The sequence below is a fragment of the Bubalus kerabau genome, chromosome 7, assembly GCF_029407905.1.
Source record: "Bubalus kerabau isolate K-KA32 ecotype Philippines breed swamp buffalo chromosome 7, PCC_UOA_SB_1v2, whole genome shotgun sequence".
Taxonomy (NCBI): domain Eukaryota; kingdom Metazoa; phylum Chordata; class Mammalia; order Artiodactyla; family Bovidae; genus Bubalus; species Bubalus kerabau.
This window is the reverse complement of record NC_073630.1, coordinates 106926246-107131982: the sequence shown is the minus strand read 5'-3', so window position 1 is coordinate 107131982 and position 205737 is coordinate 106926246. Positions and strand designations below refer to the sequence as shown.

At 49.9% G+C, this 205737-nt stretch overlaps 1 protein-coding gene across 1 annotated transcript; it reads right to left on the bottom strand.

Moving 5' to 3' along the window:
• Positions 1-13617: 13617 nt before the first annotated feature.
• On the bottom strand, positions 13618-176624 carry PPP2R2C (protein phosphatase 2 regulatory subunit Bgamma). Its single transcript, XM_055589071.1, has 9 exons — positions 176364-176624; positions 71616-71713; positions 69130-69295; positions 65489-65601; positions 59751-59928; positions 41202-41366; positions 30924-31093; positions 24389-24480; positions 13618-13912 (listed from the first exon to the last, which is right to left on the bottom strand). The coding sequence occupies exons 1-9, from the start codon at positions 176431-176433 to the stop codon at positions 13621-13623; spliced, it is 1344 nt and encodes a 447-aa protein (XP_055445046.1). The 5' UTR covers positions 176434-176624; the 3' UTR covers positions 13618-13620.
• Between the last annotated feature and the right edge of the window lie 29113 nt (positions 176625-205737).

The following is a 205737-nucleotide window of genomic DNA, read 5'->3' as shown; positions in this document are numbered from 1 at the left end:
GGTATGTGTGGCTTATGATCTCAAACATTCCTTATTTAACCTAACTAATGAGCTTTGGATGCGTCGCTGCCGCCCTCGAACAAATATTTATGGCACTGTGATGCTGAGCAGATGCTGTAATTCCACGGTTTGAGTCAAACCCAAGTCCCACCCTCGGGAAAATCACCCAAGTCAGATGTGAGTGGGCCCTGATTCAGTCAGAAGTGCCTCCCTGCCTTCACACACAGGAAGTGCTGTGGGGGCCCAGAGAGGGTGGAATCCAGCCTGGGGTGGGAGACAGGGCCGGAAGGCTCCTGGGAGGTTATGGGGTCTGCCCTGTTTTGATAACAAGGGGAAGGGTGGGATTTGGCGAGGTCAGAGGAAGACTTTTCGACCTTCAGGGCACCCATCAGAGCCTCAGGCATCGCCCAGAACGACGGGGGTCCCAGAGGATACAGCCTGGGGTCCAAGGGTCAGGGTGGGATTGAGTCTTGGTCCTGCAAGCTGCTGTAGCCCCTCTCTTGGCTCTGAAGCCAGGGCCCTGGTAAGGTCAGGAAAATGGACCTGAGGGCACGTTAAGGCACAGTGTGGAGGAGGAAAGGGACAGTGGAAAGACCACCCCCGCTTTCCCAGCAGACCTGGCCAGCTGGCCCTTCAGAGGCAGATGCTGCTTCTTTGAACAGTTTCCACGGGACCATAAACATCAAAAGGCCTTTGGTCCCTGTGGTCCTGAGGATCCCTGGCCTGTTCGCCGTCCTCCTTTGCTGTTGATAAACAGGCCACTGCCTGCAGGGTCCAGGACCAGATGGTAGACGCATGGAGGGATTTACAGAGGTCAGGCTGTTGGGAGCAAAGGCTCCTGCTTCCGGGAGCTGATCCCCACTCCCTGCGAGGAGGGAAGGAGACCCAGGTCTCTGAGCATCACTATGGGCCTGGCACTTTGTGAGGCCGTTTGGTCCTGATAACTAGGTCCCATGACCTGCCACCTGCCCTCCCAAACATATACATGTGAGAATTAAAGGTTCATGTTTGTGTTGTGTGGACTTGGCCAAAGCCACATGGCCAGGAGGTGGCAGAGCTGGACAGAACCAAAGCCTGTTCTTTTTACAGAGCCGTGAAGAAACCACCATTTACTTGGGCCATAAAATCCCTCTTCAGAACAGAGATGTCGCCCTCAGACCTGCCAGGAAAGAACGGTGCTGACCGCAGGAGCCACCAGAAGCTTACCCCATGTCTGAGCACTCACGGCGGCCTTCACCCTCTCTGGGTCTGCAGTGTGGTTGGGTGAGCAGTGGGGTCTCACGATGCTACCATGAGACCATCACAGCCTTTGCACTGCGCAGGGAAGACCCTGTTTGAGACCTGGTGAGAGTTTGGTACCCGTTTCCCATACAGTGCCGTGAGACCACCAAATGCCAGGACTCAGAGGGGCATCTTTCACGGAACCTTCCCTGTCCATCTTCTCTGGGGGTGGAGAGCAGTATATCGGAAAGACTGCTCTCAAAAAAATAAAAATTAAAAAGAAATAAAAATTTTTAAAAAAGAAAGACAAACTGCCCTCCCCTTGTTGACATGCCTCTGAAGACCAATTCTTCAGGACTTCCCAGGTGGTCCACTGGTTAAGAATTCGCCTTCCAATGCAGGGGAACATGGGTTTGATCCCTGGTCAGGAGACTAAAATCCCACCTGAAAAAGTTAAAGAAGTAGTGAAAGTCCTTAATCGTGTTCGACTCTGCAACCCCATGGACAGTAGCCTACCAGACTCCTCTGTCCATGGGGATTCTCCAAGCAAGAACACTGTGCTGTAGTGCAAATTAAGCCTGTGTCCCGAACTATTGAGCCTGTGTGCTCTAGAGCCCATGCACCCCAGCATGGAAAGCCTGTGCTCCACAGCGAAGACCCAGTGCAGCCAAAAAAAAAAAAAAGAGATAGAATTTTCAACATTCACTTATTCAAATGCTCTTTTCCTTCTTTTTTTTTTCATTTCCATTCCTGTATCCTGATCACACCTCATGTAACTGCAAAAACTCAAATTTCTCCAAGTACCTATTTCAAAGTTGTCCATAAAGCAGGACCTTGTCGTTCCTGAACATGCTCTGAGACCACAGAATCCTTTAACCCTCCCAATTCCCGATCTGCACATCTGGGTATCAGGGTTGAATCCACACCAGCCTGCTGTGCGCTCATGAACCTCACTGTGAAGCTCTGGGAGAGCGCACTTTAGCTGGCTGGGTCTCCACCTGGGGACCAATGCCACTCGGTCATCATGAAAAAGAAAGAGTATTCATTTGTTCAACAACTTGGTGAAAAGCAGTTTGAGGTTCTGTCGTTGAAGCTGAAGCACACACTAGAGGCAATGCTGATGGAGGAGGACAGTGGCTGTCCTGTTACACAGAGGACAGAGAGGCTCGGTGTTATGACGCCAGTGCCCTTGACAGGCAGAAATTCCCAGGGGCCTCAAACCCTTACTGCAGATAGGGGAAGAAGGGGTTATAAATCATGTATGAAATGGATGGATGAAAAAATAAAATTTACACGGTAGCTACTTTTAGAAAGTAGCAAGAGGAAGAGATTAGGATAGTCTTCAAAGGGTATGTAGTTAACCTTTTTATAATAAAATGTTGGGATGAAAAGTTCCCCCATGATCTAACTATTTGTGCACCCAACCACTCATATTTTGATGTGTTCTTGGGAACTTGCTTACGTCACGTTCTTAAAAGTGGTGTGAGGAACTTCCCAGATGGTCCAGTGGTTGCGACTTCACCTTCCAATGCAGGGGGTGTGGGGGTTCCATCCCTGGTTGGGAGTTAAGATCCCGCGTGCCTCACAGCCAAAAGAGAAAAAAAAAAACCAAACCCAAAACATAAAGCAGAAGCAACAAATTCAACAAAAGCTTTAAAAATGGCCCACATTAAAAAAATCTGTAAAAAAAAAAAGTGATATGAACCTAAAATTCTCCACCATTAGTGTGGGAAAGATCTCTAGGTGGGTCTGAAGGCCCCATTCTATACCCTTCTTCACTTCGGTTGGCCTCCTTTGCCGAGTTTTCTTGGAGGACTTCTATCCCCTCATGCTCTGGCCCAAGCCTGGGTCAAAATTCTCCCCCTGGGTTCCCCATCACTCACGTGAGCCTGGACCAGGGTGGCACACAGCATCATGAGTCCGGCTGGCTTACGAGGAGGTAAAACTCTCCCTGGGCCACTGCATGGCTCGCTCTGCAGGGTCCTGGGAGGAGAGGGCTCACCCCAGCGCCGCTCGCCGGTTTCCCACCACGCGCTGTCCTGTATATCCCTGCTGGGCAGGAGCACCTTCCTTGACACCCAGAGGAGATCTCAGGCTCCTCCCTGTTCCACTTCCTCTTCCTTCTTGGCTCCTTCCCATCTGGCTTCCAGGTAGAAGTCCTGGTCTACTCCCTAAGAGCTAAACACCCTAAAGTTGCTACCCCTGGCTAAGCCCAGCATTTACATTCTGCTCAGTCTCAGCCCTGCCTCTCCTGGCCTCTCTGTCGCCCTGGTCCCAGCAATGAGCTTCCCGCCTGCCCCACCGCAGGGCTGCAGACCACCCCCTGAAGCCAGGGCTTGAGGACAGGTGACGCCATGGATGGGGTCTAGCTCCTGGGCTTGGGACCCTTCTCAGGCCTGGGACAATGTCCCAGTCTCTGTGTTTCTCCCTAAATCCGGGACCTGGGTACTCGCTCTCCTTTTCACTTCCCGGCTGCCTTCCCCATTCCACCCTTGGGGATTCCGCCCCACAAGCTGGTGCCTGGTTGTCCCAGATCCCCCTTGAATGCTGCTCTGGGGAGGACTGGACAGGCCCTTTGATGGTGACCAGTCCCCCCAGGCAGGAGTGACAGGGATTTGCATGTGGGCCAGTGGTAGGGTCCAAGTCCCTAGATCCCAGCACCAGCACCCACAGTCCCTTGGCATGGCTCCTGGAACTCCGCTTTCACCCAGAGGTGCCCCCTGGAAACCCTTGGATTCCGGCTGTCTGCCTGTTATCCCCTAACGTGAGGTTTTTTTGGTTTGGTTTGTTTTGATTAAAACTCCCCATCTCCTTGCTTGGCCTCCTTGAGGGTCTCTGTCTCCACCATGGGCTCTGAAGGCCCCGCCCAGGCAAGTAATTGACACCCATGGGACCTAGAAACTCTCAGAGGTTCTCAGCGCTCTGGCTAAAGCTGGATCCCTGTACGACCCCCTCCACCCAGGGGTGTCTTCACCTCTCCTCACAGACTCACCTGTCTGCCTGCCCTCAGGCTGGATCCTCATCCCAGCTGCCCCTTCTCCTGAGTTTCCTATCCTTTTCTGGACTTGCCTCACCGCGTTCATTGTCAGTACCTTTGTCGAGTCATTTCCTGTCCTGAGTGTGTGGATGTTTGAGGGCGAGTCATTACCACCAGCACAGAATCAGACCCTGATCCCGTTGTAACGGGCACGCTGAGTGGGCATCCATCTTTTCATTAGGACTGTTTTCTGGCAGCTCACAGAAATGAACTGGCTGACTCTGGCTGAAAAGTCCTACTGGAACTGAAAACAAGGGCTTCTCTGAGAGTTGTCCGATCACAAGCATTGCTATCGAACTTAGGTCTGGCTGCTTGCTGCTCAAAATCAAAACATGAGCAGCAAATATTGGTAGAAATGGAAAACCCTGCTTTTAATCAGAAAGCCAACAATTTGGGGAGATGAGGCTCAGTGTCCACAGAAAATCAACTCTGAAGGCTTTCTTGGTGATGAAAGTTTTCAAAAGATAAAAAGGGATGTAATCTTAGTTAATCATTGAGATGGGAGAGGGGTAGGGTCATCACCATCTCCCCCCGTTACAGGCTTCTTTGCAGCCTTGTTGAGTCCTTGTGATCTTTCTTTAAATGCTGTCTTTCTTGTTCACACAGTTTGTCTGTGAGATCACTGAAGGAGAAGCCAGGGAAGAGATCTGGTCATCTGTTAATTACTTATTCTTTATTTCTACTCTTTGGAACTACGGAAGGAACCAACGCATTAGGCAAAGTATTCTGTGATTAAAAGATTTGAAAGGTGAATTTGGACCGGAGGTGAGTAGACCATGATGGGGAAGGGGGTGGTGGCCTGGTTTAAAAATTAGTCTCAATGTAGCTTTGCTAAAGTGACAAGAGAAAAGGGGTTTCCTGCTGAGGGCTGTTTCCTGTAAAGAGCTGCTTACAAATCCCCCTCCATCAGATAATCATTTCATTTCTAGGGGATTATGGATGAAGGTCTGTCTTCTGTAACCGTGTCATGCTGAGATTGGGGGCCAAGGTCTCAGCTGAAAGATATCAACATGAGTTTGAAGCATCTCTCTGCGGACAGTTTTAGTTGCCCATTTATGTATACAGGCAGAACAAGCACCTACAATTATTTTGATGCGCTTAAAGATACAGATGATGAGCAATAGTGTTCGTCTCATTCTCTTGAGGCCAGTTCTTGGAATTGTTCTAGCCCGAGATCCAGTGCTGCTCAGGATGGAACATCTTAGGTCATGGCTACAGCCTGGTCATCATGCAGTTAGCTGTTCCTTCTGCTGGCAGCTATAGCATCTGTAAAACGACTCAGGAATGTACATCAGATACTGAATCTGTGACTGTAGGGTCCTAATCTTTGACTGATTGAGCCTGCACGAGCCTGCTCTTCTGTGACTCAGGGAGGCCGGAGAGACTTCAGTATCTCTATGAACAAGAGGCATGGGACACAGAGAGGCGTTAGTACTTGGGAGGGCCCACAGGGTTCTGCTCAGTTCCAGCATTAGAAGGAAGAAGCATCACTCTGTTTTCCTTTATCTCTCGGAGGTCCCCTTCTTCTCTGGCAGTAAAGCCCTGATCTTGAGCTGGACCTTTGGAACAGCCCTGTTTCCAGCCTCCCCTTCCATGTTCCTAATTTCTGGCTACTGGGAGCAATTAGAAGGCATACAACATTCTCTTCCTGGCCTGAGAGTCAGGGGAGAGGTTGGGTTGGCCTTGTTTGGATCATCCACTGACCCCATGACTTAACAGGGCAAGATACCTGGGCCAACACTGCACCCAGCCTGCACGCATGAGGGAACAGAAGTTTCTCCCAAGCCAGTTCATAGCCCAGTTACCAGTAGAAGGGAAAGTGGCTGGTGCTGGTGATGAACAGCACCGTTGCCTTGCCTTCGCAGGTTACAGGGAACCCAGGCTCTGGCCAGCAGTGCCAGGGGTCCCAGGGATGCATGCAGACCTCAGACCATCCTCCTGGGGGATGTTGGTGGTCCTGCTCAGCCTCCTGCAGCAGCCTCTCTTCCTCCCCCACCTCCGCCTCCCCCACCCCCTCCTCCCTCCTACAGGCTGTCCTCCCATCCTTCTCACAAGGTCTCTTCAATCTCAGCACAGACACATGCTACCCTGATTTCCCCCAGGGGACCGAGCTGCAGGGTTTAGCAAGACTTCCCTGAAGCTTGGTCCCAGTGTGAGGGAAGAGCGATGATGTCCTTAAACAGGTTTCCAGGGGGCTCAGGTTCCGTGCTGACCACTCATGCCAGAATCTTCTTGTTTAATCTGCACTACCCCATGAGATAGGCACTAACATTCTCTGTGCTTTGCAGATGAGAAAACTGAGGTGTGGCAAGGATTGGTAACATCGCCAAGATCCAGAACTGCCATCAGGGCCAGGATTTGAATCCCTGAGCTGGACACCAGTGTCCCCACCCGGAACCACTTAGCCTCTGTGCTGCTCACCTACTGGGTGCCCAGAAAACGCTTGTTGAATGAACAAATGAGTGATTAAGCAAAGACAAATGGTGAAGTCAGTTCTTATTTGGCACATCTATAAATAATGCAGTCATTTGCACCTCTCACAGGCCTTACACGTGTATGAAATGAATAAGTCACTTCTCCAAACATCCATCTCCATTTTGCATGTTTGGACGACTTTTTGCTTAATTTTGCTAATGGATTCCTTTCCATTTTTATTTTCACTTCTACCCTTCCAATATTGCGCTTTTTGTGGATGTCAGTTCTTCTTTGAAATCCATCATGTCACTTGACTGTGTGGGCCCAATGTGGAAATCTAACAGCATCCAGGTAGAGACAATGGGGCTTTGTTTTTTAAAAAGGACATGGCTGTTTGAAATGAATCACTCACAACTGGGGCAATTATCTGGAGCCCTGAAAGCTTCTCGGTTGCTAGGAAACCACCTCTCCAAGCTCGTAAGCCTTTGCTAAACTTTTCATCAAGCGGTTGAACTTCTGCAGGTCCTGACCCAGTCTGCCATTCTAAGCTGTGCTCCTGACAGACGACAAGCAGGAATAGTGGCCCGAAAACATCCATCAGACACCACCCGTGGTACAGTGGTTCAGGACCCAAAGTGGTTCAGTCCAGGACAGAGTTTGGAGACATACTGCCTGGGGTCGGATCCTGGCTCCAGCACCCACAGGTTTGTGGTCTTGTGAGAGGTACCCTTTCTCCTCTTGCTGCCTCAGTTTCTATCTCTGTAAGATGAGCATCCTCTTTCACGGTGAGTTGCTGATGAAATGAAATGATGCATACGGTGCTCTCAGCACAGTGCCTGGAGCAGCCCACAGCTCAGAAGTATCTGCTGTTGATACAATAATGACTAATGACCTGACCTGTGCTGCATAAGAAAGCTGACAGGGCAGCTGGGCAGATCACTGAGAGGCCCACATTACAGATCAAGCCTCAAAGAGTGGCCAGTGGGCATCAGGAGCCTCAGAGCCTTCAGGGCTCAGGGAAGACAGGGCCTAGAGTTTAGGCCTTATTCCATGCACCTTTGAAGAAAAGTTATGACTAACCTAGAGAGTATATTAAAAAGATGACTCATATGAAAAGACCCGGATGCTGGGAAAGATTGAAGGCGGGAGGAGAAGGGGGCGACAGAGGATGAGATGGTTACATGGCATCACCGACTCAATGGACATGAGTTTGGGTAAACTCCGGGAGTTGGTGATGGACAGGCAGGCCTGGTGTGCTGCAGTCCATAGGGTTGCCAAGAGTCTGACATGACTGAGCGACTGAACTGAACTGAACTGAACTGGATTGCTCACCCTGTGGCCCGCCCACAGCTCAGCCCAGGGCCTGGCTTGGAGGAGGGGGCCTATCCACGCATGTAGCTCCCCACAGGTACCTGGCCTTCTAGGAGCCCCACTCACCCCTCTGTGCCACCATCTGGCTGCCAGGCCCCAAGGTGCCCGGAGCACCTTGACAGGGCCCTCCACCCTGGCTGCCCTCAAGAAAGACAATGTGGAGGCTGGTCCCACCTTTACTGCTGGGGTTTAGGCAGGTGTTTGGATCTTTCTGGGATCCTCATCTGTGAAAGTGGGCAGGAATCTGCTGAAAAGGTTGACTGTGAGATCAGAATGAAGGTACCTGAGTGTGTTCATTTCCCAGGGCCACTGTGACAAAGGGCCACAAACTGAGTGGTTTAAAACAACACACGTCTTCTCCTACAGCTGGGGGCTCAGAAGTCCCACGCGGTCTTATGAAATGAAAATGTCTCCTGCCATTTTAATAAGTAAGAAATATCACAGCCATCCGCGATCACTGGCCTCCAAACATGAATGAGGGCTCCCAAAACTGCAATCCAACGGATGCTGCCCCTCCCCAACGGTGATGGCTGAGGAGCTGGGGGAATGAATGCAAGAAGCAGCCACCTGCTGCTCCTTAAGGTAAGCACGGAAACAGGATGGGCCCCAGACAGCTGAGGTGCACAGGAAAAGAATGAATTCAGTGAGCCCAGAGGCGGGCATCTCTGCATACATAGAATGCTTAATTCCTTGATACCTGATCTTTGATGTTTAGACTACCTGCTCCCTCTGTTGCAAACCTGAGTCTGATTTCCCCTCCTACCTCGTTGGAGCAGTTTTCTCAGAGATAACCGAGATGCTGTCTTCTGGGTTTGGAGTCCTAAACATTCCCACCAAACAAAATAACTGTCAACTTTTAGGTTGTGACTATATTTTTTAGTCGACAGTCTCACTGGGCTAAAATCCAGGTGTCGGCAGGACTGTGCTCCTTCTGGACGTTTTAGGGGAGAATCCATTTTCTTGTCTTTTCTGGCTTCCGGAGGCCTCTCACGTTCCTTGGCCTGTGGCCCCTTCTTCCATCTTCAGAGCCAGCAGTGGGCGGGGAGTCCTCATTGCTTGCTGCATCTCCCTATGAGTACAGTCAACAGAGGTTCTCTACCTTCTGGAACTCATAGGAGAGACTGTTCTCCACTGGATCACCGAGGATACGCTCCCCATTGTGGAGCCCTGTACCAAGGTCCCAGGATAAGAATCTCTGAAACTGACCAAGCTGCATAGCAACTGTTGCCATGAGCCTCCAGATCTAGATCAGCCAGTTCCCTGACCCCATATTATGTAAAATACCCACCCTACTATCCACCTTATAGCATCCTAACCAATCACCTAATGCCACCATTCCAGTGGGAATTTTCTCTGTCTCGAGGCTATAAAAATTGGCTGCTAGACTGCGAAACGGTCCAGCTCTCTCTTGAGCCGGCCCGCTGTGTCTCCTGTTCTAATCAACTTTATTCTCCTCTCATTTTGCCCCATGTCTGGAAATTCTTTTCCAACCCATGCACGGACCACGACACCCAGCTCAGGTCCATAACCTTAATCACACCTGTGAAGTCCCAGAGCTGGTGCTCAAGTCAGCGCTGGGTGGGGCTGAGATCACGGTGTCATCACTAACGTCTAGGCATCCACTGTGCTTTCATCATCTGAGTTTGAATCCAAGATCCTCCACTTGCGTTCAAGTTCTATGAATTTAGGCACAAGTTAAATCTTAATCTCTCTAAGCCTTAGTTTTTTCACATGTAAAATGGGTTTAACAATAGTACTGCCCCTTCTGCCACAAAAGGCCTAACATGAAACTTAAACAAGATACTATGTGTAAAACCCCCATATGGTGGGGCCACAGAGCTCAGCAAGGCATTTGTTCATGACCTCAGTAGTTTTCCCTCAAGAAGAAATGGCATCACCCTCTAGTTTTAATCTTCCCTAGCTGCTCAGATGGTAAAGAGTCGCCCTCAGTGTGGGTCAAGAAGATCCCCTGGAGGAGTAAATGGCAACCCACTCCAATATTCTTGCCTGGGAAATCTCATGGACAGAGGAGCCTGGCGGGCTACAGTCCATGGGGTTGCAAAGAGTCAGACATGATTGAGCGACTAACACACACACACACACACACACACACCCCTTCTATTTACAAATGGGGTTCAGAGAGGTTAGCCCGGTGTCCAAGGTCACACAGCCCAGAAGTGGCTTTTCCTCTTTTTTCCTCTGTCCTGGAGTGGAGGAGAGGTTGATGGAGAACTAAGTCAATCAAAGTCCTGCCAGCAGACCCACCAGGGCAGCTGCTGACTTCTTCCTGCTGGGCCTGAAGTTAAAACCTCCTCTTGAAAGTGAAGAGGTGAGGCCTGGGCTCCCAGAAGGGGTGCAGAGGAACCATGGGGGATGTGAAGGGCTTCCCCACACATCCTCCGGCTTATCTCAGCCATCGCAGCAGGTGGGGCTGGTCCTCTCTGGCTTCCAGAACTAATTCAGATGCCCTATAGCCTGGCTCCTCCCAGCTCTTGTTCCCTGGGACACAGAGGCATGTGTGTAGTGGTACCACTGGGTGAGCACTATAGTAGGAGTTAGCTGGGCCAAACTAGAAACTTGGCTCCAGCATCTCCTAGCTGTGTGATTCTGAACCTGTTCCCTAACTTCTCTGAACCCCAATTTCCTCATCTGTACCATATTCTCAAGTTGGATATAAGGGTTAAAAATGATCATGGGAGAATCTGGGAATATTTGGAAATCACGGTAGGCTATGCTCACTTGCTTCAAAACATAACAAAACAAAACAAAACAAAAACAAAATAAAACAGTTGTCATTTATTGAGCATTTATGTGCCTGGCACTGTGATTTGCAGGCCGTTGTCCAATTTAATCTTGCCCTTCCGCCCACAACCCCAAACCACAAGGTTGGTATTATTATTAGCTCCATTTCCTTGGTGATGAAATCAAAGCTGAGGAAGGTTAAAAGTTGCATTGGGAGCTGGAGGCAGGAAAGCCTGGAGGTGAACCCCACTTTTCACGTGTGTCCCCACCTGCCATGTGCCTCTTGCGGGGAGCCCATTAAAAACAAACAGCATTCCGAGCCTCATTTTCGATGTAACATTTGTTATTTTATTGGAAAAAGCTGGTATTAACATATTTATAATTTTATTCAACAGGTGGATAGTTTGTGAGACACCCAAGAAAACGAGAATGCACCTATGAGTTACAGAGTCCAAAATGGTCAGGCCCTTCTAATCTACCACCACGTGTCCGAAGCCACGGAGCAATCAGTCCTCAGAGAGTACTGAAATGAAAACGAAAACAACCCAACAACTCCACAATGACTATGTGAACGCTCGTACATTCAAAAAGAGCAGGAGATTTAAACAGGAAGGAAGCAAAGTTTGTGACTATGTTACTGGCCCTTCTGCCACGTCTAGTTTTACCTCTTCCCTCGTCAACATCTTTTCTCAACACACATTTTACTCACAATGCTTTTGTTCATTACGCTTTGGACATCATTATTTTCCAGGGATCCAAAGACATGCTTTTTCTTCTGAGAAGATCTTTTCCTCTCTTCTCCCTTTTCGGTTTGGTGTCCACAGTTTAAAACAGAGTAAGGAACCAGGAACTGTATTGAGACCTCCTTCTGAATGCAGTGTAAGCTTTGCGCTTTGTAGAAATGGTCTGTGTTAAATCTATGATCTGATCAGTAACCTCCATCTGCAAATGCAAATTGCCTCTCAGCATCTGAATCACAAAGGGAAATGATCATGCCAAATATCCGAATAATTGTATAAGGCCCTCAGAGCTGGATTTTGGCTTCAACAAGATTTCTATACAATTTATCACATTCTTGAACCTCTTTACAAAGGGAAAAAAAGGAATCCAATCCTGTGATTGTTAGTTTTAATTAGAATAGATATGTACATATAATACTGTCCAGGTCACCTGGATTTTACAGTGATATATAAACAAACATTCTTCATTCATGTTGATTAAAAAAAAATCAATGGACCCATTTCCTTGTGTAATTATTGTATGGCTGGAAGTGAGTGCACATGCGTTCTGTGCTTTGACACACACAAAAGTAGACCATTATCCACTGAGAAAAATCTTGAGTTGGGTCTATTTCCTGGGTTAGGTTACATCTTGTTAAAAAAAAAAAAAAAAGTCAGATTCAGTCGGGCCTCTGCTTTCTGAATCAAAATGCAAGCCACGTGGTTCCGCTGGGAGTTCCAAGGGCAAAGACAAGTTGGCGTGGTTGGCGGGTGGGCCAAACCGATCCTGACAAAGTAGGAGGGAACCATCCTGGAAACACCGCATTCTCACTGGCCCGCGAGGGGTCAGAAAAGAAAAGGTATCTTAAAATGGTCATAACATGCAATTTTCTTTTGGAGACAGTTCAGTGCATCTGGAAAAGGAGCTGGGGTCCACATCTGGGGTGGAGAGAGGGCAGAGTTCCTTATCACCAAACAGGCGAGGAGACCCGAGGGGGGTCTTCTCCTTTCTGTGTCTCAGTTCTCCCCGACCCTCATCATCATCCTACCTGCTCTGTCCTGCTTCACAAGATGAAGAGATGTTTCCAGAACCTTCCAGGCTGGAATGTTGCTTTAACATGAGCCACCAACATGGTGGGAGGGAAAAGGTCTTGTGGGAAGGCCTGGATGGAATTCCTGGCCCCTCCTTGGTTGATACAGGCCTTGGGCCTCAGTTTTCCCATGCGCACAGTGGGGAATGACAAGTTATTCACCTTTAATCCCTGGCATGGAGCCTGGCACTCAGTGTGCAGTTGGCATGTATGGAAGAAATGAATGGGCCCCCGCTTCTCAGGGTCATGATGAAGATTCAGGAAGATCACGGAGGGAGCCAGGACGAGTTCCTGGATCTCCTGCATCCAGGAGATGTGGAGGACAGCTGCAGAATGACAGGTGAGCTGGCACAGAGGCCATGGAGGTTACACCCGCGGGCCTGGAGGGCCGGCACCACGCCTAGCACTGGGCAAATGCTCTGAGAAGGGTGGTTAAGTGGTGAAGAAAACACGCACCCACTGCAGGTGGGTTCTGCTCCCCTTCCTCTCGAGAAACTGTAAGGGACCTGCGATATTCTGAAAGACATTAAAATAACCTAAAAGAGGAGCTCCCAAATTCTCAGCATGAATTCACGATCCAAAATGCAAAAACGTGAGACTCTCGGCTCTGAGACAGTGGCAACTGCTCCATTTAGCATCAAAAGAATCCCTGGCTGGCTTGTTTGAGCTTCGTTATCTGTCCCCGGAGCCCTGAACTGGGGCTAGTGAGGCGCGCGAGACACACCACTCCGGGGCTCCCGAGGCCCCCGAGAAAGGAAACCGCTGGCGTGAAAAATGAACGCACAGACGGAAAACATCCTAAGCAGGTGGGAAAGACTGCACGCGATTAAAGTACGGGATGCAAGAAGTGAACTTCCAGGCCGACGATCCCGTCGATTTACTGTGACTCCTTTGTCCTGTGTTCCAGTAGAAACCATCCGCAAAGGTGGGTCCGGTCCTGGGATGCCTGGAGGGACGCGGCCCGGCACACCCCCCCACCCGCCCCCCCCGCAGTGGCCGCTCCAGCGCGCGGCCGCCTGGGTACCTAGTGCATGTCGGAGTTCACCTTGTCCTGGAAGATGTACAGGTTGTTGGTGGCCGCGATGGCGATGATGTTCTCGGCCGGGTGCCAGGCCGTGTGCAGAATCTTCTTGGTGAAGTCCAAGCTGTCCACGCTGATGTCGTCCCGTCGCCGCTTGCCGCCCACGCACACCCGGCGCGGCTTGAGCACCGCCCTGGGCTTGCTGCTCTCCCGCGACGCCTCCAGGGTCACATCCCGCTTGGTGTTCCGGTCAAACATGCGGAAGAAGTTGTTGTAGGCTCCGGTCATGATGACGCTGGCGGGAGAAGGAGAGGCAGGCGTCAGGTGGGGCCCCGGAGGAGGAGGAAGGAAGCCTGCTGCTCCTTCCCGGGGCTGCAGAGCTATCACCCCCGGAATGGGGACCCCGTGGGAGCAGACCGGGACAGGCCTGCCTCCTCCCACCTTCTCTGGAGTGGGGGTCCTCTTGTCCCCACCCCATATCTGGGCTGCATCGGCACACAGACTTAGAGCCCGGAGCTGAGGCCGTTGAAGGCTCGCCCCAAGCATCATAAAAACATTCCCTTGTACTTTGCCCTGTATCCCAGGCGAGAGAGCCCTAGACTTGCAATGAGACTAGGCAACAGCAGAAGGAGGGCAAAGGAAAACAAACACAGTAGACACAGGGCCATAAACTCAGCACCAAAAAAGGGCAGGCCCCCCTGAATCAGCCAGACATAGCCTTCTGGTAGAAACCTAGGACCCTCCTGCTGTCTGAGCAGTTGAGTGACTAACCGATCACTCCGCACACCATCCATGTGTAGGCGTTCACAGACTTCCCCCCACCACCCACATCCAGCTAAAGCGCATTCTCCATTTGTCTATCCACTGCCCACCTCTTCTCCCCCACCTCCCCTAAGGAGAGGCATTCCTGTTGAATCAGAGAAAGGATGTTAATCTACACAGTAAGAGCTGGGAGAGAAAGAATAGCAGCTACATGGATCTGGGCCTGGAGAAAGAAGGAGGTTAAGGATTTGGAGCATCTGGGGGCAGAGCATACAAAGTCACTGGGGAGGTGGGAACAGATTCCAGAAAGCAATACTGAGGGTACGGAAGCGATCCCCTTCAGTGTTCTTCAGGAGAGATGCGGGTCTATTGGAATTCCTCCTCCCTTTTGGAGATGAACTGTGCTTCCCAATGGTGTCATTGCTCCCAGAGGAGCCACGAGGACCCTTAGGTTTACAAGGGTTACGCACGCAAGCCATGGCTTCAGTATCACCCGAGCTACCGGAATAATCCCATGTGGAGGAGACGCAAGAGGGCAGGGGTCCACCTGGGTGGACCAGCAGAGTGTGGGAGCTGAGGCCCTGGCCTGTAGCATCTTTATGGGAGAACTGGGGAGCCCATCTCCCCGGGGCCCATCTGAGAATGGACAAGTTGTGATTACAAGTCACCTCGCCAAGGCTATGGTTTTTCCAGTAGTCATGTATGGATGTGAGAGTTGGACTATAAAGAAAGCTGAGTGCCAAAGAATTGATGCTTTTGAACTGTGGTGCTGGAGAAGACTCTTGAGAGTCCCTTGGACTGCAAGGAGCTCCAACCAGTCCATCCTAAAGGAGATCAGTCCTGGGTGTTCATTGGAAGGACTGATGTTGAAGCTGAAACTCCAATACTTTGGCCACCTGATGCAAAGAGCTGACCCGTTAAAAAAAACCCTGACGCTGGGAAAGATTGAAGGCAGGAGGAGAAGGGGACGACAGAGGATGAGATGGCTGGATGGCATCACCAACTCAATGGACATGAGTTTGGGTAGACTCCGGGAGTTGGTCATGGACAGGGAGGCCTGGCGTGCTGTGGTTCATGGGTTCGCAAAGAATCGGACACGACTGAGTGACTGAACTGAATTGAACTGAACTGAACTCACACGTGGACCATCTCTTACCATCACCCCCATCATCCGCTGGATGGGGGTGGCCTGGATGTGGGTTGGGGAGGGAGGCCCCTGCCTGGTCAGTAACGCTGCTCAGGGAGAGGGGTCCCCCTGGCAGAGGGCGAGGGGAGGGTGAGAACTGTCTCCCCGTGTGAGAACACAGCACCGTGTCTCCTTTCTCACCGATCAGTCTGTCCCTCTGAGTTCTGATTCTTCACAGAAAGGACATTGTCCTTGGCTTGGGGCCTGGCGCGTCTGGGCCAGGAGCTCTCTTTTGGTTCCAGCCCACGAGTGGCCCCTGCCCGGGCTGTGTGTTTGCTGGGGACGCCGTGCGCCCACGACCTTCTGCCAGAGCCCCAACTACATCGTTAGCGGTCGGCGCCGCCCCCTCTTGCCACCCAAACTCTCTCTGACCTCGTGTTCAGAGACGGGTGGGTGGGTGTTTGGGGGCCATGAGGATGCAACACCTCTTACATAAAGTGGCTCTTCCGAGGCTGTTTGGGGGCATCCGGGCAGAAGGGGGCGAGGCTCACTACAGCCCCACTAGGGAGCAGAGGGCACCTGCCAACTGGGTGGTTGGAGAGGAGCTCCATGAAAGGACTGTTCACACATGTTCTGGAAGGTTCTAAGGGAATCTAGGGAAAGTGATGTGCCCGGGGACTGGTACATTTGTAGGTTTTGAAACCCGCCCCCGCCCCCACCCCACCAGGCCTGAGACATGAAGGGAGGGGGGAGTCATAGGAAAGAGAGAGAGAAAGAACCAGAGGCAGAGAAATCTGTGTGAAGGGGGTTGTCCTCTGAAGGAAGCTGTGCCCTAAGGGACACGGTTAGCCAAGATGACAGGAAACAGGGGGGATGAACCCTCCAGCCTCTCTCGCCACCCTCAGGCTCCTTCTAGTGTGCCCCATGGTTAAACCCAGCCAGAGGCCAGCGGGCACGCAGGCCTGTGGATGCCCCACAGGGTCAACATCCAGGCACAGTCTCTTAGGAGGAGGAGGGTGGAGACGGGAGCTGGAGGGGTCGGGGGTGGGGGACACCTCTGGGCTCACCTCGAAATACTAATTCATCATCCATAGGCAAGCATCCACCTGTGCCTCTGTCTCCACACCAGGCGGGGGCTCTGGGGGCACGTGTGTCTTGTTTGAGTCCCCAGGGCCTGACTTGGCCCTCCTAGGGGTAGATAGTCCTTGAAGGAAAGACAACCCCCAGCAACAGCCAACAGGAGCTGACCAAGCACAGGGCAACTCCCTCCTCCCAACCCATGAAGATTAAGGATGCAGTAAATGCTTTGTAAACCAAATGGACTGAAGGGCCAGAAGCTTCTCTTGGTCACGGCCAGACCTGCAGGTTCAGGAGGTGCCTGCCCCTCGCAGGTGTTGGTGCAATGAGCATCTGCCGAATGAATGAAAGAATGACCAAATGAATAAGCGAATGCCATGGAACGGTCGCCCACAGTTACAGCCACACTTGGAAGAGAAGCTATAACCAACCTAGACAGCATTAAAAAGCAGAGACATTACTTTGCCAACAAAGGTCAGGCTAGTCAAAGTTCTGGTTTTTCCAGGAGTCATGTATGGATGTGAGAGTTGGACCATAAAGAAAGCTGAGTGCTGAAGAACTGATACTTTTAAACTGTGGTGTCGAAGAAGACTCTTGAGAGTCCCTTGGACTGCAAGGAGATCCAGCCAGTCCATCCTAAAGGAGATCAGTCCTCAATACTCATTGGAAGGACTGATGCTGAAGCTGAAACTCTAATACTTTGGGCACCTGATGCGAAGAGCTGACTCATTTGAAAAGACCCTGATGCTGGGAAAGATTGAAGGCAGGAGGAGAAGGGGATGACAGAGGATGAGATGGTTGGATGCTGTCACCGACTCAATGGACATGAATCTGAGTAAACTCCGGGAGTTGGTGATGGACAGGGAAGCCTGGTGTGCTGCAGTCCACGGGGTCGCAGAGTCGAACACAATTGAGCAACTGAACTGAAGTCTTAGAAAGGCATGAAATGCCCTGCTCAGTCCCCCTCCTCCCTCCAACCCCCCACGGACAGGGGACAGACCACGGGTGGGTGGGGCGGTTTCTCTGACACTATGTGAGGGAGCGATGGGGGTGGGATGGGGTTTGCAATCAAATGGTTCTCCTTTTAAAGAGACTCATCTAATCCCTGGAGGTGAAGGGAGGGTGGGTGGAGAATTCTAATGTACTTTCTGGCTCTATTCTTTTCTGTTTTAAAATCTTAATTGGTGTGAATAGATCTGAGTGTTGTTGAGACAATGAAATGACAAGCCCCTGGAGGTGCTGGGTGGGCATGAGGAACCCACCTCTTCCAGGCCCGCTGGCTGCTGGTCGGTTGGTAGAGAGGGTGCCCTCGGCGCCCTCCTTCCCAAAATGGCTCCTCTTCTCTCCGCTGATGTCAGCTCACCCCAGGGAAGGCTGGGTGGGCTCCTATGTCATCTAAGTTATGACCCATGAGGCTTCCCGACAGTGTGACCCCGCCCCCCAGTGTGGGACAGGGAGTGGGTTGAGCCTGAAAGTGAAAGTGAAGTCGCTCAGTCGTGTCGGACTCTTTGCGACCCCATGGACTGTAGCCTACCAGGCTTCTCCGTCCATGGGATTCTCCAGGCAAGAATACTGGAGTGGGTTACCATTTCCTTCTCCAGGGGATCTTCCCGACTCAGGGATCAAACCCAGGTCTCCCGCATTGGAGGCAGACGCTGTAACCTCTGAGCCACCAAGACGCCCCCAAATCAGAGAGGATCTGGCGCCTGAAAGTCACTGAAGCCGAAGTCCAGGTCTCTGGGGCTGACCTAGGGATCCTGGGTGTGCCAGCGGCTGCCCCTTGGGGTCCAGGCATGTGACCCTTGGCCAGGTCATCACCAAGTGTTATTGCTGTTCAAGTCACTAAATTGTGTCTGACTCTTTGTGACACCATGGACTGTAGCCCAACAGGCTCCTCTGTCCTCCACTATCTCTCACAGTTTGTTCAGATCCCTGTCCATTGCGTTGGCGATGCCATCTAACCAGCTTATCCTCTGCTGCTGAAATGCATTCATCACCACAGTGCCTACCCCTTAAGCAGTGGCTCTGCCAGCCGTGGCACACCCGTGTTCAGGCTGGAGGACAGGGAGGAGGGTGGGGTGAAGTCAGCAGAGGGGCCATCCTACCACCCAGTGCCCAAGCGTCCCAAGGCCAGGGGATGGGGCGGGGGAGCAGGGGGGTGCATGGACAGGTTGACCCTGGCCACCACAAGCAGACGCTCAGGGACGACCCCACAGAGCTGGGGAGGTGACACAGGGGACCGCTGCCCAAGGTGCACCCTCCGTTGCCCCTTCTTCCCACCTCTCAGACACAGCAGGGCTGTGAATGAGGAGAGGTGGGCAGGGGAGTGGGTGGCAGTGATCCGGGGACCCTGTGGGTATGAGGAAGCCGGGCCAGAGTCTCCATGTGCAGGACAGACAGCAGGGCAGTGAACATGGCCAGGAGGGCTTGTAGGGCTGGGGAGAGGCCTGGACCCCCACCCAGGCAGTGCCTTCTGCCAGGTGAGCAAGGTGAGCGAGCAGGAGGCAGAGGCAAGGAGGAGAGAGGGCGAGGCGGGCGAGGTGCCAATGTGTGCATGTGTGTGTGCGTGTGTGTGTGTGTGTGTGTGTGCGCGCGTGTGTGCATGTGTGTGTGTGGGGGGGTGGGGGGTGGATATGCTTGTGCACCCCTGCAGAGAGAATCCTCAGGCCTAGGGGTCACCAGCCAGGATGAACTCTGACCTCCAGACCCCAGGGCAGTAATCCCACCAGGCCTGTCTGGCTCTGCAGATGAGAGGGGGCCTGCCCGGGACCCTGGCAGACGCCCTGTCACTGCCCCAGCTGGTGTGCACTGGTGTAGGGCTCTGCAGGCTGGGTCACAGGGCTGGCCTGTGCAGTTTTCCCCTCTATAAAATGGGGTAACGAGGGACCCCAGCCCCTGGTGAGAATAGCCCCAGGAATGGATTAGATAATATGCTAAAACGCTTAGAACAGTGCTGAGCTCAGGAAGTTCCACCTCCTCTTATGTATTAAATGCCAGCAGGTATTCATGGTGCTAGAGGAGACTCTTGAGAGTCCCTTGGGCAGCAAGGAGATCAAACCAGTCAATCCTTAAGGAAATCAACCCCGAATATTCATTGGAAGGGCTGATGTTGAAGTCACAGAGGATGAGATGGTCAGATGGCATCACTGACTCAATGGACATGAGTTTGAGCCAACTCCAGGAGATAGAGAAGGACAGGGAAGCCCGGCGTGTGCCATCCATGGGGTCACAAAGAGTTGGACATGAATTAGTGGAGGAACGATGAACATTTATGGATTCTAACCATCCCTGTGGCCCACCTGTCTGACTAGGTGCCCAAGACTATGGAAGTAGAAGGAGGGAGTGGGTGACGGATTCCCAGAGAAGGGTGCTGCCTGCCAAGGGGCTGGACTGGGGGCCTCACCCTTCTCTCTGTGCCTGTAGGAGCAAGAGAAGGGAGAAGACAGCCCCTTGGTTCCAGGGAACACTTCACGAAACCCAGTGGGCACTGTCACACCACACCCACCCTTCCCCTGAGCCACCAGGGAAGGGAGAGTGAGATCATTAAAGTCATTTGCAACCCACACAGCTGCTAATCCTCCTTCCATTCAGATGCGGGATCCAGAGGACACCCCTGGGGAGGAGGGAGACCCCCACACACACACCTGCAGAGGGAGGGGTCTCTTCCACCTCAGAACACCAGGTCCCAGCATCCTGCAAACCACGCCAGGTCAGACTGACACATTAAGCCCCTTCTTAGGTGTGCTCTAACACCCCAGAAGGTTCTTTTAACAGGGAAAAGGGGAGTCCCTGCCCTGGCTTGCATCTAAGCAAGTTGCTTCACCTTTGCCAGTCTCGTTTTCCTCGTCTGCACCTGAAGATCACAGCCTTGGCTGCCCTGGTCCTCAGCCTCTCTTCTTTCCACTGGGAAAGACTCCTGCCCCATCCCTGTGGGGCTGAAGGGTCTGTCAATCATGATGCTCTACTGCCCCCTTCTGGCCAATTGTGGCATGCAACAGACCCTGTCCATGCTAAACTGGTGCAAAAGTGAGCATGTGACCCCAACAAAGCCAATCAGATCCTTCTCTGAGAATTTTTCCACATATCTAGAAGGGGAATTCGGAGAAGGCAATGGCACCCCACTCCAGTACTCTTGCCTGGAAAAATCCATGGACGGAGGAGCCTGGTGGGCTGTAGTCCATGGGGTCGCTAAGAGTTGGACACGACTGAGCGACTTCACTTTCACTTTTCTCTTTCATGCATTGGAGAAGGAAATGGCAACCCACTCCAGTGTTCTTGCCTGGAGAATCCCAGGGATGGTGGAGCCTGGTGGGCTGCCATCTATGGGGTCGCACAGAGTCGGACACGACTGAAGCAACTTAGCAGCAGCAGCAGAAGGGGAATTGTGGTCCAGAAGGACAAAGGAAGGGGGACTATTTGGGGTCACCATCCCTAACTGCAAGGGGGAGCCAGCCATAGTCAGGGAGGAAGAACCTAGTGTGTAAGAAGCAGGGAGGCTCTGAGATGGGCGTGGACAAAGAAGAAATGGCCCCAAAGTTACAGCATGAGCTCTGAGATAGTCTTGCTGGAACTTATCAGAACAAACTTAGGCTTGCTTGTCTGATTCCTGTAATTGGAAGATGCTTAAAGTGTTAGTTGCTCAGTCATGTCCAACTCTTTGAGACTCTGTGGACTATAGCCTGCCAGGCTCCTCTCTCCATGGGATTCTCCAGGCAAGAATACTGGGGTGGGTTGCCATTCTCTTCTCCAGGGGGTTTTCCCAGCCCAGGAATTGAACCTGGGTCTCCTGGATTGCAAGGAGATTCTTTTTACCATCTGAGTCATCAGGGAAGCTGGAAGATACTTAGTTGACACAAATCCCTTTCCCCCAAGCAGAATGAATCAAGGAGAACTTCCCAGAAGAGATGGCATTTGTGGTGGGTCTTGAAGGCTCAGCAGGGTTCTTTAAGACAAGATAGACAACAGACCCATGTGTGCCAATCATTGGACCACCCGCTGCCAATACAGAGCATGGCCTTGCCAGGAGCATCTCACACAAGGTCTCATCCTCAAAGCAGCCCTTGAAAGACATGGTTTATTCGAACCACTTTCCATGTGAGCAGACTCAGAGAGATCAGACCGCTTGGGAAAGATTGAAGGCAGGAGGAGAAGGAGGTGAAAGAGGATAAGACATTTGGATGGCATCATCGACTCAATGGATATGAGTTTGTGCAGACTCCGGGAGATAGCGAAGGACAGGGAAGCCTGGAGTGCTGCAGTCTATGGGGTCACAAAAGTCGGACACAACTGAGCGACTGAACAACAACAACAATTAAGCAAGTAGCTGGAGACTGGTTGACTGTGGTCTGGAAATCCAGGGTGTTGGATCCAAAAACCTCCACTCTTTCCTCTCCCCCAGGCTGCCCATTCGAATCTTACTGGAGTTGGGTAAGGGTTGCTGTGAGCGTTATCAGATGTCCACTAGCTCTTTGCTGCCACGTATACAATTGGGATGCTGGAAGTTTCCCATTAACATAAGAACGACAGGAAATGCTGAGCTATGGGATTCAGAAGGTTGGCTTTGGTCTGCAAGGATGGGGGCCCTGAGGGGCAGTACTTGCTTCTCCCCTTAGCCTCTGAGCTCTTGGAAGGCAGGGATCGGGCTTTATTTATCTTGGGATCCTCCTCTATGGGCTTTCCTGGAGGCTCAGAGAGTAAAGAATCTGCCTGCAATGCAAGAGACCCAGGTTCAATCCCTGGGTCAGGAAGATTCCCCGGAGAAGGGAATGGCAACCCACTCCAGTATTCTTGCCTGGAGAATTCCATGGACAAAGGAGCCTGATGGGCTTACAGTCCATGGGTCGAAAAGAGTCAGATACAACGGAGTGACTAACACACAGACACCTCCTCTACGGGGCTTGCTGGGCTCATAGGATGGCGGCGATGAAGTGGAAGGAAGTGGCACATCCCTTTGCCTTCCAGGAGGTCAACAGTCATTGACTGGACACTTTTGAGGCTTCAACTAAGGGGCTTAGAATGGGCTGAGCTACAGTCCCACTTCCAGGGGCACTCCAACCAGTGGGAAAGAGGCAAGGTGAAAATGTGTAATAAATGCAAAGACACAGAAGGAAAACCCAGGAGGCTGGGGGTGTTGAGATGGAGAGGAACACCCTGAGGGCTTCCTGGAGGAGGTGGCCTTGGGTTGAATCATTTGAAGTGACAGCAGGAGTGAGCCAGGTATAATGCGGTCAGGGTTCCAGGGGGGTGGGAGCAGAGTGGGCTGTGGAGGTGGGTGGCAGGGACTGCCAGGGCTGGGGTGGCTGGCATGGCAGGAAGAGGTGGGTGAGAGGCAGGACAGCTGAGCTGCAGGCTGGGCCGGGGAAAGACAGGAAGAGAGGGCGGCTCCCGTCGCTGGAAGCCCAGCATTCACTGTTCATGGCTGCCCCCTGGTGGTGATGTGGAGGAAGGGCGGGCAATGGTCACAACCAGTAGGGAGCCCAACACTGACTGACAGACAGACACAACACACACGCACGGAGCAGTGTTGGGATCCCCTTTTTCCAGCACTAAGTCTGTCTTCTGAGACTCTAATAGACTCCCAGACCTGCTGCCGGTGTTCGCTGGGGGACCCCCAATGTGTCAGCCTGGGTGCAGGCCCCCAGAGGGAGCGCTGTGTCCCTCTGACCCAGCAGCATCCGTCCAGTCCCAGGCCAGGGCCTCCACCTGCTTTTCTAAGCATCCTTCAGTGGACGCCCTGTGCCCACCATTCCAGTCCCGGTGAGAGCACTGTCCACGTGGGGACCCCTCTGCCGGGTGAGCCCCAGGATGTTGGCGGCAGCTCTAGGGACTCCTCCACCCCTGGATATAGCAGGTTGGTCCCACTTGGGGCCAGCCTGCTCCCAGGGGTGCCCTTCAGCTCTTGTCCCTGTGGTTCTGCCACTCCCCCCACCCACCTTCCCCTACGGTCCCGGGGGGCCTGTGCTCATAGCCACGCAGCTTCACAGCACAGAGGTTCTCACAGGACCACGGCGATGCCAGCCACACTGAGAGCCCGGCCTTCTTATGGCCGGATGCTTGGGACTGATGGAGTCCACACCCCTGGATGCACCCGAATGGAGGGCTGCCGGCTTGCACCCTGTCCCTTCTCACCCATCACAGCCCTGCTCCAGTTGTGAAGTGTGACGGGTGACGTGCTGATGTCCCGGCACAAAGTGGTTTTCATCTCCATGTGGTCTGTTACCCAAGTCCTTGCCCTGGACCTTCCCTGTCCACGCTCGCCCTGGGCTGAGCTGGGTGATGGGGGAACAGGAACTCAAGTCAGGCTCAGGTCCATTCCCCAGGTGGGCAGGGCTGTGAGGGGCGGGTGCACCTGTGGAAGCCCCCTTGTCCCAGAAGATGCAGGAGCTGGAAGCGCTCTCTGGAGCCCCTGTGGGCCGGAAGCAGAAGCCATAATAGCTGGAGGCGGGTGTAGACCAGTGGCTAAAGCCTTCTGCCCCACGGGGGACCTGGCACTGATATACCCATCACCCTTGACAACCTGGGGAAGGGGCTGCGTGGTGAGGTACCCAGAATTGGCTAAAGATGCTCCCACTACCGCTCAGGAGAACGGGGCTCCAAATGGATGTAGTTTCAGAATGTGAAGTTTCATTTCCATCCTTGAACTTGAGAGCTGAGAGCTGGAGCCTGCTTATAAGAAAGGCCGGGGCTCCTTGGAACACCTTGATTCCTTTGGCTGGATAACAGGGAATATTGGCCCCGCCTAACCGCCCCCCCCATGCCATATCAGCAACTGGGCCCACAGGGCGAAGGTCCAAGGTCTGAGGTTACCTGTCACTCCCATTCCAGGCGCATTCGAACTTGTCAAAAATGCAGTCGTTCTCGTACAGGGAACAGAGTTTGCTCCGAAGGTAATCATGGACCTGGCGGGAGAAGGGGACGATGGGGTGAGTCAAGGGGGTGCCTGGAGAGTCCTGGTCCCCTCTCCATGGGGAGGGTCTCACTGAGCAGGGCTGTGCCCTCCCGGGTCTGGATGGCACTCCTGGCTCAGCCCTGATCACTGGGAAGGGTCCACAGCTTGGCACATGGCCAACCCCTGAGCTGTGGCCAGACAGGGGACAGTCACAGTGACGAGGGGAACAACACCGAAGGGAACCACTTCCTGGCTCTGCCCCTCCCTGGCTGTGTGACCCTAGACAGTGACTTCACCTCTCTGAGCTGTGGTCTGTGCCTCCTTAAAGTGATAAGAGCACACACCTCATGGGCTGTTCTGGGATCAATGTAAGTGATGGGAATAGGGTCTTGTCCTTTGGGGACAATAGTCACCCTGAGCACACTGGTGACCATCATGGAGAAAAGAGGATGTTCACACAGGTCTCTCAAGTGTAACCTCAGTAGGTGCTATCTGTCCTGTTTATAGATGAGGCACTGAAGCTCAGAGAGGTTAAGTAACTGGCCCAAAGTCACACAGCTTACAAGTGGAAGACCAGGATCCTCTCCCAGGGTAGCCTGGCATCGCAGGAGAGTTGGTGACCCGATCCTGCAAGCTCTGTGCCCACAGGGCCTCCTGCATGCCAGCTCTCTTCAGAGACATGGCCCTGGCCTCTGGGTGGGGGGAGTGCATGCGTGCTCAGTCGTGTCCAACTCTTGGAGATCCCATAGACTATGGCCTGCCAGGCTCTTCTGTCCATGGAATTTTCCAGGCAGGAATACTGGAGTGGGTTCGATTTCCTACTGCGGGGGATCTTCCCGATACAGGGATCGAACCCACGTCTCTTGAGTCCCCTACATTGGCAGGCGGGTTCTTTTACCACTGAGTCACCTGGGTGGGGGAGGGGCAGGTAAATGAGTAACATGAAGCCTAAACTCCTGGCTCTGTGTGTCTTCATGACCCAGGAGAGTCACTTAGCTGCCTGGAGCCTCAGGTTTCCTGTCTGAAAAGGGGGTCATGAGACACCTGCCCTGGAGAAGAGTGTGAGGATTCCAGGAGATGGATGCAGGGCAAAGTACTGGGGAGCTATCTGTGACCCCAGTTACCTACGGAGGGATGGAGAGAAAGAAATGTCCAACTCCTGCTAGGCACTGATGGTGGAGGGGGGAGGAAAAAGCAGGTTTTCATCCTCTTCTGTCTGGGAATCTCTTATTCATCTCTAAAAACTCAGCTTTAGAGGAGGTCCCCTCCTCTAGCAGGGCTTCCCAGGTGGCGCTAGTGGTAAAGAACCCCCTCTGCCAATGCAGGAGACGCTAGAGGCATGGGTTCAATCCCTGGGTCTTAGAAGATCCCCTGGAGAAGAGAATGGCTACCCACTCCAGTTATTCTTGCCTGGAGAATCCCATGGACAGAGAAGCCGGGTGGGCTACAATTCATGGGGTTGCAGAGAGTTGGACACGACTGAGCGGCTGAGCATACCGAACGCCTCCTCCGACAGCCTCCCTGTATTTCCCCAGGCTACACATCTCTCTCTGACTCTTTCCTTGGGGCACCTGAAGCTCTTGCCCTGACTTTGTGTTTATGTTGGCCCCACAGCCTGGAAGTTTCTTTCTTTTTGTCTCAGAATCAATTTTAATTATTTTTATTTTTTCATGATTGTGGTTTTACTGTTGTTGTTATTGTTTTCAGGCAGCTTTTCTTTATTTTTAACTGAAGGATAATTGCTTTACAATATTGGCTTGATTTCTGCCAGACTGGAAGGTTCTTAACCCAGGATTTCCTCTGGCCTTGGCCAACACACCCCTCCCCAGAGAAGGTTCCCTGCCCGCCCTGCCCACAAAGCTTGCTCTCCCGCCCTTCTCTTCCCACCCGACCTGCGCTCTCGTTTTAAATTCTGTGCATAGGCTGACATCACCCAGATGTTTCTCTCCAGCCAGGACCTCTCTCCCAGAAGCCCACACTGGACTGTCTAGCTGTCTACAAGGCTGAGCACGGCTGAGCCCTGGTCGCCCTTCTATGCCGCATTCTTCCACTGGTACAAAGGGTACAAATGACCATGTTTTTCCTTATCTCTCACACCTACATTCAGCTTGTCCAGAATTCAAAGTGATCCGGAGCCAGTCCCTTCTCACCACATCCGTCCTACTGCCAGCCTGCTCCAAGCACCCCTACCCAGCTTATTGCAAAAGCCCTCCTGGTAGCTCTGTGTCTGCTCCCCATGCCCTCCAACCCTGGTCTATCTTATAGGCAGCGAGAGAGATTCCTTGGAAACTAAGCTGGACCATGTCATGCCTCTACTCAAAACCCTCCAGGGCATACAAGTCCCCCTGGTCACCTCTCTGACCTCAGGCTTTTCTTCCCTCCCACAGGCTAACTCTGCTCCAGCTGGCTCCTCACCATTCCTTTCATGCACTAACCATGTTCCTGCCTCAGGGCCTTGGCACTTGCTGTTCCCACCTCTGGGAACACCTCCCTGCAGAGGGCTCATGCCCTTACTTCTCCTAGGCTTCAGCACCTCTGTTTCCTCTGCCTCAGCCTCTGGTTTATTTGTCATCCTTTGGGAAGCCTGTGATTATTTCACCTGTTTGCTTGGTTTCTGGCCATCTTTCCTGCTGGAATGGATGTCCCTCCAGCAAGATCTATTTGTCTCGTTGCCCAACAACTTCCCAGTGCAGTGCAGAGGGCCTGGCACATCACAGGACCTCAATACAGTTTTAAAAAATAAATGAGTGGTATTAGAGGCAACTGGAGATGGTGTGGCTGGGCTCCCCAGGTGGGCCACTTGTCTGAAAGAAAGAGCGGGGTCCCTCCCCCAGCCATTCCCCTTTCTCCACTCTGCTTCCGTAACAGCCCTCAGTGACTCTCCTGTGGTGTGTGTCTGTGGCCTGGGGTCTCCTGACCCACGGCCACACCAAGCTCAGGTTCACCGTGTTCCTGTCGTCTGGGACCCTGGAGGGTGAGGCGGGGGCTCCTACCCTCCCTCTGAGCCCAGGGTCTATCGGGGCACGGAACACCGGCCCAGGGTGTGGAGTGACTAAGGTGAATGGGATAAATGGTGCCTGGCCTCATCCCCGGCCGCAGACTGAGAGGTGCTCACGTTCACTCCTTCAGGATGGCATGTGCGTGTGCTCCGTGCGTCAAGGCAGCCTCACTGACGCATTCGTCCAAACACACGTGCTCTCGCCTCCTGCGCACTGAGTGCCTCCCGCCCTCTGGTGGCAGGGTAAGGAAGGGCGTGGGCTCTCATGTAAGGAAGATGTGAGCACTCATCTAAGGTCCATTGCTTGCTACTCCACAGATATGCCATTTAACTCAGTTTTCTCCAAATAAAATGGGATTGAGAGAACACCGTCCCCACCTCCCAGGGCAGCAGGGAGGCTTAGAAGAGAAAAGTGTGCCAAGGTCTTAGATCAATGCAGCACGTGCCAAGGGCCGGCTGACTCAACACCCCTTTCTCCCTGCCTTCTTCAACCACAGAGGCCATAAAACTACTAATTTTCCCACTCTGGTCATGGGCTCATCCTAGCCAACGAGTTGAAAGAGGTCTTCTGAGGAGTGTTCTGGGAAAGCTTTTGTGTTCCTAATAAAATATGCCACAGATCCAACCAGCACAGCCTTTCACATGTCCACTTATTTCCTGCCTGGAAGGTTGGCATCGTTCCTGGAGTTGTGGCAGCCATTTTCCCACCATGAGGTATCAGGGAGGAAGGTAGAAAACCAACATGCAAATGATGGGGAACTAAATCACCAAAGTCACTGTTGCGACACCGAATGCGCAGGGAAGCCACTCACTCTTCTGGGACACTCCAGCCTCTCGTAAAGAGAGAAAAGCTCTTATCTATTGAGCACTGCAAGTCAGCCAAACACAAATCTGCAATACACAATTTCTAGTGCATAACAACTAAAGACATTAGGTACTATGTTGGTTTTATGTAGCTATTACTATTTTAGAATCAAGAGGTCAGTGGGGCCAGAAGCCAAGCAACCAGCTTTGGGCCTTGTCCTCTAGAGCAGTGATTCTCCTGCTTTATTGGGTCCTCACGTGCTTTGTGGAGAAGGCAATGGCACCCCACTCCAGTACTCTTGCCTGGAAAATCCCATGGATGGAGGAGCCTGGTAGGCTGCAGTCCACAGAGTCATGAAGAGTCGGACACGACTGAGCGACTTCAGTTTCACTTTTCACTTTCCTGCATTGGAGAAGGAAATGGCAACCCACTCCAGTGTTCTTGCCTGGAGAATCCCAGGGACGGGGGAGCCTGGTGGGCTGCCGTCTATGGGGTCGCACAGAGTCGGACACGACTGAAGTGACTTAGCAGCAGCAGCAGCAGCAGCATGTGCTTTGAGAATCTAAAGGCTCTGGACCCTCCCCCCTACAAAATGCTCATATTCAACATCTAGTTTCAGGGTCTGTGGGCCGTTGCTAACTCTAGGGACATGAAAGGCTGGTGGGGGGCCTGCTAAGGGTGTTGGAACACTCATGTCCCTGAACAGCCTCTAGGAAGGCATCAGAATGGTCCTCCCCACAGGCCTGAGCAGGGTTATGTCATTCCTGCCCCAGTCTCTGACCCCTGCCACTCCTGAGGGTCAGAGGAGGAGCTGATCCAGTCCTCCCCACAGGCCTGAGAAGGGTTATGTCATCCTGCCCCAGTCTCTGACCCCTGCCACTCCTGAGGGTCAGAGGAGGAGCTGATCCAGTCACTCCACAGCCCTGAGCAGGGGTTATGTCATTCCTGTCCCAGTCTCTGACCCCTGCCACTCCTGAGGGTCAAGGAGGAGCTGATCTGGTCACCCCATAGGCCTGAGCAGGGGCCATGTCATTCCTGCCCCAGTCTCTGACCCCTGCCACTCCTGAGGGTCAGAGGAGGAGCTGATCCAGTCCTCCCCACAGGCCTGAGAAGGGTTATGTCATCCTGCCCCAGTCTCTGACCCCTGCCACTCCTGAGGGTCAGAGGAGGAGCTGATCCAGTCACTCCACAGCCCTGAGCAGGGGTTATGTCATTCCTGTCCCAGTCTCTGACCCCTGCCACTCCTGAGGGTCAAGGAGGAGCTGATCTGGTCACCCCAGAGGCCTGAGCAGGGGCCATGTCATTCCTGCCCCAGTCTCTGACCCCTGCCACTGCTGAGGGTCGAGGAGGAGCTGATCCATTCCTGGGTTGTGCCATGGGAGCAGGAGGCCTGCCTGGGTCAGAACTGGAGGGAGTGGCAGGACTTTTGGTAAACACACATGGCTAACAAAGGAGTCCTTTCATGAATCCATTGTCCTGCGGAAGCTGGGGTGGGAGTGGGGGTGGGGGTGGGGGTGTGTGCCAGAACCTTCTGAGACATCGTTGTGGGCATGGGGCTGCCAGGAGCATACATGTCCAAGGTCAGACTCTGAACCCCAATCCTCCGCTCTCAGCTCTGTGCCCCTTCCCAGTGGGGCCCCTCCCTCTCCTGGGACATGCTGTACCCCAGGCCTTGGCAGGACGGAGAGCAGGGAAGGGGGCTGTAGGGCTCCCATCTGGGCTCCGAGTCTGTCACTGCCCAGCTGTGAGGCAGCTCCCCATATCATCACCTCTCAGTAACCCCAGGTTCCTTCTTGCCAAACGGGGCCCATGGTGCCCTCTTCACAGGGGCAGTAAGGAATAGAGGTGACAAGTGTATGTGGCACCCTGTGTGCACCTGATGCTCGGTGACACTGTAGGAATTTGGCTGGGTCTTCTGATGAGGTCTTTTCCCACTCTTATCTGCATGACTGATTCCTACAAGGTTCAGAACAAATGCCACCTCCTCCAAGAGGCCTTCCAGATTGCCCCAGCTAGAAACATAACTGGAGCAGCTATAAAGCAGCTTTAAAACAGTCCTATATTTTTACCAAATTGTAACATCACATGAATTTTGTCTTTCATTCCCTCATATATATGGATGAATCATAGCAGAAAAATAATAAACACCTTCCCAGGCAGGTGTCCCAGGCTTCATCCTATAGGCCTGGCTGGAAAAGCCTGCCCTGAAGATTTAGAAATGTACCAAGCTCCCATTTCACCACTGCATCACAAGCTAAGCATGCTCCCTGGGAAAGGGCAGTGCTTAACCTGCCTTAATGGTGGGACTGCAGACATTGGCTCCAGGGGAGGGAAGCCGTCATCTGCACCCTCAAATTGAGCCCAGTGTGAGGTTCATCTTTGTCCCCTGGGGCCTGAACTGAAGGCCTGATCACAGCCCTGCCTCCGAGCAGAAGCCAGCAAGCAGAGGACCCGCAGTACCCCGTGAGGTGAGGCTGAGCTACGTGAGATGAGCTGCCTGATTTCTTGAGCCTCAGTGTCTTCACCTGCAAAATGGGCTGATGAAAGCCACTGATAGCTGAGAAAGCCCCTCCATGCAAAAGCACAGGGAAGGGCTGGGGGTCTCCCACCCACAGAAGGGCTCCCAGGTTTTCCAGGTCGCAGCGCCCACCTGGTAGGTCTCTATGGGCCGTGCCTCCATGTTCAGGTCCCAGACCTTGACCGTGAGGTAATCGCGGGTGAGCATGTACCGGCCGCTGTGACTGAACTTCACGTCTGACACGGAGGAAATGATTTCCGAGAAGAAGGAGCGGTTACTGGGGTCCTCGGGCTCTTCAAATACTGCGGAGACAGAAACAACCAGGTCACTGGGCTGCTCCCGCCTGTGAGGTTAGAACAGACGGCTCCGTTTCTGCCCTGGGCTCATGCCGTCGCTTATTCATTCATCAAACCTATAACTAATACTGGCAGGCACACGCCCGAATGAATCCTCCAAGTGGGGAAGAACTAGCTCTTGGAACAATATTTATGGAGCATTTACTCTGAGCCAGATTCTGCCTGAACTTTCCCGAACATGACCTTATCTAATCCCCCAACACTTTGGCCACCTGATGCGAAGAACTGACTCATTGGAAAAGGTCCTGGTGCTCGGAAAGATTGAAGGCAGGAGGAGAAGGGGAAGACAGAGGATGAGATGGTTGGATGGCATTACCGACTCGAGGGACATGAGTTTGAGTAAACTACAGGAGTTGGTGATGGACAGGGAAGCCTGGCGTGCTGCAGTCCATGGGGTTGCAAAGAGTCACACACGATTGAGAGACTGAACTGAACTGAATCCCCCAATAGAAATGTCAGGTCGGTACCAATAATATTCCCATCTTATAGCCAAAGAAACTGAGGCATGGGTGGTTAAAAGCCATGCCGGAGGTCTCAGAGCGGGAAGTGGTGGAGTAGCGGTGCTCACTGTGCTGCTCTCTGCTGCCTCCTGCTGGCGATTCTGAACTCCAGGACCGTGAGGCGTCCGCGCATCCTGGAAGGTGCTGGACCATGCTCTGGATCAGGCGGGGCACCCTGTGCTGTTCTAACTGGCTCAGGAGCCTCTGTTCCTGGTGTGCTGGGCACACATGGCCAAATCCCACTCTGAGGTGTGTTGTTTGGCTGCCACAGGGGTTGCAGCAAAATCAGATCTCGCCTCCACAAGTACAACCTGTGAGGCCCGTTGGCCTCCCACCTCCCATTACTGCAGGCCCGCTGCTCCACACAGGACGCGGCTTTCCTGGCCCCTGAAGATGAGAGCTTCCTGCCCCTACCAGACATCCCAGAGCGGGGTCCCCAAGCAGTGTCCCCTCCCTGCCACCTCTGTAACCAGGCCTTCCAGATACACAGAGGTCCCTGTGCAGCGGGACGAGCTCTTCCAGGCTCAGATATGTTGCTGGCTGTTCCACCAGTTTGCCGACCAACACCCTCACTGGCCAATCAGACCCTATATTGGCCCTGGTCCTGCGGCAGGATGGACGTTATGGTCCCTGATGACCAATTAGGACCTGGGCCGTGGATGGCCCTGGGCTCAGGGAAGAGGATGGCGTGGTGGGTGGGCAGCCATATCCAGCCAGTCTAGAAGGATTCAAATGTTTGATGACCTGTCCAGTTGTCCCCACAGGGCACCAACTGGGTGAATGTTCTGCCGGCTGGCCTGCTATGAGCCTCCAGGCTTCAAACAGGGAACACAAAGCTGACCACGTGTCCCCAGAGGCTCACCAGAGTGCCCCATCTACTGGTGCCTCTTCTATGGGGACGTCCCATACGCCACTTTCCAGGTTCGTCCCAGCCCCTTATACCCCATCTGGGAACCCAGTTTCCCACTTGTCCAAGGTCCTGCCTTTCCCAGAAATACAGCCCCTGCCCAGATTCCCCTCTGCAGGGTGGCAGAGAACATTTCAAGGCCAATCTGATGGTCTCACATGCTCACGTCTGCAGGCATACATTCGTTCTCTCAGTTAGCCAGTCCATGCTGAGCGCCCACCATAGCCAGGCACTGTTTGAGGGCCTGGGATGCTGCATTGAACAAGGCCCCCACTCTACTGGGGCCCCCATTCTCCTCCCAAAGACAGACAGTGAAGCTCAGTGACATGCAATACTGTGGGGGCAGTGGTGGGTGCTGGGAAGAAAGACAAAGCAAGTGAGGAGACAGGGAGAACGAGGGGCTGGCGATTTGGATGGACAGGGCCTCTATGGGAGAGAACATCTGAACAGAGATGTGAATGAAGTGAGATACCAGGGAAGAGAACTCCGGGAAGAAGTCATATCATGTGCAAAGGCCCTGGGGCAGCGATGAAATGAAGGCCATGGGGATTGAGAAAGGCGTGAGCCTGGAACTGTAAACCAGGGGAAGGGCATCACCCCACGGGCAATGGGAAGACACAGTAGGGCTTGGAGAGAGGGCGGGCAAGGCAAGCTGTGGGTTTCTCCAGGATTTTGTTTCCTGCGGTGGTGAGGAGACCTCCTGGTGGGTCACCTTTAGCCTCTAAAACCTCTGAATTTTGACTGGTCATCTCACATAATTGTGTTTTGTACCTGGTAATAGTAATTAAACTGACACCTTTATTTCTGCAGACATCAACATTCATGTTTCTTTGTTAAGCCCCAAATTAAATCAACAACATTTCCCTCTTCTCTCAGATGCCTGGAGTATAGAAAAAAAAAATTCAATACTGATTCCTTACTTAAACTAAAGCATTGAGATTCTGTATAGTCTTTAAATGAACAGGGATATGGACCTAATATTTGGGGGAAAGGGGGCAGACGGATTGAAAGAAGTGTACCCCACACTCTCAGCAGGGACCTGGGTGGGGCCCTGTACTTCCCCAGGTATGTGGCAGGAATTCTCTCTCGATTGAATCAGCATCTCTGCTGCTAGGGGTCAGACAGAAGGTAAGATATAAAAGCACAGTGAGTAGTATTGAAACATAGTCACTGGGCTTCCCAGGTGGTGCTAGTGGTAAAGAACCCGTCTGCCAATGCAGGAGACATAAAGAGACCCGGGTTTGATCCCTGGGTCAAGAAGATCCCCTGGAGGAGGAAATAGCAACCCACTCCAGTATTCCTGCCTGGAGAATCCCTTGGACAGAGGAGCCTGGCAGGCTATGTGCATAGGGTTTCAAAGAGTCAACATGACTGAGGCGACTTGGCATATACACTACCATATGTAGAATCGATAGCCGGCGGAAGTTTGCTGTGTGATGCCAGGAACCCAAAGCCAGTGCTCTGTGACAACCTAGAGGGGTGGGATGGGGAGGGAGGTGAGAGGGAGGTTTAAGAGGAGGATGCGTATGTATGCCTGTGGCTTGTTCACGTTGATGTATGACAGGAGCCATTACAATATTGTAAAGTAATTATCATTATCCTCCAATTAAAAATAAAATAAAATAAATTTTTTAAATATTAAAAGCATAAAGTGGGGTCTGTCTCCTGCACCCCGACTTTGTACCCCTTGCCTGCCTCAATGGTTCCCTCTGGCCTCCACCCAAACCATTAGGTCTGGTCCAGCTCACTGCACTCTGCACCTTACAGAGCTCCCAGCATGCCTTGTGGGAGTTCAGTAGACCTACGGGGGCCAGAATCACAGAGGAGCATCTGTACGGGATGTCACAGAGCCATGGCTGTGTCTTCTGCCAGCTTTAAGGAGCAGGGAGCCACAAAGGTCAAAGGCTGAGAGGATGATGGAATCCATAGTTGAAAACAGAAGCACCCAACAGCCCACGGCAACTTCAGTTCTGGCTGTCCGTGGGCATTTCTGATGGTTTGTTTTAAGCACAAAAGCACCAGAACTGAAAAAGATTAGTGGGAAGGGACATTAACAAGCCTGAAAAAAGTTATACGGAGAAGTTCTTAGCTTTCTTTTCAAACATTTCTATGACATTGTTTTGTTGCTGTTATTTTAATGTTTTTAAAATTCATTCTTCTTGGAGTACAGTTGCTTTACAATGTTGTGTGAGTTTCTACTGTGCAGCAATGTGAATCAGCTATACGTAGACATATAGCCCCTCTTGTTTGGATTTCCTTCCCATTTACGTCACCACAGGGCACCGAGTACGGTTGAAATTTTCAATACAACTTTTTTTTTTTTTTGTCAAAAGACTGCAGAATCTTCTGCATCAATCTCCACCCCTGCCCCCACAGCCTGAACATCCCCAAAGCATTAATAAGAGACTAGGGGATCTCCTTTCTGATTGACAGACTCACTAAGGACATTTTACAGTAATTATTGCCAACAAGAGTTTAAAGAAGCGCATCCCAGAGCGTGGCGGGCTCCATCACACCTTCTCTCCCCTGCCCTGATTATTTTAAAGTTGAGAGGCTCTGGAACAGCAGACACCCATGTCTCATCTTTTTTTAAAAACTAATGTTGCATAATGAAAGCTCCTGTGGCCCTAGCTGGTTCCCTGACAACCACGCCCTCCCCTCTGGGTGTCGCCGCGTCACGCACTGGAGAGGGGTGAGGAGCTTGCCTGAGTGAAGAAAGGGACCCTGGGGAGGTTCTGAAGCACCTGGGATGCAAGAAAAGGGAAGTGAAACCTAAGTTGGAGGCCTGCCTCATGCACAACTCCGATGTGTCCTTCTTCTGCTTAAAGCCCTCTGTGGCTCCCAGTGCCCACAGGTCCAGGGTTCAAGCTCCCACATGTAGCCGACAAAGCTCCTTCCTAATTGGGTCCTGCTGCTCCAGCCTCATAAATCCAAATTCCCCTCCTGCAGCCACATGCCGACCCCTTTCCAACCAGGGTCCCAGGGCCTCGAATAGGGTGAGGCAAGCAGACCCCGAGGGCAGGCGCCACGTTGAACAGCTCATTCTTGGGGTCGCCTTAAATGAATGTCTCCTTCCATGGCATGACTTAGGCATCTCACTCGCCTTATCCTAGTCCTTGCCCTGCCATATACCAGGCAGCAGAGCGGAGCCAAGCTCTGTGTGACTTCAGGCAAGCCTCTTAACCTCTCTAAGCCCAAGTTTCCTCACCTGAGGGGCAAGCATGGTGAGACCTCCAGAGGTAACATCTGGAAGCACCTGGCCCAGTGAGGCGCTTGAGTAGCTGCTCAATAAAAGAGTTGTTTTTTCCCATTGTTTTTGCTCCTTTTTTCTTTCCTACCTGTCTTTCCTACCAACTCCTATACATCCTTCAGAACCCCAACTCAAATATCCTGTTCTCTGTGCAGCTTGTCCAGCTGTTCGCCAAAGAAATCAAATGCTCCCCCTTGTTGCCTGCACAGACCAGGGGTGCCCTCTTGTATGGCATCAGTGAGGATAACCTGGTTACCCCGTGGGGCTGTGAGCTCTTGTCAGCCTGTGGATGGTCTTCTCTGGGCATGGATGGGGAGGTGGGGGGTTAACTGAGCAGGCAGAACTGACCAAGTGGGACTGGGAGGAAGGGAGGTTCAGGGCTGATGGAAGAATGGCCCTGGCTTGAGCCCCACACTCAGGGACAATGGTGCAGGGCAGTGAGACCCTGGAAAGAATCACGGACGGACAGAGGTGGGGCTGCGGGGCTGCGGAGGTGGAGAGCCGAGGAGGAGACCAGCCTGAAGGAACGGATGGGTCCTGCCTGGTCCATGCTCCTGGCTGCCCTAGCAACGGCTCCCTCCTCTGCTCTGACGTTATGAGAACATCCACTTGAAAGATGAACACGTGTGTCCAGGCGAGTCCCACCTTGGGCTCCAGGATTAGCAAGGGGGTGGGCCATGGATCCTGTTAAAACACAGCCAGGCCAAAGCGCCCCGTGGTTCCTGTGCTTTCAGAGTAAACCCAGAGCATCCCACCAAGGTCTGTAAAGCCCTCTTCACGTGGGTCCTCCTCTCTCCATGCACTTCTGACCTCACCCCCTACCTTCCCTGACTCCGCTCCTGCCACATGGGCCTCAGGAGCCAGCCGCAGGGCCTTTGCACTGGCTGTGCCCTCAGTTGGGGGCTCTGCCCTGACTCATCCCCAGACATCAGGAGCCTCCCCAGCAGAGAGAGGGCTGGGTCTGGTCTTCCCACCCCAGATCCATTAGCAGGGGTGAGGTCTGAGAATCTACCCCATCCAGCCCCTATAAATGAACCTGGTTCACCCCTAACTCCCATGAGTGTTCTTTGTTCTCAAGGTTTCTATAAAGAGTAAGTGAGAAAGAGCACAGGCTGATAGGCATGAGACTTCTGGAGCCTTTAATAGGCTCTGCTTAGCTGTGTGACCTTAGGGGGATGTCTTAACCTCTCTGGGCCTCTGTGTGATAAACAATAACAGCCCCCAAAGATGGCCACATCCTCATCCCTGGGACCTGTGCGTGTGTTACCTAACATGACAGAAGGCTTTGCATATGCAAGTTTAGGATCTCGAGCTGCAGAGATGATCCTGGACTCTCTTGGGTGGGCTGGCCCACTGGTAATCATGAGGAAAGGAGGACAGTCAAAGGCAGAAGAAGAGACGACAGCATGGAAGCTGGGGTTGGAGTGATGCACTTTGAAGACAGAAGAGGCCACAAGCCAAGGATCACAGGTGACCTCTAGAAGCTGGAAAAGATAGAGACCGATTCTCCCCTGATGCCTCTGGAAGGAATGCAGGCCTGACAACACTGAATTTTGGACCTCTGCCCTCTAGAACTGTCAAAGAATATGTTCATGTTGTTTTAAGCCACTGAGTTCATGGCAATTCGTTACAGCAGCCACGGGAAAACAATACACTCGGTTTCCTCATCTATAAAATGAATAATCGAGGACTTGCATCATAGCACAGCTCTCAGGACTTAATGAGATGTAAACTTTGAGCAGCACCTGGTGTGTAGCAAGCCCTGGACCAACGTCATCTGTGGTTCCTGCTTCACCCAGCACGGGGCTGGCACGGAGTAGGGGGCCCACCAGGGGGAGCGACTGTCATTACCACCTATTCTAGGGAATCTTCATGTCTCTTGGCACGGCCCTTGCTTTTGGCAGACTCTGTGCTGTGAAAAGCAGAAGTGTCTGTCTATTTTGAGGATTCAAGCACAGTTGTTTCCATGGTTACGCTGTCATTACGACTAGCAGACAAAAGACCCAGCTTTCTACTGCTTTGGAGAAGGACAGGAATCTGAAGGTTGGGCAGCAGCCTGTGCCCCTTGGCTCTGCCCCTGATGATGGGGAGGGGCCTGGGGAAGCCACTGTTTCTCTGAGCATCGGTTTCCTCATCTGCCCAATGACAGAAGTCAACACGTGATCCACTTGTGATCTGGGATGCCCTTCCTTCAGTGAACAGAAAATCACAGTCTTACCCATTGGGAAAATGATGCCTGGACCATTCATCTCTGGGATGTCACTACCAGCCATCCCCTGAGTTCTGAGTAGTAACTAAATGGGTAGAAGTGAGATGAAAAGAACAGATCCTAGCCTCCAAGTCTCTTTAAAACAAGATCTGGCTCCAATAACAGCCATTTGTTCTGATTAAAAATAACAGCCTAATTGGCAATTGTCCCCTTGCTTAATTTCTCAGGAGAACTAAGAACAAACACCATCTGGAGAACGCAGACAGTAGGGCAGGTATTTCCTCTCCTCACGACTTGTGGCAAATGAGATGAAGAGAGGAAAACAGAAGATGCAAAGTATTTTGCAGAGCCTGGTGAACAATCCTGTCACTGGCATTAATGAGAAAGTTTCTGTGCAGAATATTGAGTTTGAGAATGAAAAGAAAATTCTAGAAAAATGCATTTTAATACAAAATTAATTCCTTTAGAAAACCCATATAAACCAATAATCAAAAAGGATCTACATGTGAGTTTTACTAAGACTTCAAGGAGCAGATATATTATACTAACTGTTCTAGGGGAAAAAAAGAGAAAGCGGCCAGCTCATTTTATAAGAGAACAATCCTCTTAATAAAACTGGACAAAGATTGCAGGCAAAGAAAATTAAAGGCCAACTTCATCTCTGATCATTTATGCCTAAAGCAGAATTTTTGCATCCATGCAAAAACGTCCTCAGCAAGGAAATTTCCTGCCCTCAATGTCACCAGGCACTGAAAAAGCCCTTGGGGATCAGGAGGTGCCATGTCCCTCCCTTCATACCTTGGCCCTATCAAAGCCTTCCAGAACCTGCTGAAGATGCAGAATCCTCCGTGGCCCTAATGAATGCTCGCTGCAGCCCCTGGAGAGGGTGTGAGAAATTCAATGGAGCTGAGTCACTGAAATAAAGTTATAGCTCTTGCACTTGACTTTGTGGGCTGAGTCACATGCAAATCTACACCGCCAGCCGTGTGACAATGATGTGCCCAGAATCTGTGTGTGTGTGCCTGGGCTCAGGAAACGGATGAGTGACGGCTGTCCTGGTGGGCGGCTGCTTGTTCAGATCCCAGGGAACCAGCTGATACAGTTCCAGAAGCCAAGAGGGTCTCTGACTCCCACGTCCAGCCCACAGAGACCATCGTTCAAGCAGCGTGGGGGGCACAAAACCATCCCTATTCTCCCTAAATTCCTGAACCCACATTCAGAAACAATTTCTGGGCGTATTTCTTTCCATGATTTTCTGTTTCCATTCTTTTGCTGAAGTAATCATTATCCTGCTTTTCGCCCCCGGAGAATCTTCCAACATAATCACTTCCCCATGTCATATACCCCTCCTAAGTCAGTTTTTTAAATGTCTGAATAGTATTCTATTATACAGATGGCATCATCTGGCCACACAGGTGCCTTCCCATCTCAAAGCCTTTGCCCCTGCCATGTCCTTCTAGAAGATTCTCCATGGTGCACCCCCTCAGCGCCTCATACTGTTCCACTGTAACTGCCTCTAGCAGTGCAGCTGACATGACCCTCCCTGCACTCTGCTTTTCTGGCGGCTGTTTATACCACTCACCACCTCTCAGCATCATATCGCCTAGTTAGGAGTTTATTGTCGGTCCATTGGTTCCTGCTGCACCCCAGGGACAGTGTCTAGAGCATGGCAGCTCACCGTGTGACACATGAGTGTCCTGGTGGCCCCGGCTCCACCCAGAGAGGGAGATCTGCCCTCCCCACCCTGAGTGCCAACAGCTCAGCCCTCAGAAGGCTTGGTGCCCAGGGAGGGGGCTTTCCCAGGACCACGCATGAGCTCTGCTAGAGGAGCCCTGGGGCTTGTGGATGGGGGTCAGTGGCTCCAGTACTAAGTACCGACCCAGACAGTGGACATCCCACCCAGCTGTGAATGTAAGGAAGGCTAGGAGAGTGTGTGCAGTGTGGATGAACCTGGAGAAGGGTGACGGGGTGAGATGAGGGGACAGAACTCAGCCAAGGAGGGAGGAGGAGTTGGCGGCTACAGAGAGTCCCTAGTCTGAGTCCCTGGGAGCTGGGGCAGCACCGTCCTCTCTGGCTGCCCAGGGAAACCAGGCCCCCGGGGGAAGACAGCAACCCTGTCCCTCCCAACAGCCCTCTGCCTCCTTAACCGAGACACTGATAAAGCCCTCCAGTGGCCAACTGGTCACCATTGTTCGTTTGTTCATTCATTCAACACTTCCAGATCCTGCTGGAGGCACTGGGATGGATACAGACATGAACTAGATTCCCCGCCCTCCCGACTGGGGCCATGTCTGCTTCCGCCCCCCCTGCTGCTCCTGCAAGGTCATCCAGGGAGGGCGTCATGGGCTGACCCTCTGCCTTCGGTGCCTCTGGGGATCACTGCGTTGGTGGACAGCCGCCAGATCAATCCAGCACCAAGCAGCCCAGACCAGGGGTGAGGCGCACCTGTCAGGGTACCTCAGGGCCTCAGGTTCAAGTCCCACCCTGCCACTTTTTCAGTGTGAGTGACCTTGGGCCCATCTCTGGAGCCCGTTTCACCTTCTGTGCAGGGCTCCGGGACAGCTCATGTGACAAGGACATGAGCTAATGCCAGTAGACAGCATGGCTGGGCACCTGGCTCAGTGTCCAGTGTGAGCTATTCTGTGGCGGTTGGTTATCATATGAAGTTCCCTTGGACCTCGTCCATCCCTGAATCCTCTAACACCTCTGTGGCAAACCCAAGGCTGCTCTGTGGGGGGTTCCAGTATGAGGTGACCCAGCCTGCTGGGGGAGGTGGAACAGCACAGAAAGTTCTGCGCAGTGTGTAGTCGTGAGCAGAAAGCTTTGGGGGTTCTGGGAGGTACAGAAGAGGGACCTGGCCCAATGTGGGGATCAAGGAAGGCTTCCTGGGGGAGTTGACAGTTGGGTGTGGTCCCTCTTTGGCTTCCAGTGCCCAGCTCACTCCCTGGTCCTCATCTCTGCTGGGACTCGGGGTGGGGGGCAGTGGGTGGCAGGAGCTGGTGTCCCCTGCCAACAGCACTAAAGAAGCACTGAGTCCACCCCACTCCCCCGCCACCCCCGCCGCCAGCCCATTCAGAACACTTCCATGCCCCGTCCACCCAGAACACCTCCATGCCCTGCCCACCCACACCCAGGAGGCCCCGCCCACATCAATGGCCGATGAGGCGCTGGCGGGCATGCGCACTTACATTTGGAGTGCTTGTCACACAGGGCGGCCGCACGCATGTCACAGAGGCGTAGGGAGCCCTTGCTGCTGCTGTAGACGAAGAGGTTGCAGTGATGCGGGTGGAACTCGGACGCGGTGATCACCTCCGTGAGGTCCTCCATGTTAGCTGGTTTGATGTCCACGATGTCTGGGCAGCCGGGTCAAGGAAGGGGTGGCAAAGGGAGGGTGTCCTCGCGGCTCTGCCTTCCCCTGCTCGGAGACCCTCGGGTAACCGAGACACCTCCCCTGGGCACATCCGCTTACCCCGAGTCTGAGCTGTCTCCCCTTTACTGAGACTCCTGGACAAACAGCTGATCCCAGAGAGTCCCCAGGCTGCAGGCCTGCCTGTCCAACACCCCTTGTGGGTGCCCACCCACTGTCCCCATAAGGCGGGACCTCTGCCTCCTTCCTGACTGGTACTTTCTCGCCAGCTGGTGCCCATCAGCTGCCCAGCCCCCACACAGGGCAATCCGTGAGGCGTCTCCCCTCTGCCTCTCCTCTTCCAGTTGCCAATCCAGAAGGCCAGGAGCCTTTACTGAGTTCAGGACCATGGACACAATAGGTGAAGAACTGCAGTTCTCTCCCATCACTGTCCATTGTCTCCCATCACAGACACTGTGCATTGTGTCTGATCTGAGTGGATGGGTTATGAGTTGGCTCCCCTCCACAGCTCCCAGACCCAGGCCCTTGAGCCCACAACATCAAGACTCTGCTCTGGGGAGGAGGTTCTCTGCCCTTCTGGATTTTTAGCTCTGACCTGCGTCTTCCATTCGCACTCACGTCACCATGAAGGATGAGCATAAGGCACCAGATGTGCCAGTAGAGGACTCCAGCCTCGAATACTGGGAATGCTGGATGCAGCTCTGTCATCTCTTCAGGGCTGGGTGGTGTGGAGAGGAAGGAATTGTGTCTGCTGCCGTGACAAGGGGAAACCGAGCCTGGGGGTGGGGCAGACAGCCCCAAAGACAGAGTGGATGGAAAGAGAGATCTGCAGTGTCTTTAGAATCCTAGATCAGGATCCACCTGAAGCCTTGACCCCTGGATGGTTAAATATGTGAGCCAATAAATACATTCTCTGTTTTGTTGTTCAGTTGCTCAGTCGTGTCCAACTCTTTGCGACCCCTGGACTGCAGCATGCCAGGCTTCCCTATCCTTCACCATCTCCTGGAGCTTGCTCAAACTCATGTCCATTGAGTCAGTGATGCCATCCAACCATCACTTCCTCTGTCATCCCCTTCTTCTCCTGCCTTCAGTCTTTCCCAGCATCAGGGTCTTTTCCAGTCAGCTCTTCGCATCAGGTAGTCAAAATATTGGAGCTTAAGTTTCAGCATGAGTCTTTCCAATGAATATTTAGGACTGATTTCCTTTAGGATTGACTGGTTGGATTTCCTTGCAGTCCAAGGGACTCTCAAGAGTCTTCTCCAACACCACAGTTCAAAAGCATCAGTTCTTCAGCAGTCAGCCTTTTTATGGTCCAACTCTCACATTCATACATGACTACTGGAAAACCATAGCTTTGACTATACGGACCTTTGTCAGAAGTAATGTCTCTGCTTTTTAATATGCTGTCTAGGTTGGTCATAGCTTTGTTATTACAGGCATACACAATGGCCTGCCTCAGGGAGACCTGTCTGGCCCCCTCCGCCTGACCCTTGGGCTAGGGTGCCTTTGTTTGGCTCACAGGGAGATAGCCTGGCCCTGCTTCCCTGTGAAGGGCCGTAAGGAAGTGAAACTAGCATTTTCTATTTAGGGCCAAGAATTTTGTTGCTTGGAAAGGAAGAATCCTTGGCTGATACTTCTGGAGCCCAGAGAGGGTAAACAACCAGTCCATGGTGACTCAGCTGTAAGTGGTGAGGCTGGATTCCTGTCCATCCCCCATTGCCTACAACAGCAAATTGGAACCCCTGGGTGTATCATCCAAGGCCTAGCATACCCAGGCCTCTTTCTATCTTTCCTGCTTCAGATCTATTAGTCGCTGTGCCCCGAAGGCACTTTCCTCTCGGACAGTGAAACCCTTGGTCTCTGTTCTCCCCAGCCCTGTGGGAGCTCTGCAGCCCCTTCTGAAAAGCCCTCTGAAAAGCCCCCTCCTCCCTCTTCTTTGCATGTGGGCTCTGGATTCAGAGAATTCCAGCTCTGCCACCTCCTGGCTGTGTGATCCTGGGTGAGTTTCTTAGCTCCCAATGCCTCAGTTTCCTCATCTGTAAAATGGGCTAACAGTTCTAACATCATAGATTTGCTGTGAAGATGAGAAGAGGCAAAGCCCTTGACAACTGCCTGACACATTGTCAGTTGCTCTTATTATTTTTATTATCTGGAAAATACCAACTGAAACTCTGAGATTCATCTGCTGTCAGCCCTGCCTCTTCCACCTGCCCCAGACTGCTTCCTCTCTGAGTAAGAAAGGTATTTTCTGACTTCTGTAAACAGAGTTTATAAAACATCAGAAAACATGGTTGAATCTGTTGCAATCAGAGGCACCAAGGAGGGTCTCTGTGCAAACACTCAAATCTTGCCTGCTAGAAGCACACCATTAACCAGAAACTTAGAATCACATCAAAACAGAGGGAAAAAAGGAGGCATGCTGTCAGTGCCTGGATTGGTTTCCCAGGAAACTGTGGTTTCTGGTTCAATAAGAAGCAGAGGTTAAATCATGAAAAAGTGAGACTAAAGTTTCACAGAGAAAAAGAGCCAAGACATATAGGATGCGAATTCCATCAACATCAACTCGCAGCCCTGTCCTTACGGGTCTGAGCACCCACTGACGACTTTCCACCGGACTGTGCCTCCTCCCGACCGCTTTAACTCCCTACTGAACTTCAAGTGGTGTCTGGAGAAAAAGTGCTGTTGTTTACGAAATGTCATGCACATCAGTACAGCACCTGTCAGATGTTCTGTAAACAGGGAGCAGATTCTCCCGCAGGACTGAGGACAGAAAGCCAGAGAGGGGCTGGGAGAAACAAATGCAGTCCTCAGGGCACGCAGGCTGGGTTCGAGTCCTGGTTGTGTCAGTTGTCAAGGGACACGGGTTTCACCGTGTTTCCCAGGGTTACACCCTCCTCGAGAAGTGAAGATGCTTGCCTTGCATGCAGGTGGTCCTCTGAGCATCCCAGGGAGAGCTGTCCCCCCACCCAAGGGGACTCAGGTCATCATGACTTGTTGCTTTCATCAATGAATGGAGGACAGAAGTGACAAGTGACACATATCACTTCCAGGCTGAAGCTCTGAGAGCCAGCACGTGCTGTGCTGTGAGCCTCAGGTGACCTGCGGTGCGCTTGTTGCGTGAGGGGGCTGCTGTCATTTCTGAGATTTTCTGATTGTTACTTCAGGGTCACCTGACCCCCTTGATTGAATCAGCATCCAAATTCGCTCTCCTTTCCAGATGTCCTAGATGTTCTAGAACTGAGCTCAACAGAGAAGGAGCAGAGATATGATGTCTGAAGTCTCTGGCTCGTGGAGAAAGTTTATGAACCACTTTCTAACCTGGGAGGCTGTAGACGCTGGTGGCCAGAGGGAAGGCAGTGAAGTATGTTGAAGTCTCCTCTCCCAGGTTCCCAGATCCTGGCCCCAGACTCACACAGGGGCCAAGGCCAAGCAAAGGAGTGTGGCCTTTGGCTTGATCACAGAGTCCCTGCTCCCTGCTTTCTGTTTCCCATGACCCACCTCTCTTAACAGCCCTTCTGACAGCCTCATGACAACCATGTTCAGCTTTGGCCAGCCTTCTGAAGACACTCACTAGAACTTTGATCAAGGCCATGATGGCTTGAGTCCACAGGGCTTGATCAGGTCTGCAGGCTCTACAGTGAATATGCCTGAACCGGTGCTACCTAGAGCTGACTGAGGGGGAACCCACACGGACCGGGGCCATATGAGCTGAAGAGGTGGAGTCCCTGATGCCTGGGTCCCACCAACAGTCCTGAAGCACGGCTCTTACAACTCATGCATCATTCTGGGAATTGCTTGTTGTTTCAAACAAAGGCCTGGATGCAGTGGGTGCCAGGGAAAGATGATGTGAAGCACAGGACCCATTTCCACATGATGCTGGTGGAGGAAGACAAGAACACGGTCACAGCCAACCTGTGCCTCTGAATCCTAGGGGCCACAGCCACCCCCGCCACCTCGGACAGCACAGTATCCTTCAGGGCATGGCCATCCAGTTGGGTCCACCATCAGCTGGTCTCAGGACGGCTTCTCCACCACCTCTGGCTCTGCTCGAGGACAAGGCTCTCCCTGTGGGTGTCCAGCTCCTTGCTGGCCATTGGGTGTGCGAGGGGCGAATGATTGAGTAGGTCTGTCCCTGCTAAATCTGTGTGGTCACATCACTGAGCAGGCACCTGGAGATGGAGTCCTGACTAGGGAAGTAGGTGGGGAGAAGCCTCTGTGTGTATGCTTAGTCACTCAGTCGTGTCCGACTCTGTGACCCCATGGACTGTAGCCCACCAGGCTCCTCTGTCCATGGGATTCTCCAGGCAGGAATACTGGAGAGGTTTGCCATTTTCCTCCTCCAGGGGATCTTCCCAACCCAGGGACTGAACCTGCATCTCTTTTGTCTCCTGCACTGCAGGTGGATCCTCTACCACTGTGCCACCTGGGAAGCCCTGGGGAGGCCTCTATAGCTCTGTAATTAACGTCCCAAACAGACACCCCAAACACTCCTTTGGGACTCCCACCCGAGTGGCCACATGCCTGTGGACTTTGAGACACTTGACCATACACAGTGGCCTTGACATTGGCAAGACCAGTGTTGGGTTGGAAATTGGGGGTCTTGGACCAGGTGTCTGGGTCTTAGCTCTCTCTGGAATGTTCAGTTCCATATGCAATAATCATTTCCATCTGTAAACCTTGTTTTCCCCTATTTGCAAAATGAGGGGTTGAGTATGACCCTGGAACACCATTTCTTTTTGAGGATTAACCCCCAAGATGCTGCCCCCAGCCCCATTTTGGAATCAGCTGCAAGAATCCCAGGTGTAGGCAGAGCTTCTTCCATGGCAGGACTGACCTCTCTTGGGAAGATGTATAATTAGACTCATTTACGAGCCCCCTCCCCCTGGCAAAGCTGGATGAATTATTCATGTTCTGTTTTTCCATTTAATTGTACTCCAAGTGTCTGATGGCTTTTGTTTCACTTTCAATCACACTTTGGCAGCTAAGAATGATTTTTCCCTACAAGGGAAGTGTCTGACAAGACACAGGTAGGTGGAGAGAGGAGCAGGTCACGCAGAGAGGATAAGGGCAGAAGGTAGACTAGTTCTGGTCCCCACCCTTTGGCTGAGTGAAGGTAATTTTCTCCAGTGCAGGAAGTTGAATGGTTCCCCTCCCCACCAATACATATCCATGTCCTAACCCCCAGAGATTGTGAATGTGAACTTATTTGGAAAAAGGGGTTTTGTACACGTGATCAAGTTCAGGATCTCAAAATGCGGGGTGGGGGATCTTCCTAGATTACCTGGGTGGGCCCTAAATCTGATCACAAGTTCCTTATAAGAGGCACAGAAGGAGAAGCAGACACACCCAGAGGAGAAGGCCATCTCAGAGGCAGAGCAGGAGCGATGCCTGGGGCTACAGGAGCTGGGAGAAGCATGGAAGGACACTCCCCAGGAGCCCTCAGAGGAACACAGCCCTGACAACACCTTAATTTTGCAAACTTCAGACCTATGGAACTGTGAGCCAATAGATTTTTATTGTTTTGAACCAAATGGCGTGTGAAAAGTTATGCCATCCATAGGAAACTCAGACACCCAGGTTGCTTCCTGGAAGCTGGGAAATAAAGACATGGGCGTCATGCTGGGATCATAGACATCTTCCTCAACATCCATTCCAGACTGCTTCTTTCCCTGCAGGTCCCTGTTGTAGCAGCTCCAGCCCTGAAATGCTGAGCCAGGAATCAGGGCAGCTTTGGAATCCCCTGCTCCACTCCTTCCTTAATCACCTCCAGCCTGCCTCCATGTCCTGGCTCCTCCATTTGGAGGTCCCTCTGCTCTGGCCCTCAGCCCAGGCTGCCTTTGCCTCAGGGGGACTCCCTGCCCCTGATCAGCCCTCCAACCTCAGCCAGAGTGAACCTCCTAAAATGGGGTTGGGTTGCCCCCCTCACTGCCCTGCTCCATAGGTGCCCTTCTCCTCCTGCCCCCAGCCACCAGAGAAGGCCTTCTTTTCAGGCTGCAAACACTGACTGACCATTTTTACTCATCCAAGTGCACGCAAAATCATTTGTACCCCAGACTTCAGTTTATACCACCTTGGTACCCGTGCCCACCTGAGATGCCCTATGGCCTGGCTCCGAGCAGATGGCATCACATCTGTGTCTGTTGTATCGTCTCCACCTGTGGGTGAGATGCTCCCTCCTGTAGATGAATTAACAGGGGCTCAGCAAGGAGAAGCTGCTTGCTCGGGGCCAGGCAGAAGGGGGCCAGCTGGGGACAGCAGCAGAATTGAGCTCCAGCATCTACAATATGCAATATGCTGTGACTTGGGAGACAGAGAAGAATGGGGTGAGAACAACCTGACAACCCAGGGCTGAGTCCAGGCTCTCTCTGCTTGCTAGCTGTGTGTGCAAGTTTCTAGACCTCTCTGTGCTTCAGTTTCCCCAAGTTCAAATGACAATGGTATACCTTACCCCTGTCTTCTGTCCATGGGATGCCCCAGGCAAGAAGACTGGAGTGGGTTGCCATTTCCTTCTTCAGGGGATCTTCCCGACCTAGGGATTGACCCTTCTGCATTGCAGGCAGATTCTTTATTGACTGGGCCACCAGGGAAACCCCTAAACCATCACCACCACACCTTACCTCCTAGGGTAGTGTGTGTGCTTAGTCATTCAGTCATGTCCGACTCTCTGTGGTCCCATGGACTGTAGTCTGCCAGGCTCCTCTGTGCATGGAATTTTCCAGGCGAGAATACTGGAGTGGGTTGCCATTTCCTACTCCAGGGGATCTTCCTGACTCAGGGATTGAACCCGCGTCTCCTGCATTGGCAGGTGGATTCTTTACCACTGAGCCACCACGGAAGCCAATTATTCAGTTACAAGATTTCTTATGATAAATCATTGTCTCTCCTTGTAAATCCTCAGTCCACCTCCTATAATTAAGATGATGCATGTGATGACGTGCTGAGGACAGGGCCTGGTGTGGAGAAGTGCTTTGTAAGTGAACTAGTAAGAAGGAACATGCCCTAACACTGCAGGCAAGTGTGGAACTGGCTGCCAGGGAGCCTGGATTCCACGCTCAAATCTGCCTTTAATCCATGTGGAGACTCCCTTGGGCCAGTCACTCAGCTTCTCTGGACAAGTGTGGGCGGAGGCTCCAGGAGCAGAAGAGGAAAGGCCCAGCCTTGGGAGTGTGGGCGGGTGGGCAGGAGGGGGCCTGGGAAGTTGGCACTGCTTCTAGCAGCTGCCTGGCTCCAGCCCCTTTTCCTTCGGTGCTTGTGTGAACAAGCACAAGTCAACCCTCCACACCACAGTCAGCAGACAATTTCTGTAAAGGGCCAGAAAGGAAATATTTCAGGCTCAGCAGGCCACAAGATCTCCTCCTGCTACCCAACTCTGCTTCTGTGATGCAAAAACAGCCACAGATAATATGTAAATGAATGGGCGTGGCAGTGTTCCCATCAAGCTTTATACAATTCTTGCACCCACCTCTCCTTGCTGGGCTACTCTTTGCTGACCCTGGGGTTTAGAAGAGGAGTTGCAATCTTGCTGTTGTAACAGAAGCCTCCCTTTACTACCAGTCTGTAAAATGCCTGGAGGTCAGTAAAGCTCAGAAACAAGGGTTTATTCCATCCCAGAGTGAAGTCTGTGGTTCTTCTTGCCAAGGACACAGGAATGTAATTCAGGTGGGTCTTCTGCAGAGTCATCAAGTTTGAGGGGATTTTTATAGAAACGCCTTCATCTCCTGCTGCCAAGGGCATCTCCTGATGCCCTGAAACCCGCGGCTGGACACAGGCACCTGGCACCTTGGCTGATCATTGGTCTGAAGCCACACCACTGTGTGGGATCTCACTTGGAGGGCCCTGAAACATGGGAGAGAAGGTGGCTGCACTTCCGTGGCCCTCGCTTCTCTGAGCTGCAGCTCTCTGAACCCCAGTCTCCCTTCCCCGACCCAGGATCACAGGCACAAGTGCTGTGTGATCATTCCCCGGGCAGATCTCCGCTCACCATAAAATGAGTCCAGCACATGAAATGAATAAATGTCATGGGTTAGTTCCAGGGAGGAGCTCCAATGAGAAACGGGTATGGAAAGCACTCCATGGACACCCAGGAATCACACAAGTAGCAACTAATGTCGGGACGGGCTTGAGTGGCTATGCTGTGACAAGTGACTCTGAAGATACAGCAAGCAACTAAGCCTGGAGACACTATCAGACACTTGGAGAGTTGGTGAGGGCAGCCCCCTGCAGGCCAGGCACCTGGGCATCCCTGAAGAAAGGGACCACCCACCCTCCAATCCCATGAAGGAGGAGAGGGAAGCAAGGACAGGGAGGTGACCGGCCCAGGGCCAGAGGCAGAAGCAGAGCAAGGATGAATCTTGGCTTCCTAACTTCCAGCCTTCTTAACTGTTGCTCCCACTGTCCGCTCTGTTCCAAAGTGATTGTACCTCCACATACCATGGACTTCTCCCATGGGGTCAGCACCCCCAAAGACCCTGCTGTTGGGGCTTGCTGGACCGGCTGCATCCTGGGCAAGCTGGATGTTGAGAGTGGGCAAGGGCTCCATGATAAGAAGGATGTAGCTTTGGGCTCCACTGACTGAACACAGCAAAGTGTGATTTATCCAGATGTCCTTGTAGGAGCACGCTCTTAGGAAGGGGAGGCTGTTACCATGGTGACCAAGCAGGAGTAAGGATGGAGGCAGCTCTGCGAAAGGTCACACCACAAAAGACCTCCCACACACGCTCCCCAAGGATGCTGGTATGGAGGGGCCTGGAAGGCCTCCTGCATGTGGAGGCAGTTTCACTGGGGCATGGCCAGCAAAGCTGCTTTTTTTCAGCAAATTTTCTCCAAAAGATGACCTGGCTACAAGCATGAGGTATGGGCACTCCACTAACCGAGCGAGATTCTATAGGAGGTTCCTGGTGACCTGTGTCTCTGTATCAGTTTGCTCGGGTCGCCATAGTGAAATGGTACAATTGGGTGACTTAAACAATAGAAAATTATTCTCTCATGGTGTGGAGGCTGGAAGTCCAAGATTAAGGTGTTGGCAGGGTTGGTTGCTTCTGAGGCCTCTGTCCTGGGCTTGCAGATGGCTGTCTTCTCCCTGTGTCCACGTGATCATCCCCTCTGGGTGTGTCTGTGTGCCAGGCTCCTCCTATTATAAATACACCAGTCACACTGGATTGGGACCCACCCTAGTGACCTCATTTTGCCTTAATCACATCTTTAAAGACCCATTTCCAGATACAGTCATATCCTGAGGCACTGGGGGATAGAGCTTCAATATACAGCTTTTTTTTTTTTGGCGGGGGGACAAAATTCAGCCCATAACAGCCTCCTTCTCTTCTCTGCTCAGAATCTTATGAACTATGATGGAGCAATCTCACTCTGAGAAAATGCTGGGGCCATGCACGTCCATGAAAGAGGAGCCATTCTGAGTAACTGCTCACTGCACAAGCTCACTGAAACCCTGGAGTGTTTTCTCTTTGTGATGAGTAGTTTGTGCACCTCTACCATGGGCCAGCTTATGTGATTCCCAAATGCTTAGACAGGCAAGAAAGCTCTGACTTCTGAGTCACAAAAACCAGGGCTGGACGGACCAGGCCCCATCAAATAACAGCTGTGTGACCTCTGGAAAACTTCTCAGCCTCTCTGTGACCTGCTTGTTTGCAAAACTCTGTAGAATGAGTGGATACCATCTGCTTTGCACGGCTGTAGTGAAGAGTTTAAGGAGATGACATCTCCTTCATCAAGGAGATAAGGACCTAGCACATGGCTGGTACTTTGAGCAACAATTAAAGGTAGTTAGGATCAGTGGCGTTCTCTTCTTCTGAAACAGACATGAAATTAAGCAGGTTGCAAATGGTATAATGTTCGTTGCACCCTAGATGGACAGTGAGGGTTTGTGCTGGATTACATGCCTGGGTTTGCATCCAACTCGGGGTTGGGAGGGGAAACCCAAGGTGGGCACAGCTGGGATGCACACCTAGGTGGCTCCCTTCCATGGCATTGAGAAGGGGCAAACTAGATCCTGTCTTGACTTTTCAGGGCTCCTAGCCCAGCAGTGAAATCAGATACTAGCCCCATGATGGATGCTCCAGGAGACACATAAAGGACACCTGTGATGAGATTTGTAACTATGCCCTGAGCTGGTCTGGAGAGTCAGGGAAGGGTCCTCTGAGGCAAAGGCATTCAGCTGAGGCCAGAGTGTGAGTAAGAGTTATCCAGGCAGAGGGTTGGGCTGGAAGAAGTGTTCCAGGTGAGGAGGAAGTATAAGGGTGAGGAGTTGAGAGAGGGCAGGTTGCTTGAGCCCTAAGAGGGAGACAGAGAGGGTGGGTGACAGGGTTCTAGCCTGGGGTCAAAGTGGAGGTTAATCAGGAGTGTGTTACACAAGTGCCATGGAGGCCTTTCAGGAAGGGACAGGAAGCATGATAGAGTTGTATGTCCCACCACCCAGAGGAAATGTTAGAAACATCTTACAGCTGCCAAAGCCTATGCATCTGGTCACCTATGTAATGAATTAATCTCCACTCTGTCCTGCAACAGTGTGAGTGTGCAACAGTGTGAAAAGCACCTTAGGATCTAAAATGAGAGCCTGAAACTACTGCATGGATGGAAATGGAAAGGCAATCTGAGTGACCAGGGCCAGGAGGAGCCACAGGCAAGTGCCCTCACTTCTCAGAACTCATCTCCACAGCTGCATAATGGAATGACAGCACCACATACACAAGCTGCCATGAGGATTAAGGGTAGCAAGTGCAGTGCGCTCAGCTCAGTGCCTGCAAGAAAAATGTGCAATAACATGGCTGTCACGGGGACTGTTAATATCATGACCGAGAAGCAGTGTGGCATGATGGTGATGTGCACAGTTCTGTGTTCAGATGCCCCAAGTCTGAATCCCACCCACTTGCCAGCTGGGTGACTCTGGGTAGATTGCCTAACCTTTTTGTGGCTTAGTTGTTCTTGTTTAGTGGCTAAGTCATGTCTGACTCTGCAACCCCATGGACTGTAGCCCTCCTCTGTCCATGGCAATTACCTCCCCTGTAAAGGGGGGATGTTAATCATGCCTGCTCTACAGTGATGTGGGAGAATTAAGTAGGTGAATATGTGCACAGTGATTGAGCACTGCCTGGCACAGAATAAGTCCTTAGTAAGAGGTGAAGGTGGTGTGCGGGGTGATGAGGGTGATGACGGTGATGATGGGAGGCAGCACTGATCCTATGGAGTCAGCACCATGGACAGCGTGCACGCTCCATCCCCTGGAATGGAAACTGACAAACCTGAGCCGCCAAAGCAGTGGTGCTGATAACAGTTTAACAGTGTGTTTTCTGTGTGGAAAGCCGACCTAGGGGATTCAGACTCGGGGCATTTGTGTGTAGACACACCCCACTTTCCTTTTCTGTGGCAGGGTGAGAAGAGGCAGCCTGTAAGGTTCTTAACAGTGGTCATGGGTCTATGTGGATCCTGCCTACAGCACATCAGGCTCTATATTCACCAGCCATTCTGCTATCACAGCCCCCAGCACAGGAGGCACACCCTATCAAATGGAAGAGAAAAGCGAGGCTCAGAAAGCCTGAGTGACAGGCAGAGTCACTGGGCAAGGGAGTGTTGAAGGCAGGGTTGAACCCCAGGCTTTAGGGTTTCAGCATGGGGAGGAGCCTTGGTTGGTCCCCTCTCTGGCTCTCTGTGCAGAGAACAAGCCCAGCCCACAGGTGGCTGGGTGCTGACTAAGAATTTGGATTTGCTTCACCATCCAGCTGAGCTTCAGCACCTGCTCCATACATGAGAATTAGAAATTTGTTCCAGGCTGTGGCTTGGTGTGGTGCCAGCTTCCACTATGAGAGATCGCTCAGGGGGGAGAAAAATCAATTGAACCATCTATACAAGTCTCCAGGTGCTAAAAATAAAGCTGGGGTCCGTCAGCTGAGGCCTCCTGTGCAATCTGTTACCTCTAAGATGTTTCAGACTCAAGAAAAATCACCCAGCACTGCCTCAGAGATTCAAAGTGTTGGTATTAAAGGACATGAGAGGTTGTTTAAACAGATGTGGTGATGGCACTGGGGAAAAGGGGCTTCAACTATTCCAGAAGATGCAGGGATTTTATGAAAAGCAGCCTTAAGTATTTGAGGAGCATAAGGAGTGGTCTAAGGGGGCTTTAACGCCAGCCAACTGCCACACCCCTTTATGCGAATGATCCCTTTATTCCTTACAAATATCCACATGATAAGAAAATTGGCCCATTTTGCAATAACTGAAATTGATGGCAAAGGAGATAAGGCAACGAATCTGAGCCCAATTCTGCCAGACCCCAGAGCCCAGCTGCTTCTCTTTAGTGTCTGGGGTCCCAGAGCCCTCATGCTGGAGCCCAGACTTACAAGGAGGCATCTACATCTGAAGACCTGTGAACTGTGGAAACTGGGAACTTCCTCCAAAATCACCACCTGCAACCATTCATAAGCCCCTACCATGTGCCAGGCCCTCCATTATGTGTGGGGACACAGAGAGGCCTCAGCCCGGGTTCCTCATCACAGCAGTTTCATCAGAAAACTGACGAGATGTTCCTACTAACAGATGACAAAATCCCAGTGTGACCCGGGAATGTGGGCCCAGAGGGGCTCAGAGCAGCCTGAGAGGGGCCCAGAGTGGACAGAGGAGAAGTGACCAGGCAAAGGGGGCTGTGAGTGATGCTTGTGTGCAAACAGGAGCCAACCAGGTGACTGGAAGGAGAAAGGATGATGCAGGGAAGACAGCACCACCCTCATTCACCAGCATGAGGGGAAATCCAATGACCGGAAGGTGTGGGGAAGCCTGATACACGAGACCCAGGGGAGGTGAGTGAGGGGTGGGGGGCGGGTGAGGGTAACCAAGAGCTGCAGCGTACTGTGGAGGGATTTGGACATTCTCCAGAAGCTGATGGCTTTACCACAAGATGGCTTTGCCACTGAGAGCTTTACCAAGAGGACTGATGTGGTCAGACCAGAGATGGTGATGAACCATTCTCGCAGCTTCTGTGGAGGGCTGACTGCTGGGCAAAGCGGGCAAGGTGGAATTCAGGCAACGGTCCAGAAAGGAATGGTGCAGCCTGAGCTGAGCCTTGGTCAGGGTGAGGAGAGCAGGATTCCAGAGCCATCGGGGGAGAATGGAAAGGGCTTGGCGTTTCTTCCCATGTTGTGGGTGAAAGAGGGCAAGGAGGCTGGGGCCTTGCTGACAGATGAAGGCACAGCACCCTGTATGTGCCTGGCACACGGCGGAGGCTCAGGAAGTACCAGTCTCCCCTCCTCTGTTCAGAGCAGCCAATTCTAGAATTATAAGAGGAAAGGTCCTCTGAATCCACTCTATCACTATTCTTACTGGTCAAAATAATGCCCACTTTTTCTCCTTTATTAAAAAGATTTCCTTTTGTCTTAAAACCTTTGCTGAAAATCAATTCTACCCAAGTAGAAAATGTTACGACCCAGACTCCCAGTGCAGGAGACATGAGATGTGGGTTCGATCTCAAGGTCAGGAAGATCCCCTGGAGGAGGAAATAGCAACCCCCTCCAGTATTCTGGCTTAGAGAATCCTATAGACAGAGGAGCCTGACAGGGTATAGTCCATGGGGTCACAAACAGTCAGATGTGACTGAAGTGCCTTAGCACGTGTTAGGCACACACGTGTGTTAGCACGTGTGTTAGTTAGAAAGTGTTACTGTTTGGACACAAGGAGATGGAAACACAGCAGAAAGCTCCCAGGAGCCTGGGGGACTGAACAGCAGCACCAGAGCAAATCAAGACACTGAAGAGTACGAGTTAAAGGAATGTGAGCCCCCAGGTCCCGAGTCCACCAGGAAGTACTCGCTCAAAAGGTATTTCAAAATTCAGAGCAATTCCCCAGCTCAGCGTGGAGTCACAGCAGCTTTTCTGGCCTCCTCCTAGGTTGGAAATGAAACACCTTTTCTAATTACTCAGCTACTATCAGACTCGTCATCACACCTACAAGCCACAGTTCTGACACCTTTCTTGCCAGGGGGAGGCTGGATGCCATGGGACGGTGCCAGGCCTCTCTGCTCTGGGTCCCTGTGTCTTGTCACCCTGGTAGCGAAGCAGCAGCAGGCCATGGGGAGTGCCTCATGCAACCTGGGTCCCTGATGAGCTGATCTAATCAAGGGATGTCTCCACAGCCACCACATGCCCTGGAGATTCCACTCAGCCCCTTCTGTCTGCCTAATTGGTATTTAGGTCCTACAGACAAGGGTTGCCGTGAGCCCGGCCCTGGCATCACCAGCATGCTATAATGCTCATACTCCCTTACCGGCCAAAACACTTGTGTATTTGGATCAACTAACAATTCATTTTCCCAAAATTAGGGTCTATACACAGGTCTAACAGAGTCACATAGCAGGATCTGCAGTCAAAGAAGCCTCTCTGGTCGCCCATGGCAAACCCCCAATCCACTGATGCCCTCACCTCCAGCCCTCCAGCCCTCACCTCCTCCGCTGGCTGAGATTCTGGGACCAACCACTATTTTCACTCCCTTGCATATACCATCAGCCCCACGTCTGCATCTTCATTTTGCAAACCCACCACCCTGGCTCCCTCTCCATCCACTGGGCATCTGCAGACATGAAAGAAAACGGGGCTGGAGAAAAACTCACACTGCCATGCTCTCTGGTCCCTCTCATTCCTCATAGCACTTATCACCTGCTCATGTACTGGATAGTTGCTTGTTTATTGTATTAATGGTTTATCAACATTAAATTATATGTCTATTCCAAGAGGATATGGATCTTTATCTCTCAAATTTAAGCAATGGATACAGAGCCTAGCCTGTACCTTTATTTTTGGGGGCTCCAAAATCACAGCAGATGGTGACTGCAGCCAGGAAATTAAAAGACACTTGCTTCTTGGAAGAAAAGCTATGACAAACCTAGACAGCATATTAAAAAGCAGAGACATCACTTTGCCAACAACGGTCTGTCTAGTCAAAGCTACGGTTTTTCCAGTATTCATGTATGGATGTGAGAGTTGGACCATAAAGAAGGCTGAGTGCTGAAGAATTGATGCTTTCAAACTGTGGTGCTGGAGAAGACTCTTGAGAGTCCTTTGGACTGTAAGGAGATCAAACCATCAATCCGAAAGGAAATCAGCCCTGAATATTCACTGGAAGGACTGATGCTGAAGCTAAAGTTCCAATACTTTGCCAACCTGATGGGAAGAGCCAACTCATTGGAAAAGACCCTGATGCTGGGAAAGATTGAGGGCAGGAGGAGACGGGGACAATAGAGGATGATGTGGTTGGATGGCATCACTGACTCAGTGGACATAAATTTGAGCAAACTCCATGAGCTGGTGAAGGACAGGGAAGCCTGGTGTGCTGCAGATTCATGGGGTTGCAAAGAGCCACACACGACTGAGTGGCTGAACAACAACAACACAGGGCCTAGCGCACAGTAGGGGCTCAATAAGTATACTAGTGAATGGCATGCTCTCCACTGAGTGGATATGGCACACGAAGCTGATGGTAATGACTGGCAGATTTGCCTGCGGTCCTGGGATGGATCAGTCCTTTTTTCTTAATAACAACTAACTTGTTCCAATGCCCTGTGGCCACCTTGGTCTAAAAGACAGTTCTGATACAGGCCCATATCTACAAATATCATTTTAACTATCCATCTATCTCACGGCTTCCTGCCCATGGCCACACTCTACCCTACCCAGGTCCATGTCTCCCTGGTCTACTCAGTTACCTGGCTTCCAGAATTATCTGCTAGAATCCAGTCCATCCACAACATACACCCACAGCCTGAGGGACCCCTCTGCAAGCTGACCAGTACTAATGCCCTGCTTGAAGTGAAAAGTGATGTGAAAGTGTTAGTCGCTCAGTTGTGTCTAAGTCTTTGTGACCCCATGGACTGTAGCCCACCAGGCTCCTCTGTCCATGGGATTTCCCAGGCAAGAATACTGGAGTGGGTTGCCATTCCCTTCTCCGGGGGATCTTTCTGACCCAGGGATCAAACCCAGGTCTCCTGCATTGCAGGTGGACTCTTTAGCATCTGAGCCACCAGGGAAGCCCATTCCTCTCCTTAGGGTACATCAGTAGCTTCTTGTCACCTGACAGCAGTTAGGAGGTGGACAGTTTTCAGAACACAGATCCAGACACCAAGCAAGGCTGTCCATTACTTTCCAGTCTTTTTACTGAATGAGGGAGAAGGTATCTATTTGTGCAATCATATCTCTAACACCTGAATCCCTTCCTCATCCCCAGGTCTGACACAAAGAACCAGCCTCGTCTAACACACATTTATAAAGTCTGCACATGTGACTATTTAACTCAAAGTGAGAAGGCAATGGCAACCCACTCCAGTACTCTTGCCTGGAAAATCCCATGGACAGAGGAGCCTGGCAGGCTGCAGTCCATGGGGTTGTGAAGGATTGGACACAACTGAAGTGACTTAGCAGCAGCAGCAGCATGAATTCTTTCAAACTAAATTAAATGAGAAATTCTGCTCCTCAGTCACCCTAGCCACATTTTAGGTACTCCACAGGCACACGTGGCTTGCAGCTACCATCCTACAAATGCAAATAGAGAACATTCCCATCATCACGGAAAGATCTACCAGACAGGGTGGAGGATGGATTTTATTCCCCTTGTTTTGTTTTCATGGCATTTATCTCTATGACTCCCTCCTACTTATGTGTGTTGATACATTTTATTTCCATTTGTGGTAGTAAAATTAATGTTCCTTTCCAAATGCACTGATTTAGGTAAAATTAAAGCCACTTAATTTAAAGAAAATTAATAAAAATGAGAAAAATTAGAAAAGAAAATGAAATAATGCACCGTGTACAGACAGAGTCATAGTTGCAAAAGGGGTTTGCGAATGACCAATGTTTGGAGACGGTGGTCCCCAGGAGGATGTCCCCTACTCACACTGTCAACCAGGCCTGCTGCAGCTGTCCTGACCTCCCACTTTTCTGCTTCATCATGCGCACCCACAAACCCCCACCCACCCTGGAACCTTCAGCAGCCTCCTCAAGCCACTGGAAGCATCCTAACCCTGCCCCCTCCTCAGTCCTCCCTGGTAGCCCAGGAAGAGAGTGCAGACCTGAGTTACAAGCAAGGCTTCCATCTCTGATACCACCCCGGTCAGAGTTGTGTGCCCCCAGCGGTGCCCTTGAGGAAGAAGCTGAGTTTCTTTCATTCGCCCTTGTGTCCCTGGACCTCAGCATGGGGCCTGGGACAGAAGAGGAATTGATGGTTAAATGAATGAAATGAAACATAACCCCTTACACAGCTGCAGGGCTTTGTAATTTTTAAAGAGCCTTGGCATTCACAGTCCTTACAACAGTGCAGGAAGATGGATCGGGCAGAGGTTACCGTCCCCACCCTAGTCCTAGGATAAGGAAACCCAGGCTCTAGGAGGTGGGAGTCACTGTCCCAACACCACAGCCCGAGGGCAGGGCAGAGAGCACTGGGCCAGGCCACGGGACTCTGTCCCTGACGGGGGGTGGGGGGAGGTATCTTTCTGAGCATGCATTTATTCATGTATAAAATGGGCTATGATATCACTGCCACTGCTTTGCAGCTTTTATGTCCACCATGAACACCAAGTGAAGTTGTGAATGACAAGCTACTTTGTAAAGTGTAGAGTGCTGCGCAGAGAGCTGAGGACGGTCAGCTACAGTCTTGTGAGTCCCACACCTGCCCCATTCACAGACCTGGAGCTCCTGTGTGGCACCTCACCTTTTTCTGTTGGGAAGCAGGTCAGGCATGGCAGTGGACTTCTGTCTGTGCCACCTATCTCAGGGGCCCCCAGTTCCTGGAACAGTGCCTGTTTTTCCCCAGGAGACCACCCCTTCCCACATTCAGACACCATCCTGGGGTGGAGCTGACCCCTCCAGCCCAGGGAGGGGCCTGGCCAAGCAGAGCATTGCATCCCCAACAGTAATGGGTTCAGGGGTGTCCCTGAGGCCCAATCAGAGCCCGTGGGGTGCCACCTGGGAGCTTGGTGGGACAGTTCAGGGAGAGCCAGTCTCTTTTCTACTGGACTTTATTCTGGGCATGTGAGGCCTACTCTGCTGGTGGTTCAGCTCACCACCACTGTGGAGGCCTACCCAGGTCTCCATCTCCTTCTTGGTCCCCTGTGAGGCCCCCAGACGATGCGGGTCACCCCTGGAGGAGGTGAAGGGTCAAAGGTAACCCTCAGCAGCTGCAGTTTTAAAGTTTTCATAAATAAACTCATCATGATCCCAAACCTGGGCCTCGCTTACACTGTGAGCCAGGAGGCACCCCCCTGAAGAGGCGGAACAACGCGGCAGCCCTCCGAGCCAGCCCCTTACAGCAGGCCAACTGATGCCTGACCCCGGGGGCGCCCAGCCCGCAGAGTCGGCGGCGGGGCCGCGGCAGGAAAGGATACTGAAGCTCCGGTCGGTGATGGCCAGGTGCCAGAGGTTGATGCGCAGGTCGTCCGCGGACATGTACGTCTCGCAGTCGCTGTTGACGGAGATGGAGTTGATGTGGTAGGTGTGGCCATTGGCGAAGACCCTGCGCGGGCTCACCTCCACCATCAGGTCCATGGGCTTCAGCACGGGCACCTGTGGGAGAGGAGGGGCGGTCAGAGCTGGGGGCGGGGGTGGGGTTGGGGGGAGGGGAAGGCGATGGGGGAGGGGTGCTGGCAGGAAACATCCAGGGCCGCGTGATCAAAACGCTGGGAGTGTGGCCAGTGAGTGTCCATCTTGCGTGGATCAGAAGTAAGCAGTGCCACGTGGCTATGTCCATTGTGCCAGCCCTGCAGGAATGCCTACCTCCTTTGCACTGCCTCCTGGGACTGGTTCTGAGCCTGCTATGTGACTTTGAATGAATGGTTAAACCCTCCTGCCCCCAATTTCCTCATTTCTAAAAGGGAAGAAGACCCTGTTGCAGAGCCAGATTGTCCACCAAACATTTGTGTTCCCTTATTATTATTTTTTTTTTGAGGGGGGGGGGCTCCAAAATCACTGCAGATGGTGACTGCAGCCATGAAATTAAAAGACGCTTTCTCCTTGGAAGAAAAGTTATGACCAACCTAGAAAGTTTATTAAAAGGCAGAGACATTACTTTTCCAACAAAGGTTCGTCTAGTCAAAGCTATGGTTTTTCCAGTAGTCATGTATGGATGTGAGAGTTGGACTATAAAGAAAGCTGAGCGCTGAAGAATTGATGCTTTTGAACTGTGGTGTTGAAGACTCTTGAAAATCCCTTGGACTACAAGGAGATCCAACAAGTCAATCCTAAAGGAAATCAGTCCTGAATGTTCATTGGAAGGACTGATGCTGAAGCTGAAACTCCAATACTTGGGCCACCTGATGCAAAGAACTGACTCATTGGAAAAGACCCTGATGCTGGGAAAGACTGAAGGCAGGAGGAGAAGGGGATGACAGAGGATGAGATGGTTGGATGGCATCACCGACTCAATGGACATGAGTTTGAGTAAACTCTAGGAGTTGGAGATGGACAGAGAAGCTTGGTATGCTGTAGTCCATGGGATTGCAAAGAGTTGGACATGACTGAGCAACTAAACTGATACTGAACTGATCATAGGGAACTGGCTGCCCAGACAGGGACTACATTTCCCAGCTGCCCTTGCAGCTGGGTGTGGCTACATGACTGTTCTGACCAATGGGGTGTGAATACAGTGATGCCCTGCACTTGAGGGCCAAGGCAGTTAAGAGGCAGCTGTACCTTCTCTCGGAGAAGGCAATGCCACCCCACTCCAGTATTTTTGCCTAGAAAATCCCATGGACGGAGGAGCCTGGCAGACTGCAGTCCATGGGGTCGCTAAGAGTCGGACACGACTGAGCGACTTCACTTTCACTTTTCACTTTCATGCATTGGAGAAGGAAATGGCAACCCACTCCAGTGTTCTTGCCTGGAGAATCCCAGGGACGGGGAACCCTGGTGGGCTGCCGTCTATGGGGTCGCACAGAGTCGGACACGGCTGAAGTGACTTAGCAGCAGCAGTACCTTCTCTGCCCCTTTCCCCATCCACAGCCGGAAGGTGAGGATCCAAGCTTTAGGGATGGAGGCACAGAGGATGGAAGGAGCCTGTGTCCTTGTAGGAAAGCGGTGTGCCATCCAGCATGCCCAACCAGAGCTTTCCATGAGTGAGAAACACATTTCTGTGTGCTCTGCCCTGGAATGCTGCGGCTGTGATAGCCGCCAGTGTTAGCTGAACAGGTACGAACTCCTGGAGACACCGTCAGATAGCATGCCTTTGCTTCCCTCCATGCCCTTTGCCTGGAATGCTCACCCCTTTGGGACACCTGTGCGTGCTAAGTCACTTCAGTGGTGTCTGACTCTTTGCGACCCTATGGACTTTAGCCCACCAGGCTCCCCTGTCCATGGGATTCTCCTAGTGAACCCCAAATCCTCCTGCAACATCTGGAGTTTATAGCCCCTTGGATGTGCAGCCTGACTGCTGGGGTGTCACACCCTTGCTCACCCCTAGCATGCTGCACACACCGCACCATTCTTAGGGCTCTCAGCATGCACTTCGGGGTGTGTTGGGCAGGACTCCCAGTTCCAGTAAACCGTGAGGTCTTCAAAGGTGCAGACAGACAGGCACGGCCTCATTGATGTCTCCCAGTCCTGGCCCGGGCCCGATGTCCAGGAATTGGACATTGCCATCCCCACATCACCAATAAGAAAACTAGATGCCAAGATGAACCAGACTTCCTAAGCCACAGAGGAAGAAAATGACAGAGCCAGGACCAGAAGTCAGGTGTGACTGCCCCCGAGGGTATCACCGTGCAAAGGTGTAGACCTGAAACCTGACTGCCACTTCAACCCTGCCCGCCGCTTACTGGTATCACCTCCACTGCAGATTTCACTTCTCTGGGTCTCACTTTCCTTATCTGTAACCAGGGTGATGCCAGTGCCTGCTCAGGGCATCTAGGAGTTAATGCAGGTCAAGTGTGCCTGGAACATCGCTCTGTACACAGTACCCTCTTCCCCCTTCCTCGGGGTGTGGCCAGGGGTGGCCAGGCCAGGGCTCACACAGCCACAGTTTCCAGAGTGGGTCCTGGGCAGTCGGGGGTTGGGGGCACTGCTGTAGGGGTAATGGAAATTGTGTCCGAGAGAGAGGCAGCGAGGCCAGGCTTGGAGTGAGGAAGACAGCAGGTTTAAGTGAAGGGCAATGCAGACCTTTGGCAGCTAGCTGCAGGGCTCCTGAGCTCCAGGAGCAAGCACTAGGTATTAATAGAAAGGCATGACTCCCATCAGAAGTGGGAGGGGTCAGGCGATGGGGGGCCTGCTTCTTACATTCATGTGGGAGAAAAGACAATAGACTGAGTATGTGTGTGTGTGTGTCTGGGGCGGGGGGGTGGTTTCAGGTAGTGCTACGTGCTCCAAAAAAAATAAAACAGGTGAGGGGGCAGGATGACAGGGTAGAAGGGGCTGATGCTAGGTTGGAAGGGTGACCAGGAAGTGATGTATGGGATCGGGTTGAGACATGCTGTGGGGATTGAACTCGGGCTCATGTGGGACCCAAGAGAATATCCTTGGCCCAGGGGACTTTCTCTGACCCCTCCTACTCTTGAACTGGGCCTGGGGCTCCCTGGGGCTCCCACAGCCAGTAATCCCTCATCCCAGCAACAGTGTTTCCCCCTGACAACCTCAGAACAGGTCACCCAGTGCTCCAGCCAGACACTACCACCCTCAGACCAAATTTCAAAGTTGTTAAGTAAAGAAAGGAGAAGAAGAGGGAAGAGATAACTGCTGTGAAGGGCTGAAGGTTTCATGAATAAAACTTTCTCCCTTACCCCTACCCTGTCAGACGGACAGTCTAGTCAAGATGAGGGGCAGGAAGACAGACACATGATCAGTAAGGACAAAGTAGTGTGGGACACAAAAGGCCAGAGTGGACAGAGAAGGATAAGGATTTATCTGGCTTGTGTAGAAAAGACTTTACAGAGGTGGAGGCTAATAGGGTTTTAAAGGATGAATAGGAGTTCACCAAATAGGGTAGAGAAAGGCCTATCTGTGTATCCCTGCGTCACAGAGCTGATCTCCAGCTTGGGGGTGACTACATGTCTATTTCCTTGGAAGGCTGGGTACTTTTAGAGGATAGGCACTCAGTCTCACCTTGCTCAGCTCTGGGACCCCGGAACACAGGGCTTAGCACAGAGCAGGCTCTCAGTAAATAATAGCTGCTTCCAGCATGAATGGGCCAGATTAGGTAGAGGGCTGTACAGGGTTGGGGAGACTTGGGTGAAATGGGGAGGAGAGAAGGTGAGAGGCTGGATAAGGAGAGACCCAGGCAGTCAGGTTCTTTCCCTCTTCCTTCTCCTCCAGCCTTAGTTTAGAGTCAACTGCCAGCTTGGGATATGTGTGACATGCAGAGAAAAATCTCAGACGGTGGGAGAGAAATAAACAAGATTCCCATGGGCCACTCGCTTCACGCAAATGCCAGGCCAATCAAGAGGTGATAATTGCATCCTCCCACCAGATGAAGCCCTCATAAACTTTCTTGGGGTTGGGAGGTGAGGGGGGCAGGGGGCACCCTCACTCCTGTTATTCAGCATCAAAGCTAATTGGCTTCCCCTCTTTCTCAGAATTTATGTGTGCAATTTGCCAATCATTTAGAGACCAGCGTGTTTAAGCATTTATTCCTCCTTCTGGGGACAACATTGATTACCATTTCATATTTATGAATCCACTGGGCAGGCAGCTACTAAGTCGTGGCAGAAAAAACGGGCCAGCATCTCCAGTTTGCTGGTGAGGAAAATGAGTCCCAGAGCAGGGGAGTGCCCATGGCCACTGGAGCAGCAGTGGGTAGCACCGCCCTGGTGCCAGGCTGTACCACTGCCTCTCGGAGCATCACACACGCAGAGGGAAGGTAAGAACCCGGGGAGAAAGCATTCTATGAGATGTGAACCTAGCACATCTCAAATAGGCCGAGGAGAGCAGTCACCTCTTGATGCTGAACCTCACCCAGTCTTGGGGCTCTGAGGTCCCCTCCCTGAGCAGGACCTGTCCAAAACTTAGACCAGATCTGAACTCAGGTCCTTCACTGCATGGCCAGGCACACAGCAGGTGCTCAATAAGTATGATCGAATGAATGCATCTGGCATCACTTCCAGCAAACACATGGGTGACTGAAAGAAACCACTCTGTTCCTGGCATGGTTCTGGAAGTCAGGGAGGGACAAGGTGGCCTCCGTGTACTTCCCGCAGGAAGCCGATAACCATGTCTGTGACTCCGCTATGAGGCAGGGACCTCACTTCCCTTTCACGGAGGAGACTGCGATGCCGACTCTGGAGCCAGATTTCCCTGGGTTTGGATCCAGCTCTCAGTTTGCTCATCTGTAAAATGGGGATGACAATCATGTACCCACTCTACAGGAGTTTGCTGAGAACTGAATGGGTTTTTATAGCCAGAGTGCCTGGGAGACACACGCTCTCCACAAAGTGTTTGTTCTTGTTCCAGATGGGGAATCAGAGGCCCGTGGAGGCTGAGAGCCCTGCCCAGGGTCACCCCAGCAGGAGGCGGCGGAGGCAGGACTTGAACCCAGGTCCTGCAACTCCAGAACTCCTTCATATCTCACAGCCTCTCTGCTGAAGAAAGATGAGTCCTTTTGCGTTTAGTCGAGTTGGGAGCAAGAGTGCCTTCGCATGGCTGTACCACCTGACCTTCCTGGCTGCTCTCACGTCAACGGCAATCTTTGCAGCTGATCCTTTGTAAAGGCTGCAAATATCGCAGGTTCTAGGAACCACTCTGCCCCTTGGCAAAGGGCTTGGAACCCGCAAAGCTCTGCCTATGGGTTCTCCCGGCTCTGCCCCTTGCTCTGCTGAGTGGCTCTGGGTGAGTCGCTGCCTGTCTCTGGGCCTCTGTTTCCCTCTCTGGTTAATAAGGAATTAGAGGACATGCTCTCCACCTCGGGTTAAACTGAGAGTACTTCCTGGAGACGCATCGCCTCCCCTCATCGTCACATGACTTCTAGAAGAAAGATGATCTTTGCTGGGAAAGAAACCAAGGAGCAGCCCAGCTGAGGTTCGGGATAGGAACCTGACAGTGATTTAGATCTCAAAGGCCCTTCCAGTTATGAGATCCTCACTGTGTAATAAACAAAGCACAGACTGCTCCCTGCTGCAGGAAACCGCCGTGTGTGATGTCTTACCTGCAGTGACGTCACCGTGGACAGGTCCTTAAGCTTCCCCTCCTCATCTTTCAGGTTATAACCCTCGGGCCTCTTATCGCGTTCAGTAATCTTCCATAGTTTGATAGTTTTATCTTTAAAAACAGAACAAATAGGACACATGATGAGTGCCGGCACAGAGAATGAAGGACCCACTTAACCCACTAGATAAGGATGCATCAACCCACAAGCAACTTAACCTTATCCTGTTCTTGGATATATTGTTGTTTTTGTTTAGTAGCTAAGTTCAGTTTGACTCTTTTGCAACCCCATGGACTGCAGCCCACCAAGCTTCTCTGTCCATGGGACTGTCCTGGCAAGAATACTGGAATGGGTTGTCATTTTCTTCTCCAGGGGATCTTCCTGACTCAGGGGTCGAACTTGCGTCTCCTGCATTGGCAGATGGATTCTTTACTGCTGAGCCACCTGGGAAGCCCTCTTGTATGTGTAGGTTCTTTCGAATTTAACTCCTTCTCTAGACTGATGTGCCCATCTTTGCTAAGGGAACATCTGTAACCATGTAACCAGGAGTGGGAAAGCTCCTGCTGCTAAGTCACTTCAGTTGTGTCCAACCGACTCTGTGCGATCCCAGAGACAGCAGCCCATCAGGCTCCCCTGTCCCTGGGATTCTCCAGGTAAGAACACTGGAGTGGGTGGTTCCTCACAATTGATCACAAAGGTGATACTGCTGGGTCAAAGGGCATGGCCCTTTCAAGGGCAGTTATCAGTCTCTCAACTGATTTCCACAAAGACCATCCTAACGAAGCTTCCTGCTCTTCATCCTTCATGGGCAGACCAAAGAGGGTAAGTGAAATGAAGTGAAGTCGCTCAGTCGTGTCCGACTCTTTGCGACCCAATGGTCTGTAGCCTACCAGGCTCCTCAGTCCATGGGATTTTCCAGGCAAGAATACTGGAGTGGGCTGCCATTTCCTTCTCCAGGGGATCTTCCCCACCCAGGGATCAAACCCGGGTCTCCAGCATCGCAGGCAGACGCTTTACCTTCTGAGCCACCAGGGAATCCCTAAGTGGTTTCCTATTTCTGAGCAGCATCTCACCCATCCAGAACTCTCCCAAAGCCTCACTTTTCTGGAACCCTGCCAAGAAAATCAAGAGTCGTCTTCACCAGCTGTGATGGTTCACAGTAGGCATCAACATGGCTAAGCCACGCTACCCAGATAATGTGGTCAAACGTGTGGCTATTGCCCTGAAGGTATTTTTAAGATGAGGTTAATATTTAAATCCACAGAGTAAATTATCCTCCACAGTGTGGGTGGGCTTCCTCCAATCAGCTGAAGGCTTTAGCGGAAAACAAAACGAATCAAACCAAGGTCCTGGGAGGAAGAGGAAGCTCTGCCAGCAGACGGCTTTCAGATTTGAGCTGCAGTATCGGCTCTACCCTGGTCTCCAGCCCACCCGGCAGACTAGGGACCTGCCCGCCCCGACAGTCGTGTGCACCAATTCCTGAAGATAAACGTCTCCTTGTATATATATGGGCTACCCTGGTGGCTCAGATGGTAAAGAATCTGCCTGCAATGCAGGACACCCGGGTTCGATCCCTGCGTTGGGAAGATCCCCTGGAGAAGGAAATGGCAACCCACTCCAGTATTCTTGCCTGGAGAATTCCATGGACAGAGGAGTCTGGCCAGCTACAGTTCATGGACTTGCAGAGTTGGGCACAACTGAGCAAATGACACCATGTATCTATATCTGTATCTACATATATATCCATATCTCTGTCTACATACACACACACACACACACACACACACACACATTCATCCTATTGGTTCTGTTTCTCCAAGAACCCTGACAAGTACGCAGCCCAAACAATCACTGCCATGTTGATGAGAAGCAAGGGGAGAAAACTGGTATCAATTAAACACTTGACAGGTACCCAGGGATGGGGTAGGGAGGAAAGGATGAAGCTGGGATTCAGAACCAGGGGCGGGACGCTTGCAGGGCGGAGGTGTGAGGGAATTCCTGGAGCCGACCTTCCCTCCAAAGAGGCGGGAAGAGAATGCCACTCACTGTTACATGATGTAAAAGAAAAAAGCAGCACCTGAAGGAGGCTCTGTTGCCTCCCCAGTTCGAAGCTTGTTATGATCTGATTTCCTTTTATTCTCCCAATAACCCCACAAGTCAAGAACAGCCATTGATTTTAGAAGGGGAAGCGGCAGGGCCAGGGTGTGAACCACATTAGGGGCCCCTGTCCTGGGTGACCTGTCCCGGCCGTGGGGGACCTCCCACTACCTCTGTTCCAGCACCTGGGAAGGGCCCCTCTGGCTCTGAGACAGGGGTTTGCTGAACTTGACCCCATGCCAGGCACCCCTCAGGGGACACAGACAATCAGAATGGCAGGAGCCCCAGAGAGCAAGCCTGGGGGGTCTGCAGGAGTGGGAAAGCCCATGAGAGGGACACCTGGCTCGGCTGAGAGGTCATGGAAAGCTCAGTGGGAGGTGACACCCAGCAGAGGCCTGAGGGATGAGAAGGGGATGGGCCGGGGGGTGCGAAGAGGACCAGCGTTTGAGCACAGAGGTGGGCCAGTGGCTTGAGGTTGATGGGTTTCAGGGAGGCTGTAAATGCTGCCCAAGGAGTCTGACTCCTTCGGGGAAGCAGATGACATCATCCTGCAAGACTCACCCACTCTGGAGCAGTACTGGCTGGTCTTGGGGTGCTGGGTGGGCGACACCTCCTTCCACCCTCATTGTAACCCCAGAGGGAGTCCAGGTGAGCAAACAGGATCAGAGAAGTGAGGCCACTCTGCAAAGTCCCCAGGCTGGGACAGAGCCAGGCCTGTCTTAACCCACCCCAGGCAACTTTGAGCATGGTGAGGTGAAGGAAGATGAACAGGGGGATGTGAATGTGGGAAGGGGCGCCTCTGGCCCCGGGCCCACCACTGGGCAAGGCAAGATGGCACCAGGAGCCACACCTCTGAGTGGACGGCAGTGAAGCAGGGGTCTGGCCTGGAGCCTTCTCAGGGGCCTGGTGGGGGCACGGGCCGTCTCCCAGAGGCAGATGGCGAGTGGCCAGGACACCAGTGCTCCTCCTGCACCCTCAAGTGAGGACCCCCACCATCTAGTGAGACCCCCTGCTCTGGGGTGATCTGGGATTCTGGGTGGGGGGGAAACAAAGAGGTAATTTTGTATCAAGTGTTTATTCTTTATCCTGACCTGGCCTCCTTCGTCCACCCCCAGATTATTCACAGAGATGTTCAAGGCGCTGCTATTTATAGCTGCAGAAATAAGCCCATGTCCAACCACGGGAAGAGGCTGAGCAACCATATTCACTGCATGAAACTTACCCGCTGCTCAAAATATTATTTTTTTTAGGAGTTTTAAAGACCTAGGAAAATGCTCACAATATAAAGTGAGGTGAAAAGTGACCCTTGATGGTCAAGGGCAGGCATGCATACACACACACATACACAAACATGCACACACATGCACACATCAAGCCCAGACCACAATATAAGTGAGGTGAAAAATGGCATTTGATGACAAGAGCAGGCATACATACACACGCGCGCACACACACATACATGTACACACATGCACACGTGCACACATACACATACATGCACACAAATGCACACAGACATACTCAGACCAGCCCGGCCGCCTCACCGTTGGTGGACAGCAGGGAATGGGCGGCATTCTGCTGCGGGAGCCACTTGATCTTGTTGATTTTCTCCTCTATCTCCAGACTCTTGAGATAGTCGAACTCTGGCTCGTGGCTCTGGAAAGTGCTATAGACGTCATACTCGCCCTGGCTGTGTGGCGCATTTTTGCTCTGCAAGGAAACCAGACCCTGAGCTCTGGGATGGCAGGGTGGTTGGGAGCTGGCCAAACCCGCACAGGGCCCGGCACAGCCATGGCCAAGGCCAAGGCAACTCCGTTTTTAAAATGTCCAATACCTTGCTATGCGGCCCTGGCCCAGCCCCATTGCCCCCTCAGGGCAACACGTAAGAAGAAGGGCAACCAAGGGAGCCCGCATTTACTGAGCACCTACTATGCACGGGACACTAGTCTCATGCCTCCTCTTGTTCTATCCTTGATGCCCCTCAGTGATGGGCACAACTCCTCCCACTTTATAGGTGAGCAAGTGGAGGCTCAGAGGTGAATCGACCCTCTCCCCCAAGGCCAGGTGTCCACAAAGTGGTGTCACTCACTCCACTGAGGTCTGTCTGGCTGAGGTCTGACCTGGTCCTTACATCCTTGGGTCTCACTCAGGCCTGGCTTGAGGAATGAATGAATTTTGGAGCAGAATCAACATTAGGGCAGAACATCCTGCAATGTCAGGCATAGGGATAGACTGGGATAAGGTATTCTCTCCCCCAGGCACACACATCAACTTTCCTGAGTGGGTCCCCTCCTGGTTTAGGCAGCCAAACTTGTTAGAATAAGGACCACATAGTGAGCTGGTGAGTCCATCGCAGGCACTAGGGACCACTTCTTGGTAGACGATTCAGGCTTATATGACAACATGAAAGTACAACTACTTGGGAGCAAAGTAAAGAAATTCAACCAAGCACAACTTCAAGTTTCCTGCTGGCCTTTCGGGAGTATCTATTTATATTTCTTTTCCTCTTTTACTTTTGGAACGCTTCAGCGTTCTTCAATATTTTTGCCTCTCATTCACTTCATCTCCTATCAGCACTGGCTATGGCAAAGGCCAGTGGGACCGGAATTAAGAAAAAAATTAAAGGAGAAATGTTCAAAACTGAGAAACCTGCCTCTGCCAGTTTAATTTCTTTCTGCAGTTTGGCATAAACAAGATGACTTTGCAATCCCCAGTGGGGGCCTCTGATCTTTCTCATGAATCAAAAGTGCTCGAGCCACAGGACTGGGCTTAGATAACCAAGTCCCTGCTACCTGCCTTCTGGCTATGCGTCCTTGATAAGCTACTGCAAACCCTCTGAGCTCCGGTCTCCCCATCTGTAAACTGAGGATGGTAATAGCACCGAATGGCACCTCTAGGGTGGTGGTGAGGGAGGGTTATGGGAATGAATGTGGGCAAAGGCAGACCTCAGGGCACCTCGGCGTGGGGACGATGCTGAGGAACTGGAGGGAGGAGAGTGATCCTCCAGCCCCTCTACGTCACCCCTTCATCCTTTCCTCTGGCCCCCTCGTCTCCTTCTCCTCATCAGGCTTCTCTTCTCCTCCCTTCCCCTGCCCCTCCCCTCACTGCCTTGGTGTTGGACCATCCTGTCTTCAGCATCTAATCCCAGCCCCCTCTGGGAAGCAGGGTGCTGTGTGTGACCGACAGACCACACCCAGTCTTGCTTTCTACCCCTGGACTTTGCTTACTGCCTGGGTGACTCTGCAAAGGTTCTCATTTACGAAATGGGGTTTCGGTCCCCACCCTTGGGGGTGAGCACTGAAGAGTAAATGGGAGAAGCATCTGTAGTGTCTGCACATAGTAGGTGCTCAACAAATATGGCCTTTGAACCACCAGGTTCTTGCAGTGGTTCAGAAACATGCCTCCAGGCAGGCTGTTCCAGACAACAGAATCACTGGGGCAAGGCCCTGCGTTGAGTCAAATCATCAGCCCTAGACGGGCGGCCGGCCCACAGCTGTGGAAGGTCCCTCCTGCACTCCACCCAGCTCTGGGTGAGCCAGCTCCAGCTCACACAGGCAGTGCTGTAATTATTCGCTCAGGCATGTCTGACTCTTTGCAATCCCATGGACTGCAGCCCGTCAGGCTCCTCTGTCCACGACGATTTCTCCAGGCAAGAATACTGGAGTGGGTTGCCATGCCCTCCTCCAGGGGATCTTCCCAACCCAGGGATCTAACCCAGGTCTCCCGCATTGCAGGTGGATTCTTTACTGTCTGAGGCACCAGAGAAGCCCACACGGGCAGAGGGCAGTTTACTCAGGAGTCTGTTTCTCCAGGGTCTAGGACACAGTGACCACTCAGCAGAGGGGGCTCAGAATATGGTGCTTTGAGCTGACCAGGTGGATTCCCTCCCTGAGACCTGCCGGGTCCCATCCCTGAATGCCAGGACACCCTTTCCTTCCAGCCCAGGCATCCTGGTGGAGTGCTGCGCGTGGCACCCTGTGGGTTAAAGCCCAGGCTGAGTAGCCCTCCCTCCCACCAGGCCCCACCGCACCTCTGGTTCCCGCTGGAAGATGACAACTCGGCCACCCTTGTCGCCTGTGGCCAGCAGCTCCCCAGTGTGGTTGAACTCGACGGTAGAGATGATATCGGCTGTAGGGGTGGGGGTGGAAGCAGAGACAGGAGAGCGTGGCTCATTAGGACCCAGTGATGTGCAGGTGGATAGAACTGCTCCCTCCTGCCCCCCAGGGCCCCCATTGGGCAGTAGGAGCCCTGCCTGGGGCCCCCTCCCCCTCCCCAATGGCTGTAGGACCGAGACCTGTTCATGGGAGATTTTATTTCCTTCCTCCTCCCCTTCCTTTCAGAAACAGTTGAAAGGGGGTTGCTTTATGTGAATCCAGGTGACCCAGATGCAAATCTGAAACTCACTAGCCGGACTCTGGGGGCCACAGAGACTAACTGTAGCCCTCCCTGCTCCCCACTGAGGTCCCCAGGAATGGGACTCCCATCATCACATTCTTGGCCTGGACTCTGCACGCACCCAAAGCCTTGGTCAGGCTTCGGCACAGTGGATCTACTTTCAAACAAACTGCAGAACTGACCACTCCTCCTGGCAGTGGCCCCAGGTGGGCACTCAACCAGTCCCTTGGCTGGTATCCCTCCTCCCCTCCTCTCGCCCATGTTGTGTTCTCCTTAGAGCGGCTGGGGATAGGGCCAGCCTTAAGGCTCCCAAATCATGAGGTGCTTCTGCTCAAACCTCCTCCTTGCATCATTTCCTACCCCAGCGATAGCAGTTCCATTCTTCCTCTGGCTTGGGCCTGAGCCTTGGGATCGCCCTGACTCCTCTCTCTCACCCTCCACGTCCAACCCTATTGGCTCAGCCTTCGAGATACACCCATATTCCATCACTTCTCCTGCCTCTTGCCTCGAGGACCGTGACAGTCTCCTACTGGGGCGCCTCTATTTCTCCCAGCTGGACACAAGTTGGCCCCGACAGAGCAGCCAGAGGGAGCCTTCTCAGAACTTTCTAGAGGCTCCCCACTGGCAGAAAACAAAAGTACCAGAATGTCTAAAGCCTTGAGTGGCCTGCAGCCCCCAGAGGCAGGCCATATCAGGAGCCTAAACCTTCACCCTGTCCTGTACCTAATCCTGGCACTTGACAGGGTACCACCCCCTGTGACTGGCTTTGGCCTGCAGATGCCAGCAGACAAAGCAGTTGTTCTGAGTCTCTGCTGCTTCCTGGAGCAGGACCTGCCCAGGCCTGCAGCACAGTCATCCTGCTCACCCAGCCCAACTAAGCCTGGGGGACTGGAGGGCCTGGTGGTCAGGACTCCCAGGTCTGCACAGTGAGGTTGAATCTCACCTTTATCTGGCACATTTCTGAACTAGCCACTGTGATTTCTGTGGAGGCCAGAAGCAAAGACAAGAAAGAACTTTGACTTCCTGCGTAAATTTTGGTCATTCATCATTCCTTAATGTTACGGTCCCAAAACCTCGGCAGATGTGTGATAACCAGTGTTTGTTGTTGAATGCTCCATGTTTTAACTCAGCAAAAGGTAAGGAACCCCCTCATCCTCCACTACTCTCAGCCAAGCTCTTCCATCCCAACTCTGGGTTCCTTGCCGGTTCTCAAAATACCAGCTACCTTTTGTCTCAAGACCTGCTCTCTAACCTCTAGTGGTTTTCCCACTCCTATTTCCAATTCCATACACACCTTTTCCTTTTCCAATCAAGTGCCTGACCCACACTGGCCTCTGAGCCACAGGGAAAGGCCAGCTCTGATGGCGAAAGGACATTACAGTGGGGACACAGGGAAGGTGGTTCAGAGGCAGAATGCTGGGCTGGGTGTACTCACTGATCGGGATAAGAGCACATGTCATTCAACTTAAAGACGTGTGTGCGTGTGCTAAGTCGCTTCAGTTGTGTCTGACTTTTTGCAACCCTATGGACTGCAGCCTGCCAGGCTCCTCTGTCCATGGAATTTTCCAGGCATGAATACTGGAATGGGTTGTGATGCAACTTAAAGGGGGATAAAAAGTGAGGAGACCAGCTTTTGGGGATCACAGAGATGCTTGTTGAATGTGGAACCGGGAAGGGCTTCAGGTCCCAGCTGCCCAGGACTGTCCCTGCGTGGACAGCCTGCCTGGCCCAGGGACACAGGAAGGCAACAGCTGGAGCCACAGCCCAGCAGGCCCGGTTCCCACACGTGGTGCTGGTTCTCACTATTTCATGTCAACACCCCCTTAGGGGGAAAGAGCAGGATATAGAACTGTGTATAAAATGTTTTTAATTATATAGCCCAGTGATCACAGCCATGTTAGATAGCAAACAGAGGGCAAACAAGCTGGAAGAGAATTTTCTACCACCCTAAACAGAGGCTGCTTTAGGGTAGCTGCAAGAATTTTTTTTCCCTTTTCTTTCTGTGTTTCCATGTTTTCTAAATTTTCTGTAATGAATGAGTATATTTTTAATAGCTTTTGAAAGTCTCTCAGTTGTGTCTGACTCTATGATCCCATGGACTATACAGTCCATGGAATTCTCCAGGCCAGAATACTGGAGTGGGTAGCCATTCCCTTCTCCAGGGGATCTTCCCAACCCAGGGATCAAGCCCAGGTCTCCCACATTGCAGGTGGATTCTTTACCAGCTGAGCTGCCACGTTAAACAGAGGCTGCTTTAGGGTGCTGAAAGAAAAAAATTTTTCTTCTTCTTTCTACATTTCTATGTTTTCTAGATTTTCTGTAATGAAAATATATTTTTAAGAGCTTTACTGAGATTGTAATTGATATACACAAAATGCATATTGTTTAATGTATGCAATTTAATGAGCTAGGACTCATGCATAATATATATTATTTTTATGATGGAAAAATAACAATGCTATTAAACTAAAATGCCAGTGTAACCACTGGTATCCAGAGCAAATGTGGTCATATAAATGCTGGGCAGTTACCACAGTAACAGACACTAACGTCTGCAGGAAATTTACAATTTATATGTCAGTTTTATATCCGCTGCCTCCTTTGAACCTCACGCCAGCCCCTGAGGGAGATATGACTATTATTTCTGTTGGCAGCCGAGGAGATGGATGGTGGCCCATTGACAGTGACAACCCCCTGAGCTGTTCATGGACCAGTCAGAAGTCCTGGGTTGGAGTCCTGGTTTCAACACATGGGCTATGCGGCTTGGGTGGGCTACATCACTTCTCGGAGACTCAGTTTTATCATCTGTAGCATGGCTATAGCAGAGTCTACCCAGGATTAGAAACTCAGGAGGGATGGTGGAGATGAGAGCCTTTGGAAAGGAGGAAGAACTATGAAGAACCTCTTGATGAAGGTGAAAGAAAAGAGTAAAAGAGCTGGCTTGAAACTCAACATCAGAAAACCAAGATCCCGGCATCTGGTCCCATCATTCCATGGCAAATAAAAGGGGGAAAAGTGGAAGCAGTGACAGATTTTATTTTATTGGGCTCCAAAATCACTGCAGACAGTCACTGCAGCCAGGAAGTTCAAAGACATTTGCTCCTTGGAAGGAAAACTATGACAAAGACAAACCTAGACAGTGTAGGAAAAAGCAGAGACATCACTTTGCCACCAAAGGTTCATATAGTCAAAGCTATGGTTTTTCCAGTAGTCATGTGTGGATGTGAGAGTTGGTCCATGAGGAATGCTGAGCACCAAAGAATTGATGCTTTCAAACTGTGTTGCTGCAGAAGACTCTTGAGAGTCCCTTGGACTGCAAGGAAATCAAGCCAGTCAATCCTAAAGGAAATCAACCTTGAGTATTCATTGGAAGGCCTGATGCTGAAGCTGAAATGCCAATACTTTGGCCACCTGATTTGAAGAGTTGCCTCATGGGAAAAGATCCTGATGCTGGGAAAGATTGAAAGCAAAAGGAGAAGGAGGTGACAGAGGATTAGATGGTTAGACAGCATCACTGATTCAATGGACATGAATTTGAGCAAACTTTGGGAGACAGTGGAGGACAGAGAAGCCTGATGTGCTATGGTCCACGGGGTCGCAAAGAGTCTTACATGACTTAGCCACTGAACAACTACAAAGGACTATAACACCAAGGAATGATGAATGACCAATATTTCCTGGACAGAAAGTCAAAGCTCTCTCTTATCTTTGCTTCTGGCCTCCACAGAAATCACAGTGGCTAGTTCAGAAATGTGCTGATAAAGGTGAGAGTCAACCTCACTGTGCAGACCCGGGAGTCCTGACAGCGGGATATGCCCTCCAGTCCCCTTCTGCAAATATTACAGAGCAGCTACAGACCTCAGGCCAGGGCAGTGCCTGCTCAGGCCCAGGAAGGGGCTGGTGGGTGTTTAACATCTACTCATTGCTACATTTAAGTGTCTTCTAGAGTTTGCCTTTGGAAAAGTTGCCTCCCCTGAGAGGGGGAGGTTCTCATCAGTAAAACAATGCAATTAGAAAGTCCATCCTTTCATTTTGGAATGTTTGACACATCTCCAGCCTCAATACCACCTCCCCCAGGAAGGCTTCCTGGAGAGCCCTCCTGTTTCCCTGTACAGTAGTCCCTCCTACATCTATGGTCTCATGCCCACTATGTGCCCCTCATTGGATGGTAGACCCTGCAGAGGAGATAGCAATTGGAATAAGAGGCAGCACTGGGTGAGTTTCTCATTTTTGTGGCTTTTAGCCTTAGGACAGGTCCTGGTCTTTGGCTACTGAAACTCAGACAGAAAGTCATACTCATTGACTCGATAAGACAGAATCTAGGGAAAATCTAGTAGCTGGAAAATGAGGTACTTAATCCTGGAAAACAGGTCTACAGAGGAGTCCCCAAATGTAACACATAAATTCTGCTCCAGTGTTTAGCTGGTTGCAAACTGCACACATACAACAGACTGCATGCAGAGATGTTAAGTCTAAAAGAAGTGAACTGGGATTTGTGCTGGGACCGAGTTTCAAGTTGAGTTCAACCAAGTTGTGTGTGTGTGTGTGTGCACGTGCACGTTAGTCAATCAGTCATGTCTGATTCTTTGCAATTCTAAGGACTGTAGCTCACGCCAGGCTCCTTTGTCCATGGAATTCTCCAGGCAAAAATACTGGGGTGGGTAGCCATTCCCTTCTCCAAAGGATCTTCCTAACCCAGGGATCAAATCTGGGTATCCTGCATTACAGGCAGATTCTTTACCATCTGAGCCACCCAGGAAGTCCTCAACCAAGTTAACTGTTTGCAAATGCAAAACAAAACAGAAACGCTCTTTGGAGGGACATACCACACATCTAGTATCTCTATAGTATCATCACTCTCAACACTGAGGATATTCTCCAAAGTTATATGAAGATATACAAAGAAATAGGAAAATATCACCCAAACTAAACATGAAGACAACCGAGGAAACAGATCCTGAAGTTCCCTGGATATCAGAATTAGCAAATGAAATAGTTATTATAACTATGTCCAAGGATATAAAGGAAAATTTGTTCTCACTGCATGAAAAGAAAGATAATTTCAACAGAGAAATACAAACTATTTTAAAAAGAACTAAACAAATAATCAACAACTGAAAATGCCATATAGGAAAATCCCTGAATTGCCTAACAGGAAATTTGAGATGACAGAAGAGTTAGTGAACTCGGAGATATATTAATAGAAATCACCCAATCTGAAGAACAAAGAGAAAATAAATTAAAAAGGAAAAAACACAGAGTCTCAGGAATCTGTGGGACAACATCAATAAGTTTTTGTATATATATTTGGAGTTCCAGAAGGAGAGGAGAGAATAGAGTAGACGACTTGAAATAGTGACTGAAAAATGCCTCAATATGTGGAAAGTCTTTCATTTACAAATATAGGAAGCTCAGCTAACTCCATGTAGGATAAATACAAATAAATCACAACTAACCTTCAAACTGCTGTAAACCAAAACAAAGATGAAATTTTGTTAGAAGCAAGAACAAAAATCACATATTATATTCAGAGGCACCAAGAATCAGATAACTTCCCATCAGCTGACTTCTCATCAGAAATAATGGAGTCCAGAGGCTTTTAGGAAAATGTGAAAACCTGTAAACCCAGGCTTCTGTTTCCATGGAAATACTTTTCAAGGATAAAGCGAAAATAAAGACACTTTGGTGAGAGCTCTCCATGGACCAATGATTTAATCTCAGGACAAGCCCACTGACCTATTACCACTGTCTCTTTAGAGATAAGAAAACTTGATCGAGGGGCAACACACTTGCCTGAAGTCCCAAATGGTGCAGAGCTTTTGCAGTGTACTCCCCTGGCAGGAACCTGTCCCCACACTGTAGGGCCCAGGTGCCAACAGCTGATGCCTCAGGCTCAAGGTGCCAACTTAGCCACTGGGAGAGGTCTGCCAAGCCCACCCATGACTGGCAGGTGCTCCAAGCCTCCCTGCTGTGAGTGATGACAGCCACATGAAAACCCATGGCGCCCTTCTACTTGTGCGGTCCCCTCGTCCTTCTGCTGCAGCTCTGGGAGTCCCCCAGATGGTGAGGGAGAAGGGAAAGGGGCAGCTTGGACTGCTGGACAAAGAGCCATCAGTCAATCCTCTGGGACTGGGTGCAACGCAGCCCTATCGGTGCAAGCCCAGAGCCACCTGGTCTGGGAGCCAGAAAGCCACCCTGTGGTCCAGAATGGGCTTAGGGAGACGTCAAGGGTGGTGTCCCAAGTAACCAGGTCCATACGGAGAGCCAGAGCCAGAGATGGGCAGTCAAAGACCATGCTGTGGGTTGAATTGGGTCCCCCAAACATATGTAGATGTCCTAACCCCTGGTACCTGTGAAAGTGTTATTCACTCAGTCATGTCCGACTCTTTGCGACCCCAGGGACTGTAGCGCACCGGGTCCTCTGTCCTTGGGATTTCCCAGGCAAGAATACTGGAGTGGGTTGCCATTCCTTTCTCTAGGGGATCTTCCCCACTCAGGGATGGAACCCAGGTCTCCCATATTGCAGGCAGATATTTTATCGTCTGAGCCACCAGGGAACTGTGACCTTATTTGAAAATAGAGTCTTTGCAGATGATTCCTTTAAGATAAGGTCCTACTGGATGATGTGGGCCCTACACCACTGACTGGTGTCCTGAGAAGAAGGCCATAGAGACACACACAGACCGGGGGAAGGCTATGTGACAGCACAGGCAGGGGCTGCAGTATGGCCTCTACTAGCTGAGGAATTCTGGCCCCACTAGGAGCTGGAAGAGGCCTGCGCCAGACTCTTCCCTGGAGCCTTCAGAGCGAGCACGACCCTACGGGTACCCTGACTTCAGTCTCGCAGCCTCCCGAATTGTGAGGGAAGAAGCCTCTGTTGTTTCAAGCCCCTGAGTGTGTGGTAGTTTGTCGCAGAAGCTCCAACCAACATGCAGAGAGAACAGAGAGGAAGCAGGAGGCTGTGTGGGCAACGGCCTGGAGCACCCAGGCCCTGCCCTGGGCTTCGGTTTCTCCTGGCACCGCGTGGGGGAAGATCTAGCCCTTGGAGCTCAAAGATGCCCGCTGTGACCTTTTCATCAAGAGGAAGGTATTCCAGTCCCAGCCTCAGTACACACCAGGCATGTGTGCTAAGTCACTTTAGTTGTGTCTGACTCTTTGCAACCCTATGGACTACCCACCAGGCTCCTCTGTCCATGGGATTTCCCAAGCAAGAGTACTGGAGTGGGCTGTCATTTCCTCCTCCAGGGGATCTTCCGGACCCAGGGATGGAACCCGCGTCTCTTATGTCTCCTGCATTGGCAGGCGGGTTTTTTTTTACCACTAGCGCCACCTGGGAAGCCCCACCCAAATCACGCCCTCTCTGAGCCCTGACTGTCTCCTCCATAAAACAGAGCTGTCATCCTCGCCTGGCCACAGTTCTTCTAGGGCTTCTGTGAAATTCACACCGCTCTGTGGACCAGAAATCTCCCTGGGAATCCTGGCCGAGGGCTGCAAACTGGAGGAGGAGATTAAGCTGCTCGTCAGGGGAACTCCTCCTCCGTTCGTCCCTCACCATCCATCACAGTAAGTGCTGTTGACTCTATTAATGATCCATCAGCGTCAGAACTCACGGCAGAGAGGGGGCCCTTGGAAAGCCCAGCTTGATCCTTCTGATGGGATTGCTGCATTTAATTAGTATTGTCGGAGTTATCAGGGCTGCTGCGGGGGGAGACGGGTGGGAGAGGAAACAGGTTCTGTCCGCTACTGATGAGAGTGTTTGGTGAGAGGAAGGAGGCTCTGTGTGTCCGGTGTCAGTCAAGGATGGGACTCCATGAGCACAGCTTACCCAGCATTTTCATATGGGTTTGCATGGGAGGAGGGGCCAGGCTGAAGCCTGGGGATGAGGACCCAGAGAGAAGCCCAGCGGGTTCTCAAGGGCTGCTCCAGATCCAGGGAGATGTGCGGGAGGTGAAGAGGTGGCCAGGGGAAGTGACGACTTCAGGATGGCGAGGGGTAGGATGCAGGAACGCCTCATGGAACAGTAGTAACACAGGAGTGGTGTCTTGAAGAACAGGTGGCAGACTAATGATGTCAATGCCCCCTCAGCGGCTTCCTCTATTCACATCCTCTACATTGTGATTTCTGGGCTCCTCCTATCAGAGGTGGGGACGGTTCCCCATCCTGGACTCTGGCCTGTGACTTGCTTTGGCCAACAGAATGCAGAGGAAGGTAGGGGGTGCTGGTCCAAGCCTGGCCCTCAAGCGGTTTTCGGTTTCTGCTCTCTCTGGAGCCTCTGCTACACCTCGGAAACAACCCAGGCTATCGTGCTGGATGATGGCGAGAGACCACGTGGATGAGCTGGTGCAGCTGAAGCCATCCATCCTAGGCCAGCCCACAGCTGGTCCATCACCGAGCACGGCAGCAAGCCCAGCAGGGACAGCAGAGACACCTCCTGACCCGCAGCTACAGTCCACACGAGAATGCATGCTTGTGTGTGCTCAGTCGTGTCCAACTCTGCAAATCCACGGACTGTGGCCCACAGGCTCCTCTTTCCGTGGAAGTCTCCAGGCAAGAATACTGGAGTGGGGTGCCATGTCCTCCTCCAGGGGATCCTCCCAACTCAGGGATCTAACCCACGTCTCCTGCATTGGCAGGCGGATTCTTTACCAGTGAGCTGCCTGGGAAGCCCACACAAGAGAATGAGCACCACCAATACGCGAGGAGACAGCCAGCTGACCCATAGACTCAGGGGCGAAAGCGCAGGCTTGCGGTTTGAAGCCACAGAGCTGTGTCTGTTACGCAGCAGCAGCTGACTGAGACCAAAGGGCTGCTGGCAGAGTATAGCCATCCCCTCCCGCCCCCGCTCTGCTTTGGAGATCACCTTTATTTTTAGAGGTGGGGAAATCATTCAAAAGGAAAGACTTTCCTGATCAGCAAAAGCTCTTAGCTGTAGCCTGCTTTTCCAGTAGGACTTGCACCCACCAGCCCACGCCATCCCCACCCCCCCAGGGTGCCTGTTTCCTCTGTGCTCTGATGGCCAAGCTGCCCCTTCACAGCTCAGCCAACAACCCTACTCACTCCCCTGGTCTCAGCTCATGTTGCTAAAGCCACCTGAGTCCTGTATGCTGCCCTCTGGGTCCCTTTGTTCACATCACAGCCTCTCACAGGAGCCCTGTGACCACCCTGGGGGTGGGGACGGTGTGAGGCCACAGGAGGACAGAAGCCTGAAACCAGCTCAAGCTCAAGGTCTCACTTCCTGCTCACTAGGTGTGTAGCCTGCAGCGAGTCTCACCTCTCTCCACCTGTAAGATGGGAATGCTCTCACTGACTCCTGCAGGTGGGAACAGGGTCCTGACATGGGGCTGCTCCTACCTCAGGTCCAGCAGAGGCACCAGACAGATGGGCATCAGGACTGCAGAGCAAGGTGAGTCCTGAGAACCCGCTCCGTGGTGCTGGGATCCGATGGACCAGAAGGGATTATACAAACACTAGCCCCCGTGCTACATCCTGGGAACTGTTCCAGCATGTTACACGTGTCATGAATGATCTTTCCTCCATGAAGTTGCTGGAGGGATACTCTTGTTCCCATTGTACAGATGAAGAAACTGAGGCACAGAGAGGATTAATAAGTGGCCAAAAGCTGCCCAGCTGGTGGGATTGATGCCAAGGCTGGCTCTAGAACTTGACTCTCTGACCTGGTGCTTCCCAAGACATTTAAAGGGATCAGAGATGGTGGGCAGGGAGATTGGTGAAGACATTTCTTGGCAGATAGCAGGTCCCAAGGGGTGAGTCCTCACCCACACCTCCCCTCCCCAAGCCTAGGGAGACCCCCATAGAGCTCTAAAGTATGCTTCCTGAAGGTAGGAGACTCTGGCCTAAGATGCTGAGAGCAAAGGGGATCTGGGGTCTGGACTCTGACTCTGCTGGGGATGTGGAAGACCAATGGCTTCCACCCGTGTGCTTCCTGGGGACAGAAGACAGCTGGCATAGGTCCTCTTAGCCCTGCCTGCTCGCTTCCCAGGGATCAAGGAGAATGCAGCAGAGGGAGACCACTGTGTCCAGGAGGTGAGGAAAACCACTAGACGTACAGCTGCGACTGCCTGGGTCCAGGGCTCTGCAAAAGGTTGCTTGGCAGAAAACTTCCAGACCACCAGTGCAGGACCCATGAGAGAAGTGGGCAGCTGTGTCCACCCACCAGGCCCACCCAGAGCAGGCAAAAGCACCAGCAGCCTCACAGCCAATGGGGGATTGTGGGCAGAAGCTGGAGGACCCCAGCCCCTTTCCCACTGCACCAACAGGCCCTGCTGTGGGGACGCAGGAGAAATGCCATGTCTGGACCGTCAGCTGGGACTGGACATTCATTACTGGGTGTGGGATGAGAGGTCACTTAACCCTCCGAGGGTGATCAGGAAGGCGTGGACCTGCCCGGGCCCCCACTTCACAAGTAGGTCTGGTGAGAAGACCCTCCCCCCCTGCATCCTGAGCTTGGTGGAGGGTGAGGGCTGGGGTCAGAGGTGGGGTGGAAACAGCTGGGATGCCATGCCTGGGCCAAGGCAGGCCTCCCTGGACAGGTCACCTGCATGGAGATAGATGGGAAGGGGCTTGTGGGAAGTTTGAGGGGGGTTTGCGTGAAGTGGGTACCTGCTCTCATTTCCCACCTGTGCAGCTGGAAGCTCAGGACCTCGGCTCTGTCCGTGAGGGGCTGGCCCTCTCATGTTAGGGCAGGAAGGAGGCATTCCTCCCCAGGGGTCCACAGGTGGGAGAGTCACCCGGGAGCCGTGGTCCTGGCTCACAGCTGGGACATCCACCCTGCACCCGGGATCGAGTTCCTCTTTCACTTCTTTTTGTCTGGCGACCCTGGGCAGGTCAGCGCCTCTCTAAAATTGCCCTCCCTTTTCTGAGAACGAGAGGCATTGGGAACTACAAAGACCAAGAGCCCTGATGGCTGTGAGGGGAACTGCCCATGATGCCTCATCTCATCTCTCCGTGTCCCAAACGGGGCCATGTGGGTGAGTCCTGGACCCAACACACCTCCATCAAGCTAGCTTTGTAAAAGGAATGCACACCCAAATAGAGGACCCAGAGTGAACATTTAAACTGGGCCTAGTGTTAATTAATTTTAAAGGCTAAAATAATAAAAATAATTCAATTATCTCAGGACCTGCTCAGAGAGCTTCAGGTGAAATGGAAGGTTGAAACCTCGAATGATGGTCCCCAAATGTGCCTACTGGTCATCAGCCAATCAGAGCTGAGGATGGTGGGGATATTTGGCTCAGATAATGGCCTTTGGAGACAGGGGCTGCAGAGGGAAGCCTGGGTGGGGAGAAGCTGGATGGCCTGCGGCTGGCTGATGTTATTATGTCCTTAAAGTGTAGTTATGCCATGGTGCTGGTAACCGCCTGGTACAGGGGAAGATCTGTGTTCAAATCCCACTCTTAATAGCCGTGTGACCTTGGATAAGGCATGTCACCTCTCTGCATCGATTTGGTTGTCTGTGAAACAGAGATGGCCTTCCACACCCTCCAAGGCTGTTGAAAGGTTTACCCTGCATGTGGCAGGCACCCAGAAATTCTGCCCATTGCTAACTGACTCAAAAGAAGATTAATGGGGAGTCGTGGTTTCAATCATCCTTTAAAGGGAATTGTTGGCTAAAGTTTGATGTTTTTAATGTGGACTGTTGGATAAAAGACTAAAAGAAAAAAAAAGAACAGAGTTTCTGTTTGGGATAATGAAAAAGTTCTGGGAATGGATAGTGGTGATGGTTGCATAGCACTGTGAATGGAATTAATGCCACTAAACTGTATCCTTGAAAATAATGTGGTAAACTTTAACGTTCTGTATACGTTATCACAAGAAGTTAAAAAAACTGAGTACTTACTGTATCCCAAGCAATGTTGTAAACACTGGGAACCCAGAGTGTTCACGCCCCACGAGACGCTCACTCTCTAGTGGAGAAAACAGACACTAGGCACATTTTCATCAACATAGGATTTGTTTTTGGAGGAGATAAGAGCTGGACATGGGACAAAAGACTGGTTCCAAATAGGAAAAGGTGTACGTCAAGCCTGTATATTGTCACCCTGCTTATTTAACTTCTATGCAGAGTACATCATGAGAAATGCTGGGCTGGAAGAAGCACAAGCTGGAATCAAGATTGCCGAGAGAAATATCAATAACCTCAGATATGCAGATGACACCACCCTTATGGCAGAAAGTGAAGAGGAACTCAAAAGCCTCTTGATGAAAGTGAAAGTGGAGAGTGAAAAAGTTGGCTTAAAGCTCAACATTCAGAAAACAAAGATCATGGCATCTGGTCCCATCACTTCATGGGAAATAGATGGGGAAACAGTGGAAACAGTGTCAGACTTTATTTTGGGGGGCTCCAAAATCACTGCAGATGGTGACTGCAGCCATGAAATTAAAAGACCCTTACTCCTTGGAAGGAAAGTTATGACCAACCTAGATAGCATATTCAAAAGCAGAGACATTACTTTGCCAACAAAGGTCCGTCTAGTCAAGGCTATGGTTTTTCCTGTGGTCATGTATGGATGTGAGAGTTGGACTGTGAAGAAAGCTGAGTGCCGAAGAATTGATGCTTTTGAACTGTGGTGTTGGAGAAGACTCTTGAGAGTCCCTTGGACTGCAAGGAGATCCAACCAGTCCATTCTGAAGGAGATCAGCCCTGGGATTTCTTTGGAAGGAATGATGCTAAAGCTGAAACTCCAGTACTTTGGCCACCTCATACGAAGAGTTGACTCATTGGAAAAGACCCTGATGCTGGGAGGGATTGGGGGGGCAGGAGGAAAAGGGGATGACAGAGGATGAGATGGCTGGATGGCATCACTGACTCGATGGACGTGAGTTTGAGTGAACTCTGGGGATTGGTGATGGACAGGGAGGCCTGGAGTGCTGCGATTCATGGGGTCGCAAAGAGTCAGACACGACTGAGTGACTGAACTGAACTGAACTGAACTAAGAGCTAAGATAAAAACTAAAGTCTGATAAGGAATGGGAGGGTTGGAGGTACTGTTTTAGTTAGGAAAGTCAGGGGAGACTTCCTGAGGAGGGGGCATTTAAACAGACCCCCCCTCCTACCTGAAGGAAGCAAGAGAGGGAGCCACATGGATATCTGGGGGCATGGCACATGCAAAGGCCCTGAGGTAGCAGAGAGCTTGGTGGGCTGCAGGTCAGCAAGGAGGGCCATGTGTGAAGGTGACAGGGGCAGAACATGAGCTCAGAGATCTGGGATGACTCCCAGATCCGACTGCAGCATGGCTCTCCAGGTCCTTGGACCTTGCAAAGAAGGACTTGGGACTTTACTTAAGTGAAAGAGAAACCACAGAGCACTTTGAGTCAGGAAGTCATGATCTGACTTGGGTTTAACAACACTCCTATCCTCATGTGTGTCTCTTGCTAACATAGCTGGGCTCTTCCCTTCTGTGCCCTGTCCAGGGTCTGGCACGTCGGCATCTGTCGGGAAGGGTTTTTTAAGTAAATGCCACAGAAGCAGAAGCTCACTAGGAAGGTGGGGTGTGGGAGGGGCCTCTGTCTCGTCACTGTCACTCACTTCTCACTTGCCTGACACAGTTCCCCTCGTGGGTCCTCACTCTGGTTCCTCATCTCTTAGGAAAGGCACTGGCAACACAATGCTTTTTATTATTGTTGCTTTAATTTTAGCAATTAAAATTAAAATGCTTTTAATTAAAAAGCAATTTAGCTTTTTAATTTTAGCATTAAAAAAAGTTGAGATGCAAGTCAGGTAACACAAAATTCACCATTTCAAAAAGTATACCTAGGGGGTTCTTAGTATATTCACTGTGTTATGCAGCCATCACCACTATCCATTCCAGAACATTCCCAGCACCCCAAACAGAAACCCCATACCTCTCAGCAGTAGTCTTTCCCCATTCCCTCCTCCCCCCTCCCCTGGCGACCACTCATTTGCTTTCTGTCTCTAAGGATTTGCCACCCAGGATATTTACATAAATGGAGTCATACAGCATCTGGCTTCTTTCACTCGGCATCGTGTTTTAAAGGTCCATCTGTGTTGCAGCACCAATCAGGACATCAGGCCTTTTCATGGCTGAGTAATATTCCATCACGGTCACGATAGTTTTAAAGGCAGGTCCTATTCTCTTCAGTCAGAAAACAAGGCCACAGAAGAGGGCTTGGAGGGAGCTGAGAATTTTTGAATGGCCTTGTATCTTTGGACCCCAGACCCCAGTTTGCTCCCAACTCTGCAGGCTGAGGGGCTGCTGTGGGAACCACAGTAAGGATGGGACAGCTCTGTCGCTATGGTGAGTGCTCCAGGAAAGTCAGCGTACGAGGGAGGCCATAAGCTGTGGGTGCCAGCTCCTCCCTGCCAGCCCAGATGGGCCCCTGCCGAGTAGCTGTTGGCTTGGCTGGTGCAGAGGCAGATGGGCTTGGGGCAGGGGGGACGGGGCAGCTGTGGACTGGCCTGTGGTCAGCAGACCCGGTCAGCCTGTTGGGTTTGACATGAGGCCAAGTTGGATGGGCTCACAGCACGGACGACTCCCAGAACTCTCTGCAGCATGGCCCTCCAGGCATCACCCCTTAATCAGAGCCCCGTGGGCCCTTACCTTGGTCAGGTGGCCTGAGGCCAGGGTCAAGATGAAAGGGACCAAGGGAAGACTTGTGCTTGCAGCACAAGCTCCTGAAAGTCCCACAGTGCAATGACCTGGGTTTCTCTCCTAAAGATGAATATTTCCAGGGCCCTGCTCAGACCCACTGGATCAGAACCACTGGTACCTAGAATGTGCATTTTGACAGGTTCTTCAGTGACGCACTGTTTGAGAGCCACTGGTGATGTTTTAAGTGTTTTGGGAGTGAGACTGCTCCACTTTAGTTGGGCTGCCTGGTTCTCAGCAAGTCACAGACATTCTCTGAGCCTCAGTTTTCTGATCTCTGACCTCTACAATGGGTGTCATACAATCATCTCAGGATTGACTGAGAGGATTTAGTGAGGCAACAAGAAACTGCTCAGAAACTGTTAACTGCAATTGCGTGCGTGCTCAGGTGCTTTGGTCGTGTCTGACTCTTTGCAACCCTATCGACTCTAGCCTACCAGGTTCCTCGGTACATGGGATTCTCCAGGAAAGAATACTGGAAGGGGTTGCCATGCCCTCTTCCAGGGGATCTTCCCAACCCAGGGATCAAACCTGTGTCTCCTGCATTGCAGGCAGATTCTTTACCCACTGAGCCACCGAGGAAGCCCCTAGCGGCAATTAGTAGTATACTATTATTACACATGAAAACCAAGTCAGAGGTCTGTCTGGATATTAAAAGAAAATGGGGCAGGGAGAATTAATAAACGAGAGAGAGAAAGACAGAGGGTTTATGATATGGAGAATTTGCTGCTGGGGGACTTGGCTCTGGCTCCCACCCTGTTCTGGCTATCGTTTCATGCCTCAGTTTCCCCGTTTGTGTAACGGTGATGGTAAGAGCAACCCTTGCTGGAGGGCCCTGCAGACTGCAATGTGTTGTCCTGTGCCAGGCAAGGAACCCATCATGAGGAGAAGAGCGGAGGCCTGATGCTGATCCAGACTGACTGCTTGAGTCTGGGCCAGGCCAGCTGGCTGAGGCTGGCTCCTGTCCTCCCAGGGCCTGGCTCCTGAAAACCCCATCCTCTCTGGGGCTATCTCAGTTCCTCAGGCCCCAGCCAGCAGGCAGGCAAGTGTGGCCAAATGGCCCTGTGACAAGAACACCCTTCGGGCCCCATCACATCAGTGTGTCTATCTGACCTCTTGCCAGACCTGTGTCTGTACCGGGTAGGAGGATGGGACTCGGGCACTGAGCTGGGTGCTGAGGTCACGCTTGGCAGAGCTGCTGGGCCCTCTGACTGTGTCTCCAGCCTCTGCCATGGCCTAGCCTATCGTGCCTTTTCTCCTGGATAACTATGCTACCTCCCGTTGGGGTTTCCTGCCTTCATCCTGGCCTGAGCCACCCGGTGGCTGGAGGGACGTTGCCATCATACACAACCCTCCCTAGAGCCTCTGTGGTGCTCCATAGCCATCGCCAGCCCTCTGTCCACTCACAAAACAGCCCTCACCTTTCAGGCACCCTGATGGGGCCATTTGTTTATTTGAGAAGTATTTACTGAGCCCTAATGCTACTTGCCTGGTGGCTCAGATGGTAAAGCGTCTGCCTACAATGCGGGAGACCTAGGTTCAATCCCTGGGTTGGGAAGATCTCCTGCAGAAGGAAATGGCAACCCACTACAGTATTCTTGCCTGGAAAATCCCATGGACAGAAGAGCCTAGTAGGCTACAGTCCATGGGGTCGCAAAGAGTCGGACACGACTTCACTTTCACTTTACTTTCAATGCTGCTGCTGCTGCTACTGCTGCTAAGTCTCTTCAGTCGTCTCTGACTCTGTGCGACCCCATAGACGGCAGCCCACCAGGTTCCCCCATCCCTGGGATTCTCCAGGCAAGAACACTGGAGTGGGTTGCCATTTCCTTCTCCAATGCATGAAGGAGAAAAGTGAAAGTGAAGTCGCTCAGTCGTGTCCGACCCTCAGCGATCCCATGGACTGCAGCCTTCTAGGCTCCTCCATCAGGAATTGAGAGGTGGGCCAAATGGGCACCTTGAAACCCCTCCCGCTCCCACCAGGCTGTCCCGTGGGGGAGAGCAAATGCAGAGCCAGTCTACTCTCCCTTCCCCTCCCTTTTTATAAAAAATTGTTGAAATAGAGTTGATTTACAATGTTGTGTTAGTTTCAGGTGTACAGCAATATGATTCAGTTATCAGTTCAGTTCAGTTGTTCAGTCGTGTCTGATTTTTTGCAACCCCATGGACTGCAGCATGCCATGCTTCCCTGTCCATCACACTGCCAGAGTTTGTTCAAACTCATGTCCATTGAGTCAGTGATTCCATCCAGCCATCTCATCCTCTGTCATCCTCTTCTCCTCCTGCCCTCAATCTTTCCCAGCATCAGGGTCTTTTCAAATGAGTCAGCTCTTTGCATCAGGTGGCCAAAGTATTGGACTTTCAGCTTCAACATCAGATCTTCCAATGAACATCCAGGACTGATCTCCTTTAGGATGGACTGGCTGGCTCTCCTTGAAGTCCAAGGGACTCTCAAGAGTCTTTCCAACACCACAGTTCAAAAGCATCAATTCTTTGGCGCTCAGCTTTCTTTATAGTCCAACTCTCACATCCATACATGACCACTGGAAAAACTATAGCCTTGACTAGACGACCCTTTTTTGGCAAAGTAATGTCTCTGCTTTTTAATATGCTGTTTAGGTTGGTCATAACTTTCCTTCCAAGGAGTAAGCGTCCTTTAATTTCATGGCTGCAATCACCCTCTGCGGTGATTTTGGAGCCCCCCAAAATAAAGTCTCTCACTGTTTCCACTGTTTCCCCATCTATTTCCCATGAAGTGATGGGACCAGATGCCATGATCTTAGTTTTCTGAATGTTGAGCTTTAAGCCAACTTTTTCACTCTCCACTTTCACTTTCATCAAGAGGCTTTTTAGTTCTTCACTTTCTGCCATAAGGGTGGTGTCATCTGCATCACTGAGGTTATTGATATTTCTCCCAGCAATCTTGATTCCAGCTTGTGCTTCATCCAGCCCAGCATTTCTCATGATATACTCTGCATATAAGTTAAATAAACAGGGTGACAATATACAGCTTTGACATACTCCTTTTCCTCTTTGGAACCAGTCTGTTGTTCCATGTCCAGTTCTAACTGTTGCTTCCTGACCTGCATATAGGTTTCTCAAGAGGCAGGTCAGGTGGTCTGGTATTTCTATCTGTTTCAGAATTTTCCACAGTTTATTGTGATCCACACAGTCAACGGCTTTGGCATAGTCAATAAAGCAGAAATAGATGTTTTTCTGGAACTCTCTTGCTTTTTCGATGATCCAGCGGATGTTGGCAATTTGATCTCTGGTTCCTCTGCCTTTTCTAAAACCAGCTTCAACATCTGGAAGTTCACGGTTCATGTATTGCTGAAGCCTGGCTTGGAAAATTTTGAGCATTACTTTACTAGCATGTGAGATGAGTGCAATTGTGTGGTAGTTTGAACATTCTTTAGCATTTCCTTTCTTTGGGATTGGAATGAAAACTGACCTTTTCCAATCTTATGGTCACTGCTGAGTTTTCCAAATTTGCCGACGTATTGAGTGCAGCACTTTCACAGCATCATCTTTTAGGATTTGAGATGGATATATCTTTTCTTTTCTCCTTTCCCTTCTGCTTCTCTTTTCTTAGCTATTTTTAAGGCCTCCTCAGACAACCATTTTGCCTTTCTGCATTTCTTTTTCTTGGCGGATGGTTTTAATGGCCACCTCCTGTACAATGTTATGAACCTCCGTCCATAGTTCTTCAGGCACTCTGTCTATCATATCTAATCCCTTGAATCTATTTGTTACTTCCACTATATAATCGTAAGGGATTTGATTTAGGTCATACCTGAATGGTCTAGTGGTTTTCCCTACTTTCTTCAATTCAAGTCTGAATTTTGCAATGAGGATTTCATGATCTGAGCCACAATCAGCTCCCGGTCTTGTTTTTGCTGACTAAATAGAGCTTCTCCATCTTCAGCTGCAAAGAATATAATCAGTCTGATTTCGGTATTGACCATCTGGTGATGTCCATGTGTAGAGTTGTCTCTTTGATATCACAGCCCAAGTCTATGCCCCACCACTAATGCTGAAGACGCTGAAGTTGAACAGTTCTATGAAGACCTACAAGACATTCTAGAACTAACACCAAAAAAAGATGTCCTTTTCTTCATAGTCACTCAGTCCTGTTCAACTCTTTGCGACACCATGGATTGTAGCCCACCAGGCTCCTCTGTCCATGGGTATTCTTCAGGTAAGAATACTGGCGTGGGTTGCCATGCCCTCCTCCAGGGGATCTTCCCAACCCAGGGATCGAACCTAGGTCTCCCGCATTGCAGGCGGATTCTCTACCATCTGAGACATCAGGGAAGCCCTCATCATAGGGGACTGGAATGCAAAAGGAGGAAGTCAAGAGATACCTGGAGTAACAGGCAGGTTTGGCCTTGGAGTACAAAATGATTCAGTTATACAGGCAGGTTTGGCCTTGGAGTACAAAATGATTCAGTTATACATATATATAAAGATATATATGCATATATATATATATATATACACACACATGCACATTTATAAATACATCTAAAGAATACATATGTATCTATCCTTTCTTTTTACATTCTCTTCCATTATAGGTTATTACAAGATATTGAATATAGTTCCCTGTGCCACACAGTGGGCTTCCCAGGTGGTGTAGTGGTAAAGAATCTGCCTGCTAATGCAGGAGACCCAGGAGACTCAGGTTCAACCCCTGGGTCAGGAAGGTCCCCTAGAGGAGGAAATGGCAACCCACTCCAGTATTCTCTCCTGGAGAATTCCAAGGACAGAGCAGGCTGGTGGGCTACAGTCCATTGGGTTGCACAGAGTCAGATACGACTGAGTGCGCATACATGCAGCCTAATTGTAGTGCCGCACAGAAGGACCTTGTCATTTATCTCTTTAATATGGAGTAGTTTGTACCTGCTAATTCTAAACTCCTAATTTATCCTCCTAACCTCATTCCCCTTAGGTAGCCATAAGTTTGTTTTCTATGTCTGTGAGTCTTTTTTTGTTTTATAAACAGGGTCATTTTTATCATTTTTTTTTTTTTAGATTCCACATATAAGTGATGTCATATGATACTTTTCTTTCTCTGTCTGACTTACTTAGTATGCTAATCTCTAGGTCTATCCATACCGCGGTAAACCCTCCCTCTTCATCTTGAAAGGCCCAGTGTCCCAGCCTCTGGGTGACATTCTGGTACAGATGACAGTCCATCCTGTTAAGGTGTCCTGGGGCACCCCCTGAGAGGGGCTGAAACACTGGGATGGATTTGGGAGGCAGAGGGGTGGGGTCACTCCAGCTCTGTACTTGCTGCAGACCATTATCAGCTCAACCTCTGGAGGCTCAGTTTGCTCACCTGTAAAATGGGCACTATGGTACCTGTGAGATGAGATGCTATGTGGGTGGAGGCTCAGAATGGAGCCGGCACACAACAGGCCCATTTGTGTTCTTGCTGCTGTCTCACGTGTGTGTGCTCAGTCACCTCAGTCGTGTCTGACTCTGCTATCCTATGGACTGTAGCCTGCCAGGCTCCTCTGTCCATGGGATTCTCCAGCAAGAATACTAGAGTGGGTTGCCATGCCCTCTTCTAGGGGATCTTCCCGACCCAGGGATTGAACCACATCTACCTGCATTGCAGGTAGATTCTTTACCACTGAGTCACCATCTCAGGGCACCCACTTTGCTGGCAGAAACTCCTTGGGCCACTGGGATCGCTGGCAGAATGAGACCCGACTGCCCCGTGGCTCCCTTTTCCAGCCTTGAGGCTGCTGGCACAGCCGCTCCACTTGGATCACAGGGCAGTGGACAAGGAGTGACTTTGGAGGTGGTCCCCAGCCTGGTCACACACTGACCACCCAGGTGGGAGCTGGGTCCTGGGGGACTCACGCTCACTGGTCATTGGCTAGGACCCTGCTAGGACCCTCACCCATATCTCCTGCTTGGCAGGTGGATTCTTTATCACTGAACCACCTGGGAAGCCCTAAATGGGTTTAATACCCATCAAATAATACTACTTCAGAGAGTTGTAAGGATTAAGTGAGCGAATATGTGTGCATACTTGAACAGGATATAGATGAGCCAAAACAATTTTACAGGATATAGATTAGCCAAAACAATTAGCCAAAACACCAAAGTTGGAGGCCTTAGCCAACCTGATTCAAAGATTTCCTATGAAGCTATATGAATCAACACAGATCAGTATAACACAGAATCTAGAAATAGATCCCCCCAGCCATGGGCAGCTGGTTTCTGTTAAAAGCACCGGGCAATTCAATGAGGAAAGGATGGTATTTACAATAAATAAATGAACTTATGAGAAAAAATTTAATCTCAACCCTTCCCTTACATCATATACAAAATTATGCTGAAAGGGGTCACAATATAAATGTTGAAATAAGACCTAAATGTAGAAAAGCTAAAGCAAAAAGACTTCTAGAAAAATATATCTAAGAAAATCTTTGTAACTTCGATTTCTTAGATAAGATATAAAGAGCATGAACAACAAAAGAAAAATGGATAAACTGAACTTTATCAAAATTTAAAGCTCTTGCTCACTGAAAGAAACTGTTGTGAAAGTAAAAAGACACAGCACAGAATGAGAGACAATATTTGTATTCCATACAACTGACAGATCATTTGTATCCAGACCTCATACAACTCAATTATAAGAACATAACCATCCAGTTAAAAATGGGCAAGAGAGGGGGGTTCAGGATGGGGAACACGTGTACACCCATGGCGGATGCATGTTGGTGTATGGCAAAACCAATTCAGTATTGTAAAGTAAAAAAATAATAATAATAATAAAAAATGGGCAAGAGATTTGAACAGACAACTCTCAAAGCAAAATATATGAATGACCAAGAGGCACATGAAAAGATGCTCAACATCATCAGTTACCAGGGAAACCCAGATTAAAATCTCAATGAGATACCAATGTACACCCATCGAAATGGCTAAAGATTAAAAGACTGATACCAAGTGGTGATGTGGCACAATCAGAAATCTCCACTGCTGTTGGGAGCATGCAACCGTATCATCCCTTTGGGAAACAGCCTGGCAGCTTCTTACCGAGTTAAGCATGCTGTGCTGCACTTAGTTGCTCACTTGTGTTCGACTCTTTGTGACCCCATGGATTGTAGCCTGCCAGGCTCCTCTGTCCATGGGATTCTCCAGGGCAAGAATACTGGAATGGGTTGCCGTGCCCTCTTCCAGGGGATCTTCCCAACCCAGGGATTGAACCGGGTCTCCCACACTACAGACGGATTCTTTATCATCTGAGCCACCAGGGAAACCCAAGAATACTGGAACAGGTAGCCTATCCCTTCTCCAGGGGATCTTCCCAAGCCAGGAATCGAACTGGGGTCTCCTGCACTGCAGGCAGATTCTTTACCAGCTGAGCTACCAGGGAAGCCCCAGAGTTAAGCATATGCCTATCATATATCCCAGCCATTTCTCCTCATTGAGAGTAACAAGAGCCCATGAACACAAAAAGACTTGTACACACCTGTTCCCAGCAGCTTTGCCCACAGTAGCTCAAAACTGAAAACCATCCAAATATCCATCAACAGGGGAATGGTAAAATTGTTACAGGTCCATACAGTGGAAGACTACTCAGGAATAAAAATGAACAAACTATTGATACATACAACAACTGGATGAATGTCAAAATGATTCCGTGGAGTAAAAGAAGCCAGGAAGAGTGTGTCCTGTACTATTCCATTTACATGAAATTCTAGAGAGTGCAAACTAATATATACTGTCAGACAGCATATCAGTGGTCACCATGACACAGAACAGTCAGGGGTACACCACACAATAGAACAAGGAAATCTGGGGGGTGATGGAAATGCTCTAATTCTTAATTCTGGTGGTGGCCTCATAAGCATACACAGCTGTCAAAACTACAGGACTCTACACTTGAAGTAGATGCAGTTTATTGTACATAATAACATTTTTTTAAAGTCTTTGTTTGCAGTAAAAGGGAAAAGCCCCAGTGGCAGGCACCTACCCTCTTCCGAAGCCTCCAGCAAACTGCTGATTTAACACCCTGAAGACATCACAGGCGAGCCGACCACCCGAGTAATTACATTAAGGGAAACAATCAGTTGGTGCATTTTTCATCAACTGGGATCATTCATATTTATCAAACTGCTAATTCATCTCGATTTGTCCCAGGAGATCTGATCCACCCTGGCCTGGGCATGAGAAATGGGTTATGCCAGGCACATGGAAGAACCTCATTAATTGCATGCTGAATGAATTAATAACGGCCCCGACTTCCCGGGTACACTCAGCTTTTATCAGTGGCCAATGGGAAGCCAGAAGTCAGTGAGGGCAGCCTGAGCTGATCCTGGGAGAAGCCCAAGGCTACTCTCCTGTACCAACAAAGCTCTTTCCGGGACACTTTCAGATGCCAAGGCTCGGAAAAGTGAGAAAAGGCAAAATCAGGACCATCTTGGTATGGCATTAAGGATGGGCAACACAGCAGAGAAGCTTGAAAACCAATGGCAGCTGATATCAGGTAAGATGCAGGCTTCTTCCAGAAACGTCTAGCCCACCGGGATGATAGAAGTTTGAAGTGGGATAAAACTGCTGCAGACAGTTAAGCCAAATGGTCTTGGCTGGGGGTTTGTAAAGTCAAGAGATTTAAAAGAGATTTAAAGAGATTTACAAAAGTGCCACTCTTCTCAGTAATTTTTATAGTTATTTTTCAGAAAAATATTATTTATGTTAATATGTGATGGATTTGCTATTTCTATTTTTAATGGATGAATATATACATATGGGCTTCCTAGGTGGTACTAGTGGTAAAGAACCCTCCTGCTGGTGCCGGAGACAGAACAGACGTGGATTCAATCCCTGGGCCGGGAAGATCCCCTGGAGGAGGGCATGACAGCCCACTCTTACTATTCTTGCCTGGAGAATCCCATGGACAGAGGAGCCTGGTGGGCTACAGTCCATAGAGTCGCAAAGAGTTGGACACGACTGAAGTGACTTAGCATGCATATACCTATATCTAAATGTTTCAGTTTTAATTTCTTTTTTTTCATTTTGTTTATTAAAAAAATATATTCGAGTATAATAGATATACAATATTGTGTTATTAATAGTTTCAGATGTACAGTCATGTGAATCAGTTATACATATATCCACTCTTTTTAAGATTATTTTCCTATTTAGGCCACTACAGAGTACTGAGTAGAGCTCCCTGTGCTGTACTATTGTGCTGTCCTTATTAGTTATTTGTTTTATATACAGCAGTGTGTATATGTCAATCCCAGTCTCCCAATTTATCCCTCTTCCCCTTACCCCCTGGTAATCATGTTTGTTTTTTACATCTGAAATCCTATTTCTGTTTTGTAAATAAGTTCAAATGTATCTCTTTTTTTTAAGATTACATATGAATGGAATCATATGATAGTCATCTTTTTCTGTTTTACTTTACTCAGTATGAGAATTTCAAGGGCCATCCATGTTGCTGCAAATAAACACTGACAGATACAGCCCACACATGCAGAAGCTCTTTGGGATAAGAAATCATTTTTAAGAGTGGAAGAGGGTCTTAACATCAAAACGTTTGATAAACACTGCCCTGAAGTATTAATAGCTGGGTAATTTGGGTGTTCGATGTATTAATGTATCTACTGATCCAAGCAGTGTTCCTTACTTCTTAGAGCTCCTGGCCCATGGAGGACTCTTCCGAGTTCCTAGGCTGGTGCCATTTGTTACAAGATGCCCAGAGCTTAAAGGAGAAGTTAAGGTGAGTCAGTGAGACGTGATGATGAGCAAACGTTCCATTGGTGGCCTGTGGCTCCCAAGTCTTGGATAAGGGATGGGGTTTTTACAGTCAAGGGGATGTGGGAAGGAGGCTGAGCTGGGAGGGGCCAAGAGAACATTTCAAGGGGAAAAAGGATCTCAACGCACACAGACACTCTGTCAAAAGTAGAAGCACGTCCAATGCACATTTCGGCCAAATGGTGCATGACCGGTTTGGAGATCAATACTTGGCCAAAGATAAATATCACCACCACAACTTCTGCATTATGGGAATAAGTGTGAAATTGTACCCAGCATTTGAATTACTAACCCTGTTAGGGGTTATTCAACTCGCCTGCCCTTCTAGAAAACTCTGACCCATGATGAAGTCTTTTTTTCTCCATCTCCTGGACTTAGGTGATGGTGAGGATGCAGTTTTGTGAAGCAACCCTACAAATGGACACTGTGGCAATGCTTAACAAAGGTGCTTCTGAGCCCCTCCAGGAGTGGAATTAGTCTGCCTCTCTCACCTCTACGTTTGTTTTAAGTATTTTTACTTACCCTGTAAATTGGGCTTCCCCTGGCGGCTCTAGAGGTAAAGAATCTGCCTGCCAAAGCAGGAGACATAAGAGATGCGGGTTCACTCCCTGGGTTGGAAAGATTCCTTGGAGGCGTGCATGGCAACCCACTCCTGTATTCTTGCCTAGAAAATCCTATGGACAGAGGAACCTGGCGGGCTACAGTCCATAGGGTCACAAAGAGTAGGAGATGACTGAAGCAACTTAGCATGCACACACACATCCTGTAAGTTGTCTCACGCATTGGCTACGAGAGTGATCTTCATAAACCAAGGATCTCGATCCCAGACAGCTCAAGGATGAAAAGATGCGGCTATCTGACCTTTCAGAGACCAAGAGCAAGGTCAAAGTGTGGACCAGCAAGCGTAGGGCTCAACACGTGCCAGGCCCTAAGATCTGGTGCATTCTGGCCCGAGGTCCCCTTGGAGCTGGACTCAAGGATTTCCATCTTCTTCTTCAGGATCATGAACCTGGGAACCCTCCACCATCCGCACTTTACCCAAGTGGCTCTGGGGGCAACAACCATGGAGCCATGACCACAGATCAGCTCCAAGTGCCCTGGCTGCAAACTCACAGAGGAAAGTCCAAAGCTCAAATAGCAGAATCTATGGGGAGGGGGGGCCATCTCCCATCTGGACACCATGCTAGTGCTGAAGGGTGATGACAGCTGGCTGCCACTTACATACCTACTGGACACCTAACGTGGTACTAGATGCTTGGGTGGACCAGCCCATCAGGCAGTGGAGCAGAACAGTCACTGGCACGAATATCAGAGCCTAGGGACCCAGCTTCCAAGCCTGGCTCTGACACTCACTAGCTGTGTGATTTGGGGCTGGTTACTTATCTTTCGGTGCTTGGCGTCCTCCTCCACACATTGGGATTCATGATATGAGGGTATCAAGTAACTCACAAGGCTGCTGGAGGGTAAACAGTAACACGTGAGAAGCAGATGCTGCTGCTTTTATCATGTCCTCTGGTCCACCCAGCAGCCATGGAGGTGAGGCTTATGGTCTTTACTTTATGGCTGAGGAGACCCATGCTGGGAGCTTTGTATCTACACCTGCCTCACTTCAAACCTCTGCACTTTCTGCTTTACCTGTGGCTCCTCATACAAGCTGTTCCTGTTTCACCGAATGAAAAAGAAGCTCATCTTTGCTACTTTAGACCCAAGATGGAAGGCATGATAAGCTAGCAGGTGGGGTGCCTGATTCTGCCACTTCCTGGTCACATGTCCTTAGTCTTCTCTTCTGCAGAATGGGCACAGTGCGACCTGCCCTCCTTCCCTGCTGGGAGCCGGCATATTGCATATTGAGTGAGGATCTGGAATAGCTCAACTGGAATTCTATCACTGCCGGGAGCCAGCGTGAGGCACTCCGCCCATGACAAAGGTCATGAGGAAGGAGGCTCGGCATACGCAAAGGCGGGATCGAGCCTCAGGAGTCCCCCTGGAAATTCTCGAGCATCTACCCCCAAAACCAGAGTCTGCCTACTTTCTGCTTTGTGCTTTCACCTACACCTCTGACTTTACGGGGGGCTGTCCCCCACTACCTCTCTCTGAAAAAAGAGTTAGCTTACAGCTCCAGTTAATAATTCCTGGGTGTGACAGTGTTTAACCTACAAACTCCTTTGGAAATCCTCTAGCCTGCCTGAAGAGGTTTTTCCGACCACATGTGATTGTTCAGAGCCTCCCAACTGTGAGAGGCAGGAGATGTTCTAAACTGCCTAAACACAGATTCCTTTGAGTAGTTAAAAGATTGATTAGAAATTGTATTGGTGAAGGGTTTTTCACTTGTTGGGCCAATGTTTGCTGCTAAGTCTCCATACTCCTTACCTACTGTGTCCTTGGCAGTGTATTGATTGATATAATGGGTGTATAGAAATGTAAAATGCAGCTTTGTCCAATGCTTTTTGGAAGGCTGGCACCTGACTTTGGAATAATCACCTTTAGAGAAAGATAAGTTTCTTAAAATGTTAACAGGCCTCCTGGCCAGAAGATGATGTCTATCACCTGAACTTTTGCATATGATAAATTTACAGGAAAAAAGCCTGGCTTGCTGCATGACTCTACCCCTTCCCCCATTATCCTCTATGCATAACTTAAGGTATAAAAACTACTTTGGAAAATAAAGTGCGGGTCTTGCTCACCAACGCTTGGTCTCCCCATGTCATTCTTCCCTTTAACTTCCAGCTGAGCGTCCATCTGGAGCGCGGATGTCCTCTGCGACCATTTATTTGCCTGGGCTTCTAAGACCCACTCGAGAAGGTGTCTAAGGTGGGGCACCTTCCGCTATTTGAGAGGGCGCCTGCGGCCTCCGTGGTCAGAGCTAACCTGGTGTCACGGGTTATATTGATTTTCCGCGTAAACCAAGCCACTCAGCTTCTTTTCTCCACTGAATTTTCCTACTGAGCTATCCTTATTTCAGCCGCTTTTCTCCACTGAATTTTCCTACTGAGCTATCCTTATTTCAGCCGCTTTTCTCCACTGAATTTCCTCACTGAGCTATCCTCATTCTATTACTCTTTATATCTTTGATGAATAGATAATTAAATAGGTCGCCGACGCCGTCCCCGCTTCGAATACCCTGGATCAGCCGGGGCTGGACCCCGGCACTTCCCTTCCTTCTTTCTCTCCTTTTCTTTTCCTTGTTTCCTTCCTCCCTCTTTCCATCTCAGCAGACACGTGCTATGCCACCACACCAGGCCAAGGGTGAATCAGACAAGAAAGCCCCTGACCTCAAGAGCTCCTAGTCTTGTAAGAAATTTAGAGCTATAAAGAAGCACCATATGGCGTGGCTGGTGCGTCCATGGAGGGAGACGCAGGGACTATGGGGATCCAGCCAGGGGATCAGGGGGCGGCTTCCTAGAGGAGGAAGCACCAAAGCTGAATCCTATAAAGTCACTGCTGATGGGGAGGCATGTGGGTGGGAAGGGGCATGCATGAGCATGGCTGGAGTGCCCATCCCATGGAGGATGGTAGTGGAGCAGAGGGAGGCAGACGGGGCCTCAAACACACCCATCTGCAAGGCCTTGACGGACCCACTGAGAAAGACTGGTCCATCATGGAAATCTGTGTGTGTCCTCTTGCTGTCTATTGACTAACGCGCGTTTTCGAGGACCAGCTGGTAAATCAGGAGGTGAGGCGCTGTAAATCCTACCGAGGCCAGAAGGAGCCACTTTGGGCTAATTAGAACCACAGAGCAGTTTGAGGACTTCAATTACCGCTCTCGGCAGGAAGGCGCATCCCCACATCTGTGGGGGTGATTAAATCCACTGGGATATCGCTCATGGTGCAAGGTATTAAAACGAGGTGGGGTCCCCGAGTACACGCCTGTCTTCCTGATGCAAGATTGTTCATCTCAGGGGTCAGAGCGCACGTCAGGAAATGGCTTGGAGACAAGAAAAAATAAGAACTTCCATCCTTCCTCCTTCTCCTCTGCTTCCTTCCCTGTCCCCAGTGTTTTATTTGATTTAAAAGGAAGAAGGAAACGAGATTGCACTTAAGTCATAACTCTGTTGCCAAGTGTGTGAAGTTTATGGGAAACGCTGGACCAGGGTGAGGCTGTTGGAGGCCCAGTTCTTGGAAAAGCCAGTCATCACTCAACCAGCAGCTGATGCTGTCTCAGAATCTTTTCCTCTGGTTCCAGGGGCTTAAAAATATATAAACACCTCGTTGGTTATCTATTTTAAATATAGCAGTGACCTACTCTATAGCACAGGGAGCACTGCTCAGTATTTTACGGTAACATAAATGGGAAAAGAATTTGAAAAAAGATAGATACACGTATATGTATACCTGAATCACTTTGCTGTAGACCTGAAACTAACACGATATTGGTAATCAACTATGCTTCACTATAAAATAAAAATAAAAAATACATTAAAAAAACTTTTAAAATATATTATTTGAGGGGCTACACTCTGCCACTCAACCTTGATCACTCTCACAGGGAGAGGAGCACTGGGGTGGGAGTCAGGGACACAGCTCCCTCCTAGCTGGCCGCCAACTTGCTCTTTGACCCTGGCTCCGGTGCTTGGTCATCTGTAAAGCGGTCAGTGGTGGCTGGATCGGGAAAGCAGAAATTCTGGAGTTGTACAGCTTCCTCGTGTATTTAAGGCCTCAAGTTGCCAAAAAAGGTCAGGACACCCAGTTAAAATGGAATTTTAGGTAGTCATTTTACAGTATAATCTTATCTCACATACTGTATGGGACATACTTATCCTAAAGAATCATTGCCTGAAATCAAATTTAAGTGGGGTGCCTGTCTTTTCTTTTCGGCCATGTTGTTACCTGGCATATGGACTCTTAGTTCCCCAACCAAGGATCGAACCCAAGGCCCCTGCATTGGACGCACTGAGTCTTAAGCACTGGGCTACCAGGGAAGTCCCAGGCAACCTGTCTTTTTATTTGCTGAATCTGGCATCCCTATCAGGGATACAACCTATTCTAAATAAGATTTAGATTCCAAATGGGTAGGAGGGGAGATAGGAGAAGGGGGTGAGGATGGGCTCCATTAGAATCTGTCCTGATCAATCAGTCGTCTTTGTTGAGCATCACTGAGCCTGGAAGAGCAAAACTCAGAAGTCACAGGTGGAAAGTGCACTTACTGGGGGGGGGGGCACCCTGCACCCAGAGAGACTCAAGTATGTGCCCCCCAAAACCATGTGTTTCTCATGACAGCCTGAGAAGGGATGGTTGGGGCGGGGGCAGCACCGAGGCTTCTATTGTAAAGATGAGGAAAGGGAGACCCAGAGTGTGGAGGGACTTGCCCAGGTTCACACAGCTGGTCCAAGGTCAGAGATGCCCACCCCTCAGATCAAGTGTCCAGTGCAGACCCTGGTCTGAGCTTCAGCTTCTGCAGCTGATCCCACCCAGTCCTCACAGGGCTTCCCTTCCAACCTACCCATCCTCATCCCTTTCAGCTGAGTTCTGGTCACTGATGGTCACTGACTACCGCTACCCACCGGAAGTGGGGCGGGCCTGCTGCTGCCTTCCCGGAAGTTAGTCTTGTTTCTCACGTCTGTTCATTCTCTCAGTTAACATGGTTACTAAGGTAAATCAGCTCTCAGTGCATGCAGGTGTTGCCTCACTGACCCTCCCACACCTCCTATAAGGCAGATTATTATTATACCCATTTCTCAGATGGGGAAACTGGGGCTCAGAGAAGTGAAGTAACTCATATGTGGTAGAGCAGGGACTAGAAACCACCTGAGGTGTCCTGGGTCCTGCTCCCTTCTGGAGGCCGTCAGAGTTTGCCCACTCTGAGGAATTAGTGTCCTTGAGGGGACCTGTGGGATTTCCTTCCCTAACCAGGAGGTCGACTTGCTAGTGGGGAAGGGCTGAGCACCATAATGAGCCTCTGTAAGGCTCCTGAGGGACTTTGATGGGTGGGGGGAAGGGTTCCCATCCAAGAGATGGTTGAAGGTGCCTTGATCTCCCAGAAGTTCAAGTTCTTCCAGGGCATCAAGGCCTCCCAGGCCCAGCAAGGAGCTGGTACACAGAAGGCACCCTATAAGTGCATGTGGAACTTGTTCTTCCACAACCAGGAAAGCAGCTACGTGTAGATCCTTCCACCACATCCTACCAGAGCCGCCAGCCCATGGAAAGTGGATGCCTCTGACCTTGACCTTCCGCGTTTTGCAGATTCAAGGTGCATTCATATCCAACACACGGTTGAATACATGGGACATCAACTGAGACAACCAAGCTGCTGGCTTGTCATCCGTAGAGATGAAGGAGTTGAGACTTGGAGGGATGGAGACCTTTCTGAGATGGAGCAGGGACTGGGGTAGAGCCCAGGAATCAAGATTTAACAGGCTTCCTGAAGAAGGCAGGAGCACTCTGGGGGCAGGGGTCTGCTGCAGGCATGAAGGCAGGGAATATGGAAAAGCAAGGTAGATTCAGAGTACCAGCCAATTGCAATGGAGATTCTGATGTGCAGTGAGTAGCCTAGATGAAAGGGGTCCTATGCAAGCTGAGAGACAAACAGAAAAGTGCTGCTTGGAAAATGAGATGAGTTCATAGATGAAAAGGGCTTCCCTGGTGGATCAGTGTTACCACTGCCAATGTAGGAGACGCGGGTTCAATTCCTGGGTCTGGAAGATCCCTTGGAGAACGAAATGGCAATCCACTCCAGTATGCTTGCTTGGGAAAACCTATGGACAGAGGAGCCTGGCAGGCTACAGTCCATGGGGTTGCAAAAGAATCAGACACGACTTAGTGACTAACCAACAGCAATAGATGAAAAGTGCTCAGAAGAGTGGCACAGAATCAGCGTTATGTGATTGTTAGGGATTCTTCTGGCTGTCACTGCCCTGTGCCAGTCAGCACATCACAGCCACTACCTTCTCTAACCCTCTCAACCACAGCTAGCTAGGTGAGTTAGCTAGTATTACACTAGCCTCTCTATTTTAAGGATGCGGAAGTCAAGAAAAAGGGCTTAAAGGGATTCCCCATGGTCAAGGGGCTCCTGAGTAGAAGAACTGGGTCAGGGCACCCCCAAAACCCACCTTGCCTCCTCCCGCCGCAGCCTGGCCACCTCCCACCCTGCCTCTGGGGAATGGGAGCAAAGCGCTCCAAACTGGCTCTAAAGAGGCACTCGACAATGATTTTCTGAACAAATGCGTGGATGAACACATGAATGAACAAATGAAGGGGCAGCGAAGGGGAATGAAGAGATGAATGAATGCCACAGGGAAGATAAACGTCTTCGAGCTCAAATATAAAAGGAGGATTCCCAGCTTAACGATGAGGAAGGAACCCCTAGAGCAACCCCATGCCAGCAGCCATACTAACACTTTCATTACCGTTTATGGCTTCCTGGGCCCATTAGCAAATCCTCCAGGCTCCTTTGCGGGGTCGGTGATTAGAAAAGAGGAGGGGCTGGGCTTGCTCCGGGGGCCACACCAGAGGGTCCGGGTCTGGGAAGCAGCCCATCTTGAATTCAGATGCTGACATGACAACATCAAGAAAACCTCATTTGCAAACCCCAATTACTGCCATCTTGATGATCGTATAAAAGAAGGATGGGCGTATAAAGCAAGCCGTGAACAAGCACGGTCACGGGTAGCGGCAGCGTCAGTGAGGAGGTGGGAGAGCTCGTCAACAAAGGTTTTTGTCATCAACACCCATTTAGTGACAAGGATTCAATTTAATTCGTTGTTTTGCATGCCGGCAGGGGTCTCTTCCCCCCCTTATTTCACCTATTATCAGCCTCATTAATAATATAGATGTATATGATATGGAGATAAATATACAGCAATGATAATTATAGTTACGACGATGACCTTGAGCATTTATAAAGTGCTGATGCTGAGTGTGGCCCTATTCAGAGCATGTTACAAGCATCACTGTATCTACTTTCGAATGATTTAAGACATTCTTGCTTTTCTGCTGTCTTTCGATTCGCCTTCCTGAATACATACGACATACGTGTTCATCAAATTAACCCCCGTCCAATCCTGGCTAAAGTGATCTAAACCCCAGACGGTGTGGACCAGCACATCCTGTTACATGGGAAATAATGCCAAGTAGAGCTGGCCTCTCATAACCCACTATGACAGCATGTATTTCATGGCTTAGAAAATAAAACGCTGTCTCGTTCTCCTTGCCTCTTCATTCTCACTGTCACACGTGAGTGTTTCACTTTGGTGGGCTGGAAGGTGGCACCGCAAAAGACGTGTCCATGTTTTAATCCCTAGAACCTGTCAGTGTGACCTTATTTGTCACAGTCTTAGCAGATGTAATAAAGGATTTCAAAATGAGACCATCCAGGACCACCCGAATGGACCCTAACACTGGTGACAAGTGTCCTTACGAGAGACCCACAGAGGAGAGACACACCGAGAAAAGGGGAGGGGCGCACGTGATAAGGGAAGCAGAAATTGGAGCAACGTGGCCATAAGCTGAGTTATGCGGGCGGACTCCAGAAGCTGGAGAAGCAAGAAAGATTTCTTCCCTAGAGGGTAGGAAAGAATACAGCCCTCCCAACACCCTGATCTCAGACTTCGATCTGCTGAACTGTGAGAAATGAATTCTTGGTGTTTTAAGCCCCTGAGTTTATGGCAGCTCCAGAAAACAAATACACTCGCTGGTCAGAAATGGACATTGATGATGGGCTACCTGACTGGGTCCGGAAGGACTCAGCAAAAACAGGACACAGTGAATCAGGATGAATGGACTCAATCCTCTAAAATCTAGCAGATTTTATGAGCATGTATTGTTGGCAAGCCAATATTTTAAAGTCAAATACTCTTAACCAATGGGCTGTTAAGTCCCTAAACTGTTTTTAAGTGGTTGAAAATACAGTCAAAAGGATACAGAGCAAGGTCATCATTCAGAGTTGCGCTGCCCTGCACAGTGGCCACCAGCCACATGTGGTCACTGAGTCCTTGAAATGTGTCCAGCCTAAACTGAGATGTGATGTCAGTGTAAAATACACACCAGATTTCAGAGATTTAGTATGAAAACAGTGTGAAATATCTCATTAACAATGTCTACGTTGATTACATATTGGCCGTATTTTGGATATGTAGGTAAATTATTAAAACTAATTGCACCTATTCCTTTTTACTTGTATAATGTGGCTACTAGAAAATTTAAAATTACACATGTGGCTCACATTACATTTCTATGGCTCAGTGTTGATTTAGAGAGTGCTGAAAATTTAATAGTTATTGGCAATTTAAGAGATGGGTGTGCCATTAGGTTGGTTACAAGAAAACACTTGAATGGCAGAAAAGACTAGGCATCCCCAAAGGGTTAAATGTTAGATAAACTGTGGTGGCGGTGACTTATTATTGCCCCTAAACAAACCACTGTTGCCCAACAGGCATCAGCAGCAACAGAGTTCTTTATCATATGACCACGCCCCCATGCTTCCCTCAGCTGATTGGATCAAGAGGTAGACGCCCTCCTTTAGAGGCAGCCAATCACTAGGCTGCCCAGAGAGCTGAGTCAATCAGATCCAGAGAGGGATGGAGACCAGGTCTGAGTAGTGAGCTCCGAAACTGTGAAGGATTTCTAGGGGTTGCGGGCCTGCAGGCTGAGGCTACAGAGAAACACAAATAAAATTGATCTTCCACATCATTGGGTTCTGCGTACTCGAATCAAAGGTATTTGAAAAAAAATTCCAGAAAGTTCCCAAAGCAAGACTTGAATTTTCCCCAAGGCTGGGAACTATTTACATAGCATTTACACTGTATTTACAACTATTTACATAGCATTTACATTCTATTAGGTATTCAAGTAATCTAGAAATGTTTAAAGTATACTGGAGGATGTGCACAGATTATAAGCAAATATTATGCCATTTTATATAAGCGACCATCAGTGGAGTTTGGACCTTGGGGGTCCTGGAATAATAACCCTCCGCCCTCCCCCGCTCCCACCCCTGCCCCTCAGATACCAAGGGATGGCTATAATCCAGAGAAGGATATGGCAATTGCAGCAGTGCTGAAGAATTCAGATTTCCTGGCCTTGCCCCAGAAAGTCTGAGGGGGGCCTGGGGATCTGTGTTTTACACAAGCCTCTGAGTGCACCTGCTACAGGTCTGTGGGTTCACACTGTGAGATCCGACCCCCTCGCCCCCCAAGGACAGAGCTTTCGGACGCCAGTGAGTAGAGAAGCTCCATGCTTCTCATGGAGCATGAGAAGCAGACCAGGGGCCGCTGCCTTGCGTCCAGTTCTGGGGGCCAGAACCAGCCAGGGGCATCACTGACTCAGAGACCCCAAGAGGATCCCCAGGGCATCCTCACTAGGGCCCCCATCCAACGTGGCCTCAGTGACCTCCCTGGAAAACTGGCTAGTGGGTGCCAGGCACTCGGTCCACTAGCTTGGAGCAGATGGACCTAGAATGCCCTCCCTGTCTTCCCTTTGACAGGTGTCTGATAAAAGCTCTGTTTTCATCACTACCTGAAGCCTTCCCTGGTTTCAGAGTTTGGGGACATCTCTCAGGAAGCAGAGTTTATAGTATGAGCCAGCCTTGCATCACCATCAAAACACGTGTCTCTTGAGTGCCCTAAATAAACAGAGGGCCCCAGCTTCGCAACACTAGCAAGCTGGCAAGAGATGGACACACCTGCTTAGAATTCAGCTGCTGAGCCTCAGGGCCACTTTCCTTGGGACCCAAAATCAGGGAACCCCCCACCGGCAGCCTCGAGTTGCTAGTGAAGCCGTGTGTAAGCTGTAATTACAGCTGCTCATGAGCCGGGAGTGGGCTGGGCGTGCTTGATCACGCAGAGCCTAATGAAGCATCCTGTGTTCTACAAACCTCGCTGCATGATTTAATTAACCCTCTGCGCCCTCACCACCCACTGTGAAGGAGGAGACCCCCACCCCAACTCGAGAAACAGCGACTGAGTAATTGAGGGTGTTCACTAGAGGGACATTTGGTGGGGGAGAGAGCTCACTCGGCCAATGAGGGGTTTGGGATTTGAGTTCAGATTTAGGTGGAAGATAAAATATCAAAAAGATAATGCGGGGTGGGGGGGGGGGGCATGCTGGTGACATGCACCCTGTGGTGCAGTGGCAAGAATGTCTGGTATGGGAAGGAGGGACCATGGAATGGGCCATTCTGGCTGGCGTGTGCACGGGTGAAGATGAAACCTGGCCCTGCCACTTAGTGAGGCTGGACAAGTTGTTCTTTTTCAGAAACATTTATGCAGGATCAGAGTCATTTACATATGCTGATTATTTCATCCTCACCATGGTCCTCTGAAGTTGGTACTATTACTTGTTGTTGCTGTTGTTTAGTCGCTCCATTGTGTCTGACTCTTTTGCCACCCAATGCACTGTAGTCCGCCAGGCTCCTCTGTCCATGGGATTCTCCAGGCAAGAATACTGGAGTGGGTTGCCATTTCCTTCTCCAGGGGATCTTCCTGACCCAGCGATCAAACCTGCGTCTCCTGCATTGGCAGGGGGATTCTTTACCACTGAGCCACTAGCAAAGCCCATGGGACTATTATTATTCCCATTTTAATGATGAGGCAGAAAGCAAGGAAGAACTAAAGAGCCACTTGATGCAAGTGAAAGAGGGGAGTGAAAAAGTTGACTTAAAACTCAACATTCAGAAAACTAAGATCATGGCATCTTGTCCCATCACTTCAAGGCAAATGGATGGGGAAACAATGGAAACAGTGAGAGACTTTATTTTTGGGGGCTCCAAAATCACTGCAGATGGTGACTGCAGCCATGAAATTAAAAGATGCTTGCTCCTTGGAAGAAAAGCTATGGACAAACCTAGACAGTATATTAAAAAGCAAAGACATTACTTTGCCAACAAAGTCCGTCTAGTCAAAGCTCTAGTTTTTCCAGTAGTCATGTATGGATGTGAGAGTTGGACTATTAAGAAAGCTGAGTGCCAAAGAATTGATGCTTTTGAACTGTGGTGTTGGCGAAGACTCTGGAGAGTCCCTTGGACAGCAAGGAGATCCAACCAATCCATCCTAAAGGAAATCAGTCCTGAATATTCATTGGAAGGACTGATGCTGAGGCTGAAACTCCAATACATCCAGCCTGATGTGAAGAACTGACTCATTTGAAAAGACCCTGATGCTGGGAAAGATTGAAGGCCAGAGGAGAAGGGGACAACAGAGGATGAAGTGGTTGGATGGCATCACCGACACAATGGACATGAGTTTGAGTAGGCTTCGGGAGTTGGTGATGGACAGGGAGGCCTGGTGTGCTGCAGTCCATGGGGTCGCAAGGAGTCGGATATGACCGAGCAACTGAACCTAACTGAATGATGAGGAGACTGAGGGTCAGAGAGGGCAAGTAAGGTGACCACAGCACACAGCCAGAAAGTGGTGAGGCCAGGATTCCAGCCTGGCTGTCTGTGCCGACCTCCAGTGCTGGTATGAAGATTAGTGCTGGGGACGTGATGCTCTGGGCCTGGCACGTGCTGGTATGAAGATTAGTGCTGGGGGTGTGATGCCCTGGGCCTGGCACGCAGCAAGGAGGAGCAGGAAGGAGGTTTCCTTCCCCCGCCTCTTTCAACTTTCCTCCCATCATTCCTCCTTAGGCTCCCCCTGCTCCACACAAACAATGTTTCTCCCCAAACCAACCACACTCTTGTAACTTTTTAAATTTAGATCTCTTCTCCATCTGGACTCTTCCATCAGCCTTTCAACCTGCTGGCTCTGCTACCCACTGTGATTACTTACTATTCATGTGCCTCAGCTTCTTCATCTGGGAAATGGGCATAATAATCCCTCAAGGATTATTTTGAGGATTAAATGAGTCAGGAGTTGAAAATTACTTACTGCCTGGCAAACAGTAAGGGCTATTTATTTATTTTTAAAAATTTTACTTAAGTATAGTTGATTTACAAAGTTGTGTTCATTTCTGCCATACAGCAAAGTGATTGGGTTATTATATACATATATAAAAGTGAAAGAGGAGAGAGAAAAAGGCTATGGTTTTTCCAGTAGTCATGTACGGATGTGAGAGTTGGACTATAAAGAAAGATGAACGCAGAAGAATTGATGCTTTTGAACTGTGGTGTTGGAGAAGACTCTTGAGAGTCCCTTGGACTGCAAGGAGATCCAACCAGTCCATCCTAAAGGAAATCAGTCCTGAATATTCATTGGAAGGACTGATGCTGAAGCTGAAACTCCAATACTTTGGCCACCTGATGCGAAGAGCTGACTCATTTGAAAAGACCCCGATGCTGGGAAAGATTGAAGGCAGGAGGAGAAGGGGACGACAGAGGATGAGATGGTTGGATGGCATCACTAACTCAATGGACATGAGTTTGAGTAAACTCCGGGAGTTGGTGATGGACAAGGAGGCCTGGTATACTGCAGTCCATGGGGTTGCAAAGAGTCGGACACAACTGAGCGACTGAACTGAACTGATATATTCTTTTCCTTTATGGTTTATAACAGGATATTGAATATAGTTCCCTGTGCTATAACAGTAGGGCCTTGTTGTTTATCCATCATACATATATATATATATATATATATATATATATATATATATTTATTTATTTATTTTTGGCTGTTCTAGGTTTTCATTGCCGCACAGGCTTTTCTCTCGTTGCGGGGAGTGTGGGCTACTCTCTAGCTGCAGCGCGTGGGCTTCTCATTGCAGTGGCTTCTCTGGTGGAGCACGGGCCCTAGGGCACAGGCTCAGCAGTTGGGGCACACAGACCTCATTGCTTTGCAGCATGTGAGATCCTCCTGGACCAAGGATCGAACCTGTGTCTCCTGCATTGGCTGGCAGATTCTTTACCACTGAGCCACCAGGGAAGCCCCCATCCTATGTATAATAGTTTGCATCTCCTAATCCTAAACTCCTGATCTTACCCTCCTCCACTCCCTCCCCCTTGGCAGCCACAAGACTGTTCTCCAGTAAGGGCTCTTTAAGTGTTAAACATGAAGCCAGTTGCTGGTTCCCACTTTTCCCTTAGCCCTTCTTGCTGGTGGGAGTGGATGTGATAGGCCCTTCCTCCATCAGACTGATGAGAACAGACTTGGGGTTGGACCACAGCCGCCAGCCCAGCTCAGTAAAGGAGCTCTCCAGGGGTCCAGGCCAATAATAAATAAATGATGATCACGGCAGTCACAGGGATGGAGCATCTCCACGAACTGCACACCTGCTGTTCCTCTTGCAATCACCATGGCAACGCCAGGAAGTGTTCGCTGGATTCGCATTGTAGAGATGAAGAAACTGAGGTGCAGGGCGTTCGAGTGACATTTGCAGTGTCACTTTGGACAGTGCCATGAGCACCGGGGCAGAGGTGGTCTGAGCTGCTGTGTGCTGGGGAGCTGGGTTCGATCACAGCCAAGCTGCTTTGGGGGAACAGAGACAAACCCAGGTGCATTCTGAGCCGAGCCCTCAGGGGGCACAAGGAGTCCAAACCCCATTCTGAAAGGTGCCCTTGAAGAAATGTGGGATGTTTAGCCAGGAGAAGACAAAACTCAGGAAGACAAGGCTTGCTGTGAAGTCTCCAGGGGGTTCTCATGGTAAAGAGTGAGACGGCTTGGTTTGTGGGGCCCGAGGGACCACCTAAGTCCCATGAGTGGAAACTCAGGGAGATAAACTCAGCTCAGTTTATGGATGAACTTATCTACTGAAGCTGAAAGTAGAATGATAGAGAGGTGGTAAGCTCCCCGTCACTGGCGGTGTGCAAACAGAAAGGGCAGGTTCCCTTGTAGAAAATGCTGTGGAGGGAAACTGAAGCATCCTTTGGGCTCTGGGTTTCCTCTGGCCCTGACTCTGACCCCAAGGAGCTGAATAAACAGGGTGGCCCGAGTCCACCCTGGAAGGGAGCTCCTCAGAGCAGTTGCCAACACTTCCCAGTGATGGCTCACCCACCCTGGGCCTGTGTCCGGGGAGGAGCATACAGAGTAAGCCCTCACTGGATGACTTTAAAAAGCTACCTGGGATAAAAGGTCAGTTTTGATTATGAAAGTGAAAATGTCAGTCGCTTAGTCGTGTCTGACTCTTTGCGACCCCATGGAGCCCGCCAGGCTCCTCTGTCCATGGAATTCTCCAGGCAAGAATACTGGAGTGGGTTGCCATTCCTTCCTCCAGGGGATCTTCCTGACCCAGGGATCAAACCTGGGTCTCCTGCATTGCAGGCAGATTCTTTACTGTCTGAGAGTTATTTTTAAAAAGCCATTCTGTTAATGACTTCAGAAATTGACAATTATTTGCCAGTCAAAAGCAGAGAGGCGGAGGACACAATATTTATTTGTAAACAATGTGCTGGGTATCGAGCTAGATGTTGCCATTGTTCATCTTACTGTTCCCTCAAAATAACCCTCATGGAGGGTGGTGGTATTTATTACCCATTTTACAGGTGAGGAAGATGAGGCTTAGGGAGGCTAAGTCCCTGACAGATATAATGATGATTTGCACCTTTATTTTTACATCCCCAGACACACAGCAGGTGCTCCTTAGATGCTGGCTGTGTGCTTGAACAAAAGATGAAGAAACATCCAAGCAGCACAACTTCTGAGCAGAGTCAGGATCGAACCCGCACCTGAGTGCCTCAAAAGACTGCACCTACTGCTTTTGTGCCCCTGGAACTTAAGTTTTATCTTCTCTCCAAGTCTGACAGCATTCTCATCTAAAGTCCTGCGCCAGAAAGGTGGGCCAAGTACCAAAGACGAGTCTAACGGAGTCACAGACCTACCCGCTCCACTCATGGGACTGATACACAGTCATTTCTGAAAGATTTCCTGTTCTTTCCTCTGAGAACAAACAGCGAACACACACACACACACACACTCTCACTGACACTCAGACACACTCCCCCCCAGCTGAAGCTGAACCCTGTTTATTCAGCTACTTGGGGTCAAAGTCAGAGTCTTCACACTTGGCCCGATTCTATCGCTGATGAAGCACCATTGGCGATGCCAGCCCAACCCAACTCAACCCGGAATTAAATTTGCCAGGAGGGTGGGGCTGGGTACCCGTCTGGGAGGCCATGACTCTGTCTTGGGGAGGTCATCGGAGTCAGGGTCTGATCCCTGCTGGGTGAGAAGACCCTGGCTGCCTTCTCTGCCTACACAAGAGCACGTGCTTCGTTTTCTGTGATGGTAGCAGTGAAAGCAGGCTCACATCCCCACTGCAAGCTGGTGCATGAGCCCTGTTTTTATATTTCAACACCCCCAACAACCCTCTTGTTGGCAAGCAGAAAAACTGAGACCCTGAGAAGTGGAGTGACTAGCCCGGGATCATAGCTGGTAAGTGGCAGAGCTGGAGACCCCACCCAGGACTAGCCAGCTCCCACCACCTCGCCATCCCCTGAAACCCCCGCTCACTCCCTCCTCTTCCCCGTGGGGCTTCATCCTCCCCGCCCCAAGCCCAGGCCCCAGTGTCAGTCCCTTCATTACACTCACTTCCTCAGAATCAGTGGCTCTGAGATCAACACCATGCTGCCAGTCAGTTGCCAAACAAGAAGCCCAAACCCACCAGTGCCAGAGGGGCCACCGTGACAGCCCACACGGGGGCTCAGAGCCCCTCTGAAACCACCAATGACACGTCTCAAGGCGAGGTTTCCAGCTGTTTAAATCCATTAGACTTCGGCAGATGCTCAGCATCTTATTTTAAGGCAAATCTGCGCCTGTTTTACTGCTTCTGCCCAGCCCAGTGTGTCTGGTGTGTGTCTGGGCCCTGGTGACAGTGACACCTCCCAAACGCTTCTCTGTGTCTCAAATGCTGCGCAGAGGCCGGGCAGGGCCAAGGGCCTCGAAGAGCTGCAGATGCTCAGGCGGGGCCCTGAAGGTCAGCCAGTCTTTGCTCTCTGGTGTCCTCTCTCCATGGGCCCCCAAGGAGATCTCCAGCCAAGACTTTCATACCTCCCTTGATGGGAAACTCACTACCTCCCTACACAGCCCATTCCAGTTTAAGGCAGCTGTGGTGGTGAGAACACAACCCTCCAAGTCTGCCCTTACTAGTCTCCCTCTTTGTTCCAGGTCTGCCAGCTGTGCCCACACAGAGCATTCAACCCCAGCATCCACAGGATAAGGACCAGGTCCAACTTTTAGTTCCCATCCTTGCTTGTCCAACTGGGTCTTTCTATTTGGATTCTCACCAACAATTTAAACACAAGATGTCTAGAATTGAACCTACATGCTAACTCACTTCAGTCGTGTCTGACTCTTTTGTGACCTCCCACCAGGCTCCTCTGTCCATGGGACTCTCCAGGCAAGAATACTGGAGGGGGTTGCTGTACCTGCCTCCAGGGGATCTTCCCCACCCAGGGATAGAACCTGCATCTCCTATGTCTCCGGCATTGGCAGGCAGGTTCTTTACCACTCATGCCACCTGGGAAGCCCCAGAACTGAGTCCATCATCTTCCAAAACAAATCCACTCCTCCATTTCTCCACCCATCAGCCCACTTTAAAGCTGGCATCAGCTTAATGCCCCTCCCACTGCCTTCTCCATAAAATGTCCTCCCTGCAGTACACTGGGAAGAGCTCCAGGCTTCTAGAATCCCAAGGGTAACTCAACTGGGCTTATCTCCAGGGCCCAGCCTGACTGGTTCCCTCTGGATGCTGCTCTAGCTTCGGGGTAAACACATTCTCCTGCAGTGGCTCTCAGGTGTGTGGGGGGCGCCCAGAGACCCCAGTCCATGGCCTCATCCTTGCAGCAATAAGTCGAAGATGCCTCCTAGTCAAGGGCAAGCAACTAGGTTTCTCAGGACTGAGTCTGATTAAGGCAGGAGAATCTAATTATGGATGGGATCTGGGCTCTGTGTGCATACACAGGGAGGGAAGGACTAGTGCTTGGGGTAGCCACCATGGGGTGCTCAGTGGGGTTACTATGCCTCAAATGGCAGCCTTCCTGGCAGATTTCTGCCATTCAATCCAATGATCTCAGATGATGGAGGTTTCCCTTGGCTCCAGCCCATGTGCCTGATAAAGCCCTGAGCAGGTAGCCCAGGAGAGAGGGGAGAGGGCGGCAGGAAGGCTGGACTGGGTCCCCATCCTGCCACTTGTCTTGTCTTGTAGCCTTGGGTCAGGCACCTCCCTCGCTGAGCCTCTGTTGCTTCATTTGTACAGTGAGGTGACCATAGTAACCCCTGGAAAGAGCCAGGATGGGAAAGAACCAAAAGGGTAGGGGACACAGACCCACTCTGGAGGGAGAGCGGGCTGGACAAAACTGCGAGGTTTTGCCATTCAGAGCCACCTAACACGGAGCTGTTAGTAAGAGCACATACCCTGTGTTCCAGGCTCCTTTTGCTGGCCACACCTCACTGTGTCCTCGGGCTGGACGTGACAGGGAGGGCCTACTGGGCTCTCCTGCAGAGGAAGCTGAAGCCCAGCAATGTTAAGGCATTCACTGAGGGTCACAGCTGCCAGACAGTAGAGCTAGCATCCAAATTCGGGTCTGCCTGACTCCAAACTCTGAACTCCCAACACTAGCATCGTGCGGCTTTTAGAGATCATTGCCCTCTTCTCTAGATTCTGCATCTCCAGGACCGAACTTCTTGCTGCACTAGGGTTGTTATGTTAGATGCTCAGCTGTGTCTGACTCTTGACGACCCCATGGACTGTAGCCCACCAAGCTCCTTTATCCATGGAATTCTCCAGGCCAGAATACTGGAGTGGGTAGCCTTTCCCTTCTCCAGGGGATCTTCCCAAGCCAGGGATTGGGCCCGGGTCTGGGCGGGGCTCAAATCACGCCACTGGCCTGGACACCCATCAGGTGTCCCTCACGTTGGCTGACTTTTACCCTCTGTCATCGAACACTGTAGAGAAGTGACTCAGCCAGAGCACCTGCCCTCCCAAAGCAACAATGACACCGGGAAGTCGCTGTCATGGAAGTGGGAACTCAGATGAGGGCCCAGACCAGAGAAGGCTTCCAGAAGTTTCCTTCAAACAAATCTCCCCTGAGCTCTTAGTGAGCCAGGCTCTGTGCTCAGCACCAGGGAGCGGAGTTGAACAAGAGAGACAAGCCCTGGGATGGACACAGGATGTGCCGGTCCCCTGCAGCCTTCCTTTGGGAAAACCAGTCATCATTCTCATTGACAGTTCTGAAAACTAACCCCTGGGGACTCCAGACTGGCTCCTCCATCAGCACGTGGCACAAGAGCAGAATATGACCACGTGGCCTGATGACAAACTGGGTCTCCCTACAAACGGAATTAAAGCCTTGAGTCCAGGCTGGCAAACTGCCGCTGGTGGACCAAACCCAGCCCAGGATCAAGGATGAGTTTTGCATTTTTAAAAGACTGTAAAACAAACAATGACAACAAAGCAAAGAAAAAATACACAACAGACACTGTATTTTAGGCCTGCAAAGTCTAAAATATTTACTCTGACCATTTACAGAAAATGTGCATTGCCCCTGCTTTCAGTCCAACACCCCACTTAGCAGATGAAGAAAATTGGGGTCAGAAACTTAGGGGCTGGCTTTATGCCTTCGTTTCCTTTCCCACTACAAACAGGGAAACCAGAAATGCATTGTGTCCCAGTCTGGAGGCCAGAAGTTCAAGGTCAAGATGTCAGCGGGGCTGCCTCGCTCTGGAGGCTCTGAGTGAAAGCCACGCTTTGCCTCTCCCATCTTCGGTGCTTGCCAGCAACACTTGGTATTCCTTGGTTTATAGATGCATCACTCCAGACTCTTCCTCTGTCTTCACATGACATTCTCCTTGTGTGTCTCTCTTCACACAAAGACACCAGACACTGGATTTACTGCTGGTGGATCAGTGGTAGAAGAATCCGCCTGCCAATGCAGGAGATGCAGGTTTGATCCCTGGGTTGGAAAAATCCCTTGGAGAAGGGAATGGCAACCCACTCCAGTATCCTTGCCAGGAAAATTCTGTGGACAGAGGAGCTTGGCGGGCTATCGTCTATACGGTCACAAAGAGTCTGACCCAACTGAGCATGAACACATGCACACACGCTATTCCAGTATGATCTCATCTTAAGTAGTTATGTCTGCAAAGATTATTTCCAAGTAAGGTCATATTCTGAGATTCTAGGTGACCATGAACTTGGGGGGATAATATGCAACCTCCCATAGTCTGGAGCCTCTAATTTTTTCCACCCATTAATGCTGCCTCCTCTGGGGAATGTATCATCAGAGGTGAGGACACTTTTCTCTTACACACACACACACACACACACACACACACACACACGCATGCACACAGATGCTCTACTCCACATGACAAGAGAGCAAGACTTCCCAAGAACAGGCTGTGGGACGACACTCAGGCTGGCACACGGCCATGACAAATGGCTTGTTTCTTGCCAAGTCCCACTGCCAATGTCTCCTTCCATGAAAACTAACTGCCGGCAATAAAGGTGAGGATAAGCCTGTTCGTTGTACATGAATCAAAAGCAGCCCCTCTCTCCCATCCACCTAGCACGCAGCAAGCCTCTCACAAGGGCCGGCCAGGATTTGGAGCTGCCTGTGTGGCTTCTGGTCCCAGGGACCCCATGCACTTTTTCTACAAAGCATCAGCCACATCTCCTGCCTGTGAGCCCCAGGGGCAGGCCCCTCACTGCTTCCCAAGGCCCACCTCTTGCTCCCACCTGCTCAGGTCTGGAAAGGGACCTGCTGCTGGCCGGTGACCTGCTGGGGACACTGTCACCCTTGCCTGCTTCACTGTGCTCTTCAGTCTACTGCAGAGCATGCTGGCAGAAGCAATGGATTCTGGGGGCTTGCAGGTGGTATTAAACAGAGTAAACACAGAAACCTAATGCCCGAGCCAAAAAAAAAAGAGTTGGTAAATGTGAGATGGCATGGCCATACAGTGCAAACCCTGACAATGAAGGCCCAGATGAGTATCTGACATAAAAAATGGTCAAGACACTCCTGGTGCCAGGACTGTGCTTGCATTCTAAATCCTCACCAATATGTGCTGAATGTTACTCACAGGATGGATATTTGAAGAGGATACTGTGGCCCGCAGTGAGGGGGACAGTCCGTTCTCTTTGGTGGGCTTCGGGAGGGCTTCTGGGAGGATGGGCGCAGGGGCTGGGCTCCCAGATGGGTGAAGAGTCTTCCAGGCAGAGGGATCACTGCAATCAAAGGCAGGAGACACAACCCCATATGGGAAGCACGTAATACAGCACAGCTCTGATCTCCTTCTGTCTCCTTCACCTTGAGGGCACTGGTGGGGGGCACAAAGAGGGAGCAGTGGGCTTCTATTGTCCTTTGACTGGTCCATGGGGATCTCCTTCTTATTAGGGGTGAACCTTCACTGCAGACAGTCCACAGAAGTGGAGCGGCCAGACCATTCTCTCTGCCCTGCTTCCTTTTGGGGCATGTGACCTGGGATCAGCCAATCACACGTGTCCTGACTAACACGGGCCAATCAGATGCTCCCCTGGAGTCATGCAGGGGGGCTGCCCAAGAAGCATCAGTCTTCAACCCCATCCTGGACTCAGTGGCCCTGGAGGCAACCCTGGGGTCAGACTGCTGATCGGCTCCACAGAAAGGCAAGCCATGTGCTTCCTGCTTCTTCGCTTCCCAGGCTGCCATTTAAAATCCTGGTTTTCCAGTTCTCAAGAATCTGCAAGGCCCCGATGGAGCCCAGGCGGGACTCATTCCTGGCAGTTCAGAGCACCCTGATTGGCACGTAAGTGCTTAGTAAGTGTTGGTGCATCACCTTGACAAACAGCTCCGGGTAGTGTCACTGTCTCTGTGCCAGGTCCCCACGGGCTGCCCCAGACCTGCCTGTCATGGCTTACAGGAGATGGTCCGTGAACTGCAAACCAGCGAGGGGACTTCGAAGGTGAGGGCGCTGAGTATACAGAGGAGAGGGCACAGGGCTGCCCAGGGAGGGAGCCTCCTGGCTCAAGGGCAGTTCTCCACATCTGCTGAGACCCGGATGATGAGAAATTACAGTCCTGCCCCGCCCACTTACAGGGATCATGGCATCAAATGAAAGATGGGGGTGTAAAAGGGTGTGGTGAACAGGCCAGGTACAGACAGTCTACAAAGGACCATCACTTTACTTCTTCTCATCATCAAATGCCTTTTATGTGCTGAGCAGAATACAAGGTGCTGAGTCAACTTGAAGGAAAAAACCCCAGAATTCCTCATAATGTGTCACCAACAGCTTCAGGCTGCATAATTGTGTCTTGCCTTTGAGCCTGCAGCCCCAATGGGACATTGGTGGAATTTTTTTTTTTTTTTAACTAAGTAGAGTCTTGAGTGGTTAAATCTTGTGTCTCACAAGTATTCTACAACCCTAAAGGGGCACAGGCCCAAAGCGGAGGCTGAAACCCAAGTCTGGGAGGTTGATGGGGCTCCTACACACATTGTTGTGAATTTGCAACCAGCCAGTAATAACACTGAAATTTCAACAGCCGCCTCTGAGCTTAGCACCCACTTGGCCTGAATCAGACTTGGAGAAAGACAAGAGGACCAGGGTTCAAATATCAGCACCTACCAGCATATAACATGACCTCTTTGAGCTTAAGCATACTTTTCGTTAAAAAAAAAAAAAAAATTACTCCCCTCTCGGGGCGTCCCTGATGGCTTAGTAAAGAATCAGCCCACAATGCAGGAGACCAGGATTCGATCCCTGGGTTGGGAAGATTCCCTGGAGAAGGGAATGTCAACCCACCTCAGGATTCTTCCCTGGAGAATTCCATGGACAGAGGAGCCTGGCAGGCTATAGTCCATGGGGTCACAAAGAGTCATGATTAAGCGACTAACACTCCTCCTCCTCCTCCCCTCATAGAAGCTACAGAATTAAATGAGGCCCTTCTCCTCTCACAGGTCTAGATGTTAGAAATCCAACATGAAAGTGTCAGCAAGGCTGATTTCTCCTGAGGCCTCTCTCCTCAGCTGGTAGGTAACCACCTTATCCCTCTGTCCTTACAGGGTGGTCACTCCGTGTGTGTGTGTGTGTGTGTGTGTGTGTGTGTGTGATAATCTCCTCTTCTTATAAGGACCCAAGTCAGACTGGATCAGGGCCCACCCTAGTAACCTCATTCTACCTTAATCACCTCTTTAAAGGGCCATCTCCAAATGCAGTCATTTTCTGAGGTGCTGGGGGTTAGGGCTGTCATGTGAATTTGGGAGAACACAATGCTGTTTTAACACAGTAACAGATGCAAAGACTCCACCACACAATAGGACCTCAAGAAATGTCACAGCTGCTTGACTGCAGTTTTTCAAATAATAACTATGACTGACAGAGGACCTACTAAGTGCCAGCCACACAACGTGCATTTTACATGCAACATCTCTAACCCAGGGAACAACCTGAGCGAGATGGGTTCATCATCTGTCCTAGGCCTCCCTCCCGCCCTGCCACAGCCCCACATGGAAGGGATAGCTGCACCCTCACCTGGCACTGACTCAGTCCTTCCACAGATATCCAGGGAACCCCACTGAGTGCCAGGCCCTGTGCTATCCCCTGGGGGTAGATTAGTAAGCATGTAACACGCAGTCCCTGCCCTCAGGAGGCTTCACTCTAGTGAGGGAGACAGACCCTGAACAGGTAGATGGCATTGGTGAGGTGCACCAGCACGAGACCAGGGAAGACCTTCTCAGGCCCTGGTGTGGGTTCCTCACTGTTGATGGGGTTTGACAGTGCGGATAAAGGGCATACTCAACAGAGGGGATGGATGTGCAAAGGTGTGGGGTTGGGACCACATCCCTGTGTTTGGAACTATTGGGGGCATCTCCCACACTTCCCAGAGACCTGGCACAAGAACCTCCCCTTGGAGAGTCTATTTCTTTACCTCTAAACAGCTAACCTCACACCTTGGAGCCAGACTTTCAGATTCAGATCCAGACTCCACCACTGCCTTGCTGTGTGGCTATGGGAAAGTCAGGTGGCCTCTCTATGTCCCAGTTCCCTCCTCTATAAACTGTGGATAACAGAGTCTCCACCTTTAGGATTGTCTTGAGGAATAAATGGTTTATATGGACAAATGATTCAGCCTGAGTCTGGTGCCCAAAACTACCAAGAAAGCATTGTGATTCGTATTCTCATTTGTGCAGGGTTGTAGGGATGGGAGCAAGAAAGTGGCAGCTAAGCGCCCTGTGGCAGAGGCTGCCTGAGGGTCAATGGCCTTCTCTGCTGGGTCCCTGCAGCAGCCCGAGTTGCTCCCTAAATGACAGCTTCACCATCTGCCTCTCCCAGGAGACAGTGAGTCCCCCAGGCTGGTGCTCAGCGACATCCATCCCACACATTAAGAACAGGCTCAGGAGCTTGGTGCTGGCCACGCTTCCCCTGGTGTGTGCTGGCCATAAGCTTCCCTGGTGGCTCAGTTGGTAAGGAGTCTGCCTGCAATGTGGAAGACCTAGGTTTGATCCCTGGGTGGGGAAGATCCCCTGGAGAAGGAAATGGCAACCCACTTCAGTATTCTTGCCTGGAGAATCCCATGGACAGAGGAGCCTGGTGGGCTGCAGTTCATGGGATCACAAAGAGTTGGACACGACTGAGTGACTAACACTTTTTCACTTTCAGGAGCTTGGTGCTGGCCACACTTAGCTCTTTGTGTTACTGTGTGTCCCGGACACAAGCATAACCTCTCTGATCTAAACTACCTGGGGGCAGTGGCATCACCTAGAGATCGGGTCATGCCAGCACCCCCCTCCCCCGCTCTGGAGAGTCCAGTGAGGGTCTGGGGTCAGCCAGTTTGGATGTGTGGTGCAGCCTGAAACCCAAGGGTCCCCACCATCTCTCCATGAAGCATCCAGCTCTCGGCTCCCTGGGGCTCAGAGCACGTGTGCAGAAGCGAAGACTCGGGAGTGCTGTTCACCTCTGCACCTGCCCAGTGGCAACATGTGGCTCTTGGTTACTGAGCAAAAGCGAACCCATCTGCCTTTCTGCAGGAGCAGAGAACCGGGCAGCCTGAGTAGTTGTGATTTCCCACTCAGCATACACAGGACCCTTGAGAAAGTGTGCCCTGGCCCATCCCCAGCACAGTAGCACAACCCGGGTGTTTGTGAATCCACCCCACCTTTGGAGCCCAGGGCTTGTGGACTGAATGTCCGTGTCCCCCTCAATTCATATGTTGAAGCTCTAGCCTCTAACAGGATGGTATTCAGAGGCAGGGCTTTGGGAGGTGACTAGGTCATGGAGGTGGAGCCCTCACGAGGGATTAGTGCCCTTCTAAGAAGAGATGGCAGAGCTGGCTTCCCCTCTCCCCCTTGTCCATATGAGGACACAGGGAGAAGGCAGCTGTCTGCAAGCCAGGAAGTAGATTCTCACCAGGAATTGGATCTGCTGGCACCTCGATCTCGGCCTTCCAGCCTCTGGCACTGTAAGAAATTAATGTCTGTTGTTCAGCTGCCCAGGCCGTGGTACTTTGTTAGAGCAGCCCTAGTGGACTGAGGTGGTGGGGAAGGGCGTCGTCTCAGGCAGATTGGTGGCCCAGAGAACAGGGCCCCGGAATCCATACTCGAGCCTGCCTGGGGAGCTCGGGAATCCATCAGGATCGGGTCAGGGTCGGGGTGCCGTGGGCTGTTTCTGAGAGTTCACCCATTTCCCTTGCAGCTCAGATCCAAGGGCCCAGTCAGCACCCAGTTCTTGCTATGATGCCCATCGAACCACACCGATCCTCCCTGCCTGGCTGACTCAGTCTTAGGGACCAGTTGGGTCTCTTTGCCCAGCCTTGGGAGTGTCAGGAGAGGGCGACTGGGCTCAGATAGTGGCCGGAAGCCTGCAGCCCTTGCAACACACTAAGCGCCTGGCAGCACTGCAGTGGGAGGGATGGGTGCGGGCGGGGGCGGCCTTGCGGTCCAGCTTATTTCATGGTCAGCTGCCATAAATCCCCACCGTGAAATCCTTCCAGTCCCATAAGTGTTTGCTCCGCAGGCACCTCCCACTCACCAACCGCATGCTGGGCTCCAGGCTGAGGACCGGGATGAAGAGGCATGAGAGGGGGCCCTGCTCTCGTACTTGTGACCTCAGGCCAGGCCAGGATGTCCTCAAAGGGTTTGTGATCCAGACTGGCGTGGCCTGCTCAGTCTGCTCAGAGAAGTGTGCAAATGTCTCCTGCAGCCATTTATACCTCCGTGATGAGGGCGGGCCTTATGTTTCAGACACGAGGACAGCATCATCTCAGCAAAGCCCACAGCATGCCCACTTTATTCCACGCACCCTGCCAGCATTCCGAAACACTCAGTGCCAGGGTTAGAAGAGGGCAGAACAGACTATAGCGGAACAAGCTTAGGAACAGCATTCTGGAAAGTGGATGCTGGAAGGTGCCATTGAGAAATCACATTCAGACGCCTCATTTTATTTTATTTATTTATTTATTTTATTTTACTTATTTATTTTATTTTTTGGCTGTGCTGGGTCTTTGTTGCTGTGCAGGCTTTTCTCTAGTTGCAGCAAGCGGGGACTACTCTCTAGTTGCGATGCCCAGCTTCTCACTGTAGTGCTTCTCTTGTTGTGAAGCACTCACTCTAGAGTGGGTGGGCTTCAGCAGCTGTGGCATGTGGGTTCAGTAGTTGTGGCTCCTGGGCTCTAGAGCACAGGCTCAATAGTTACGGCGCCCAGGCTTAGTTGCTCCATGGCATGTGGGAACTTCCTGGACCAGGGATCGAACCCATGTCTTCTGCATGAGCAGGCAGATTCTTTACCACTGCAGGCTGCTCATTTTATATAGAGAGGGACAAGCCCCCAAAAGTTGGGTCAGCTGTCCATGGTCACCTAGCAGTCACCAGGCAGAGCAGGATTCTTGCTCAACTCTGACCTCAAACCTGTATTTTCCCCACCTCACAGCAGGCCACCCTCACTCCCCTCTTTGGCCCAGAGCCCTGCTCTTTGCTCATGAAACCCACACTGCTGGGTTGAGCCTGGTTTTGGCTCACCAGCACCCACTAGGCAGAACAATTGAGTGATGCCTGCTCGCCCAGCTTTGCAGGCTGCATTGTTCCTGAGAAACCGAATGGGGAAGAACCAGTTTTAAAATGTAATTTTAAGAATCTTTCCCACAGGCCTGAAGGTGAGCTGGAACTTGGCGCAGAGCACAGAGGGTATACAGGTATATGAACTTGGCGCAGAGCACAGAGGGTATACAGGTATATGAACTTGGCACACAGCACAGAGGGTATACAGGTATATGAACTTGGCACACAGCACAGAGGGTATACAGGTATATGAGGGTGGGCAGTGATGGTTCCAGGCTAAGCTGCTGTCCCAGGGAGACGATTCCTGGGGTGCAGTTCACACTGGTAGGTCTGCCTCACCTGACCTGTGCCTTCACCTCCAGCAGGGACACAGCAGAGCTGCAGCCCAAGAAGAGAAAATCTGACTTGGAGACAGCCTGTGTCGATGTGTGCCAAAGCGGGTGAGGGTAACACTCTAAGCCCTGGTACTTATGCTTTGCACCCATGCAGCCTGGAGGGCCAGGCTGGTGGGCCTTTTCTGTATGCTTGGTACCTAGAACAGTGTCTGGCACACAGTAAGTACTCAATAAATGTTTGTTGAATGAATAAAAGAACTAAACTGGAGGATAAAGTGTCACAGTTCAGCACCTTGGTGGTCAAATGAAGCCTGGAAAATCCTAGCAGGAAAATTCCTTCCAATTCACTCAACCACTGCATCCTTGGTGCTGCCATTTGCAACCAAGCCAGAGGTTCCCACTGGGCCTGGGTGACGGCACAGTCCAGTCTTCTTTGGTTCTGTTGACAGGGGTGGAGGACAGGGTAGAACCAGTGTCACAAAGCCACCTGTGACTCCACTATCAAGAGTCTGGGCCACCATTTTTCTGGTTCAGAAACCACATCTTGTCAGGGCAGCTGGGGCTTAGCGGGCCTGAAGGGCTGACTCATCTGGACCAAACGCACAAGAAACTGATGAATAAGCCCAACAATTCATTCACAGTCCTTGACAGTGACCGGAAAGAGGCGCCCAGCAGGTGCCGGGTGCCTTGTGAAGTCTGTCAGTCACGAACATCAGCCCCAGTTTTTAGTTGCAATTTACAGATTTAGGAACACAGCCCTGAGAGGTGCAGAGATCAGCTCAAAGTCCCAACCAGGAAGTGGCAGAGATGGGATTCAAACCCAGGTCTGTCTGACTTCCAGGCCCTGTGTAGTCCTTCACTACAGACCATCTGACCTTAAGTATTAGGTGTATTGGGTTTCCCAGGTGCCTCAGTGGCAATGAATCTGCCTGCCAATGCAGGGGACATGAGTTGGATCCCTGAGTGGGGAAGCTCCCCTGGAGAAGGAAATGCAATCCACTCCAGGATTCTGGCCTGGGAAATGCCATGGACAGAGGAGCCTGGTGGGCTACAATCCATGGGTTGCAAAGAGTTGGATGTGTCTTATCGACTAAACAACAGCAACGTTGGTATATTAGTCAGAAAAAACAAAACCGATGTTTCTATTTTTGTTTCTCCAAAGAAACAGAATCAATGGGATGTTTATATGGAGAGAGGGATTTATTTTAAGGAATTAGCTCACATGACTAAGAGGCTGAAGAGTCCAAGCAGGATCACCCAGCAGACTGAACACCCAGAAAGAGTTAAGGCTCCAGTCTGAGCCCAAATGCATTTGTTACAGAGCTCCCCTCTGCCTGGAGGAGAGGAACTGATTGGATGAGGTCAACTGATTCGATGAGGCCGCAATATGAAGGATAATTTGCTTTACTAAAAGTCTACTGGTTTAAATGATATGCTCATTCAAAAACACTCTCACAGAAATATCCAGAATAATGTTGCACATATCTGGACACTACAGCCTGGCCAAGTTGACAGATAAAATTAACCATCACAGTTGGCAAAGTCTTTCTACAAAGGCCAGGGGTGGATGTGTAAGGTTTGCAGGCCACACAGCCTCTATTGCAACTTCTCAGCCCTGCTCTTGTAACGAAAAAACAGCCGCAGACAGTATTTAAATGAACAGGCACGTCTGCATTTCAATAAAACTTTATTTACAAAAACAGGCAGTGGGCCTGATGTGGTTCATGGGCTGCTGCTGCCACACCCTTGTTTTAAACCACAGGATGGTACAGAAGCAGCCTTAAATTTCTGACCACATCACTGCCTTTTTCTAACGTAAACACCCATTTTAATTTCCTTTTCTAAGCTAATTTTTCACATCCCTTAAAATAATTAATGTATGGCTCAGACCAGATAGTCAATAATCAATTAACAGTAAATCGCAGGCCCTAGTACCTGAGAAGACAAGAACAAAAGATCGAAAGCCTCACTAAGATGTGTTTTCACTGAAGACAGCAAAGAAGAAAAACCATTAAAGAAATCAAGGACACATTTTCAAAAGAAGCTTAAAAGTAATCGGCTGAGCACGATGATAAATTCGCGCACCATCGATCAGAGTTACAGCCGAGAGTCCGCGGTGCAAACAGCCTGAGGTGCCCAGCAGGCCTGACCACTACTCTAAATCAAACAGACTGCAGAATACACCTCTCTGCTCCCTCTGGCTTCTCACTCTCTGTAATAAGAAAGCTCTGAAGGGATGAAAAGCCAAATTTATGACCCGCCTCATACTGTTTAACCAGCTCCTTGAAGCTTTATTGTGTGCTAACACCACAGACATTAATTCTTGATCGAACGGAGTTCGCTGTTGGGGGATAAACAGATGCCCAGTCACATCCGAGAAGAAAGCATCTGTGTGCAGGCCAGGGTGGAATGAGGGCCAGCTGTGCCCCCTACTGCATTCAACAATGTCTGAGGACCCTACATGGAGGTGGCCTGCTCTACCTGGAGGCTCAGAGAGGTCAAATGCCTTGCCCAGGGTCTTATATCACATCCACAGGGACCTGATCCCTGCTGTAGGCTCCAATTTCATAATCTTAGGATGCTACCCAGGGCTTAAGTGGTTGTAGTGCCACGTATCTGGGCCAAGAGCAAACCTGGCCATGTGGATTTCCATTTAAGAAGTGGTCATGGGCTTCCCTCATAGCTCAGCTGGTAAAGAATCCGCCTGCAATGAAGGAGACCCTGGTTCGATCCCTGGGTTGGGAAGATCCTCTGGAGAAGGGATAGGCTACAGACTCTAGTATTCTTGGGCTTCCCCTATGGCTCAGCTGGTAAAGAATCCACCTGTGATGGGGGAAACCTGGGTTCAATCCCTTGGTTGGGAGGATCCCCTGGAGAAGGTAAAGGCTACCCACTCCAGTATTCTGGCCTGGACAATTCCATGGACTTTACAGTCCATGGGGTCACAAAGAGTCGGACAGGACTGAGCGACTTTCACTTTCACTTCATGTGAATCTATGTCCTTTTCCATGATGAGCTACATTCTCCCCAGTACCAAAATCAGTGAAAGTTGCCACCACTGCATCCATGATGGGTATGGTGCTTCATAGCAGCCAATTACAGTGTCTCCCCTGACCCTTTAGGGGTCCTAAAGGGGTCCATGAAGATCATCCAGACTTCCCAGAAGGAAACCAAAGCCCAGAGAGGTGAAGCAAGTTCCCTGAGGTCACACAGCCTGCATCAGTGCTCTGTCTCCTAATGCTTTCTCTGCTCCACCCCTACTGCCTCGTAACGGAGAAATTCCAAAAGGGCCACAGGTCCAGGAAGAGACAGGTGACTCCTCTATGTGAAAACTCCTCCTGCCAGGGTGCTGGGGTGAATTGGTTTTCAGAGTTTCAGTGTGAGAAAAGGCCCAAAGCCAGAGGTTCCCCATTGTACCGAACACTCTCAACTTCACAGTAAACCTCCTGCAGATAGGGATAGAAAAAAGTGACCATGGGTCATTATAAAATGTCTTTGATATGTTCATTTAGAAAGTTCAGGTCAATTTTGTGATCTATTCATTCCTTCTTTTGTCAAATTATAATTTCACAGATACTTATCACTTTTTTAAAATGTAAATATTAGAAGAGGAGGATGCTATAGCTGGGCACACAGCCATTTGCCCTTCTTTGAGAAGCATGGCCTTAAGGGAACCCACTCTTGGGAGGAGAGTGCCTGAGATCCTAGATGACAGATACCATTGGGTTTTCAAGGCCCAGGAATCAGCATAACCCAGGAAAGGGGGAGAGGACTTCCGAGAGAGGGGAAGGTCTGAAAGGCAGCTGGCAGTTGTCGGCAAATGTTTAACAACTGGCTGGATCCTGAATTGTAGCATCTGCCCACATCCACGGTGTGAATACTCCTATCATGACCAATTCTAAACTACCCACAAGCTCACAGATCCAAAATGAAGTTTGCAGTTGACTCTCACCAACCAGTGTGAGCCGCCCAGAACGAGGCCTGCCTCCTGGGTAAAATAAGGCAGGGCCTCAGGGGCTTGCAGAGGCCTCCACACCCCAGGCCCACAGCAGTGTGGCCGCCTGAACCCCAGTGTGGACAAGCTCAGGGCACATCCTCGGGGATTAGGCTGAAACTTTCTTCCCCTGCAGCCACACCTTCCCCTGTCCCGCCTTCCCTGCTCCCAGCGTGATCGCCAATGGGGACACTTCCTTAGCAAATAACTTGCACTCCTTTCCTCATCTCAGCTTTGGGGGAGCTGCTGAGAGGGTCTGGAGCCCCACAATCTCAAGCTCGTCCCTGACACTGTCCAGCTGTGCCGTTCTGGGGTGGAGGCTGGGCCAGTGCTTAACCAACTCTTCTGGTCTCCTGGCTCCCTTTCCATACTTGTCTGCTCTGAGCCATCCCCAGGGACCCTGCCCAGCACAAGTCAGACCAGGTCCCAGCCCTGCCTTCTGTATACCCCATATCATCCCCAGGAGGATCTGGGGCGTGCCAGCACCCCCTACTCAAACACACTTCTATTTCTGTAGCAAAACATATGAAAATCTACACTAAACAGATAAATAAAAACTCTAAATCAATTTAAGACATCAGTTTAAGTCAGGTTTTACTGCCAAGCAAGTTATAAAATATCTTTTGGCGCTTTTTGGATTTTAGAATAGTGTTGAATGGATTTCTATGTGTGTAGATGCAAGTTTTTCTATCCTATTTACTTAGAAAAGCAATAGCTGGGCTGTCAGCCTGGGACATCGTTCACATTTCTCCAAGTTGGCAAACTCCTTTCCAGGTGGTTTGCTCTCATTTGGAAACGGCAACCCACTCCAGTATTCTTGCCTGGGAAAATCCCAAGGACAGAGGAGTCTGGTGGGCTACAGTCCACGGGGCTGCAAAGAGTTAGACACAAGTGAGCATGCATGCAATGCAAAAAAGAAAAAAAAGTGCTTCTTATGGTGGTGGACCTGAGAGACGTGTGCTTGTGTGTTTCTCCACCCCATCTGACACCTGGGATCACGAGACTTTAAGATCTCTTTGTGGATCTGCGGGGTGTAATATGATGCTGCCCCCTTTCCCCATTCATTCATTAAGAACTCAGCAAGAGGGCCTCCCTGAGCCCCAGGATGAGCTGGTTGTCCCGTCCCTAGCAACCCATTCCAGACCTCTTGTTGCCCGACTGTGGCTGGGCTGTTGCCAGGTTAGCCACCCCAATTGGGCCAAGAGGCATACAGGCTCCAAATCCAGACCCTGGGTTCAAACACAGACACAGTAATTATAGTAGCTAATTTGACTATTAGTGCCAGGCTCTGTCCTGATTATATCATTTGAATAAACTCAGTTGCTTTCAAATTGTGGTGCTGGAGAAGACTATTGAGAGTCCCTTGGACTGCAAGGAGATCAAACCAATGAATCCTAAAGGAAATCAATGCTGAGTATTCATTGGAAGGACTGATGCTGAAGCTGAAGCTCCAATACTTTGGCCACCTGATGCAAAGAGCTGACTCATTGGAAAAGACCCTGATGCTGGGAAAGGTTGAGGGCAGGAGGAGAAGGGGACAACAGAGGATGAGATGGTAGGATAGCATCACCAACTTAATGGACATGAATTTGAGCAAACTTCAGGAAATAGTGGAGGACGGAAGAGCCTGGTGTGCCATAGTCCATGGGGTCGCCAAGAGTCAGATACATCTAAGTGAGTGAACAACAACAGTCCTCAAAAACCTGATGAGGTAGTGCCTTGGCCCTCTTGGGATGCTATAGCAAAAATAACTTAGACTGAGTGGCTTCTAAACAACAAACATTTATTTCTTTCATTTCTAAAGGCTAGGATGTCCAAGACCATGGTGCCAGCATATTCAGTGTGTGATGAGGACCCATATCCTGAGAGACAGTTGTCTTTTCACTAGAACCTCACACAGCAAGAAGGACAAGCTGGCTCTGTGGGGTCTTTTGGATAAGACACTGTTCCCAACCATCAGGGTTCTATGCCCGCATGACCTCACCACCCCTCAAAGGGCCTGCCTCCTAATATCATCACCTTAGGGGTTAGGATCCAACATATGTATTTTGGGAGGACACAAACATTCAGCCCATAGTGGTAGGTACCATCAGTAACTCCAATACATGCCTGAGATTCTCAGATGGGAGGTAACTTGCTCAGGGTCACATCTAGTAAGTGGAAACTGAAAGTCAAAGTCACTAGTAGTGACTTTGTGTCTGACTCTTTGTGACCCCATGGACTATATAGTCCATGGAATTCTCCAGGCCAGAATTCTGGAGTGGGTAGCCTTTCCCTTCTTCAGGGGATTTTCTCAACCCAGGGATTGAGCCCAGGTCTCCTGCATTGCAGGCAGATTCTTTACTAGTTGAGCCACCAGGGACGCCCAAGAATCCTGGAATAGGTGGCCTATCCCTTTTCCAGTGGATCTTCCTGACCTAGGAATCAGACCAGGGTCTCCTGCATTGTAGGCAGATTCTTTACCAGCTGAGCTACCAGGAAAGCTGGACCACCCAGCAACTGGACTCAAACAGCTTAGGTTCAGAATGTCTCTAAGCTGTGTAGCCTTTGGTTATGCAAAGGCACAACAAACTCTGGAGCAAACTGCAGGAGACAGTGGAGGACAGGGAAGCCTGGCGTGCTGCAGTCCATGGGGTCACAAAGAGTTGGACACGACTGACCGACTGACCACCACCAACAACAGCACAACAAAACCAGTAGTGAAAACGAGTCCCCCTAGCATCCTTCTCCCTCTGCACCCAGCTCTCCCACCTAGTGGCAACCTCCATTGGCAACCTCTCTCAACTGTGGCAAACCACAGTTTCAAATGTGTTGTACTATTAGGAATACTCCATGCATAAGCAATCAGAAGACAGCATATTTAATCATAAACAGTGTCACAAATCACCCACATTTCTGCACTTTGCCCAACTCACCTAAAAAGTCTTAAGCGTTGTTACCTAAAAAGTCTTAAACATTGTTCTAGGTGAGCATACATCAAGCTCCCTCATTCTTTTCATTCCTGTACATTATCATCAGTTTAGTTCAGTCACTCTGTCGTGTCCGACTCTTTGCAACCCCATGAACCGCAGCACGCCAGGCCTCCCTGTCCATCACCAACTCCTGGAGTACACCCAAACCCATGTCCATCGAGTCGGTGATGCCATCTCACCCTCTGTCATCTCATCCTCTGTCATCCCCTTCTCTTCCTGCCCTCAATCTTTCCCAGCATCAGGGTCTTTTCAAATGAGTCAATTCTTCGCATCAGGCGGCCAAAGTATTGGAGTTTCAGCTTCAGCATCAGTCCTTCCAATGAATATTCAGGACTGATCTCCTATAGGATGGATTGGTTGGATATCCTTGCAGTCCAAGGGACTCTCAAGAGTCTTCTCCAACACCACAGTTCATCAATTCTTCGGCACTCAGCTTTTTTTATAGTCCAACTCTCACATCCATATGTGACTACTGGAAAAACCAGAGCTTTGACTAGACAGACTTTGTTGGCAAAGTAATGTCTCTGCTTTTTAATATGCTGTCTAGGTTGGTCATAGCTTTTCTTCCAAGGAGCAAGGGTCTTTTAATTTCCTGGCCACAGTCACCATCTAAAGTGATTTTGGAGCTCCCCCCAAAATAGAGTCTCTGACTGTTTCCATTGTTTCCCCATATATTTGATAATGGATTAGCTATGAAATCTTTTAAAATATTTAATCATTTTTGGCTGTGTTGGGTCTTAGTTGTGGCATGCAGGATCTTTTGTTGCTGCACGTGAGATCTCTAGTTGTGGCCTACGGACTTAGTCGCCCTGCAGCATGTGGGATCTTAGTTCCCCCATTAGGGATCAAACCTGTGTCTCCTGCACTGGAAGGTGGATTATTAACCACTGGACCACCAGGGAAATCCCTAGAAGTGAAATTTTGAGTCAAGAGTTCCTGAGAATTCCTGCTTCCCTTATATTCTCACCACCGTGGTATATTAGCAGACATCTTGAATCTTGTCTATATGCTGGATGAAACTGGCATCTCATTTTAACTTGCCACTTGCTTATGATGTGTGAGACTGACTACACCTTTTCATATATGTAAAAGACATCTATATTTCCTTTTGTTTGAATTGTCATCTCATGTTACTTTTCTATTGAATTCTTGAGAGGCATTCTTTTTGAATTATAAGAAAATTAGCCCTTTTTCTGTGACGTGTCTTTGTGTTAACCTTACCATACCAACATTTCCTTGGTCACTCACTATATATTTTTTTCAATCCATAAATTCAAATTTTACATTTGGGGAATGTTATGTGGCCATAGAAAAGAATGGAATATTGCTATTTGCTGCAACATGGATGAAACTAGAGATGATCATTCTGAGTGAAGTAAGTCAGAGAAAGACAAATATTGTATGATATCACTTATATGTGGAATATAAAATATAATACAAAAGAACTTATTTATGAAACTGAAACAGACTCATAAACAGAAAACAGACTTATGGTGACCAAAGGAGAAAGAAAGAAGAGAGGGATAAATTAGGAATATGAGATTAACAGATACACACCACTATATATAAAATAGAGAGACAATGAGGATTTACTGTATAGCCCAGGGAACCAACTATACTCAATATCTTATAATAACCTATAATGGAAAAGAATCTGTGAAAGAACATATATAGGGATAAAGAAGATGTGATATATGTCTGTGTGTGTGTGTGTGTGTGTGTGTGTGTGTGTGTGTGTATGCGCGCGCGCGTGCATGCTCAGTCACTCAGTGGTGTCAAACTCTTTGCAGCCCCACGGTAGCCCAGGACTGTAGCCCACGGTAGCCCTGGCTCCTCTGTCCATGGTATTTTCCAGGCAAGAATACTAGAGTGAGCTGCCATTTCCTACTCCAGGGGATCTTCCCGACCCAGGGGTCGAACCCACATTTTCTTGTGTGTCTCCTGCACTGGCAGGTGCATTCTTTGCCAATAGCACCACCTGGGGTATATACACCTATATATATATATATATATACATAGGACAGAGAGAGGTGATGGAACATTCAGCCATAAAAAGAAGGAAATCTTGTCATTTTTGACAACATGGATAGACTTTAAGGGCGCTAAGCTAAGTGAAATAAATCAAAGACAAATACCTTATGATCTCACTTACATGTGGGTTCTAAAAACAAACAAAAAACAGCTGCAAGAACAGATTGGTGGTTGCTAGAGACAGAGGCAATGGCACCCCACTCCAGTACTCCTGCCTGGAAAATCCCATGGACGGAGGAGCCTGGTAGGCTGCAGTCCATGGGGTCGCTACGAGTCGGATACGACTGAGCGACTTCACTTTCATTTTTCACTTTCATGCGTTGGAGAAGGAAATGGCAACCCACTCCAGTGTTCTTGCCTGGAGAATCCCAGGGATGGGGGAGCCTGGTGGGCTGCCATCTATGGGCTCACACAGAGTTGGACACAACTGAAGTGACTTAGCAGCAGCAGCAGAGACAGAGGGCTTCTGCTGCTGCTAAGTCGCTTCAGTCGTGTCCAACTCTGTGCGACCCCATAGACAGCAGCCCACCAGGCTCCATCTCTGGGATTCTCCAGGCAAGAACACTGGAGTGGGTTGCCATTTCCTTCTCCAGTGCATGAAAGTGAAAAGTGAAAGTGAAGTCGCTCAGTCGGGTCCGACTCTTCGCAACCCCATGGACTGCAGCCTACCAGGCTCCTCCGTCCATGGGATTTTCCGGGCAAGAGTACTGGAGTGGGGTGCCATTGCCTTCTCTAAGACAGAGGGTTGGGGGTGGGCAAAATGGATGAAGTGGCTCAAAGGCACAAAGCTCTAGCTATAAAATAAATAAGTCACAGGGATGCAACGTACAGCACAATGACTATAGTTCATACGTAATACCATACTGTATACTTAAAAGTTGCTATGAAAGTAGTTCTTAAAAGTTCTCATCACAAGAAACAATAATTGTAATTGTGTGTGGTGATGGATGGTGACTAGACTTACTATGGTGATCATTTCCCAATGTATACAAATATTGAATTATTGTGTTATACACGTGAAACTAACATAACACTGTATATCAATTATATCTCAATTAGAAACAAAACCCTAGAGCTGGGGGGCTCCCACGCCAGTGGATGCACTTGGTCCCGCTCCACAAAACAGGCTGCAGGTCTTGCCCTCTGCACGCACCACATGGGGTGCCGAGTTTGGCTCTCCTGCTCCCTCTGAGCTCTTCTATTGTAGCCTCAAATTTTGTCTTTCCCCGGATCCCTCCTGTGCATATTTTTGACCTTTACTGGACTTTCCCATGTGCAAGGCTCCAAATGCTCTGCTTTCATCAAAGATAGCATTTGCCTTCCCTTGCCCCACAATGACTCCAAAGGCAAATAATTTCCAGGAAATTATCTTGGAAATTGCTTCAGGATCATTTCCAAATGGAAAAAGGAGGAAAGCTGTCTTTCCTCTGTCATTTTGTAACTGGAATTCTCTGAGCCAGGCTTTGAACTTGGGTCATGCAGGCATCAAATCCAGAATGTTTCCCTTGCCACACAATGACTTCATAATATAGACAAGGGTCAGTACATGTTTTCTATGAAGGACCAGACAGTAAAGATTTTAGGCTTTGCAGACCTTACTATCTGTCACAACTACTCAGTTTGGCTGCTACAGCATGAAAGTGCCAAGGACAATCCCCAAAGCAATCAGTGTGGCTGTATTCCATTCAAGCTTCACTTACAGAAATAGGAGCCAGTCCAGTGCACCACAGTTCATCAACCCCTACACAGGCAACTCAGCCCACAGCTGAGCTCTAGCCCAAATGTTTAAAAAACTTCTTGAGGAACACTTAAAAATGGAAAGATTTGATATACAAACACAAATATCTTATTTCTTTTTAGAATTGTAAGAGCTTGTCACTCTAGACTCCCACAAGGCTGTGCTCACCCCTTATGCCACAGTCCCCCTCACTCCCTAGGGCCTGGATATCTTGCTACTCCCAGCATCACACTGCGCTGTTTTCCTTAAACATTTTTCTGTTGCCATTCAGTTTCTTAGTTGTATCTGACTCTTTGCAACCCCACGAACAGTGGCATACCAGGCTCTTTTGTCCTCCACTATCTCCTGGAGTTTGCTCAAAGTCATGCCCATTGAGTCAATGATGTTATTTCTAACCATCTCATCCTCTGACAGCTCCTTCTCCTTTTGCCTTCAACCATTCCCAGTATCAGGATCTTTTCCAGTGAGTCAGCTCTTCACATCCAGTGGCCAAAGTACTGGAGCTTCAGCCTCAGCATCAATCCTTACAATGAATATTTAGTACTGATTTCATTTACAGTGACTAGTTTGATTTCCTTGCTGTCCAAGGGACTCTCAAGAGTTTTCTCCAGCACCATAAATCAGAAACATCAATTTTTTGGTGCTTAACCTTCTTTATGGCCCAACTCCCACAGGCATACAGGACTAGTGGAAAAATCATAGTTTTGACTATACAGACTTTGTTGGCCAAGTGATATCTCTGCTTTTTAATATGCTGTCTAGCTTTGTCATAGCTTTCCTTCCAAGGAGCAAGTGTCTATTAATTTCATGGCTGCAGTCACCATCCACAGAGATTTTGTACTTTGCTCATTGACACGTCCTGTGTGATTTCTTTGGGCATCCCAGTTTAACAGTCACCAAAGTAAAGGACAAGCATCTTGCCCCATTTCCTCAAAAAAGCCAGTAAAGTGTTAGGCTTAGCTGTCAAGAAATACAACTGGAATTGCTTAGAAATAAATTACATCTCTAGCTTAAGCCATCCATCTACTCTGCTGGCAACAGGAGAGCTGAGACATAAGGCCTGAAAAAACCTCTTGTGCCTATCTGGCACAACCCCTTCCTTTTACTGATGCAGATCTGGGGCTCAGAGAGGAGTAGGGCTTGATCAGAGCCAGAGGAAGCTGGGAACAGAGCTCTCATCAAATGCCTCCTCAACCAGGTCTCTGTCATTTATAAATTCTCCAGGCTCCTTTTTTTCAAAACTGAACTCAATTACACCAAAGAGGAGAAGCAGAAGGAGTTGTGTCCCTGCCATCTGTCTTCTGTGTTTACTGAAATGTACTTGTAAAGACTCATAAATAAGCCCTGTTACTTAACGCACAGAGAAAGGCATGGTGGCCAATGATGTGTACCTTTTCCCAACTCCTATGGAAATGACAGGTGGTGTCAGCCAAGTCATCTGAGAGCATCTCCTTTATCACCTCAATGCCATCCCCACCTCCACTGCCTGCTCCTTCACACCGTGTTCACTGAATCCTCACAACAGCCCCATGCAGATAGATTGCCTTTACTTTTGTGTAAGTGAACCAGGGTCTCCTACTCTATAAGTAAGTTTTCCCATCATAACAGAACCATGGACCCTTGGCAGGGAGGAGAAAGAAGTATTTTGGCTCATTTTTCAAACTTCTGAACCAAATAGTTCTGCTGTTGGCTTAGCTGCAGTTTCACTAGGTTTTCTGAAAGGCAAACAGACTGCATTTGTTGAGACTGCGCTGGAATTCTCGTAAAACCTCTTTCCTACCCGTTTTCATCCTAGGCAACTGGATTAACAGTCCTGAGTCACAGCCCTGTCACAGCCCTCCCTCTCCTGCATTTAATCATGCTGCTTGCCCTTGTACGGCCAGTACTGCTACAACCACTGCTTTTGCAAAGCAAATTAGGTCTTACACGATTTGCAAGCAGGAGAACGATGTCGGTTTAACTTGAAAGCCGGATTGGTTCAAACACAATTTGTCTTGGTGTGTTAACGTTTTATGCCAGCCAGTAAAGCAGCTGAACACGAAATACACAAGGCCTGAGCCCAGCAGCTGCAGAGGAGCCCAGGACAGGAAATCATGCCCTTTACTGTACTTCTTTCTCATGGTTCAGTCTGAAAGTGTTTAGTGGGCAATTGTGAACTTCGGGCTTGTTTCCATCTATACTTCAACTCCCTTTTCATCAAATGACCTTTGCCTTTTTTTTTTTCCAAGATAAACTTGTATAATTGCTGGAATATTTATTTATTAGGAATTTAATGTGTTTTTATTTTTTAGAACTGTGCTAGATGTTTATGGGCTTCCCAGATGTTGCTAGTGGTAAAGAACCTGCCTGCCAATGCAGGAGACATCAGAGATGCTGGTTTGATACCTGGGTCTGGAAGAGCCCCTGAAGGAGGGCATGGCAACCCACTCCAGTATTCTTGCCTGGAGAATCCCATGGACAGAAGAGCCTGGTGTGCTACAGTCCATAAAGTCACAAAGAGTCGGACACGACTGAGGTAACTTAGCATGCACACATGCACAGATGTTTATGGTACTGCTACTATTTTGTCAGTGTTCTGGTTAGAAGCTACATGAGTTTCCAGTGGCCTGCCCCAGCCTTATTCTGTCCATCAGCTTGGATATTGGTAAGCATGCAATTTTGCAGATTAAAAGGATTCTCAGGGATGTATATATATCCTTCTTGAGCAGGAACACCCACACTTATCTTCATAGTTACTTCTTGCTTTTGGCCTGATTTTCTGGTTTCCATGTATGAGAGAGGGTCAGTTTTTAAAGAAGAATATTAGGTGAATATATGAGTGGTATGTGGGTTTCCCTGGTCACTCAGGCGGTGAAGAATCTGCCTGTAATGCAAGACACCCAGGTTCAATCCCTGGGTGGGGAAGATCCCCTGGAGAAGGGAGTGGCTACCCACTCCAGTAGTCTTGCCTGGAGAATTCCATGGCCAAAGCAACCTGGCAGGCTATAGTCCATAGGATTGCAAAGAGTTGGACATGACTGAGTGACAAGCACGCATGAGTGGTATACAGGTGGTCCCTGACTAACTATTGTTTAGGGTGTAGAAGTCCGCCATAGTGTGGTGGGCACAGAGAAAACGTAGTATGTGATGAGCTCAGTCAGGGGACCTCAGAACACATAAGACAGATCACACGTGAACAAGGGATGCATTCACATTGAATCCTTGAACAGTCTCAGAGATGTGGTAAGATCTCGATACATGGTATTTGCTACTATGATCACCAAACCAATTTCTAGGAAAAGCAAGAATGAAATAAACAGGATGCTTTCTCTCTAGAAACAGGCAGAAGAGCCCATGGTGCCATTCATGGCGACAGCAAAAGCAGTTCAAACAAATTTGCTTTCCATTAACCCTGCATAAGCGTTGGTTTGCCAGGATCAACAGAAATGACTAATTACTCTAGTCCAAGGCTTTAAAAAGATAAAGAATTAGATTTATTATAAATGCAAGGATGCTCACTCTTGTCGAAATGACTTGTTCTGCAGTTTGTGATGAGCACTGATTTATGGCATTACATTCATACAGGCTGCTTTTCTAGTTTCTAATGCTCTAAATGAGACATGGATTAAAAGGAAAATTAGAAATCTAACTTTAGCATGGTTCAAAATAGCTCATTTTCATCCCAGAAGAGCAGAGATGAAAAGTATCTTTCCTCTTATTTTTGTCTAAATTAGGGAGACATGATTTGGGCTGATGGGCTCTTCTGGTCATAACTAGTCCTTGGGTCCACTCCCTTCCCCTGGAAAATCTGTAAGTCTTCCCACTGCCCTCCTTGCCTCCAGGCTCCCCTATCTTGTCCATTCTTCCCTCCAGGTCCAGAGAGATCTGCCTAAAATGAAAATCTGACTCTTACACTCCAGCTTCAGTATCTCTTTAGGATGGCTATACCTTCATGGTCAGGCGTCCAGGCTTACCTCTCAGAATCCTTACTGTCCATATCCACACTTCCAGCCCCATCCTCTAACCTGAGCCTAAATCACACCTTGCTATCTGCCATTCCTGTGCCATCTCACAGTTTTTAGTGGCCAACGCCTCCATCCAGGCTGCCCTCTACTTTCAATTCACTGATTGGAAAATTATCTTAAGACTAGTTGAAAGACCACTGCCCCATCATTATCCATCCCTCCATCACTATCCAGAGGTCTCAGAGCCCAATGGCCCCTCTTTCCTAGAAATTTCCAAAGTGACAATGTAGTTATCTCTTTGTCCAATGTCCTTCCCTCCACAGACACTTCACCAGGGCATGGCCATGGGGACCTAGCCATCCCTAAGTCCCCAGTGCTAGCAGGGGGTCAGTGAGCAACTGGAAAGCAACACAGGTCGGATGGTGGACAGATGGACCGGTAAGCAAATGCCCCATGGATTCATTTTCTGGGAAGATCTCAGAAAAGGGTATCTACCTTCAGAGCTTCATGCCTAAACAATTAGTCCTATGTCCTGGCAAGGTCAAGCCAGAATCCTAATCCTATAAAGCAGGAAAGCAGAAACAGGGAAACACAGAGTCCTGTTAGATCCTGTCCTCTGGGTCAAGGATTTGCAGCATGGGTGTCAGAGGGTTGAAGCTGAAACTCCAATACTTTGGCCACCTGATGCGAAGAGCTGACTCATTTGAAAAGACCCTGATGCTGGGAAAGATTGAAGGCAGGAGGAGAAGGGGATGACAGAAGATGAGATGGTTGGATGGCATCACCTACTCAACAGAGATGAATTTGAGTAGACTCCAGGAGTTGGTGATGGACAGGGAGGCCTGGAGTGCTGTGGTCCATGGGGTTGTGAAGAGTTGGAGACAACTGAGTGACTGAACTGAATTTAACTGTCAGAGGGTGGATCAGCAACTCCCTAAGGGAGGCCCAAGGTCCTGGGGACCCTGGTACTGACCAGATGATGACCTGGCTTTCAGGGGTGGGAAAGCAAGCAGGGTGTAATATGCTGGGGAAGACCCAAGGTAGCACCCAGAGGGGCTTCCCCCCCCCCCCCCCCCTGGCGCTGTCCATGGTGCTGAGCAACATCCAGATGCTTTCCTGGCACTGACCACGGTGCTGACTCCCAGCCTCAGGTTCAGCCCATGGCCTCAGCACTTCCTGCCCATCTGGCATTGCCTCAGAGCCTCCTGGCACAGCCATTTCCTGGGTCCTATCCTTGGTACTTCACTGAATTTCTTTCTGAATGAGTGCTTTGGTCTCTTCCTGTATTAGCTTGGGTCTAGAAGCAGACCTTGAGGCAAGAATTTGAGAGCAAGTGATTAGGAAGTGTTTCTAGGAAAAGCCAGGAAGGGTGTGGAAGTGTGACATGAATGGAAAGGAGACCAAGAGTGGAGTGATATAATGAAAAGTCCCAAGGAGTGTGATTTTCTCTCAGTCTATTGGGGTGGGTAGGTTCTGGGGACTGTGTAGGTCACTTATCAGTGTCCCAATCAGGAGTGAGGAAGCTGGGGTATTTGTGCCACCACACCTATCAGGCAATGGGTGAGGGCTGCCCCTTAGAGGCCAGAGGTCCCCCGAACCTTCTGGCTCCCCAGTGCATAGGCAAAGGGGGCTCCAGCAGCCTGAGGGAGACTGGGGTGCAGGCTCTTGGAAGAGAAAGCACTTTGGAGGCCCTTTGCACGAAAACAGCACAGGGGTCTGAGGGAATGTGGGCAGAGTCTGGACACTCTCGGCCACAATCCCACCTCCAGTCTCCTAGCCTTCAAGCCCCTCTCCACACTCATCACTGCAGGGGTCCTTCACAACCCAACTCTAGTAGTCTCTTGCTCAGCTCAAAGTCCTGCCTGAACTACCCCCACCCTCCCTGGCTGCAGAGGAAATCCAGTTTCCTCAGCCTGCCCCTCAAGGTTTCCACATCCTGCACCCCAACTCCCACCCCGCACTTTATAGCCCTGCTTACCGAATGGTCTTCAGTCCCCGCACACACTCTTTCTCACTGCCTGGACTTTGTTCAGGTTGTGACCTTCTGATGGAGAGCCCTCCCAGGTGTACCTTCCTAGCTCATGGTCCAGGCATCACCTTCCACTCTGCAGCTGCGTTACCCACTCAGCATCCCCAGGTCCCTGCCCCTCGCCCTTGCCTAGACCTCCATGCCTCAGCCTGAGCCTCTGCTCCCCTTGTTACCATCCCAGAGAGAAGGAAAGGGACCTCAGAGGTGAACTGGATATGTATACAAGATATGTAATAAAGGGTGGTGTTGTGAAAAGAGAGGGGATGGGACCCCCATATCCACAAGAGATCATGACACCTCCTGGCATCATGTGTCTGTGCAAGGATCCCACTCCTGAGTCTCAGGACCTTTAACTTGGGAACACAGACCCATCAGGCACTGCCCAAAATAAATGCCTGGTGCTCACAGCTCTCAGCCAAACGTGGTTCCTTCCCACTCCACTCTGCTTTCACTCTGCACATCTCACAGGCCATGGCAGAAGCTGCCTGACCACTTGGTCAGACCCGGCACACAGTCCATCTATGCCAAACCTTGACTGTGGGTGGGAGAAGCCAGTTGGCCAAGGTGACCACCTCCCTCCCAGATCCATCCTGTTCCTCGAGCTGCTGAGCTCAGGCTGTCATATTCTGATTTAACTCAGAAGCCTGTGACATGTGGCATCTTGGCAAGTGATGAAACTTGCCAGCGGCTTGGGTGGACCCAGGGCAAGGAGACCACCAGACTGTCTAGCATGCCGTCTCCCTTGCTAGTTTCCAGCACCTGGCCTGCCCCTCCCAGCCATCTGCCCCCCTCCTGCCCCCAGCAGAAGGCTTGCACTCCCCTCCAAGTCTCATGCTGCAGATGATTCTCCTGCCTGGGGAGGGGGTGGCGGTGGGAGGGGGAACCGTTAGCTCCTGCCTGCTCTTGCCAGGAAGCAGGGCGGGGTGGGGGCAAGTGGGCAGTGACTGAGGCTCAGGACCAGCCCACTTGGACTCTCTGGGACCCCCACCAGGAAGCCAAAACTGCCCTTGGCCACCTGCTTCAGCCTCTGGGACCCCCAATCCATGATCGTGATGCTCTGCTGACCATTCAGTTCAATTTGATTCAGGCGGCATTAGGCCCCCCTGGGCACCACAAACAGCATGACCCTGATAGGCCAGGGAGAGGACACAAGGACAACGACGATGATCAGAGCCTCCCAGATAAACTAAGCACTGCCGTGTCCCAGGCACTCACTAAGTATCTCATATGAATTAGCTCCTTTGAGCTTCCAATGCCCAAGAACCTGGTACAGTTTTAGTATCTCCATTTTACAGATGAAGAAATGAAGGCACAGAGAGCTTCAGGGCTCACCCCAGGCCACACAGCTGCAAGAGGTGGGGCTCCGACTGCATGCAGTCTGTCCGACCCGTGTCTAGGCTCCGACTGCTGTCCTGGCACAGAGCAGCTGCTGGCTGCACAGCTGGGCCCAGTGCTCTTTCAGTGATGTGTTCTGGGTCCCCAGAACTCACCCACGGGAGGCACCTCTATTATTTCTACCGCAGCGAGGAGACTGAGGCTCAGAGAATTTGCCTGACTTGCCCAGAGCTATGCTGAAGATTTGACCTTGAGTCTTCTGAGCCCTGAAAGGCTACATCCTGAATTGCACTGTGCTCCCTGCTTGGTGGCCATCGGCCACCATCTCCACACATTGTGGGAGGCCCTGTTCTTCCCACCACCATCACCCTCCGGCCCAGGGATCCTGGAGAACAAAGCCCTGCAGTGGCTCCAACTTTTTAAACTTCTAGGAGAGATGAGGGCCCTCCCTCTCTCCTCCTCAGCCCCACTCTCATGAGGATCCCAGTACTTACCTGGCAGCCGCCAGGTCTAAATCTGTACTCCAGCCTGATCAGCCTTAACAGAACCATGTGCTAAGTCACTTCAGTCATGTCTGACTCTTTGCAACCCCATGGACCATAGCCCACTAGGCTCCTCTGTCCATGGGATTCTCCAGGCAAGAATACTGGAGTGGGTTGCCATGCCCTCCTCCAGGGGATCTTCTCGACCCAGGGATTGAACCCACATCTCTTACATTTCCTGTGTTGGCAGGTGGGTTCTTTACCACGAGTGCCCACCTGGGAAACCCATGCCATCTCTCAAAACTGAGTTTGGCTTCTCCATCTTCTACTAATTTTATTACAAAGTTTTTGATAGGCAAAGATGTCCTGTGGCATACATGGGGTGCCCTTCAGATCAAACCTGCCCTCTGGCTGTCCAATACTGCTGCAGGAAGCAGTCTACCCTGGCGTGCAAAAACCCCAGGACACCCTGGGGACCTGGGGGTCACCAGGCACCTTGAGTGGAACCCCCTTACTCCTGTGTGAGTCATCCCTACTTATCAATATTTCCCACGAGTCGCCACCGCAGCACTTCGCTGGAACAGCAATCGCAAGCCTTAGCAGCCTGGTGGAAAGAACATGAGCGAAAAGGTCAGGAAGCCCTGAGTTCATATCCTACCTGGCCACCTCCTAGCTGTGTGACCTTCACCAGTGACTCAACCACTCTGGGCCTCATGTTCTTGATCTGTGTTAACAGCATGGCAATGCTTGTTTTGGAGGAGTATAAAGAGGCTTTGGAAGATGCTGGGTGCTCAGTAAATGTATTCCCTCCCTACTCCACCCCCCTCCCCAGGAGTCCTTGCAGACCATCTGGTCCAAGGGCTGCAAACAGATGGCTCCTGGGTGCATCCTACCCGGCAGCCTAGCTCAGCCCACACAGGCTTGACAGCAGCATGACGAGGCTGGTATTGAGTTGGCCCAATCCAACAGCAGCTCAAGCCACTGTTCCTGGTCACATATTTCAACTGCCTGTGCCCTATGCCAATGATGGGGTTTGGGATCCAAACACCTGATCAGAAAAGACAGTGATTCTGCATTTCAGAGTCTACTAACAGGGGTGGAGGCTCAGTTGCCTAATTTCTTTGACTACAAGGAAGCTTCAACCCCTTGGAAGGGCTGAAGCTGAAGCTCTAATACTTGGCCACCTGATGCGGAGAGCTGACTCATTGAAAAACACCCTGATGCTGGGAAAGACTGAAGGCAAAAGGAGAAGGAGCTGGCAGAGGATGAGATGGTTAGATAGTGTTACCAACTCAATGGAGATGAATTTGAGCAAACTCCGGGAGACAGTGAAGGACAGGGAAGCCTGGCATGCTGCAGTCCATGGGTCGCAAAGAGTGGAACTCGACTGAGAGACTGAACAACAACAACAAAGCTGCAGGCTTCCTTGGTGGCTCAGCTGTAAAGAGCCCACCTGCCAGTGCAGGAGTTGTGGGTTTGATCCCTGGGCCGGGAAGATGCCCTGAAGACAATGGCAACCCACTCCAGTATTCTTGCCTGGGAAATCCCATGGACAGAGGATCTTGACACGCTACTCTGGGGTCACAAAGAGTCGGACACAACTTAGAGACCGAGCATGCAAGAGACTGAACACACAAGAAATCGGCATATAAAAGGAGAATCACAGTGCAAATAGACAAAACATTTCCATGTTTCCGAGCAATGACAAGATGGTTTTGCACTCAGCAGTTTCTACTGTGACATAGACAACAGTCCTACATACGTCAGAAAACATCCACCAAGTGGGTAAGTAGGCTGCAAGGATCATTTCTGGGCAGCAACCTCACATCCATTGCCCAGAAGTATCAAAAACCTCTCCCCAAGCCTTTTCAGGGTGACTCCTAGTAATCTCTCTGCAACACCTAAGAATATTCCAGAAATATTCTTGAGTCTGTTCCCCAGGTAAGACAGGACACGCCAGGATCATGTGCATGTCTGCATCAGCAACCGTGCACTTAATTAATCCGACTGGAACCAATTTAGGGGAATTTAATTAACTAAGTTCTCAAAAGGACAGACTGTCAGAGGAAGTTCAGCCTGTTCACTTGTTAACCAGATATTCAAAGAACAAGCGAAGAGACTGCTCTCCTCTCTCACAAAAGCAGAGCTTCGTAAATAGGCTGGGGGTGGGGGATTGTAAAGTTTTAGAAAAACAGAGTTCTAAACATCGCTAATCCAAATGGCACAAGAGGTCTTTCTAAGCACATGTTGAGACTCATATTCCTGCCACATGTGTGCACGCTAATTCACTTCATTCATGTCCGACTCTTTGCAACCCTATGGACTATAGTCCACCAGACTCTGTCCATGGGACTGTCCAGGCAAGAACACTGGAGGGGGTTGCCATGCCCTCCTCCAGGGGATCTTCTCGACCCAGGGATCGAACCCACATCTCCGAGGTCTCCTGCATTGGCAGGCAAGTTCTTCACTACTAGCACCACCTGGGAAGCCCCATGTTCCCTGCACTGTGGCCTTCAGCCATCTGCACTACAGGCCTGGCAACCAGGCCTTTGGGAAGCAACCGGACCCCTGAAAAGAGCGCTGGAGTTGGAGTCAGGCCTGGGCTTGCATCCCAGCGTTGCCTCTTCCCAGGTGTGAGCAAAGATCATGCTGCCTCCCTGAGGCTGTTTCCTCATCTGTAAAATAGAAATTAACACTCCCAATCTCACAAGACTGGTGTAAGAGCTCACTCCAGCTACAGGCAGGAAGCCTGATACACACTCTGTCCACTCAAGGACTTCTGAGAGGTGGTGAGTCTCACCATTCTGAGGGCTCTTCTGCAGGTTTCTGAGACCCCAAGGCAGTTCCCAGGGGTCTACCTGCCTCTAGGAGCTTGTCCATCATGAGCCCCATGGCCATGGAAATAGCAATGACACCCATTACAGTATTCCCTACCTACAGCCAACCTTCTCACCGCCCCTCGCCAACCATCTATGAGGCAAGCAGGGCAGGCACCTGTGTTTCCATTGATCAGATGAGAAAAGTGAGGCTCAAAGAGGTCATGCAGCCCACATTGGCACTCCTTCACTGAGCAAGGCATTCTCTGGTGACAAAACAAATCTGCTGGATAAAGGAGTGAGTGGATGAATGCATGAGGGCTGCAGGAGAAAACTAAGGAGTGGATGGACTTCTCCAGGCAAAGGCTGGTTAATGGGTTTGAAGCACACAGGCCCTGCCAAGAGAACGCTGGGTAGCTGCTGGCTGCTGCTCAAGACCTGCTGGAGAAAAGGGGGCTGCAGGCGAGGGCGGTCCTGAAGTCCCTGGGAGCCAGCCAGGGTCTCACATGAAGGAGTCTTGGGGGCCTGGGTGGGCAGTGCCAGATAGGCTTACACTCAGTGGCAGAGGAGAGGGGGGAGCCGGAAACCCCCAGCCTGAGACCCACGAGGTGCAGAAAAGGTCCCAGAAGAGGCCTCTACACCCTCCAGTGGGGGGGGACACGCCACCGAGGCAACTCCCACTACATTAGCACTCAGAGGAGCCTCCCACTCTCCGTTTCCATGGGAATCCCCTTGAAATAACCCCATCACGGCTGCTGTTCTCCTTTGCAGAGGACGTGCTCAGGATAGATGTAATGGAGGGAGGCAGGCACCCAGGATGCCATGGAAATGTCAGGGTCCAGCCCTGCACCACCCACACACTCTCAGCAATGGAGATGATCAGGTCCGCAGGGCAAACTTAGCCTTCACTCCCGCATCTACAGGGGCAACAAGACCCCTCCCTTGGCAAATGAATGACAAAAGGGAACCTGGCAAGGGCATCTAAAACAACACCCATCTGTCTCCCTCTGAGAAGGCTCATTTCAGCCCCGGGGAAGCCCAGGTTTGCAGGGACACAGCCTGGGGTCAAACCCAGCAGCAGGATGGGAATAAGCCCGTGAATTTAGAGCCCCCTTTTTTCAAGTGTCTTGGGTCAGAATGGAGGAACACAGAAAGCACCACATGCCCCAGAGCTCTGATGTCACTGATTCCGCCTCCCCACCATGGAATCAGTGTGTATCTGCCTGTGTGTGTTTATAATCCTAAAATATGGAAAAAGCTCTCTGGTTCACACAGCAAATATCCGTTAAGCCCTCCTGGAGGCAGGAGAGTGGCCGGCCCCCTGCTCGCCCTCCTGGGATGCAGTGGCCAGGTCGCCCGCAGTCACATGAGAAGAGCACGCTCGGCCCCCTGGGCTCTCTGAAGACCCCTGGCTCCTGAGAAGTCATTCCTGCAAATGCTTACCTGGGTGCTTTGTTCCAGGCACCTCAGAAGGCCCTTCCTGTTTCCCTTGTAGTTCTCACAGTCACCCTCTGCTGTGAGGCCTGCTACCCCTGCTTTGGTGATAGGAACATTGAGGCCCAGAGGTCACATGGAAAGGGGTGGCTGGCCGGGAGCCAGGCCCATGTCTCCCCTTTTTTAAAAATTAATTTTTTAATTGGAGGGCAATTGATTGACAATGTTGTGTTGGTTTCTGCCCTACAACAACTCAAATCGGCCATAACTATATATCTATATCAATATCTATATATATCTAGATATATCTCCTCCCTCTTGAGCCTCTCTTCCACCCCACTCCAATCCCACCCCTCTAGGTTGTCACAGAGCACCTGGCTGGGCTTGCAGACAGCAGTCTTAACAGCCACACTGGGTTGGTCCGCGGGGCCCAGCACACCTAGCTCCAAGCTGTAGCCAAAGGCTCAGGCTCAAGTCCTGGTGGGCCCTCAGGGTGAGGTCCTCAGAGCCTGCTGCCCCATGTCCCTGTCCCCTTGTGTCTTGGGAGGGAGCCCTTCCCTCCCACTGGTCCCAGGGCCCACTCCTCCCTCCAAACTGGAGCCCTGGTTGCCAAGTCCTCTCCAGACCATCTACTCCTGGAGCAGATCTCCTGGAGAACCTGCCACTTCCAAGCTTCCTTCATTGGTGCCTGGCTGGCCCCTCGCCCCAGACGAGCAAAGGACCACAAAGCAATGGCCGTGACCCCAAAGGGCTGTGCTTTCCCCCAGAGAGGCACCTGCATGAAGGTCCAGTAAACCTGGGATGGGCTGGGGGCAGTGCTGATCCTGGCAGACAGTGAAACATCCTCAACGATGACCCGTCCAGCAGACAGCCCCCACGGGTCCCCCCACACTCAGCCTTCGTGACCAACCAGCCAGCCTCTGTCCCTAAGAGATGTCCCTGAAGAACCCCTGTCCAGCTCTCGTGACCAAGGGCACCTGAGGGGGGGGGGGACAAGGGCACAATGTTCAGCTAGCATCTTCCCACGTGGGCTGCCAGGGGCACAGAGGAGGGCCTGAGACTGCTGCAGAAAGAAAGGCTTTGTGCAGGTGATGAGTGGGGAAATAGGCACCGCTAAACTTGGCTACATTAATCAGAATAAAAATGCACACACCCCTTGACCCTCCAAGTATCCACTTGTGAGAGTTAATCCTCAGATATACCGCGCGTATGTGTGTGTGTGCGCTAAGTTGCTTCAGTTGTGTGCAACTCTGTGTGACCCTATGGACTGTAGCCCGCCAGGCTCCTCTGTCCATGGGATTCTCCAGGCAAGAATACTGGAGTGAGTTGCCATGCCCTCCTCCAGGGGATCATCCTGATCAAGGGATCAAACCCACGTCTCTTATGTCTCCTGCATTGGCAGGCAGGGCTGCCCACTCCCAGTATTCTGGCCTGGAGAATTCCATCGACTGCATAGTCCATGGGGTCGCAAAGAGTTGGACACGACTGAGCAACTTACTTTCACTTTCTTCACCACTAGCGCCACCTGGGAAGCCCCTTTTACTAGATGCCTGATGCGACTCATCGGAAAAGACCCAGATGCTGGGGAAGATTGAGAGCAGGAGGAGAAGGGGATGACAGAGGATGAGATGGTTGGATGGCATCAGCGACTCAACGGACATGAGTTTGAGCAAGCTCCAGGAGATGGTGAAGGACAGGGAAGCATGGCGTGCTGCAGTCCATCGGGTCACAAAGAGTTGGATCCGACTAAATGACTGAACAACAACAATGACAAATGCTGGTGAGCTATGATTTCCAGAGAAATGGCCAGTCCTGGATGTGGCTCTGAGGCTCCTGGGGCCAGTGAGGACTGAAAAGAGGCTGACCCCAATCCGTCCACAGAGGCTGCCGGGGAGCTTCCAAGTCCAGGTTCTGTGGGATTCCCTCCTAATTTTCTCTCATCACACCGCCTGTCCTAGATGGCTCTGGGGTGGGGGTGGGGTGGGTGGGGGGCAGGTAAGGGGAGCTTCCTGTAGAGCAAAATGAGCTCTGGGAGGTGCAGGGTGTGGTGGAAATGGCATTTGCTTTACAGTCAGTCAAAGCTGAGGCTAAATCCTAATTCCACCATCCACTCAGCTGTGCAACCCTGGGTAAGAAGCCTGACCTTTCTGAGCCTCAGTTTTCTTATATACTGGATGGAGGTGGGGGGTACCAGCACCAACTGCAGAGGGCTGTTGAGATAAGCATCAGGGTTCTGCTAGCCAGTCAGTCAGTTCAGTCGCTCAGTTGTGTCTGATTCTTTACAACCCCATGGACTTCAGCAATCCAGACTTCCCTGTCCATCACCATCTCCCGAAGCTTGCTCAAACTCGTGTCCATCGAGTCAGTGATGCCATCCAACCATCTCGCCCTCTGTTGTCCTCTTCTCCTCCTGCCTTTAATCTTTCCCAGCATCAGGGTCTTTTCCAGTGAGTCAGTTCTTTGCATCAGGTGGCCAAAGTATTGGAGTTTCAGCTTCAGCATCAGTCCTTCTAATGAATATTCAGGACTGATTTCCTTTAGGATTGACTGGTTGGATCTCCTTGCAGTCCAAGGGACTCTCAAGAGTCTTCTCCAACACCACAGTTCAAAAATGTCAATTCTTTGGTGCTCAGCTCTCTTTTTGGTCCAACTCTCACATCCATACATGACTATGGGAAAAACCATAGCTTTAACTAGACGGACCTTTGTTGGCCAAGTAATGTCTCTGCTGTTTAATATGCTGTCTAGGTTGGTCATAACTTTTTTTCCAAGGAGCAAGCGTCTTTTAATTTTCTGGCTGCAGTCACCATCTGCAGTGACTTTGGGGCCCAAGAAAATAAGGTCTGTCACTGTTTCCATTGTTTCCCCATCTATTTGCCATGAAGTGATGGGACCAGATGCCATGATCTTCATTTTTTGAATGTTGAGTTTTAAGCCAGCTTTTTCACTCTCCTCTTTCACCCTCATCAAGAGGCTCTTTAGTTCCTCTTTGCTTTCTGCCATAAGGGTGGTGTCATCTGTATATCTGAGGTTATTGATATTTCTCCTGGCAATGTTGATTCCAGCTTGTGTTTATCCAGCCCGGCATTTTGCATGATGTACTCTGCATATAAGTTAAATAACCAGGGTGACAATATATAGCCTTGACGTACTCCTTTCCCAATTTTGAACCAGTCTGTTGTTCCATGTCCGGTTCTAACTGCTGCTTCCTGATCTGCATACAGATTTCTCAAGAGGCAGGTAAGGTGGTCTGGTATCCCCATCTCTTGAAGAATTTTCCACAGTTTGTTGTAATCCGCACAGTCAAAGGCTTTGGCACAGTCAATAAAGCAGAAGTAGATGTTTTTCTGGAACTCTCTTGCTTTTTCCTATGATCCAACGTATGTTGCACTGACCGGTATCCAGCACCCGTTCCACAATCACTGGCTTCCCCTTTCCCGTGTTGACACCCCCATTTTAAACCTGAACAAAGGATAGGTGAATGGCTACCCAGTTCTTCATCTAGGTCAGAGAAAGATTGAGCAATGGGTCAGCTGCACTCTCAATGCTCGCCAAGGGCTGGAAGAAACGCCAGATGATTCGCACAGTGGGTCAGCTCAGGGGACTCCCGCCCTTCAGCAGCCCAGCCAACGAAGACGGAAGGTGGTGACAGAGACAGCCAATGAACGTATGCACCATCCTGGACATGCTACTGGTTCCTGGGTATAAGGAGCTTTATGCACACCTGAGTGAAGGCATTTTGGCATCTGCAGATCTGGGGTTCAAATCCCAGCCCACTCACTTAGGAGCTGTGACGTCCCTGCCTCCATTTCCTTGTCTGTCAATTAGAGGTAACAATTCTACATCCAGGGGGTCTTGAACCAGGCGTGTCGCTGCCTCCCCTTCATTTGGCTGACCCTTACTCACCCCTGGAACCCTCTTCTCCTCTCAGCCTGCTCCTGCTTCCCCCCTTAGATCCTAGAACTTGTTCAGAGTCTTGTCTCTCCCATACCCTCAACATCAATCTCAATGCTGGTGCAAAACAGGTGCTGATAAATACATGCTGAGTGAAATCACTTCTTCCAGGAAGCCTTCCCTGACTTCCCACCACCTCAGCCCCACTTGGGGCACCCCAGCCTCTAGGCTCCTCCCTGCCACCATCCCATCACTGTCCCCTTGTCCATCCGGTCTGTTCTCAGGACTTCTCAGGGCATGAACCTTATCAATCATGTCCACGGCCATATTCCCCACTCCCGGCAAAGTGCCTGATACACAGTCTGTTCTCAGTAAACTGCGGGCTGTCTGGGTGAATCCATCCACCAAGATTCCTGCACATCTTCTGTAAATTCTCTCAAATCTGTCAGCCTCTTTCTCTTCTTATAGGGCTAGGCTTCTCAGCATGCTTAAATTTTCCTGTTCTGGATTTATTCTCTCCTAAACATCCAATGCTTTCCCACTAAATCCAGCTTCTTATTGTGAAGAATTCCACCTAAAAAACATTAATGGTGAATATGCCTTCTCTTCCATTTCCTAGATTTCTTGTGCTCTTTGCAATGGACAGTATGCGATCTCTGAGCAATTGAGGGGAGGGCCAGGGAGGGGGGCAGCAGGCCAGCTAGGGGGTGGGGTGGGGGGTCTTTTGTTCCTTCCCCGTGCACAGCCCTGGAGAAGCAGCCTCGGGTTATAAATCCAGCCGAGCCTATTTTATGGAGAAGGTGCTCCACTGCTGATAGGTTTTTATAGCTGCCTGTTTACAAAGCTGAAGCATAATTAAATCTCGCCCTCCTCTCCATAGTGCCAGCTGTCCCATGCAGCCAGGTTTGGGGTGGCCAGGCAGACAGAAGAGAAAGGAAGCTCTCTCTGCTGTGCCCTCCCCGACTGTACTAAGTACCCTTTACCCTCCACCGCCCCCTCCGGCCCCAGTCCTCCGACGGACTTGGTTGGATTACTTTGGAGACCCAGTGAAATGGGCACCCCTGTTCCTGTCCAAGTCTGATACCCCCGCACGTGCGAGAAGGGGCTTCCCCAGTGACTCAGTGGTAAAGAATCCACCTGAAGTGCAGGAGATGCAGGATATGTGGGTTAGATCCCTGAATCGGGAAGATCCCCTGGAGACTGAAATGGCAACCTACTCCAGTATTCTTGCCTGGAAACTCCCATGGACAGAGGAGCCTGGTGGGCTACAGTCCGTGGGGTCACAAAGAGTCAGAGGCGACTGGGCACATATGAACGCTATGCATAAGGGGGAGAAGAGAGTCAGGTATGTTACAGTCAGGCTCAGGGGAATCCTAGCTCCAGAGAAGGGCCCAGGGGAGCATGGGGTACACGTGGTAACACCAGTGGGACTCGCTCTCCCACTCTCTCCACTTGCTCTCCCAGAAACGCCCCCCAACCCCCTGCCGGCCTGTACCAGGTGCAGCAGCACCATCCCAACCCAGGCCCGGACTTTATGCAGGTGGATGCTTTACCAGCTGAGCCACAAGAGAGGCCCACTTTATGTCACAACTTGTCAGAAACCCACAAATCAGAGTACACTTCCCACCCCACTACTCAACAGTGGCCAATGAAGAGGAAAAGAGGGTCAGGAAGACCCTTCCTCTAGAATGAGGGCTGGGGAGCGAGGGCCACCAAAAGCCTGGATGGGAGACAGGAGGGACCAACGTTGCTGAAAACACAGACTTGTGCCTTTCTTAGCGACAAAAATGGATCCAGCCACCTCCTGCTGGCCCGTGGGCTGCCTGTCCCTTCAGAATGACTTGCATGTCCCCCGACTGGATTCCTGATGTGTGAACATGGGCGTTTAACCCTCAGGGTGCAGCTGGCTTTTCCTCACTTCCCAGTTCCTGGGGCGCACCCCGTTTCGCCCTTGTCCCATCTACGTCTCCTGGATTATTTTCCTGGGTCATCTGGGGACACTGCTCCCGAGCATGTGGGCCTCATTCCTATGTGCCACCTTCTTGGGCTCATGCCCTTGCTTCAGGGAACACACTGGCCTATGTGCCCTCAAGGCAGGGTCTTCATCCCACAAATGAGGAAACTGAGGCCCAGTGAGGCCAGGTATCTTCCCCAGGGTCACAGAGCCAGCCACCAGCAGAGCCTGGACCGCACAGTGGTCACCAGGCCCAGCATCATCACTTGTCACCACGCCACACAGTCCCTTACCAGGATACAGGTCCAATCTTGTACTTTTCAGCCACTGCCCTAATTTCTCACCTGCCTGGCGCCCCGTCCCCATATGGACATGCACATGTAGCCAGACAAGTGTCCCAGTTTGGACTAAGGAAAACTGGGTCACTCATAGGGGAGGGGCCAGAACAAGGCATGCCGGAGATCCATGAGCTCCAACAAACCCTCCCAAGCCTGGGGCTGGGGAGTTGCCTGGAAGCAAAGTGATCAATCAAGTCCTTAGCTTGAGGCCATGTGGGTCCTTGGTGCCTTGCTGAGCTGCGGGATGTTCAAGCACAACACTCTCCTGAAATTCAATTCACCCTCTGGGCCAGCACAGATCAGGGTTTGCTCAGAGCATCACGGGATTGCAGGAGACCTTGGGGCTGAGTTGGCCATGCTGCCACCCTGGGTTTGCACTCACTGCCTCATGGGCTGCCCCCAGTGCCTGGCTCCAGCTCCTGACAGCTGCACCACAGGACACCCTCCGTTGGTCAAAAGGCAGGACTGGGATCATGGTGGGTCAGAGCCGAGAGTCAAGGCCTTTGGAGACCCCCTGGGGGATCCTTTCCGGGGATGCAGATAAGCATGGATGGGTTGGGTGTGGCTCTTTCCATCTGGGGTTCCACTGCTCAGCAGAAAGACGAATATCTGATGAGACCTTTCTGTGTATCAGGAGCACGTAATGTGTTATCTCAGTCCGCCCTTCAAGAGACCCCCCCAAGAGTCCTCTGGCCCTGATCTTAGAGCTGAAATTATAGAAGTATGAGGGGGACCAAGGCAGGTCAACTGCACACAGGCCGTGGGGGCAGAAAAAGGCTGACCCCAGGGTGACCTGAGTCCCCCGGTGCCCAATTACTCTGCAGATAAAAACACTCCAGGGACAAAGCATGCGGGGAGGGGCCCCCAAAGGGAACCCATGGAGTCAGAAGTCATTGGAAGTGCCTGTGGCAACAGGAACCAGCCCCAGGGCACCCCAGCACTGCCTACTCCTGGCTGAGGGAGGTCTTAACTTCTGGGATCATCAGTTTTCTCAGCTGTAAAATGCACAGAACCACCCCCACCTCTAGGGTCTTCACAACTCAGTGAGATGGGAGACAGAAAAATGATGCAGGGTTGTCAGGGGTGGATGGTGGATCTGCCCGCCCTGTGGCCCCTGGCTGAGGTAGAGGAAGTCTTCAGGAAGCTGTCCACTCAGGAGGATGCTGCGAGTGACGAGCCTGCAGTTGACACAGGCAGGGTCCCTCCCGCAGAACAAGCCGTCTCGTTGAACGAGTCTTCTCCCCAGCGAACCTCGGGCTTTCAAAGATCTACCCTCCTGACTGACTGCACAACCTGGATGAATCTAGAAGACATTCTGCTCAGTGGATCAAGCCAGACACACAGGAGAGCGTATGACTGCCTTGTTATATGAATCCTTGTTGCTGTTCTGTTACTAAGTCATGTCGACTCTTTGCAACTCCATGAACTATAGGCTGCCAGGCTCCTCTGTCCATGGGATGTCCTAGGCAAGAAAAAAACTGGAGAGGGTTGCCATTTCCTTCTCCATGGGATCTTCCCGACCCAGGGATTGAACCCACATTTCCTGCTTTGGCAGGTGGATTCTTTACCACTGAGCCACCTGGAAAGCCCATATGAATCCTGCTGCTGCTGCTAAGTTGCTTCAGTTGTGTCCAACTCTGTACGACCCCATAGACAGCAGCCCACCAGGCTCCCCAGTCCCTGGGACTCTCCAGGCAAGAGTACTGGAGTGGGTTGCCATTTCCTTCTACAATGCATGAAAGTGAAAAGCGAAGGTGAAGTCGCTCAATCGTGTCCGACTCTAGCAACCCCATGGACTGCAGCCTACCAGGCTCCTCCACCCATGGGATTTTCCAAGCAAGAGTACTGGAGTTTGGGGTGCCATTGCCTTCTTCGTATGAATCCTAGAGGAGGCAAATTAATGGACAGAGAACAGCTTAGAGGTTACCGGGGTGGAGGGAAAGGGGCTACTGTTTAATGGGGCAGAGTTTCTGTTTGAGTAACCAAAGCATTTTGGAGACAGATAGTGGTGATGGTTGCATGATATTATGGATGTAATTAGTGCCACTGGATTGTACACTTAAAATGGTTAAAATGGCAAATTTTATACTATGTATCAGTTCAGTTCAGTTGCTCAGTCATGTCTGACTCTGCAACCCCATGGACTGCAGCATGCCAGGCCTCCCTGTCCATCACCAACTCCCGGAGTTCACTCAGACTCATGTCCACTGAGTCAGTGATACCATCCAACCATCTCATCGTCCCCTTCTCCTCCTGCCCTCAATCTTTCCCAGCATCAGGGTCTCTTCAAATGAGTCAGTTCTTCGCATTAGGTGGCCAAAGTATTGGAGCTTCAGCTTCAACATCAGTCCTTCCAATAAATATTCAGCACTGATTTCCTTATATTTTACCACAATTTTTTAAAAAATTGAATAATATACAAAAAACCTATTGAGTTGTACACTTTAAATGGGTGAATGGCATGGTATGTGAATTATATCTTAATAAATTCTAATAAATCTAATTCTAATAAATTTTTTTAAAAATTAAAGATATGAATCTTGGCTCCTGGGTCTCTGACTGGCCGGGGTCCGAGGTAGGAGGCTGAGCCCATTGACAGAGGCCAAACCAAGGTGCCCACCTGGCCTATGACCTGGACCCTGGTGGACAGAAACTCTTTCCATCAATTTTGTTGATGCTCAGAGGAAAGGGTGACCCCCCCGCCCCCCGCCACACACACACTTAATCTGAGGCTGGAGGGCTGGGGGAGCCTCTAACATGGCTCAATGTCCTCTCCCCACCCCCAGAGGAGAAGGGCTTGGAGGGGCAAGATCACTGCCTGGGACACACATGGATGATTTTAAGATGACGCCAGCCCACCTCTCGTTCAGAACAAGACTGGAAGACAGCCCGAGTCTCAGCATGTCCCTTTTTCTCCCTAGGCTCCTGGCTCCCCATCTGTTGAATGCAGACAATGGCAGGGGCTGCCCTGGACAACGCCTGGACATGGCTCGCCCAGCCTGGCTCACTGGCACAAAATGCCGGGCAGCTTCCTTCCCTTCCATCACATGAACTCAGACAACGGTCCCCTATCACCCAATGGGTGGATGCCATGTATGCTGTGTCTGCGACAGGCCACCAGGCTATAACGGTTTCCAATAAAACTGCTTCCTCAAAGCCAGGCATAGAAGATGATCTGGGAGGTCGGGGTGTCCTTAGAGTCAAGCTGAGAAGGAAAACCAGCCAGCTCACCTGTTCCCTTCTGCAGTCATCACCGCCCCCACCACCACCACCACCACAGGGGGCTGCCAAGAAAGAAAGCACAGCTTCACCTAAGGCCACCATTCCAGATGTGGGCATCACACAGCACAGCCCACCTGCAGTGGGAGAGGGCTGGGGGGAGTGACTGACAGGCTGCATCCCGACCTGACCCCCATTTGTATTAATAACTTCAGCTTGATGCACAGAGGGAGGCAAGTCTGCAAAAACTGAGTCTACCTCCAAAAAAAAGAACTTTTATTCACCTCTTATTTTCCATATTTTCTCTAGCTTTATTGAGATATAGGGCTTCCCTTGTGGCTTAGCTGGTAAAGAATCTACCTGCAATGCAGGAGACCTGGTTTCGATCCCTGGGTTGGGAAGATCCCCTGGAGAAGGGAAAAGCTACCCACTCCAGTATTCTGATCTGGAGAATTCCATGAACTGTATAGTGCATGGGGTCACAAAGAGACCGGCATGACTGAGTGACTTTCACACACACACACATTGAGATATGACTGACATATAACACTAAGTTTAAGGTATACAACATGTTGGCTTGATACACTTATAGGTTATCAAATGATGACCACCATGGCCTTAGCTAGCATCTCCATATCATCAAGTTATTATCATTCTTTTGTGGTGAGAACTATTTCAGATCTACTTTCTCAGCAACTTTCTAATATATAATACAGTATTACTAACTATAATCATTACACTATAGATATTTCATGCAAAGATGGTCTCAATAAAGGACAGAAATGGTATGGACCTAACAGAAGCAGAAGATATTAAGAAGAGGTGGCAAGAATACACAGAAGAACTGTACAAAAAAGATCTTCATGACCCAGATAATCATGATGGTGTGATCACTGACCTAGAGCCAGACATCCTGGAATGTGAAGTCAAGTGGGCCTTAGAAAGCATCACTACAAACAAAGCTAGTGGAGGTGATGGAATTCCCTTTGAGCTATCTCAAATCCTGAAAGATGATGCTGTGAAAGTGCTGCACTCAATATGCCAGCAAATTTGGAAAACTCAGCAGTGGCCACAGGACTGGAAAACGTCAGTTTTCATTCCAATCCCAAAGAAAGGCAATGCCAAAGAATGCTCAAACTACCGCACAATTGCACTCCTCTCACACGCTAGTAAAGTGATGCTCAAAATTCTCCAAGCCAGGCTTCAGCAATATGTGAACCGTGAACTTCCTGATGTTCAAGCTGGTTTTAGAAAAGGTAGAGGAACCAGAGATCAAATTGCCAACATCTGCTGGATCATGGAAAAAGCAAGAGAGTTCCAGAAAAACATCTATTTCTGCTTTATTGACTATGCCAAAGCCTTTGACTGTGTGGATCACAATAAACTGAAAATTCTGAAAGAGATGGGAATACCAGAGCACCTGACCTGCCTCTTGAGAAACCTGTATGCAGGTCAGGAAGCAACACTTAGAACTGGCCATGGAACAACAGACTGGTTCCAAAGAGGAAAAGGAGTACGTCAAGGCTGTATATTGTCACCCTGCTTATTTAACTTATATGCAGAGTACATCATGAGAAACGCTGTACTGGAAGAAGCACAAGCTGGAATCAAGATTGCCAAGAGAAATATCAATAACCTCAGATATGCAGATGACACCACCCTTATGGCAGAAAGTGAAGAGGAACTAAAAAGCCTCTTGATGAAAGTGAAAGTGGAGAGTGAAAAAGTTGGCTTAAAGCTCAACATTCAGAAAATGAAGATCATGGCATCTGGTCCCATCACTTCATGGGAAATAGATGGGGAAACAGTGGAAACAGTGTCAGACTTTATTTTTCTGGGCTCCAAAATCACTGCAGATGGTGACTGCAGCCATGAAATTAAAAAACACTTATTCCTTGGTAGGAAAATTATGACCAACCTAGATAGCATATTCAAAAGTAGAGACATTACTTTGCCAACAAAGGTTCGTCTAGTCAAGGCTATGGTTTTTCCTGTGGTCATGTATTGATGTGAGAGTTGAACTGTGAAGAAGGCTGAGTGCCGAAGAATTGATGCTTTTGAACTGTGGTGTTGGAGAAGACTCTTGAGAGTCCCTTGGACTGCAAGGAGATCCAACCAATCCATTCTGAAGGAGATCAACCCTGGGATTTCTTTGGAGGGAATGATGCAAAGCTGAAAGTACTTTGGCCACCTCATGCAAAGAGTTGACTCATTGGAAAAGACTCTGATGCTGGGAGGGATTGGAGCAGGAGGAGAAGGGGACGACAGAGGATGAGATGGCTGGATGGCATCACTGACTCGATGGAAATGAGTCTGGGTGAACTCCGGGAGTTGGTGATGGACAGGGAGGCCTGGCGTGCTGCTATTCATGGGGTCACAAAGAGTCGGACACGACTGAGCGACTGGACTGGACTGAACTGAACTGAATGTGCTGTGCTGTGTGCTAAGTCGCTTCAGTCTTGTTCGGTTCTCTGCGACCCTATGGACTGTATCCCACCAGGCTCTTCTGTCCACCAGATTCTCCAGCAAGAATACTGGAGTGGGTTGCCACACCGTCCTCCAGGGGATCTTCCCAACCCAGGGATCGAACCTGCATCTCTTATGTCTCCTGTATTGGCAGGTGGGTTCTTTATCACTAGTGCCACCTGGGAAGATTATACATTATATTATATAATGTATAGATTATATATTAGATCTCCAGAATTTATTGGAATATACCTGGACCTTTTGACCAACATCTCATTTCCTCCAGTCCCAGCCCCGGCAACCACCATTCTAGACTCTGTTTCTCTAAGCTTGGTATTTTTAGATTCCACATTGAGGTGAGATGGTATGGTATGACTTCACTTAGCATAATGACCTCAAGGTTCATCCACATTGTCACAAACTCTGTATTTAAACAGGCAACAGTACGGAATGCTTTTCATATTTGAACAGAGAAAGGGTGTGGGGGCAAGGCCTCTGCTTCCTCTGAATGGTCAAGAAGACAGAAGGCATAGCAGCACCTCCAAGGTCAGACACTCTGGCCGGCTCTTGGCTCAGCCAGCCACCTGCAGCAGACCACAGTTCTCAAAGGGGGCCCCAAACCTGTCTCCCATCCCATCTGTTCTCCACAGTGTGACCTGGCATTTCCTGAACCCAAAGGTAGAACTTCACTCCCCTTCAACCTGGGCCAGCCTGTGACTTGACTGAAGTCACACAATGGTGATGTGAGACCCTGAGCAGGTCAGCAAGCCAGGTCTCCCACCTGGTTCCTGGGGCACTTGACTTGGGAAAGCCAGCCCCTCCCCACCCCACTCCCCCAGGAGTCTGGGTGCCCTGAGACCATCGTGCTGGAGAGGACAGTTCTACAGTCCCCAGGGAACCAGCCCCACCACACACAGAACATGTGAGCAAAACCATCTGGGGCCCTCCAGACCAGCCTACCCACCAGTTTAGAAGGGAGACACAGCATTGCCATGTACAACAGATTAGCCCAAATTCCTGACCCACAGAATTATGGGGACGTAATAAAATGGCTGTTATCTTCAGGCACTACAGTTTAGAGTGGTTTGTTATGTAATAATAGTGATCATGGGCTTCCCAGGTGGTACCAGTGGTAAAGAACCCACCTGCCAATGCAGAAGACATAAGAGACATGGGTTCAATCCCTGGGTTGGGAAGATCCCTGGAGGAGGAAACAGCAATCCACTCCAGTATTCTTGCCTGGAGAATCCTATGGACAGAGGAGTCTGGTGGACTATGGTCCATATGGTCGCAATGGGTTGGACACGACTGAAGCAACTTAGCACACGTATATGCACACAGTAATGACCATAACACCACTGTGTGACTTTAGGTGTATGACCTGACCTCTCTGGGACTTCGTTTCCTGTTATACAAAAGGGGGTCATGGTGGTTCAGACAGTAAAGAATTCACCTGCAATCCAGGAGACTTGGGTTTGATTCCTAGGTCAGGCAGATCCCCTGGAGAAATGAATGGCAACCCACTCCAATATTCTTGCCTGGAGAATCCCAAGGACTGAACATGGTTGAGCTACTAACACTTTTCTCACTTTGTTTTTTCATTCCCACCACCTCCTAGAGCAGGTGTAAAGTTCCATTGAGATGATGAACATACATCTCATGATATCGTAGCAGTCAAGAAATGGAAGCTTCCCTCGTCATCACCAACACCATTATTATTTTACCACGAAGACAATATAGTCGCACACATGGAGAAAGGTTCACAGCATGATTCTTCTCCTGCACAGGCAGAGTCCACCACCCAACAGACACACATCAAGAGATAATGAACACAGCCATAAGTCACGATGTGCTGGAGGTGAATTGATCTTTTTTTTTTTTTTAAGCAAGAGACAGAGACTGATGGGTTTGCTGCAATCTGCAGATTACTCCAGAGCTGCATTATATATGTGGACTTTCTCTTTTAAAGATCACCCACATGCAAAATTTTGCTAAATCTGATTTTTAGTTCAGCAGGCATGATATTCAAATCTTTATTCAAGCCCTTTAAAGACACTCCTACATTTTCACCCAGAAACTGCATTCCCAGATATCCAGAGACAGGAATAACCTGACATACAGAAAAAGATGTAAATTTCAAGGATGTGTCACATCTTTAAAGACCCAAAGTTGGGATATAAGTGTGCAAGAGTGGGAGGTCTCTCAACCCTTCACCACTGTCATCCACACCTATACCATTTTTAGGAACATGCTTGTGTTGACCCAAGACTACGAGAGAAGGCTCAACTCTTCTTTCTCCACTACGCTTACTGCTCCAACCTGGCCTGGACCAACTCTCTTTCCCACAACTTTTGCCTCCACCCCCTTCCACTGCTGACTCTGGGCATCTCCCTGGGGTCTTCTCACCTCTCTTTGAAGGGTTCACATCCCCATCTGGGCTTCACTCCCCCACGTCACTCTCCAAACTCCCAGAGACCTCTGGTCACTCTCTGTTCTCTCTTCCTTCTCTGCCTGGAGAGGTGGCCATGCCCCCTGTCTCACCAGCAGCCTGTTTGGTGTGTTCATCTGCCACAGCTGTCCAGGAGCGCCAAGTCCAGCAACCCTAAGAATCTCACTGCATCTCACTGCTGAGCTTCTCCCCATAACATCCTTACTGCCTGGGACGTCTTCTCCCCGACACCCTACTCTCCTGCTGGACCAGCTACTCGTCTGCTCTGACCTCAGCCTCTCTGCTCCCAGGCTACACCCTAGCTCCGTGTTATGATCATCTGTTTATGTCTCCTTGGTTCCAGAGGTTCTCAAGGGAGGGGATGTACCCTATTCCTCCTCTTTCCTGCATCCTTCTTCCTCACACCCATACCCTCACTGCAGAGGATCAACCTCAGTCTGATGGATAAATCCATAGGTAGTTATTGAATAAATAACTATATCTGTATGATGGACTATTCAGTTCAGTTCAGTTGCTCAGTCATGTTCGGCTGTTTGTGACCCCATGGACTGCAGCACACCAGGCTTCCCTGTCCATCACCAACTCCCAGAGTTTACTCAAATTCATGTCCATCACAGTGGTGATGCCATCCAGCCATCTCATCCTCTGTCATCCCATTCTCCTGCCTTCAATCTTTCCCAGCATCAGGGTATTTTCCAATGAGTCAGTTCTTCGCATCAGGTGGCCAAAGTATCAGAGCTTCAGCTTCAACATCAGTCCTTCCAGTGAATATTCAGGACTGATTTCCTTTAGGATTGACTGGTTTGATGGACTGTTAGGCAGCCATTAAAAATTTGTTCAGGACTCCCTGGTGGCTCAGTAAAGAATCCACCTACAGTGCAGGAGATGCAGGTTCCATCACTTGGTTGGGAAGATCCCCTGGAGGAGGGCATGGCAACCGACTCCAGTATTCTTACCTGGAGAATCCCATGGACAGAGAAGCCTGGCAGGCTATATATAGTCCACAGAGTTGCAAAAAGTCAAACACAACTAAAGCCACTGGGCATGCATATACCCAAAAATTGTTCACTTGGAGTATATGATAATATACAGGAGTGATCCAACATGCTAAATATTTTAAAGAAACAAAACTGTATTTATACTACAATCTACAGGGGGCAGTTAAGAGAGAAATAAAACAATATTGGAATGTTTGTAGGCCAATGGAATCAAAGACACTATTTTTTTTCCCTCTTTATTCTACTTTCTGCATTTTCAAACATTTCTGCAATGAGATAAAATAAACAGAGGAAGAAAATTAAAATCTTGCAAGGAGCATCTTAGCATACATGTACCTTAGCTCCCGGAGTATGACAACATGGGGCACATTAGGATGATGGATTGTATTTTCACAGCTTCAATAAACAGCATTACCTCTCCTTGGGGAAAATATTCAGGGTTGTTTTTTTTTTTATCACCTTTCGCACTGAGAGCTGGCATAGGAACCACTATTGTTCAGCCCTTGACTCCTTCAGCCAGTTCATTCCATGATGGATTGTTCCTGAAGCAGACGGGCTGGCTAGGAGGTCTGCACAGTGAGCACTGCAGACAGGAGGCGTATGCCCCTCTCCTAGTGACCCATCAGCTGTCTAACCATATTGGCAGTGAGCAATCTGAGTTATTTAATATTCTCCAGTTGCCATTTGCAACAAAGAGGATGCTGACTCCAGTTCTCGACCCATGGTTCACCATCACCATGCCCTGGACATGTGGAAGGGCCACGCAGGATAGACACTGCCCATCTGGCATGAGTTTAGGGAGACCCCACTTTGCACAACTGTGTGGAACCCTAAAATGACCATGCAAGCCCAAATCCCTCAGAGTGATCTTAATAATCAAGGTGAAAAATTAGAAAAGTTTCATAATCTTTGAAAAACTTTTAAAAAACCTTAAAAACTCTCTTATTGATGGTTATAAATGTATAGGGAAGTAGAAGAGTAAAACTAGTATTTTATTTAGTACCCAGTCATGTAAAACACTATATACACTGAGAATTCCTGTTTTATTTTTTTTTGTAAAAATTGTATCTAGGCTAGTTTCAACAGTGCTGGCTCCCTCTGCTTGTTGGATAACTTATGATGCTGGGCAAGCATCTTTCCATGCCTTGGAGAATTGCCTTTCTAAGTTTAGATCAGCTTCCAAGATTCTATTCTGTGCACCTTCAATGTTGTGAAATATCTGTAAGAGTTCAACATGAAATATGTTGCCAGTGTCACCTCCCCTGAGACATCTTAATTTTTTTTTTTTTTTTGGTCACAGGCACTTCCCTCATTTATGTCAATTAATTCAGCTTGACTTAGTTTCCCTGGCTACACAGAATTTCAAATGGTTGCAACTTCAGCATTCCCAGAGTGGGAGATTTCCTCTATAACTGCATTTTACATTCAATCCAAATTCTTCTTCCAGCATTATCGCTTGTCTTTTTTCTCTCTCTCTCTTTTCTGAACAGCATCTTTGTGGGCCCAATTCCCTCTTTTGACTACCCATTTTTGGAAAATGTCATGTGGGTTTATCACCTGGAAGCAAGGAGGCACCATCTCTATACGCTTTGCTGTCTCTGTGTGAACTCACAGACCCACAGGGACCAACCAGCAACAGACACTGAAAGAAATGACTCGGTCACAGATCACGATGCTCGTATGTTATTTACTTAGTGATCCTTGGGCTGGAGAGCAACGGGCAAGGTTTGTACTCAGGGTTACCATTCAGGGGCAGCTGAAATCTGGGTTGTGTGGTTGGGGGGCTGGCATTACTGAACTAAACTGCGGTGCTGAAATCTGTACACGTTGAGACAGTGCAAAGTTAAGATTGCCTATACCCAGAGTGCGGCCAGGGGGAAGTGTGGCATTTGGAAAAAAAAAAATTGGACTGCTCTGGGATCGGATGTGAAGATATGCCATTTGTTCACTCAGTCATTCAAATGCACAGATACCCAGCACCTAGAAAGTACAGGTGGGCGCCAGGTGTTGAGCTGTGTACAGACGAAGCACGCGTCTGAGATACATGTCTGCTGATGCTGCATGAGACGGGACTCCAGGTCCTCTGTTTCAGGAAGGCCAGGTTCCTGTCCTGTCTTATGATCTGAGCTCAGTCACCCCTTCTGGCTGGGACTGGGAACTAAAGTTCTTTAGTTATAAGGAACAGAAATTGACACAGGTCAACATAAGCAGGAAGGAAGTTATTGGAAGGTCCTGAGGGAGTCACAGAATCTAGGAGACACAGAAGCTGGACAAGGGACCTCAGAAGGAGCTAGACAGGACTGGGAACTCAATTTCGGGGATCTATGACCATTCCAGCCACTTATCGCTGTGCAAACTGTCTCAAAACCAATGTCTTCACCGAATGAAATGAGCATGAATTCCTTTCAATCTAAATTCTGGTCCATGTCTTCAAACAGAAACCATTTATTTTGCTCATGGGTCTGTAATGTGAGTAGCTCTTGGTGCCGATGGCGTCACCGCTGAACAACCTGCCCAGGATCTCTCAGCTGATGAGTGGTGAGGAGGGATCCTGGAATTAGAAGCAGGCACGCCTGGGGATTCCCACCACCCAGGCGACCACCTGTCAGCATCCAGTCCTGTCACAATACTGGGGTCCAGACAGGGATTATGGACAACAGGGTTTAAACTGTAATTCTTTACAAAATAGTAACGACCGTCTTCAGCAAGTCAGGGTGGAGGACTGATCTCCATCAGAAAAGACTCAGGACACAGAATAACCAAAAGTAGATGCAGGACTTTAGAACCTGGGTCAAACCAACCAATTATAAAAAAAAAAAAAAAAAATTTTGAGATACCTGGAGACATTGCTAAAATGAGCCAGAATTAATGTTTGTTTATGTTGTACTGAAGTACAGCTGATTCACTAACATGGACCAGAATTTAGATTGAAAGGAATTAGTACCCATTTTGTTCAGTGAGATAGTGATACTTGGTTATGCAAAAAAAAAGAAAAAAAAAAGAAAAAAATGCCCTCACCTTTCAGAGGTGCCTGCTGATGTAGGGGTAAAATAACAGTAGTCTTGAAATCACTTAAAAAATAATTTTTTTTTTTTTTTTGCCTTACCATGCAGCATGCAGAACTTCCCAGACCAGGGATTGAACCCATACTCTCTGGATGCACAGAGTCTTCACCACTGGACCACCATAGAAATCCAGTACTTAAAAATTCTTAAGCCAAAGGACTTCCCTGATGGTCCCGTGGCTAAGGACCCATGCTCCCAAGGCAGGGGTTCGACTCCTGGTCAGGGACTTAGATCTCTCATGCTGCAACCAAGTTTGCATGCCACAACTAAAAAGATTCCATGTGCTGCAACTAAGACACAATGCAGCCAAATGAATCAATAAATATATATATTTTTAAATTCTTAAGCCAAAAGAATGGGAAGGTAAATGAAGAAAGTACAGCAAAATCTTGAGAGCAGCTGAAAGGCGAGGGGATGGGTGAAGAACAATCGATATAAAATTTTCTCTACTTTGGTATATATTTGAAAGGTTTTGTTAAGACTTTATTGAAATTGTGAAAAGAAAATCAGAAGCTGATAATGACAGTACAAGTAGCTCCCTTTTACTGAGACGTAAGCACAATATGCACATGATTGCACTTAATACAAAAAGCCTGGGTGGCAGGCACTTCTCCCCCGGCTTCAGGGCTGGAGAAACTGGATCAGAGGCTGAAGAACCTGCTAAAGGTGCCCAGCTGTGCCAGGAGCGGAGCCCAGGCCTGGCAGCCCCTGGAGTCATGGCTGCAACCTCAGCAGGGCATGGGGGCAGGAGGATGCAGGAGGCCAGGCTGGTCCAGAGGAGGCCCAACGGCTGCAGTTGGAGATCCCATCTCTGCTTGGGGCAGCCGGAGTCTCTGAACAGCCTTTGTTCTGCCTCAATGTGCCATTCAGCCCAGGGTTCTTAAGGACAATGGGTCCCACTGTTCAAAGGGGCAATGCCCATCCTGGGCAGCACAGGAGTCCCAGGTGGGTCCTGGTCCCCAGGCAGGCTGGCAACTACAATTGAGGTTCAGGCAGAGAAGTCCAGATTCTGTCAGGGGACAAGCACATGTCACTCTGCACATGCTGTTCCTTCTGCTTGGAATGCACTAAAATGTATCTCCATACACCACCACTCCTGACCCAGGAAAGGCTGCTCCCTTTGGTGCCAAAGCACCTGTTCTTCACAGAGCTGTGATCACCCCCCACCACTCACCCTGCAGTGGAGGGGACCCCTTCTCTCACTGACCCATCAGGATTAATTTCACCCCCACGCGGCTGGGACAAGTGCAGTTCCAGCTGCGTGTCCAGCATGAGCACTGTGCCAGGCAGTCCTGGGTTCAAGTCAAGAGACCCTTTGAAGCTGGGTGCAGAACCAGAAATGAATGGGCCACCTATCACTGCTCTGTCAGTCTGACTAAGCAGTGTGGAGATCAGGAGAGTGGGTTCTACAGGCAGATGGCCAGCATTCAAACCCCAGCTTGGCTCTTTACAAACCAAGTGATGCTGGGCAAGTGCCCAAGCCTCACCTTTCTCCTTTGTAAAATGCAGACAACACACACACATACACACATACATTGTGGTTTGTGGGGATCCAATAAGATGAAGCATTTAGCATTGCATTTGACATACAGTATGTGCCCAATAAATGGTCAATCATAATAATGGCTCAAAATCCTTCAAGCCAGGCTTCAGCAATATGTGAATCAAGAACTTCCAGTTGTGCAAGCTGGGTTTTGAAGAGGCAGAGGAACCAGAGATCAAATTGCCAACATTCACTGGATCATGGAGAAAGCAAGGGAGTTCTAGAAAAACATCTGCTGCATTGACTATGCTAAAGGCTTTGACTGTGTGGATCACAACAAACTGTGGACAATTCTTCAAGAGATGGGGGTACCAGACCATCTTACCTGTCTCTTGAGAAACCTGTATACAGGTCAAGAAGCAACAGTTAGAACCAGACATGGAACAACAGACTGGTTCAAAATTTGGAAAGGAATATGATAAAGTATATATTGTCACCCTGCTTATTTAACTTTTATGCAGAGTACATCATGCAAAATGCCTGGCTGGATGAATCACAAGCTGAAATCAAGATTGCCAGGAGAAATATCAACAACTTCAGATATGCAGATGATAACACTCTAAAGGCAGAAAGTGAGGAGGAACTAAAGAGCCTCTTCATGACAGTGAAAGAGGAGAGTGAAAAAGCTGGCTTAAAACTCAGCATTCAAAAAACTAAGATCATGGCATCTGGTCCCATCACTTCATGGCAAATAGAAGGGAAAAAGTGGAAGCAGTGATAGATTTTATTTTCTTGGGCTCCAAAATCATGTTGGATGGTCACTGAAGCCAGGAAATTAAAAGATGCTTGCTCCTTGGAAGGAAAGCCATGACAAATCTAGACAGTGTAATAAAAAGCAGAGACATCACTTTGCTGACAAAAGTCCATGTACTCAAAGCTATGGTTTTTCCAGTAGTCATGTATGGATGTGAGAGTCAGACCATAAAGAAGGCTGAACACTGAAGAATTGTTGCTTTCTAATTGTGGTACTGGAGAAGACTCTTGAGAGTCCCTTCGACTTCAAGGAGATCAAACCAGTCAATCCTAAAGGAAATCAACCCTGAATATTCATTGAAGAACTGTTGCTGAGGCTGAAGTGCCAGTACTTCGGCCACCTGATGCGAAGAGCCGACTCATTGGAAAAGACTCTGATGCTGGGAAAGATTGAAGACAGAAGAGGGAGCAGAGGATGAGATGGTGAAGCAACATCAGCGACTCAATATACATGAATTTGAGCAAGCTCTGGGAAATAGTGGAGGAGAGTAGTCTGGTGTGCTGCAGTCCTCGGGGTCACAAAGAGTCCGACTTAGCAACTGAACAACAATAATGGCTATTATGTTTGCTTCATTATTGTTTAATGATGAAGACCAGGTGAGTAATTCTGCATGAGGGCTAACTGTGCTAAGTAACAGGACTCCCTAGGGCACCATGGGGCTAGTGGAAAGCAAACTATTCTGCAAGCCAACCGGGAGAACTAGGGGTGCGGAGTATAGAGTCTCATGGAAATATGACGTCACCAAATAAAGCCCAAGAGGACCAGGCGCCAGGTGTGTGTGAGCACCTGAGTGATGCTTACCGATACTGTTCTGACTGCTTGGCAGTGTTCAAGGCTGGCTGATCCACCCTTCTTCCTGCCAGCCCTCTTTCTCTCCCTTCCCTTCCAGGATTTTCCTGGGTCTGTGACGCCAGAGCCTTCTTGTTTTATCTTCTAGCTGGGTGGCCAATAAGAATTCTCATTCTTTGTCCCTTAGATGTTGGTGCTCAGCAATCTTTCTTTGTTCCTCTTGCCCCCGCCTCACTCTCCCTGCCCAGAGATATGGGTATCTTCTGTGCCTAGCGCATAGTGAGCACTCCAGAAATATTTTGTTGAATGAATGAATGGGTGAATGACCTTGTTCCTCAATGTTATACATCTGGCATCTCACCTCCCACTGGCATGTAAGAGGATCAGTAAATGCCGGTTGTTGAACACAAGGGGAAAAGTGTTCAACCTCATTGGCATTCAGACATGTATTAAAACAAATATTTTTTTCATCTATGATATCTGCAAAGGTCAAATGAATTAGAATACCCAATGCTGATCAGCATGAGATAAAGTAGAGAAACTTTCTGGAGAATAATTGGGCAGTGAGTGTCGAGAACATTAAGCACATTCATAAATTTCTACATAAAGTTGCACATGCAGGACTCTCTCTGAGCAAAATTATTTCAGATTTGGGGGGAAGAATGGGAATAGGGTGTCTTCTTACGTACATAGCATTCCTTCCCTCAGTGTTAGCTATAAAAGAAAATAGGCAGCCTAATTATCCAGCAGTTGGAGGTGATAAATTGAACTATGACATCTCTCAGGGGAGAGTGTGCAGCCGATAAAATGATGGTATTTGGAGGCAGGGCTGAGGGAACCAGTTACACACCCCTCATCCCTGCTAGGACTTGAAAACACACAAGGAAGATGGACCAAAGGGAAAAACATATCTTTCTTAATGGTAAATTCGGGGGCGGGGGGAATGAGCTAGGGACCCCTGCTCCACTGCCCCACCACCTCCTGGGCCTGCGGGGAGAGACAGATCTAAAGGCTCGTCTCTGAAATGAGGGAAACATAGGCTTCTTCTTGGTGGAGCAGAGACCTTAATACTATAGCTCCGCTCAGCAGAGAAAAATGGTCCAGTGAGTGACAGGTTCTCACCAGTTCCAGCAATCACAAAAGCCAAGGGAGGCGGGATCAACAATTCCACCCTCCTCACTACAGCACAACAGGACTATCCATAGCATTTGCAGAGGAGCCTGGTGGGCTACAGTCCACGGGGTTGCAAAGAGTCACACATGACTTAACGACTAAATGACAACAACTCATAGGATATCGAATAATCGATCCTTTGAGATTTTCCCCACCCAGGTGGCACAGTGGTAAAGAATACACCTGCCAATGCGGGAGACACAGGTTTGATCCCTGTGTCAGGAAGGTCCTCTGGAGTAGGAAATGGCAACCCACTCCAGTATTCTTGCCTGGAAAATTCCATGGACAGAGGAGCCTGGCGAGTGGACTACAGTCCATGGGCTTGCAGAGTCGGACATGACTGAGCGTCTGAGCATATTGCATTTGTGGGGTCTAGTGCAAAGTGAAAATGCAGAGGATAAAAAGCAGGGAGAAGTATCACTAAAGGTACAAAAATATAAAGCTTTCCATTCTTACCCATGACTGGTCTTAGTTATTTGCTATTTAATGACAGTTGAAAAAAAAAGTTTATTAACATGGATTTTATCGCCCAGTCTATTGTGTAATTACAGCTTTAAATGCAAATAGAAGAGCATTGAACTAGAATGCAGAATCACTGAATTACACAATTTGTATCTGGGAGCTCCTGCAGGTACACGTAGCTTGTTCGTACAAGAGCAGTAAGAACACTGCACGTTTTTATTTCACTCTTTGACGCTTGAGTGTTTTAGACACATATCTCCACTCGCAGTGATGAATGAGGGTTGACGGGAACAGGAACTATGGGCCGCCTTTCCCTTTCTTTTGACGCCATCGTTTTCAGAAGTAATGCCTAGCTAGACCAGGGATGTCTCACGAGTAACAAAGGGGTTATGTTAGGGTTCCTTGGGCTGTGTGCTTCTTAGAATACCACTGCCTCCTTCCAGCATTCAAAACAAGTTTTCTGGTTCAAAAAGAAAGTACGGCCTTTCCGGGCTGTCAGTGCCTCTGTTTACACCATCACGGACATGCTGACGGGTGCCAACTCACAGAAGTCTGGTGGCCCCAGGATGCTCAGAAGCTCAGTGATATTCCAAGTGACCCCAGGTAAGTGTGAACAGTGGAGTTGCTTGTTGCACGTGTCACTTCTGTTCCCCGTCATGCTCTACTATCCTATCAAAGGTAACTCACAAAACACGGGTTTAAGGACACAATTATTAAAGATTTCAAGGTGGGGACAGTGGAGAATTAAACCAAGAACAGGCTTCTTGGTCCTTCTGAGCATGTGAGCATGGGGCCTACCTGGATTGCATGCCCAGAAAACCAGCCCTTCAGCAAAGGGACTGGAAAATTCTTATAACCTCATGCTTAATGAGAAAAGTACCCTTCAAAATGGTTTATATGGAAAGATTAAGCTTTTATTAAAAACAGACATGGGCATTTGCAAAAGATGGGAAGGAGCTATGGCAAGTGGCTAACAATGTTCATCTAGAGGCCATTCTTTTCTCTTTATCTGCATTGTTACTCTATAATCCTTCCCATTAAGCACCAGCCTTTCACACAGCCATGCTTCGGGTCTCAAGACCTAAAACACCTCTCAGGGAAACATCCCTTAGATATGCTGACTTTAAGGATAAAGAACAAAAGCTGCAGCAGGTAAAAACAACCAGGAGATGATGTGGAAGCATTGTATTAGCATTTGATTTCCATCTTGCAGAAAGAAAATGAGAAAACCCCTACTTCGTTGACTGCACCAACCTTTAAGTGAGGGCTGGCCTCCACGACAGTTTGAGGAAACTGATAACAATAATAGCCCCTGCCCAGAGTGAACTGTTGGGAGTCCATGCGGCCTTGTGGAATCCCAGGGCAAGAAGCAGTGCAGGGAAACTGCAGCCCAGAGAGGTGATGTGACTTTACAGGGGACAGCCACCGGTGTCCCATTTCAGCCTCCCACCCTGCCCCCACGCCAGAAGTGGAAACAACATCAGCTCATGAAACCCCAGGAAAGCTTATGAAAGGGACGGTTCTAAGTGGAAGCAAAAGGAACCAAGATTTCAAAAATCAAAGGCCGGCTCTCCCGCTTTCCCTCTGGGCTGGCTCAGGTCACTGTCAGACATAACCTCCCCTCTCAGCTCAATATCCCTAAGGCTGGAGATGAAGTTGAGTCAGCCAGTCTGACATTTCTATGGGCTGTGGGTGTATTAGTCATTCAGTTGTGTCCGACTCTTTGCAACCCCATGTACTACAAAGCCTGTCAGGCTTCTCTGTCCACGGAATTCTCCAGGCAAGAATACTGGAGTGGATTGCCATCCCCTTCTCCAGGGATCTTTCCAACCCAGGGATCAAACTCCATCTCCCACATGGCAGGCAGAGTCTTTACCATCTGAGCCATCAGGGAATATGCAGCTAAGAGCTAGTCTGACTCCAACTCCCAAAGAACAGACATTGTTATTTATGGACAATATCTATTAAGTCCTGACTGTGCCCCAGGCCCTGGGCTGGGTACGATCACATGCACCAAGCCATTTAATGCCATGAGTCCACTGAAGGTATTCCATTCACAAAGCATGGTGGGGGAGTCCACAGAGAAGATGCAACAACGTCAAACACTTGCACACCCCTCATTTCAAGTGATCTGCAGAAAAACCTGGAACAGAAACTAAGGCTCCTGCCCAAGATTACAGACCCAGAGCAGACCTCACCAGGAATGCAGATCTCCAGACCCCACCAGGTCTCCAGACCCCACCAGGAACCTAGGTCTCCTGACAGCAGATCTTGGGATCCCTCATGTGGCTGGAAGTACCAGGAGGGGAAATCAGAACTCTGCAGCTTTGACTTGAGTGCGTGAAAGAGACCAAAGAGGATTTCCAAAACAGAACGCAAAACAAAACAAAAAAAAACCAAAAACCCAGCTACCTACTGGCTTTAAGTATCTTGTGTTTTGGTCGTGAGTGACAGGGCAGCTTTTCTGTTTTCTCGACAATCAGTAAAGGCTATATGAGTAGGGGTGCTGCTGGCTGCAAGTAACAGAGACTTGGTTTAAAGTTTGAGGCAATGAGTAAATATAGAAGCTTATGGAACTGGAAGCCCAGAGGTAGGGTGGACATTAGGCCTGGTTAATCCAGGAGTCACCAACATCTCACTCACTGTTGTTGGCTTAAGACCGGCTTCACCATGGTCTCAAGGCGGCTGCGGGGGCTGGGAGGTGGGGGGGGGGGCTTCTGTTTTCCATCACAAGAAAGGGAGCAGCTTCCTGCAGCTCTCTCTACTCTCCCTTCAACCTCCACAAAGGACTCCCATGTTCATTTTCGAACCAATCACTGCAAGGGGAATGGAAGTTCCCCTTCCTGGTTCATCCCTGGTTCATCCCTGCCTGCCCAGACCCAGATGCAGAAAAGGATGTGCTTGGTAAATGCTACTGCATGAAAGAGGATGAACGTATTTCTCAGATCCAGTCTAGCCTAGAAATGTCTATTTAACTCACCCTAAAGCTGAGTCCAGGTTTCCCTGGGGGCTCAGTGGTAAGAATCCAACTGCTAATGCAGGAGACTTGGGTTCAGTCCCTGAGTCAGGAAGATCCCTGGAGAAGGAAATGGCAACCCACTCTAGTATTCTTTCCTGGGAAATCCCATGGACACAGGAGCCTGGCAGGCTATAGTCTATGGGGTTGCAAAAAGAGTTGGACATGACTTCAAGACTAATCAAACAAATGAAAACCTGAGTTCTAGGACTACAGCAAGAGAACATGGCCAGGAAGAGTCCTTCTTGAAGTCATATTTGGCTCTTGAGAAAAGTCTAAACAGAGACTCCTTGGCATTCTCTGGTCCCTGGGACCCCTTTCTCTAGGGCTCAGGTCCTTCCACTGTCCTCAGGACCTTAACTGCACTGCTCTCCCCCAACACACATCCATTCTGCAAACTTCTCTGTGCTCCATGGTGACACATGTCCATGCCTAGTGACCAGAAGGTGTGAATGACTAACAAAACCTAAACTCTTCCCAAGGTATTTGGGATTTTACAAGAGGAAACTGAGGAAGTGGGCTCCCACTGGTGAAGATGACATTTAACTCGAGACCTAAAGGATGAGAAGGAAGAGCAGGAGGTGGGTGTTCCAGGTAGTGGACACAGCCAGTGCAAATACCTTGAGAGAAAGGAAAAAATGCCCTGCTTAAGGAACAGGAAGGAGATCACAGCCACTGGGGTGTTGTGTTTGCGGCCAAATGACCAGCTGGAACAGGGATTTGTACACTTGGCACTTTTACAAACTCCCAGCATCCATTATTTGCTTGTGAAGCTCCTCCAGGAACAAGACTTTTAAATTCTAACAGTACCATGTATAAAATGCTTCTAATAGGCCAAAAGCACTGTGCCAGATGCTGTCTATATTAGCATAACCACTGGTATCCCCAACAATCCTTTTAGACAAGTCATTATTACCTCTCTATTTAGAGGGGGAAAGTGAAGCTCAGAAAGGTTTAGTAACTTGTGCCTGTTGCACAGCACATGAAGATTCAGAAGTAGGACTTGAACGCAAGTCTGTCTGACCTCTGAGGCTTCCCCAGTGGCTCAAGAGGTAAAAGAATCCACTTGCAATGCAAGAGCCACAGGAGACATGGGTTCAATCCCTGGGTCAGGAAGATTTCCTGAAGGAGGGCATGGCAACCCACTCCAGTATTCTTGCCTTGAGAATCCTCATGGACAGAAGAGCCTGGCAGGCAACAGTCCATGGGGTCACAAAGAGTCAACACGGACTCAACCGAGCATGCACATATGCTGTCTGACACCCAAATCCGTGACCTACTCTATGCTCTGAGCACAAAATATGAGCAAGATGCAATAGCAGGAAGGTCTGTTTCCATGCAGGGTGGCCATAAATCTCATATAATTCTAATAATTATTGTTATTGCTTTCTTGACTAGACCCTGTTCTCTGAGGACAGGAACTCTGAATCCTGTTTCTTGCTGCATTCCTAGGAACAGAGCCCTAAGCCCTGCACACAGTGGCACTCAGTCTGGGATGTGGACAAAGGCTAAGCCTCAGTTTCTTCATCTATAAAATGGGCATGTGGGGTATGTGGAGCTCCTGTGAGGCCTCAACACATAATGGGTTCTCCACACACGTAGGCTGCTAGTTCACAATTTGTAGTTCTGGGGTCAGTTCATCTACCATCTCACCTATGCTGTGCTGTGCTTAGTCACTCAGTTGTGTCCAACTCTTTGCAACCCCACAGACTGTAACCTGCCAGGCCCCTCTGTCCATGGGGATTCTCTAGGCAAGAACACTTGAGTGGGTTGCCATGCCCTCCTCCAGGGGATCTTCCCAACCCAGGGATTGAACTCAGGTCTCTCACGTTGCAGGTGGATTCCTTACCATCTGAGCCACCAGGGAAGCCCACCATCTCACCTAACCCCCACATAAACCCTAAAACTTGTAGACAGGGTGGTATTATTCACTCCCATTTCACAGATGGGGAAAGAGATTTGTCCGCATAATGGGGCTCCCTTCTAGAATTCAGGCTGCCCGGGGGGCAGGACCTGTGTCCAGTCCCCAGGGCTAAAACACTAGTAGATGGTCAGTAAATATTTGTTGCATGAATGAAGAATTAACAACCATCACCTCCTACTCTGATAACTAGGCACGTCTCCCTTGTTCCTCCCTTCTAAGAGCTGGTGAATTCATGAGAAAAACGGGGAGAGACAGGATAAAGAAGGAATTAGGGTTTGCCAATGTCCACTATGAGTCAGGCAGTGATTTTTACTTTAAGTCACCGAGTCCAGCTCCTTGTTCCAGCATCCTCCATGCACAGATGAGAAAGCAGAGGCTCCTCCAGAAAGCCAGATCAGGATGACCTGCCAAGATCCCCCCTCCTGGCTCCAGCCAGACCACTGGGGCACCTGCCAGCAACTCAGCAGCCTTTCACCTCTGCCTCTCAGCAGGCTGCCAGCAAAAAGAACACCCAGGAAACACACTGATCCTTCCTCGGCCTCTCCAAGGCCGGCGACAAAGGACCCTTTTCAGATGCCCTGGACCCCCGCTTCCCCAGGAAACCCCTAACTTTAGGCAGAGCCCTCAGCTAGCCCGAGCAGCCCTGCCCCCTCTCCCTACACACACCTATCAGCAAAGCGTGACTCAGCGCTTCTCCTCTGGGGAGCGGGGAGCGCCAATCTCCAGCCTATACTCCGCCCAGGTCACACACCCAGCCTCAGCATCCCTGGGTCGGGACGCCTGGGAGCCCACCCCGCGCTGGTCCGGCGCTCTCCAGGCCTCCGCAGGGTTCCGACCGGCTCCTCGGCCTCATTTCCGGCGGAGCCTGGAATCGGCGCTGGCTGGACAGCGCCCGGAGTCGAGTCACCACCGCTCGGAGCCCACACGGGCTCCTGACCCGGGCTCCCACGCGGCCCAACCCCGCGGAACGCAAAGCCCTGGGCCCCTCCCACAGAAGCACCCACCAGGGAACCTCTTACTAAAACCCACCAACACCTCTGCAGCCAGTCCGGCAGCCCCTAGGGAAGACGCAGTCAAGCCTCTTAACCCGGGAAGGTCTCCGGGCACAAGGGGTCCCCACCAATGCATGCCAACACCCCGCGCGGCCGGCCCTTCCACATCCGCAATGGAGGCTCCAATCCGCGGGCGCCTGGCTAAGGCCTGGGAGCTTCCCCACCGTTCCCTGGGCAGGGTGGAGCCGGGGTACGCTTGAAGTTACTACTGGCTTATAAGAAGGGGTCGCTGACCATCTAGATCCCACCAGCCTCGGAGTGGGGAGTAAGGCCAATTTAGGGAATTTCCAATGCAGGGCCCGTTTGGGGTAGCAGGTCCCACTTTGGGGTTCAGACAGTGTAGGGTCAGCTGTTCCTGTCTCATTTTATTCACCAGGAAGAAAAGATCCACCCCAAACCAGCCACCTTCTCTCACCCCGCTAAGGGACCTTGCTTCTAGCCACAGGGAGGGGCCGAAAACCTCGAGCCTCTGGGGTAATCTGGCCACGGAATTTTTTTTTCTCCTCCTGGGTCGCTCTTAGTCTCCGGGGAGTGGGCAACCTAGAAAATTCTGCCGGGCTCTGGACTGGGATGAAAGGGCAAACCCAGGATTTTAAGCCACTAAATTCGCCCGGGATGTCTTCACCAGAGTAGCCGCAGAGGTGGCTTTTACCAAAAATGAGGGCCGGGGCCGATTCCGGGTGCCACCAGGCCTGGAGGCAGAAAGCTGCCCGCCGGAGGGCGGCGCGGAGGAGGGCGCTGCCCTGTCAGGCTACGGAGCAGCAGGAGACCGGCGCCCTCCGGCTCCCTCCCTCCCGGACCGGGGCGTGGGGGGTGGGGTAGGGTGGGGTGGGGGGACACGACACACAGCGCGCGGTCCAAACCTTCGGAGGGCATTCGGTGCGACGGCATCCCCACGCCGCGGCCGGCCGGAAGGGGCCTCAGACAACACGTACGTTACCTTCAGTCACATAGCTGTGGTCCCGCAGGAAGCTGTGGTTAATTTTCCGCGTGTCCGTGTCCTCGCCCATTGAAGGCCGTGCCCGGTGCCCTGGGCATGCCCCGCCGCCGCACACCGATGCAATCCGCAGAGGTCGCGCCGGGCGCGCGGGCCATGCCGCCGCAGCCTAGCAAGGGCGCGGGCCGCCGGGGCCCCGGAGGGCGGGCATCGCGCGACCAGGGGGAGGCCGGGGAACGGGCGAGGGCGGCCGAGGAGGGCGCCGCGGTCAGGCTTGAGCGCGGCGGGCGGGCGGCGGCCGCGGGTGGGGACGGGCCGGGTCCCGGGCGCGCATTCCGGCCGGCGGTGCGCGCTGCGTCCGTGCGCCCCGGCGGCGGCGGCGGCGGCGGCCGGGTGCCGGTGCGCCTGGCTGCGGCGGCGGCGGCGACGGGAGGGGACGCGCGCGGCGCTGCGCCGACCGAGCCGGGGCCGAGCCGGGCTGCGCGGACTGGGGCCGCCGCCGCCGCCGCCGCTGTCGCAGGCCCCTCCCTCGCGCCGCCCGCTCCTCCGCCCCCGCGGCCCGCGCCTCCCGCCGCGCGCCCGCCGCCCAGCACCCTGCAGGTGGAGCCGCGCTCCCCCGGCAGAAGCTGCCCCTCTGCGCTCTCAGTCTCACGGATGGACACCTTTGGTTCCTGGGTATGCCAGCGGGCGAGGGAGGAAGGAGATGACCAGCGGGCGGGAGGCACTGGGCAGCTGAGCATTTGGGGGCCACTTTGCGTGCCCGGTGGCTCAGTCGGTAAAGCGTCTGCCTGCAATACGGGAGCCCCGGGTTCAATCCCCGGGTCGGGAAGATCCCCTGGATAAGCAAATGGCAACCCATTCCAGTACTCTTGCCTGGAAAATCCCATGGACGGAGGAGCCTGGCGCTCTATAGTCCATGGGGTCGCAAAGAGTCGGACACGACCGAGCGACTTCACTTTTTTTGCGTGCCCAGGTACTCCTGGTGGGTGGAGAGTTTAGAAGAGAGGAGGACCTTCAGAGGTGTTGGGGGCGGATCAGTGGATCCACTTCTGCCCAACCGCCCAGACACCAGCAGGCCTTCCTAGGTGTTCAGCAACACCTCTTTGGAAAGGGAGAGATGGAAAGGTGCAAACTGCCCCCCCGACGGATACCAGAGCTGAAGGGGCCCTTGGCCTGAAATAGGGGTCCAAAACCCAGGTGGGGGTGCAACTGGTCTCTCGAACCCCTGCAGTTTTGTGATGCTGTCCTCCTCTCAACCGTTGGGTGGGGGGGACTCCAGGCATTCCCCAAACTGCAGTGGAGGCAGAAGAGTCCAAAAGGGACTAAGGCAGGAGGCTGGGGTTATGGGAAAGGCTGGAGAAGGTGGAAGTCCCCTGAGGTTTCTGGCTGGGGAGTGAGAGGGAGTTTCTGAAGCTACAGCTGGGGTTTTATTCCTTAGAAACATCCAGAATAAAGTTCCTCCCCACCCCCACAAGCACCCTACAGGGCATAATCGAAAGGGCAGGACCCAGGAGGGGCTTGGGGCTCTGCCAACATCCCCTGGATGTTGAGTGACCCAGGGCAGGTCCCCTACCTGTCCCTTACCTCAGCTTCCTCAACCACACCCACCTCTTAGCACAGGTATGCAGATTCAGTGCAAGGACCAGGGAAATGCAGGGACCCTCCTGATGTGAAAAGTGAAAATGAAGTCGCTCAGTCGTGTCTGACTCTTTGCGACCCCATGGACTGTAACCTACCAGACTCCTCCGTCCATGGGATTTCCCAGGCAAGGATACTGGAGTGGGTTGCCATTTTCTCCTCTAGGGGATCTTCCTGACCCAGGGATCGAACCCGGGTCTCCCACATTGCAGGCAGTCACTTTACCATTTGAGCCACCAGGGAAGTGAAATAGGCTGATATGCACACCCTCTCTTCCCACCAGCCTGGGCTGCTCTGGTCCCTTGAGCCTAACCCCAGAGTCCCACTCTCTGTCCATTCCCCTCTCCACTCTCTAACTCAGTACAGAAAGTGGCTGTGACCTCAGACACTGGAAGACGGACAGACTGGGTTCAAGCCCTAACAGTGAGGGAGCCCTGGGCAAGCACAACCTCACCTGTTTAATGGATGTGATCACAGGGCTAGTGTGGCCAGTGCATGCTTAGTAGGGGCCTGGCCTCACGGGTCCTCTGGAATGTTAGTCACTATCATCAGGCTGAGCCTCACTTCTATGAACTTGGAAAGACCCCTCACCCCATCTGTGAGTCCCGAAACATCCACCCCATCTTCTAGGATACCCTGGATCACCATGAAAAGGGGCTTGACCTGGCCCAACACAGTGATCCACCCCTTTCATCAGCCTCTGAGCCAGGCTGGGGACCTGGGAGTTTATGGTCTTGAAACTTGCTGGGCCCCAAGGCTCAGTTTCAGCCACTTGCACCCCCGTGAATTCTCCTCTGACTCCCTCGGGGTTCCTGAGAACTGTCTCCTCCATTCTGAAGCCCTCCCACACCAGCACCAAGGCTCCTCCCTCAACATCCTGCTCACTCCCACCCCAACCCTGCTCAACCTGACACCATCCATTGCTTCCTCTCTTAAATCTGGAGGCATCTCTGGTTCTTGGCACAAAGCTGAGTTCCTCATCCTACTGCCTGTCTGTCCTCCTGACTCCATCCTCTCTCTCTCTCTCTCTCTCTCTCTCTCTCTGTGGCCTCCTCCTTATTCTTTCATTTGTGATGAATGTTTGTTGAGCATCTACTCTGTGAGGACACATTTCCAGCACAGTGGTAATGAGAACAGAACAGACCAAACTCTCTGCTTTTATGGGGTTGACCTATTAGTAGAGCAAGATCAGCAAGACAATATGCATATATAACATGGAGGTCATGATGAGTGAGAGTGAAAGTGGGGTGCAGAGATGGAGATGGATGGGGGTCTATGTTATAAAGAGAGAGTGGAGAGGACCTTTCTGAGAAGATGTAATTGTGTAACCGCCGTCACCTACATCAGGAAAAGAGACCACAGCTGTCCTCACAAGATCTTTCTCATCACCCACTCTCTGCCCAAAAGATAACCCCTCGACTTCTAACACTGTAATTTTGCTGGTGCGGGTGGGGGTCTTTCTGTAAATAGAATCATAGAATATGAATGCTTTTCTACCTGGTTTCTTCTGCTCAACATTGTTTCTGAGCTTCACTCAATTTTTTATATATGGTTTATATATGTGGTTTGTTCATTTTTCACTGTTGTATAGTATTCCGTTATACAGATACACTGTATAAGGTACCCTCCTGGTGATGGATACTTCGTTTGTTTTCTGTTGGAGGTTAAGTTCTTTTATGACTTAGGGCCTTGGAAAAGTAAATGTCAAGATAAAGCCTCTGTAAGCCAGAGTCCATGCATGATTACAAAGAACATGGACCCCATTAGATGTATAAAATGAGTGAGAAATAAACATGTGCTGTGTTTGGGCACGGAGATTGGTGGATTGTTTTTTCACTGCAACATAACCTCTCCTGTGGAGACCACTACATCCCTGTGTTCCGGCTGGTGGTGGCTAAACACTTCACGTGGGTTATCTTGTACTGTCCTCAAACACATGAGGACTCTTGTCTCAGCCAGAACGAAAACTAGGCTGTATTGAAACAATGAATGACCTTTCAAAATTCTGTGCCTTATGGAGTCTCACTCATGCCACATGCCCTTCACAAGTTGGCTGCAACTCTGACCCTTGTCATATTTATTCTGGGATCCAGGCTGATGGTGCAGCCCTACACTGGGCATTGCTGGGGTCATGGTAGAGGTGAAAGAGAGATCTGGGGCATAAGCTCACTCTTAGAACTTATTGGCCCAAGTAAGTCCCATAACCACCACTCATGAGTTCAAAGGGCAGGGAGGAACGCTATAGGTCATATGGCCATTAATGACCTTATGACCTATGACCTTAATGGCATATACAAGTACAATCCTCCACCAAGAAGGGAAGATATAGTACAAATGTTTTGTGCTATAACACAACCCATACAGTGCTCATTTTATAAATAAATAAACAAACACCAAGTCACTTCCTAAGTCACCCAGCTAGTAAGTGGCAGAGCTGAGATTTACCCAGGTCTGTGAGACTCCAGAGCTTGCACAGTCTGCCCATGCAAGCTGATGTAGATGCAACTCTCTCTCTGCCATCTTCCCCTCTGTGACTACCCAGAGGGAGTTCCCACAGGGAGTTCAAGGTGGTCTCTTTTCATTTCTGGGAACCATCTGCCTTGTCCTGGAGTAAGCTGCCTGAAGCAGTACTCGGATGGATCTTTTCACCAGTGAAAGGCTAGACAGAAACCCACCCACCCACTCGCAGTCTAGGTCACAGTGCCTCTGGATGGAGACTTGTCTAACAACACTGAGATGCTCTAAGACCCATCAGATAGCAACGTCATCAGGGAAGGACCCAGGGCTGTCATCTGGTCCCACACTCACAATTTTAGTCATTTTCTGCCATTGCAAAAGTGGCACATAATAGAAAATGTGTATATAAAGGAAAATAGACAAGGAATGGTCTTGAATTCATTGTACCAGAAACCTTTTGGAGTGTCCCATTCCTGGGCCTTTCAAGGTAAATTTTTGTTTTTACACAACCATGATCCATGCTTTATATTCTGTATATATTTTAATGTGTGTGTGAGCGTGCTAAGTCACTTAGTCGTGTTCAACTCTTTGTGACCCTATGGACCATAGCCCTCCAGGCTTCTCTGTCCATGGGATTCTCCAGGCAAGAATACTGGAGTAGGTTGCCATGCCCTGATCCAGGGGAATCTTCCCAACCTAGGAATCCAACCTGCATCTCTTATGTCTCCTGCATTGCCAGGCGGGTTCTTTACCACGAGTGCCACTTGGGAAGCCCCATTTATTTTAATGAGATAGTTCAAATAAACAAGAGACTAGCATATATTATTACAATCCCCCCCTTTTGAATATTGATTCAAAAAGGAATCAATATCAAGATTCTAACATGTTAGCTTCCAATCTTTTAATGTAAGAAATAGAATCAGGGACATTGAAGCTTTTTTGCATCCCTTTCTAGCCCTAATCCTCCACTCTCTTTCCAAACATGAACACTGTCCCTAAATTTGTTTTCTTCTCATCCACATTCTATTCTTTAACACATGTACATGCATTATATCATTTCATGTAATTTAAAAATGTATACAAACATTATCATATTGATTGTACCATATTGCAAATTGCTTTTTTTCTAAGCCTTGTTTTTCAGCTCTACCTAGTGTCTTCATTGATCTCGAATGCTGGGAGAAAACAATCAATGGTGTGCTGGAGCCTGCCCCGAGAACCTTCTTGCTGATTGTGTTTCTCCTCCAGACTCTGTGTTCAGTGATATCATGGTAATAACTAGAAATCAGCCCTATTGGGAATATTTATAGCACAGAAACCAGCAAATGCTACAGATTCTGGCTTTTCCACCTGTCGCATGCATGTGCGCTTCAGTTTTATTGGACTCTTTGTGACCCTATGGACTGTAGCCCAGACTGTAGCCCGCCAGGATCCTCTGTCCATGGGATTCTCCAGGCAAGGATACTGGAGTGTGTTGCCATGCCCTTCTCCAGGGGATCTTCCCACCCCAGGGATCGAACCCACGTGTCCTGAATCTCCTGCATTGTGGGCAGATACTTTACCCACTGAGTCCTCTGGGAAGCCCTTCCCTCTAGATAGGGATAGTTAAACATTGACAAGCATATCCGTGACTACAATTAATTTATTATTTCTCTCATCCTCTCCACCCACTTGGATGGATGTTTAGGTTGTTTCCAACCTGTTGGAGTTTCAAACAACAATTCAGTGACATCGTTTTACCTGATTCCTCACACCCAAGTGTTATGGTTCTCCAGGAGGGACACCTGGAGGCAGGGTTACACTATATGTACATATTTCACTTCCTATATGTTGCCACATCAAGAAACAATTTATACTCCTGTATGGACTTCCCTGGTGGCTCAGATGGTAAAGAATCTGTTCGCAATGCGTGAGACCTGGATTTGATCCCTGGGTTGGGAGGATCCCCTGGAGGAGGGCATGGCAACCCACTCCAGTATTCTTGCCTGGAGAATCCCCATGGACAGAGGAGCCTGGCGGGCTATAGTCCATAGGGTCACAGAGAGCCGGACACAACTGAGTGACTAAACACAGCACACATTGAATTGAGTGGCACTGGAAGCTGATGTAAATGCACCTCAAGTTGGTGGGTCAGCTGATAGCCGGTAGTCGTTAATTTGCATTTCCTGATTGCTAGTGAGGTTGAGAATCTCCATTTTCTCTAAGAACTGCCTGTTGTTCCCTTTCAGCTTTTTTCTTACTGATTTTCTGGAGCTTCTTATACAGTTTTACTACCTGTTCTCTGTCTGTTAATGTGTGTTATGAAACATTCTCTGCTAATTTGTTGTTCATCTCTTAACTTTGTAGTACTGTTTTCCTTCAGAAGTTGCTAATTTTGATGTAGTGGAATTTATCAGTATTTCCTTTGAAGTATTTTGCCTTTTTGTCTCTTTTTGATTTTCACTAAATCTCTATCTTGTAAGTATGAAGGTAGGCTATAGAATGTCTTTATATGTACATTTTGCCCCTCTAGAGCATAATGTTCTATTTGGAGGAAAGTAGAGATCTAACTATATACTCTTTCCATATGAAGAACCCAGTATCCAAATCAATGATTGACTAGCCTTTCTCTCTCTAATTATAAAGCCAATTCTCTCTATACCAAGTTCTTTTATATATGTGGGCATGTTTCTGGACTCTCTATTCTATTCCATTGGTCTTTTTTATCTGGCCCACGTGTCTTAGATAGTATGAGTGAGTGAGTGAGTGAAGTCGCTCAGTCGTGTTGGACTCTTTGCGACTGCATGGACTGTAGCCTACCAAGCTCCTTAGATAGTATAGTTTTTTAATAAGGCAATATCAAGTAGATCAAATGCTATAGTCTTTGCTTTTCTTCAAAATTGTCTTGACTATTCATGGATGTTTGCATTTCTATATAAAATTTCAGCTTATCAGATCCCTGTTCTCACTTTTCTTGAAACAGCAAAGAATTTATAAATTTAAACTTATAGATCAAATGGAAAATAATATTTTCCACTTGGGAAATGATATTTTTCTAATGCTAAGTTGTCCCATTCATGGGCATGATCTGTCTCTATATTGATTCAGTTGATCATTCATGTTCTTCCATTAAGTGCTCTAATTTTCTTCCCAACAATAACAGCAAACATTTATATATTTGTATGTGCCAACTACTGTTCTAAACACTTTATATTTAACTCAGATGAATCTTCCCAACTTCCCAAAGATGTAAATATTATTACTGTCTCCCTTTTACAAATGGGGGAACCGGCAGAGTGCTCAGGTAATTTGCCCACACCAGCCAGAAGTAGAGCTGCAATGTAGCACCAGGCATCGAGGGTTGGAGGCCCTGCTTTGACCCCCACTGCAGTACTGCTTCCATATGGAGCTTGTACATCTGTTCTTAGATTTCCATCTTAAGTACCCTATAGGTTTTACTGCCTTTGTGAATGGAGTTTGCCTCTCTTATATGTTCTAAATGGTATTGCTCTTCAGGAGAAGTGTTATTGACTTTTGTGTGCTGTCTTGTATCCAGCAGTTGTGTTGAGCTATCATATGGTTTTAAATAGTTTGAGAGCCGATTATCTTGGATTTTCCATGTAGACCACGATGTCTGCAGTTAAGGACAGTTTGCGCTTTTTCTTGCCATTCTTTCCCCATTTGCTATCTGGCTCAGTTGGTTCCACTATGAAGTAGAGTTGAATGGCACTGGTGACAGAAGGCGTTTTTGTCTTCGGTCTAGTAATGCTTTTAAAGTTCCATGTGAAAAAAAAAGTGTTTGCTGTTGGGTTTTCTCATCCTTCCTAATTTTCTGGGAGAATTTATCAAAAATGAATATCAAAATTTGTCTAATGTGGGTGTTTTTTTGTTTGGCTAGTTGCTTTGTTTTGCTGTATCTATCCATATGATCATTTGGCTTTTTGCCTTTGATCTGTTAAAGCAGTGAATTAAATTAATAGTTTATCTTTAAACCATTCTTGCATTCCCAGGATAGACTAGACATAGTCATAAAGTTTTATTGACACAGAGCCATACTCATTCATTTATGCATTTTCTAGGGCCACTTTCACACTATAATTGCAGAGTTGTGTAGTTGCAGCAGAGACCATATGTCCGCAAGCCTAAAATATTTACAATCTGGTTTTTTAAGGAAAGTCTGTTAACTTTTTCTAGAAGTTTTATAATTTTGGATTTTCCATTTTGGTCTATGATCCATTTTGAATTAATTCTTGTATGTATGTGAGACATGGTTCTTTTTTTTTTTAAGTTGTTTTGGCACCAATTTTCTGTTTATTCTCCACTGAACTACCTTTTTATTTTTGTTCAAAATCAGCCATATCAGCTGCCATAAATGTGTGGGTCTTTGTCTGGGTTCTCTATTCTGTTCCATTGATATACTTATTTACTTTGACACAATACTATCAATACTGATGTCAATTACTGAAGCTTTATATTAAGTACTTGAGATTAGATCATATTAGCCCTATCAACAAACTACAGATAGAGCTGAGATTCCTTAATTTGACAAAGGACATTTCTGAAAAACCTATAGATTTAATGGTCTTAAATATGAAATAGTTTCCCCCATAACAGGGGACAAGGCAAGGATAGCCATTTATACCATGACTATTCAGCATTGTACTAGAGGTTACAGCCAGTGCAATAAAGCAAGAAAGATAAATAAAAGACATTCAAATTAGAAGGAAGGAAGTAAAACTTGTCTTTATTCACAGAAGACATGATTGTCTATATAAAAATCCAATGGGAGCTATAAAAAACTGCCAGAATTAATAATAAATTTAATAAGTTTTCAGGATATAAGATCAATCAAAGTCTAAATTTTAAAGATATCATTTACAATATGAGATATGGAGAAATAAATCTAAAAACAGATGTGAAAAACCTATACACTGGCAATTAGAAAACATGAGATAAATTAAAAAAGACCTAAATAAGTGGAAAGTGTCCTATATGTTGGAAGACTCAATATTGTTAACATGTCAGTTCAGTTCAGTTCAGTTCAGTCATGTCTGACTCTTTGCAACCCCATGAATCACAGCATGCCAGGCCTTCCTGTCCATCACCAGCTCCCAGAGTTCACTCAGACTCATGTTCATCGAGTCAGTGATGCCATCCAGCCATCTCATCCTCTGTCATCCCCTTCTCCTCCTGCCCCCAATCCCTCCCAGCATCAGAGTCTTTTCCAATGAGTCAACTCTTCACATGAGGTGGCCAAAGTACTGGAGTTTCAGCTTTAGCATCATTCCTTCCAAAGAAATCCCAGGGCTGATCTCCTTCAGAATGGACTGGTTGGATCTCCTTGCAGTCCAAGGGACTCTCAAGAGTCTTCTCCAACACCACAGTTCAAAAGCATCAATTCTTCGGCGCTCAGCCTTCTTCACAGTCCAACTCTCGCATCCATACATGACCACAGGGAAAACCATAGCCTTGACTAGATGGACCTTTGTTGGCAAAGTAATGTCTCTGCTTTTGAATATGCTATCTAGGTTGGTCATAACTTTCCTTCCAAGGAGTAAGCATGTAACATGTAAGTTAACATGTCAGTTCTCCTCAAATTGATCTATGGACTTGACACAGTCCAAATTAAAATCTCAATATGCCTTTTTAAAACTGACAACTGTTTCTAAAATTCATACAGAAACAGAAAATATATATATATTTTAAGATTCTTTTCTATTATAAGTAATTTTGGGGGGCCAGGAAACTGTTGTTTATTTCACATTCTCTGGACCAAAGTAAAAACATCACAACAACTCCCAGCACTGCCTCTAAAAGAGGGCATCTCATTTCAGTAAAAACAAATGCACTTCAACAGTCAGGATGAGGAAGCAATCTAAATGCTCATCAATGGATGGCAGGGAATATTAGTCAGCTTTAAAGAAAGAACAAAATAATGCCATTTGCAGCAACATGGATGGATCTAGAGACTATCACACTAAGTGAAGTAAGTCAGATAAAGACAAATACTACATGAACTACTTTTATGTGGAAATGTAAAAAAAAGTATGGTACAAAAGAACCTATTTACAAAAGAGAAATAGACTCACAGATGGGGAGATTGGGATTGACATAGACACATTACTATATATAAAATAAATAATAAGGACCTACTGGGTAGCACAGGGAGCTCTACACAATACTCTAATGCCTACACAGGAAAGGAATCCAAAAAAGAACTGATATATGTGTAGCTGAGTCATTTTGCTGTACACCTGAAACTAACACAACACTGTAAATCAACTATATCCCAATAAAAATTAATTAAAAACAACAAAAACAAAAATAAAGTCACCTCACCATCTCCACTGCAAACCTGGAAGTACTTTGAAGGTGCATAGTGCAGTTTTTATAACGGTTCTCATCCACAAAGATACAATACACATTTGGTACAACACTGTGCAATCCAGGGGCCCTCAACACTAGGGTATTTTAATACTCATTTAAAACTTACTCCTTTCCGAAAAAATCATTTGAGATATTCAGTTCAGGCACTCAGTCGTGTCCAACTGACCCCAGTTGTGTGACCCCAGGGGCTGCAGCAGGCCAGGCTTCCGTGTCCATCACAAACTCCCAGAGCTTGCTCAAACTCATGTCCATCCAGTAGGTGATGCCATCCAACCATTTCATCCTCTATTGTCTCCTTCTCCTCCTGTGCTCAATCTTTCCCAGCATCAGGGTCTTTTCCCATGAGTCAGTTCTTCACATCAGGTAGCCAAAGTATTGGAGCTTCAGCTTCAGCCATCAGTCCATCCAATGAATATTTAGGACTGATTTCCTTTAGGATGGAATTGTTTCATCTCCTTGCAGTCCAAGGGATTCTCAAGCACCTTCTCTAACATCACAGTTCAAAAGCATCAATTCTTTGGCACTCAACTTTCTTTATGGTCCAAATCTCACATCCATACATGACTACTGGAAAAACCATAGCTTTGACTAGATGGACTTTTGTTGGAAAAGTAATCTCTCTGCTTTTTAATATGCTGTCTAGGTTGGTCATAGCTTTTTTTCCAAGGAGCAAGTGTCTTTTAATTTCATGGCTGCAGTCACCATCTGCAGTGGTTTTGGAGCCCAAGAAAATAAAGTCTATTACTGTTTCCATTGTTTCTCCATCTATTTTCCATTGAGTGATGGGACTGGATGCCATGATCTTAGGTTAATTAATACTTAACAGAAAAAAAAAGGATGGAAACAAGGATTTATTGATCAAGGCATGTTGTAGACTTTTGATTATTTAATCTTCACAATGTACCTTAAATGCAACGGAGGGTTTCATCGAGCACTGAGGTACACACCGGTTTCCATGTCTTAGTCTCCAACAGTTCGCACTTCTTCCCCCTATTAGGAGTAATTGTTTTACTGGATGTCAGACGTCTTTTACCTTGTGGGCTAAAGATGCTGGATATGTTTATAGCTCTAGAGGTATTCTTGAGCTTAACTCACAAGCAGTTTGATTCTTTCAAGTCTTACTTTGGTGATTTGCTAGGGACATTTGCACCAATTCTCAATCTCGGACATATCTTCTGCTATTGAGGCAAGGCTTACCTGAGCAGGCTGCTCAATGCCCCTGAGGAATATCAATTTTTCCAGCAGGCACTATTCCCAACTCTCTGTGTGCTCGAAACACCGTGCCCTCTGGTCCTTTTGGATGATCCCTGCCCTAACTTTTCTAAAACCAGCTTGAACATCTGGAAGTTCACGGTTCACGTACTGCTGAAGCCTGGCTTGGAGAATTTTGAGCATTACTTTACTAGCGTGTGAGATGAGTGCAATTGTGCAGTAGTTTGAACATTCTTTGGCATTGCCTTTCTTTGGGATTGGAATGAAAACTGACCTTTTCTAGTCCTGTGACCACTGCTAAGTTTTCCAAATTTGCTGGCATATTGAGTGCAGCACATTCACAGCATCATCTTTCAGGATTTGAAATAGCTCAACTGGAATTCCATCAGGTTTTAGAAAAGGCAGAGGAACCAGAGATCAAATTGCCAACATCTGCTGGATCATCAAAAAAGCAAGAGAGTTCCAGAAAAACATCTATTTCTGCTTTATTGACTATGCCAAAGCCTTTGACTGTGTGGATCACAATAAACTGTGGAAAATTCTGAAAGAGATGGGAATACCAGACCACCTGACCTGCCTCTTGAGAAACCTGTATGCAGTTCAGGAAGCAACAGTTAGAACTGGACATGAAACAACAGACTGGTTCCAAATAGGAAAAGGAGTATGTCAAGGCTGTATATTGTCACCGTATTTATTTCACTTATATGCAGAGTACATCATGAGAAATTTGGGGCTGGAAGAAGCACAAGCTGGAATCAAGATTGCCAGGAGAAATGTCAATAACCTCAGATATGCAGATGACACAACCCTTATGGCAGAAAGTGAAGAGAAACTAAAGAGCCTCTTGATGAAAGTGAAAAAGGAGAGTGAAAAGGTTGGCTTAAAGCTCAACATTCAGAAAATGAAGATCATGGCATCTGGTCCCATCACTTCATGGGAAATAGATGGGGAAACAGTGGAAACAGTGTCAGACTTTATTTTGGGGGGCTCCAAAATCACTACAGATGGTGACTGCAGCCATGAAATTAAAAGACACTTACTCCTTGGAAGGAAAGTTATGACCAACCTAGATAGCATATTCAAAAGCAGAGACATTACTTTGCCAACAAAGGTCTGTCTAGTCAAGGCTACGGTTTTTCCAGTGGTCATGTATGGATGCGAGAGTTGGACTATAAAGAAAGCTGAGTGCCGAAGAATTGATGCTTTTGAACTGTGGTGTTGGAGAAGACTCTTGAGAGTCCCTTGGACTGCAAGGAGATCCAACCAGTCCATCCTAAAGGAGATCAGCCCTGGGTGTTCTTTGGAGGGAATGATGCTAAAGCTGAAACTCCAGTACTTTGGCCACCTCATGAGAAGAGTTGACTCATTGGAAAAGACTCTGATGCTGGGAGGGATTGGGGGCAGGAGGAGAAGGGGATGACAGAGGATGAGATGGCTGGATGGCATCACTGACTCGATGGACGTGAGTTTGAGTGAACTCTGGGAGTTGGTGATGGACAGGGAGGCCTGGAGTGCTGTGATTCATGGGGTTGCAAAGAGTCGGACACAACTGAGCGACTGCACTGAACTGGACTGAACTGCTCTAACTTTGGGCAATTTCCTCCTATGATCATTTCTGAGTTGAGTGCTGATCATTTCTGAGTTGAGTGCTCATGCTCAACCTCTCCCTACCTCTGGAACTTTCTCTTTCTCTTTGGAGCTCTCTCCTCTTCATTATCCTGCCCCGTGAGCCCCTAGCTTCCTTGATTTCCCCAGAATCTCAGCTCCGTTTCCTCAGCTTGAGGATTTATCAGACTCAGCTTGGACAACGTCTCCCTGAAACTTGGACAACGTCTCCCTGAAACTTGGACAGGAAACTCTCAAGGCATCAGCTGGAGCAATCCTGGGCTCTCCTTGTGTTTTTGTTTCTTGCTGATCACTGTCCCCCTTACGGCCTATTGTCCAGCATCTTGAAAACCACTGTTTCACATATTTTGTCTTGATCTTCACTTGTTTTGAGTGGGAAAGTAAATTTGATTCCTGTTGTTATTTCCTGGCTGGAAAGCTATCAGGTACATTTTAAGCTTTGAGTCATCCATCCACGCTTGACTACAGAGGAGGGGTGGGTACTTTCTCTTCCTCCTGCTTAACAGTACTTTAGAGCCCCAGCATGGCCCCCTCCAGAGCAACACTCCCCATGACTTCCCATCATTACCCACCACCCTACCCTGTCAGGAAGGGGTGGAAGAATCCTTGCAAACTGCTCTTAACAATTTTCTTTAGAATGGATTTCATCTCGTCCCCCACATCATATTACTTGGCCGCCTGATGTGAAGAGCTGACTCACAGGAAAAGACCCTACTGCTGGGAAAGATTGGAGGCTAAAGAAGAAGAGGACAGCAGAGGATGTGATGGTTAGATAGCATCATTGACTCAATGGACATGAATCTGAGCACACTCTGGGAGATAGAGAAGGACAGGGAAGCCTGGCGTGCTGCAGTCCATGGGGTCACAAAGAGTTGGACACAACATAGCGACTGAACAACAGCAACATTTGTTTTATTTGGATGTCTCAGTGAGAATTGAAGGAGATGATATACACAGAGCCTGGTACATCACATGTGCTCAGGGAGTATAGATTGCCCCTCATTTCTCCAATTTTGCCAGTCCACCACTCAAACAGGTCAAGACTTGAGGAGATGGGGTACTTAGAGCAATACCTCTCTGCAGTACCAGGAAGGGGAAGAGCCTCTCTCCTCCATTTAACCCCTGAATTAATCACATCCACAGTGTTCAGACTTAATACCAAAGAGGAATGGATAACATCCTGTTGTACACTGTAGACTAGATTCAAGCAAAATAAATAGGCTCAGAACTAATACCCATCCCCAGGCCAGCCCTAGGGAAATTTGGAAAGCCGGCAATTAAGCATGATGGAACAGTTTGACTTAAGGAGGGAAATGACCTTTCCTATACGTTACTCTCTGGTGATCAATAATTCACAATGTTGTCGGCTGGGTGCGCGGCCTCCACGCATCTATGCCTCCAACCAGCCCTAGCAAGAGGGCCCTGAAGGCCCCATGCTCATCCCCATGTCCCACCTGGACCTGGTGGTGTCAGGGAAAGAAGACTCCAAGTGTCCTGCAGGTAGGCTTCTGGGAGCTTGGTGCAGCTTCCCAGAACCAGACTCTCATCTGGGGACACACATTCATCTTTCAAGGGGAGACTCGTTTGTGTTTCTTACCAGCAACTCCAAGCCACCCTTCTCATGACACTTCCTCCATGAAGCCCTCCTTGATTACTTCAGTGCTTGAAGTCATCACTGAGTCCTTCGAGCGTTTATTCACCATCCATTAATTAAATTAGAAATTACTGATCACTATTAGGTATCACACCTACAAGGGACATTAGAGTAGAAACCAATGAATAACATACATTCCTGACTTCAAGAGGAACTTTCCTGGTGGCTCAGATGGTAAAGAATCTGTCTGCAATGTGGGAAACCTGGGTTTGATCCCTGGGTTAGGGAAGATCCCCTGTAGAAAGAAATGGCAACCCACTCCAGTATTCTTGCCTGGAGAATCCCATGGACAGATGAGCCTGGTGGGCTACCGTGCATGGGGTCGCAAACAGTCGGACACCACTGAGCGACTAACAACAACCACTGACTTCAAGATCTCAAGGAAACTTGAGGGACAGATTCATGCGGAACCAGATGGGATGAATGGACGAAAGCCATCGAGAGATCCACAAGCCATATTAGAACTAACTCTCAAAAATGAGGTCATGCGTCTCCAAACAGAGTCTGAGGAAACCTACACATCTCAGGCCCAAGAAGGAATATTAGCCACAGAGAGAAGCTAAGGTTGAGGAACCACTCACATGCCACACTGTTGTTCAGTCACCCAGTCTCTGCCACCCCATGGACTGCAGCACGCCAGGCCTGTCTGTCCCCCACCATCTCCCAGAGTTTGCCCAAGTTCATGCCTATTGCATCAGTGAAGCCATCCAACCATCTCACCCTCTGATGCCCTCTTCTCCTTCTGCCCTCAATCTTTCTTAGCATCAGGGACTTTTCCAATGAGTCGGCTGTTTGCATCAGATGACCTCTGTCTCCCCCTCCCCTGTGGCCCCCGGTGCCTGGCAGGCCGTAGGAGCTCATTTAGTACTTGTTGGATGAATGAATGAATGAAGCCTATCAGAAACTCGGGTGACAGCCCTTCTCCTTCCCTCCCAGCACAGTGCCTCCCATCAGGAGTGGTGCGGGCTGCCCAACAGAGTTTCTGCAGTGGGCAGATGGTACAGGGCTGGCTCAAGTGGGTGTCTTGGTGGATCAGCACAAGGGCCATGCTGGGTAGCAGGACCATCCAAGCTTCCCTTGGGGAACCAGAGAGGGAAGTCCAGTGGGGCTGTTGGAACCCCGAGGACCTTGGAGAGCCAGGGAAAGAGGCAACTGGTTCCTACAGGAGGGCAGCTGGGTCTGTCATGGAAAAAGGTTGGAGGGGGTGGGCTGTCCCTGTGGCTGGGCTCTACCTACTAGTCTTGCTGCAGGGCTTGAGGGCCCGATGTTACCAGGGGACGATGGGGAATGTTGATCAGCACCCTCGAGTTGCAAGTGACAGAAAGACAATTCAGAAATGGGGCACAAGCCCAAGTCTCAGAAAGCAGACCCAGCCTGGGGGACACACGGCCCTGGAACTTGAACTTCACTGGAACTTGAACTTCACTGCACCCTATCTGTCCCTCCTCTCTGTTTCTCCAGGGGCTGGCCTAGTCTTGCCCATCTGTGGCTTCCCTCATAGCTCAGTTGGTAAAGAATCCGCCTGCAATGCAGGAGACCCCAGTTCGATTTCTGGGTCGGGAAGATCCACTGAAGAAGGGATGGGCTATCTACTCCAGTATTCGTGGGCTTCCCTTGTGGCTCAGCTGGTAAAGAATCCGCCGGCAATGAGGGAGACCTGGGTTTGATCCCTGGTTGGGAAGATCCCCTGGAGAAGGGAAAGGTTATCCACTCCAGTATTCTGGCCTGGAGAATTCCATGGACTGTATAGTCCATGCAGCCTGGAGTGGGGAGGTCAATGTCACCTGGGCACTCCTGACTTATTTGGAAGAAGAATCCTGGGAGGATTGCTGATGCTCCTCTCTTTCAGGGATCAGTTCCAGAACCTTCGGTCTACGTCTCAGTGGACAGGAATCCCATATTCCCACAGCAGAGACCAAGTGGTGACTCCGGAGATCCCCTCCCAAATAGAGTGCCTGCACGCACATGCTTCCCAGGCTCTGGCTGCCAGAACCCCGCACTCACTACAGAGAGGGCCCTGCGGAGTTGGGAGAGTCGGGAACACAGACGCGAGGAGCAAGACGGCCCTCAGCGGCACAAAGGCCTGGGTACAGGGCATGGATCCGGGGATCAAACCCATGTCTCTTACGTCTCCTGCATTGGTAGGCGGACCCTTTACCACTCGTGCCACCTAGGAAGCCCACAGGACACACACAGGCCTGCAAAGAGCACATGTGTGGGAGAGACGCAGCCTACATGGGCCTTCCTGCCAGCTCCTCACCCTCTGTTCCCCATGTCACTCATCTCTCTCACACAGGCTGCTCTGCACACACCCACCTTCCCCACTTACTCCCTCTCTCCCCATCCCCTTCCCTCCCATTCACTTGTTCAGTAGCCACTTCCAGAGTGAGCTCTGGGGACCAGGTGTGAATCAGGCCGGGGACAGGACCCAAAGGGTCCATGGTCCAGAGGATAAATCCGAAGCCCTACTGCAAGGAGGGGGAGGGCCCAGGGCTGTGGGCCACCAAGCGTAAGGAGTACCGATGAAGTCAGAGGGAGGGGACATTTGAGCTGGGCCTTGCAGGATAAGTAGAAGTTTGTGGGAGGAAAAGGCAGGTAAGGCGCTGGCAGGTAAAGGCCCGAATCCAGGCTCGGTCACTCAGCAACTGTTGGATCTCCTGCCGGCCCTTTCCCAGGGGCCTCAGCCTGCTTGTCCCATGAGCTAGACAGGGGAGTCTCACCCCTGTCTGGTGCCCAAGCCCACAGGAGAAGACCTGGCACAGGACAGCCAGGTGAACTGCAGTCCCCCCCACCAGGGTCCCCTCTTCCTGCCATGACATCCCCTCTGTGGAGGACCTGAGTGGACCTGGGGACCCCCACATGATCTGCTTCCCTCTGCCCCTCACCTCCCCCCTCACTCCATTCTAGACACACTGGCCTCCCCGCTGTTTCTCCAACCCGCCTCAGGGCCTTTGCACCTGCTCCATTATCCCTTTGCCTGGATTGTTCTTCCTTCATCTCTAAGGCTTAGTCCCTCACTTCCTGTAAGACTTTGCTCAGATGAGACTATCCCCCAGTTTATAATTGCAACCAGCACCGCCCCCCGCCCCTCGCAGGACACTCACCCCTCTTTCTGGACCTTTTTGCTTGGCTTTGCTTTTTTTCTTTGTAGCATAAAATATACTTGGCTTGTTCAACATGACTATTATTTAGTGACTGTTTGCCCACCCCCTCCACACACACACACTCTGAATGTCAGTTTCACCAGGTGGGGGACTTCTGTCTCGTTCACCTTGGAACCCCAGCAGGGCACCCTGAGGTATCGGTGTGTGCCCAGCCAGTGAACAGTCCTGTTGAGAGGATGGAGCCCTTGGTAACCTAAGTGACGACAATGAACCCTGACCATCAAGATGACACACTTCATACGCTTTGCACACCCGCAGTGCCATGTTAGAAAGCGGACGGCTACTAAATCGATTTACTGCAAAATAAAAGATAAATTCTCATTGGTGTCTTTCTGAAGGAGAAGCCATGTCAGCAGCTGGCTTTCCATCCTCGCAGCTGAACACACCCGTGAAAGATTACAGACACGGAGGGGCTGGATCCCCTTGGCTTTACTCTAATTGCTGCTAACTGTTCCGTCCTCTGGGTTGCATTTACACCCTCCTCCAGCCCCCCAGCCCGATTAATGGTTTCTTTCCTTTGGTCAGAAGCCACAGCTTTAAAATCACACCCGATTCAGTGTACTCTGTTACCTAGCAACAGTCATAAATCAACAGAACGTGCCAGAATGTTAAAGCAAACCTCCCTAACTGTTAGATGTTTTTTTTTTTTTTAATCCAAACATGTTCATTGACCCTCATGCCTCTTCTGCACCCACCTTTCCACCCCTGGCTTCACAGAGCACCTGGGTGTGTGCGTTTTAAAACTGTCTTATGGCCTGTCTGATTTTGGAGCAAGAATCTTTTGTGCTTTCTCCAAACTCTGGCCAGTGCCCAGGAACAGGAGCAGGCCTGTCTGTCCAGTCTGCATGCCCCCACTTCAGCCCTGCAGCTGGAAGACCTGGGTCAGCCCTGCAGGGTGTCTGGACACATGGGGACCTTGGTTCTTACCACAGCTCCCAAAATAGCCCATCAACGTGGTACCCTGGGTGGGCAGTATGGATGGAAAGTCCATACCTGGGTGCCCTCACAATAGAGTCTATTCTGCATTCGCTCACTCGTCTGTTCAATCACTCAATCATTCCACAAACAGTTACAGAGCACCCCCTGCATGCCAGGCTCCTACAGGCAGAGAGGAATAAAGCCTGCCTTCCTCATTCCACTGGGGAGGAGCCGACCAGAACACAGCAACGCAGAAGCAACACCATTCGCCAGGCTGAGGCCAGACTCGGTGCAGGCGCCCAGGCTATGGGAGGCAACAAGACAAACCCAGTCCTGAAAACTTGAGATGCCTGCGCCCACAGAGCATGCCAGGGCAGCAAGTGGCACCATGCACAGAAATAAACGGGTGAGCCCAGAAGGCTGGGAAAGGGTCACGTGACCAGGCAGGCCAGAGGCCTTCCAGGAGGAGGGGCTGCCCACCCTGAGGCCCAAGGAGCAGGAAGGCCTCCACTGGGGCTCCGGGTGCAGGAGACAGACGAGGATGGCGCAATGGGCCCCTTCCTAGCTGCCCGCCTCCCGGCATGGTGGGAGAACCAGGAGCTGAGCTTGCAGTGTGGACTCCAGCCAAAGAGCTGTGCTGAGCTGCTGCTGCGAGGGTTTGAAGTAAGGGAGAGACAGAGCAGACAGATTTCATCCAGAGAAGGGGCTCCCACAATGCCGGGGGGGGGCAGGTGGTGAAGACAGGGGCAGGTTGCTGACGTGGAAAGTGACAGTGTTACTTGGTCAGTCATATCTGACGCTTTGCGACCCTGTGGACTGTAGCCCCCCAGGCTTCTCTGTCTATGGGATTCTCCAGGCAAGAACACTGGAGTGGGTTGTCATGCCTTCCTCCAGGAGATCTTCCTTCCCAACCCAGGGATGGAACCTGAGTTGCAGGTGGATTCTTTACCATCTGAGTCCCCAGGGAAGTCCAGGTTGCTGTCAGGGATGAAGACATTGGGGGGCCGGGGTGGTGGCGGCCTGGCTTGGTGACACACTGCAGGGAGGAGAAGGGGAGAGACTGAAAGTCCCTGGAGGGAGACTGGATAGGTGCAGGGGCCTAGGGAGGGGCTGGGGAGGAAGGAAGGGAAGATCCTATGCCTGTATGACCAGGGAAGCTGGGCGAGGACCCTGACTCCAGCTGTTCAGCCAGCCTGCTGAGTGGACTCCATGGCCAGGAGAGAGTCCTCAAGCCCAGGCCACAGTGTTGGTGAGCAGTTAGCCTCCCCTCTGAGAGCCTGGAGGCTCTGGACAGGCCACCACTTAGCCCATCCCTCTGCCATTGGCATGGTTGCATCCCTGGAGCACACCCCTCCCCCCGAGTGACTTCAGATCAGTGTCAGCGAAGCAAATGCCAGACCAACCACCGAAGAGGCTGGGCCCTGGGACGTAGGCAGCAGGGGCAACAAGGCAGTCGATGGGCTGGATATGAGATCCACTAGCTGGGACCCTAGAGAAGGGAGGGTGCTGGGTGTGGTGCTAGCATGCGGCAGAGGCTAGAGGTCTGGTGCAGAGAGATGACTGATCTCATATGGGCTGAGTGACATTTCTGCCTGCCCCCGACATCCTCCCAGGGAGAGGACAGACTCGAGATCCCATTTGGGCTCATCGCAGGCTCTGGTGGTGACTCAGAAGGAAAGAAATGCTGAGAGGCAGAGGAGGGGGCGAGGAGATGCCTCTGCCTAGAAAATAGAGACGGAGATCCCTGAACCCTTCTCTTTGGACTGCAGTGAACATCAGCTTCAAGAGAGCGGGTCAAAGACTTTGGAAGAGCAGTGCTGTCTAGGATGGAGGGAAGGTTCTAGACCAGTTTCCCCCAGCTCTTTCCTGCTGGGTGTGCGAAGATGAAGCAAGTCAGGGGCAGTGGGAGGCAAGAGGGAGGGAGCGAATGTTAAGTAGCAAGCAAGCGTGACTCAGTGCAGGAGGAGGGTGATACCCAAAGAACAAGCACTTAGATCTGCTTGCAGGGCGGTTCCAGAACCCAGGAAGGTGATGAGGCTTGATCTGAATCTATGATCCAATGGGAGTTATTCAGAGGAAAGAGGGAGAAAAGAAATGAAACAACATTGGTGCGAAAGCAAGATGACAAAGAGCTGAGTGTGTTCATGAATGCAGCATTAAGATTAGGGTAGCTAGTAGTTACTTATCTTTATAAGAGGAATGCATTTAGGAGGAGGAGAACTTGCTCTATCTGAGAGCAAGATTTATGATAAAGCTGGGGTCCTTTTTTAAAAAGCTTTTTTAGATGTGAACCATTTTTTAAGGTTTTGTTCAATGTGTTACAATATTGTTTCTGTTTTATGTTTTGGCTTTTCAGCTATGAGGCATGTGGGATCTACTTTCCCAGACCAGGGACTGAACTCATGCCCTCTCCCCTGGAAGGTGAAGGCTTAACCACTCCACAGCCAGGGAAGTCCCAAAGCTTTGATTCTTAAGGCAGTGTGATATTGGCTCAAGGGGAGATGATCAGACACAGAAGAGAATCCAGACAATGCGAATAAGGAAACTAAATGTAACAGAGCAGGATGTTATAGGTCAGTGGGAAAGCGTGGAGCACTCACGGAAGGTGCTGGAAGATTTGTTGTCCCTTTGGGAAAAAACTACTTTAGATCTCTACTTCAAGCCCTACCTCAGCAAACTGAATATTTAAATGTGAAAAGCATTTCGAATTTGAGACTTTTATAAGACGTTATAGAAGAGTATCCATATGACCCTGGGGTAGGACGGAATTTCTAAAGTCAAAAGAGGAAGAGATTCTACCACACTAAATCGAGAGCTTAAGACACAATAAACAAAGACAAGTCACATGCAGGGAGAATGCATCTGCCACATATGAAATGAATGAGTAATTAATGAAGAAAATATGCAAAGAACTTCAACAAGTAAACAGGAAGTCAAAGAACCAGATAAAAATGCTTGCCCAAACCAGGAACAGATATCTCCTAGAAGGGACCATGAGAAGTGCCTGGAAACATATGAAAAGATCTCCAGAGAAGATTTAATTTAATTAAATTTGTGGGCAAGACCATTAACACCCACCAGATTGGCAAAATCTAGAAAGTTTGTGAATATGGAGAGTGGGTGAGGTCTTTTGCTGCTGGCGATGGTCAAACTGGCACAATGGATTTAGAGTACTGTCGGAGTTCCATCAGTAAAGCTGGTGACATGACACCCCAAATCCAACAATCTCTCTCTGGTCAACTCCCTAGAGAAACTCTTACAGCCCATATCCTGCGAGACTACAGTGATGGACGCAGGGCATCAACCTGAAAACTAAGTATGGGCAATAACCCAAATGTCTACTCACAACAGGATGGATAACGTCTGCACATTCATACAGAGAAATGGTGCACAGCAGGAAAAGGGATCACAGAACGCTACCTACATCAACACATAACCTTGAGTGAAAAAGGCAACTACCTGAAGGATACTCACAGAATGTTCTATTTATATAAAGTTCAAAAGCCAGGAAAGGGATTCGGGATGGGGGACACATGTACACCCGTGGCTGATTCAAGTCAATGTATGGCAAAACCCACCACAATATTGTAAAGTGATTAGCCTCCAATTAAAATAAATAAATAAATTTTTTTTTTTTAAAGAGCCAGGCTCAGCTAAGTGCTAGATGGTTTAGGGTTATAGCACGTAAAAGTGAAGCTGCTCAGTCATGTCCAACTCTTTGCAACCCCAAGAACTCTAGCCTACCAGGCTCCTCCGTCCATGGAATTTTCCAGGCAGGAGTACTGGAGTGGGTTGCCATTTCCTTCTCCAGGGGATCTTCCTGACCCAGGGATTGAACCTGGATATTATTCAGGAGAGCGGTTACTTTCTTGGAGGGGTAGGGGGAGGGTTTGGGCAGGAAAGAACACATTGAATAGTATGTTCTAGGCTCAGGGTAGAGTTCACAGCTATTTTCATTTATCAGTCTGCTCCGTGATCTACACGCACACATATTACGAATTACCTTTCTGTATGTATCAAATAATTAATAACTTTAAAATAGAAAGTCAGTGTGCCAAAGGTTTAAAGAAGAAGTGAGGTGGAAATGATTCACTGGGAGTGCACTGGAATATTAACGAGGGACAGCAGTTTGCCAAGGGGGCTGTGAGAGGTGACACCCTTGGGGTGAGTTCCCAAGTGGAGGAGCAGATGACGGTGCAGAGCCCTGGGAAACCGGGCCAGCAGGAGCCACCCAAGCAGACGGCTCTCCCTCTCATGCAGGAGACACCTGTGGAGCCCACGGTGCTCTTCGGTTTTGTGAGGACCGTGGCAGGGGGGAGGAGACACAGGGTGACCCCAACAATCCCCAACAGGGGAAAGGTCTCTTCCGCGAGTCTTCCCTTTGTTACTTTCATCATCTTTCCCCATCCTGGGAGGGACTTCACCTTCTGACTTCAGGAGGCTGGTACCAAAACTGGTGCCCCTAAGTCTGTGTCCTGTGATGAGGTTGGTCCTTTGGGTGACAGGTAACCAGACGTTCTCTCTCTCTTCCCCTCCATCTCCCTTCCCTTGACAACTCAGGGCAAAGCAAACCATGGGGAGTACCTGGCAGGCAGAGGCAGCCGGACTTGGGGGTGGGGAAGGGGAAAGAGAAGGGCGGTGCTCACCGTGCTTTTCAGGCTCCTGCCCTGGACCCTGGAAACTCCTTTGAACCCTTGCTCAGGGCTCCATGATGTGTGTCCACTAGACGGACAAAAGAAAAAATGGAAAACCATGAGCGGCTCAGGGAAAGGACTAACTCTCCAATTTCCCAATCATCCAAATCGTCTGGCTCATGAAACACTGGAAAGGATGAAAGAGGTGTGAAGTACACTTAGAATGATCCTGAGTCCTTCCTCGGCTTCCTGCCCACCCCACCAGCCTCGTGTTCCCCCTTCCTCCTCTACTTCGGCCACAACACGCCCAAGTCCCACGTCAGGGCCTTTGCATGTGCCGTTCCCTCCGCCTGGAAGCTCCTACCCAGTGCTGCCCGGCTCCCGCCCTGGCTTCACTCAGGTCTCTGCCCAAAGGCCCCTTCTATCTCTGACCACTCTAAGCAAGGAATGACCCCCTGTCCACCAGCTAGTCTCCCCCTGCCCTGGCCAGGCTTTCTTTCCTCCGAGTCCTTCCACCCCTAGTTGGTATATATAGGCTTACCTGTCCATCCATGCCTTGCGTGTCCCCTCCCATCAGGAATGAGCTTCGAGGAGGAGAAAATGGCTGGCTTTCCCCAGGTAGAACTGTGCCTAGACATGCTGGGTCCCTGATCAACATTCAATAAGTGAGTTACAGCTGCACATGAAGGGATTCTAGGACTTCCCTTCAGTAGAAGAAAGGAGACAGGAAGAGGGGAGTTGCTCTGATTCCATCTGACCCGGCCCATCTGGGGCAGAGGCCTGGGACCGACCATCACTGGGAAAGAGTCCTGTGTATGCAGGGGAGCCTCTGACGCTAGGCCCCTCACCCTGGCCCGTGTTGTCCCCAGAGGGGACAGAGCCTGTTGCCAGAGCCTGGTCTTAAGGTTCTGTGTGACCAACAGGGAAGTTTCCTTTGAACTGAGTCTGGGGGTATGTTGGGACCCTTCCCTGAATGACTACATCCCAGGTCCTGCTGGTGCATAGCTCTGGGCACCTCTGGGTGAGTGGTTCAATAGCCCCAGTGGGGGTACACCGCTGTCATTCAAGGATTATCTGGAACTCTCAGGGGTCTGAAGGAGCTGGCTGTTAAGGGTAATACAAGCTGACATGGGAACAACCGTCACTTTAGTTCTGGGCCTTGGTTTTCTCAGCTGTAAGGTAAAGCACTTGGCCTGGCTGATGCTGGGGCCCTTCCTATCTCTGATCATCAAGGTTGGGGGCAAATGTTGATGCTGTAGAGATTTCACAGGAAGGCTGAACTTCGTTCTACTAACGGCTGCTGTGTTCATTGCTCTGAGCTTGCCTTCTTTGGGATTGATCTCCAAGGCCACCTGCTTGTTTTAGCTGCAGAATGTTTTGGAAGCGCACTCCCATCCTGCAGGCCCTGTTGTACTGTGGCTTTGCCATTCCTTCCACTAGATGCATATTTGAGAAAATCCCAGAGCTTATCCTAATTTTCTCATCTATAAAAATTGAGGCTATAATTGTGTCTATTTTATGGGTTGTGAGGATTACCTGAAAAACACTTGTTAAATATATAGACCAGTGCCTGACACAGAGGAAGTGCTCCATAGATGTTAGTTGTTAGGTAATAATGATGATGGTGGTGATGGTAGTGATAATGGTGATGATGATGGTGATGGTGATGGTGGAGGTGATGGTGGGGGTGCTGTAATGGGGGTGCAGCTTCTGAGGATGGTGATGATGGTACTGGTACGATGTTGATGGTGATGGAGATGACTGGTGAGGAAAATGTTGAGGATGAAGCATCAACCAGGCCCAGCATTTTGTACAATGATGGAATGTATATAAAAGTGCCCAGCATGGCGCTTGACAAAGTGCTTATGAACTGTTGATTTCAGTTCTGTTCCTCTCAGTTCAAAACAAATGTATTGTCTTATGATAAGAATTGGGGAAGTCAGATCCAGGAAAACCACGCTTATAAAATTCTGATTTAACAGCCTTAGCTGGTCATATCAGGATTATAGAAAAGACTTCACTGCACTTTATGGCATCTTGGGGAATTTTATAAATAATATAATTAAATTTGCTCTCATGGTGAGGTTTTAAAAAAGACTTACCGTTAATATGATTACATCTTAGAGCTAGAAAATCTTACCAAGGAGAACACTTGATTCAGTCACCCACTCACCACTAATTCATTCATTCATTCACACACACACTTAACCAACTCCCACTCAAAAATATATTCAGTTTTGAGGACCTCAGATATTAATGAATAAACTGCATTCCTGGAGGCCTTGTTTTTCAATTCAAATGGGGTCTGTTGGAACAGTTTTTGTCTTCCGGGAACTGTGGAGCAGACAGGAGGGGGAGAGGACGGGTGAGCTCAGAGCAGCCTTCACCGGTTGGGAAGGAGGGGTGTGCCTGCGTGCTGAGTCGCTTCAGTCCGATCGGACTCTCCGCAATCCCATGGACTGTAGACCCCCAGGCTCCTCTGTCCATAGGATTCTCCAGGCGAGAAATACTGGAGTGGGTTGCCATGCCCTCCTTCAGGGGATCTTCCCAACCGCGGGAATGAGGGCGAGGAGAGAGCGAATGAACGACATCCTAGGAAATGGGAGGCTCCACAGGAACTTGGAGGCAGGGGCTTTGATAACGGGGCTGTGCAGACTGATGCCTGTTCGTGCGGCTCTGAGCCACTGGGTGGCGGGCTGGAGTGAAGCAGCTGAGAATGAAGAGTGGAAGTGTTGGTCGCTCAGCGGCGTCTGACTCTTTGCAACCTCAGGGACCACGCTCGGCTCCGCTGTCCATGGGATTTTACAGGCAAAAATACTGGAGTGGGTTGCCATTTCCCACGCCAGGGGACCGTTCCCACCCAGGGGTTGAACCGTGTCTCCTGCATCTCCTGCACTGGCAGGCAGATTCTTTACCACCGCACCACCTGGGAAGGGGGCTTCCCTTGTAGCTCAGCGGGTAAAGAATCTACCTGCAATGCAGGAGACCTCGGTTCAATTCCTGGGTCGGGAAGATCCTCTGGAGAAGAGATAGGCTACCTGCCCCAGTATTCTTAGGCTTCCCTGGTGGCTCAGCTGGTAAAGAATCCACCTACAATGTGGGAGACCTGGGTTCGATCCCTGGTTTGGGAAGATCCCTTGGAGAAGGGAATGGCTATCCATTTCACTATTCTGGCCTGGAGAATTCCATGGACTGTATATCAATGGGGTCACAGAGTAGGACTCGACTGAGTGACTTTCACCTGGGAAGCTCCAGAGGAGACAGGTGCTCTGTGAGGGTGACAAGACTGGACCAGTTCACAGAGGGCATCCCAACTGAGCCAAGGAGCTTCAGCTTTCCTCTCTGGGCAGTGCGGACTCAGGAAACACTTGCACACAGGAGGAGGCAGTGCGGGAAGGGTGCCCCTGGAAGGGGGGAGGATGGGGAGGGGTCCCCGCAAGCCCCGTCTCCTCCTCCTTTGCTCAGTTTTGTGCATTAGGGAGTGCCCACTTTGCAGACACCACCTTTTCTCTCCCTGAATGAATCACCGACAGTTCAAAATAACTTAGGCAAATATTTTGCAAATCTCTGGTGAAAATAAATTAAATCAACACTAATTCTGAGGCTCTCTAAAAATGTTCAAATACAGATGGAGTGTGCTTATATTTAGGAAGCTGAAGACTACAAAAGGAGAACCATGTTAATGAGCAGTGAATTAATTTTATGTAAGGAAAAAATAACTTACCTCCCTTTGACTTTTCTTCTTTTTTTCATTTTAGAAAGTACAAAACCTTGTATAATTGAGTAATTCTTTTTCCATGGATCTAAATAGCAGGTGAAAATATTGTGCAATTAATCTTCAATTTTGTGAGCCTATGATATTAACCGAAACTTAATTTCATCTATTGAATGAACCATCCTCTGGATTGAAGCCAGGAGGAGAAGCGGGTGACAGAGGATGAAATGGTTGGATGACTCAATGGGCATGAGTAAGAGCAAACTCCGGAAGTTAATGAAGGACAGGGAAGCCTGGCGTGCTGCAGTCCATGGGGTCACAAAGAGCCAGACACGACTGAGTGACTGGACAACAACAGCAATTGAATGAACCACCGACTGGGAGATTGTCATTGTATTCAGTTCAATTCAAGAAGCATTTATGGAAGACCAGGTACAATCAGGTACTGTCCAGGTATTTGCACCTCTGTCCTACTTAATCTTCATCCCTCTTAAGGCAGTGCCATTGTGGTCACTTTTATGGAAGAGGTGGCTTGAGAGGTTGCCTGGTGGGCCCAAGTTCTTAGTGCTGATAAGTGACAGAGTTGAGCATTTACTTAACCCACTATTGGCAGATTTCAGAGCTCTAGATTTTTCTAGAAGTGCACCTCCCTGCCCTGCACACACAGGGATGTAACGTACTGCAATGCACAGATGGGAGAACATTCACATCATCTGAACTATTGAATTGATGACAGTCAGATACCAGAGTCCTAGAATATTCTGAAAGGATGGGGGATAGAGTTTAGGACAGGATGAACACAGTCAGCTTGCAGCAAAGCTTGGGATATGTATTCATTTCCTGGGGCTGCTATAACAAAGCACCACAAACCGGGTGACTTCAAATAACAGAAATATATCCTTTCTTAGTTCTGAAGCCGGAAGTCTGAAATCAAGGTGAGCACTGGACTACTCTCTGCCTGGAGGCCCAGGGAAATTCTCTTCTAGGATTCCCTCTCAGCTGTGGTGGTTACCGGCAACCCTTGGCATTCCTTGGCTCTTAAATGCATCACTATAATCTCTGCCTCCTTTATCACATGGTATTTTCCTTGTGTGTCTCTGTGCCTCTTCTTATAAGGATGCCCATCATGTTGACTGAGGGCCCACCTTCATTTATCATGACCAGTGGCTTTTCTGGTGGCTCAGATGTTAAAGAATGCCTGCAATGCAGGAGACCTGGGTTCGATCCCTTGGTCAGGAAGATCCCCTAGAGAAGGGACTGGCAACCCACTTCAGTATTCTTGCCTGGAGACATCCCAGGGACAGAGGAACCTGGCGGGCTATAGTCCATGAGACTGCAAAAGTTGGACATGACTGTGTGACTAACACATTCACTTTATCTTAATTTGTTTCCATCTGCAAAGACCCTATTTCCAAATTAGGTCATATTCACAGATACTAGAGTTTAGGACCTTAACATATCTTTTGCCAGGACATAATTCAATCTACAGCAGGATGCTAATACAGATGAGGATACAGATGAGGGCTGATCACAAAAGGCCTCTTGGAGGAAGTGACAGTTTTAAAGGTATAATCAAATCAGCTCTTACTTGGTGAATCTCAATGAGCAAACCAGACATCCTGGAAGCCTAAGGTGGGAAAGAAAATCCTTCTTTTGCTTGAAAACCAAACAGTGGTGTAACATCCCAGAACCTTCTCAGCATAACTGGGGAAAAGTAGATAACATGCATGGGGCAGTCAGCATTTATTGAACACCTGCTGTGTACTGTGTAACCAGCTGGGAGGCACTATTACACTGCTGGGCGGCCAGGGCTTTGGACTTAGAGCTGCTTATGTGACCTTGGCTTGAGGCTTGTCCCTCTGTGTCTTGGTTTTCTCCTGCATGAAATGAGAACACACGGGAAAGTTCAGCTCTCATCAGATCCTCAGCCCAGTGCCTATTATACAGTGTCACGGCCACAGATCAGCACATGTGTGCGCATGCTCAGCCACTC

Coding starts and splice junctions, on each gene's coding strand:
- PPP2R2C (XM_055589071.1), bottom strand. CDS start 176,433: ATGGGCGAGGACACGGACACGCGGAAAATTAACCACAGCTTCCTGCGG. Junction 69,296..71,615: donor TCTTCCAGCGGGAACCAGAG/GTGCGGTGGGGC, acceptor GTTTCCTTGCAG/AGCAAAAATGCGCCACACAG. Junction 24,481..30,923: donor GGCCCATAGAGACCTACCAG/GTGGGCGCTGCG, acceptor TTCTCCCGCCAG/GTCCATGATTACCTTCGGAG.